This window comes from Salvelinus alpinus, chromosome 14, assembly GCF_045679555.1.
Source record: "Salvelinus alpinus chromosome 14, SLU_Salpinus.1, whole genome shotgun sequence".
NCBI lineage: Eukaryota > Metazoa > Chordata > Actinopteri > Salmoniformes > Salmonidae > Salvelinus > Salvelinus alpinus.
The window spans coordinates 25340989-25629346 of NC_092099.1; the positions used below are offsets into that span (position 1 = coordinate 25340989).

At 43.3% G+C, this 288358-nt stretch overlaps 7 protein-coding genes and 1 long non-coding RNA gene across 29 annotated transcripts in view; 6 read left to right on the forward strand and 2 right to left on the reverse strand.

Annotated features, from left to right (window-relative positions):
• Positions 1-44256, forward strand: part of arhgef7a (Rho guanine nucleotide exchange factor (GEF) 7a) — a 182335-nt gene extending 138079 nt beyond the window's left edge. Inside the window, exon 26 of the transcript XR_011667779.1 lies at positions 42544-44256. The gene's annotated coding sequence lies outside the window, so the exon portion shown is untranslated. The remainder of the gene's footprint in view (positions 1-42543) is intronic.
• On the forward strand, positions 24871-26837 carry sox1a (SRY-box transcription factor 1a). The gene has a single exon (XM_071340996.1). The coding sequence runs from the start codon at positions 25194-25196 to the stop codon at positions 26217-26219; it is 1026 nt and encodes a 341-aa protein (XP_071197097.1). The 5' UTR covers positions 24871-25193; the 3' UTR covers positions 26220-26837.
• A 38416-nt stretch (positions 44257-82672) lies between the features above and the next one.
• Positions 82673-154535, forward strand: LOC139538663 (phospholipid-transporting ATPase IH-like). Of its 5 annotated transcripts, none has more exons than XR_011667777.1 (31): positions 82673-83272; positions 112589-112711; positions 113195-113284; positions 113591-113671; positions 113991-114098; positions 118000-118128; positions 118280-118383; positions 118475-118525; positions 118644-118708; positions 118903-118984; positions 119371-119521; positions 119740-119937; positions 121219-121392; positions 121500-121666; positions 124723-124794; positions 125447-125520; positions 127162-127265; positions 129749-129930; positions 131716-131949; positions 132050-132227; positions 132450-132552; positions 132760-132905; positions 133145-133204; positions 133323-133450; positions 133617-133752; positions 134297-134320; positions 142458-142523; positions 142708-142811; positions 142911-143076; positions 145068-145207; positions 145796-145911. XR_011667777.1 is itself a non-coding variant. In XM_071340988.1 (31 exons), exons 1-31 carry the CDS (start codon positions 83234-83236, stop codon positions 146819-146821), a joined length of 3594 nt encoding a protein of 1197 aa, XP_071197089.1. In that variant the 5' UTR covers positions 82673-83233; the 3' UTR covers positions 146822-154535. The 5 variants fall into 5 exon arrangements, 4 of the variants coding, with proteins under 4 accessions (XP_071197089.1, XP_071197091.1, XP_071197090.1 ...); XM_071340988.1 differs by lacking the exon at positions 145068-145207 and adding an exon at positions 146814-154535 and having other exon boundaries at positions 145796-146042; XM_071340990.1 differs by having other exon boundaries at positions 145068-145174; positions 145796-145907.
• A 569-nt stretch (positions 154536-155104) lies between these two features.
• LOC139538647 (guanine nucleotide exchange factor DBS-like) lies at positions 155105-218233 on the forward strand. 3 transcript variants are annotated; one of them, XM_071340943.1, is made up of 27 exons: positions 155105-155591; positions 187829-187912; positions 188956-189070; positions 195144-195234; positions 200145-200264; positions 200375-200491; positions 204782-204931; positions 205152-205276; positions 205940-206054; positions 206411-206530; positions 206926-207117; positions 208733-208924; positions 209144-209300; positions 209515-209579; positions 209704-209777; positions 209960-210026; positions 210133-210248; positions 210371-210440; positions 210557-210649; positions 210758-210850; positions 210979-211104; positions 211284-211505; positions 211652-211744; positions 211870-211948; positions 212099-212172; positions 217671-217762; positions 218197-218233. In XM_071340943.1, exons 1-25 carry the CDS (start codon positions 155513-155515, stop codon positions 212164-212166), a joined length of 2823 nt encoding a protein of 940 aa, XP_071197044.1. In that variant the 5' UTR covers positions 155105-155512; the 3' UTR covers positions 212167-212172; positions 217671-217762; positions 218197-218233. The 3 variants fall into 3 exon arrangements, with proteins under 3 accessions (XP_071197044.1, XP_071197043.1, XP_071197045.1); XM_071340942.1 differs by lacking the exon at positions 155105-155591 and adding an exon at positions 174089-174596; XM_071340944.1 differs by lacking the exon at positions 155105-155591 and adding an exon at positions 182401-182529.
• Positions 218234-223173: 4940 nt separating this feature from the next.
• LOC139538649 (uncharacterized) lies at positions 223174-232617 on the forward strand. Of its 6 annotated transcripts, none has more exons than XM_071340949.1 (8): positions 223174-223510; positions 227354-227472; positions 230299-230336; positions 230464-230540; positions 230680-230746; positions 230887-231084; positions 231290-231361; positions 231683-232617. In XM_071340949.1, exons 1-8 carry the CDS (start codon positions 223262-223264, stop codon positions 231784-231786), a joined length of 924 nt encoding a protein of 307 aa, XP_071197050.1. In that variant the 5' UTR covers positions 223174-223261; the 3' UTR covers positions 231787-232617. The 6 variants fall into 6 exon arrangements, with proteins under 6 accessions (XP_071197050.1, XP_071197051.1, XP_071197052.1 ...); XM_071340950.1 differs by lacking the exon at positions 223174-223510 and adding an exon at positions 223587-224194; XM_071340951.1 differs by lacking the exon at positions 223174-223510 and adding an exon at positions 223590-224183.
• A 5646-nt stretch (positions 232618-238263) lies between these two features.
• Positions 238264-239624, reverse strand: LOC139538650 (uncharacterized). Its single transcript, XR_011667771.1, has 3 exons — positions 238851-239624; positions 238680-238753; positions 238264-238521 (listed from the first exon to the last, which is right to left on the reverse strand). It is a non-coding gene; the product is annotated as an uncharacterized lncRNA (long non-coding RNA).
• Positions 239625-269298: 29674 nt separating this feature from the next.
• Positions 269299-281729, forward strand: LOC139538653 (uncharacterized). 2 transcript variants are annotated; one of them, XR_011667772.1, is made up of 17 exons: positions 269299-269715; positions 270993-271097; positions 271287-271420; positions 271570-271604; positions 273056-273132; positions 274960-275030; positions 275150-275199; positions 275331-275410; positions 275531-275553; positions 275774-275838; positions 275965-276043; positions 277422-277456; positions 277550-277596; positions 278923-278995; positions 279388-279565; positions 279708-279779; positions 280007-281729. XR_011667772.1 is itself a non-coding variant. In XM_071340963.1 (17 exons), exons 1-17 carry the CDS (start codon positions 269596-269598, stop codon positions 280081-280083), a joined length of 1578 nt encoding a protein of 525 aa, XP_071197064.1. In that variant the 5' UTR covers positions 269301-269595; the 3' UTR covers positions 280084-281729. The 2 variants fall into 2 exon arrangements, 1 of the variants encoding a protein (XP_071197064.1); XM_071340963.1 differs by having other exon boundaries at positions 269301-269715; positions 279131-279565.
• LOC139538651 (RCC1 and BTB domain-containing protein 1-like) overlaps positions 280395-288358 on the reverse strand; it is a 9397-nt gene continuing 1433 nt past the window's right edge. For 6 of the 10 annotated variants that reach the window (XM_071340954.1, XM_071340952.1, XM_071340959.1 and 3 more), the window contains 10 exons: positions 288312-288358; positions 288018-288168; positions 287675-287841; positions 286969-287127; positions 286501-286814; positions 286208-286401; positions 286002-286128; positions 285306-285457; positions 284953-285083; positions 280395-284719 (listed from right to left, as the gene is read on the reverse strand). The exon at positions 288312-288358 is cut by the window's right edge. In XM_071340954.1, the coding sequence (XP_071197055.1) occupies positions 284579-284719; positions 284953-285083; positions 285306-285457; positions 286002-286128; positions 286208-286401; positions 286501-286814; positions 286969-287127; positions 287675-287841; positions 288018-288168; positions 288312-288358 (1583 nt within the window). In that variant the 3' untranslated portion in view covers positions 280395-284578. Of the gene's footprint in view, positions 284720-284923; positions 285084-285305; positions 285458-286001; positions 286129-286207; positions 286402-286500; positions 286815-286968; positions 287128-287674; positions 287842-288017; positions 288169-288311 lie in introns of all 10 variants that reach the window. The other 4 variants (XM_071340956.1, XM_071340955.1, XM_071340953.1 and 1 more) reach the window with 4 other exon arrangements.

Here is a 288358-nt window from a genome sequence, read left to right on the forward strand (position 1 = left end):
GAGACAGTATATATAGTATAGCATACTCCATATGGGAGAAACAGACAATCAGAAACAGTGAGAGAGAGAGACAATATGTTGTTATGTATTTCTACCTCTTTCTCTCTCCCTCCTTTCTTTCTCTCTCTCCCTACTTTCCCTCCTCTCTCCCTCTTTTTGATTTGGCTGTGTGTCGCATTTGGAGTGTTCTGCATGGGCTTTTGTATTCTCGTCCCTACGGGGCGTTGTGTGTGTGTGTGTGTGTGTGTGTGTGTGTGTGTGTGTGTGTGTGTGTGTGTGTGTGTGTGTGTGTGTGTGTGTGTGTGTGTGTGTGTGTGTGTGTGTGTGTGTGTGTGTGTGTGTGTGTGTGTGTGTGTGTGTGTGTGTGTGATGGAAGTGCTGATGTTGCTGTTCTATTCTGGAAAAAACACCCTGACTGGCATTGGTTGACACCTGACCTCAGTGTGTGTGTGGGGGGGGGGGGGCTTAACAGTTTGGGGTGCTATGACTCTCACAAGTCGAGAGAGAGAGAGAGAGAGAGAGAGAGAGAGAGAGAGAGAGAGAGAGAGAGAGAGAGAGAGAGAGAGAGAGAGAGAGAGAGAGAGAGAGAGAGAGAGAGAGAGAGAGAGAGAGAGAGAGAGAGAGAGAGAGAGAGAGAGAGAGAGAGAGAGAGAGAGAGAGAGAGAGAGAGAGAGAGAGAGAGAGAGAGAGAGAGAGAGAGAGAGAGAGAGAGAGAGAGAAAAGCAAGGCCTTGGGAAGGAGGGAGAGCGAGAGGGAGTGTGAAAGAAAAAGAGAGATATAGAGACAGATACTGACAGAATGAGATGGTAAGAAGTAGGGACAGGGAGGGAGGGGGCGACAATATATGGGTGTGGGACAATATTCCTTTTGTACTGCTATACTATGTGCATACTGTCAATCAAATCTTCAGCATCATGTCCGGTGTCCTTGTCCATATGAGAGTACCTACACGTCTTATTCTATATGGCCTCAAGTCTTACAGTAGACAATGAGAGTTGAGACATGTCTTTGCAAACATCTAGGTATTAGGAGGGAAGCGTCACTTGCTAATCTCTAATAAGCTGTTTATGTTTATGGACCCAAACCAGTCTCATTGGGAGTGACACTACAAAAATAACATTGATAATTGCATTTAGTGTATGACAGCATTCATTTTTTTACAAACATCCATATTTATTTAACACCACAGTCATTTACAATTCTCTTTCCGCATCACCTTTTTATGGTCCGAATATGTAATTTGCTTTTAAATTGCATTATCATACGAAATAAAACAGAAATGTGATGAAATTCAGATGGATTCACCTGAGTTAATGGAATATGGGTTTAAGAGCGAACTAATTATGTGGCTTTGGCAGGGAGTGAATGTATTTCTTTGGAAGGGTCTGATTTGAAATGTAAACATTAATGGCCTCCTTGATTAGCATTAGAATAGTGTGTCATTGTCCTGCGCACGCTACCTCGTATTGGATACCACGGCTACCCTCTCTCTGCTCTCGTAAAACACACACACACACATACACACATACACACACATGGATTGCACACACGCACACACGCATGTGCTCACACAAACACAGACAGTTCCAGCTTTAATACACTGATTACCTACCTTATCTACCACCGCCAACCCTTTGGCCACTCTGTCTAATGTTTTGTTAATACAAAAGATGCCTCTTTCCAATTGAATTACACAGAATTAGGGGGCCTGTGTTATTTTTCAGCATGCACATACATGAAAAGGTGAAGTAAAGAACAAATGTAGGTAACAGCAGTCTGAGAAGCAGTTCAGTGAGAGTGCTCTGTCTTTATATCTCTCTCTACATGGCAGTCTGAGAGGTTCTGGTGGGAAAACTAATGAAACAGGAAGAAGAGGGACAGAGAAAAGAAAGAAAGTCTGAAGAGGAGAAAGAAGAGGAGAGGGGGAACGAGGTAAAGGGCAGGTGAAGGAGGGAGGCTTTGAAGCACTCCGGCCCTCCTGGAAGCATGACCTCATTTAGAATTCTGGGAGGGTGAAGGACCTGGACCGCCATGCTGAAATGGCACACACACGCACACACACACACACACACACACACACACACACACACACACACACACACACACACACACACACACACACACACACACACACACACACACACACACACACACACACACACACACACACACACACACACACACACACACACACACACACACACACACACACACACACATACATCCGTCTCCTCTCCACTTAGAGTAGAGGCAGAAAAGAAAAACAACCATCACTGCAAGTTTGGTACGAGAGATGTTCCTTTAAAGCCTGGAGGCCCTAAAGAGCCAGGGGCTAGAGTTCTACCCAAGCCTAGGGCAGGATGGGTGTAGTGGGCACAGGGGTTAAGGACGATCAACAATGTTTAGACTTGTGAGCCTGGATGCTTTATGATTTGAGTACAGAATGTGTCAAATCTAATTTGCACCATGTTTTACAGGGCCACAGGCTGTCTGGGATGTGTGTGTGTGTGTGTTTTCGCCCTTGCACGCCTGTGTGTGTGTGTGTGTGTGTGTGTGTGTGTGTGTGTGTGTGTGTGTGTGTGTGTGTGTGTGTGTGTGTGTGTGTGTGTGTGTGTGTGTGTGTGTGTGTGTGTGTGTGTGTGTGTGTGTGTGTGTGTGTGTGTGTGTGTTCCTGCCTGCCTTCCTGCATGTGTGTCCATGAGGAATAGTTTCAGAACATTCAAGCGTTGCTAGTATGATTACTGATTGCTCTGCGTGTGTGTGTGTGTTGTGTGTGCGCTAGTGTGCGTGTGTGAGTAGGAGTGTAGGTCTGGATTAATGTTAGATGATCTATTATCTGGCTAATGAGATTAGTGATTTGAGCGAGGGAGGAGAGAGAGAGGGATTAGAGGAGGGGGGAGGTGAGGATTAGAGGAGTAGAGGGAGGGATTAACCCTACGCTAAAATAGTTCTTCATTTATCAGAAACACCCCTGAGTCCAATCCCTATCCTCCACACTTTCAGTTCCATCCTTCTCATCTCTTCCCCCTTCTCTCTCAACTACCTTTCTCTCCTCCTCTGTTTGTTTTGTTCTACAAATCAAATCAAATGTTATTGGTCGCATACAGATGTTTAGCAGATGTTATTGCGGGTGTAGCGAAATGCTTGTGTTCCTATGTCACTACTTCGGCCGAAGTCGGTCCCTCTCCTTGTTCGGGCGGCGTTCGGCGGGTGACGTCACTGGCCTTCTAGCCATTGCCGATCCACTTTTCATTTTCCGTTTGTTTTGTTCTTGTCTTACACACCTGGTTTCAATCCCCCAATTACTTGTTCATTATTTATCCCTGTGTTCCCCCATGGTTGTTTGTGAGTGATTGTTTGTTTGTTTGTTATACGGTCCGTTATTGTGGGATCGATTTATTGTGTTGTATTTGTGAATATTTGAGTAAATTACGTTTATTACTCATATCTGCTGTCCTGCGCCTGACTCCTCTACACCAGCTACACACAGGAACTATTACAGAATCACTCACCACTGAATGGAGTCAGCAGCACGCGACCATGTTGCAACGTCTGGGCACCACCATGGATTGCGTGCTGCAGATGATGGATCGTTGGGAGAGAGGAGGAGGCCTTCCAGCGCATCCACCAGTCCCACCCCTTCTTCACCCGGTCCCAGTGGGATTCGGCTCACGCTCCCAAGGGAGTATGATGGGACGGCTGCCGGATGCCAGGGGTTCCTACTCCAGCTGGAACTCTACCTGGCGACCGTCCACCCGGCACCTTCGGGACGTGAGAGTGTGTCCGCCCTCGTCTCCTGCCTCTCAGGCAAAGCCCAGGAGTGGGCCAACGCCGTATGGAGTGAAGGAGACGCCATTGGACCATTACGCAGAGTTCACCCGCCGCTTTAGGGCAGTTTTTGACCACCCGCCTGAGGGTCGAGCGGCGGGTGCTCATCTGTTCCACCTGAGGCAGGGGACGAGGAGCGCGCAGGATTTCGCTTTGGCCTTCCGGACCCTGGCCGCCAGCGTGGGATGGAAAGACAGGGCCCTGATCGATCACTACCGGTGTAGTCTGCGCGAGGACGTCCGTCGGGAGTTGGCCTGCCGAGAAACCACCCTCACGTTGGACCAGCTGGTGGACCTGTCCATTCGGATGGACAACCTGCTGGCTACCCGCAGACGTCCGGATCGGGGCCTGTCAGTTCCATCCCCCACCACCTCCGTTCTGATGCCCATGGAGCTGGGAGGTGCTGCGCTTAGGGCGACCGGAGGAGGGGCCATCTGTGGTCACCATCTATGGTCGCAGAGGGCACACTGCTGGTCGGTGCTGGGGGGATTCCTCAGGGAGTCGAGGCAGCAGGCAGGGCACTATCGTGTCACCTCAGGTGAGTCGGCACCAGGCTCACCCAGAGCCCTCTGTTGCTCACATGTATGTGTTTATTAAATTTCCTGAGTTTTCCCCGCATTCCCAGCATAAGGCGCTTGTAGATTCAGGCGCAGCTGGGAATTTTATTGACCGTTCATTTGCCCATAATTTAGGGATCCCCCTTGTTCCTGTGGATACGCCTTTCCCTGTGCACGCCCTAGATAGTCGACCATTAGGGCCAGGGCTGATTAGGGAGGCCACCGCTCCACTAGACATGGTTACGCAGGAGCGTCACGAGGAGAGAATCAGTCTCTTCCTTATTTATTCTCCTGCGTTTCCCGTGGTGCTGAGCCTACCCTGGTTGGCCTGTCATGACCCCACTATTTCGTGGCAACAGAGGGCTCTCAAGGGGTGGTCACGAAAGTGCTCAGGGAGGTGTGTAGGGGTTTCCATTGGTGCGACTACGGTGGAAAGTCCAGACCAGGTCTCCACCGTGCGCATCCCCTCAGAATATGCCGATTTGGCTCTCGCCTTCTGTAAGAAGAGGGCGACTAAATTACCACCCCATCAACGGGGGGATTGTGCGATAAATCTCCTGGTAGACGCAGCATTTCAAATCAAATCAAATCAAAGTTTATTTGTCACGTGCGCCGAATACAACAGGTGTAGACCTTACAGTGAAATGCTTACTTACAGGCTCTAACCAATGGTGCGAGAAAAAAAGGGTATGTGTGTGTGTGTAGGTAAGTAAAGAAATAAAACAACAGTAAAACGACATTTGAAAAAAGAGTAGCAAGGCTATATACAGACACCTGTTAGTCTGGCTTATTGAGGTAGTATGTACATGTAGGTATCGTTAAAGTGACTATGCATATATGATGAACAGAGAGTAGCAGAAGCGTAAAAAGAGGAGTTGGCGGGTGGTGGGACACAATGCAGATAGCCCGGTTAGCCAATGTGCGGGAGCACTGGTTGGCTGGGCCAATTTAGGTAGTATGTACATGAATGTATAGTTAAATGGACTATGCATATAAGATAAACAGAGAGTAGCAGCAGCATAAAAGAGGTGTTGGGGGGACACACAATGCAAATAGTCCGGGTAACCATTTGGTTACCTGTTCAGGAGTCTTATGGCTTGAGGGTAAAAACTGTTGAGAAGCCTTTTTGTCCTAGACTTGGCACTCCGGTACCGCTTGCCATGCGGTAGTAGAGAGAACAGTCTATGACTGGGGTGGCTGGGGTCTTTGACAATTTTTAGGGCCTTCCTCTGACACCGCCTGGTGTAGAGGTCCTGGAGGGCAGGCAGCTTTGCCCCAGTAATGTACTGGGCCGTACGCACTACCCTCTGAAGTGCCTTGCGGTCGGAGGCCGAGCAATTGCTGTACCAGGCAGTGATGCAACCGGTCAGGATGCTCTTGATGTTGCAGCTGTAGAACCTTTTGAGGATCTCAGGACCCATGCCAAATCCTTTTAGTTTCCTGAGGGGGAATAGGCTTTGTCGTGCCCTCTTCACGACTGTCTTGGTGTGTTTGGACCAATCTAGTTTGTTGTTGATGTGGACACCAAGGAATTTGAAGCTCTCAACCTGCTCCACTACAGCCCCGTCGATGAGAATGGGGACGTGCTCGGTGCTCCTTTTCCTGTAGTCCACAATCATCTCCTTAGTCTTAGTTACGTTGAGGGAGAGGTTGTTATTCTGGCACCACCCGGCCAGGTCTCTGACCTCCTCCCTATAGGCTGTCTCGTCGTTGTCGGTGATCAGGCCTACCACTGTTGTGTCGTCAGCAAACTTAATGATGGTGTTGGAGTCGTGCCTGGCCATGCAGTCGTGGGTGAACAGGGAGTACAGGAGGGGACTGAGCACGCACCCCTGTGGAGCTCCACTGTTGAGGATCAGCATGGCAGATGTGTTGCTACCTACCCTCACCACCTGGGGGCGGCCTGTCAGGAAGTCCAGGATCCAGTTGCAGAGGGAAGTGTTTAGTCCCAGGTTCCTTAGCTTGGTGATGAGCTTTGAGGGTACTATGACTTCCCAGGAGTCACGTGTATCCTCTGTCACAGGAGGAGACGGTGGCTATGGAAACATATGTCTCCGAATCCCTGGGGGCAGGGATACTTTCGGCCCTCCACTTTACCTGCCTCCTCGAGTTTCTTTTTTGTGAAGAAGAAGGATGGAGGTCTGCGCCCGTGTATTGACTATCGGGGTATCAATCAGATCACTGTGAGGTACAGCTACCCGCTGCCTCTCATCGCCAGTGCGATCGAGTCAATGCACGGGGCACGCTTCTTCACAAAATTGGATCTCAGGAGCGCTTACAACCTGGTGTGTATCCGGGAGGGGGACGAGTGGAAGACAGCATTTAGTACCACCTCAGGGCACTATGAGTACCTCGTCATGCCGTACGGGTTGATGAATGCTCCATCAGTCTTCCAGGCCTTTGTTGATGAGATTTTCCGGGACCTGCACGGGTAGGGTGTAGTGGTGTATATCGACGACATTCTGATATACTCCGCTACACGCGCCGAGCATGTGTCCCTGGTGCGCAGGGTGCTTGGTCGAATATTGGAGCATTACCTGTACATCAAGGCTGAGAAATGTCTGTTCTTCCAATAGTCCGTCTCCTTCCTAGGGTACCGCATTTCCACGTCAGGGGTGGAGAAGGAGAGTGACCGCATTTCAGCCGTGCGTAATTGGCCGACTCCCACCATGGTAAAGGAAGTGCAGCAGTTCCTAGGGTTTGCCAACTACTACCGGAGGTTTATCTGGGGCGTTGGTCAGGTAGCGGCTCCCATTACCTCACTGCTGAAGGGTGGACCGGTGCGACTGCAGTGGTCGGCTGAGGCGGACAGGGCTTTTGGTCACCTGAAGGCTCTGTTTACCTCGGCTCCCGTGCTGGCTCATCCGGATCCCTCTTTGGCGTTCATAGTGGAGGTGGACTCGTCCGAGGTTGGGATAGGAGCCGTGCTCTCTTAGCGCTCGGGTACGCCACCGAAGCTCTGCCCCTGTGCCTTCTTTTCGAAGAAGCTCAGCCCGGTGGAGCAAAACTATTATGTGGGGGACCGGGAGCTGTTGGCTGTCGTCAAGGCTCTGAAGGCGTGGAGACATTGGTTGGGTAATACGGTCCCTTATTGTGGGCTCGATTTATTGTGTTGTATTTATGAATATTTGAGTAAATTACGTTTATTACTCATATCTGCTGTCCTGCGCCTGACTCCTCTACACCAGCTACACACAGGAACTATTACATCCTAGCTCCAACAGTGCAGTAGTATCTAACAATACACATCAATACATACAAATACATACAGTGGCAAGAAAAAGTATGTGAACCCTTTGAAATACCTGGATTTCTGCAAAAGAATTGTCATAAAATTTGATCTGATCTTCATCTAGGTCACAACAATAGACAAACACAGTCTGCTTAAACTAATAACATACAAACAATTATACATTTTCATGTCTTTATTGAACACACTGTGTAAACATTCACATTGCACGGTGTAAAAAGTATGTGAACCCTTGGATTTAATAACTGGTTCACCCTCCTTTGGCAGCAATAACCTCAACCTAACATTTTCTGTAGTTGCGGATAAGACCTGCACAACGGTCAGGAGTTATTTTGGACCATTCCTCTTTACAAAACTGTTTCAGTTCAGCAATATTCTTGGGATGTCTGGTGTGAACTGCTTTTTTGAGGTCATGCCACAACATCTCAATTGGTTTGAGGTCAGGACTCTGACTGGGCCACTCTAGAAGGCGTATTTTCTTCTGTTGAAGCCATTCTGTTGTTGATTTACTTCTGTTTTGGGTTGTTGTCCTGTTGCATCACCCAACTTCGGTTGAGCTTCAATTGGAGGACAGATAGCCTAACATTATCTTGCAAAATGTCTTGATAAACTTGGGAATTCATGATAGCAAGCTTTCCAGGCCCTGAGGCAGCAAAGCAGCCCCAAACCATGATGCTCCCTCCACCATACTTTACAGTTGGGATGAGGTTTTGATGGAACATCCAGGTGCAATTTTTGCAAACTTGAGACGTGCAGCAATGTTTTTTTTGGACTGCAGTGGCTCCTTCCGTGGTGTCCTCCCATGGACACCATTCTTGTTTAGTGTTTTACATATCGTAAACTCATCAACAGAGATGTTAGCATGTTCCAGAGATTTCTGTAAGTCTTTAGCTGACACACTAGGATTCTTCTTAACCTCATTGAGCATTCTGCACTGTGCTCTTGCAGTCATCTTTGCAGGACGACCACTCCTAGGGAGAGTAGTAACAGTACTGAACTTTCTCCACTTATAGACAATTTGTCTTACCGTGGACTGGTGAACATCAAGGCTTTTAGAGATACTTTTGTAACCCTTTCCAGATTTATGCAAGTCAACAATTCTTAACCTTAGGTCTTCTGAGATCTCTTTTGTCCGAGGCATGGTTCACATCAGGCAATGCTTCTTGTGAATAGCAAACTCAAATTGTGTGAGTGTTTTTTATAGGGCAAGGCAGCTCTAACCAACATCTAATTAATTGGACTCCAGGTTAGCTGACTCCTGACTCCAATTAGCTTTTGGAGAAGTCATTAGCCTAGCGGTTCACATACTTTTTCCAACCTACACTGTGAATGTTTAAATGATGTATTCAATTTAGACAAGAAAAATACAATAATTTGTGTGTTATTAGTTTAAGCACACTATGTTTGTCTACTGTTGTGACTTAGATGAAGATCAGATCAAATTTGATGACCAATTTATGCAGAAATCCAGGTAATTCCAAAGGGTTAACATACTTTTTCTTGCCAATGTACATTTCTGTCTTCTCTCGCTTCTCCTTCTCTTTCCTCTCTGTCCTCATACTCTACTTTCTAAGTTCATGCTTGTACTCCTCTCTTTTCTCTCCTTCCCTATCTTCCTTTCCTCCCTTATCTCATTCTATCCCTTTTTTCCTCCTGCCTATCTTGTCACCCTTGGTGGTACAGTTGGCCTACAGTGTTGGGAGCTGTAGCAAGGCAAACAGCTCTAATGATAAGGGCTGCAAAGTGCATCATTGCTAACAAGGCCTAAGTGCCAAAGTGGTTAACTAGGAAACCATCTCCCTCCCCATATCCTCCTCCCTGTGTGTCACTCCACCTTCCTCTTTCTCTCTTTTCTTCCTTATCACTCCACCTCTATTCCATTATGTCCATCTCTCACCTCTCCATATATCTCTCCCTCCTTTTCTCTCTCTATTTGCTTCTCTCTATCCCCCTCTCCCTCTGCCTCTCCATCTCTCTCTCCCTCTGCCTCTCTCTCTGCCTCTCCATCTCTCTCTCCCTCTGCCTCTCTCTCTGCCTCTCTCTCTGTGTATGTGGAGCATGTCTGATAGCCATTAGCGCTACACCTTTATTACTGCAGTAATGACTGACTGTGAGCCTTAATTAGAGATGTGTTAGAGAGTTAGAGCTTACTATACCTCCTCCCGTCGCCATTAGCGCTACACCTTTATTACTGCAGTAATGACTGACTGTGAGCCTTAATTAGAGATGTGTTAGAGAGTTAGAGCTTACTATACCTCCTCCCGTCGCCCCCCCCCACCTACCCCTTCTCAAGTCACACCGTGGAGCCGTTTCTGTGAATCCCATCATCGTGGCGACACCATTAGCACAGGCGCTCTAAGTGTTCCGTCTGCCGACTGTTAAAACTATTCCACTCATTACAGGCCAATCAGAGGGGAAGGTGTTACGGCTAATTGATAAAGCCCAACAATGCTCAGGAAAATCTTGCTCTATAATTGCTCCTGGGGTGAAAAAGGAAATAGAAGCAGAAGAAGAAACCTGACTCCTGTACGGTAATAATCTGTCATGTATGATAAGAGGAAGAGATGATCTGGAAGGCCTGTGTGGGACACAGTGTGAAGACTCTCTCTGTTGGAAGAGGTAAAGGTAATCCAGGGTAATAGCATTATGGACACACTGTTTCCCCCAAAGACCAAAGCTTATCCTCTGCTGTTGGCTGTGAAATTGACATAGGCCTCCATGGGCCTCGCTCTCTCTCTCTCTCTCTCTCTCTCTCCCGCACTCTCTTTCGCTCTCTATCTCTATTTTTCTCGCTCTATGAATAAGGTAAGCTTGATATTGCTGTAAATGTTGTTCCCTAGCAAAAGTGACGACTCCACATATTGCTATATGCTCACATTTGTTCAATTATATAGTATATATATTTTTGGGGAAATCCTGTGCAGTCTCACTTTTTGCTGATATACGGGATTTGACAATCTTTCCTCCACACAAACCCTCAAGGAAAGTGAAGAAAACAGGACCAATCATACGATCACAACTCATCATAGCCACCACATGCATGGTGTTAGTTATCTATACACCCTGTGTTTCATCAACAATGTTGTCTGATGGGATGGGATGCGATGGGAGTTGAGTGTTGTGCTTGCTTGCGTGTGTGTTTTAGATGTTAAGCCCCCCTCTCTCTGTGAACTGTGTCTCTAGTGAAGGGGTTGGTTGCCTGTGGGTATTTCTGTCAGTCAGAGATCTGACCTGTATGAATGGAGACAGACCCCTCTCTGCTTTTACATAATTTCCTATCTCCTCTCCTCAGTCTTTTAGGCCTGACCCTACTACTTTCCACGTACTCCATCTCTTTCTCTCTTAACCCTTTTCTCTTTCTGGCCCTCTTTACTCATCCTACTACAATCCCATTTTTTTACTCCCCTTCCTCATGACCACTTTCTGTCCCTCTTTCTGTCGTTTTGTCCTGTCGGTGTTGTCAACTCTTTTTTTCTTGTGCCTTTTCTACTTCTCTGTTTGTTCTTCTCTCTCACTCTGTTCTTCTCTCTGTTTTTTGTCTTTTTTCTTAAACAGACAATCGACTTTGGATATATGTACGGTAAGTCATTTTAAATGTGATCAGGCTGTGTATAAGTGGCTATATTCTTCTTAAGGCACAAAGGACCTCTGACCTAGAACTTCTCAGTGGTTTGAGCTGAATATACAAAAACAGAAATACCTTATTTACATAAGTATTCAGACCCTTTGCTATGAGACGAAATTGAGCTCAGGTGCATCCTGATTCCATTGATCATCCTTGAGGTGTTTCTACAACTTGATTGGAGTCCACCTGTGGTAAATTCAATTGATTGGACATGATTTGGAAAGAAACACCGGTCTTTATAAGGTCCCACAGTTGACAGTGCATATCAGAGCAAAAACCAAGCCATGAGGTCAAAGGAATTGTCAGGATTGTGTCGAAGCACAGATCTGGGGAAGAGTACCAAAACATTTCTGCAGCAACGAAAGTCCCCGAGAACACAGTGGCCTCCATCATTCTTAAATGGAAGAAGTTTGGAACTGCTGGCGCCTGGCCAAACTGAAGAAAATCGGGGTAGAACGGCCTTGGTCAGGGAGGTGACCAAGAACCTGATGGTCACTCTGACTGAGCTCTAGAGTTCCTCTGTGGAGATGGGAGAACCTTCCAGAAGGACAACCATCTCTGCAGCACTCTACCAATCAGGCCTTTATGGTAGAGTGGCCAGACGGACGCCACTCCTCACAGGCCACTTGGAGTTTTCCAAAAGGCACCAAAAGGACTCACAGACCATGAGAAACAAGATTCTCTGGTCTGATGAAACCAAAATGGAACTATTTGGCCTGAATGTCAAGCGTCACGTCTGGAGGAAACCAGGCACCGGTCATCACCTGGCCAATACCATCCCTACGGTGAAGCATGGTGGTGGCAACATCATGCTGTGGGAATGTTTTTCAGCCCCTGCCGCTGGGAGACTAGTCAGGATCCAGGGAAAGATGAATGGAGAAATGTACAGAGAGAGATCCTTGATGAAAACCTGCTCCAGAGCGCTCAGGACCTCAGACTGGGGTGAAGGTTCACCTTCCAACAGGACAACAACCCCAAGCACACAGCAAAGACAACACAGGAGTGGCTTCGGGACAAGTCTCTTAATGTCCTTGACTGGTCCAGCCAGGGCACGGTCTTGAACCCGATCGAACATCTCTGGAGAGACCTGAAAACAGCTGTGTAGCGACTGAGTAAAGGGTCTGAATACTTATGTAAATGTGATATTTACGGGGATTTTTTTTTATACATACATACATTCTAAAAAAATGTTTTTGCTTTGTCATCATGAGGTAATGTGTGTAGATTAATGAGGGGGAAAAAACTATTTAATCAATTTTAGAATATGGTTGTAGTGTAACAAAATGTGAAAAAACTCAAGGGGTCTGAATACTTTCCAATGCACTGTATACACTGAGTGTATAAAACATTAAAAACACCTGCTCTTTCCATGTCATTGAAAGCATCCCCCTTTCTCTTCCTTCATTCTTCATCCCTCTCTCCCGCTACACACTTTTTAAATAAACATGCTAACTACATCAGCATCTGACAGTGTCACATCTCTCACGGCCTTAGGGTCTTACAGAGTATCCCCCTCTCCCTCTCTTCATCTTCCTCTCCCTCTCTTCACCTCTATCTTCATCGTTCTATATCTCTATCTACACTGAGTGTACAAAACATTAGGAACACCTGCTCTTTCCATGTCATAGACTGAAATAGATGAAGATGAAAGAAGGATTTTTAAGCCTTGAGACAATTGAAACATGGATTATGTACTTGTGCCATTCAGAGGGTGATTGGTCAAGACAAAACATTTAAGAGCCTTTGAACTGGGTATGGTAGTAGGTACCAGTCACACCAGTTTGAGTCAAGAACTGCAACGCTGCTGTTTTTTTTCTCACAGTCAACAGTTTCCTGTGTGTATCAAAAATGGTCCACCAGCCAAAGAACATCCAGCCAACTGGTCACAACAGTAAGAACATTGGAGTCGCTATGGGCCAGCATCCCTGTGGAACGCTTTCAACACCTTGTAGAGTCCATGCCCTGACGAATTAAGGGCAAAACTCAATATTATGAAGGTGTTCTTAATGTTTTGTACACTCAGTGTAAGTTTGGGTGTGAACAGGTTTCAATCTTCAGTATTGCTGTACTTACTGCTCTTCGTGGAAGGACGTCACTTTGTGGAGTTCGATAGTAAAAACTTCCCATAGCGATCACAACGAAAACGAAGAAGTTCAAGGTATTCTCATGAAGGCAATCACTTGACCCAACGAGGTGTTCTAGACACCACTCTAGACGCGCACAAATCAGAGAGTTACAAAGGACAAACTGCATCCCAACTGCCTCTGAAAAGGGTGCTGTGGAAAGGATGAGACAGTGGAATGTCTGGTGTATTCAACGTTTTACAAACAGAGTGAATAACAGAGCCGTTGGCCTGTTAGTGCCACCACACCTATTGGCCCTGGTACACTGAGACTAAATCCGATTGCAACTTTTTGGCTATGCAGCCATTTAAATGCATTGTTATTTTTTTTTTTTACCCCTTTTTTCTCCACAATTGGTAGTAGTTACAGTCTTGTCTCATCGCTGCAACTCCCGTACGGACTCGGGAGAGACGAAGGTCGAGAGCCTTGCGTCCTCCGAAACACAACCCAACCTAGCCGCACTGCTTCTTGACACAACGCACATCCAACGCACATCCAACATCCAACCCGGAAGCCAGCCGGACCAATGTGTCGGAGGAAACACCGTACACCTGGCGACCTGGTCAGCGTGCACTGCGCCCGGCCTGCCACAGGAGTCGCTAGTGCGCGATGAGACAAGGATATCCCTGCCGGCCAAACCGTCCCTAACACGGACGACGCTGTGCCAATTGTGCGTCGCCCCACGGACCTCCGGGTCGCGGCCGGCTGCGACAGAGCCTGGGCTCGAACACAGAATCTCTGGTGACACAGCTAGCACCGCGATGCAGTGCCTTAGACCACTGCGCCACCCGGGAGGCCATTTAAAGGCATTGTTACCGTGGGTGCAGATGTCGGCTCAATTGGAAATGACCTAGAAATGTCAATCGCGCTATTACGCAGAGTGGTCTGGATTGAATCTAGGCCTTAATGGTGAGGAGCCAGATGAGAGATACAGTGCATTAGGCCGATGGCCACAAACTCTAACAGAGACACTAGATCTCACAGAGAAGGAGATCTTATGACTTATATTTATCTCTTGGGTAAATTAACTAAGCATTTGCAGCAGTTTTGAAGTATTAATTTCCCCGGGATGATGTTATTGAGTCTCAACAGGTTAAAAAGTTGCTTACTGTTTAATTACAGTTTATAACCATTCATATCAACTATCTGCAGAGCACCGTTTTTACATTAACACACAACATAAACCAAGCCATTGATTGGTAGTGTTTAGCTAAGTGTTTAGCTAGCTTAATTACAGCACCAGACTGGAGACGATGGGAGCTGGGAGTCAGCTGGGAGTCAGCTGGGAGTCAGCTGGGAGTCAGCTGGGAGTCAGCTGGGAGTCCGCTGGGAGTCCGCTGGGAGTCCGCTGGGAGTCCGCTGGGAGTCCGCTGGGAGTCCGCGGGGAGTCCGCGGGGAGTCCGCTGGGAGTCCGCTGGGAGTCCGCTGGGAGTCAGCTGGGAGTCCGCTGGGAGTCAGCTGGGAGTCAGCTGGGAGTCCGCTGGGAGTCCGCTGGGAGTCCGCTGGGAGTCAGCTGGGAGTCCGCTGGGAGTCCGCTGGGAGTCCGCTGGGAGTCAGCTGAGAGTCAGCTGAGAGTCAGCTGAGAGTCAGCTGGGAGTCAGCTGGGAGTCAGCTGAGGGACAGCTGGGAGTCAGCTGGGAGTCAGCTGGGAGTCAGCTGGGAGTCAGCACCATATGAGCTTCATGTTGCCTTCACACAGACAGATTTGGCTGACAGATTGGCCTGTTAAACAGCAGAGACAGGGCCCACACCTGCCTGCAGGGCTGGAATTACATGCTAATAGAGAAGAGGAATCCCAGAGCCCAGAGCCTTAAATCTACTTGCCTCTCTGAATCCTCACTACTCAATTGAGATTTTGTGTGTGTGTGCGTGTGTGCCAGTCTCTATCATGATGCTAGGTGTTACAGCCTGCCTGTCAGAGCCATGTGAAAAGATTTGACATGGGCCCTCAAATCCTCAAAAAGTTCTACAGCTGCACCATTGAGAGCATCTTGACTGGCTGCATCACTGCTTGGTATGGCAACACCACTGCCCTCTATCGCATGGCGCTACAGAGGGTAGTGGGGACAGTCCAGTACATCATTGTGGCCAAGTTCCCTGCCATCCAGGACCTCTATATCAGGCGGAGTGAAAGAAAGGCCCGGAAAATCGTTAAAAACTCCAGCCACCCAAGCCATAGGCTGTTCTTTCTGCATCAGCATGACAAGCGGTCCCGGTGCATCAAGTCTGACACCAACAGGTTCCTGAACAGCTTCTATCCCCAAACCATAAGACTGCTAAATAGCTAACAGAATGGCCACACGGACTGTTTGAGTTGACCCTTGTATTTTCATTTTTCTTTTTTCACTGTCACTTTGCACACTTACAGGACTCTACACACTCACAATGACACTCCAACACACATAACATGGACACATATTTATACTGACTCTACACACTCACAATGACACTCCAACACACATAACATGCACACATATTTATACTGAATCCAACACACAAATACACACACTCACATACAATCATACTTTATGCTGCTGCTACTCTGTTTTTCATATATCCTGATGCCTAGTCACCTTACCCCTATACATACATATCTACCTCTATCATTGCAGTATCCCTGCACATTGTAAATATTGTACTGGAACTGACCCTGTATATAGTGCATTCGGAAAGTAGTCAGACCCCTTGACTTTTTCCACATTTAGTTACGTTACAGCCTTATTCTAAAATTGATTAAATGTTTTTTCCCCTAATCAATCTACACACAATACCCCATAATGACAAAGCAAAAACAGTTAAGACATTTTTGCCAATTTATTACAAATGAAAAACTGAAATATCACATTTACATGTATTCAGACCCTTTTCTTTCTGTTGTACATGACTCTTTGTTTGTACTTTATTGAAGCACCTTTGGCAGCGATTACAGCCTCAAGTCTTCTTGGATATGATACTACAAGCTTGGCACACCTGTATTTGGGGCGTTTCTCACATTCTTCTCTGAAATCCTCTCAAGCTCTGTCAGGTTGGATGGGGAGTGTTGCTGCACAGCTATTTTCAGGTCTCTCCAGAGATGTTCAATCGGGTTCAAGTCCGGGCTCTGGCTGGGCCACTAAAGGACATTCAGAGACTTGTCCTGAAGCCACTCTTGCGTTGTCTTGGCTGTGTGCTTAAGGTCGTTGTCCTGTTGGAAGGTGAACCTTTGCCCCTGTCTGAGGTCCTGAGCACTCTGGAGCAGGTTTTCATCAAGGATCTCTCTGTACTCTTTCACTGGATCATCTTTCACTCGATCCTGACTAGTTTCCCAGTCCCTGTGGCTGAAAAACATCCCCACAGCATGATACTGCCACTCCCATGCTTCACCGTAGGGATGGTATTGGCCAGGTGATGACCGGTGCCTGGTTTCCTCCAGACGTGATGCTTGGCATTCAATCTTGGTTTCATCAGACCAGAGAATCTTGTTTCTCATGGTATGAGAGTCCTTTTGGTGCTTTTTGGCAAACTCCAAGCGGGCTGCCATGTGCCTTTACCATACAAGCCTGATTGGTGGAGTACTGCAGAGATGGTTGTCCTTCTGGAAGGTTCTCCCATCTCCACAGAGGAACCCTGGAGGTCAGTCAGAGTGACCATCTGGTTATTGGTCACCTCCCTGACCAAGACCCTTCTTCCCCGTTTGCTCAGTTTAGCCGGGCAGCCAGCTCTAGGAAGAGTCTTGGTGGTTCCAAACTTCTTCCATTTAAGAATGATGAAGGCCACTGTGTTCTTGGGGACCTTCAATGCTGCAGACATTTTTTTGGTACCCTTCCCCAGATCTGTGCCTCAACATGATTCTGTCTCGGAACTCTTCGGACAATTCCTTCAACCTCATGGCTTGGTTTTTGCTCTGACATGCACTGTCAACTGTGGGACCTTATATAGACAGGTGTGTGCATTTCCAAGTCATGTCCAACTAATTTAATTTAGGTGGACTCCAATCAAATTGTTGAAACATCTCAAGGATGATCAATGGAAGCAGGATGCACCTGAGCTCAATTTCGAGTCTCATAGCAAAGGATCTGAATACTTACGTATATAAGGTATTTCTGTTATGTTTATTTTTATAAATTAGCAAAAATTCTAAAAACCTTTTTTCGCTTTGTCATTATTGTGAAGATTGACAAGGGGAAAAAATATTGAATCCATTTTAGAATAAGGCTGTAACATAACAAAATGTGGAAAAACTCAAGGGGTCTGAATACTTTCCGATTGCACAGTACAGCTTCTTACTTTCTAGTGTTCTTCTTATTTTAATTTTTATTTGTTGTGTGTTTTTGTTCTACCATATGATATTTTTAGTACTACATTGATATTGATTACTGCATTGTTGGGTTTGGAGCTTTCAAGAAAGGCATTTCACTGTACTTGTGCCCATGACATTAAAACTTGAAACTTGATGGGGAAGCAAGCTGTTTAGGTCTACTGAGAGATTTGTCTCTTTATTCTGTAAATAAAGAAACACATCTCACTCAATATAGGTCTGCTAATACACTTGTAGACACTAAACTCTATAAGTGCACTGTGCACACCTGATGTGAGAACTTTTAATTATATCATAAAATAAAGAGGTACCAAAATGTAAGCCTCTGCTCTCCACTCCTCAATTCTCTCTTTCTCTATTCTGTCCTCTCCTCCACTCTTCTCTCCCAACTCTTATGTCCTCTCCTCCTCTGCTCTCCTCTCTCTCCTTCTCCTCTCTCTCTACCTGTCCTTTCTGTTTGCGCGTGCTTCGGGACCAGCTTTTGTGATCAATGTGAGGCCATATCCATGAGGGAAGCCGCAGGCGGCGCACAGCCAAGTCCCCGCCCCACTCTCCACTGAATATGACACAGCTGCTTTTCAGAACCCAACCGCTCGAGCCCCTTCATCCTGAGAGCAAACAAAAAAGTGGCTATTTATTAGAATACTTGTTTTGTATTGTTCAGCGCCACACAACAGACGCTTCATTATGTAAGAAGCAAACCCCTTTCACTGAGAGAAACAATAACTTGAAATTGTCTTTTAGAGTGTATAATAAATGTAATTTCTTCTTGTCTCTCCCCTCAGTGTGTGTTGAGTGGTGGGTTTGGGCACCGGGCACGGATGGCACACACAGCGGTTAGAGTTTAGGGGCGATGGCGGTCTTACAGGAAGCTTTGGTGTGTTTAGGACGGCTTTAGGAGGAGGATGGGGAAAGAATCAATTCCTACTTCACTGACTACGATAGAGGATCAGGGAGACGTGCGTAAGTTTGCATAACCTCAGCTATTTTATGCACGAGGAGGTTGGTTAGTCTATCTTTCCCTTGTCACGTCTTTATTTTCTGGTGGCTGCTGTTGGAATACATTTTAGATATATATTATGCAGAACTGAAATCATTTATGTTTGAAAACTATTAGTGGGTGTGTAACAAGTGTTTTTAGAACAAGTTGAGATAGCTAAATAGAATAAATGGCAACTTTGGGTTCACCAGTCCATGTTCTCCGTCGTCCCTTAATTCAACGCAGATAAACTATAATACATTGTATTTGTGTGTATAATTCAATTGAATTGGACGCAAATGCTAGTCTCAATGCTTTGGTGAGTCTTGGAATCAGAGTGCGTAACGAACACCCACCACAATAACGCATATGCTACGCGCTATCACCTCTGCAATTTTGAACCAAATACTATTTGTTGAATTACTGCTAACGGTATTTTGCCTATATTCTTCAATAAAGAGATAGCTTATGTTGATTGAAATGTGTAATTGTCGTGTTACCTTATAAACAATTTAACAATTAGACTATCCCCTCAATTTATTTTAGACAAATATTCCCCCGCATTACTCCCTTTTCTCATAATGCCCCTCTTTATGTATTATATTTTTTTTAGCTGAATGGAAAAACGCATTAGGAATAGCCTATTTATGTACGTTGATGTGGTTGTTTTGCCGGGCACCGGATGCAGATTCGTTCCTTGAACGCACAGTGAGTGCACGCTGACCATCAACATGCAGTGGAGGGAGGGCGGATTAGTGCCATACGAATCCTTGGGACGTCCATACCCTAAACCCTTACCCAACCCCTTGTATTACCCCCTTTTAAATGTCAACGACTAAGAGGACAGATTTGGGACGTCCCAGGGATCCCGTTTAGACTTTTTTGACTTCCCTCCACGGAGGGAGGCAGGTCAACAGATAGAGCAGCTCGCCTGATCTCTGTTGTTGTCGTTTTCACATGATATCCGGGTCGGTTAATTGACTCGTCCAAGTCGTGACTTTAAAGATCTTATTTTTGTGCCAATGCAGCCATTGCCTTTAACTGGGCTATAAAGATAAAAACAGACTATAGATGACCATGTCATGCCCGATAAACAACCATAGGCTATATCAAATATTTTTTTGTATTGTCACTTGCGCCGAAACAACAGGTGTAGACTTTACCGTAAAACGCTTACTTATGAGACGTTTCCCAACAATGCAGAGTTAAAAAGTAAAACATCCTGATACTCTTCACACACAGCCGCTGCTACTCTGTTTATTATCTATCCTGATACTCTTCACACATGCTGCTGATACTACTCTGTTTATTATCTATCCTGATACTCTTCACACACAGCCGCTGCTACTCTGTTCATTATCTATCCTGATACTCTTCACACATGCTGCTGATACTACTCTGTTCATTATCTATCCTGATACTCTTCACACACAGCCGCTGCTACTCTGTTCATTATCTATCCTGATACTCTTCACACATGCTGCTGATACTACTCTGTTTATTATCTATCCTGATACTCTTCACACACAGCCGCTGCTACTCTGTTCATTATCTATCCTGATACTCTTCACACATGCTGCTGATACTACTCTGTTTATTATCTATCCTGATACTCTTCACACATGCTGCTGATACTACTCTGTTCATTATCTATCCTGATACCCTTCACACATGCTGCTGATACTACTCTGTTCATTATCTATCCTGATACTCTTCACACATGCTGCTGATACTACTCTGTTTATTATCTATCCTGATACTCTTCACACATGCTGCTGATACTACTCTGTTCATTATCTATCCTGATACTCTTCACACATGCTGCTGATACTACTCTGTTTATTATCTATCCTAATTGCCTTGTCACTTTTTCACCTAAAGGTAACAGTGACTAGGCAATCAGGATAGATAATACACAGAGTAGCAGCATGTGTGAAGGGTATCAGGATAGACAACAACCAGAGTAGCAGTATGTGTGAACCTCTGCAGAGTTAAGGTAAGGGTTAATGTTTCCGATAAGCTTAAAACATAAATATCAAAAGCAACTTTCTATCCTGTATTCGAACTTGCAACCTTTGAACTCAGAGGGAGATAAAGTACTTACTTACTTAAAGGTAACAGCACTCACTGTTGCTCCTAGTGGCCGGTTTCCACTTCATCTCCCGACGTCCTCAAACATGGATGGATGTCGAATATGGACTTGTATCACAGGTGACCTGGCCAGCGAGAGAGAGTGTGTGTGTGTGTGTGTGTGTGTGTGTGTGTGTGTGTGTGTGTGTGTGTGTGTGTGTGTGTGTGTGTGTGTGTGTGTGTGTGTGTGTGTGTGTGTGTGTGTGTGTGTGTGTGTGTTTAATTATTCTTGTGGGACCAACTGGGAACATTTTGTTGGTCCTCACAAGGTCAAATGCTATTTCTAGGGGGTTTAGGGTCAATGTTATAATAGGGTTAGAATTAGGTTTAGGGTTAGGAGCTAGGGTTAAGGTAAGGGTACGGGTACGGGTTAGGGAAAATAGGATTTTGAATGGGACTGAATTGTGTGTCCCCAGAAGGTTAGCTTTACACGATTGTTTTTGTGCGTGTGTGTGCATGGTGTGGCTATAAATAGCTCTTTCTGTATAGGCTTTTGACATTTAGCCTATAGGCCTACATATGTATCTCAAAGCAGCTTAGACAGACTAAGGTCGATAAATCGAATTTGTGTGCAGGCTGGTTCAAAATGCTGTGCAGGGTTATTATCACAATGTTACACTATGCCTTCTTGCCCTTCCTCCATCCCCCCCCCCCCCCCCCCCCCCCCCACACACACACACACACTTGGGAGAAACGGGTTTGAGTGGCGCCAAGTGAACGGTTTTAAACATACAAGTAGCCTGACCTGAAGCTGTATCCTTCCCAATTTTGTTTTGATTGATTACTATCAAATTATAGAAACGAATTAGGCCCCGAGGATATATGAAAAAAATAACGTTTTAATGTTCGCACGGTAAAAATGTCAAATCTTTCGGATCCCTATGATTACCATTTCCAACCTGCATCCTCCGGATTAAGGCATTTCCCCCGTTGAAATCTGCATATAAAGTAGTGCCAGAGCGGCAGCAAATAACTATAATAACGTGGAAGGGGATGAAAGTAATGACCCTGCTCTAGGGACCGCGGGAAACGGCTCTGTCCTTCTACCTCGATGGCTTCAATTGAAAATTCAGGGGCATTTATGTCAAACGCATGATAGGGCAGCCTAATAGGTAGGCCTAATTTTGGTTCATTTCCTTGGGTAAAGGTGGTAGTTTAGTCTAAATTCAATGGCTGATGGTCCGCTAAAACCACTCGTTAATCAAAATTAAATTTAAACCAAAAAAATTAAGAAAATAACGAATATTGTTCTAGGCTGGTTGAGGGGGCTGGATAAGTGGTGTGACCCTTGCCCCCGCGCGTGCACCTGCAGCAAAGCGTGTGCAGCGTTTCGCAGAGTGCGCACAAAGAAGCGGGGAGAATTCTAAGCTTGAGGCGAGTGATCGAGAATGACAGGGAAAGTAAATATGGCCCACGATGGTTGCAGTGCGTTTGCAAAAGCTAATTCCTCGCTGATGACGTTCAACACCGGTTCCACTTTGGTTTCAGGCTGTTTGAATTGTGTAAGATTTTTTGTTGTTGAAAATATAGGCATTTTGAGATTATGTTAAAGAGGATAAAATTATTAGCATATCATTTTGTAATATTTAATAAATATGAGAATAATAAGAAATACTAAGTCTAATTATTATAATACCAATAATTTCCTTCATAATCATCATCCTCATCATCATAATTTAGAAAAAAATCTCCCTAATGAAATACAAGTCTAGCTACATATGTCTAAATAAAGGAATCAGAAATCATCGAAATTAGCCTACATGAAATAAACGTTTTAGTAGGCCTACATGTTCCAGAAACATTTGTCGATATTAATAATATTTATATAGGCCTAGGTCATCAGCCATTATCCACTTTGAACACTCAAAAACATTTGATGCAATTTCATAACGATATGCCCTAGAAAAACTTTATCTTTAGTTATTATTAAAGGCACTAACATGTTCAAATATGCTGTTCAAAAACAGGGTATGTTCACCCACCTTAGACCAAATAAATGGTTTTTTTTCGACTCGAGCACATTTGTTCCTTATTGTTGGCTATTTTAACGGATCGCAAAAAACAACTGCCAGTCAAAATACACATTTAAAAATATATATTTTCATACTTTCAGAATATTTTAAATTGCAAGAATCATTATCATCATCATTAGCTTATAGGCCTTTGAAGTTACAGTATTTCAATGGCTTGTTTGTGTAATCACAATTTAAAGATGATGCTATAATGACAAGCCTCTCTCTGAATCATATTGTGGATTGTGTGATTTTCTTATTCATTGACATTATATATAGACCTACATTAGTATAATAACATGGGCCTGTGATATTGTGTTATTATAGACTATAATATAGGCCTATTATTATGATGTTACTTACTTTTTATTATTACAATTGTCCTACTATAGTCGGCCTAGTAATAGTCTAGTTGTAGTGGGCAACAGCTGTGATGTGAAGTCAAAAAAGGGGCTCATATTTATTGCGATTTGATCTGGAAAGAGTGGTATCAGTGCGCTCTCTCTCGGTGGTTTGCGCACGCAAGTGTGTCAGTAGCCCATTCTCGGTGTGTCACAACCCAAAAAATATATAATCCTCGAGCCATAAACCACGAGACGTGGGTTGCGAGGATGTTATTGACCATTTGCGAGATCCCTTAACTCTACCGGTCGCAGAGGGATAGATAGGCCTACACCTGAATGCTCCTCCAGCTCCCGTATTGAAGGCTATATCAGCCTAATTAAAAGCAACAAACCATGATACAATGATTAAATCGTTAGCCTCGCGGCGGGGAAGGAATATGTTTTTTTGCCTTTCAATTAGCCGCTGATTGGGTTTTTCAGGGGAGGTCAGCTGTGAAATTTGATGCACGTGCGCGCGATCTTGTGCCAGTTGAGACCTGACACCATAACACTCAGCCTTGCCAGTTTAAAATTAAATGAATTTGTTTTATTTTCTGTGTGGATAGGCATAGACCTAAATCTATTAACCCAACGTTATTATTGGCTAAAAAGACAGCATTGGAATAGCATGCGTGGTTTTTCCGCATCTTAAAAAATATATATCGAATTATGGTTTACTTTCTATCATCAAGCCTATTGTGTCACATAATCATTCACTTTGATGCCCATATCTGTTTACAAAATGTTTTTGACTTTGGGTAGCGTAATAACCAGCTGTGAAGTGTATGCTATAGGTTCTTATGGCAACACAAACGGCAATGGGAACACCATGGCGCACGCAAGGCACGCTCCCATGCTGTTCCCCTCCAGCAGACGGCGATGACAGTCTAGAATCTCAAGTCTGCCCCAGTGACTACTTTAACAGCCTCCTTCACAGCTGATTAGAATAAGTAACATGTCTTCCCGTGGTCCAAAACCCCATTAGCTTGTTTGTAGAAGTATGACATCTGATAATGCCACACTTTGACGCACGGCTAGGTTGTGGTTAGTGACGCAAAACAGTGTGTGTGCGTGCGTGCGAGCGTGTGTGTAGGCCTATGTGTGGCCAACATCTTCAACAAGCCAACAATCTATATTATCAGACTATACTCACTATTTTACTCTAAATGTATTAAACAGAAGTAGCTTATAAACTACTGACTGTTATAATGTATGTCATTTTGAAAAAATATAGCTGAGTCGTTCAAGACTGAACGACACATTTTTTTGTGTGTGTGTTTTTTTGACCCTATCCCAAACCATAATCCTTACCTTAATCATTCGGACCGAGTGCCTAAACTTAACCCTTAACTTAGAAATTTGACTTTTGAAGAAATGTAACGATACAGAGCAGCAGGAGCTACAAAACACTCGAAATTGAATGAATGTCTAAATCTGCAGTGAGACTGTGAGAGCTTGTTTCAAATGCTCAATGAATAACTATGTGGTTGAATAACCTTTAGGCTAGAAGTCTAGTCTTGAAAGTGGCAAACGGATTTATATGTAATTCCCCGCAATTTTACTCACCATGTTACTTAGCGAGGGTGACCCACCTCTCACCCCCCTGCCAGTATGTTCCTCTTTCACTGGTTCTGCGTCACCTGACTGAGCGCCATGCAAATCGCTTTGCTTCTAGAACGCTATTGGCCGCTCGTGGCTCATTTAGCCGCTGTCAAGGCGCTTCATATGGCTGCCGCTTTAACTAACTTCTCAACTCCGACAGGGAAAGTGGCTCAAATGCGCCTTCTGTCAGCGTGGATGTGAACCAACAACCGGAGAGGAGATAAAGCATCCACGGGGAGAACATTTCTCTGACACTCTATGTATTGGATTATTAATTAAGTTTGCATTTTATTATTTTTGTGGTGTAGGATTGTCGTTCCCTCGTGTGCACCTGCTCTGCCGGACTCGCGCGCCGACTGAACCAGACTTTGTTTCATCTGTTGGTTGAAAGTTTGAAAACCAGGTGAATGTATAGCATGATGATGGAGACGGACCTCCAGTCTCCTGGACCCCAAACGAACACACATTTGGGGCAAACGGGGCCGAACAGTGGGTCCAAAGCGAATCAGGACCGGGTGAAGCGTCCGATGAACGCGTTCATGGTGTGGTCCCGCGGGCAGCGGAGAAAGATGGCCCAGGAAAACCCCAAGATGCACAACTCTGAGATCAGCAAGCGGCTGGGAGCCGAATGGAAGGTCATGTCCGAGGCGGAGAAGAGACCCTTCATCGACGAGGCGAAGCGGTTACGAGCAATGCACATGAAGGAACACCCGGATTACAAGTACAGACCGAGACGGAAGACCAAGACGCTGCTGAAAAAGGACAAATACTCTCTGGCCGGTGGCCTGCTCTCTGGGGCCGGTGGCGGTGGAATGGGTCTGGGTGTCGGGATGGGTTCATCCGGCGTCGGCCAGAGGTTAGAGAGCACCGGGGGGCACGGGGGCTCCACCAGCTCAGGCTACGCTCACATGAATGGCTGGGCGAACGGTGCGTACTCGGGGCAGATGGCTGCAGCTGCTGCGGCGGCGGCGATGATGCAAGAGGCGCAGCTAGCTTACAGCCAGCACCCGGGCAGCGGGCATCACCACCACTCACACCACCACCACCACCCGCACAACCCCCAGCCCATGCACCGCTACGACATGTCGGCACTCCAGTACAGCCCCATCTCGAACTCTGAGGGCTACATGAGCGCATCTCCGTCCGGCTATGGCGGGATCACCTACACGCAGCACCAGAGCTCTGGCGTCTCCTCCTCGGCTGCCATGGGCACGTTAGGGTCGCTGGTGAAGTCAGAGCCGAGCGTAAGCCCTCCCGTTAGCACTCACTCCAGGGGCCCTTGCCCCGGAGACTTGAGAGAGATGATAAGCATGTATTTACCGACCGGAGAGCCCGGGGACCCGTCGGTGCAAAGTAGACTCCACGCATTGCCGCAGCATTACCAGAGTGCGACGGCTGGGGTGAACGGAACGGTTCCATTAACGCATATATAGATTATTTATATGACTATGGAAACTGCAGACAGAATACAAAAACCCATAACCAAATATTTACTTATTTTTTAAATGATCACTGAACTACCTGCATTTTGTTCAGAATGTTTATGGTGTTCTTGTAAATTAAAAGTAAATTAGCCTATCCTTTTCCCATTTTGGAGTATACACTCTCTTACGAACAGGATATGAGTTCAGATACTGGTTGTTGTGTTATCATTTTGTAATTTTTTATTAACCACACTTGTGGTTGAGGGCGATGCCAACCAAATTAATGAACACATTTGCTTAACTATAATCGAATTATTTTTGGTTCACTGTAAGTTATTGAAAAATAAGAACATGTTTTCCATAATCATGAAAGATGGTTTTAAAGATTGATATTTTCCCCATTTAAATATTCCCCAAGAGATTGTAAACATTTCCGTTTACACTGTCTATTCATGATCATAATTATCTCCTCTTATTGTAATAACTATTGTAAATTGTGAATAATTTGAATATTTTAAAAGACTGACGCGCAACTGCTATTGTATAATTTACGAAATGCATTTCTGCTAGAGAGAGGATCTGATATTGGGCTGAATTACATTTTAAATAAATTTCACACATATGTTGCTCTGATTCTACAAAAAAAAAGTGTTAGCTTGATTATTGTTCACTATCTTCAGTTGCAAATGGTAATGAGTTATATATTGAAGGCCACGAAACTCTGAGTCCGACGTAAAGCTACCTATACAGCTAATATTTTTTTTAAATGGGAGAGTGTCTCTGGCAAACCCGTAACATGAAACAAATAGTTACAATGCGTAATATTTAATATAAGTAAACTTATTTTTTGGCCATTGGATTAAGAGAGGCATGTCCCATGGTACACCCAAACTATTCTCAGGGTTTACCCTTATGGGTTTGTAATCATTTCTGTAAAGATAACGTTACTAGCAAGTTGTCACAATAGAACAGGGTCCACATATTTCAGAGAGAAGCACACTATTCACATTAGTCCTTCAGATTATAGCCTACATTTCGGATATATGCGTGCATCGTCTCACTTGCAATATATTTTTATAATTAATTATGCTCTTTTTGTTCTTGATTCGATTTAAAAAGTTTTATTTTTAGTCTTTTCATGGTTTTTCTTTCCCATGATAATTTGAACGCAATTAGGCTACATGCATTAGGCCTATGGTTTGTTTTATTTTGATTACTGACAAACTTAGACTAGACCTGTTCCGCAGGTATTGGTTATACAATAGGCCTATAGCACTTAATAACTTGATTTTATGTTGTTATAATGTACAATAGATTATTCAAATAGCATAATATGATATATATCTGTAGTAACTTGGCAAAAAATACATTAATATATCCTATAGCTTTGCTCTTGTTTTCTATGGGCTATCTCGAGTTGGGTGACTTTTGTGGCTTTTTGAAAGACATATTTTTCTTGCAAGCGCTGAAGGGATGAACCATGCAGGCCTATTTGGACAATAACGCTATGATTGCAAATGGCGATCACCAAATGCAACTAGTAAATGTTGAACGATTATTCAGGCTCACTCAAATATCCTAGGCTATATTTTATCACAAAAATGATGTTTTTAAACCTAATAAATGTGTAGGAGGTTTTGACGTTTTTGTTATTGGCGAATTTAGGCCTACCCGTTTTATTGTTGTCATGAACAGTATAATAGGCGTACTGCTTTTCAGTAAGTTAGCCTAATATTATTTTACTTCATAGCATATTGTCCTAAATTATTCCACTTAAATTATTATAGACTTATTATAATTCAAATAAGGAGTTGTATAAACCAGAATTAGGTTGTATACATATATAGCAAGCTTCATTTGATTACTTTAGAATAGTTTAGTATTGAATTGACCTCATCTCACATTTTACTTGTGACTGACTATCTCCCAGTATTGAATACATCGACTACACTGTGAGTAGATAATCCTGATAAGTATGAGCTGAAGGCTTTTTAATGGTCTATTTGGGAGAAAAGTGGAAACTTTTCTGTTTTCTTGTTATGTGAGTAGGGGTCAAAGTTCAGGCTGTTTCCTTGATCCCTTAACAAAGCCTGTACCCCTGAATAGGAAGCAGTATGGATACAAAGAAACCACATTAGTCAGTGATTGACACACTCTGCATCCCTGCCATAGGCCTACTACAGCAAGTATACTTATGAAGGCTGCAATGCCAGAACAATGTGCCTGATTCACAATATAGGGACAATTCAGTACAGCTCGACTTGGTTCGCTTGACTTGGCTCGGTTTGGCCCTATAGTGTGTAACAGGCACTTGGATTTTAATGATCAAGAACCACTTTTCTATTGAACTTAGATTTCCCCCCAATAATGGTTGAATACATTTTGCACTTTCAGGGAATAGATTCCGGATGGCAGTATCATCCAAGTAGATAAAGTTCTTTATTTAAGCCATGGTTGTATTACAGACGACATAGTACCTTCAACTCATTTGATCGTATTACCACTGTGTGTATTGGATTGATTTAAAGTTTGACCCTTTGGATATTCTGAGATGATGGTTAGTGTGTATGGGATGTTATATTCCTTTCCTCTGTGCCATGATGAATGGAGACTAGATGAAATCACCGTGCTGGAGACGGAGATCTAAAATGTGTTGAAGAGGGTGATAAGTGTGTATGACTCGTTTTGAATCAGAGCAGATCATCTGTAGACATTAGGAAACAAGGAAGGGTGAGCTGTTCACTAGGTGTTTCAAGTTGAAGTGTTTTAATACCCACATGGCAGTCATAGACACTGAAGAACAAAGGCATGGCTAACATGATGAAATAAACAATTACACACAATTTAGATGAGAAGACTCACAGTCTTATTAATACGTTGGCAGAAGTAGGATATAGGGATCTCTTGTGTCTTTCAGTTCAACTGGACAGTTAGCTATAAATTACTTTATAAAAACGGAAAGACTCATATGTCATTTGAGTAGGCCGTCATTGTAAATAAGATTTTGTTCTTAACTGACTTGCCTAGTTAAATAAAATAAAACATTTAATAAAAATATGGTGTTACGAACAATCCATAAGAGCACAACAAATAATGATGCGCACGCACGTGTATTGAATTGACAGTGATTTCCTCTTTGGGAGCAGCTTTATATGTGCATGATACATAATTGCTGTTCTTATCTCCTGTTCAAATACTCCAATGTAATATCATTGCTGGGGCAGGAGGTTTTGGTCAGGGCACATGGAGAGGAGAAACTCCCCGCCCTATAGTCATTGCTAAACCTGTACGCAGCAACAAGTGACATGACCTCTGACCTCAGGGAACTTCTCTCTCACGCTGTGCTATGATTCCACAACCTTCTCCCCAAAGTGGGCACTTGCTCTATCCCTCTTACGGGTGGAAAAGTATGGGAGTAAGCATGGGTTAGAGCAGAGGGAGTTCCCTTTGTATCTCACAGTAGTCCATTCCCTCTATGGGGGTTGCAGGAGCCTTTCTGTGCCTCATAGAGCCTGGAATAAACATCTTTGGTGCATTGAGAAAAAGTATGAGATGGTATTTTCTGTTGTGCCTTATGAGGACAGTTACATCCTGTTTCAGGCTATTGTGTCCACGGTTAGTCCAAATCAGGCCCCAAACAGCATTATAATACTTATTATTATTATTTGGAACGCTTCTGCTCTTACACGGTTTAAACTAGAAACGTCATTCAAACTTTAAAATGTGCAGACTGGTATGGATTGAGTTACATACATGCAACTTTTTGATATATTTTATACTTTTTAAACTATTAAGCTTTTTGTCCTTCTTTCTTACCTCCATCCACTTTAATGGAATGTCCTCAACGTTCTAAAGGCTCCATTGTGACATCATCACTTCCAACATTCCATTCACTGTAATTGCAACAATGCGACTTTTGACACAAATAAGCTACTTTGACCACTTTACCAACAACTTGGACAATAAGGCTGCCGAGTGGCGCAGCGGTCTAAGGCACTGCATCTCAGTGCTAGAGGCTTCACTACAGACCCTGGTTTGATCCCGACGATTGGGAGTCCCATAGGGTGGCGCACAATTGGCCCAGCGTCGTCCGGGTTAGGGGAGGGTTTGGCCGTGGTAGGCCGTCATTGTAAAATAAGAATTTGTTCTTTTAACTGACTTGCCTAGTAAAAAAAAAAAAGTTAGAGAGTGTATGAAATCTTTCTCTACTTCTCTTATTTTCAAATTTGAACTCAGAACAAAAATATCTTATTACACTCAAACGACAGCTGTTTTACTAACAACATTTCCTCGAACTTTTTTTGAGCAACTGAAGTTTGGACCACTTTCCCACAAAGTTAGACACAACGTGTGAGGGTATGCAATCTTCCTCTACTTCTCTGCTATTCAAATCTGAGCTCAGAACGAAAATATCTTATTCCAATCAAACGGTACAGCTATTTTAGTAACCACATCAACAATTTTTCCCCGTAACTTTTTGAAACAACTGCCGTTTTGACCACTCATACAAAACAGGATAGACAAACACTTAGAGGATCTAACACAATGGTCTAATTCTCTGCTATTCAAATCTGGACTCAGAACAGAATTATCTCATACCAATCAAACGCTACAGATGTTGTTCGGAGTTTAGAGTGACAAAAAGTAACTAGCTAACGTCAGCTAACAGCTCTCTCATGTCTCATCATTGAGAAGCCCAAACGGAGCCGTTGCTATCGATACTCACAGACGTAGAGGCGCACAGGCAAAAATTATGAGTAGTGTGAAGAGGGTGATTGAATTTAGAACAATTGTGAACACCAAGAAAGTAGCGACAAGGCAACAGCGCGTCGTCCTCCTTCTTAGGATCGTGCCTCGTGCTCTAAATAACTCAACTGGCTAGTTCGCCTGTCTGTAAAGAGAAGGACGGGCTGTACTTTGATCCTGCTGCTCTGATTGGTAATGCTGAGCATTAATGCTTTTTCAGACCGGTTCGGGTTTCGGTACGATTATTAAAAAATAATCATGGTTTTCGATTTTGGTTTTGATTATTTTGTTTAACATTAAGTGCACTATGCATTATGTGGGTGCTTTAACAACACACAATAAAATGCTTTAACAACACACAATAAAACAATGAATAAAAGTCCCATGATGGTAGTGACGGCCCATTACTGCTTATCACTTATTAACCATCATTTATTCACATACTTTACTTTAATAAAATATTTCAGTTGTGTATATTACATTGGTTTTATTTGAAGACTTGATTATTTAATTCTAAGTCATCATCTCATCTCTATAGAGCTGCTGCCTATGCTGTATGACAAAATCACTATTTTAGTAGTTCTTCAAAGTAAAAGAAACACAGACCAGACAAGTAGGAGTGCAATTGATTATGGTCATTGGAATGAATTACCATGTTTTCTGCACTAAACTATGTAGAAATATACACTACAACTTCCTACTACATCGCACAGTTCAGGTTTGATCTGATTTATCTCTAGAGAAACTTTGCAATGTGTGCGTTGAGCTAACAGGGAAAAAAAGAACAAAAATGGAATTCAAATAATTTAAATGACGTTGGTCAATTAGTTGTTTAATAAATGAAAAATAACTGACATTCCAGTTAATCGCTCAGCACTACTGATTGGATAAAGCGAAGCTGTCTCCATTCACTCCTTTCATATTTAACCCGATCACTTCTCATCGCACATCTTTCAGTTTTCACGCAACAGTTGTAGTTTAGACACCGACCAGAACTACTGACCACAACCTACTGACCATAACCACACAACTACTGGCCAACTTCTACTGAACCACAAATATTGTAAACAACCACACAACTACCGACAACAACTACTGACCACAACTACTAACCACCGCTTCTGACCAAAACCACACAACTACTGACCACAACTACTAAACCAAAACTACTAACACAACCACAAAACTACTAACCACAACTACGGACCACAACAACTGACCACAACAACTGACCACAACTACTGACCACCAAACTTCTGAACCACACAAGTAATGTCCACAACAACACAACTCCTGACCACAACTGCTGAACCACACAACTACTTACCAAAACTACTGACCAAAGCTACTGATCACAATTACTGACCACAACAACACAACTCCTGACCACAACAACACAACTAATGAACCACACAACTACTTACCAAAACTACTGACTGCTACTGAGCACAACTACTGAGCACAACTACTGACCACAAAAATACTGAACCACACAACTACTGACCACACCTACTGACCACAACTACTGACCACAACTACTGACCACAATAATACTGAACCATGCAACTACTGACCACAACTACTGTCCACAACTACTGACCACAACCACACAACCACTGACCACAACTACACAACTACTGTCCACAACTACTGACCACACCTACTGACAACAACTACTGACCACAAAAATACTGAACCACACAACTACTGACCACAACTACTGTCGACAACTACTGACCACAACCACACAACCACTGACCACAACTACACAACTACTGTCCACAACTACTGACCACACCTACTGACCACAACTACTGACCACAAAAATACTGAACCATGCAACTACTGACCACAACTACTGTCCACAACTACTGACCACAACCACACAACCACTGACCACAACTACACAACTACTGTCCACAACTACACAACTACTGACCACAACTACACAACTACACAACTACTGACCACAGCTACTGACCACACCTACTGACCACAACAATACTGAACTGCGCAACTACTGACCACAACTACTGACCACAGCTACTGACAACACCTACTGACCACAACAATACTGAACCACACAACTACTGACCACAACTACTGACCACAAAAATACCGAACCACACAACTACTGACCACAACTACTGCTCAGGTCTGCACTAGCTCTGGTCCAGCTTTGGTCCCGGGTGTAGCAAGCTAGCTAAGGTTTGCACTTGCTCTGGTCTAGCTCTAGTCTGCACTATAAATTATAACTACTTAAATGTGAATAAATTAGCATATAATACCCACCAACAATAATTGTAACTATTGAACCGTTCAAGCTAGAGACACCAAACCAGCTTTCACATGTTCAGGCTATCATACCCCATAATTTCCTAACAATTAACCAACCAATCAATCAATATTTTAATCTAACTACTTTTTCAACTACAACCAGTCACCACCATTACTACTGCAGACACTACCACTACTATAACTTATTTAATTTCATTTGCTGGAAAAAATGCTTCACCCGTGCTGCAGACGGTTATATCGGTCCGCTAATACAGGACTATTAAAGGCCTTTTTACTTTTGTGAAAAATATTATTTTCTATTTAAATTTTTATTTTTATTATTATTATTTTAATTCTTATTTTTCACCACCCTCAGCACCCCTACTTCCCGCAGATATGCTGTTAGCCTAAACAATGTATTTATTAGATAGAACTACAGGTAGCTATCAGTAGGTCTACATGTGAACCTATTCTACCTATTTCTTCAACTACCACAAAAATTATTTCAAAGAGCTGTCATCACTAGATCCATCATATTTCTCTCCCCAAATAATATCCTGAAACTTTCCAATCATTACATCATCATTCAACTAAAATCAAACTTAATTTACACTGAACATTTTACAAAAGTAAAATCTATTTTTCTGAAACTCACTGCATGAATAATTCATAGTGGCTTTGCTTTCCTAATAGTGTTGTCCACATGATCCTACCTTTTATTCCAGTCTTCTGAAAGAAGATCACTTTGTCCTATGTCTTTCTTCTTTCAGTTTTCACATGCAACAATGCAAGAAATATAGAAATATAGGAATATAGAAACTTTCCCCACCAGTTTTTCCCCAATCAGGAATATCAAACTGTTCCACCATTTAGAAAACTGATGATACATCTTGTACTGTAGGCCTATACACATCTATCTGCCTATAGGTAGGTGTGCTGCACTTATTTAAAATTGGTTAACTATGGTGTATACCAGTGGAGGCTGGTGGGATGAGCTATAGGAGGACGGGCTCATTGTAATGGCTGGAATGTGATTCATGGAATGGAGTCGAACATGTGGTTTCCATTTATCCCATCCCAGACGTAACAATTAGCCCGTCCTCCAATAGCTCCTCCCACCAGCCTCCACTGGTACTAACTTTAGAAGTTCAGAGGACCATACCGCACCTAGGGCCGCCTACAGCACCTGTCAGAGAGCCGCCTCCCCAAGATACAGGTGGAGACCATTGAATTCAATAAAACAAAACTGCTGAATTCAATAAAACAAACGGCTGAAAACGGAGTTTGGTGTGGATCCTAAACAGACAGTGATATGGCGTATGCAGAGCTCCCCTCCTACGCAGCGGAGGGGCACATAGCATGGCCCGCTTGGAGGTTATTTGTATCTTATCTGCAGATGTAAAGCGACACAGATTAACGCTGAAAAACCAGAGAGGCGGGGCGCGTCACGGCACATCGCTAGGTTAAAAGAGGAGTGTTCTGGTAAATTTAACCCGAATAATTTACTACTCGACCACAGAGGGGAAAGTGGAAGGGAGGGGAAGTGATGGGGAACGGGTTTTGGGGCAAAGGTGGCGATGTGGAGGTTGGGGAATGGAAGAGAGGAAGAGGGAGGGGAACAGCAGCAGTACATCTCTGACCAATAAATCTCTCCAGCATGCGATACTCTTATCTTGTAGCCACCGATATATTCCACGCTAGGAAGCCATCAGCGCTGGCGCACACTCGGCGCTGGTAAAGCCCCGATCCCTTGCACTCGCTGTCCTAAATGGGGATAATTAGCGTCACTTTATCACGCCTCTGCATATTTTCTCCGCTTTCCCTCCATCCCCAACGCCCCCCTCCCCAAAAAACCCAGCCGAGCTGCCTGCTCTCGGTGCCCGCTCTGTCACAGAAGATTACGGAGACAGATTGCACAGAACGAATGTGCCAGGCAAGATTAGCGGGGAATAGAGAAAGCAACTGGGCCAATGAATTCCTCGCGAGGGCCTTATCGTGCAATTACACGTTGACATGTTTAACAATCTTGCTGCCTCTTAATCCTGCGCTCTTCCAGGAGCGCTGCGATGCTGCTGTTGCTGCTGCTCTGTCCAGCACCATACACTGGAGCACAGGCCCCAATGCACCGAAACGTGGTGGCACACAGGCTGCTGACACACACACAGGGAAAGTTTTTTTTTCTTCACACATTTACAAACTTTTACTCTTGTTGTTTCTTGCTCTCTTGCAATGCTGTTTTCTCACAACACGAGCTATTTTGAGCACGATGTTCTGTAGCCTATCCTGAACTGTTTGTCAGAAGAATTTCAATTAGACAGTGTCTAAGCAATCAGCCGGGGAAATGATTGTATTGATGATTAAACTTTGAAGTATAATCATCCACATTTTGAATACTTCTCTGTAGTATGGTTTTATTTGAGGACTTTTAGCCTATGAACGGGGACCCTGTGAAAATGGTTGATAATGTTGGGAATATAGAGCTCCCGAGGGGAGCAGTGGTCTAATGGCGCTGCATCTCAGTGCTAGAGGCGTCACTACAGACACCCTGGTTCGAATCCAGGCTATATCACAACCGGCTTTGATTGGGAGTCCCATAGTGCGGCGCACAATTGACCCATCGTCGTTCGGGTTTGGCCGGTGGAGGCCGTCATTGTAAATAATAATTTGTTCTTAATAACTGACTTGCCGAGCTAAACAAAATGTAATTGATTCAGGCCTAACCCGGATTTCACCGTCCATCGCGTAGAGTGATGGTGAGAAACATTTAGCCTTGACCATTTGTTTAGAGTTCGTTTTGGACTCTTTTCCTCTCTCTCTCCTCTTTACTCTTTCACACCCTTACCCCCCCCCCCCCCCCCCCTTTAACTTCCCTCCTCTCCCTCCATCCCTCCTGCTTGGTGGTAGCGGGGCCTGTGTGGGAGTGATTGTGAGCGCCACTGTTGGAATTTGGCAGCGGCCGCGGTTTGGAGAGCCGCCCCACGCTGAGCCCCATTCAGCGACCGGCGCACTGTGAGGTTGGGAAGTTTCACTCAGCCGTACAACTCAATGCCCCAACAAAGGCGATTACAAGCCCCAGTGCATTCCTGAAGGGACCCGGTAGCGACGCAGGTGCGAGGGAACCGGGGGAACCCGTCAGAGAAGTGTCAAAAACGGGACAGTGCCGGGACCACACAAAACCTAACGCACCGCGGGAAGCAGAGATTTTTTTGGAAGGGGTCGGGGGTAGAATGAAAATAATAAGTTTGATGAGGATAACGTTTTGGGGTGCTTTAGAACAGGCTTGTCTGTCTGCCCAGTGAATGAAAGGAAGAGAAATCGTCCAATTTAGTGAGAGAAACACATTTCTAAGACATATTTTCAAGTCAGCAGTGCCTTGATTGTTGATTTGAAAAGAATATACTGCAAGGCTTAGCCGAAATATCTATATTTGTCCAAATAATTGAAAGGACACTTACAAAAAACATTTTTTCATATAAAAAACAAAAAGTAGTCTGCAAGAAAAAATCTCCTCTAATTCTTACTCGATTGGTAGCAGAATAACCGGTGCACAGGGGTTAACTGCGTTGCAATGCGCCCAAGCGTGTGTTTTTGGCTGGCTATAGGTCTGTCTGTATCGCGGAGACAGACGGTATATTTGATTAGAACAGCGCCTAACTATCAGTTACCGAGGAGAAACAGAGGATCCCTAAGGAGCGGTAATCAGCACGCCAGCAGCTCGCGGACCTCTCATTTCCCACCACTGCAACATAATGGAGGCGCGCAGGACCGCATGAGAATCAGCCCAGCGCAGAAAAATAACTGTCACTCACTGTTTGGCGACCGAATACAAGACACAGTATTCATTCCTCTGTAACACTCAACAGCGCGAGTCTGTGAATTAAATTTACCCAAACGAAACTTACTTTTTGTTTGTTATGAGCACCTCGTTTGTAGCATCTTTGGAAGAGTTTCCTTATTATAGGCCTATGGAAAGGGAATTTTGTAAGTAGGTGCACAACATTTTCACCTTTTTGTTGTGTGTGCGTGCGTGCCTCTAATTCCCATGCGTGGACACCATGGGGGTCTTGTGTAATCGGACTACTCCACTCTTCCCTGCCCTCACCTGAGTGCTACCCACAGGGGTGAGTGGGGGACAAAAGCGGTCCCCCGCACCGGCAGCGGTGGTCAGTCAAGCAGAGCGGACTATGCTAATGTTCCTGACCCAGAGAGGCAAAGGGGGGCGAACAGAGATTCCGATTGTTCATGATCTCACGAAACACACAGCTGCAAAGCAATGCTAGCAATGCTGCGAGACTTTCAGATCCAAGCCAATGCATGACCCGGGCAGAGTATGCTCTGTAATCGCCAATTTAAAGTATGTATACCTGCAGTTTGACCACGTTCAGAAAGGGGTTGTGCCTAACTTCAGGCAAAGCTGAAAGGGCTTCTGTCTATAACTTGAACTTTCTTCTATATCGTTAATATGATCCCATGCCTCTCTTTCTATCTACCCCTGCTGTGGCTTGTGTAAAGCACTGTCAAATGCTACAAGATTAGAAACGTAGGTCGTTATTCCTGCGTGCTTTACTTTATACCATTCTGGCCGGACGAGAGCTGTCCAGTGCTGAAATGACAGCGACTGAAATCACGTCATTTCAGCACCTCCTCGAGTCGTGCGTGAAAAAGCCAACTGTGTGTAGACCCTCTGCTGAAAAATGTATTGTAAAAAAATATATAGGCTATTGGATTAGGCCACACTGGATGAGTTATCAGGGTGGCAGGTAGCCTTGCCGTTATTAAGAGCGTTGGGCCAGTAACCGACATGAGCAAGGCACTTAACACGAAATACTTCTGTAAGACGCTCTGGATAAGAGCACCTGCTAAATTACAAAAATGTCAAACGTAGGCCACTGAAGAAGTGGAGTGCATGAACTCCTATACTAAAGTTGATTGAATTCAACCAAATTGAGGAACAATAGAATAAATTAATAACATGACAGTAGGCAAATTCTAGATGTGGTGAATCATTTCCACAAGTTGTACGCATGAAAACGCAATGGGAAACCTAAATTCCAGACTTACAGTACCAGTCAAAGTTTGGACACACCTACTCATTCAAGGGTTTTTCTTTATTTTTTACTATTTTCTACATTGTAGAATACTAGTGAGGACATCAAAACTATGAAATAACACATATGGAATCATGTTGTAAAAAAAAAAGTGTTGAACAAATTCTTCAAAGTATCCACCCTTTGTGTTGATGGCAGCTTTGCAAACTCATAGCATTCTTTCAACCAGCTTCATGAGGAATGCTTTTCCAACAGTCTTGAAGGAGTTCCCACATATGCTAAGCACTTGTTGGCTGCTTTCCTTCTGTAAGGACAAACGCTGGGAAACAAGAAGCAAGTACAGGGAGTGAACATTTAATAAATAACGTACATGAAACAGAATATGAATAGCGTCTGGACAGGGGAAACAAAACAACATTAATGCAGACACCGGGATGAAACTGAGGAATAGACAGATATAGGGGAGTTATTCAATATGTGATGGAGTCCAGGTGAGTAAAATGAAGCGCTGTTGCGTGTAACGATGGTGACGGGTGTGTGTAATGATGGGCAGCCTGGCGCCCTCAAGTGCCAGAGAGGCGTGACACCTTCAACATGCGGTCCAACTCATCCCAAACCATCTCAATTGGGTAGAGGTCAGGTGATTGTGGAGGCCAGGTCATCTGATGAAGCACTCCATCACTCTCCTTGGTCAAATAGCTCTTACACAGCCTGGAGGTGTGTTTTGGGTCATTGTCCTGTTGAAAAACAAATGATAGTCCCACTAAGCACAAACCATATGGGATGGCGTATCGCTGCAGAATGCTGTGGTAGCCATGCTGGTTAAGTGTGCCTTGAATTCTAAATAAACCACAGACAGTGTCACCAGCAAAACAGCCCCACTCCATCACACCTCCTCCATGCTTCACTGTGGGAATCACACATGTGGAGATCATCTTTTCACCTACTGTGCGACTCACAAAGACATGGAGGTAGGAACCAAAAATCTCCAATTTGGACTCATCAGACCAAAGGACAGATTTACACCGGTCTAATGTCTATTTCTTCTGTTTCTTGGCCCAAGCAAGTCTCTTCTTCTTATTGGTGTCCTTTAGTAGTGGTTTCTTTGCAGCAATTCGACCATGAAGGCCTGATTCACACAGTCTCCTCTGAACAGTTGATGTTGAGATGTCTGTTACTTGAACTCTGTGAAGCATTTATTTGGGCTGCAATCTGAGGTGCAGTTAATTCTAATGAACTTATCCTCTGCAGCAGAAGTAACTCTGGGTCTTCCTTTCCTGTGGCAGGCCTCATGAGAGCCAGTTTCATCATAGCGCTAGATGGTTTTTGCGACTGCACTTGAAGAAACTTTTAAAGTTCTTGAAATTTTCTGCATTGACTGACCTTCATGTCTTAAAGTAATGATGGACTGTCATTCCTCTATGCTTATTTGAGCTTTTCTTGCCATAATATGGACTTGGTCTTTTGCCAAATAGGGGTATATTCTGTATACCAACCCCTACCTTGTCACAACACAACTGATTGGCTCAAACTCATTAAGAAGGAAATAATTTCCACAATTAACTTTTAACAAGGCCACCTGTTAATTGAAATTCATTCCAGGTGACTACTTCGTGAAGCTGGTTGAGAGAATGCAAGAGTGTGCAAAGCTGTCATCAAGGCAAAGGGAGGCTACATTGAACAATCGAAAATCTAATCACTTTTTTGCTTACTACATGATGTTATTTCATATTTTTGATGTCTTCACTATTATTCTACAATGTAGAAAATAGTAAAAGTAAAGAAAAACCCTTGAATAAGTAGGTGTGTCCAAACTTTTGATTGGTACTGTACTTCACAGCCTATATTTGACCCCTCTCCCGAAGTCAACCAGACAACAACACCCTGTGAAAGGACAAAACACCGTCTGGAACCGCTTCAGTCCAAAGCTATCATCTACGAGCTGACAATAACAGGAGAGAGAAGAGAACGAAAATACTTGATGTTTATGGATCGCTCATTGATCTTGCGCGGGTCTTTGAAGCGGTTTATGTGTTTGTTTGTTTGTTATTTTGATGACTGGCTCATTGTAAACAGACAGCGGGGGTTGGGGGACTGCTAGGAGGGTTGGCGCGGCCGCGGGAGCGCGCACAATTCCCTTTCGCTCGGACGGTCGATGACAGCATGTGCTCCGGTGTTCATGCCTGGAGACGCGAGGAAAAGGTGGCAGAGGGAGCAGGGTAGTTTGGCGGTAATGACACCCCCTACAGCTCGTTATTACTTAAAGACCATGTCGCAGTGAAATTATAGTTTGGTGGTGGCATGGTGCTCTGAGCTTGTCAGTCTGTCTCCCCAGCCTGCTCACCCCTTCCTCCCCACCGTCTACTCCCTTCACAGAGCCACATCTGCAAGATCTTTTTTTCTCTATCTCTTTCTCTCTCTCACACACACACAGAGAGAGAGAGAGAGAGAGAGAGAGAGAGAGAGAGAGAGAGAGAGAGAGAGAGAGAGAGAGAGAGAGAGAGAGAGAGAGAGAGAGAGAGAGAGAGAGAGAGAGAGAGAGAGAGAGAGAGAGAGAGAGAGAGAGAGAGAGAGAGAGAGAGAGAGAGAGAGAGAGAGAGAGAGAGAGAGAGAGATCATTATTGTTTGTTGAAGTTTTCCTTTAATTTCTATGTATCTCTATGAATGCTTATGTAGGACTATAAGGTCATAAATGAGTTATGTCACCATGACGCTGTAATAATCAGTCTATGGATTGTGATAATTGTGATCAATCAATAAATCAATCAGATGTATTATAAAGCCCTTTTTACATCAGCAGATGTGGTTTAGAGCAAAGGTGTCTTGCTGGTACGAGTGTTTTGTCTCAGGTCCAGTTGACTCAGCTGTCCTCCATGTGTTCTCCTCCACATCTTTAACATTCACATTAACATCAGCCAGTGAAGAGAGAGACTGCTGTCGCTAACAGTATGAAGCACAGTGTTCACTGCTGCCAAGACAGCTAATCCTTTTAGTGCACTGCTGCTGGAAAATCTTTGGGTGTATAATCACACACACACACACACACACACACACACACACACACACACACACACACACACACACACACACACACACACACACACACACACACACACACACACACACACACACACACACACACACACACACACACACACTAAAGTGTACTCTCACAATTCTCTATCTTACAGTCACACACACACAAACACACACCAGGCTGTAAAGGATTTCTGATAGCTCAGTGCCAGGTGATTATTTCCAAAGTGGCTTGGAAGGGGTTAATGGGAGCTCAACGAGTCGGGCTAAGAAACATTGTTTTTATTTCCTGATGCTGCAGCCCTGCACCACGCTGATAGCTGTTTGAACTCCCTGACCTCTGACCTTTGTGAGGTCAAGTGATCAACAACCGTTGTCGTTTAGATGGGGTCAGATTATAGCCTGTAAGGGATGTGCACTTCACACCAATCACTCAGTGGAGGAGGTGTAAATTGCCTTTAATGATTATGATAACGCTACTCTAATTGTTTCCAATGCCATTAGATAGTTATAAGCTATCAGACAATTTAGCAGAGCTAGGTGAAATGGGATTCATTTTATTCATTTATAAGTGTGCTGATAACCTTACTGGTCTTAAGGAAATTCACCTTTTGGCCTACATTTACATCATGGGTGTCAGTCGTGTGTGTGTGTGTGTGTGTGTGTGTGTGTGTGTGTGTGTGTGTGTGTGTGTGTGTGTGTGTGTGTGTGTGTGTGTGTGTGTGTGTGTGTGTGTGTGTGTGTGTGTGTGTGTGTGTGTGTGTGTGTGTGTATCTGTGTATGTATGTGTGTGTGTGTGTGTGTGTGCATGTGAGCTTTAAGCATGGTAGGTACAATTCACAGGTGGCTAGAGTACAGGCTCATAGTAATTGCTGGAACAGAAACAATGGAATGGTATCAAACACATGGTTACCATGTCCTCCCCTCACCAGCCTCCTGTGGTACAATTACTGTAAATAATAACTCTACCTGGTCAATCATGGATAAGAAAAATAAAGATCATACTGTATGGTTGGAGACCAGACTCCATGTGGATGTGGTCTAGGACCTCTGTTCTTTCCCCCAGTCTGCCAGTTTCCAAGAAAGCTCCATATCTGTGTGATCAGAAGAGATAAATATTGTTGTGGTGTCTGAACTGACTGACTGCTGACCTTTAGATGTCTGTCTCACTAAGTCCATCGTCTCTCTCTCTCTCTCTCTCTCTCTTCCCCCCCCCCTCTCCCCAGGGTGTCCAGTATGATGACTGCCATGGGGGACAGTCCATGGATCACCGTGGAGACCTGTGATTGACAGACAGGCACTAGCCCCCGTCTGGCTGGCTGGCAGGCCGTCATTACGATGAGCAGGAGCAGATTTGCTATGCTGGCGACAGGACCGCACGGGAAATGTCAACGACCATCAGAGCCCCAGACAGACTTCCTCCCCTCCCCCAAGTACCTTACCTAATGTCAGCTAATGTCCATGCTCGTCATCCAGACCCTCAGTACCATCAACACAGCTTCACATGCTTCATCTACACTCATTATCAAACCACATGCACACAAAGCACTCTACCCTTGTATACTTTGTCCAACAACTTAACACGCCTCACCCAAACCCCCACATGTCTCACCCATCCCGCACATATTTCACCCCAACCCCTATGTATCACCCAACAGCCTCACACCTCATCCAACCACCACAGTACTTCACTCCTTATGTGCGTCACCCATCCTCCTTCCTTGCCCTTATTCCCACATACCTCATCCCAAGCCCCACACATCAGCACCCCCCCCCCCCCCCCCCCGTCACCCCCCATGCACCTCAGCCAGCCTCCTATATTAATACCCTGTCTCCCTCTATTGGCCTATGTCCCAGCAGCACTCTGCATGTTAACATTTCAAAATTCCTCCAATTGTGACTAAGAAATATTTTCTTGCCTTCAGTCTATGTGAACAGCCAGTCTGCCCTGCATGCCAGACAGCTAGCTAGAACATCACGTGTGGCCAGTTCTGAGACAGACTGGCACTCTGACAGGCACCCTGACCAGAGTAAGTGCCTCTCACACATATTACAGCAGTTTACTGCAGTTTGGCAGGACACTGACAACAAGATAAGCCAATGCCTGGCAAACTGACTGACCCCGGTCTAGTTAGCACCTAGTAAGATAAGGAGAGAATAGAAAGAATATGACATTGAGATCATGTGTAAGTGAAAAAGGTTTCAGTAATTCTTTTCTCTTTCTTTAAGTGTTTTTTCTGCAAACGTACACACAGTGCAAACGTTTAGGAAATCTGTTCCAAGGTATCTCTCTAGTAAAGTCTTAACAGTCATCCTTCTCCTCTCCGGGCCCAGACACAGTGTCATGTTAATGTTGGTGTTATTCAGAGCTCTGCTGCCTTGAATGATACCACAAAAGTAAATTAACACATTCAAATGGCTTGCTGTCGCCTCTCATTGGCGCCACAGGAGAAAATCTCAGTTTCATTAGATAGGAAATTAAAATGAAGGGTAATTGTAGAGTACAAGGAGGAAAGGTGAGGAAAACTTTCTGTGAGACCACAATCTAACTATAATACATATAATCACTCATTGAAATAGTTTTTTATTTATTTGAATTCTGTTCCTCCAGCCTGGGATTTTTTTAAATTCCTGCCATTGATCTAGAAGCTGCTTGAAGCAGTGGGAGAGAGGGTTAAGATCTGTGGTATGGAAATACTGGGCAGAAGTTATGAATGAGGCAATCAAAAAAATGAATAGGTAAATCAATGAAGCATTCAATGTGCATCAACATTGACTTAGTCAAGCGGTCATCTTTGTGGTCTTGTATTATTGATTTTATATCAACGTATCAAGTTGAAATCTAAATTATCTTTGCTTCTGTACATTTTGAGGATTGACTGAAAATCTGTCCCTTGCATTAGAAATAAAATGCAATGCAAAATAAAGAGTTATCTGTTTTTTGTGTGTCCCAACACCCTATTGTGTGACGTGTACCCAAACAGACACATAAACACAGCCTCATGCATTATGTGCATCAATGTGTTACCAACCTGCAATTACAAACGATTGGAAACACACACGCACACACACACACAGGAATTGAAGGCTCTTAGCAGCAGTTTGATGTTGGTAGTTAGGTCCATGGTGTGCTACTCTGTGGGATGTTAATATGCAGGTGTGTTATTCTGACCCAGACAGACTGTGTACAGGAACAGGATAATAGGCAACTCCAGTGACTATACAAAGTCATTACCAGCATGTTACTGTCCAACTAGGCACTGTTCCTCTCCCTGTGCACACACACACACACACACACTCCGGAGAGATCCTTGGTTATCACACCCCTGCAGATTGTTCTGAACTACTTATGGAAAACACACATCTCAAGATGTGGCCACTCTTGCCAACAGTGAACCCAGTGTTAAGAACAGTTGTTGTCGTTGTTGTCAATTGTGTGTTTTTACCATCACTAAATTCCCAGCATTGCTAAGGTGCTTTGGAAGAGGATTAACTGATGTTGGCTGGCACCGATGAGCAAGCCTTGCAGATTTCCAACCAGCAAGATAAAGACAAAGAAAGAGGGGAAGGAGGAAGAAAATGCGGAAAAGGACAACAGGGAAACGGTTATAACAGCTTGTGTAAACATGATGACTTGAGAGAGGTAAAGAGGTAGAAGAGATGACGGGGGGAAGAAAGGAGAGAGGGAAGGAAATAAGGAGAGGAACGCTTTTGGCATGTGAATCTAAACAATAATTGTCCGAAAGGAGGCGGTTTCCACTTTCACACCGATACTGGATAGAGGACTGTCTCTCTCCCCTTTTCTGCTCCTCTTCGCTCTACTCCTCCCTCTGTTTAGATCTCTCTCCCTCTCCCCCCATTCCCAGAAGGTGACAGTTCAGTTCCAAGCTCTTTTGTCTCTCTTCTGTCTGACTTCAAACAGCAGTACTGCTCTGGTCATACTGATGGGGCCTGAAGCGGACTGACGCTCTGCGTCTCAGGTTTACGTATCTCTGAGTGTCCTTGGTGACACTTTTCCTCTCCTCTCCTCTCTCTCTGTCTCGCTCTCTCGCTCTTATTTTCTTCTCTTTCTTACTTCTTCCCTCTCTCTCACTCTCTCTCCCTCACTCTCTCTTCCTTCCTTCTCTCTGTTTTTAATTAGTGTGTGGAGTAGCATCGGCAGAGAGAAGCCGTGAGGAATCTGAACGTTTACTAATTACCAAGTCGTTCAGAAATACCTCAGGGACCTACTCTGATCCTGTCAATCCATTTGGAGTTTTATGTGAATAAAAACCAATTACATGTCAAGTGACTCATATGAATACAGAATATCGTAGATTTTGATAACTTATTAGCCTGGACTGGAGAGAGGCATAAACTCAGTATATCTTGAAGTGCTGTATATTTCCACGACCCTTGATCATGTGACTGTGGTGTACTATTTCAATAGCAACTTTATTATCCCCAAAGGGCAATTCGTGAGACAAACCACAATAGCATGGCCTACTTCTCATGCCAGCCCCATTCCCATGCAGAGGCCCTCATGGTTGGGCCATGGCACTGGCAAAACCATAGTTGTGGGTTCTATACTTACCAACAAAACTATGATGATATTAATGTATCATGTTATCAAATAGTTATCAAATATTAGTTGTTCATGCTTTTGTTGTTTCCAATTGTTGTAGTTGTTGTCATAGTTGCTGTTGTTGTCGCTGTAGTAGTAGTTGTTGATGTTTTTGATGTTGCTGATGTCACTGTAGTAGTAGTTGATGTCACGGTATAAGTAGTTGTTGATGTTGTTGATGTCACTGTAGTAGTAGTTTATGTCACTGTAGTAGTAGATGTTGATGTTGTTGATGTCACTGTAGTAGTAGTTTATGTCACTGTTGTAGTAGTTGTTGATGTTGTTGATGTCACTGTAGCAGTAGTTGTTGATGTTGTTGATGTCACTGTAGCAGTAGTTGTTGATGTTGTTGATGTCACTGTAGCAGTAGTTGTTGATGTTGTTGATGTCACTGTAGTAGTAGTTGTTGATGTTGTTGATGTCACTGTAGAAGTAGTTGTTGATGTTGTTGATGTCACTGTAGCAGTAGTTGTTGATGTTGTTGATGTCACTGTAGTAGTAGTTGTTGATGTTGTTGATGTCACTGTAGAAGTAGTTGTTGATGTTGTTGATGTCACTGTAGTAGTAGTTGTTGATGTTGTTGATGTCACTGTAGAAGTAGTTGTTGATGTTGTTGATGTCACTGTAGTAGTAGTTGTTGATGTTGTTGATGTCACTGTAGAAGTAGTTGTTGATGTTGTTGATGTCACTGTAGCAGTAGTTGTTGATGTTGTTGATGTCACTGTAGTAGTAGTTGTTGATGTTGTTGATGTCACTGTAGAAGTAGTTGTTGATGTTGTTGATGTCACTGTAGTAGTAGTTGTTGATGTTGTTGATGTCACTGTAGAAGTAGTTGTTGATGTTGTTGATGTCACTGTAGTAGTAGTTGTTGATGTTGTTGATGTCACTGTAGAAGTAGTTGTTGATGTTGTTGATGTCACTGTAGCAGTAGTTGTTGATGTTGTTGATGTCACTGTAGTAGTAGTTGTTGATGTTGTTGATGTCACTGTAGTAGTAGTTGTTGATGTTGTTGATGTCACTGTAGTAGTAGTTGTTGATGTTGTTGATGTCACTGTAGAAGTAGTTGTTGATGTTGTTGATGTCACTGTAGTAGTAGTTGTTGATGTTGTTGATGTCACTGTAGCAGTAGTTGTTGATGTTGTTGATGTCACTGTAGCAGTAGTTGTTGATGTTGTTGATGTCACTGTAGTAGTAGTTGTTGATGTTGTTGATGTCACTGTAGAAGTAGTTGTTGATGTTGTTGATGTCACTGTAGTAGTAGTTGTTGATGTTGTTGATGTCACTGTAGTAGTAGTTGTTGATGTTGTTGATGTCACTGTAGAAGTAGTTGTTGATGTTGTTGATGTCACTGTAGAAGTAGTTGTTGATGTTGTTGATGTCACTGTAGAAGTAGTTGTTGATGTTGTTGATGTCACTGTAGCAGTAGTTTTTGATGTTGTTGATGTCACTGTAGAAGTAGTTGTTGATGTTGTTGATGTCACTGTAGAAGTAGTTGTTGATGTTGTTGATGTCACTGTAGAAGTAGTTGTTGATGTTGTTGATGTCACTGTAGTAGTAGTTGTTGATGTTGTTGATGTCACTGTAGAAGTAGTTGTTGATGTTGTTGATGTCACTGTAGTAGTAGTAGTTGTTGTTGTTGTGGTTGTCAGGACTTTGCTTTGAGCAGCCCAGGCAGGATGTCCAGCGAGAGAGACAGAGAGACTTACACGTGTCTGTTTGAATCTCCTTATCGGGCGTCTCATTTCAGGAGCACTGTAACTAGATGCCTCCTGGTCGTGGAACACAAAGTACTTGACCGAGGGCCAGAGCTGTGTCTCATCTCCTCCTCCCCCCATCCTCTCCTCCCTCCATCCCTCCATCCCCCCACCTGACTGTTTCAGGTTACGCCTCAACCCCTCTCTCACTGTTGCCCTGAGAAGTGGGAGGCAGGTAAGGTACTCTCAGGTGTGTGTGTGTGAGTGTATATGTTCGCTTGTATCTGTGTATGTGTGTGTGTGTGTGTGTGTGTGTGTGTGTGTGTGTGTGTGTGTGTGTGTGTGTGTGTGTGTGTGTGTGTGTGTGTGTGTGTGTGTGTGTGTGTGTGTGTGTGTGTGTGTGTGTGTGTGTGTGTGTGTGTGTGTGTGTGTGTGTGTGTGTGTGTGTGTGTGTGTGTGTGTGTGTGTATATATGAGTGAGTATGTGTGTCAGACAGGTGAGCTACTCTCAGGTGTATGTGGGCCGGGCTGGCAGTGTTTTCTGATTGGGTGAGCTGAGGCGTGGAGGAGGCTGCCTTTCAACCACTGATCGCCAGAAGTACTCATCTGATAAGGCCCTGCTGCCTGCCTGCCTGCCCACCTCTAGCTCCACGGCTGCCAGGGTCACTCCACCCCACCCTGGGGGTCAAACGGTTAGTTACAGACCCCCTTAGACACAATGCTTTGGGCAGGGCAGGAGGAGGATGAGAGAGAGTGAGTTCTGTGTGCAGGGGTAGAGGAGGTGGAGTGGTGCTGGCATCTCTAGTTTTCATCACTCACTCACTCGCAAGTCAGTCACACTCTAACTATAGCCCCCAGGCTCACCCAAGCTGTCTCTGCCTCCCTCCCTCCCAGTCTCTCTCTCTCAATTCAATTCATTGGGTTTTATTGGCATGGGAAACGTATGTTTACATTGCCAAAACAAGTTAAATAGATAATAAGCAAAAGTAAAATAAACAATAAAAAATAAACCATAAACATTACACTCCAAAAGGTTCCAAAGGAATAAAGGCATTTTAAATGTCACATTATGTCTATATACAGTGTTGTAACGATATGCAAATAGTTAAAGTACAAAAGGGAAAATAAATAAACATGAATATGGGTTGTATTTACAATGGTGTTTGTTCTCTACTGGTTGCCCTTCTTGTGGCAACAGGTCACAAATCTTGTGATGGCACACTGTGGTATTTCACCCAATAGATATGGGAGTTTATCAAAATTGGATTTGTTCTCAAATTATTTGTGGGTCTGTGTAATCTGAGGGAAATATGTGTCTCTAATGTAGCAGGAGGTTAGGAAGTGCAGCTCAGTTTCCACCTCATTTTGTGGGCAGTGTGCAGATAGCCTGTCTTCTCTTGAGAGCCAGGTCTGCCTACGGCGACACCTCTCAACAGCAAGGCTTTGCTCATTGAGTCTGTACATAGTCAAAGCTATCCTTCATCTTGGTTACTCACAGTGGTCAGCTATTCTGACACTGTGTACTCTCTGTTAAGGGCCAAATAGGATTCTAGTTTGCTTAGTTTTTTTGTTAATTCTTCCAATGTGTCAAGTAATTATATTTTTGTTTTCTCATGATTTGGTTGGGTCTAATTGTGTTGCTGCCTTGGGGCTCTGTGGGGTCTGTTTTGTGGGGTCTAATTTTGATAATTAGCGGGTATCGGGATAATTATGCTCTGTATACATTATTTGGTGTTTAAAGTTGTACACAGAGGATATTTTTACAGAATTCTGCATGAAGAGTCTCAATTTGGTGTTTGTCCTATTTTGTGAATTCTTGGTTGGTAACCAACCAACCATTCTTGGTTGGTACTATGGTTCAGTACTCAGAACCATAAAGGGCAATGGGTTCTATAACTGATTCAAGTATTTTTTGCCAGATCCTAATTCGGTATGTTGAATTTTATGTTTGTTTTGATTGCGTAGAAGGCCCTTCTTGTCTTGCCTTGTCTCTCAGATCGTTCACAGCTTTGTGAAAGTTACCTGTGGCGCTGATCTCTCTCTCTCTCTCTCTTTCGCTCTCTCTTTCTCTCTCTCTCGCGCTTTCTCTCTCTCTTTCTCACTCTCTTTCTCTCTCTCTCTCCTTCTCCCTCTCTCTCTATTTCTCTCTCTCCTCCCTCTTTTTCTCTTGCTCTTTCTCTCTTTATTTCTCCCTCTCTTACTCTCTCTCTTTCTCTCTCTCTTTCTCTCTCCCTCTTTTTCTATCTCTCTTTCTCTCTCTCTGCCTCTGTCTTTATTTCTTTCTTCTTTCAACCTCTCTCTGTGTTCTTTTCCCCCCAGATTGACTTCAATCCTCACTACCCTGTCCTTGCACCCCCAATGGGGGGTTCAACACATTATTCTGTCCCGCCTGGAATTGTTGGCCAGGCCAATCCCGGTTCCCCCCAGGGTGTGCTCTAAGTACAGGACCCTGGACCCAGTAACATTTCCACTGAGCTGACCTTTGCTGCGGCCATTGACTGAGGACTGACACGCTTGAAGAAAGTGCTGCTCACTGTGCCACACACTTAGAGAGGAGCAAACACACTGATGCACACTTTGAAGGAACAGACTCTCTCAAACACACACACATACGCATGCAGGCACTCAAGCACACCCACGCACACGCACACACACGCACGCACGCACGCACGCACGCACGCACGCACGCACGCACGCACGCACACACACACACACACACACACACACACACACACACACACACACACACACACACACACACACACACACACACACACACAAATCAGAGAGAGAAGCAAAGGCCACATCATCAAGGCTATAAAACAACATTAAACTCCATTGAATAGGTAAGCATTGGTCAGGTACAGTCCACTGTGATAATAACATGGTAAGAGCCCACCCTAAGCCAGGTCAATCAACCTCTCTACCTCCACACTCTGTGTGACACCTGTTCCAAATAAAGATAATTGGTCAATTTAGCATAATTGAGTTCTGCTACGCTCTTTGAAATCAAGACATTGTGGTCAGCCATTGGGTGTAAATTTGTTGATGGGCTTCTTACTTTGTTTTGTCCCAAGGTGAACACTGATTTTCTCTATAACCTGACCCCAGGTCATCTCATTTAGCAGCATGTTGAACTCCTTTTGAACTCATGTTGGTTCGTGGCATGATGAAATGTACTTGTTTCACCCCTGCTTTGTTTTCGTCTTTATTCTGTTAGCCCTGCTTCTGACTTGCATCATACTTGGTTAGTTTCTGTCTGCAGGCTATTTGTTTGGCTCCCAAAGAAAACAATGTTACTTATTCTGAGCACAGAGCAACTAGCTCCCAGGGCCAACTCTCAGTCATCAGATAGACTCACAATACTCATATAGACAAACAAACACACTACTTCCTGAGACTCATTTACAGAAATACTGACTCAGCTCTGATAACTCCTAAATACCAGTGTGCGTGCGAGAGAGAGAGAGAGAGTGAGAATCTACTGCACTGCATCGCCAATGAACTGTAGAATCAGAAATCATTTGAGAGAGACAGAGAGTTAAAAGTAGCACAGTTCATAGTTCCCAGTGTACAATGTAAACAAACACGGGTAGAGGACAGTAAGTAGGCAGCAGTAACCAACCCAAGGTCCAAATAAAACACCCGTGGTGTCACTGCAGCAACAGAATTACGCCATGGGTTAACGTTTTAATTACACCATGTGGTTCCGTATCTTAACTGTCAGTCAAACTCCACAAATGTGAAACTAAAATGTCATTCATTAGGGTTAAGGTTAGGGATCGGGTAAAAAAAAACAATAACAACAAAAAACGAGTGCATGGCACTGGGATTGAACACAGACCCTTGGAGCCAGTGTCTTCGGCTTAACTCCCATCCACAACCTCTAGCAAGCAGCAAGCCTCCTAGATGGTAATAGGTGTTGACATTGCCTCTAGTGGACGGTATGGCCTACACATTTGGCCAGGTCCAAAACTTAGTCTGGTACCTGCAGAATTGGCACCTCCTGGCGCATTCCATAATAAAATGTGCTGTAACAGAGGCTTGTTGTGGTTTTACCACTGGCTCTTATCACCTTCTCCCTGTCTATCTGCTATCCCTCCGACCATCACGCCAGTGTTCCAAAAGGGGCGTGGCCGTGCATGGCCGATGATGTGAGTGCTCCTGAGAGTGGCGGGAGGACCTAACACTGAACTAACCATCAACCCTGCCCTCCTGATTCCTCCATCCTCCTCTGCCACCCTCCCTCTTTTTTCTCAGAACTATTATCTCTGAACAGGAAGCCAAACCGCCAGCGGCTCAGGTGTTACCTGTTTTGGTTCTGATCCGTTACCCTGGTCACCTGTTACCTCTCTCTGACTGCACACACACACACACGATGCACACACACACACACACACACACAAACATACACAACACACACACACAAACACACACACAGCTCTGTTCACTGACCCTGGCAGTCTGATGGATAGGTCTGATGAAGTCATATCACACATGACTAGGAGAAGGGAGCTGAAACTGTAGACTGTGCTAATTAGCTGACTGGATAAAGAGAGATAGAGATAGAGGGAGAAAGAGAGAGGGAGAGATAAGAGATGGAAGGAGAAAGAGAGAGGGTTAAGTCACGGAAGGAGAAGGAGAGAGGGATAAAACATGGAAGGAGAAGGAGAGAGGGATAAGACATGGAAGGAGAAGGAGAGAGGGATAAGACATGGAAGGAGGCCTCCCGGGTGGCGCAGTGGTCTAGAGCACTGCATCGCAGTGCTATGCTGCGCCACCAGAGTCTGGGTTCGCGCCCAGGCTCTGTCGCAGCCGGCCGCGACCGGGAGGTCCGTGGGGCGACGCACAATTGGCTTAGCGTCGTCCGGGTTAGGGAGGGTTTGGCCGGTAGGGATATCCTTGTCTCATCGCGCTCCAGCGACTCCTGTGGCGGGCCGGGCGCAGTGCGCGCTAACCGAGGGGGCGGGTGCACGGTGTTTCCTCCGACACATTGGTGCGGCTGGCTTCCGGGTTGGAGGCGCGCTGTGTTAAGAAGCAGTGCGGCTAGGTTGGGTTGTGCTTCGGAGGACGCATGACTTTCGACCTTCGTCTCTCCCGAGCCCGTACGGGAGTTGTAGCGATGAGACAAGATAGTAATTACTAGCGATTGGACACCACGAAAAATTGGGGAGAAAAGGGGATAAAAATTTATTAAAAAAAAAAAAAGAAAAAAAGACATGGAAGGAGAAGGAGAAGGAGAGATGGATAAGACATGGAAGGAGAAGGAGAGAGGGATAAGAGATGGAAGGAGGAGAGAGGGATAAGACATGGAAGGAGAAGGAGAGAGGGATAAGACATGGAAGGAGAAGGAGAGAGGGATAAGACATGGAAGGAGAAGGAGAAGGAGAGATGGATAAGACATGGAAGGAGAAGGAGAGAGGGATAAGAGATGGAAGGAGAAGGAGAGAGGGATAAGACATGGAAGGAGAAGAAGAGAGGGATAAGAGATGGAAGGAGGAGAGAGGGATAAGACATGGAAGGAGAAGGAGAGAGGGATAAGACATGGAAGGAGAAGGAGAGAGGGATAAGACATGGAAGGAGAAGGAGAGATGGATAAGTCACGGAAGGAGAAGGAGAGAGGGATAAAACATGGAAGGAGAAGGAGAGAGGGATAAGACATGGAAGGAGAAGGAGAGAGGGATAAGACATGGAAGGAGAAGGAGAGAGGGATAAGACATGGAAGATTGCAAATCAAAAGTAGGGAGGCTTTATTGACAGTGTTGGTTATTTATTCACATGAAGGGTGATGGGAAGTTCAAGAATAACACACTCTTTTGCCAAGAGCTAAAACCACACACACACACACACACACACACACACACACACACACACACACACACACACACACACACACACACACACACACACACACACACACACACACACACACACACACACACACACACACACACACCTGTCCAGGTATTCTAGTGTTTAAGGCCAAACCCTGTCAGATGGAGGTAAGTCAATCCTGGGGGGGGGGGGGGGGCTGTAAGTCTAGCCTGTGGTGGGACAGGTGAGAGAGTGGGGATTGTTTTCAGGCTCCTGGGGACTTCATGATTGGCGTGGCACCACACTGCCCACCCAACTTCAACAGTCTCAGGTAACCACACTCTCATGGGCCCCATAATCACCCTGCTCTGTCTCTCTGTCTGCCTCCACAGGGACCATCTGGAGGAGAGAGAGAAATAGACACAACTCTCTTATGTCCACCCGATCATACATTTTCTTCCACACCCAAAAACAAACACAGGCAGACACATTATACACACCTATCCTGATGACATCAATCCTTTGAGAGGGCAAGGTATCACACTAACACACAAACACACACATATCTGAGGATCCCCGCTCTTTGTTGCCATAGTGACATTGTGATTGACACCCTAATCTCCGTGATTATCAGCTCACTGTGGTAACAGAGACACCTCTAATCCCATAATAATCTTTCAGTCAACACAGGAGTATCCAGACCTTTGACTCTATAGGACTATAGGTACTAATGAGCACTTTGAAAAATCTCCAACTCTTTGGGTCCATTGAAGACAACCAGAATTGTGATAATCAGTATGATTTCATCAAAATTACCAATGATACTTGTGACCTGTCCATGTATTTTCAGTTGGAGGTTTGAATTTTATAAGAGCTTTGTTATTGTGTTAATTGATTGGTACTGTAGAGAAGCATTGGTCAACAGTCTCCCCCATTGATTACGATCAATATCAGTCAATTCCCCTCCACTGTAATATGCTAATTATTTGAGTGATTGCTTTATTGATTGTTTGATTCATTGGATGGGCATGGGAGTGATGCTCATGTCTTGTTTTTACTCTTGTCCACTCTTGTCACCCCAGAGGAAATTAGACTGGTTTTATTGTTGTGTACTCATCCATCCATCCGTTCATCCGTTCATCCGTCCGTCTGTCCATTCATCCCCTTTCACCTCTCCTCAACCAGGGCAACTCCAGGCTTAGGTTTCTAGTTAAAACCTGTTATTTTTCTACGAGGAACTCGGGGTCTTTTGTTGGTGAAGTGACAACTGTCTCCCTCCGAATAACTGCAGTGAGATGTGCCCAGCAGGGGGCCCAGCCCAGGAAGACAATGGATGTCACGACTTCCCCGAATAAGACATTGGTTCTTGCACTCTGAATTTAACCCATTTTTGAGTGGCACAATTTGCCATGGTAAAGTGGAATAGGTTATGTGTGATTTCTTTGTTGAGGAGAAGGCTCCTAAAATATTTCACCACTGAGAGTTGGCATCCAATGCAAAAATGAAATAGTGGTCAACATGGGGTGGAATATACTGTATAGCACCCACACTCAAAAGGCGAACCGCAGTCCGGATCTGGACCCAGAACGGAGTCAATGCGGGCCGCAGGTTCCAACTAAACATTTATAAATTTTTATTTCGGAACTGTCAGCCTCGAACCCTGGTATCATATGAAAACACATAAGACATGGCAAAATGTCTAGAATTGCAGGAAATTAGCTTAGTCATTTAGCAGACACTCTTATACAGAGTGACTAGCAGGAGCAATTAGCGTTTAATGCCTTGTTCAAGTGCACATCGGAAGTTTTTTCACCCAAAACCTTTCAATTACTGGCACAACGCTCTTAACCACCAGGCTACCTGCATGTATCCCAGGAATGTCATTCTACAGAGCAGCTCTTTTTGTCTATGTGTGTGTTTGAGTGCGTGCCTGAATCAGAAATCTCTGTATCTTTGTCTCTGGTAGAGAAAGGGAAGCTACAATTCACTCTTATTAAGGGACTTATGCAGCCTTGGGCAGACAGAGAGGCCTGTCGCTCTCCTTTTGTTTTCAGGGGGAAATAATCAAGCCCAGAGTTTTAGCCTTCACCTTTGTGTAGAAACCAGAGAGCCAGAGAACTTGTCTTCTGTATATGAAGAGTTTCGTTCCAAAACGCTATATCCGCCAATTTTTCACATTTGTGTTTTTTCATCAGAAATGATTGCAAAATTGTTTCGCTGGAATGGAGTGTTCATATAGAGTATATTTGACTGTACTATGTGGTTGTCACACCTAGCTATCTTAAGAGGAATTTGTAACTGTAAATCACTGTGGATAAGACAATCTGCTAAATGACTAAAATGTACATTTTTCCATACAGATCTCATATTACTGTATTGATTCATAATGTTGTATATATATATATATATATATATATATATACAGTACCAGTCAAAAGTTGGGACGCACCTCAAAGCATGCGTGGACCAACAGTCAGGTGTCTTCACCGACATGTTCAACCTCTCCCTGTCCCAGTCTGTAATACCTACATGTTTCAAGCAGACCACTATAGTCCCTGTGCCCAAGGAAGTGAAAGTAACCTGCCTAAATGTTTACCGCCCTGTGGCACTCATGTCGGTAGCCATGAAATGCTTTGAAAGGCTGATCATGGCTCACATCAACAGCATCCTCCCAGACACCCTAGACCCACTCCAATTCGCATACCGCCCCAAAAGATCCACAGATGATGCAATCTCAATCGCACTCCACACTGCCCTTTCTCACCTGGACAAAAGGAACACCTATGTGAGAATGCTGTTCATCGACTACAGCTCAGCGTTCAACACCATAGTGCCCATGACGCTCATCACTAAGCTAAGGACTCTGGGACTTAACACCTCCCTCTGCAACTGGATCCTGGACTTCCTGACGGGCCGCCCCCAGGTGGTAAGAGTAGGCAACAACACGTCTGCCACGCTGATCCTTAACACTGGGGCCCCTCAGGGGTGTGTACTTAGTCCCCTCCTGCATTCCCTGTTCACCCACGACTGCGTGGCCAAACACGACTCCAACACCATCATTAAGTTTGCTGACGACACAACAGTGGTAGGCCTGATCACCGACAACGATGAGACAGCCTATAGGGAGGTCAGAGACCTGGACGTGTGGTGCCAGAGCAACAACCTCTCCCTCAACGTGATCAAGACAAAGGAGCTGATCGTGGACTACAGGAAAAGGCGTGCCGAACAGGCCCCCATTAACATCAACGGGGCTGTAGTGGAGCGGGTTGAGAGTTTCAAGTTCCTTGGTGTCCACATCACCAATGAACTATCATGGTCCAAACATACCAAGACAGTCATGAAGAGGCCACGACAAAACCTTTTCCCTCTCAGGAGACTGAAAAATTTGGCATGGGCCCCCAGATCCTCAAAAGGTTCTACAGCTGCACCACCGAGAGCATCCTGACCGGTTGCATCACCGCCTGGTATGGAAACTGCTCGGCATCTGACCGTAAGGTGCTACAGAGGGTAGTGCGAACGGCCCAGTACATCACTGGGGCCAAGCTTCCTGCATCCAGGACCTATATAACAGTACCGTAGCGTCAAGTCTAGGACCAAAAGGCTCCTCAACAGCTTCTACCCCCAAGCCATTAGACTGCTGAACAATTTATAAAAATCGACACCGTTCAATTTACATTGATCCCCCCTCCCCTTGTACACTGTTGCTACTCACTGTTTGTTTGTTACCTATGCATAGTCACTTCTCCCCCACCTACATGTACAGATTACTTCAACTAGCCTGTACCCCTGCACACTGACTCGGTACCGGTGCCCCCTGTATATAGCCTTGTTATTGTTATTCTTGTTGTGTTACTTTTTATCCTTACTTTTTATTTTAGCCTACTTGGTAAATATTGTCTTCTTCTTGAACTGCACTGTTGGTTAAGGGCTTGTAAGTAAGCATTTCTACACTTGTTGTATTCGGCACATCTGGCAAATAAAGTTTGATTTGATTTGACCTACTCATTCAAGGGTTTTCTTTATTTTTACTATTTTCTACATTGAAGAATAATAGTGAAGACATCAAAACAATGAAATAACACATATGGAATCATGTAGTAACCAAAAAAGTGTTCAACAAATCAAAATATATTTTACATTTTAATTTCTTCAAAGTAGCCACCTTTTGCCTTGATGACTGCTTTGCATACTCTTGTAATTCTCTCAACCAGCTTCACCTGGAATGCTTTTCCAACAGCCTTGAAGGAGTTCCCACATATGCTGAGCACTTCGCTGCTTTTTCTTCACTCTGCGGTCCAACTCATCCCAAACCATCTCAATTGGGTTGAGTTCAGGTGATTGTGGAGGTCAGGTCATCTGATGCAGCACTCCATCACTTTCCTTCTTGGTCAAATAGCCCTTTCACAGCCTGGAGGTGTGATGGGTCATTGTCCTAATGAAAACAAATGAAAGTACCACTAAGCGCAAACCAGATGGTATGACGTATCGCTGCAGAATGCCGTGGTAGCCATGCTGGTTAAGTGTGCCTTGAATTCACCAGCAAAGCACTCCCACACCATCACACATCCTCCTCCATGCTTCACGGTGGGAACCACACATGCAGAGATCATCCGTTCACCTTCTCTGCTTCTCACAAATACACGGCGGGTTGGAACCAAAAACGTCAAATTTGGACTCAAGGGACGTTCAAAATTCTTGACATTTCCTGATTGACTGACCTTCATGTCTTAAAGTAATGGTAGACTGCCGTTTCTCTTTGCTTATTTGAGCTGTTCTTACAATAATATAGACTTTTACCAAATAGAGCTATTTTCTGTATACCACCCCCACCTTTTCACAACACAACTGATTGGCTTAAACACATTAAGAAAGAAAGAAATTCCACAAATTAACTTTTAACAAGGCACACCTGTTAATTGAAATGCATTCCAGGTGACTACCTCATGGAGCTGGTTGAGAGAATGCCAAGAGTGTGCAAAGCTGTCATCAAAGCAAAGGGTGGCTACTTAAAAAATATAAAATATATAAATATTCAATATTTTACACAATATGCAAATATTTTGATATGTTTAACACTTTTATATATATATATACAGTACCAGTCAAAAGTTTGGACACACCTACTCATTCAAGCGTATTTCTTTAATTTGACTATTTTCTATATTGTAGAATAATAGTGAAGACATCAAAACTATGAAATAACACAAGTGTTACTTTTTGAAACAGGTGTGCCAAGCTTGTAGCGTCATAATCAAGACTCGAGGCTGTAATCGCTGCCAAAGGTGCTTCAACAAAGTACTGAATAAAGGGTATTTTTATTTAATACATTTGCAAACATTTCTAAAAACCTGTTTTTGCTTTGTCATTATGGGGTATTTTGTGTAGATTGATGAGGAAAAAAACACAGTTTAATTAATTTTAGAATAAGGCTGTAACGTAACAAAATGTGGAAAAAGTTAAGGGGTCTGAATACTTTCCGAATGCACTGTATGTGAGTGTGTGCAGTATTTTTCTGTTATGATGCCTGTTCAATTGACATGGCGTGATGTTAACACCGGTATAATTCTCCTTGGACAGGTTATATCAGGTTCCAGTCTTCTCCACTTACAATATGTTGCCCAGAGGACGGCACAGTGCATGGTTTCATATTCAACTCTATCAATCACAGGTAGTTATGTGATCACAAGCACGCACACAGACACACGCATGCACACACACATAGACACACACACACGCACGCGCACACACACTGGTCAGCCATGAAAACAGAAGGTGCATGTCAACCCTCTGAGGTAGCTTTCTATAATCCTCATCTCACCCCTCTTTTATCCACACTTCTGTTCAACTTGTTCACAATTCCTGTCACAAACTTTCTTACACGGAACTTGTTCTGAGCACTTGAAAAGCTAAAGTTCTGCCCTGTTATTCTGAAGTACCTGAGTGCAAGGATAAGGTGAGTGAACGTGAATTAAAGAAATATAATTACAATCCTCTGTACCCTCCTGCCATTGTGTCAAATCTTAAGAGGTTTTAATTGTTCTGTCTCCACCACAAAGACAGTGTGGCTACAACAAGTCTGAGAGGGAAAGGCGCTGTACTCCCTCTTGTTGTTGAATAAATTGAGCAGAAGATGAAATGAATAGACAGACAGAGCAATATCAAGAGCATGGATGTCTGGTTCTCATATATTAGTATATCTACTTAATGTTCAGATATTGAAGGTGGATATGAAGAGTTTTATTCAAAAATGCAATATATATATTTTCAGAAGTTTTGGAAAATTAGCTGTTTTTGTTTAAAGAATTTATAACAGAGATTGACGTGTTTTTCCACCATCTTATCATGTCATAGGGTTGTTCAATGACACATGTATTTGTTTAAAATCTCTTAATTGATGGATTCATTTCAGAAACACAAATAATTATGTTTTGTTGCATATATATATATATATATATATAAACAGTGCATTCAGAATGTATTCAGACCCCTTGACTTTTTCCACATTTTGTTACGTTACAGCCTTATCCTAAAATTGATTAAATTGTTTATTTCCCTTATCAATTTACACACAATTTATTAAATATAAAAACTGAAATATCACATTTACTTAACTTCTTATGGCTGAAGGGGCAGTATTGAGTAGCTTGGATGAAAGGTGCCCATTTCAAACGGCCTGCTCCTCAGTCATAGTTCCTAATATTTGCATATTATTATTAGTATTGGATAGAAAACACTCTAAAGTTTCTAAAACTGTTTGAATTATGTCTGTGAGATTAACAGAACTCATATTGGCAGGCAAGATTCTGAGTTGAAATCAAAACAGGAAGTCAGAAATCTGAGCTTGTCTGTATTCACCAGAGTCCCTTAAGAATTCAAATTGAGTTATGAATGATGTTGCACTGCCTAGGGGTTCCACTAGATGTCAACCATCAATAGAAATTCCAATGAGACTTCTATGATGTTGTGGGAGAGAATGAGAGCAGAATCAGTCAGGTGTCCATCAAGCAACCATTTCCTGAACATGCGTTTTCTTCATGCAAGACACTGACGTTCCATTGCTCACGCAGACAAGAAAGAATACTCCGGTTGGAACTTTATTGAAGCTATATGTTAAAAACATCCTAATGATTGATTCAGTACTTAGTTTGAAATGTTTCTTCGACCGGTAATATCACATTTTGAAGTTTTTGTCCGATATAACGCTGACCAGAATTAGCGTTTGGATATGTAAACCAGACGCGCTAACAAAAGAAGGTATTTGGACATAAATAACGGATTTTTTCGAACAAAACAAACATTTATTGTGGACCTGGGATTCCTGGTGTGCTTTCTGATCTACATCATCAAAGGTAATGGAATATTTATCATGTATTTTATTGTTTATAGTGACGCCATCTTTGCAGCTGTGGTATGCTACTATTGAGCGCCGTCTATTATAGCGTGCAATTATTTTTCCGTAAAGTTTTTTTGAAATCTGACATAGCGGTTGCATTAAGGAGAGGTATATCTATAATTCAATGTGTATAACTTGTATTATCATCTATATTTATGATGAGTATTCATGTTGAAACGATGGGCTATGCAAAGTCACTTGATGTTTTTGCATTTAGTGAATCTTGTAGCCTCAATGTAAACTCAGAGTTTTTGATATAAATATGAATTTAATCAAACAAAACATGCATGTATTGTGTAACATGAAGTCCTATGAGTGTCATCTGATGAAAATAATCGAAGGTTAGTGATTCATTTTATCTCTATTCTGGTTTTTGTGAAGCTATCTTTAGCTGGGAAAATAGGCTGTGATAATTTTTTGTTTTGTGGTGACCTAACATAATCATTTGTAGTGCTTTCGCTGAAAAGCCTATTTGAAATCGGACACTTTGGTGGGATTAACAACAAGATTACCTTTAAAATGATATAAGACACATGAATGTCTAAGGAATTTTAATTATGAGATTTCTGGTTTTTGAATTTGGCGCCCTGCACTTGGACTGGCTGTTGTCATATCGGTCCCGTTACCAGGACTGCAGCCATAAGAAGTTTTTTAAGTATCCAGAACCTTTACTCAGTACTTTGTTGAAGCACCTTTGTCAGCAATTACAGCGTCAAGTCTTCTTGGGTATGACACTACAAGCTTGGCACACCTGTATTTGGGGACTTTTTCACATTCTTCTCTGCAGATCCTCTCAAACTCTGTCAGGTTGGATGGGGAGCGTTGTTGCACAGCTATTTTCAGGTCTCTCCAGAGATGTTTGATCAGGGTCAAGACCGGGCTCTGGGAGGGCCACTCATGGACATTCAGAGACGTGTCCCGAAGCCACTCCTGCGTTGTCTTGGCTGTGTGCTGTCATGACGTTGCCTGTTTGGGTACATCAAGGCCCATCCCTCTTTCCCTGCCACTCCCTGCCTCCCCCTTTCCTCCTTCAACCCATGCTGTGGTCACAGAGAGACGTCGTAAATTCCTGAGAATCTCCTCATGGCCAAACAGCATTAGAGAGAGGGTAAACTTTCAGGACAAAGAGATTTCTTCCACCTCGCAGAACTTGAGGTACGAACAGATTTCATGTTCCGGAAAAAGTATAAAAGATCGGTGAAGATTCCAGCTATTAACTGGTCCATTTGTCACAACTTGGGAAACTCATGGGAGACTGTGTGGCTACATTACCATACCACTGTTTATATAATAGCCTCAGATATGAGGTTCACATCTAATTGTATAAAATGAATGAGTGAGTATGATACTGTTTGTATAATTGTGTAATATGATGTTGGACTGTTTAATTAAGAAAAATACAATTCCTTTTGATTTGAACTAAATCCGAGGACCCGCCCCTGAGCCCAGTTGGGTCAGACATCCTGGGACAGCCCCTTTCTGCAATCCTAATAAAAACCCAACTCTGAGAAATTATCACCAGACCATGTTTTTTCTCCATTAGGAGGGGACAAAGGTTGTGGACAATTGCTGAATCTTTAACCATACCACGTGGTTAAACTCTTAGACGAATAAGAACAAGTCTTTGATATGGACTACTAGTCTGCAGCTAGGAATTCGGTATCATTGAACGCGAAGAACGACAACCGCCGAAACATCCATTCCATAACGAATGTCACTCTGAACTATCTCCTCTAACCAAGACAGAGGAAGACGGACGAAACTCTCCAACAGAAACTAACTTTTCTCCAGCGATCAAGACGACACACTGAGCGTAAATAAATATATATTGATTGCAATTGTTCCCGAATGAGTGAGCGTTCATGTGTAAAGGATTAGCATGTCAATTGTTATAATTATGAACTCTGTAGTGACTTCTTAGTCGACCTCCCCATTTCCCCTTTGTCTAACAAGCCGCCATGCCGGTTCAGCCCACTAGGGCATATTTATCCTATCATTTCATGTAACCATTTTAAGTTTGTTTGTTTGTTTATGCATTTTTGTGATTTACTTAGTTAGTAATAAATAAATGATTTAAGACAATTGATGTATGGATGACTCATAGTGAAGACTGGGTTCGTGCAGATAACCAACAATTTACGATGTTTGGAATGAGACTAACGTGAGGTAAAATAAATAAATCATTAATCAGAAGACTATTGATCAGATATGAAAATATCTGAAAGGTTATATTGGGAAATTATAACTTTGTAATCTGAATACATTCCCTGGTGCCCCAAATTCATAGTTAATTAGTTACGTTATTAATCAGTTGATCGCGTAATCCCTAATTACAGGAATCTTTGATATAAACTATAAGTCTTCAATTTAATGATAGCAAAGACACGACAGTGCTTAGGGTCATTGTCCTGTTAGAAGGTGAACATTCGCCCCAGTATGAGGTCCTGAGCGCTCTGGAGCAGGTTTTCATCAAGGATCTCTCTGTACTTTGCTCCATTCATCTTTCCCTCGATCCTGACTAGTCTCCCAGTCCCTGTCACTAAAAAACATCCCGCAGCATGATGCTGCCACCCCCATGCTTCACCGTTCGGGATGATGCCAGGTTTCCTCCAGATGTGACGCTTGGCATTCAAGCCAAAGTGTTCAATCTTGGTTTCACCAGACCAGAGAATCTTGTTTCTCATGGTCTGAGAGTCTTTTAGGTGACTTTTGGCAAACTCCAAGCGGGCTGTCATGTGCCTTTTACTGAGGAGTGGCTTCCATCTGCCACTCTACCATAAAGGCCTGATTGGTGGAGTGCTGCAGAGATGGTTGTCCCTATAGAAGGTTCTCCCATCTCCATAGAGGAACTCTGGGGATCTGTCAGAGGGACCATTGGGATCTGGTCACCTCCCTGACCAAGGCCCTTGCCCCCTGATTGCTCAGTTTAGCCGGCCAGCTCTAGGAAGAGTCTTGGTGATTCCAAACTTCTTCCATTTATGAATGATGGAGGCCACTGTGTTCTTGGGGACCTTCAATGATGCAGACATGTTTTGCCACCCTTCCCCAGATCTGTGCCTTGTCTCTGAGCTCTACGGACAATTCCTTTTACCTCCTGGCTTGGTTTTTGCTCTGACATGCACTATCAACGGTGGGACCTTATACAGACAGGTGTGTGCCTTTCCAAATCATGTCCAATCAATTGAATTTACCACAGGTGCACTCCAGTCAAGTTGTAGAAACATCTCAAGGATGATCAATGGAAACAGGATGCATCTGAGCTCAATTTCAAGTCTCATAGCAAAGGGTCTGAATACGTATATAAATAAGGTATTTCTGTTTTCTATGTCTAATACATTAACAAACATTTCTAAAAATCTGTTTTCACTTTGTCATTATGGGATATGGTGTGTAGATTGATTAAGATTTTTATTTATTTAATCCATTTTAGAATAAGGCTGTAATGTAACAAAATGTGGAAAAATTCAAGGGGTCTGAATACTTTCTGAATGCACTGTAGATACATAAAGAAAAGCACATATGCACATATTTATGTATATGACCAGATCTGATGAACATCAAGACATTCTCTCGTGTGCAGAACTCAATAAGGATAATTTACTTTGGACTCAAATGTACAGGATCACTCACTAAGACTCTCTGCTCCTCTCCTAGGTGTTTTCTGAGAAAGAGGACTAGCTGATCTTAGATCAGCACTGCACACTCAGATAAAAAGACAGATGTGGGAAGAAATTGAAATGCTTCAAAGCCAAGCATCTGCTGAGGGGAAAGATTCCTTGCTTTTTATAAAACACTCAGATCATCACAACTCATCCCCCTCTCATTCATCCCCTGCATCATTTCCAAGACAGATTTATTCACCCTTCACCCCCCATTGTGTGTGTGTGTGTGTGTGTGTGTGTGTGTGTGTGTGTGTGTGTGTGTGTGTGTGTGTGTGTGTGTGTGTGTGTGTGTGTGTGTGTGTGTGTGTGTGTGTGTGTGTGTGTGTGTGTGTGTGTGTGTGTGTGTGTGTGTGTGTGTGTGTGTGTGTGTGTGTGTGTGTTATGGGGTAGTGGCTGTCACCCTTGATAAGAGGAGGCGGAAAATCAATCACCTCAATTGACAGCCATGTAAGTGATACTAGAAGACTGTCATTGGCAATCTCTCTCTCTCTCTCTCTCTCTCTCTCTCTCTCTCTCTCTCTCTCTTTCTCTCTGTCTTTCTCTCTGTCTTTCTCTCTCTCTCTCTGTCTCTCTCTCTCTCTCTGTCTTTCTCTCTGTCTTTCTCTCTCTCTGTCTGTCTTTCTCTCTGTCTGTCTCTCTGTCTGTCTTTCTCTCTGTCTCTCTCTGTCTCTCTCTGTCTCTCTCTGTCTCTCTCTCTGTCTTTCTCTGTCTCTGTCACTCTGTCTCTGTCTCTCTCTCTCTCTCTGTCTTTCTCTCTCTGTCTCTGTCTTTCTCTCTGTCTCTGTTTCTGTCTCTGTCTCTGTCTCTGTCTCTGTCTCTGTCTCTGTCTCTGTCTCTGTCTCTGTCTCTCTCTGTCTCTCTCTCTCTCTCTCTGTCTGTCTTTCTCTCTCCCTCTGTCTTTCTCTCTCCCTCTGTCTCTCTGTCTCTGTTTCTGTCTCTGTCTCTGTCTCTGTCTCTGTCTCTGTCTCTGTCTCTCTCTCTCTCTCTCTCTCTCTCTCTCTCTCTCTCTCTCTCTCTCTCTCTCTCTCTCTCTCTCTCTCTCTGTCTCTCTCTCTGTCTGCCATTGGCTCTTATCTATATCTGTCACCAGCTGTATGTGACGCTAACACACAAACACACGCACAGACGCACAGTCACTCACACACACACGCACACGCACACGGCACCTGCTATAGACCCGGCAGGATTAGCGTGTTGTATAAGTTGTTTATGTCACAGTGTCCTTCTCATTATGCTACCAAGCATGTGTGTGCGTGTGTGCGTGAATGCATGTGCGTGTTGGAGGGGTGAGGGGGGCACCAAAGCCGTAGAGAGTACTTGGCAGAGTCTCCCTCTCGCTTCATCGCTCCTTCCCAAATCCTATTTGGCAGTGCCAGGCATTCTCTCCCTGGGATCTCCACAGCTCCGGTCTCCAAACGCAGCTTTAAGCCCCTCTCCTGGCTCCCACACTGGGCTTGGAGAGGAGAGAGACGGGGCGCCCAGCACCACCGCCAACGACACAGACACACACCTATTATCATTACGCTGCTACATGCTCCTTCCATGTACACTTACACATGACCTCATTCACATAATCACTAAGTTTCTCAAAGTGTCTAAAACCCACATTCATAAAGTCACTCGCTCAATCACAAAGTCAACAAGGTTCGCGCACATACTGACCCACAAAACACACATACACTCACTCGCTCATTCACATCTCTTTTGTTATTTTAAATCCAGTCATTTGATTCGGCTCGACAGTTTGTGTGCCACGGCTGAGTATTTTGTTCTGATGGATGTTTACTGATTTTCAATACTGCTGGATCCACCACATGGAGCAGTGAATTAGAAAATCTGAAGGGTGCATGTTCAACAACACAACACTAGATGGAGGCACATACTCATATTTCATCCTGAACGATTCCTCTAATGCAGGGATTACATTTACATTTACATTTAAGTCATTTAGCAGACGCTCTTACAAATTGGTGCATTCACCTTATGATATCCAGTGGAACAACCACTTTACAATAGTGCATCTAACTCTTTTAAGGGGGGGGGGGGGGTTAGAAGGATTACTTTATCCTATCCTAGGTATTCCTTAAAGAGGTGGGGTTTCAGGTGTCTCCGGAAGGTGGTGATTGACTCCGCTGACCTGGCGTCGTGAGGGAGTTTGTTCCACCATTGGGGTGCCAGAGCAGCGAACAGTTTTGACTGGGCTGAGCGGGAACTGTACTTCCTCAGAGGTAGGGAGGCGAGCAGGCCAGAGGTGGATGATCAACAGGCCAGAGGGATCATCAACTAGATTCATGCGTGGGCCAATTTCTTCTTGAGGGGATGGTCAGGGGGCTGGTACAGGCCGGGTTGACAGGTAGCCTAGCAGTTATGAGCGTCAGGCCAGAAACCCGAAAGGTCACTGGTTCGAATCCCTGAGCTGAATAGGTGAAAAATCTGTATGCCCTTGAGCGAGGCACACTATCCTAATTGCTCTTTTAAGTCGCTCTGGATAAGAGTGTCCGCTAAATGAAAAAAATGTAAAAATAATTACAAATCATTTGTGGAGTGCAAACGTATATAATGTACGACTGAAACATGATCATTTCAAACCTTGCTTACATTTGTATATGATCACGTGTCTCTCTACTATACTTGGGAACATATTTCCTGGTGTTTTTACAGTCGATTATGCCCAACAATTGTTACTTTTTTAAAACTTGGTCAACCGCAGAACATCATTGGCTGAAGTGCTATCACTCTGTCCTCCTGTGACAATCTACCCTTCTGGCCCTAAACTGTCTGGTAACACAATTGAGTCCCTGCATGCTCTTTTACCAAGGCCACTGTCCACAGTGTTTATTCATCATCCTCAGCCAGACATGCTCCCTGGGGTGGTGGAAGTAGACCTGCACCAGTCACTACTCTAATGAACTGATATTACAGCACCCCAGGCTACATTTAGTACCAGTGGAAAACGCGTGCACAGAAGCAGCACAGGAAAAATCGTTTTAGATCCCACTACCAGCGCATCTTATTTCCACTGGGAATCAAAACAATGTATGGTTGGGCTAGTGACCTAGTGGCCTAGCCTACATGTCGGGAATAAGCTAAAACACTGATACAGGGCCAGATTTTTTTCAATTTCCCTAGATTTAAGGTTTGGATTGGGGTTAGGGGTAATCTGATGCTAGATCTGTGATTAAAGACAGCTTCTACCTCTGTTGCCTTCACATTTACTCTCTCTCAGATAGATTTAGTCATGGGAAGGTAAACAGCAACCTGAAATGAAGGAGTGAAGCAGACCAGAGTAACCTACCCTGAACTACCCACAGAAGCCACTGCTAACACTTCCTGTGATGTTGGTTACCCAGTGGCCTATTTACTGCTGGTCTCTCATGCGCTGTGACCTGCACCCCCACAATTAGACAACTAGCGGGCAGAGGAGCATTAGCGCTGACCCATTTCCTCCAGTCAACTGGAGCTATGGTGGGCAGTCATCTATGAGATAACCAAGGCAACAACCGAAAGTACAAACACTCCTCCTTGCTATTCATTGGGCCAAACATGAGACCAGATCATTCCATTCTATCTGGCCACCTTGCAGTCCAAACCTAGAACTCAGTTGGGGAACTGGTTTAGGGACAAATGAATGAATGGTAACCCGCCCTCAGTTATACATTCAACACAAAACAATGCCAGCAATACATTTCAAAACCACAACACACCATAGCCTATGTGACTTGTAATACTCTATTAATACTCGATTAATAATTAACAGCGACAGCCAGTGCTAGCACATTAGCGCTGGAAGTGCTGGATCCTATGCATTATTAATAGCATCGATGCTAATTGAAAGTCTTAACTCCACAAATGAAATGTCTGGAGCAGACAATCAGACACCCTGGTATTCTGCAGCCAATGAATCTTATTCTGATGGGAGAAGAGGCTATTTTTAACTTTTCTTTCCATATGCTCAGCTCAACAAATACATAGTCATGGGAGTAAGGTGAGAATTGAGTTCTTGTTTACCCTCTGAGCAATCCTCGTAACCAATATGTTATGTCAGGCTGTACGCTAGACTAGAGCAATTAAAATGTACTATCTCAATGACAGGCCTAATACATGCATTGTTATGGTTACTTATGGATGAAATAATTTGTGATAGCCTCTCTTCCTCTCTTACACTTAAGGCCATAATTGTTTGGTCTGCTGCAGTGAGCTCTCTCTCTCTTTTAATCTTGAAATTATTAACATTTATTTTGCCAAGTTGCCAACAATTACCACATTTGCAGTGTATTGCAATTTATTGTAAATATATCTATGGGGTGAAATCATAGGGGACTTTTTGCCAAACATTAGTGTCCACGAGGCTAGGGTTTAAAGAGCGTGGAGGTAGGGGAATCTTCATTTAGAAAGCAGCAGTGGAGGAAAAAGTACCTAATTTTCATACTGGAGTAAAAGTAAAGATACCTTAAAAGAAAATGACTCAAGTAAAAGTGAAAGTCACCCAGTAAAATACTACTTGAGTAAAAATCTAAAAGTATTTGGTTCTGAATATACTTAAGTATCAAAAGTAGAAGTATAAATCATTTAAAATGTCTTATATTAAGCAAACCAGACAACACCATTTTTAGTTTTTTACATTTATGGCCAGCCATGGACACAGTTCAACACTCAGACATAATTTACAAACTAAGCATTTGTGTTTAGTGAGTCTGCCAGATCAGAGGCAGTAGGGATGACCAGGAATGTTCTCTTGATAAGTGCATGAATTAGACAATTTTCCTGTCCTGCTAAGCATTCAAAATGTAACAAGTACTTTTTGCTTTCAGGGAAAAGGAGTAAAAAGTACATTATTTTCTTTAGGAATGTAGTAGAGTAAAAGTAAAAGTAGTCAAATATATAAATAGTCAAGTAAAGCACAGACACCCCAAAAAAACAACTTAAGTAGTACTTTACTTTAAGTAGTACTGTACTTTACACCACTGGAAAGCAGGTTACGGACGCATGTGGTAGTGCATAGGGGAATGTCTCCTAAAATTACACAATTTTTTACACAAACTTCAGCTGAAGGGAAACCAACCCAGCCAGCAAAATGCTAATTCATATCATAAAAAATGTATGTAGACTAAACCTGAAAGAGATGGATTTTAGGCCTATATCAATTATTGATAGAAATTCTTCAAATAGAATATGACTATGCGACCGCAGCCGGCAGATTGAATATCACTGCATGAATTCCCTTTCCCAGAAATGGAAAGGGGTTTAGACTTTATCAAAGACTGTACTGTATTTCTAACAATGTCCTCAATGGTTGAAGGCAGGCGCAATCAGGTGGGACCATTCTAGCCAATGAGAGGGCAGATACGTGTGTGACCAACAGGCACAACTAATATCCCTTTCATACACAGACCAAAATCCCACTAATTAATACATCTGAAAGGGGTAGGGCGTAAAAAACATGGAAAAATAAAAGACACCTAAAGACCTAGTCACTCAGAATACCAAAATACAGGTATCAGGTCTGTGTGAATGTTTTTTTTCATTAACATTTTCATTGTTTAACACCTCCCTAATTTGAACTGCAAACAGCCCCCATGGTTTAACAACATCCCCCACCTCCCCACCCCTCCAAATTTGCCAGTTACCACTGATACAGACCCCTTGACTTTTTATTCTAAAATTGATTAAATAACAAATTTTCCTCATCAATCTACACACAATACCCCATAATGACGAAGCGAAAACAGGTTTTTATAATTTTTTGCAAATGTATTAAAAATAAAAAACAGAAATAACTTCTACACATACAATAAGTATTCAGACCCTTTGCTATGAGACTGGAAGTTGAGCTCAGGTGCATCCGGTTTCCATTGATCATCCTTGAGGTATCATCCTTGAGGTACCCCCCTATCCACATTGACGAGACAGCAGTGGAGAAGGTGGAAAGTTTTAAGTACCTCGGCTTACACGTCACGGACAAACTGAAATGTTCCACCCACACAGCCAGTGTGGTGAAGAAGGCGCAACAGCGCCTCTTCAACCTCAGGAGGCTGAAGAAATTTGGCTTGTCACCTAAAACCCTCACAAACTTTTACAATTGAGAGCATCCTATCGGGCTGTATCACCGTCTGGTACGGCAACTACACCGCCCACAACCGAAATGCTCTCCTTTACAATACACTGCAAGAGTGGTGTGGTCTGCACAACGCATCACCGGGGGCAAACTACCTGCCCTCCAGGACACCTACAGCACCAGGAAGGCCAAAAAGATCATCAAGGACAACAACCACCCGAGCCACTGCCTGTTAACGCCGCTACCATCCAGAAGGCGAGGTCAGTACAGATGCATCAAAGCTGGGACTGAGAGACTGAAAAACAGCTTCTATCTCAAGGCCATTAGACTGTTAAACAGCCATCACTAACACATTAGAGGCTGCTGCCTATACATAGACTCGAAATCCTTGGCCACTTTAATAAATGGATCACTAGTCACTTTAATAATGTTTACATTTCTTGCATTACTCATCTCATATGTATATACTGTATTCTATACCATCTATTGCATCTTGCCTATGCCGCTCGGTCATCGCTTAGGCATATATTTATATGTACATATTCTTATTCCATCCCTTTACTTAGATTTGTGTGTATTAGGTAGTTGTTGTGGAATTGGTAGATTACTTGTTAGATATTACTGCACTGTCGGAACTAGAAGCACAAGCATTTCGCTACACTCGCATTAACGTCTGCTAACCATGTGTATGTGACCAGAAAATTTTGATTTGATTTGATCTCTCCCTCCTCCTCCCCTCACTCTCTTTTACATTCATCTCGTCTCCCTTTCACTTTCCCTTCTTCCTTGTCCTCCCTATCTCTTCCTCTCTCTCGTCCCTTCATCTACACAGTACAATACATTATTAAGCCTTCAGGGCCTTTACAATGGGTGTGGTTGGCAGCAGGTGTATCAGTTGATGATTCCCACCAGGAGCAAAGACACATACGTAGAAATATAATCTATCTGTGGATACAGAAACCATTAGAGATCTGGGACCTCTCCCTTTCTCTCTGCCTCTAGAAACGTCTGCCAGTATCAGTAATGATGTCAAAATGACATAGCAAGTGACACAAAAAGAGTGGATTTCTGCCAAATGCTGTTTTTGAGGCCGGTTTGGATATATAAGAAGTATTTTGAGATATAATACAGGAAACATCCATATAATCTAGCTGAGTAACCATTATACACTGCGCCCAAAATCAGTGAATCATAGCCCATATAGTACACTACCTATCACATGTGTGCAGCTGAATACATAACAGAACGTGAATCACTCTTTTGGTGGTCAGAATGGGCCTGACTCTGGGTCAGATATAAGACCACATCCTCACTCCACAGGTAATCAAACATCTGTCCACTAATGGCCTACTTCTATTAAGTGTTTATGTTTGTTGGTCACTCTTGTTTTACCAGATGCAAATACATTCTCCTGGTATTCTAACCTGGGAACTATGCAGGTTGATGTTTCCCCAGTATCCTGGTTACTTCAACAACAAAAACACTTATTCACGCACGCACGCACGCATGCACGCACGCACACACATCTTTTGTGTTTGAGTAATACAGACAGGGGTCAATAGAGAGAGAAATTGGGGAGGAGAGAAAGACGGCGCGAGGGAGGAGCCAGAGACAGAGGAGCGACAGGGGGAGGAGCCAGAGACAGAGGAGCAACAGGGGGAGGAGCCAGAGAAAGAGGAGCTACAGGGGGAGGAGACAGAGGAGCGACAGGGGGAGGAGTCAGAGACAGGGGCGCGACAGGGGCCAGGGAAAGAAGAAAATGAAACAAAGCAAGGGGGAAGTGAGTGTGTGTTTCAGGATGTTAACATTGAAAGACTTCCAAGTATACATACATCATGTATAGTCTTGTACCTGTAGATGATATGTTTGAGAGTGAGAGACAGTGGCTTGGGTATACAACAGCAGATGTGAAATACATTCACCAAACAGAGAACCATAAAACATGTGTAGACTCCATTTAAAGCTATGAAACATTTCTCTTAGCCAGTCTAACACCAAATATATAATCCTATTCATCATTGACTCTGAGAAGCCATGCTAACTCACTATGCTGTATATATGAAAGGGGTAAACCTGCAAGAAAGTGGTAAATAGGGGGCTGTTTGAAAGGGGTCATATACTGTAAACATTGCTGTTTGAAAGGGGTCATTATAAACATTGCTGTTTGAAAGGGGTCATTATAAACATTGCTGTTTGAAAGGGGTCATTATAAACATTGCTGTTTGAAAGGGGTCATTATAAACATTGCTGTTTGAAAGGGGTCATTATAAACATTTCTGTTTGAAAGGGGTCATTATAAACATTGCTGTTTGAAAGGGGTCATTATAAACATTGCTGTTTGAAAGGGGTCATTATAAACATTGCTGTTTGAAAGGGGTCATTATAAACATTGCTGTTTGAAAGGGGTCATATAAACATTGCCTTGTATTTTCTACAGGTAATATACCACATCTTCTTTCTGAAATGGGTATAGGTCGTTTTTCCCAAAGTTGCCAGAATGCCAGGGGCGTTTGTAGGATTTGAAGACATTCAGGGATTTGCCCAAAGCCAGTAGGGGCATTCTCAACCAAATGTCAACGGCTAAATGCATGAATTTGGTGCCCTTTGAGATGAACATTGAGCGATTAGAATATTGAGAGATTAGATTTTTTGGAGATAACTTACACCTTCCCACCTGCCACAGCAGACACTGACAGTACTCAGTTAAGTTGTAATTGTGGGTCTCTCTACTCTGTAACACTCTCTACTCTGGAACACTCTCAACTCTGGAACACTCTCAACTCTGGAACACTCTCAACTCTGGAACACTCTCTACTCTGGAACACTCTCTACTCTGGAACACTCTCTACTCTGGAACACTCTCTACTCTGGAACACTCTCAACTCTGGAACACTCTCAACTCTGGAACACTCTCAACTCTGGAACACTCTCTACTCTGGAACACTCTCTACTCTGGAACACTCTCAACTCTGGAACACTCTCTACTCTGGAACACTCTCTACTCTGGAACACTCTCAACTCTGGAACACTCTCTACTCTGGAACACTCTCTACTCTGGAACACTCTCTACTCTGGAACACTCTCTACTCTGGAATACTCAACTCTGGAACACTCTCTACTCTGGAACACTCTCTACTCTGGAACACTCTCTACTCTGGAATACTCAACTCTGGAATACTCTCTACTCTGGAATACATACATCTACAGTGTTTTGTCAAAAACCACTCAACAACTTCAAACATAGACTCTGACCTGTCCAATGCGCCAAACTGATTAAATAATCCCACAGTACCCAAACACTCTCTCTCTCTCACACACACGCGCACACACACACACACACACACACACACACACACACACACACACACACACACACACACACACACACACACACACACACACACACACACACACACACACACACACACACACACACACACACACACACACACACACACACACACACACACACACACACACACACACACACACACACACAAACACACACTGTGCAGTAATTAGAATCCATAGAGCAGCTTTAAGTGATACAGTCTACTGTGTGCTCACCCCTGCTCTGCCTCTCTCCATCTCTTTCTCTGTGTCGTCTGTTGCTGTCTCTCGTCTGCCCTCTCTGTTGCTGTCTCTTGTCTACCCTCTTCTACCGTGTGCTCAACCCACCTATTTTCTCTCTCCATCTGCCTTCTTCTGTCACTTTCTCTGTGACTTGTCTGTTGCTGTCTGTGTCTTGTCTATTGCGGTCTGTGTCTTGTCTGTTGCTGTCTGTGTTTTGTCTGTTGCTGTCTGTGTTTTGTCTGTTGCTGTCTGTGTCTTGTCTGTTGCTGTCTCAGGTTCTTGTTTTCTAGGTTCTTGTCTCTTTTGTCTATCCTCTTATGTTATGGCCTGTTCTGTTCTTCTGGTGTCTCTCTCCATTATATCCTATTATTCTGTTGATGTCTCTGTGTCTTGTCTGATGTGTCTCTCTCCATCATATCCTATTATTCTGTTGCGGTCTCAGTGTCTTTTCTGGTGTCTCTCTCCATCACCTATTCTTTTGTTACTGAGTCTTATCTGGTATGTCTCTCTCCATAATATCCTACTCTTCTGTTGCTGTATTTATGTCTTGTCTGGTGTGTCTCTTTACTTTTGAATTCCAAAACATTCAAGAGGATACTGGGGTAGCTTAACTTGTTTTGGGCCTGTGTCTGGGTCACCTAAATCATCCTCTCCCTTACCAGTTCCCCCTGGCTGATGCTGTTCTAAGTGCTCCACATTTTCACTGTAGTGTCCAAAACATCTTTCAAACTGTCAGGCATTCCCTTGGCAGCAAGAGCCTCTTGGTGGATGCTGCAGTGTACCCAAGTGACGTTGGGAGCAACTGCTTGCATGCGCGTTACCACTCCACTATGTCTCCCTGTCATGGCTTTTGAGCGCCATCAGTACAGATACCAACATGAGCAGCAGCTAAGCTTGGCTACATATGGACTGTTAGTGGAATTCCCGGGAGAGAGTAACGGTTAATGTGATTGGATGTTAATTATTTGACTAGGCTACCTAGTGTTGTTATTTGTGTAGTTCTTTTTTAGAACACTAGATGGTTTAATTTTATTTTTGGCAGTGAAACGAGGCTACTCAGGCGAGAAAAAAACCTCACCCAAATGTATAGCCCCATTGGAAAATATAAATGTTTGAAAATGTGAAGAATTATTAATATTATTTTTAATGTGAATCATATTTCTATTTGGTGTGCCTCCGATGGTACGCGCAATACCTGCACTAGATAACACAGCCACAAAGTCAGAACAGCTTTCCCATTTTGACATCAGATGCCACTCCGGCAGGAGAAATCAATAGGCAAATATCACAGCCAATCACAACACTGGTGGATAAGTAATTATTTCACTATTACTGCATATATATTATGGACCTTTTCTGAAATTACAATGCAAAAAATAAATCCAATGTGTAGCACCTTTAACATCTCGAAAACGCAACAACAATAGAAAGTAAGTAGCTGAGTGAATAACAAGAGTAATACAAATAAATAATTGAAAGAAAAGCACATTTTATGTCCATTAAAATAACATCAAATTGATAAAAAATACAGTGTAGACATTGTTAATGTTGTAAATGACTATCGTAGCTGGAAACGGAATAATATAATTCATGGAATATCTACATAGGCGTACAGAGGCCCATTATCAGCAACCATCCCTCTGTCACAGTAGTGTGTATAGATGGCATGGAAGTCAGACGCAGGAGAGTTAGACGGAGTGTAAATGTAGATTTTTACTAAATGTCCACTCGACATGCTCCAAACACGAAAATATACATACATCAAATAAACATGGGTACGAGGACCCGTCGCGCACCTATACAACAAGAAAACAATACTTGACATAAAATAATCTCTGACAAACACATGAGGGGAAACAGAGGGTTAAATACACAATAGGTAATGAATGGGATTGAAAACAGGTGTGTGGGAAGACAAGACAAAACCAATGGAAAATGAAAAATGGATCGATGATGGCTAGAAGGCCGGTGACGTCGACCGCCGAACACCGCCCGAACAAGGAGAGGCAACGACTTCGGCAGAAGTCGTGACATTACCCCCCCCCCCCCTGACGCGCGGCTCCAGCAGCGCGTCGACACCGGCCTCGGGAACGACCCGGAGGGCGAGGTGCAGGGCGATCCGGATGGAGGCGGTGGAATTCTTTTAACATGGAAGGATCTAAAACGTCCTCCACCGGAACCCAGCATCTCTCCTCCGGCCCGTACCCCTCCCAGTCCACGAGGTACTGAAGGCCCCTCACCCGACGTCTCGAATCCAAAATGGATCGAACAGAGTACGCCGGGACCCCCTGGATGTCTAGAGGAGGCGGAGGAACTTCATGCACTTCAGCCTCCTGGAGCGGGCCAGCCACCACCGGCCTGAGGAGAGACACATGGAACGAGGGGTTAATACGGTAATTAGTGGGCAGTTGTAACCTATAACATACCTCGTTCACTCTCCTCAGGACTTTAAACGGCCCCACAAACCGCGGACCCAGCTTCCGGCAGAGCAGGCGGCGGGGCAGGTTTCGGGTCGAGAGCCAGACCCTGTCCCCTGGTGCGAACACCGGGGCCTCACTGCGGCGACGGTCTGCGCCAATTTTCTGGCGCCTTATGGCACGCTGAAGGTGGACGTGGGCTGCCTCCCAGGTTTCCTCAGCGTGCCGAAACCAATTGTCCACCGCAGGAGCTTCGGTCTGACTCTGATGCCAAGGAGCCAGAACCGGCTGATACCCTAATACACATTGAAAAGGAGTAAGGTTAGTGGAGGAGTGACGTAGCGAGTTCTGGGCCATCTCTGCCCAGGGCACGATCAGACACTATATCCTCAGGCACCCCATAGTGCCGGAAAACATGTGTAAACAGGGCCTCTGCAGTTTGTAAGGCCGTAGGGAGACCGGGCAAAGGGAGGAGACAACAGGACTTCGAGAACCGATCCACAACGACCAGGATCGTGGTGTAACCCTGTGAAGGTGGAAGATCAGTCAAAAAATCCACCGACAGGTGCGACCACGGCCGTTGAGGAACGGGTAAAGGTTGAAGCTTACCTCTAGGCAGGTGTCTAGGAGCCTTGCACTGGGCGCACACCGAACAGGAGGAAACATAAATCCTCACGTCCTTAGCTAAAGTGGGCCACCAGTACCTCCCATCAAGACAGCGCATCGTCCGACCTATCCCAGGATGACCAGAGGAGGGTGACGTGTGAGCCCAATAGATCAATCGGTCGCGGACAGCAGACGGAACGTACAGACGACCAGCTGGACACTCAGGAGGAGAGGGCTCTGCACGTGACGCCCGCTCAATGTCCGCGTCCAGCTCCCACACTACTGGCGCCACCAAACACGAAGCTGGGAGTATGGGAGTGGGATCCATGGACCGCTCCTCTGTGTCATACAGCCGAGACAATGCGTCTGCCTTGACGTTCTGGGAGCCTGGTCTGTAAGTAAGCGTAAACACAAAACGAGTGAAAAACATGGCCCACCTTGCCTGGCGAGGATTCAGTCTCTTCGCCTGCCGGATGTACTCCAGATTGCGGTGGTCAGTCCAGATGAGAAAAGGGTGATTAGCCCCCTCAAGCCAATGCCTCCACACCTTCAAGGCTTTTACGACAGCTAACAGCTCTCGGTCCCCCACATCATAGTTTCGCTCCGCCGGGCTGAGCTTCTTCGAAAAGAAAGCACAGGGGCGAAGCTTCAGTGGCACACCCGAACGCTGAGAGAGCACTGCTCCTATCCCAGCTGCGGATGCGTCCACCTCTACTATGAATGGCAAAGAGGGATCCGGATGAGCCAACACAGGCGCCGAGGTAAACAGAGTCTTCAGTTGTCCAAAAGCCCTATTCGCCTCGGCCGACCACTGCAAGCGCACCGGTCCCCCCTTTAGCAGTGAGGTAATGGGAGCAGCAACCTGACCAAAACCCCGGATAAATCTCCAGTAGTAATTGGCAAACCCTAAAAAACGCTGCACCTCCTTTACCGTGGTTGGAGTCGGCCAATTACGCACGGCTGTAATGCGGTCGCTCTCCATTTCCACTCCTGAAGTGGAAATCTGATGCCCTAGGAAGGAGATGGATTGTTGGAAGAACAAGCATTTCTCAGCCTTGACATATAGATCATGCTCCAACAGGCAACCAAGCACCCTGCGCACCAGGGACACATGCTCGGCGCGTGTAGCGGAGTATATCAAAATATCATCGATATACACCACTACACCCTGCCCGTGCAGGTCCCTGAATATCTCATCTACAAATGATTGGAAGACTGATGGAGCATTCATCAACCCATATGGCATGACCAGGTACTCATAATGACCTGAGGTGGTGCTAAATGCCGTCTTCCACTCATCACCCTTCCGAATACGCACCAGATTGTACGCACTCCTGAGATCCAATTTTGTGAAGAAGCGTGCCCCGCGCATTGACTCCATAACTTTATTGATCAAAGGTAGCGGGTAACTATATTTCACCGTGATTTTATTGAGATCTCGATAATCAATGCACGGGCGTAAACCGCCATCCTTCTTCTTCACAAAAAAGAAACTCGAAGAGGCGGGTGAAATGGATGGCTGAATGAACCCCTGACGCAGGGATTCAGAGATATATGTATCCATAGCCACTGTCTCCGCTTGCGACAGGGGATACACGTGACTGCTGGGATATGCAGCGTCTACCAGGAGATCTATCGCACAATCCCCCCGTCGATGGGGTGGTAATTGAGTCGCCTTCCTTTTACAGAAGGCGAGAGCCAAATCGGCATATTCTGGGGGAATGCGCACGGTGGAGACCTGGTCTGGACTTTCCACCGTAGTAGCACCAACGGAAACCCCTAAACACCTACCTGAGCACTCTCGCAACCACCCCGTGAGAGCCCTCTGTGGCCAAGAAACAGTGGGGTTATGATAAGTTAACCAGGGTAGGCCTAGCACCACAGAATACGCAGGGGAATCAACAAGGAAAAGACTAATCTTCTCCTTGTGACCCTCCTGCGTTATCATATACAAAGGTGCGGTGACCTCCCTGATAAACCCTGACCCTATTGGTCGACTATCTAAGGCATGAATAGGGAAAGGCATATCCACAGAAACAATAGGAATCCCTAAACTATGAGCTAAATTTTTATTAATTAAATTCCCAGCCGCGCCTGAATCTACTAGCGCCTTATACTGGTAATGCAGGGAAAAATCCGGAAAAGTGACAGAGACAAACATAAGTGCAGCAGAGGGCTCTGGATGAGAATGGTGCCTACTCACCTGGGGTGATGCCAGAGTGCCCTGCCTGCCTTCTCTATTCCCAGAGGAACTAACCCGGCACCGACCAGCAGTGTGATCTCTGCGATCATAGATGGTGCTCGAGCGGGAACCCCCTCCGGTCTCCCTGCGCACCATCCCTCCCAATTCCATAGGTTCGGGAGAGAGGGTGCGGGAGGATGGAACAACCAGACCCCGATCTAGACGTCCACGAGTAGCCAGCATGTTGTCCAGCCTGATGGACATGTCCACCAGCTGGTCGAAGTTGAGGGTGGTGTCTCTACAGGCCAGCTCCCGACGGACGTCCTCGCGTAGACTACAACGGTAGTGGTCGATCAGGGCCCTGTCGCTCCATCCAGCGCCGGCAGCCAAAGTCCTAAACTCCAAAGCAAACTCCTGTGCACTCCTCGTCCCCTGCCTCAGATGATAGAGGAGCTCACCCGCTGCTCTGCCTTCGGATGGGTGGTCGAATACCTTCCGGAAATGGCGGATGAACTCCTCAAAATGGTCCAACGCCGCATCCTCTCTACACACAGCGTTGGCCCACTCCAGGGCTTTCCCGGTGAGGCATGAGACGAGGGCGAAACTCTTCTCACGGTCTGATGGTACTGGAGAGACCGTGGCCAGATACAAGTTCAGTTTTAGGAGAAAACCCTGGCAGCTGGCAGTATCTCCATTGTATCCCGTGGGTAGGGATAAATGGATCCTGTTATGTTCAGGAGGAGAAAAAGCGTTCAAAGGAAATCCAGGTTGTGGTGGTGGAGGTGCTGGAAAAGCTCCCTGTCTCTCCCAGCGGTCCATATTCTGGACAATGCGATCCATGGCAGCGCTCAGCCTGTCAATCTCCTCCGCTTGTTCCATAACGCGTTCCTCTACCTCCATGAGCGAAGTGCCTCCTCCTGCTGACTTCATAATTTGGGTCAGAGATTCTGTCACAGTAGTGTGTATAGGTGGCATGGAAGTCAGACGCAGGAGAGTTAGACGGAGTGTAAATGTAGATTTTTATTAAATGTCCACTCGACATGCTCCAAACACGAAAATATACATACATCAAATAAACATGGGTACGAGGACCCGTCGCGCACCTATACAACAAGAAAACAATACTTGACATAAAATAATCTCTGACAAACACATGAGGGGAAACAGAGGGTTAAATACACAATAGGTAATGAATGGGATTGAAAACAGGTGTGTGGGAAGACAAGACAAAACCAATGGAAAATAAAAAATGGATCGATGATGGCTAGAAGGCTGGTGACGTCGACCGCCGAACACCGCCCGAACAAGGAGAGGCAACGACTTCGGCAGAAGTCGTGACACCCTCCTTTGTTCCAATGGCACGTTGTGTTAGCTAATCCAAGATTATCATTTTAAAAGGCTAATTGATCATTAGAAAACCCTTTTGCAATCATGTTAGCACAGCTGAAAACTGTTGTTCTGAATAAAGAAGCAATAAAACTGGCCTTCTTGAGACTAGTTGAGTATCTGGAGTATCAGCATTTGTGGGTTCGATTACAGGCTCAAAATGGCCAGAAACAAATAACCTTCTTCTGAAACTCGTCAGTCTATTCTTGTTTTGAGAAATGAAGGCTATTCCATGCGAGAAATTGCCAAGAAACTGAAGATCTCGTACAACGCTGTGTACTACTCCCTTCACAAAACAGCGCAAACTGGCTCTAACCAGAATAGAAAGAGGAGTGGGAAGCCCCGGTGCACAACTGAGCAAGAGGACAAGTACATTAGAGTGTCTAGTTTGAGAAACAGATGCCTCACAAGTCCTCAACTAGCAGCTTCATTAAATAGTATCTGCAAAACACCAGTCTCAATGTCAACAGTGAAGAGGCGACTCCGGGATGCTGGCCGTCTAGGCAGAGTTGCAAAAAAAAGACATATCTCAGACTGGCCAATAAAAATAAAGATTAAATGGGCAAAAGAACACAGACACTGGACAGAGGAACTCTGCCTAGAAGGCCAGAATCCCGGAGTCGCCCCTTCACTGTTGATGTTGAGACTGGTGTTTTGCGGGTACTATTTAATGAAGCTCAACAGTTTCCCGAGTGTATCAAGAATGGTCCTCCACCCAAAGGACAGAGAGTCCATGCCCCAACGAATTGAGGCTGGGGGTGCAACTCAATATTAGGAAGGTGAGAGCGAGAGCCTCAAATATCACATTAATTTGTACATATCCACTGTATACATAAAATGCGGCAAAGTTTGTTCCTGTTTTAGCAATGTCTTTGGTCATGTTCGTGTGGGTCAAACAAACCTCCCTAATGGTTGGTTGACAGTAGAACATCCCACAATGCAGGTGATGGCAGTATGAAGTTGGTGAAGAGCAACTGCAGAAACTTGCAGTCGACTGAAGTCAAAACTTCTTGACCTTTGATCTCGCAAGTGGCGCAGCAGTCTAAGGCACTGCATCACAGTGTTAGAGGTGTCAATATAGACCCTGGTTCGATCCTGGGCTGTATCAAATCCGGCTGTGATCGGGAGTCTCATAGGGAGGCGCACAATTGGTCCAGCGTCATCCGGGTTAGGGGAGGGTTTGGCCGGGGTAGGCCGTCATTGTAAATACACATTTATTCTTAAATGACTTGCCTACTTAAATAAAGGTAAAAAAATCACATGATTTTTGTTAAGTTCATGCAGTCAACATGTAGGCACAAGCCAAATCATTTTATCCGCATAATGCAACACACTTTGGAAGGCGGTGGGTGACCAAACAAAAGTGATCCACTTGAACGTGCCCATTGACAAATAAAAGTACTGTAAGGGGTGGTCGAAGGGTCAAGGGACTTGAGTGGTCCACTGAGTTGTAAAATCTCTACCAATCACAGCAGGCACTACATCACTCCAGGTGCTTCTTGCAGTGCCTGCTATTGCCTAGCGCAGTATACTGTATTGTTTAAATTCTTGCATAGCGCAAGTGATGTGTGGTTATGGAAACTCATCAGACTGAAATGTAAAAAAAATCTATAAAATAAATGTTGACCATCAAATGGTATGGGGCTGGATCAAAAACACCTGGGTCTGATGCCCCGGAAGCCCAGACCTAACGACGCCACTGCATAATGCCACGTGCATCCACTTTTTTGTAATAGCCTAAACATTACGAAACTTCTATTTCGATCACATAAGACTCACATAATTCGACACGATAGACCTCCATACAAAAAAGGGCTTATCTCACGCGAACAGATTTTGGGCGGAGTAAATTGCCTCTTCCTCTCTCGAATAAACCGTTATGTCGCACACAGATGCATTTTCATTGAAATCAGCATGGGGTGAAGTAAATTGCACTACGCATGCGCGGCATTCTGACGTATGGAGGCAAACAGCTATTCGTATGTGCACCATAACAGAGCAAAAAGAGAGCGGGACTGAGGGAAAGACTGATATGAAAGGAGATTCATAGAAGGAAAAGAAGAAAAAAAACACCAAGGGGAACCAGTGAAAATAAGCTCTTCAAGCATTTTCAATGATCAGTTTAGCAAACTTTTATTCGTTGTGAAAAAAGGGACATTCCCGAAAACGATTGCCGCGTTCATGTGCTAGTCGGAACTTGTTAACTGGTTGTAGTTCTACATGTGCCACGTTCAACCAGTTTGCAAGTCGAAAATGTCAGAGTTTCCCAGTTCCGACTAACGCGTGAACGCGGCATAAGCAGCAAGAATAGCTGCATCACATTGCTCAATTGCATGGCTGTCCAAAATTACATGAAAATCAAAACAGCCAACTGAAAGACCGCTGCTTTCTCGCGCTCATATAGATGGAGAGACAGAGCGGTGGTGAGCGATGGATGCGTGGACAGAGATGAACATTGGGTAGTGTCGGTAAAGATCCAAGAGACTGGAAAGTGGACAGTAAATAATTGCAAACGGGGAGCTGTCAAAAGAATGGATTTTAGCGTGCTACGGAATCTCATCAGCAGATACGTAAGTAGTGGATCGATCAACGCCGCAATGTTACATTTGTATTCCAGTAACATCTGCAACTGGCATTCTGTTACATATTCGTTACATTTTAACTAACATCACAACATTGTTGACTTTTTGAAACGCAGACGTGGGTTGTTTAGGCCGGAAAACATGTGATCAAAGGTTTGTCACAGCTAAACGGCAGTGCAAATGGACTCCCGCCAGGCTTCGGTACTTTGTTTTCGAGCTGAATGTCGAATGTGCCAGAAAGGTCCAGATGCATTGGAAGAGTGTGAGGAATTGAAATCAACATGGCTGGTCGTTTTCTTTCCCAGAGGCCAGCAACAACACACCTGATATAATTGTCTAATCAACATGCTCTTTATTTAAATCAGGTGTGTTGGTGCAGGGCAAGAAATAAACCCTTCAAGAAATTTATCAGTTCAAGAGGCTGTATTGATATGGGAAACATATGTTAACATTGCCAAAGAAAATTAAAGAAATAATATACAAAAGTGAAATAAACTTTAAAAATTAACAGTAAACATTACTCACAGAAGTTCCAAAAGACTAAAGACATTACAAATGTCATATTATGTATTTATACACTGTGTTGTAACGATATGCACATGGTTAAAGTACAAAAGGGAAAATAAATATATAAATATGGGTTGTATTTACAATGGTGTTTGTTTACTGGTTGCCCTTTTCTTGTGGCAACAGGTCACAAATCTTGCTGCTGTGATTGCACACTTAGGTATTTCACCCAATAGATACGAGTTGATCAAAATCGGGTTTGTTTTAGACTTCTTTGTGGATCTGAGGGAAATATGTGTCTCCAATATGGTCATACATTTGGCAGGAGGTTAGGAAGTGCAGCTCAGTTTCCACCTCGTTTTGTTCTTGAGAGCCAGGTCTGCCTATGGCGGCCTTTGTCAATAGCAAGGCTATGCTCACTGAGTCTGTACATACAGTAGTCAAAGCTTTCCTGAAGTCAAATCAAATTTTATATGTCACATACACATGGTTAGCAGATGTTAATGCGAGTGTAGCGAAATGCTTGTGCCTCTAGTTCCGGCCATGCAGTAATATCTAACAAGTAATCTAACCTAACAATTTCACAACAACTACCTTATACACACAAGTGTAAAGGAATGAATAAGAATATGTACATAAAAATATATGAATGAGTGATGGCTGAACGGCATAGACAAGATGCAGTAGATGGTATAGAGTACAGTATATACATGTGAGATGAGTAATGTAGGGTATGTAAACATTATTTAAAGTGGCATTGTTTAAAGTGCCTAGTGATACATTTATTACATACATTTTTCCATTATTAAAGTGGCTAGAGTTGAGTCAGTATGTTGGCAGCAGCCACTCAATGTTAGTGATGGCTGTTTAACAATCTGATGGCCTTGAGATAGAAGCTGTTTTTCAGTCTCTCGGTCCCCGCTTTGATACACCTGTACTGACCTCGCCTTCTGGATGATAGCGGGGTGAACAGGCAGTGGCTCGGGTGGTTGTTGTCCTTGATGATCTTTTTGGCCTTCCTGTGACATCGGGTGGTGTAGGTGTCCTGGAGGGCAGGTAGTTTGCCACCGGTGATGCGTTGTGCAGACCTCACTACCCTCTGGAGAGCCTTACAGTTATGGGCGGAGCAGTTGCCGTACCAGGCGGTGATACAGCCCGACAGGATGCTATTGATTGTGCATCTGTAAAAGTTTGTGTGTGTTTTTGGGTCAAACTGTGAATCAGTTTGGGTCAGTCACAGTGGTCAGGTATTTCTACCGCTTTGTACTCTCTGTTTAGGGCCAAATAGCATTCTAGTTTGCTCTTTTTTTCTTTCCAATGTGTCAAGTAATTATCTTTTTGTTTTCTCATGATTTGGTTGGGTCTAATTGTGTTGTTGTCTTGTGGCTCAGTGGGGTCTGTTTGTGTTTGTGAACAGAGCCCCAGGACCAGCTTGCTTAGGGGGCTCTTCTCCAGATTAATTTTTCTGTAGGTGATTGCTTTTTTATGGACGGTTTGGGAATCGCTTCCTTTTAGGTGGTTGTAGAATTTAACAGCTCTTTTCTGGATTTGGATAGTTAGCGGGTATCAGCCTAATTCTGCTCTGCATGCATTATTTGGTGTTTTGCGTTATACACAGAGGATATTTTTGCAGAATTCTGCATGCAGTCTCAATTTGGTGTTTGTCCCGTTTTGTGAATTCTTGGTTGGTGAGCAGACATCACAACTACAAAGGGCAATGGGTTCTATATCTGATTCAAGTATTTTTAGCCAGATCCTAATTGGTATTTCAAATGTTATGTTCCTTTTGATGGCATAGAAGGCCCTTCTTGCCTTGTCTCTCAGATTGTTCACAGCTTTGTGGAAGGTATGTATAGTTTTTTTGTGTGCTCCAGGGCAACGATGTCTAGATGGAATTTGTATTCGTGGTCCTGATGACTGGATGTTTTTTGGAACACCATTATTTAGGTCTTATTGAGATTTACTGTCAGGGCCCAGGTCTGAGAATCTTTGCAGAAGATCTAGGTGCCTCTGTAGGCCCTCCTTGGTTGGTGACAGAAGCACCAGATCATCAGTAGACATTTGACTTCAGATTCTAGTAGGGCGAGGCCGGGTGCTGCAGACTGTTCTAGTGCCCTCACCAATTCAGTGATATATATATATATATGTTGAAGAGGGTGGGGCTTAAGCTGCATCCCTGTCTCACCCCATGTCCCTGTGGGAAGACATGTTTTTTTTGCAAATTGTAACCACACACTTGGTGTTTGTGTACATGGATTTTATAATGTCGTATGTTTTTTCCACATCACCATTTTCCATCAATTTGTATAGCAGACCCTCATGCCAAATTGAGTCAAAGCTTTTTTGAAATCAACAAAGCATGAGAAGACTTTGCCTTTGTTTTGGTTTGTTTGTTGGTCAATTAGGGTGTGCAGGGTGAATACGTGGTCTGTCATACAATAATTTGGTAAAAAGCCAAATTGACATTTGCTCAGTACATTGTTTTTACTGATAAAATGTACGAGTCTGCTGTTAATGATAATGCAGAGGATTTTCCCAAGGTTGTTGTTGACGCATATCCCACGGTAGTTATTGGGGTCAAATTTCTCTCCACTTTTGTGGCTTGGGGTGATCAGTCCTTGGCTCCAAATATTGGGGAAGATGCCAGAGCTAAGGATGATGTTAAAGTTTTTTTTAGTATAGCCAATTGTAATTTGTTGTCTGTATATTTGATCATTTCATTGAGGATACCATCAACGCAACAGGCCTTTTTGGGTTGGAGGGTTTTTATTTTGTCCTGTAGTTCATTCAAGGTAATTGGAGAATCCATTGGGTTCTGGTAATCTTTGTCTGTCTTGCTCTCCTTCACATACATACACACATGCACAATTTTGACATGGAAAAAGGGGGCAAAAACATTTATAATGGCTTATTAATGACAGTTACCAAAGAGACCAACTAAAAGAGTGAGCGAGATTAAATAAACATTTTAGTGTCAAAATTGACTACGAAGTGTTTTGTCCAAAACTGAGTTTTGTGAGTTCGTCACAATTTACTGGAGGGTTTGGTAGGACAGAGTTCTGCAACCTTTTCTTGTCCAGGGACCCCCTCACAGGAAAACCGGTGACGCAGCGAACCCATCATACGTTAGCAAAAATATTATTTTCTTGTCTTGTGTTATCATTAGGTGAATGATAATGGCAAGTAGCAGTAATCATAATTTTAGAATGAATAGATTTGGTTGATAGTTTTTCACTATTTGGACCTCCACATAATTGGAAGAGGAAGTGAAAACTCTAACATTAGCTAGAAAGGTAACTCCAAACACATTTTCACTATGAGCAGCTGTTTAGGTTAGGTTAGCCATGCTTTGGCAAAAATGAATGTCCAAGTCAAGAAAGCTTACCAGCGGCACTGGTCGCACTGGTAGCCTGTTCACACAAGCCTATGTCAGATACTTGAATGAGTGTAATTGGCTCAATTGAAATAAAACATATTTTTCCACTTTTTTAAAATATATTTTTTTGCTCCAAGAGTATCTTTTTTCTCCCACTCTGGTCGTTGTGGGGGGGGGGGGGGGGGGCTGGGGGCTGATAAACAACCTTGTTTTCTGGGTGGGATTGGAAGGGGTGGGAGGTGTGCTCCCCCCCCCCCCCCCAGGCAGGTGGGAAACATGGTTTCTGGGTGGAGAGGTAGGATGTGGGTGGGTGGGTGGATGGGGACTAAGGAGGGGGGGCTGTAATTATCTTTGTATACATTTCTTTGATCGTTTTTTTTTACCTGTAACCCCCTCGCCCCCTATGAGTTTCTTTCTTGAGGGAAAAAAAAAAAGTTGGTCACCAAGAAATAAAATTCAGTTCTATCCCAACTGCTACTTGTCAGTATTCCAAAACCCATTCGCGAGCATCTTATGTCCCAACGTGACCTGTTTTGTAGCATGATTCCCTATGAAACACTGACAGACAGATGCACACTAGATAGTGAGAAAGTTGTCAAAAACTTAACAGCACTGAAACACATGTCGCCACTCGCCGGTGACTTGATAAGGTGATTGTAGCCTGGCTGCTCAATGTGCCTGCTAGCTACTACTTGCTAGCTTCATTGACAAACACAGAGTTGGAAATTAGCTAGCTAACAAGTGAATTTGGGCACTGATAAACAGTGTGTAGCTTGTGCTTTATTTTTGATAGTTTGAGAGCTTGCAGATGATGAAGTTTCAGACATGTTATTGTTCTCAGAAATCTGTCCTGAGCGTGCAGCCAAACTTTCCGGACTCAGTAGACTATATGCAGTGCACTGAATAGTTTTTCATCCACATTTTTTTACTTGAGAAAATACTACACCAAACATCTTAGCTAGATTTAAAATTGCGACACTAAGACCTCAGCATAAAAGACTAAATCTATTACAGATTTCTTGATTTGTATTACATTAATTCAGATTATTTTACTATATTGTTGCTAAGGTGACTCGGGAGGGACAAACAGCTGTACTTGCCAGGGTACAATATACGAACATAACACACCCAAGACAACTCTCGTTTAGCTTCAGTCATGGCCGCTAGCATTTCTTAATGAGCAATCCTTAAAGCAAGGCCAAATCAGGAAGTGCAGTCACCCTTTTGTGTGTGTGAGAGAGAGGCAGATATCAAGAAGGAAAGTCACACAGAGAATTACATCAATTTGATGTATAATCAATGGGAGGAACAGGAGCAGAGCAGGAAATGGCTGTGCTGATGAGTGTTGATGACCGTGAGTTACAGTATTACCGGTAAGAGCACTAATGTCACTGTCATTAACACAGCCCGCTATCTGCACAGAAAGGAAGCAGCTGGACACTAATGAGAGAGGGTAACCGTGATAGGAAGCAGGCCGCTGACTTAGTCTCAAATTATACCCTACACAGTACACTACTTTTTTTTTTTTATGAAATTTTCTTACAGAGTTCAAAGATAAAATAGTAATCACATAGTGCATCTACTTCTGACCAGAGCCATGCAGTAGCCTATGCGGTGAACTATAGGGCATAGGGTTTAGACTAGATATGGTCCTAATGACAGAAGGGAACAGTGATAGGAGGCTGTCCTCGCTCTCAGGCTCTCTGAACATACAGTGCAACCTCCATTAAAACCTGCCTACACTGGGTGTCTATCTTTGTTTTGTAGAGTGTGTGTGTGGACGGCGGCTTGACTGATGCCCTGCTGGGTGTGATGTCAGGGGAAATCAGATTCACTAGTGAGAGGAGGTCACAGAGCTCACCTCTCATCCCTCACTTTGCCCCCTCTCCCTCCCTTCATTCTTCTATCACCATGGCAACATGAAGTTGAAGTGGTCATCCATCCATCCATTCTTCTCTCAGCTTGTTCTCCTAGGCTACAGGTATACACTCTAGGCAGGTGCTAAAGGTCAACTAGAGACTGTACGGCTAGTTGTTTACTATGTCTTGTTAACTTATTGATGTTTTACATTCTAGTCTTGTAGCAGATGCTCTTATCCAGAGCAACTTACAGGAGCAATTAGGGTTAAGTGCCTTGCTCAAGGCCACATCATAAGATTATTTTCACTAGGTTGGCTCGGGGATTCGAAACCAGCGAACTTTCGGTTACTGGCCCAATGCTCTTAACTGCTTGGCTACCTGCCGCTGTAGTTTTGGGCATTTCCATGTAAAAGGACCCATGAGCACTAGAAGTCGACCGATTAATCGGAATGGCCGATTAATTAGGGCCGATTTCAAGTTTTCATAACAATCGGAAATCGCTAATTTTGGACGCGATTAAGAAATAATAACACATTCTTTTTTTCAATGATGGCCTAGGAACGGTGGGTTAACTGCCTTGTTCAGGGGCAGAACAACAAATGTTTACCTTGTCAGCTCAGGGATTCAATCTTGCAACCTTACGGTTAACTAGTCCAACGCTCTAACCACCTGCCTCACAAGGAGCCTGCCTGTTACGCAAATGCAGTAAGAAGCCAAGGTAAGTTGCTAGCTAGCATTAAACTTATCTTATAAAAAACAATCAATCAATCATAATCAATAGTTATAACTACACATGGTTGATGGTATTACTAGTTTATCTAGCGTGTCCTGCGTTGCATATAATCGATGCAGTGTGCATTCACGGAAAAGGACTGTCGTTGCTCCAACGTGTACCTAACCATAAACATCAATGCCTTTCTTAAAATCAATACACAGAAGTATATATTTTTAAACCTGCATATTTAGCTAGAAGAAATCCAGGTTAGCAGGCAATATTAACCAGGTGAAATTGTGTCACTTCTCTTGCGCTCATTGCACGCAGAGTCAGGGTATAGGCAACAGTTGATGGATGGATGGACTGGATTGATGGATGCCACCAGTTAGATAAAATACGGAACGGTTCCGTATTTCACTGGAAGAATAAATGTTTTGTTTTCGAGATGATAGTTTCCGGATTCGACCATATTAATGACCTAAGGCTCGTATTTCTGTGTGTTATTATGTTAGAATTATGATTGACTGAGCGATTGTAGGCACCAGCAGGCTCGTAAGCATTCATTCAAACAGCACTTTCGTGCGTTATGCCAGAAGCTCTTCGCAATGCTTCAAGCATTGCGCTGTTTATGACTTCAAGCCTATCAACTCCCGAGATTAGGCTGGTGTAACCGATGTGAAATGGCTAGCTAGTTAGCGGGGTGCGCTCTAATAGCGTATCAAACGTCACTCGCTCTGAGACTTGGAGTAGTTGTTCCCCTTGCTCTGCATGGGTAACGCTGCTTCGAGGGTGGCTGTTGTCGATGTGTTCCTGGTTCAAGCCCAGGTAGCGGCGAGGAGAGGGATGGAAGCTATACTGTTACACTGGCAATACTAAAGTGCCTATAAGAACATCCAATAGTCAAAGGTATATGAAATACAAATCGTATAGAGAGAAATAGTCCTATAATTCCTATAATAACTACAACCTAAAACTTCTTACCTGGGAATATTGAAGACTCGTGTTAACTTCTTTGGGCTGCAGGGGCAGTATTGAGTAACTTGGATGAAAGGTGCCCATTTCAAACGGCCTCGTACTCAATTCTTGCTCGTACAATATGCATATTATTATTACTATTGGATAGAAAACACTCTCAAGTTTCTAAAACCGTTTGAATTATATCTGTGAGTAAAACAGAACTCATTTTGCAGCAAACTTCCTGTCAGAAAGTGAAAAATCTCAAATCGAGGCTCTGTTCCAGGGCCTACCTAATCTTTTGCTTGAAATCTATTAGTATACATGCACTTCATACACCTTCCACTAGATGTCAATAGGCTGTGAGAGAAGAAATGGAGTGTATAGCTTGATCTGAGGTCGAATAAGAGCTCTTGGCATGACGTGACACCAATTTCCTGTTTTCAGGAAGGCGCGAGAAGGAACCGGGGATTGCCTTCTGAAAAGCTGTAGTTATAGACGGCTACTATCTCCGGCTTTGATTTTATTTGATAAATGTGACAATATCATCGTAAAGTATGTTTTTTCAATATAGTTTAATCAGATTATTGAATTTTCTTCGGGAGTTTTGGCGTGTTCCGTTCTTTGCATTTGTTCACGATGGACAGCTTCGCGCCACTTGGCAAGTTTTGCTTGCTCATTCGAGAGGGAAAAATGACATTCTAAATCCAAACAACGATTGTTCTGGACAAAGGACCACTTGTACAACATTCTGATGGAAGATCAGCAAAAGTAGGACCCATTTATGATGTTATTTCCTATTTCTGTGGAAAATGTGTCGTTGTGTCTTCCGCTTTGATTTTGGGCGCTCTCTCGCAATAACGTAAGCTGGATGTCGTACTGAAGTTATTTTTAGAATTCTAACACGGCGATTGCATTAAGAACTAAGCTATCTTTAATTTGCTGTCCAACATGTATTTTTTAGTAACGTTTATGAATAGTTATTTGAGTAGATTAGGTGCCTCTCCAAGATTTCTCCGGACATTGTTATTGCATTTTGCCTAGTATTCACATTGTATAACCACGATTTGTGCCGCTAAATATGCACATTTTCGAACAAACAATATATGTATTGTGTAATATGATGTTAAAGGACTGTCATCTGATGAATTTTGAGAAGGTTAGTGAAAAAATTTATATCTTTTGCTGGTTTATTCGTTATCGCTACTGTTGGCTTGAATCAATGCTGTTGTGTTTTTGGCTATTGTGGTAAGCTAATATAATGCTATATTGTGTTTTCGCTGTAAAACACTTAAAGAATCGGAAATATTGGCTGGATTCACAAGATGTTTGTCTTTAATTTGCTGTACACCATGTATTTTTCATAAATGTTTTATGATGAGTATTTAGGTATTTCAATTTGGTCTCTGTAATTGTTCTAGCTGCTTCGGTGCTATTTCCGATTGTAGCTGCAATGTAAAACTATGATTTATACCTCAAATATGCACATTTTTCGAACAAAACATAGATTTATTGTATAACTTGTTATAAGACTGTCATCTGATGAAGTTGTTTCTTGGTTAGTTTGGTTGGTTCTTGGTTAGTTAGGTTGGTTTTGTGCAAGCTACCTGTGCTGTGAAAAATGTCTGCTTTTTTGTATTTGGTGGTGAGCTAACATAAATATACATGGTGTTTTCGCTGTAAAACATTTTAAAAATCGGATATGTTGGCTGGATTCACAAGATGTGTATCTTTCATTTGCTGTATTGGACTTGTTAATGTGTGAAAGTTAAATATTTATAAAAAAATATATTTTGAATATCGCGCCCTGCACTTGGACGGGCTGTTGTCATATTGAGCCCGACACCGGCCTGCAGCCATAACAGGTTAAAAGGAACCACCAGCTTTCATATGTTAAACGTTAGCTTTCTTACATGGCACATATTGCACTTTTACTTTGTTTTTGCATTATTTAAACCAAATTGAACATGTTTCATTATTTATTTGAGGCTAAATTGATTTTATTGATGTATTATATTAAGTTAAAATAAGTGTTCATTCAGTATTGTTGTAATTGTCATTATTACAAACAAATTTTAAAAATCGGCCGATTTAATCGGCATCGGGTTTTTTTGGTCCTCCAATAATCGGTATCGCCGTTGAAAAATCATAATCGGTCGACCTCTAGTGCAGATGCACTCACACCTGCCTGCTGCTGCCATTCCTGCCTGCCTGCTGCCATTCCTGAGCAAGCTCTGTACTGGTGGTGCCCCGATCCCACAGCTGAATCAACCTTAGGAGACGGTCCTGATGCTTGCTGGACTTTCTTGGGCACCCTGAAGCCTTCTTCACAACAATTGAACCGCTCTCCTTGAAGTTCTTGATGATCCGGTAAATGGTTGATTTAGGTGCAATCTTACTGGCAGCAATATCCTTGCCTGTGAAGCCCTTTTTGTGCAAAGCAATGATGACGGCACGTGTTTCCTTGCAGGTAACCATGGTTGACAGAGGAAGAGCAATGATTCCAAGCACCACCCTCATTTTGAAGCTTCCAGTCTGTTATTCGAACTCAATCAGCATGAAAGAGTGATCTCCATTCTTGTCCTCATCAACACTCACACCTGTGTTAGCGAGAGAATCACTGACATGATGTCAGCTGGTCCTTTTGTGGCAGGGCTGAAATGCAGTGGAAATGTTTTTTGGGGATTCAGTTCAATTAATTGCAATTCATCTGATCACTCTTCATAACATTCTGGAGCATATGCAAATTGCCATCATACAAACTGAGGCAGCAGACTTTGTGAAAGTTAATATTTGTGTCATTCTCAAAACTTTTGGCCATGACTGTAGTTAATGTCATCTCTCCCAGCTCTTACTGACACCTACCCATGAGCCCCCTCTCTTTCAATTTACTGTAACCAGCATCCTCATCCACTGAGCTCCGACCGACTCCGGACGTCCATGGACATTGAAAGTAGTTGAAATTTGGTCAGTCCACCCTGGCCTTGATGTTAACGTCCACAGATGGACTGGACCAAGTCTGAACCTATTATACACGTACACTACCGTTCAAAAGTTTGGTGTCACTTAGAAATGTCCTTGTTTTTGAAAGAGGCAATTTTTTGGGGTCCATTTTTAAAATGACATCATTGATCAGAAATACAGTGTAGACATTGTTGTGCCTTGGTGGTGGTAAATTTTGAGATTTGTACAGGGTAAAAGGGATCTTGAAGAATGAAGGCTATCACTCCATTTTGCAACGCCATGCCATACACTGTGGACGGCGCTTAATTGGAGCCAATTTCCTCCTACAACAGGACAGTGACCCAAAGCACAGCTCCAAACTACGTAAGACCTATTTAGGGAAGAAGCAGTCAGCTGGTTTTCTGTCTATAATGGAGTGGCCAGCACAGTCACTGGATCGCAACCCTATTGAGCTGTTGTGGGAGCAGCTTGACCGTATGATACGTAAGAAGTGCCCATCAAGCCAATGCAGGAAGCATGGGGTGAAGCATGGGGTGAAATCTCTTCAGATTACCTCAACAAATTGACAACTAGAATGCCAAAGGTCTGCAAGGCTGTAATTGCTGCAAATGGAGGATTCTTTTACATTATTTATAACCTTGTCAAAGTCTTGACTATATTTCCTAATCATTTTGAAACTAATTTCATGTATGTTTTCATGGAAAACAAGGACATTTCCAAGTGACTCCAAACTTTTGAACGGTAGTGTACGTTTCACAAGTTTGGATAGTACAGTCAATACAATACTGTGGTACAGTAAAGTATTGTACTGTACTATACTATACTGAACTCGCTTGTACTCTACTGTATTACACTGTACTGAACTCTGCTTTTCTGTGCTGGTCTGTATTGTACTGCACTGCACTCTACTGTGCTCTGCCCTGTGAGGTCCAAACGTGTGAAACATGAGGAGACTGACATTCATATCCATAATTATGCATTTTTGTGTAGTACAGATCAGGGAACCATTATGTAATTCCGTTACCGTAATTTTGTTACCGGGTGTAAATCCACTTCACTTACTTTAGTTCAGTAACCAGTGGAGGAGAGGAGAGCAGAAGCTATGTAGAGGCTTGGTAGGGTGTAGTGTGACATTTATTCACTTTAAAGCCCCAGGTGCCAGGCTGTGGTCAGGCGTTAGCGGCAGCTAGTGATGAAAGGGACATTTCAGCTCTGTGTTAGCGCCAATGCTAACCTGGCAGAGGGCTAAAGGCAATCTATTCCTGTCTCTGCTCCCTCTCCCTGGGGCTGAGCCCCTGTGAAGAGAGGGGGTGGTGTTAAACCTAGTTGCCAGTCTTTAGGGGCAGAGTGTATGTGAGGGGGCAGTGTTGGATTAAGTGTTTTATTCATCTACACTTTACAGTTAAAACAAAGGACTTGATGTTTGCCTCTTTGCAGTTCTGTCCATCTAGGAATAAGTCATGCCTGGTGTTTATAGCAGGTCTACATTGATATTGATGTTATGTGCTGTTTCCTTTTAATGTCTGTTTTCCATCAGTGAGTCTTGTCTCTCATTCCTTCACCTCCTGTCATAGAAATGGACCTCTTTTGATGTAGAAAGAATATCTGGTCCTGTACTACCTTCTACTACACTCACTCTTTGTAAAGCTCGACTCTTTCTCTCTCCTCTGTTCCTCTCTGGTGGACCCGTGCTGTGTTGCCATGACGATTAATCATCTATCAGTGGTGGCAGCGTGAGTGTGACTGCAGAGAGATCGTGACTGCGTGGTGGTATAGCTGCTCAGACAGACAGACAGACAGACAGACAGACAGACAGACAGACATGTCTGAGCGGTGCTGCTTGTCTCCCATTTGTATGTCTCTCTGTCCAGTATGAAGGAGGTAGTTAGAGGTAGTTTCGTGAGCCAATGCTTCTAGCAGATACCCATAGACTTCCAGTCATTGTGCTAATGCTAGTTATCAATTGCGCTAGCGTTAGTTAGCTACTTCCTTCAAACTTCATTCAGAGACATGAAGATGGCTTCCACGAGTTCATCTGACTCTGGGGAAGAAGATTTAGGGCCTTTTATTACACACTATAACATCTTTAGTGTCTGGAAGCCCTGCTAGGGGCAATGTAGCATGACATAGAGGAGATTCCTGTTGACGCTGATCTAAGGTCAGTTTAGTGTTGAAATGATTAAGGTTAGGAGGATTTGAGGAAGGGTAAGCTGATCCTACAGTAGATCTGATCCTAGGAGGGGAGCTGTGGGTCGAGGTCTTATTTGATCTCTTATGGATGATCCCATCCATGTCACGTCAGATTATGACAACATGACTTGTGGTGGGATATAGCGATGATGTAACACCATCTTTATATAGAGACGGGCCTCTTTAGTTTGATTAATAATACACGTCAAAACAATATGGCCGCCCGGCCAACACACTCTCTGTCCGTAGGTCTCTTCTCATCAGCATAGAAAGTTGTCGAACGTGGCTGTTTGACACGGATCAGAACGTATTACTGATCAGACTGTAAAGCTATTATTCTCTCCCTCTCTTCCTCTCCCACCGTCACATTTGCAGAATGTGACAGGAAGGAGATGGAGAGAATGGAAGAGGAGAGGAAGGGAGGAGAGGAAATGGAGGATAATATTATTGTATGGACGTTGGATCTGAAGTTAAATACGGCACACACTGCACTGCACTAGTCCTTCATACACAGAGGTGGTGTTACAGCCAACCTCTATATTATTCAACTCACACACACTGGGAGGTATAGCCAGCATGTGGTTTTGAAGTCATTTTCTAATATCCTAATATGTTGCCTTACTCGGGATGCGCACCACACACTCTGACTCCTGAAGTCCTCACAAGAATAGTAAACAAACAAATATTTGATCAACTGGGGTCATTTTGTTGGTCCCCACAAGGTCAAATGCTATTTCTAGGGGGTTTAGGGTCAAGGTTAGAGTTAGGGTTAGGAGCTAAGGTTAGGTTTAGGGGTTAGGGAAAATAGGATTTTGAATGGGACTGAATTGTGTGTCCCCACAAGGTTAGTTGTACAAGTGTGTGTGTGTCTGTCTCATGTGACAACCTGTTGTGGGTCACAGATCATCCAGTCATCATTAGGCAGCTATTACTGTAACTGTTTTTACTGCCCCCCTACCCCCTCTTTTTCACTGGCTCCTTCACTCTTTCCATTACTTATCACACATATCACATATCCCCTTCTCTTTCCCGATCTCCCTAGTAAGTCTATATACTACACACAGATCTCTACTCCTCTCTTCTTCTCTCCTTTTACTCCTCTCCTCAACTGTAACCTGTCTTGCATTTGTTTCCCCCCATCTTCTTTCTCTCGCTCTCTCTTTTTCTCTCTTTTGCGCTCTCTTTTGCGTTCTCTCTCTTGTGCGCTCTCTCTCTTTTTCGCTCTTTTGCGGCTCGCTCTCTCTTTTGCGCTCTCTCTCTTTTGCGCTCTCTCTCTCTTTTGCAGCTCTCTCTCTCTCTTTTGCGGCTCGCTCTCTCTTTTGCGCTCTCTCTCTTTTGCGCTCTCTCTCTCTTTTGCGCGCTCTCTCTCTTTTGTGCGCTCTCTCTCTTTTGCACACTCACTCTCTCTCTCTCTCCCTTTTGCACACTCTCTCTTGCTCTCTTGCCTCTCTTTCTCTGGGTCATGCCTCTCTTCTTGGGTTTTGGAGCAGCCCGTTTGCTGACACTCTGTTGGCTAAGTGTCTATTTATAACCAGCTGCCAAATGCTTGTTGATCAGCCTGGTCTGGGCAGTGGTCTGGGCAGTGGTCTGGGCAGTGGTCTGGGCAGTGGTCTGGGCAGTGGTCTGGGCTGGTCTGCCGCATCATGGAATGGACTCTACCACTGGGTGACACGCAGCTCAGAGGCAGCAATGGTATCAAAAGTTTAAAAACATATCAACATATTATGGTCTCATTCATAGATCAGACCATAGAATTAGAATTTTATTGTTGAATGTAATCTATGGCAGAGAAATGTGAGTTCTCACTGTGCTTTCTTTTGGTCGATCAGATCAGCTGGTTTATATTAGTCATTACAGTCAAGATGTTGTGAGAATCAGTGAGCATGGATGATGTCATTGGTTTCAGATAACTAAAGTCACTGAGGTGCTTGTTCTAGTATTTGTTATTGGATAGTTGAAGCGTTATTGGGCTCCCGAGTGGTGTAGCGAGTGTTTCAGAGCCACCCAGTGTGCAGGGCTCTGCCTAACCAGGGAGGAAGCTCCCTGTGTGGGGAGAGATCAGAGTATGGGCTGCTGCACAATGGGCACTACACCAAGACACAATCTGTCTCTCTCAATTCAATTTAAGGGCTTTATTGGCATGGAAAACATATGTTCACATTGCCAAAGCAAGTGAAATATATAATAAACTAAAGTGAAATAAACAATACAAATGTAACAGTAAACATTACACTCACAAAAGTTCCAAAAATAGTAAAGACATTTCAAATGTCATTATGTCTATATACAGTGTTGTAACGATGTGCAAATAGTTAAAGTACAAAGGAAAAATAAATAAACATGGGTTGTATTTACAATGGTGTTTGTTCTTTACTCGTTGCCCTTTTCTTGGGGCAACAGGTCACACATCTTGCTGCTGTGATGGCACACTGTGGTATTTCACCCAGTAGATATGGGAGTTTATCAAAATCGGGTTTGTTTTCAAATTCTTTGTGGATCAGTGTAATCTGAGGGAAATATGTGTCTCTAATAAGGTCATACATTGGGCAGGAGGTTAGGAAGTGCAGCTCAGTTTCCACCTAATTTTGTGGGCAGCCTGTCTTATATTGAGAGGTCGCCGTAGGCAGACATGGCTTTCTCAACAGCAAGGCTATGCTCACTGAGTCTGTACATAGTCAAAGATTTCCTTCATTTTGGGTCAGTCACAGTGGTCAGGTATTCTGCCACTGTGTACTCTCTGTTTAGGGCCAAAGCATTCTATTTTGCTCTGTATTTTTGTTAGTTCTTTCCAATGTGTCAAGTAATTATCTTTTTGTTTTCTCATGATTTGGTTGGGTCTAATTGTGTTGCTGTCCTGGGGCTCTGTGGGGTCTGTTTGTGTTTGTGAACAGAGTCCCAGGACCAGCTTGCTTAGGGGGCTCTTCTCCAGGTTAATTTCTCTGTAGGTGATTGCTTTGTTATGGAAGGTTTGGGAATCACTTCCTTTTTAGGTGGTTGTATATTTTAACGTCTCTTTTCTGGATTTTGATAATTAGCGGGTATCGGCCTAATTCTGCTGTACATGCATTATTTGGTGTTTTACGTTGTACACAGAGGATATTTTAGTCGAATTCTGCATGCAAAGTCTCAATTTGGTGTTTGTCCCATTTAGTGAATTCCTGGTTGGTGAGCGGACCCCAGACCTCACAGCCATAAATGGCAATGGGTTCTATAACTGATTCAAGTATTTTTAGCCAGATCCTAATTGGTATTTCGAATTTTATGTTCCTTTTGATGGCATAGAAGGCCCTTCTTGCCTTGTCTCTCAGATTGTTCACAGCTTTGTGGAAGTTACTTGTGGCGCTGATGTTTAGGCTGAGGTATGTATAGTTTTTGTGTGCTCTAGGGAATTTGTATTCGTGGTCCTGGCAACTGGATCTTTTTTGGAACACTATTATTTTTGTCTTACTGAGATTTACTCTCAGGGCCCAGGTCTGAGAATATGTGCAGTAGATCTTGGTGCTGCTGTAGGCCCTCGCAAACTGTAGACATTTGACTGCTGCAGACTGTTCTACTGCCCTCAATGATTTGTTGATATATGTTGAAGAGGGTGGGGCTTAAGCTGCATCCCTGTCTCACCCCCGGCCCTGTGGAAATACATTTTTTTCCAATTTTAATTACACACTTATTGTTTGTGTACGTGGATTTTATAATGTAATATTTTTTTCCCCCATCACCACTTTCCGTCCATTTGTATAGCAGACGCTCATGCCAAGGTAAGTCAAAGCTTTTTTGAAATCAACAAAGCATGAGAAAACTTTGGTTTTGTTTTGTTTGTCAATTAGGGTGTGCATGGTGAATACGTGGTCTATCATACGGTAATTTGGTAAAAAGCCAATTTTGAGATTTGCTCAGTACATTGTTTTCGCTGAGAGAATGTACGAGTCTGCTGTTAATGATAATGCAGAGGATTTTCCCATGGTTGCTGTTGACGCATATCCCCAGGTAGTTGTTGGGATCAATGTTGTCTCCACTTTTGTGGATTGGGGTGGGGATCAGTCTTGGTTCCAAATATTGGGGAAAATGCCAGAGCTGAGGATGATGTTTAAGTATAGCCAATTGGAATTTGTGGTCTGTAGATTTTTGTCATTTCATTTTGGATACCATCATCCCCACAGGACTTTTTGGGTTGGAAGGTTGCTATTTTGTCCTGTAGTTCATTCGTTTTAATTGGAGAATCCAGTGGGTTCTGGTAGTCTTTAATAGTTGATGCTAAGATTTGTATTTGATCATGTATACTGTATGTTTTTGCTGTTCTTTGTTATAGAGCCAAAAAGATTGGAGAAGTGGTTTATCCATCTCCATTTTGGATAGATAACTCTTTGTGTTGTTTGTTTCGTGTTTTCCAATTTTCCCAGAAGTGGTTCGATTCTATGGATTCTTCAATTACATTGAGCTGATTTCTGACATGCTGTTCCTTCTTTTTCCGTAGTGTATTTCTGTATTGTTTTAGTGATTCACCGTAGTGAAGGCGTAGCTTCAGGTTTTTTGAGTCTCTGTTTTTGGTTGGATAGGTTTCTCAATTTCTTTCTTTAGGTTTTTGTGTTCTTCATCAAACCATTTGTAATTTCTGTTAATTTTCTTAGGTTGTCTGCTTGCAATTTTTAGATTTGATAGGGAAGCTGAGAGGTAAAATATACTGTTTAGGTTTTCTACTGCCAAGTTTACACCTTCACTATTACAGTGAAACCTTTTTTCCAGGAAATTGTCTAGATGATATTTCATTTGTTGTGTAATTGTTTCTTGGTAGATTTCCACAATATTTTCCTTCCATCTATAGCATTTCTTAATATTATTCCGTTTCTTTGGCTTTGATGCCTCATGCTTGAGCATAACTCGGTGCAAGTAGAGTGTGATTTTGCTGTGATCTGAAAGGGGTGTCAGTGGATTGACTGTGAACGCTCTGAGAGACTCTGGGTTGAGGTCAGTGATAAAGTAGTCTACAGTACTACTGCCAAGAGATGAGCTATAGGTGTACCTACCAAAGGAGTCCCCTCAAAGCCTACCATTGACTATGTACATACCCGGCATCCGACAGAGCTGCAGGATTTGTGACACGTTTTTGTTGGTTATGTTGTCGTAGTTGTGTCTAGGGGGGCATATGTGGGAGGGAATGCTGTCACCTCCAGTTAGGCGGTTGTCCCTCTGTGTGCTGAGGGTGTCAGGTTCTGGCATTTAGGTATATGTCCCTGAGTCTGGAAATTGTTGATCTCCCCCTCAAGGATGGAGAAGCTGGGATTCTATTGGGGGGATATAAACTCAGCAAAAAAAAGAAACGTCCCTTTTACAGGACCCTGTCATAGATAATTTGTAAAAATCCAAATAACTTCACAGATCTTCATTGTAAAGGATTTAACTTCTTGCCGCACGGATCCCTTTAGTGGGATCATTTTCGTAAACAACCGCTGAATTGCAGAGCGCCAAATAAAAAGAAAAAAAATTAAAAAAATTATTTATAATCATGAAATCACAAGTGAAATTTACCAAAACACAGCTTAGCTTGTTGTTAATCCACCTATCGTGTCAGATTGTGAAAATATGCTTTACAGCGAAAGCAATCCAAGCGTTTGTGAGTTTATCAATCACTAGACAAAACAGTAAGAACAGCTAGCCTCAAATTAGCTTGGTCACGAAAGTCAGAAAAGCAATAAAATTAATCGCTTACCTTTGATAAACTTCGGATGTTTGCACTCACGAGACTCCCAGTTACACAATAAATGTTATTTTTGTTCGATAAAGATTAGTTTTATAACCAAAAACCGCCATTTGGTTTGCGCGTTATGTTCAGAAAACCACAGGCTCGTTCCGGTCCTGAAAGGCAGACGAAAATTCCAAAAAGTATCCGTAATGTACGTAGAAACATGTCAAACGTTTTTTATAATCAATCCTCAGGTTGTTTTTAACATACATAATCGATAATATTTCAACCGGACGGTAACCTATTCAATACTACAGAGAAAGAAAATGTCGAGCTACATCTCTCGCGCGCAGGAACTAATCAAAGGACACCTGACGCGTTTTGAAAAATCTCGCTCATTTTTCAAAATAAAAGCTTGAAACTATGTCTAAAGCCTGGTCACAGCCTGAGGAAGCCATTGGAAAAGGAATCTGGTTGATACCCCTTTTAAATGGAGGAGGGGCAGGCAACGGAACAGGGATTTTTCCAAATAAAAGGCACTTCCGGGTTGGATTTCCTCAGATTTTCGCCTGCAAAATCAGTTCTGTTATACTCACAGACAATATTTTGACAGTTTTGGAAACTTTAGAGTGTTTTCTATCCTAATCTGTCAATTATATGCATATTCTAGCATCTGGACCTGAGAAATAGTCCGTTTACCTTGGGAATGTTATTTTTCCAAACATAAAAATTCTGCCCCCTAGCTGAAAGAAGTTAAACACTGTTTCCCATGCTTGTTCAATGAACAATTAATGAACATGAACCTGTGGAAAGGTCATTAAGACACTAACAGCTTACAGACGGTAGGCAATTAAGGTCACAGTTAGGAAAACTTAGGACGCTAAAAGAGGCCTTTCTACTGACTCTGAAAAACACCAAAAGAAAGATGCCCAGGGTCCCTGCTCATCTGTGTGAATGTGCCTTAGGCATGCTGCAAGGAGGCATGAGGACTGCAGATGTGGCTAGAGCGATAAATTGCAATGTCCGTACTGTGAGACGCCTAAGACAGCGCTACAGGGAGACAGAACGGACAGCTGATCATCCTCGCAGTGGCAGACCACGTGTAACACCTGCACAGGATCGGTACATCCGAACATCACACCTGCGGGACAGTTACAGGATGGCAACAACAACTGCCCGAGTTACACCAGGAACGCACAATCCCTCCATCAGTGCTCAGACTGTCCGCAATAGGCTGAGAGAGGCTGGACTGAGGGCTTGTAGGCCTGTTGTAAGGCAGGTCCTCACCAGACATCACCGGCAACAATGTCGCCTATGGGCACAAACCCACCGTCGCTGGACCAGACAGGACTGGCAAAAGTGCTCTTCACTGACGAGTCGCGGTTTTGTCTCACCAGGGGTGATGGTCGGATTCTAGTTTATCGTCGAAGGAATGAGCATTACACCGAAGCCTGTACTCTGGAGCGGGATCGATTTTGGAGGTGGAGTGTCTGTCATGGTCTGGGGTGGTGTGTCACAGCATCATCAGACTGAGCTTGTTGTCATTGCAGGCAATCTCTACGGTGTGCGTTACAGGGAAGACATCCTACTCCCTCATGTGGTACCCTTCCTGCAGGCGTATCCTGACATGAACCTCCAGCATGACAATGCCACCAGCCATACTGCTCGTTCTGTGCGTGATTTCCTGCAAGACGGGAATGTCAGTGTTCTGCCATGGCCAGCAAAGAGCCCAGATCTCAACCCCATTGAGCACGTCTGGGACCTGTTGGATTGGAGGGTGAGGGCTAGGGCCATTCCCCCATGTAATGTCTGGGAACTTGCAGGTGCCTTGGTGGAAGAGTGGGGTAACATCTCACAGCAAGAACTGGCAAATCTGGTGCAGTCAATGAGGAAGAGATGCACTGCAGTACTTAATGCAGCTGGTGGCCATATTGACTGTTACTTTTGATTTTGACACCCCCCCCTTGTTCAATTTCTGTTAGTCACATGTCTGTGGAACTTGTTCAGTTTGTCTCAGTTGTTGAATCTTGTTATGTTCATACAAATATTTACACATGTTAAGTTTGCTGAAAATAAACGCAGTTGACAGTGAGAGGACGTTTCTTTTTTTGCTGAGTTTAGGTAGCACACATGAGGACATTTTTCTCTGTTAAGATCATTTCCTTATTAATTTCTAGCCAGACATAAAATGTTCCCGTTTTGACTAATTTGATAGAATTGGTTAGGTCTGATCTATACCAAATTAGCATACCCCCTTAGTCTCTTCCCTGTTTCACACCTGGTAGTTTGGTGGATGGGACTACCAGCTCTCTGTAACCTAGTGGGCCACCAGTGGGTCCATCTCCTTTATTCCATGTTTCTTGTAGGATGACAATGTCTGCATTTCCAATTTCTTTGATGAGGTCTCAGTTCCTTCTCTTTAGGCCAAAGGCAGATGACCTTGTATATTCCAGGATGAGATATAGTAAAAGCTTTGTGTTCCATAGTTTCTAGTGTTGTTTTTTTAGGCCCGGACCATCACAGTAGGAGTGAGCAGAGCATGTTGAGCATCTGATCTCTTAGGTCGCAGGATGGGGCTTGGGCGGGTTATTAGTGGGGGTTGGGCCTGTTGCTCTGCTCACGGCCTGGGCATATGTCCTGCTGTCATGTTGAGGTCCTTGCCTCGGGGGGTGGACAGAAGGGGCATAGGTCTGATATGAGGGGGCCTATATAGGGTGTGGCCAGGGTTTGCTTGGGGTGGCTGGTGATACTGTGGTCTGGGTGTAGGTCCTCTTGGCGTGGGTTCTCTCTGTTTAGGTCCTTCACGAGGGGGTCTTGCAGGTCTAGGAGGGTGTCTCGCTGGTCTGGGCAGGGTCTCCGTTGCTCCTGTGACGTGCTGGGGCTACGGTTGAGGGTGACGTCCTACAGGGTCCTGGCAAAAGTTGGGATTGCTGCCTTGCAGAGGTGGACCTGGTCGTAAAGGCTGTTCAAGTCCAGGGTGGAGTGGTGGGCCAAGTAGACATTAGGTTTTGAGCTACAGTCTCATGAAATGCTTGCATTCACCCATTGTATGGTAGCAGGGTGAAAGTCTTTTCGTGGTAGCAGGATGGCAATAACCACTTGTGTGTTGGAGAAAGAGGAAGAAGCTTTTTCAATCACACCTTTAGTGCTGTGGCCACTCTTTCCTTATGGGCACTCAGGTAATTTGTGCCCGTGTGAATTAAAATGTGGCTGGGGGACCCTAGTTTGTCCTCTGACAACAGCTCCAGGGCATGCCTAGTGTTTGTCCTCTGACAACAGCTCCAGGGCATGCCTAGTGTTTGTCCTCTGACAACAGCTCCAGGGCATGCCTAGTGTTTGGGCACCAGAGTTTGGCCACTTTGTGTTTGGGAAAAAGTTTATCCTTTTGAATGCATTTGCCATTTGAGTCAATGAGGAGCACAATCTCTGGCTCGCTGGATGGGGGGGGGGGGGGGGGGGATTTTTCTTCTGGAGGGCTATTGGGGGAGCTGACAGGGGGGCTGTTAGGGGGTCTGTTGGGTTGGTGGGTCCTGTGTTGTCTGTCCCGTTGAGGTTGCGGTCCGGGCCCGAGGTGGGCTGTTCTGCTGGCTTGTCTGGGGGAGTGTCCTGCTCTCTGTCACACATCAGCTGTGTCACCTCCTCCTTCAGTGCCATGTGTGCCTCTTTAAGCTCTCTCAGACAGTGTCCTTCTCCACCTTCTGCACTCCGGGTCTTGTTGGGGGTGGAGGGGTGTTGTACTGGTCTATTTCGTGGTTTTGTTCTGTCTGGATTGTGTGGACTAGCTCTCTGAGCTCCACCATGTTTCTCTCCACCTCTGTGAATTTGTCCCTCTCAATGATGGAGGTGCAGTGCAGTTGTGGGACCTTGTTGTGTTCAGTGTTGTGGGGGTGACTATCCTCGTCTGTAGGACAGTTTGAAGAGGTGTGATCAGACTCACTCAGGATGGGGGAGTCATCACAGAGATCTTTTCCTGCTGTGCTCTCTCTTTGATCCCGTAAAAGTCCTGCTGGAACTGCACAAGGATGCCCTGCACCATTACGGTCCCAGACTTGTACACGTTGACAGAGGTTGTTTCAATTTCCTCAATGTCTAGTATTCTGAGTTTCCACCCTGGGCCAATACCCTCTCTCTTGACATAGGGGTAGTGTGCTCTTATAGCACTGTGCCATGCCAGGGGATGGTCTGTGTGGAAAATTACGTTGCTTACGTTCCCCTCTTCGTTGCAGTCAGCAAATAGTGTCTCTGGATTGTCCTTGAGGAGCTTTTTTTTGTACACTGTTATTTTTAATATCCATTGTGTCCTGTATTGTGAAACTCTTGAGCCCAACAATGGCAGGAGAGTTTTCACACATCTGACTCCACACTTCAGTGCTAGTTGAAGATGCCGCCAGGTCTGTTCTGACCGAACAACTTGGTAGTGTAGTATACTTATTTACGTAGCTTTATATAACAAAATGACCTAGAGATTATTGTTTTTGGCTTCAGACTTATCTTCAGACTAAATATTACTCACTCAGTGTTGTGTTGGATGGTATTTCCAGGTTCAGCTGTGTTTCTTCTGCAGGTGTTTTTTCTTGACAGTCCTTGGTAGTAATAGTCCATTCAGGTAATATTGTCCAAAATCAAGGTTTTAGGTGTTAGGTTTTAATTTTCAGAGTAAAAACTCAACAGACAGTATGAAAACTCAAACCAAGTTTATTCTTCCCAGAGGATCAATACAGCTGCATCAGACAACGACATTTCACACAAGCACTGATATGTAACCCTTCCTCCTAGGCTGAGTCTCCTCCTACTCATCTGAACAAACATTGTATCTTTGTTGCTAGGCAGGAAACAAAGTGATACGTGCCATAAACTTTTCTCCCTTAACGTGACCTGACCTGACCTCGACCCCCTTCATCACCAATCCATGGCTCTCTCCCCTTACCAATGCCTGTCACGTGATCACTTTCCCTACACTCAGCACAATTCAAGCTTTATTGCACACAATATATACCTTCTTCCTACAGATAACCATTAACTTCTGGTGTAAACCCTCTAAACCTAAACACTCAATATTTCAATAGGATACCTGATAATTAACCCTATCCCAAGTTTAGGAGTTAGAACCCAGAATCCATCAGTCCCCCTATTTTGAACATTTCACTCCATACTGTTCAACATTACATTACACTTATAAATGGACAAACAATGATAATAAACATGAACAAAAAATAAAACATAATTAACATTCACAGTGAGGTTTACAAACTCGGAGACTTATGGCCTCTGTTCTATGATCACACCAAGCACACTCGTCTTTACATTTCTCATAGAACACTGATAATAACGTGTCCGCTGGAGCTGTTCACTTCTTCCATTTCATCTTTCTCCTTCTAAGAGAATGATAGCACAAGATTTTAAAAGCAACGAGAAACACAAAACATTACAGTATTAACAATGTGGTAAGCTATGCATAATAATATATGCATGAAAGCCTAAAGTTTGATAACATGACAATTCCCACTCTCTATTTACCTGACTATGCCTTCAGGATACTTTTCTGCTGAGTTTGCCAAAAATGAAAGCACTAAAAAGCCTCCTCAAGCTTTCGCCCAGTCTTCCCTGTCTGACCACAGGATCCAGGAGGTGTTCCCAAGCCATGTCATCCTCACTTTTCTCCCCATCTCCTTCTTTGCCACCTGATAGGCACATCATCTGATAGGCAAATGCGTATCCATAATCAACGCTACATCCTCTTGAGGTAACTCAGCACTGTATGTGCTTTCACATCGATGCCTTCAGAATGTTGTCCAGAGTACAATTACCCCAACATCTATCCTTTCATGTGATGCATTAACCAATAAAGCAACTAACCCAACCTAACTATGATGTTTAAAGTGTCTCCTAGACCCAGCCCATCTGCATGTCTACAGTGGAATCTAGTGTCTCTCTCTCTAGCTCCGCTTCCTCTGTCATGGTGTCTTCACGCTCACCCATTATGCACCTGGATCTCACTTCACGTGAGAACTACGCACCCACCGAAGAGAGACATGACAATCTTTACCGCTGCAGGTGCTGTAAGCAGTACTGTGTGTGGAACAGACCAACATTGTCCCAACACCCCCGCCTGGTGTATCTTGATGTACACTCAATCTCCAGAATTCAGGCCACGCCCTCGGTTATCTCCTGCTCCTCATGTGCCGCGTCCATCTGGGAATATACACATTGCAACGCATGGGTCATTTCCTGACAACAGACTCTCCCCTTATCCCAGATCACTAATCAGTGAGGTGAATAACAGCCCCCGGTACTCCCATCGGTCCCCCAGTTACCAGCTACCCAGCCATGTGGCATGAGTCCTCATAAAATGATATGCCAACAATGCTACTAAAGTAACCCCTGCTACTACTAACATGGCCCATGCCTATAGCCTCCTTCAATTACTATCCCTACAGCGACTGCCGTGAGAATAACTACTGCATGTAATCTGTCAAGTGTTCGCTGGCTGTTAGAAATTGGGAAAGAGATGAATGAGTTTGAAGAATATCTGAGTCCCAGGTTTCTTGAAAGGTCACCATAGTGTCTGAGATGCCAACACTATCTCTGCTACTCTCACCGCGATCTGGGTATGTGTAACGTTCAATTTAACTTCATATTAGTCCCTATATTGTGCAGTTAGCTGTCCTCCCTCTCCTACAAGCTATCTCCTGTAACAATATACCTAGTCTCTGAAAATGATACCGCTCTATCAACACAACCTTAATTGATGAGCACCCACAGATCTCCACCGCAGTCACATTCCATCCCACTTAACAGTCTGATGTAAACATTCTCAACCACAGGCCTCATGTGTACCTCGTCTCCTGCTACAGATACATTTACACTTATATCATTCCATCTAACCCATAACACACTAGTCACTACTCCTAATGCACTTCTAAATTAATCAAATAAATAAAGGTTAAATAAAGGTTAAATAAAAAATAAAATAAATAAATAATGCACTTCTACAGTTATAAACATACTAAAACATTCTCAAATCACTTAGTCAATATACATCAGTCCCTCCTCTGGAACAACGATCACTCTTATGTTCCAAGAAACCTAAAAACATGTTGACTTGAAAAGGAAAGAGAAAAAAAGTACATGTTTAATAATTTCACACCACCCTTGATGCGACTAAAACTGGGGAAAGCAGCATCCATCCGCTCCGTTCTATACCCATGTGATGCTGGTCTCCCTGCTGTCTCTTTCATTTTCATCCTTGGGTGTTAACGCAAAACACAGACTGAGCCTTGTATGCAATTAATTGTACCGTATCATATAAAAATTCTGATGACATGGTAAAATAAAAAACCTTCATGGTTGACCCAAGCTATCATCCAGTGAGTTCTCTAATAACCTCCTTGTCGGAGGACACTTAAAGATAAGGTTTCGAAAGCCTCCCTAGGCCTAATACATTTGAGCAGTGCCCCCACCCCTCACCGTTCGAGAGCAACTCTCTCTCGCTGTATCCGATTCATAACTAAAACATTTTATAAATTATCCAACCCAAATTTAGAATGACAGTCCTTAGTGCTTTACTTTCAGTCTATGACTCGAAGTCAAGCCTCTCATCCTAGCACACCTCATCCCGGTTAGAATGTACATTTATAAACGGGACCTTTTTATTGCCGGTAATAACTCTTCTCATTACAGCCCCCCTTTGACCCTGTTTTCCTGTTGTGAGTGGCCTGGTAATGAAAGATCGGTATCTCAATGCATACTTAGTCTAAATTGTTTGCAGTGTGTAGACCTTATTACATTCCCAATTTTTTTTTGCATCTCTAAGACAAACGTCAAAGAGCATAACAACATACTGTTACTGTTGAAACCATTTTCAAACTTAGTTCATACTCCCTTATTTTACTGGCGACCTCTCGGAAGAGTTACCAGATCAGGGAGTTAGCACCCTAACCCATGGGGAATCCCAACACTCCAGCAGACCCAATCTGGTGAAATTTGTATCGAAACAAAGACAAAAATGAAATCAGCAAAACACATATCACAATCCATTTGGAGTAACTGTCATCACTTATTAACATATATTTTTCCTTTTTATTAGCAGACTGAACAAAATACATTTGTATATTTACCCAAAGACCAGGGCCCCAGGGAACTGGTCATTTCCCCTTTGAACACATGATTCACATCGTGATTCAAAAACAAACAACACTGCATGTTAACTCAAAAATAAACAAATTCGAATAACCAATCAACTTAGAATTACAAAAATAGTATCTCATAAAGTAATGGTAAAATAGAATAGAAACTAGTGTTTCTCGTTCATTTTATAATTAAGTCCCACCTGTTTCGGTCATGAGATTGATCAGGCTTCACCAGAAAGTCAGGATACAGGGCATTCAACAACCTTCAATATTTCCTCTCCCTTTTCTTCCCCTGTCCTTCGGAAACCATTTCAAAACATTTCCATCCTTCTGCATACTCCATTTAAAACCAAATTGGAAAGACCCCACTAAATAAATCCCACGGTATCAACACCACTAACGCATATTCATAACCGGTAAGTTGTGGTGTGGTAAACTGTAGGTCAAAAACACACATGAACAGGCCTCACTTATCTGGGAACTCCATTTATGGCCTAATCCAGATACTTTTATACCTAAAACTGCGGAATATCACTAACTGCTCTCCCCTAGACCACAGTCTCCGGGAACATTCCAACGAGAGATGATGAAACCTCCTCTTCTGGAAAAGAAAGTGTACATTTCGTTAGCATTCTTCATGCTACATAATAATCAGCAATCCAAAGGTATTAATTATAAACCAAACTTGATAATGGTAAATCCACTGTCCTTACTCCAACCATTAAATGTTTGTTTTAATCCACCCCATAATTTCTGTATTTTGTATTTAGCATGTACTACCCTAAGACACAGCGACTTTATCTCACCATCGAGTCCAACGATTCACTGGTCTCTTTTCCCCATGATTCTCCATAACCATCGCACCACAATGTTCATGAACTAAAAAAAAAGTGAAGTTCATTTTAGGTTTAGTAACCCCTTTGCTAATTCCTCGTTACCCCTCCACCCTTTCGTCCATTCTAGAAATCTATTTCAGAATAAGATGACATAAAATGTAAATCTATTTCATAATTAAACCACATAAAATGTCTCATGAGATTAAAAAAACAAGGGTTTCTGAGTTACCAGGAGTGTTTGGCCAGAATTTTAATTTGTTACCTCTGTAGAATCCACCCGCCTGGCATTTTGCCATTTTCCCTTCTTCAACCCAAAATACTTTTTCCTGTGGCATATTTAGCCAATTTCTCATCATAAGGAATCTGCTATATCTGTTTCCTGGCCTCTATTAAAAAGTTGTGTAAGACGATATCATACGTCTTCCTTCACGTAGAAACTGTCATCTCTATGAACCACTATCGATCGTACCGAGGCCATACACCGCTATGTGAAAGTTCCTGTCCTGCTACTTTCCGGAGGATTTGCTGCCCTTTTGGAAAGGATGCAAACGCTTGCATGGCAGCATTACCTCCGAATGCAGCAGGCTCCATCCCTACTCTACACTCATTCTTCCGATGCCCAACGGCCCCACACCTAAAACAGGACTCTGTCTCCCTACGCTTTGATGTTTTTTCGCTGCATTGCTTTGTCTTACCTTGGCCATTGAAACCACTGTTAGAGACTTTCACTGTGGCTGTATTAACCCCTCGCACGTTTGCGAAGTGAGCAGAGTTATATTACACTCTCAAAGCATCCTGCTCTATTTCATCCACAACCCCCGCAACTGCCGTTTTGATCACAGGTTTCAAACCTGCCATCAAAGCCGAAGTACAAATTCTACCAATGTACTCATGTACCCAGTCTTTTTGCAGCTGAGGACATCTACTAATTTCCCATATTCAAATTGGTACAATGCTCGTGCACTTCTTTCAGCGGCTCCATGGCTTTATTAAAATCCTCTAGCTCCGCTTTACAGGGAGAATCGGGGCCGTCTGTTGCCATATCAATAGTTATTATTCCCAAACCTCTCCCATCGGTGTCCAGGGTATTTAGATTTCTTCACTCCTGTCTCTAATACAACCTTCTATTAACTATTGTCCAAGGTAGCGCTACCATCTTCCCCGGAGAATAGTTCTGGTATTTGTGTCTATTAATTGGACAGGGCACTTAATACCTTGTATTAGAACCTATGCTATAGCGGCTGCCAATTTATTACTGGGGAATACGTATTACCTAATGTCTTATTCCAGTCTTGCGCCTCAAATAGCACTGTTGTTGATAACACACGTTACCAATTTATTCACACTTGTCTTCCTATTTCCACATAATCTTTCATGGTTCCCCCTCCCCAAAGATCATAAACCAACCTTTCTCTTATTGCTACGTTACTACAGACGTATCTTGTTCAAACATTCATACACATACAAACGCACGCACACACACACCCCGTGGCCTCACTGTGACTGGGCTTCCAACCTCCTTACGGGTCTGGCCAATACACCACTACACTAGGGTTTTACCCTCTACAGGAACTATCCTGCTCTGGACTTACTCTGGTTCTAAGAGATTTAGGTATGGAATTTTGATTTGATTTTAATGTTGAGGTTAGTGTCCTGTATAAACTTGCATTTTTTCGCAAGGACTTATCTACATTTATTCAACTGTAATTCTATATTTTTTGCAGAAGAACTCAAGAGCTCACTCTCACTCTCACTCACCCGTGTATTCTATAGAATCACAGTGGTAAAGGCACAGCCGCTCTCTGAAGCAGCCTTTTCACTTCTGTTTCTTGAGAATCTTGTGGGAGGTAGTTTAATTCAGGGTAACTCAACTTCCTTATCCACCCTGGGTCATGTGTTCTGTAGGAAATGTTTTACTGACACTACTGCTGAACATTAACTTATTCAATAAGAATGCACATTTTCATATCAAAACGTTTGCTACAATTTTACTACAACGTATTATTCCCTCGTCTCTCCTCACTCTCTGTCTCTCTCGCTCTTGCTCTCTGTGTCTCGCTCTTTGTGTCTCCCCCCCCCACCCTTTCTCTCTAACAGTGTGCGGGGGAGGAGTATTGGGTGGACAGTCGTACGGTTTACATCGGTCACAAAGAACCCCCGCCGGCGGCCGAGGCCTATATCCCTCAACGTTACCCTGACAACCGCATCGTCTCCTCCAAGGTGAGCAGGTGTCATGGCAACCAAGCCGTCAGCACAACAACCACGTCATTTAGCCCTGATAACCAAGCATGTTGTGCTCTTGTGACAGTATGTCATCTATGATTAGCAACGTCTTAATGTGGGTGACAACCATAGATATCTGCTACTGCTCAAGGTTCGTTAGCCGTTTCTATGAGGAACAACAATGACTGTTGATATCAATTTTGGATTAAATTAAGAAAGAAAAGACACTGGTATAAAGTGTTATTCCCTCTCTCTAGAAAACATGTTGATAATGTGGGTGTGTGTCAGTGGAGGCTGGTGAGGGGAGGACGGCTCATAATAATATCTGGAACGGCGCAAATGGAATGGCGTCAAACACCTGGAAACCATCTATTTGGTCCATTTGATTTCATTCCTCTGATTCCACTCCAGCCATTACTACAAGCCCGTACTCCCCAATTAAGGTGTCACCAACCTCCTGTGGTGTGTTCTCTTTACCAGTACACCTTATGGAACTTCATCCCCAAGAACCTGTTTGAACAGTTCAGAAGAATCGCCAACTTCTACTTTCTGCTAATCTTCCTGGTCCAGGTGAGAATATGCCATCTCTCTGTTTGATCTGAACCCCAGGGCCGTTTTATCATACATATTGTAAAGACTGGTGTTTCATATTATCAGTTAAACACGTAGGCTATGTGAAGTGAATGGGAGTTAATTGTTTGGCTTGGAATGGCTTATGGTCATGGTCCACGATGGATATAATATGAGCCGTCCCGTCCAGTAGCTGGAGGAGATGATGAACGGTAAGAGGAGGAGACTGGTTGGCGGTGGTCCATCTCTGTACCATGGAGAACGTGAATGAATGATAATCAGCTGGTTCTCTTCCTCTCTCCTCAGCTCATCATAGACACGCCCACCAGCCCTGTCACCAGTGGACTGCCTCTCTTCTTTGTCATCACTGTCACCGCCATTAAACAGGTAGACGAGACACACACACATCCTCTGGTCATTGGTGTTGGTAAATCTAGGGAAGCCTTCCCTAGATAGCAGTGATGCATGAACCACACCTGGCTTATAAAGCCCAGGCCTTATACAATCATTAATCTAAAACATTACATGTTGTGTAGAGGCCATGGAAACGGGTCACCATGTTGACGGAATATACCACTAATTAGATACCAGCGATGACCATATCTCTCTGACTCTCTGTGTGTGTGCTCCATTTCTCCCCACAATCCCTCATTCCCTTTCCTCCTTGTATCTCTCAACCCCTCCTTCCTCCCCTTCTCTCCTCCAGGGTTATGAAGACTGGCTGAGACACAAGGCAGACTGCAGTATAAATGAGTGTCCCGTGGACATGGTTCAGCAGGGGATGGTGGTGAGGACACAGAGCTCCAAGCTACGGGTACTACTACGCTATTAATGGGCCTTCTAGTCTCTAGTCTACTACACATTATTATGACGCCTTTGGGCCTCATTGGCTGGTGTTTCTCTATTCTGACCAAGCATGCGTGCTCATTCATGTTCAGATAGAGCCTTTAGCTGTAATAGCTATAGTATGTGAGTATAATGGCTAGTATGAGAGCTCATCCTTCTTCATTATATTATTATTCATGTAACATTATGAACTGATTATTTTATACACTGAATAATACCCGTAGTTATATAACCTTTGAACATTTATATCTTAGCCACGGCTATCATCTGATCATATTGAAATGAAATCCATTCCTGAGACCTTTTTAAGGCCGGTCTCCATGGGAACGTGCGTGCGCTTGTCTGCAATGCCATAGCTAGCGTCCCAGAGAAGATCAACATCCCCCCTACAGTACCATCCCAAACATTCCTGTTGTGATTACTCTGGTCCCATACAGGGAAAAGGATTTGCCTTTCCAGACAGAGATTAAATATCAATATGACTGATATGTCGGGTCGTTATTATCCTGTTATCTTCTGTGATGTCAGGCTGGACTAGGGTCAGAACCACTATATTACCATAGAATTAGGAATTAGAATTTAAAGGATTTGTATGGTTGTTACTGTAATATCTATAGTTGTATTTGAGTGTGCGTCGGGAAGTGTTGCCATAGCCATGCTGTCCACTGAAACGTGTCCTGACTATGAAAGACATTCATCATCCACACACACATACAGTTGAAGATGGAAGTTTACATACACTTAGGTTGGAGTCAGTAAAACTCGTTTTTCAACCACTCCACAAATTTCTTGTTCACAAACTATAGTGTTGGCAAGTCGGTTAGGACATCTACTTTGTGCATGACACAAGTAATCTTTCCAACAATTGTTTACAGACATATTATTTCACTTATAATTCACTGTATCACAATTCCAGTGGGTCAGAAGTTTACATACACTAAGTTGACTGTGCCTTTTAAACAGCTTGGAAATTTCCAGAAAATTATGTCATGGCTTTAGAAGCTTCTGATAGCCTAATTGACATCATTTGAGTCAATTGGAGGTGTACCTGTGGATGTATTTCAAGGCCTACCTTCAAACCCAGTGCCTCTTTGCTTGACATCATGGGAAAATCAAAATAAATCAGCTAAGACCTCAGGAAAAAAATTGTAGACCTCCACAAATCTGGTTCATCCTTGGGAGCAATTTCCAAATGCCTGAAGGTACCATGTTCATCTGTACAAACAATAGTATGCAAGTATAAACACCATGGGACCATGCAGCCGGCATAACACTCAGACTACGGTTTTCAACTGCACATGGGGACAAAGATTGTACTTTTTGGAGAAATGTCCTCTGGTCTGATGAAACAGAAATAGAACTGTTTTGCCATAATGACCATTGTTATGTTTGGAGGAAAAAGGGGGAGGCTTGCAAGCCGAATATTTTATTTTACCTTTATTTAACTAGGCAAGTCAGTTAAGAACAAATTCTTATTTTCAATGACTGCCTAGGAACAGTGGGTTAACTGCCTTGTTCAGGGGCAGAACGACAGATTTTTACCTTGTCGGCTCGGGGATTCGATCTTGCAACCTTTCGGGTTACTAGTCCAACCCCCCCCACCCCCCCCCCAAGAACTCCATCCCAACCGTGGCAGCCTCATGTTGTGGGGGTGCTTTGCTGCGGGAGGGACTGGTGTACTTCACAAGATAGATGGCATCATGAGGCAGGAAAATTATGTGGATATATTGAAGCAACATCTCAAGACATCAGTCAGGAAATTAAAGCTTGGTCGCAAATGGGTCTTCCAAATGGACAATGACCCCAAGCATACTTCCAAAGATGTGGCAAAATGGCTTAAGGACAACAAAGTCAAGGTATTGGAGTGGCCATCACAAAGCCCTGACCTCAATCCCATAGATAATTTGTGGGCAGAACTGAAAAAGCGTGTGCGATTTAAGGAGGCCTACAAACCTGACTCAGTTACACCAGCTCTGTCAGGGGGAATGGGCTAAAATTCACCCAACTTATTGTGGGAAGCTTGTGGAAGGCTACCTGAAACGTTTGACCCAAGTTAAACAATGTAAAGGCAATGGTACTCAATACTAATTGAGTGTATGTAAACTTCTGACCCACTGTTAGGAGAATTAAGTTCTCATATTCTTTAACCAATCCAATTAAATTACTCAGTCTGCTATATCAGGATTTGTAGGATACTGATAGAAATAAAAACAGACAGAGGCCCAGTCTACAAAAGTCAAATGTTTATTTACGGGAACGTTCCGCCTATCACTTCCTGTACATTGGTCTATATACCTCACATTTCGTCATAAATGTCCCTCCTTTCAGAAACAATGACAATATAGTTCACAAGTCTTCCTGTCATACATTGTCTGCCACCTGTTATACAATCTACTACAAGCCCAAGGTCTCTCCCCTCCCTGGGTGAGGACAGAATGCCCTGTAAGGAACACAGTAGTAGAGTTTGTCTGTCGATAGCTCCTCTTATCTCATACATTGTCTCACACTTGCACCCTGCTTACATACTAAAAAGGAACAAAAAGTCCTTGTCCTAATTCTGACTAAAACTACACACATCAGATTTATAGAGGTATGATTCTAATAAATTTCATACAATCATACAATGACAGGGTAGTTTTAGTTATAGTTCTACGTTAAATGTATACATCATTTAGTCATTATTCATAAAATCCATAACACCCACTGGGAATGTGATGATGGAAATTAAAGCTGAAGTAAATCATTCTCTCTACTATTATTCTGACATTTCACATTCTTAATATAGTGGTGATCCTAACTGATCTAAGACAGGGAATCTTTACCAGGATTAAATGTCAGGAATTGTGAAACACCTTAGCCAACTACATTTAAACTCAGTTTATGTAAACTTCCGACTTCAACTGTACATGCACATTCTACCGATGTTCCTCACCGATGGTCCCCTGACTCCCCCCACAGATTAAACAGAGTGGATTTTGGGGAAAAGAGGAATAGTAAAGAAGATATTAATCATAGCTATTGAGTGTGTATGTGCAGTACAGTGGTGTGTACGGTCACCGTGGAGATGGGATTTATAGGCAGTTAAGCTGCTCCACTTGCATAATCCCACTCTTACGCAACAACTCAATCCCCAGGAAAAAAGGAGTGTGAAAAATCTGAAAGTGTGATTGTGCACGAGGCATGTGTGTTTCCTGTAGGAGAACTGCTAATTATTTCTGGATCTGCAGCAGCACCTCTGTGTTTATTTACAATGACATGGGGTTTATAATGGGCACATTTAAATGATATCCCATCCCCCAAATAGTGCAAACATTTTGACCACCAGAGCCACTAGTACGCTGTAGTACGCTGTATGGGGAATATGGTAGTCCCAGGAGCGTAGGCACGAGTGAGCCTGGGTGGAACCAGGCCCACCCACTGGGGAGCCAGGCCCACCTACTCAGATTGAGCAAAAAACATTAATTAAAAGTGTTCCAAACGGGACATTATTTGTCTTTTTACCAAAACATGCAATCACCATCAGATAGAATTCCTAGCAAGCAGTTAGTCAGATTTTATTATATAGAACATAACAGATTAACTGGAATGACATTCACTCTCACGGGATGGGTTGACAAAAAGAACTAACTAAACCACAAAAAAAAAATTCTCTGCACATTTTTGGGAAATGTGTAAAATTGCAGGAAGTTAGCCGCTCTAGCCCCACCCACACCAAAGAAAAGCACACCCACCAACAAATTTGTCTATATCACTGGGTAGTCTACTCCATTTAGATCAGGTCAACCGTAGTGAACAAGGGAATAGGGTGTGATTTTAGGACCCAGCCTGTATTTCTTGAGTCTAAACTGATGATGTGGTTGACCTGTCAGGTGGGGGACGTTGTCATGGTGAGGGAGGACGAGACGTTCCCCTGTGACCTCATCCTCCTTTCATCCAGCCGCGGTGACGGAACCTGCTACGTCACCACTACCAGCCTGGATGGAGAGTCTAGCCACAAGGTATGTGCACACACACACACACACTCACATACTGTTACGCACACACACGTACACTGCTGGGATTCACCCCTGAATTATTCCAGCATGCTCTCTGATCAAACATGACTTATCAGTGATTCATCTCTCTCTCCCCCCTACTATGCTGTGTCAGACCTACTATGCTGTACCAGACACCATGGCCTTTAAGACAGAGCAGGAGGTGGACTCTCTACATGCGACTATTGAATGTGAACAACCACAGCCTGACCTCTACAAGTGAGTGACACTCAATGTGTGACACACACAGAATCATTCAGTGACCTGTTTGTTTGTTGAAAATTGCATACATTTTATTTTTCCCATTTAGATTTGTGGGGCGCATCAATATTTATAAGGAAAGAGAGGATCCCATAGCCAGGTAAGACCAGCATTCCCCTCTTTCAATCCTTAACAGTCTTTGAAAAGGGCATGTCTTTGCCATAGATAGTAAAGCTTTTTCTTTTTTACTTTTTATCTTGTTCCTTTTCTCATTTTAGACCGCTGGGAGCTGAGAACCTTCTCCTCAGAGGAGCTACCCTGAAGAACACAGAACACATTTATGGTAACACACACACTGTTCTGTGTTTGAAGTTATATCTATGGTTATATTTGCGAATGAGTCGGCACCTGTTGCAATAGTCATACCGTCCACCGAAATGTGTTCTCCTGACAAGTAAAATACATTCTTCATACACACACACACACACACTGTTCTGCATCTGTAGTGATGGTAACCCCTGGTTGTTGTTCCCTCAGCTGTAGCCATCTACACAGGCATGGACACCAAGATGGCGCTTAACTACCAGTCCAAATCCCAGAAACGCTCAGCTGTGGAAAAGTAAGATCTATTCCCATAACTTCCCCTCTCTGTGTCTGGTTGCTATGGTGTGGCTAGAACTACCTGTCTGATGAAGGATAGCAGGAGTTGGAAGAGTAGCGGGAGTTGGAAGAGTAGCGGGAGTTGGAAGAGTAGCGGGAGTTGGAAGAGTAGCGGGAGTTGGAAGAGTAGCGGGAGTTGGAAGAGTAGCAGGAGTTGGAAGAGTAGCAGGAGTTGGAAGAGTAGACTCTGTTATTACATAAAGTCTGCATAATTCTATTTGATCTCATTCAAGCTGTGTGTGTGTGTGTGTCGCTCTATTGACAATTCTTTTACATCCAGTTCTGGAGAATCAATCTGCATTTAGCTCCTCTAAACTTCTCCTCCCTCCCTCTATCTCCCTCCAGGTCTATGAATGCGTTCCTAATCGTGTATCTGTGTATCCTGATCAGTAAAGCGGTCATTAACACGGTTCTGAAGTATGCGTGGCAGTGGTCTGCTGACCGCGATGAACCCTGGTACAACCACAGGACCGAGATTGACAGAGAACGCCATGTGGTTAGTTCCCCCAAACCACTACACTACCCACAAAGCACGCTGTCATAGCAAAAATGATTAATCAGGTCACTCCTTATTTAACGTTCACTGATTCTGATAAAGCCTCTTGGTCTCTGTCTCTAACCATCCTTTCGTTCTCGTTCTGCCCTTCTCTCTCTTCCTACATCCTCCTCCTCCCTGCCTCTACCCCTCCCTCCATCTTCTCCTCTCTCTCTCAGGTGATCAGGGCGTTCACAGACTTCCTGGCCTTCATGGTGTTGTTTAACTACATCATCCCAGTCTCCATGTATGTTACCGTGGAGATGCAGAAGTTCCTGGGTTCTTACTTCATAGCCTGGGACAAGGATATGTATGATGAGGAGCTGGGGGTGGGGGCTCAGGTCAACACATCTGACCTCAACGAAGAGCTAGGACAGGTACACACACTCACACATCTTCTGAACATCTAGATATACTAGACTCACTTGTGTCCACACACACGCGCACACACATTTATACTGCACGTATAGTACACAAACGCACACATACGTATACTACACACACTCCAAAAACTGAGTTTAGGGCTTGTATCCATAAAGCATCTCAGAAAATATCTTTAAAATCCTGTTAACCTGTAATACTCCCAGATCCGAGCTCCCAGCTTTTAGGATGATGATAAAACACTGTTCAGACGAACTCTGAGCCAGGAGTAAAATCAACTCAGAAAAGTTTATCTCAGCTGGTAGTCACGACAGTTTGAGGTACCGCAAAGGAAAGATACTGATGATCCTCATTGACATTGTTGCAAATGACGGGGAATAACCAATCATGAGGAGGCATCGCCAGGTGTAAACTCTATAGCACGCTTCAGACAACCACAGTGAATGTGACTGTACATCCTAATGTTGAAATGGTAAAATGTTTAATATCATTTCTCCTGACATGATCAGTTCTCTTAATTGTCGCCTAATAAGCTTTTGTTTTTACCAATTCTGATGGTTGTTAAAATTAGAATTTTGACAATATTACAGTTATCAACACACTTGTCACTCCCATTCAACAACTCTAAATCGCTTTGTCACAGTCAGCCCCAAGCCACTCACCTGTAATGTTGCATACAATGTTTGAAAGGTCTGTCGTTTTCATCAAAGACAATCAAAGTTAACATAAGCTCTAGATGTCTTTAATTACCCAATTTATAGGTATGCCTAATTTAGGCTTCTTTTTTAAAGTGATATTGCACTCCAAAGGGATAACTTGAAATAACAGCATAATGTAGTTATTTCATATATTTTCCTTTCAATTATTTAACTAGGTGTTATGTGAAATCATTGTCAGAGGCACAAGTGATGCTGTTTCATGTAGGTCTAGATTATTTGTGGATTGATTCTTTAGAATTAAATAAAAATTCTTTCAACAACTCCAAAGCAATTGCGTGTGGTGCAGGAACCACTGACTCGCTGCATTTTTCCATTATTAAGACACCTGCTGGTAACTCTTAACTGGTTAGTACAGCTCACAAAGTCTCCTAAATATCTGTCGACTCTGTGTGACTATTATGAATAAAGGGGCTTCATGTATAGCTTTTGTTTTTTCCCGTAGGAGTAAAATGTCTCTTTTCTCACAACGTATGACCAATTTTCTACTCTGAGACGCTTTGTGGATACGGGCCTAGGTCAGCATCTAAATATAACGTCTGCTTCTGTCTGTGTGTGCAGGTAGAGTATGTGTTTACTGATAAGACAGGGACGTTGACAGAGAACAACATGGAGTTTATAGAGTGCTGTGTGGACGGACACGTCTATATCCCCCACGCCATCTGTAATGGACAGATCCTCAGTGCTGCTTCCAGCATAGACATGATCGACTCTTCGCCTGGAGGATACCGCAGGGTAAGACACAGTGTGTACCAGTGTGTACCAGTGTGTACCAGTGTGTACCAGTGTGTACCAGTGTGTACCAGTGTGTAATAGTGTGTCTGTGTTCCTGTGTGTCTCAGGAGCATGAGGACCTGTTCTTCCGGGCTCTGTGTCTGTGCCACACGGTGCAGGTGAAGGAGGAGGAGACAGTGGATAGCATCAAGAGAGGGATCCACCTGGGAAAACCCACCTCCTTCTACATATCATCCTCTCCTGATGAGGTGGCTCTGGTGGAGGGCATGAAGAGGTAACACACACACCAGTGGCGGTCGGTGCCGTTTAAGATGAGGGAGGATATTGGGTGACTGTCATTCATATGCCATTCACCCAGTTCAATGTAATATCGCTAGGTTTAGGCTACTAGATAATACTCAAATTTTCACTGTACCCATCATGAGGTTGCTATAACCTAGACTATGAATGATTGTTTACAACGTTGGGCCACAGGTCGAGATGATAATTTTGAGTGCATCTAGCTGATCTAGGGTGGAATCATTAGTCCAACAGTTGCAAATTAGAGTTTTTATTGGGCAAATGCAGGTATGTATATCCTCGTTTCTTTTCATTTAAGATTTTTTTTTCAAGAGAATCGGAATGAATACACCCTTGATCACACGCAAACAGTTCAGTTTCAGCCACATACAAACAGCATCATCACTTTGCTTGTTGTACAGTGTATATATAATTCCTTCTTGCAACTATCTATGCGCTCTCCTCTCACCTTTTCCTTCACTTGTGGATTTCAGTGCACAACACATCAGCTGTCTGGAACCAGGCGAAAAAACCTTTCCAAGCCAAACTTTCATATCATGACCGCTAACCACTACACACAGCCTACATCGTTGTCACGTCATAGTCTATGAGAACTAACACGTTCGTAAACCCACTACGTTCATGCAGTATAGTGTACAGTCAGAAAGCAGTTTAGCAGTTAAACCGGCGGGCCGCAGTGGTGTTGGGTGGTCCTTTGCATGGGGTGATGTAAGTCTCCTTTAACAATCAGTCTTCCAGATAGATGACACAGGAACCTTGGTATAAAACTTTTTAGTAATAAAATGCAATTGCAGACAGAGTTTCACATACAGAATACCTCAGTAGTCTATAGTAAAGATCTGTGTGGTGAAACAGGAGACAAAGCTCATTAAACTAGTGGGTGTGACGACTTACCGTCAATCATACCTTAACATTGTTGCATTGGATTAGATACAAAGTAACTAAGATGAGAAAAGCATGTCTAAACTGTGGTTTCTCACTCTGCTATCTCGGCCTTGAGCCTGTGTGGCTATCAGCAGGTGCAGACAATTCTCAGCCTGAGAACTAAAGCAGAACATCTCCATTTACCCAGTACTTTTCCATCATTGAGCATTGCAAGCATACAAAGGTTATCACATATATATATATACAGTAATCATGGCATTGGTGTATCCCCACACCCGACCCCCAGGGTAACCCCCAACAGTGGCAATACATTTATAAAAGCTTAACTTGGAAAAGTTCCAGTGTTGGATAGCTATAGCCAGCTAGCTAACATAGCATCCCTCTCTGTTTGAGCCAGGTGTTTGTGTAGGCTAAACTAGCTAGCTGCATTTGCTAGCTAAATGAAAAAAAAAGAGAGAAAAAATGTCTCTCTTGCTTCTCCTTAATGTTTTCAAAACTGTTCAGCTATTGTCTTTCTCTCTTTGAGTCAACTACTCACCACATTTTATGCACTGTAATGCTAGCTAGCTGTAGCATATGCTTTCAGTACTAGATACATTCTCTGATCCTTTGTTTGGGTGGACAACATGTCAGTGCATGTTGGAAGAGCTCTGATAGGTTGGAGGACGTCCTCCGGACATTGTCATAATTACTGTGTAAGTCTATGGAAGGGGGAAAGGGAACCATGAGCCTCCTAGGTTTTGTATTGAAGCCAATGTACTCAGAGGAGGACAGAAGCTAGCTGTCCTCCAGCTACACCATGGTGCTAACCTACAGTGTAAACTTTCATTGCAAAACGGTGCTTTTGAATCAATTATTTGGTGACGTAAATATATTTAGCATAGTTTTATCTAAAAAAGATATATATTTTTTTTAATGTTTCACTTTTAATTTTTATGAAATTTACTGAGGAGGATGGTCCTCCCCTTCTTCCTCTGAGGAGCCTCAATTGACACACACACACTGAAGGACACATACACACACACTGAAGGACACACACACGCACACAATACATGCACACATTTAACAATACACACACACTTAGTGATACACACACTAGGCCAGGGGTGTCAAACTATTTTTGCACTGCGGGGCGCATTCGGACCTCACAATGTTCTTTGCACTTAAAATTGATTAAATTCCAAAATCGCTTTTGGAATTTTCAATTCTCCATGACTGTCTAGCTTTCGTTTCGATGACTTTTAGCAAGCTGGACAGAGTGAATAGACTATAAAGGTAGGTCCATTATCATTTCTATACAGTTTCGATTTGGTTTTAGTCATTTCGATGTCGATTGAGATCGATTTACTTCATACCACTCGCAGGCCAGATTGACACCCTGCACTAGCCAATACACACATAGTGATAAACAAGAACACAAATAGTTATGCTTTTTCTGACACCCATTCACGCATGTACGCACACACTGTACACACGCACTTAGTCATGCTCTTTCTATCTCACACCTGTAAGAACACATGCTCACATTTACAACTCCATGGTCTCTGGTCATGGTGGTGGGTCTGTTTAGGGTGCAGCTGATCACGTTATTGTACTGGACTCTGTCATAGTGGCCCTGTTGTAACGACCTCAGTGCTGTACTGGATGGGTGTTTACTGTCAAACTGATGTACACTACCAGTCAAAAGTTTGGACACACCTACTCATTCCAGGGTTTTTCTTTATTTTTACTATTGTCTACGTTGTAGAATAATAGTGAATACATCAAAACTATGAAATAACACATGGAATCATGTAGTAACCAAAAAAGTGTTAAACACATCTAAATATGATTTATATTCCAAGAGTGTGCAAAGCTGTCATCAAGGCAAAGGGTGGCTACTTTGAAGAATCTAAAATCTAAAATATACTTAGATTTGTTTAAGACTTTTTTTTGGTTACTACATGTTTCCATATGTGTTATTTCATAGTTTGATGTCTTCACTATTATTCTACAATGTAGAAAATAGTAAAAATAGACCAAAACCCTTGAATGAGTAGGTGTGTTCAAACTTTTGACTGGTACAAAGAGTGTATCTCCTTCTAACCTACAGAACATTCTCTTCCCTCTCTACATTTTCACGCACACACACATTCTCTCTCTCAGGTTGGGGTACACCTATCTGAGACTCAAAGACAGTCATATGGAAATACTCAATAAGGACGATGAGATTGAAAGGTAGGGCTTTGCTCAGAACATAATTCGTGATTGTCCCATCTTTTATTTTGGAGTTTAGTATTTCACAGCTTCCTGTGAAACCAAAGAGTATTAATGTTTAAGTTATGCATGCATAACTCAAGTTATTAATTGATTCCACATAATTGAAGTTCATTCTGACCATATTGCTGCCAATTGGCAAACCCTACGTGCTTTGGTTTGTGTGCAGGATGTCTGTAAACATTTTAGCAAAAATTCAACTTCCTTATACTAAGACACCACTGCCAAGAAAAATGCATGTGAAACCACAGTGAAAAGTCACATAGAAGTGTGTGGGAACAGAAGACTCCAGAATTGGTGGATTTATCAAGGGTTTAAATAGCCGGTTTGGATCCCACAGGGACCACTTGTATAATATCAGTATCTACATCCCTCTCTGCAGTGGGCTGTCTATGAAATGTCCATTTTAAGAGAGAACGAAGGAAGAAGAAAGAGAGGGAGATACAAAGTAATGGGAGGGAAAGAGGAGGATGATTCATCTATTACAATGACTTTTAATTTGACTATTCTGTTTTTGTCACTAGCCCCTCTTATTGCTGTGTACATTATTAGAGAATGTCCTGTGTATTATGTCTGGTACTAAGGGAGTTGTCGTCTCCTGTGTGTGCTCCAGGTTTGAGCTGCTTCACGTGCTCAACTTTGACTCTGTCAGGAGGAGAATGAGCGTCATTGTCAAGTCTTGCTCAGGTAACACACACTAATACAAACACTATCTCATTCACATAATAATGAATAGAAACTCAGAGATTCAGATGTATACAATTAAACCTACAGTTGAAGTCGAAGTTTTTACATACACCTTAGCCAAATACATTTACACTCAGTTTTTCACAATTCTTGACATTTAATCCTAGTAAAAATTCCCTGTCTTAGGTCAGTTAGGATCACCACTTTATTTTAAGAATGTGAAATGTTAGAATAATAGTAGAGAGAATTATTTATTTCAGCTTTTATTTCCTTCATCACATTCCCAGTGGGTCAGAAGTTTACATACACTCAATTAGTATTTGGTAGCATTGCCTTTAAATTGTTTAACTTGGGTCAAACGTTTCAGGTAGCCTTCCACAAGCTTCCCACAATAAGTTGGGTGAATTTTTGCTCATTCCTCCTGACAGAGCTGGTGTAACCGAGTCAGGTTTGTAGGCCTCCTTGATCGCACACACTTTCAGTTCTGCCCACACATTTTCTATGGGGTTGAGGTCAGGGCTTTGTGATGGCCACTCCAATACCTTGACTTTGTTGTCCTTAAGCCATTTTGCCACAACTTTGGAAGTATACTGGGGTCAATGTCCATTTGGAAGACCCATTGCGACCAAGGTTAAACTTCCTGACTGATGTCCTGAGATGTTGCTTCAATATATCCGCATAATTGTCCTTCCTCATGAAGCCATCTATTTTGTGAAGTGCACCAGTCCCTCCTGCAGCAAAGCACACCCACAACATGAGGCTGCCACCCCCGTGCTTCACCGTTGGGATGGTGTTCTTCGGCTTGCAAGCCTCCCCCTTTTTCCTCCAAACATAACGATGGTCATCAGACCAGAGGACATTTCTCCAAAAGTACAATCTTTGTCCCCATGTGCAGTTGCAAACCGTAGTCTGGCTTTTTTATGGTGGTTTTGGAGCAGTGGCTTCTTCCTTGCCGAGCGGCCTTTCAGGTTATGTCGATATAGGACTCGTTTTACTGTGGATATAGATACTTTTGTACCTGTTTCCTCCATTTTCACAAGGTCCTTTGCTGTTGTTCTGGGACTGATTTGCACTTTTCGCACCAAAGTACGTTCATCTCTAGGAGACAGAACGCGTCTCCTTCCTGAGCTGTATGACGGCTGTGTGGTCCCATGGTGTTTATACTTGTGTACTATTGTTGGTACAAATGAACATGGTACCTTCAGGCGTTTGGAAATTCCTCCCAAGGATGAACCAGACATGTGGAGGTCTACAAATTATTTTCTGAGGTCTTGGCTGATTACTTTTGATTTTCCCATGATGTCAAGCAAAGAGTAGGCTATGAAATACATCCACAGGTACACCCCCAATTGACTCAGGCTAATTGACATCATTTATCAGAAGCTTCTAAAGCCATGACATCATTTTCTGGAATTTTCCAAGCTGTTTAAAGGGACAGATACAGTGAAATAATCTGTCTGTAAACAATTGTTGGGAAAATTGCTTGTGTCATGCACAAAGTAGATGTCCTAACCGACTTGCCAACACTATAGTTTGTGAACAAGAAATTTGTGGAGTGGTTGAAAAACGAGTTTTAATGACTCCAACCTAAGTGTATGTAAACTTCCGACTTCAACTGTATGTGTGTTTGTGTGTCCTCAGGGGAGTACCTGTTGTTCTGTAAAGGGGCAGACACCTCCATCTTTCCCAGGGTGGTGTCAGGGAAGGTGGAGCAGGTGAGGGCACGGGTGGAGCAGAATGCTGTGGTAAGTCTATACACAAGTGTACACACACACACACAGTCTCTATATAGCATATTTTCTTTATACTGAGCAGAAATATAAACAGAACTTGAAACATGGGACCAACACTTTACATGAGCTGAAATAAAAGATCCCAGAAATGTTCCATATGCACAGAAACGTATTTCTCTCAAATTTTGTGCAAAAATGTGTTGATATTCCTGTTAGTGAGCATTTCTCCAAGATAATCCATCCACCTGACAGATGTGGCATATTAAGAAGCTGAGTAAACAGCATGATCATTAAACAGGTGCCCCTCTAAAATGTGCTGTTTTGTCACACAACACAATGCCACAGATGTCTCAAGTTTTGAGGGAGCATGCAATTGGCATGCTGACTGCAGGAACGCCACCAGATAATTTAATGTTCATTTCTCTACCATAAACTGCCTCCAATGTCGTTTTAGAGAACTTGGCAGTACGTCCAACCGACCTTGCAACCCGCAAACCATGTGTAACCACGCCAGCCCAGGACCTCCACATCCGGCTTCTTCACCTGTGGAATTGTCTGAGACAGCTGATGAAACTGTGTGTTTGCACAACTGAAGAATTTCTGCACAAACTGTCAGAAACCGTCTCTGGGAAGCTCATCTGCATGCTCGTCGTCCTCACCAGGGTCTTGACCAGACTGCAGTTTGGCGTCGTAACCAACTTCAGTGGGTAAATTCTCACCTTCGATGGCCACTGGCAAGCTGGAGAAGTGTGCCCTTCATGGATAAATCCTGGTTTCAAACGTACTGGGCAGTGTGGGGTCGTGTGGGCGAGCGGTTTGCTTTTGTCAATGTTGTGAACAGGGTGCCCCATGGTGGCGGGGGGGTCATGGTATGGGCAAGCATAAGCTACCGACAACGAACACAATTGCATTTTATCAATAGTCATTTCAATGCACAGAAATACCGTGATGAAATTTTGAGGCCCATTGTCGCGCCATTCATCCACCGCCATCACATGTTTCAGCGTGATAATGCCCAGCCGCATGTCACTAGGATCTGTACACAATTCCTGGAAGCTGAAAATGTCCCACTTCTTCCATAGCCTGCATACTCACCAGACATGTCACCCCTTGAACACGTTTGGGATGCTCCGGATCGACGTGTACGACAGCGTCTTCCAGTTCCTGCCAATATCCAGCAACTTCGCAGAGCCATTGTAGAGGAGTGGGACAACATTCCACTGGCCACAATCAACAGCCTGATCAACTCTATGCGAAGGAGATGTGTGGCGCTGCATGAGGCAAATGGTGGTCACACCTATCTGTGACCAACATCTGTATTCCAAATCATGTAAAATCCATAGATTTGAACCTAATGAATGTATTTAAATTAACTGATTTCCTTATATGAACTGTAACTCAGTAAAATCTTTGAAATTGTTGCATGTTGCGTGTATATTTTTGTTCAGTGTTGATACAGACACCAAAACCCTTAATCGCACACCGCAGCCCTAATACTTCTACTTCTAATATGCCTATAGCATAACCAAAACTCCAGATATATATCTTGAGTCTCACAACCCTAAATCATATATCTGCTATGGTCATAGTACTGTGGCTGCTATTACCTTCAAGGGGCAATTCACTGTTGAAGCAATAGAATTGCCCTCCCCGCCAATAGTTTTCATAAAAAGCTGAGGGATGGGGCTGGAGAAATGTAACCACTCTCAAATTCATAAACCGCTGTGGATGCAAGGACTGACCATCCATGATATGAAAGTATAGCTTTAATTATTGTTTTGTGGCTATACAGTGTGTTTACATTTACTTTGTTTACAAACATTGAAGTAAAACAAGCTTATGTTGGGTTCTGATGGGGTACGACAGTTGAACTTAGTTCATGAGGCATTTATAAGCAGTGGTGGAAAAAGTACCAAATTTGTCATACTTGGGTAAAAGTGAAGATACCTTAATAGATGACTCAAGTGAACGTGAAAGTCACCCAGTAAAATACTACTTGAGGCTAAGTTTTAAAGTATTTGGTTTTAAACATACTTGAGTATCATAAGTAAAATTCCTTATGTTCAGCAAACCAGTCGGCACCAATTAAAAAAAAGAAATTATGCACAGCCAGAGTCACACTCCAACACTCAGACATCTTTTACAAACGAAGCATGTGTGTTTAGTGAGTCGGCCAGATCAGAGGCAGTAGGGATGACCAGGGATGTGAAGTGTGTGAATTGGACCATAAGCATTCACAATGTAACAAGTACTTTTGGGTGTCAGGGAACATGTATGGTGTAAAAAGTCCATTCTTTTCTTTCGGAATACAGTGAAGTAAAAGTTGTCAAAAACATAAATAGTAAAGGTAAGTACAGATACCCAAAAAACAACTTTGATATAAACAGTGGGGTAAAGTACCTAAGTTATGGATGTAGCAACTGCAGATTGCCCTTTTTAACAGACATAACCGTAATCTCTTTCACTCAACTGAGTCTCTCGTTTACCTCTGTCAGGAGGGCTTACGGACCCTGTGTGTGGCCTACAGAAGTCTGTCCCCAGCGGAGTATGAGGAAGCATGTCATCAGCTGAGCGACGCCAAGCTGGCCCTGAAGGACAGGGATCAACGGCTGGCCCAAGCCTATGACCTCATTGAGAGGGACTTCACCTTGCTGGGGGCTACGGCCGTGGAGGACAGGTAGGAGAGAAAGGGGAGGCAGGGGGGGGGATTGGAGATACGAGGTGGTGAGCGACGGAGGAGGGGGAAGGAGCGAGAGGAAGATGGAAAGCAGGAGTTGTGAAGAAAAAGGGAGCAGGAGAGAGGGAAAGGAGATTCAGGGGAAAACAGCAGGAGGGGAGAGGGGGAAAGAGTGGGTAAAATAAGTGAGCGAGAGGAGAGGGGGAAAGAGTGGGTAAAAGAAGTGAGCGAGGGGAGAGGGGGAAAGAGTGGGTAAAAGAAGTGAGCGAGGGGAGAGGGGGAAAGAGTGGGTAAAAGAAGTGAGCGAGAGGAGAGGGGGAAAGAGTGGGTAAAAGAAGTGAGCGAGAGGAGAGGGGGAAAGAGTGGGTAAAAGAAGTGAGCGAGAGGAGAGGGGGAAAGAGTGGGTAAAAGAAGGGAGAGAGAGGAGAGGGGGGAAGAGTGGGTAAAAGAAGTGAGCGAGAGGAGAGGGGAAAAGAGTGGGTAAAAGAAGTGAGCGAGAGGAGAGGGGGAAAGAGTGGGTAAAAGAAGTGAGCGAGAGGAGAGGGGGAAAGAGAGTGGGTAAAAGAAGTGAGCGAGAGGAGAGGGGGAAAGAGTGGGTAAAAGAAGTGAGCGAGAGGAGAGGGGGAAAGAGTGGGTAAAAGAAGTGAGAGAGAGGAGAGGGGAAAAGAGTGGGTAAAAGAAGTGAGCGAGAGGAGAGGGGGGAAGAGTGGGTAAAAGAAGTGAGCGAGAGGAGAGGGGAAAAGAGTGGGTAAAAGAAGTGAGCGAGAGGAGAGGGGGAAAGAGTGGGTAAAAGAAGTGAGAGAGAGGGAAAGAGGGGGGGAAAGAAGTGAGAGAGAGGAGAGGGGGAAAGAGTGGGTAAAAGAAGTGAGAGAGAGGAGAGGGGGAAAGAGTGGGTAAAAGAAGTGAGAGAGAGGAGAGGGGGAAAGAGTGGGTAAAAGAAGTGAGAGAGAGGAGAGGGGGAAAGAGTGGGTAAAAGAAGTGAGAGAGAGGAGAGGGGGAAAGAGGGGGGGAAAGAAGTGAGAGAGAGGAGAGGGGGAAAGAGTGGGTAAAAGAAGTGAGAGAGAGGAGAGGGGGAAAGAGTGGGTAAAAGAAGTGAGAGAGAGGAGAGGGGGAAAGAGGAGGGAAAAGAAGTGAGAGAGAGGAGAGGGGGAAAGAGTGGGTAAAATAAGTGAGAGAGAGGAGAGGGGGAAAGATTGGGTAAAAGAAGCGAGAGAGAGGAGAGGAGAGGGGGAAAGAGAGGGTAAAAGAAGCGAGAGAGAGGAGAGGGGGAAAGAGAGGGTAAAAGAAGCGAGAGAGAGGAGAGAGGGAAAGAGGGGGTAAAAGAAGCGAGAGATGTAAAAGGGAGATTTACCATCATGGAATTTCTGATTTGATGACCACTTGTTTTCCTAATCGACTAGCCCTCTGATGTATGATACACATTGACCTGGCCTTGTATAGATTAGTCATCAATAACCGGACTGAGTTGATCAGTGTGTTAACCCATCGGCTGGCCGAGGAGACTTATTGACTACAGGAGTTATCAATGACCACAAAGGAAATACTCTAACTCTTTCTCGGCCTTGATTGTTTTTACAATGGTGTGGAATCAATGTAGTCTTTTTAATCAGGATTTAATCAGAGGTTATCTCTTGAATTGAATTATATTTTTTAATAATAAATATAAAACGAATAGGGTGAAAACTAATATTATTGATCAATAATGTCACAATTTCTATCTTGCGTACTTTGAAACGTCCATACAGCCTATTGTGTAATTCTAACAACCTATTGACTGCTGTGCAGGCTCCAGGAGAAGGCAGCAGACACCATCGAGTCTCTCCAAAAGGCTGGGATGAAGGTATGGGTGCTGACGGGGGACAAGATGGAGACAGCGGCGGCTACGTGCTACGCTAGCAAACTGTTCCGCCGCTCCACACAGATACTGGAGCTGACCAAGAAACGCACAGAGGAACAGAGTTTGCATGACGTTCTGTTTGACCTGAGCAGGACTGTACTCAGACAACGCTCCCTGTCAGGGTAGGCTGCACATTTTGTGTTCCTATGTTTTGTTTGTGTGTATTCACGGTATGTGTGTATCTCTGTGTGTTAACATCTGTATCTGTGTGTATTTCCCCAGGCTGTCTGTGGAATGTCAGGACTATGGTCTGATCATCGACGGGGCCACCCTGTCTGCTGTGCTGAAGCCCAGTCCAGAGAGCTCTGGCTCAGGGAACTACAGAGAGATCTTCCTGGAAATCTCTAGGAACTGCAGTGCCGTGCTCTGCTGCCGCATGGCGCCCCTACAGAAAGCACAGGTTGGTCTGATGTCACTTCCTGTCTCACATGGGAAACCAGTGAGATAGAGAGTGGTTAGTTAGCCTGTTAAGTCATTGTGAAAAACTGGTCTTCTACTATAATGACCTAGTTAGGCAAGAGGTGAACTGTCAAGTGATTTTTAAAATGCATCTTAGTCTGTACCTTATTAGCAGTATTATTTTGGTATTTAATGAGCTGTGGTATGACTGTTGTCTATCCAGATTGTGAAGCTGATCAAGGCATCTAAGGAGCACCCCATCACTCTGGCCATCGGTGACGGAGCCAACGACGTCAGCATGATCCTCGAGGCACACGTGGGCATCGGTGAGCTCATCTCTCTGATTGGCAAGCTCTTGGGTCTACTCTGATTGGTGGGAACCCTCAGCTAGCACTCATTTCTATTCTATGATTGGTGGGAGTCATTAGGTCCCAGACATCTCATTGGTGTCAAAACAGACACTAGATATTTCACGAAGACCTATTGGTATGAATGTTTTCCATCAATCAACCAATCCCTTTCTGTCTTCTAAGGCATCATGGGTAAGGAGGGGCGCCAGGCGGCGAGGAACAGTGACTACGCCATCCCAAAGTTCAAACACCTGAAGAAGATGCTGTTGGTGCACGGACACTTCTACTACATCCGCATCGCTGAGCTGGTGCAGTACTTCTTCTACAAGGTGAGCTTTACTACTGACACTAATACTGGGCATTTACTGGGCACACATTTCAATTGTTTAGTATTGAATGACACAACCTGGGACTTTGACACCACCTCAGCCTGGTACCTGTCCCAGAAGAGAGAGCCATTGGTGAGCCAAATGTCGAGGTACGACGCTGCAAGCAGCTGAATGAGGAACAATGTTTAGTCCTCCCTGTCTCACTTTGTTTCTCCCACTTTCACTCTCTCGCTCTCCAGAATGTGTGCTTCATCTTCCCTCAGTTCCTCTATCAGTTCTTCTGTGGATTCTCTCAGCAGGTAGGTGCTCAGAATCATCCTAAATGACGGTTGCCTATAACGGTTGCCCGTCATGGCTGCCTGTTTTGTCATGTGTGGTCTGTATCTTTCTGACTGTGCTGTTTGTGTCTCTGTGCAGCCACTGTACGACACAGCCTACCTGACGCTGTACAACATCAGCTTCACCTCGCTGCCCATCCTCCTCTACAGCCTCATAGAGAAACATATCAGCATAGAGATGCTCAAGAGAGATCCCACTCTGTACAGGTCAGAGGAACATCCCACTAAACTGTTTTGAAAGACAGTATAATTCCCACACAGAAAAAAAGGTTTGAACCAATTATATTGTTTCTGTTTGTTGAAACATTCTCTCTTTATCTCCCCTCCTCGCTCTCTCCCCCTCCTCCCATCTCTCTCTCTCTTTCCGTCACAGGGACGTAGCTAAGAACGCTCTCCTGCGCTGGCCCGTGTTCCTCTACTGGACGTGCCTGGGCTTGTTCAACGCCTGTATCTTCTTCTTTGGTGCCTACTTCTTGTTCGACAACACCACCTTCACCAGTAACGGACAGGTGAGCCCTGGCAACCGTCTCCACTGCAACCGGGGCAGAGCGCCGTTGTCAAGGACCAGTTGACATGTTGCCCCTAACCACAGATCGAGGATCAGATGACTAAACCCCAAATCATAAGCATTGACCATTAGCTGGGTGCCATTTTGAGATTCACTCACAGTGATGATTGATAGAACACCCATCCATCTACATGTGATTGTCCCATAACACCAGACGTTGAGACGGGAGTAATACAATGTGGTCAGGTTCAGGTTATCTATGGGTAAGTTATGGTCAGGTTGTGGTTCATTTGTGTTCGGAGTCCAGACGCAATCTCAGTGGTCTTCTTTAGCTTGACAATCATCAGGACTCCATTCATATGGACACTGCAATAGCATCTTTCTCTGTACTGTTGATTTATGTCATTACTGTTTTGTATTGCCTTTGGTCCTGTTTTTTTAAGTTGAAACATCCTGGAATCCATTTACTCTTTGTCCTGATTATTTTCTCTTCTTCTTCCTCCTCTCTGCTTCTACTTTATTTGACTTTTCTTCCTGTTCCTCAGCTTATGACCACCAACACACAGATGGTAAGCCTGTCTCTCTCCCTCTCTCTCTGTCTCTCTATCTATCATGTTCTTTTAGCTTCTGTTGTTTTTTAGTTATGAGTTTAGCTTTGAGCTTTACCGTTTCATTCCGAAACATCCATCCATCCCCACCTCCGGCATCCACCTCATTCTGCCTGTAGTTGTTTAGTTCCACATCTCTAGAGTGCCTCTACCCAGTCCAACACCTGACCTCACTAGCTCCACTCTACTAATATAGATACACTAGTCTCTCCCCCACATTATCCTTTATCTGTTGGTAGTATATTTAATTGTGTGTGTGTGTGAGTGCATATGTGCTCAGTAGTAGTACGCCATAGACGATGCATTTTGTCAAAAAAGCGGACACTCTGCTGTTCATTCTAGCTGCACTGTCTTGGAAGGTGCCCTCTTTCACCCAAACGATGTATGTTCACATTGTCTAGTGTTTGTAGGAGATATATTTATTGTAGAGAGATACATTTCTAGTTGTCATGCTCCTTGGGTAGGGACATGATGATGTTGATTAGGCTAGTGAGAGGAGGAGGAGGAGGAGGAGGGGTAGTCAGGGATGACAACATGGGGGTTCCAACTCCTCCACTATGCTAATGAAACACATCCTTTCTCACTCTACCTCTTCCTGCATCGCTCTTGATCTCTCTGATTACGTCTCGTTCTATACGGCTTTCTCCATCTCTCCAAACTCTCCCTCTCTTCATCTGACTCTCCCTCGAATCTATCTTGCTCTCCTGTCTCCCGCACTCTTCCTCCTGATCCTTCCCGATGGCTGCTTTGACAGTCATCTGTGAGGAGAGACCACACACACAGAGAGGGGGATGACTAAGGAACAAATGCGTTGATTTGCTCTATTTTTAGCACTATATTTTGCATCCTGCTTTTGCTTTCAAGTTTCAAGGTTATTTACCATAATTGGTCTCATTATGCATACAGTGCCTTGGGAAAGTATTCAGACCCCTTGACTTTTTCCACATTTTGTTATGTTACAGCCTTATTCTAAAATGGATTAAATAAAAAAAATCCTCAGCAATCTACACACAATTACCCCGTAACAACAAAGCGAAAACAGCTTTTTATACATTTTTGCAAATGTATAAAAAGAAAAAACGGATAGTATTCAGACCTTTTGCTATGAGACTCGAAATTGATCTCGGGAAGGGTACCAAAACATTTCTCCAGCATTGAAGATCCCCAAGAACACAGTGGCCTCCATCATTCTTAAATGGAAGAAGTTTGGAACCACCAAGACTCTTCCGAGAGCTGACTGCCCGGCCAAACTGAGCAATCACTCTGACAGAGCTCTAGACAATCATCTCTGCAGCACTCCACCAATCAGGCCTTCATGGTAGAGTGGCCAGACGTAAGCCACTCCTCAGTAAAAGGCACATGACAGCCCACTTGGAGTTTGCTAAAAGGCACCTAAAGACTCTCAGACCATGAGAAACAAGATTCTCTGGTCTGATGAAACCAAGATTGAACACTTTGGCCTGAATGCCAAGCGTCACGTCTGGAGGAAACCTGGCACCATCCTTACGGTGAAGCATGGTGGTGGCAGCATCATGCTGTGGGTGTTTTTTTCAGTGGCAGGGACTGGGGGACTGGGAGACTAGTCAGGATCAAGGGAAAAATGAACGGAGCAAAGTACAGAGATCCTTGATGATAACCTGCTCCAGAGCACTCAGGACCTCAGACGGGGGTGAAGGTTAACCTTCTAACAGGACAACAACCTTAAGCACACAGCGCAGGAGTGGCTTCGGGATAAGTCTCAATGTCCTTGAGTGGCCCAGCCAGAGCCCGGACTTGAACCCGATCAAACATCTCTGGAGAGACCTGAAAATAGCTGTGCAGCAACACTCTCCATTCAACCTGACAGAGCTTTAGAGGATCTGCAGAGAAGAATGGGAGAAACTCCCCAAATACAGGTGTGCCAAGCTTGTAGAGTCATACCCAAGAAGACTTGACTCTGTAATCGGTGTAGTCAAAGGTGCTTCAACAAAGTACTGAGTAAAGGGTCTGAAATAGTTATGTAAATGTGATATTTCAGTTTTTTTTCTTCTCATAATTGGGTATTGTGTGTAGTTTGAGGGAAAACAACAATTTAATCAATTTTAGAAAAGGCTGTAATGTAACAAGATGTGGACGAAGTCACAGAAGACCACACATTTTCCTTAGTATTTAGGTCAGGGCTTTGTGATTGCCACTCCAATACCTTGACTTTGTTGTCCTTAAGCCATTTTGCCACATCTTTGGAAGTATGCTTGGGGTCATTGTCCATTTGGAAGACCCATTTGGGACCAAGCTTCAACTTCCTGACTGATGTCTTGATGTTGCTTCAATATATCCACATAATTTTCCGTCCTCATGATGTCTTCTATTTTGTGAAGTGCACCAGTCCCTCCTGCAGAAAAGCACCCCCACAACATGAAGCTGCCACCCCCGTGCTTCATGGTTGGGATGGTATATATATATATCTCTCTCGTTCAAAATAATAATTCTATGCATGCGTGCATACAGCACCAGTCAAAAGTTTGGACACACCTACTCATTCAAGGGTTTTTGTCTATTTTTACTATTTTCTACATTGTAGAATAATAGTGAAGACATCAAAACTATGAAATAACACATATGGAATCATGTAGTAACCAAAAAAGTGTTAAACAAATAAAATATATTTTAGATTCTTCAAAGTAGCCACCCTTTGCCTTGATGACAGCTTTGCACACTCTTGGCATTCTCTCCACCAACTTCACAAGGAATTATTTTCCAACAGTCTTGAAGGAGTTCCCACATATGCTGAGCATATGCTGCTTTTCCTTCACTCTGCGGTCCAACTCATCCCAAACCATTTCAATTGGGTTGAGGTCAGATGATTGTGGAGGCCAGGTCATCTGATGCAGCACTCCATCACTCTCCTTCTTGGTCAAATAGCCCTTACACAGCCTGGAGGTGTGTTTTGGGTCATTGTCCTGTTGAAAAACAAATGCTAGTCCACTAAACGCAAACCAGATGGGATGGCGTATCGCTGCAGAATGCTGTGGTAGCCATGCTGGTTAAGTGTGCCTTAAATTCTAAATAAATCACCGACAGTGTCACCAGCAAAGCACCATCACAACATCTCCATGTGTCACGGTGGGAACTACACATGCGGAGATCATCCGTTCAACTTCCCTGCGTCTCACAAAGACACGGCGGTTGAAACCAAAGGACAGATTTCCACCGGTCTAATGTCTGTTGCTCGTGTTTCTTGGCCCAGGCAAGTCTCTTCTTATTGGTGTCCTTTTAGTAGTGGTTTCTTTGCAGCAATTTGATCATGTTGAGATGTGTCTGTTACTTGAACTCAGTGAAGCATATATTTGGGCTGAAATTTCTGAGGCTGGTAACTCTAATGAACTTATCCTCTACAGCAGAGGTAACTCTTGGTCTTCCTTTCCTGTGGCGATCCTCATGAGAGCCAGTTTCATCATAGCGCTTGATGGTTTTTGCGACTGCACTTGAAGAAACTTTAAAAGTTCTTAATTTTCCGGATTGACTGACCTTCAGGCTATCTTCTGTATACCAACCCTACCTTGTCACAACACAACTGATTGGCTCAAACGCATTCATTTGTGGAATATTTATTTATTAACTTTTAACAATGCACACCTGTTAATTGAAATGAATGAGTAGGTGTGTCCAAACTTTTGAGTGTATGTGTGTACGTGGGTGTACATACAATGGGGAGAAGAAGTATTTGATACACTGCCGATTTTGCAGGTTTTCCTACTTACAAAGCATGTAGAGGTCTGTCATTTTTATCATAGGTACACTTCAACTGTGAGAGACGGAATCTAAAACAAAAATCCAGAAAATCACATTGTATTATTTTTAAGTAATTAATTTGCATTTTATTGCATGACATAAGTATTTGATACATCAGAAAAGCAGAATTTAATATTTTGTACAGAAACCTTTGTTTGCAATTACAGAGATCATACGTTTCCTGTAGTTCTTGACCAGGTTTGCACACACTGCAGCAGGGATTTTGGCCCACTCCTCCATACAGACCTTCTCCAGATCCTTCAGGTTTCGGGGCTGTCGCTGGGCAATATGGACTTTCAGCTCCCTCCAAAGATTTTCTATTGGGTTCAGGTCTGGAGACTGGCTAGGCCACTCCAGGACCTTGAGATGCTTCTTACGGAGCCACTCCTTAGTTGCCCTGGCTGTGTGTTTTGGGTCGTTGTCATGCTGGAAGACCCAGCCACGACCCATCTTCAATGCTTTTACTGAGGGAAGGAGGTTGTTGGCCAAGATCTCGCGATACATGGCCCCATCCATCCTCCCCTCAATACGGTGCAGTCGTCTTGTCCCCTTTGCAGAAAAGCATCCCCAAAGAATGATGTTTCCACCTCCAAGCTTCACGGTTGGGATGGTGTTCTTGGGGTTGTACTCATCCTTCTTCTTCCTCCAAACACGGCGAGTGGAGTTTAGACCAAAAAGCTCTATTTTTGTCTCATCAGACCATATGACCTTCTCCCATTCCATCCAGATGGTCATTGGCAAACTTTAGACGGGCCTGGACATGCGCTGGCTTGAGCAGGGGGACCTTGCGTGTGCTGCAGGATTTTAATCCATGACGGCGTAGTGTGTTACTAATGGTTTTCTTTGAGACTGTGGTCCCAGCTCTCTTCAGGTCATTGACCAGGTCCTGCCGTGTAGTTCTGGGCTGATCCCTCACCTTCCTCATGATCATTGATGCCCCACGAGGTGAGATCTTGCATGGTGCCCCAGACCGAGGGTGATTGACCGTCATCTTGAACTTCTTCCATTTTCTAATAATTGCGCCAACAGTTGTTGCCTTCTCACCAAGCTGCTTGCCTATTGTCCTGTAGCCCATCCCAGCCTTGTGCAGGTCTACAATTTTATCCCTGATGTCCTTACACAGCTCTCTGGTCTTGGCCATTGTGGAGAGGTTGGAATCTGTTTGATTGAGTGTGTGGACAGGTGTCTTTTATACAGGTAACGAGTTCAAACAGGTGCAGTTAATACAGGTAATGAGTGGAGAACAGGAGGGCTTCTTAAAGAAAAACTAACAGGTCTGTGAGAGCCGGAATTCTTACTGGTTGGTAGGTTATCAAATACTTATGTCATGCAATAAAATGCAAATGAATTACTTAAAAATCATACAATGTGATTTTCTGGATTTTTGTTTTAGATTCCGTCTCTCACAGTTGAAGTGTACCTATGATAAAAATGACAGACCTCTACATGCTTTGTAAGTAGGAAAACCTGCAAAATCGGCAGTGTATCAAATACTTCTTCTCCCCACTGTATATGTGTGTGTGTGTGTTTATATGCATGTTTTTTTTTTGTTGCCTTGTAGCATAAGATAGCAATGGTCTGCTGTACCAGAGTCAAAACTTCAGTATTTTTCATCCTATAGCTTGTTCTCCATCTTCTTTTAAATAATGAGCCAACATGTTTTCAGCACTTTTATTCCCATAACTAATCCCAACAACTGTTCTCATGCTTTCTCTTGTCTCTCTGCAGCAGACACATACAGAGCAATATGTTTGGAACATCAAATCGCAAGAAAATTGCATTATCGAATCACAATATATACAGTGCCTATCATAAGTATTCACTTCCCTTGGATTTTTTCACATTTGTTGCGTTACAAAGTGCGATTGAAATGGATTTAATTGTGATGTTTTGTCACTGATCTACACAAAATACTCCATAATGTCAAATTAATAAAATATTACAAATGTTTTAGTTGCATAAGTATTCACCACCTTAGATGGCAAGCCTAAATAGGTGCAGGAATAAAAACGTGCTTAATAAATTACATTAATCACACTATGTGCAATAATAGGGGTTAAAATATTTTTTTAATGACTACACCATCTCTGTACCCCACACAATCTATTAATTACACTTTGGATGGTGTATCAATACACCCAGTCACTACAAAGATATAGGAGTCCTTCCTAACTGAGTTGCCGGAGAGAACGGAAACCGGTCAGGGTTTTCATTAGGAGGCCAATGTGGCAAAGAAATTAACTTTTTATCCTAAATACCAAGCGTTATGTTTGGGGCAATTCCTACATATCGCTTAGTGTCACTCTCCACATTTTCAAGCATGGGGGAAGGGAAAGGAGATACCTAGTCAGTTGCACAACTGAATGCATTCAACCGCAACGTGTTTTCTGCATTTAACTCAACTCCTCTCAATCGGAGATGCAGGGGGCTGCCTTAATTAACTTCCACATCATCGGTGACTGGGGAGCAGTTGTTGGGGGTTAATTGCCTAGCTCAAGGGCAGAACAGCATATTTTTCTAACTTGCCGCCTCTATTAATGGCCCAACGCTCTTAACCACTAGGCTACCTGCCCCCCTGGTGGTGGCTGCATCATGTTATGGGTATGCTTGTCATCGGCAAGGACTGGAGTTTTTCAGGATAAAATGAAACAGAATGGAGCTAAGCACAGGAAAACCTGGTTGTCTGCTTTCCACCAAACAATGGGAGAATAATTCACCTTTCAGCAGGACAATAACGTACAACACAAGGCCAAATATCAATCAATCAACCAATCAAATTGATTTACAAATCCCTTTTTACATCAGCAGATGTCACAAAGTGCTATACAGAAACCCAGCCTAAAACCCCAAACAGCAAGCAATGCAGATGTAGAAGCACGGTGGCTAGGGAAAAACTCCCTAGAAAGGTGGGAACCTAAGAAGAAACCTAGAGGAACCAGGCTCTGAGCGGTGGCCAGTCCTCTTCTGGCTGTGCCGGGTGGAGATTTATAAGACTACATGGCCATTTAAGGAAGTCCAGGTTGTTCTTCAAGATGTTCAAACGTTCATAGATGACCAGCAAGGTCAAATAATAATCAGTGGATGTAGAGGATGTAACAGGTCAGCACCTCGGGAGTGAATGTCAGTTGGCTTTTAATAGCCGAGCATTGAGGTTGAGACAGCCGGTGCGGTAGAGAGAGAGAGTCAAACAGCAGGCCCTGGACAAGGTAGGATGTCCGGTGAACAGGTCAGGGTTCCCGAGCCGCAGGCAGAACTGTTGAAACTGGAGCAGCAGCACGACCAGGTGGACTGGGGACAGCCAGGAGTCGTCACATTATCCTAGGGCTCAGGTCGTCCGGGAGGGGGACAGAATTAGAGGGAGCATACTTAAATTCACAAAGGACACCAGATAAAACAGGAGAATTACACCAGATATAACAGACTGATCCTAGCCCCCCGGCACAGACTATTGCAGCATAGATGCTGGAGATTGAGACCGGTGGGTCGGGGGACACTGTGGCCCGTCCGACGATACCCCTGGACAGGGCCAACCAGGCATGATATAACCCCAGCCACTTTGCCAAAGCACAGCCCCCACACCACAAGAGGGATATCAACAGACCACCAACTTACTACCCTGAGACAAGGCTGAGTATAGCCCACGAAGATCTCCACCGTACGAGACCGAGGGGGCACAAAACTGGACAGGAAGATCGTCTGTGACTCAATCCACTCAAGTGACGCACCCCTCCTAGGAACGGCATGGAAGAGCACTAGTAAGCTAGTGACTCAGCCTCCATAATAGGGTCAGAGGCAGAGAATCCCAGTGGAGAGAGAGGAGCCGGCCAGGCAGATGCAGCAAGGAAAATATATACTGGAGTTGCTTACCAAGAAGATTGTGAATGTTCCTGAGTGACCGAGTTACAGTTTGATCTTCAATCTGCTTCAAAATATATGGCTAGAAAATGGCAGTCTAGCAATGATTAACGACCAATTTGACAGAGCTGGAAGAATTTTGAGAATAATAATGGGCAAATATTGTACAATCCAGGTGTGGAAAGCTCTTAGAAACTTACACAGAAAGTGCCTTGCTAGTCCCAGCACTAAAATGCAGGTGAAATTGACATTGCTTGTTTTTAAGCATCAAACGTTACAGGGTTTAGGGTTGTAATACAGTAATTATAGATGGTGCTCTGTGTTGAATAATGGTTTTAAAGAAGTCAATGGTTTCAACCGATGTCTCCCTGGAAAACGGATCTTTTATCTCAATGGGATTCTGTATATAAAGGATGAAATGCAGCGTGATGATGTACTGTAGCAAACTGTTCCTCCTCTCTCTGTTCTCTAGATGTTTGGAAACTGGACCTTCGGGACTCTCGTCTTCACTGTGCTGGTGTTTACTGTCACGCTCAAGGTGGGTTAGTGTATGTGAGTGTTTTGTGAATCCGATAATAGTGGATTCCATAATCCCTTTGCACGTGTGAATAGCCTGTGTGTGTGAGAGAAAATTGATCCAGTAGACTTGCTCATCAGTCGTTAGAGCTGTGTGCCCTGCAGGCGTAGCGATTGATAATGTGTGTGTATCCTGTGTGTTGCAGCTTGCCTTGGACACACACCACTGGACCTGGATCAACCACTTTGTCATCTGGGGCTCCCTGCTTTTCTATATCATCTTCTCACTGCTCTGGGGAGGCATCATCTGGTACGCCTCCCATTCTTACAACTAACTGATTCTTACGCTGTACATTATTAGTATCACTTAAACAGAAATAAAATAACTAGATGTCATCTCTCCCTCTAGGCCCTTCCTGAACTACCAGAGAATGTACTATGTGTTCATGCAGATGTTGTCCAGCGGTCCGGCCTGGCTCGGCATCATCCTTCTCATCACGATCAGCCTGCTGCCTGATGTGGTCAAGAAGGTCCTCTGCAGAACCCTGTGGCCCACCGCCACTGAACGCGCACAGGTAGGAAGGACCACAACTTGACCACATAAATAAGAGTGTACCAGTGAATGAAAAGGTTATTTGTCTTCAGAAACAATATGTTCAGTAGATAAGTACTGTAGGCCTACCTGTATAATCACCAAAAGTATCCAGGTAGAGCTCCCTCTGATATGCCAGACAACTCATGGTACTAAAACTCTAATTTCAAAGATTTTACTGAGTTACAGTTCATATAAGGAAATCATTCAAATGAAATGAATTTATTAGGCCCTAATCTATGGATTTCACATGACTGGGAATACCGATATGCATCTGTTGGTCACAGATACCTTAAAATAAAGTTGGACTGATTTTCTGTTCCACTTCCCTATCTGGTGTGACCACTATTTGGCTCCTGCAGCGCAACACATCTCCTTAGCATTGAGTTGATCAGGCTCTTTATTATGGCCAGTGAAATGTTGTTCCACTTCTCTTCAATGGCTTTGCGAGGTTGCTGGATATTGGCGGGAATTAGAACACGCTGTTGTACACGTCGATCCAGCGCGTTCCAAACATGTTTCAGGGTGACATGTCTGGTGAGTATACAGGCCATGGAAGAACTGGGACATTTTCACCTTCTAGGAATTGTGTACAGATCCTTACGACATGTGGCTGTGCATCATCATGCTGAAACATGAGGTGATGGCGGCAGATGAATGGCATGACAATAGGCCTCAGGATCTCGTCACGGTATCTCTGTGCCTTCAAATTGCCATTGATAAAATCCAATTGTGTTCATTGTCCGTAGCTTATGCTTGCCTATACCAAAACCCCACCGCCACCATGGGGCACTCTTTTCACATCATTGACATCAGCAAACCGCTCACTCACATGACGCCGTACACACTGTCTGCCATCTGCCCACTACAGTTGAAACCTTGGATTAATCCGTGAAGAGCACACTTCTCCAACATGCCAGTGGCCATCGAAGATGAGCATTTGCCCACTGAAGTCGGTTAGGATGCAGAACTGCAGTCAGATCAAGACCCTGGTGAGGACGACCAGCACACAGATGAGCTTCCCTTTCTGACAGTTTGTGCAGAAATTCTTCAGTTGTCCAAACCCACAGTTTCATCAGCTGTCCGGGTGGCTGGTCTCAGACAATCCCACAGTTGAAGAAGCCAGATGGGAAACTCCTGGGCTGGCATGGTTACACCTGGTCTGCGGTTGTGAGGCCTGTTGGACGTACTGCCAAATTCTCTAAAACCATGTTGGAGGCAGCTTATGGTAGAGAAATTAACATGTAATTCTCTGGCAACAGCTCTGGTGGACATTCCTGCAGTCAGCATGCCAATTTAATGCTCCCTTAAAACTTGAGACGTCTGTGGTGTTTGACAAAATTGCACATTTTAAAGGACCTTTTATTGTCCCCAGCACAAGGTGCACCTGTGTAATGATTATGCTGTTTAATCAGTTTCTTGATATGCCACAGGTGGATGCCACAGGTGGATGGATTATCTTGACAAAGGAGAAATGCTCACTAATAGGGATGTAAACACATTTGTGCATAAAATCTGAGAGAAATAAGGTTTCTGTGCGTATGAAAAATTTGTATTTCAGGTCATGAAACATGGGACCAACACTTTACATGTTGCGTTTATATTTTTGTTCAGTGTAGATTGACCCTCTGTTAACCCACACTGTATTGCTAAAACTCCTCCACCTTTCACCACCTATTATTACTACTTCCTGTCACAATTGCATAGGTGTTTGAAATGTGGCAAAGATTCCACCAAGCCTATCAGAAGGCAAGGTGAAGCAAATATCACATTGCTTATACCTATCCAATGCTTTCAGATCTGTAGCTAAATCTGACTGATTCCTTTCTACTTTTCTCTTCCCTCTCTGCCTCTGCTTTGCTTCCTAATCGCCCCCCTTCAATCTCTCCTGTCTCTATCTTTTTCCTCACCCCACCCCTCCCTCTGTCTCCCTCCGCCCTCTGACCCCATCACCCTGGGCAATGGCAATGGCAGTCCAATCGCCCGTGCCTTACCGTGGAGCTATCCACCATCTTCGTGCTCACTCAGTCCGACAGCAGATTGAGTTTCTGATTGGCCGAGAGACTGCAGAAGAGGAGGAGGTGACTCCGCTTAAACACTTTCGTCAATATCACGTCAGTGTTCCACCGTCATTGAGTTACATCAGTTTCAACATTTCACTCCCAACTTTCCAAAGTCAATCACAATAGTGTTCCCATCCGGGGCTTCCATTTCTATGTCAAACAATTGAACTCAAGTGCCAGACAATACTGACATTCATACTGCTAAAATATGCTACTGCTGATCATGCTACAGCTGATAACAAGCTCTAATCACTGATTTCATAACCTTATTAACCTATCACTAGCCTTCTGTTAGCATCTCGCTAGCTTTACAACCTCACCCAGTACAATACTCAGCCTGTCATTCTCATCATGTTCCCCTATGGATGCTATTCAAATGTAGCACTGTATGTATTGTATATTCATGTTTAAAATGTACGTTGATGTGTTATTCCGTCCAAATGCTAACTTGCTAGCATGTGTGGCACACCGACGCTAGACTAATCTTCCGTGACAACAGACAGATTATTGCTAGCAGTACGCTGGGAAGTTGAAGGGCTATCATCATGTTAGTTACAGTGCAGTGGTTCACCGCATGTCTTCTATTCGGAACCGCCTCCTGGTTCCTGACCCCTTCTCACCCTTACTGTTTGCCCACAGAGGGTGAGGGCTGATGGCGTGTGTGAGGGGAGTGTGTCCCCGGCCACGGGCCCGGACCCCAGTCCTGTTGCTGGTGGTGGAGGCAGTGAGAGCGACATGCTTTGCCCTGCTAGGACCTGTGAGGAGGAAAGAGGAGGTGAAGGGGTGCGAGCTGCCAGGACTTATGACTCCATGATGTCACACAACCCTAACTACCTTCTCAGCCAGCCCCTAGACCACGCCCCCTCAGATGGCGAGGGTTGTTACGGTAACTGTGGGGTACATCTTGGTGGGTGATGGTTTACGCTTTGTGATTGGGCATGTACCTTCCTGAACGCTGGGACCTTTTGAAGGGTATTGGGGACATTTCATTTCCTGCTAGAGGCTCTTCACTGCTAGCTGGTTTGGGACAAATCACAACCATGGAATGCAACGCATGGGGCCTTCTGGGTGGTTTACGTGTGATGATTCTCTTCCAGTGCTTTAGGGTGGTTAGCCTGCAGGATCAGGGTGACTGGCTTGGGCTGGTACTGTATTGTAAACAAACTTGGGATACAGAGGCCTTTTCTGGCTTTCCTTCTGTCCTGCTGAGAGATGCTCTTAGGTAGCCTAATTTGTTCTTACCTGACTTGCCTAGTTAAATAAAGATTAAATAAATAATAAATAATAATTTAAAGGTAAATATATTGTTATTGGATCACTCACATGCTGTCCGTGTCAACACGGGTTTCAGAGGCAATGCCACACATACATTTTGTGCAGATAAATACATTTGGTATCTTAAACATGGAGATAAAGTTAAATACATAGGAAAACATTGCCATTGATTATTATTGAATACATTTGATTGAATAAAATCCCCAGGCCACATCAGTGTACTTTTGACCTCTGGGGTTGGAAAATGGTACAGCATGTATGTTAATCTTTCATTTTTATTGCATGCTGATCACCTGAATGTGAATTGAACATGAAACAGACCAGGGTATTTTCAGTAGGTCTTACCACTTCCTCTCTCTATCCCCTCCTTCCCTCTCTCCAGGACATTGATGAGCTGTTGCAGAGCAGTGTAGCAGAGTTGACCCCCGTGTCCTCTCGCCCTTCTGGCCCCTCCTCCAAACGGGAGAGCACTGACTCCTCCCACCTTCACCTTGGGGTTCCGGGGCCCCTAACACTCCACAGGTCTGAGTTCTTCCCCCACAAACTGGTATTGGCCCACTGGGCTGATGGGGGTGGGGCAGACCTCCGCACCCTCAGCCCCTACGTGCTCCGTAAACTCGGGCTGGCTTTGCCTACTACCCAGCAGGGCCAGAGACCTCGGTGTGACACACCGAGACCAATATGTGACCTAAACCTACAAATACTATGGATTTGTGTTCCACTCATAAACAATGCATACACACAAACGCTCACTAATTCTCACATACTCCTCAAACATGAAACATTTACCATGTGCATTGTCAGCCATTCGGAAGCGGATACGATTTGAGGCTTCCACATGCTTCAGTTCGGCTGGCGCCTTGCCGAGAATGTAACGAGTGCGCTTGCATACTCCTTTAAGACTTTCGCTTGAAAAATCAATACAAAATGTATGTCCGTTTTGAGATGACGTAGCCAGCATACAATTCCTCAAAATAGACAGAAATAATCTAAGAACTCGTGAAATTTTGACGTTTTTGCCGATGAGATCTTAGTTGAGCAATTTACATCTAACTAAGATGATTGGTGCAGTATTTATCAATGAAAAAATGTGCATGAAAATTATTTGTCACGTTGAATGACAACAAAGACTTTATTGAAGAATCCTACTGTTGACCAATCACCGACTTCGGCTTGCCTCGAGAAAACATGTTGTGTCCCTGAACAGCCGAAAAAACTCTTCCCAAAGTCCAAAAGGATAAACATTTCAGAAAATGTCGTCATAATATATGCACAAACTCTTCCGAACTGTTTCGGCTGGGAAGCATGCGGACGCCTTTGTGACCTCCAAGCTGCTTCCCATTGGTCCTGTCATAGTTCTATTTCAGTCTGGTCCTGATCCCAGTCCACACCACTACTCTACGGTACTCTACTATTCTATTCTACTACTTTACTACTCTATTCTACTCTACTACACTACTCTATTACTCTACTCTTCTGCTACTTTATTCTACTCTATTACACTACTCTATTCTACTACTCTATACTCTATTCTACTCTACTACTATACTCTATTCTACTACTCTATACTCTATTCTACTACTCTACTCTACTACTATACTCTATTCTACTACTCTACCACTATACTCTATTCTACTACTCTACTCTACTACTATACTCGATTCCACTCTACTACTCTATTCTTCTAGTCTACAACTTTAGTATAGTAGTAGAGTAGAATAATATAGTAAAGTTGTAGACTAGAAGAATAGAGTAGTAGAGTGGAATAGAGTATAGTAGTAGAGTAGTAGAATAGAGTATAGTAGTAGAGTAGAGTAGTAGAATAGAGTATAGTAGTAGAGTAGAGTAGTAGAATAGAGTATAGTAGTAGAGTAGAATAGAGTATAGAGTAGTAGAGTCTATTCTTATTCTCTACTACTATAGTAATCTACTCTATTCTTATTCTCTACTACTATACTAATCTACTCTATTCTTATTCTCTACTACTATACTAATCTACTCTATTCTTCTACTCTACTACTATACTCTACTATAGACAAATTCTACTCTACTACTCTACTCTACTACACTACTCTATTACTCTACTCTTCTGCTACTTTATTCTACTCTACTACACTACTCTACTACTATACTCTATTCTACTCTACTACTATACGCTATTCTTCTACTCTACTAATCTACTCTATTCTACTACTATACTGTATTCTACTCTACTAATCTACTCTATTCTACTCTACTAATCTACTCTACTCTATTCTACTACTATACTCTATTCAACTCTACTACTATACTCTATTCTACTCAACTACTCTATTATTCTACTCTACTAATCTATTCTACTCTACTCTACTATGATAATCTATTCTACCCCACTACCCTACTTTATACTACTCTACTCTTCATGTGAAAATACTTGAATCCAAAAGGAAAACTCTCACTGAACAAAACGAGAAATTCTGTATTTGAATGTCTGTCTCTTCTACACAATGGAATCGTACTGTGTCACAATATCAAATGGACCGGCCTTTTCTGTTTCCATTTTATTTACTGTGTTTCTCTTGTTTTTAACTTTCTTTACTGTCTCTCCATTTTGCTCTTTTTGTTGAAATAACTGGTGTTGCTTTGCAAAATGTTCTGGGGAGGAAGACCTCTGTTATTCTGTGCGTGCGTGCGTGTGTGTCACGGTTTCCAATTGCCAAGCTTTTGACCGATTTTTAAAGAAAAGCCCATAAGTTAATAAAGCTGTTCCAGGCCAAAATGAACAGGATAAAAAAAATCCCATTGCAAAATAATGCTTTTTATTCATTGATGTTAATACCAGTCGATGGAAATACATTTGACCATCATGAGTATTGGCCTATAGGTTAATTTGTATAATTTAGTGGAATTAAATTGGCCTGTGTATTCTCGTTAGTCATCATGTATCTTATTTATCCAACACAACTATCACATGTGCACAGCATACAGAGCCTATTTTGAGGGGGATTTCTCCTGCAGCTCCTCAGCTGGTTGCTGCTGGATTAAAACGTGCTTTTATAAACCCATTCATTGTGCAACAATTCTAAATGCAATCATATGTTGTTTTTTTTAAAGAAAGAGCTACTATTTTTATTTCTCAGCTGGTAATTGAAGCCTGTGTCCCATTCACCATTCAAGTGCAGGCAACAGGCTATCAGTGCGTCACCCACCATTTTACAATGTGAGCTGGAGGCAGTATGCATTTTGAAAACATACTTCATTGTTTGAAATCTGAATATTTTATTTCATATTCAGAGGCATGTCTTATGTGGCTTCAAAGTAGCCTGTAGGCAAAATCCAAACATGGTAACATGGAGGAAATTAAGTTTGGGGAAGCTTACAATTTATCCTACAATTTCTACAGTTCTGTGTACCAGTTATGATTTTTATGTAAGTATTTTCGTGGGACAGTTTAATTTAAAACCTTGTTGTTTTTCAAAATAATTTTCACGTGGTTAATCATAAAAATGTTAATTAAAATGATCTAAGTCAGCTAATGGGAGACCACCAGCTTCTGCCAAATGGACACATTGATACGCCGTGATCCATTGGCGGCTAAATTATTGAGCACATGGAACTCGTAGCCTATAGGCCAATGCAGCAGTAGGCCTATAACTTCCATTGCTCTTTCACACGAGGATTCGTGACTATTGAGGAGGAGATTGTTGGGGGGGGGAAATTAAAAGCTTACTGTGAGGAATTATAGTTTTAATATTTAAATCGCAATGGATGTTAAACACTTTCCTACCTTTCCGTGCAGCAGGCCAGGGACTTCTATGCGTGCTCAGGAGCGCGCTCCCTCAACATTATCAGGACAGAGAAACCAGACACATGCTCAGGAGCGCGCTCCCTCAACATTATCAGGACAGAGAAACCAGACACATGCTCAGGAGCGCGCTCCCTCAACATTATCAGGACAGAGAAACCAGACACATGATCAGGAGCGCGCTCCCTCAACATTATCAGGACAGAGAAACCAGACACATGCTCAGGAGCGCGCTCCTTCAACATTAACAGGACAGAGAAACCAGACACATGCTTATTGCGCACATGGAGCACTCCAAATAAACAACAATGCAAATATTGACAAATCTCATAAACGATGGTAATGAAATAAACCAAAACTTGTTTCTCACAAGTATAGCTGGTTTATGTTTCCACTCTGAGAATGAGAACGGCAAATGACTAATTAATACAATCATTAACAGAAATTAATGTAAACAAATTATGAGGATTATCAGTACATTTACTACTGGTGACATATGTAATGGGGAATTGAACAATTCACACAATGAAACAATGAATGCTGAAGAATTGGCGGGAGACAGCTGAGACATTCTGGAGAGAGACTCACCTATATCTTCGCCCCTTGTCTCAACATTTTAAATTATACTCAAGACACTATCTTCTCACATATTTTATATGCTTTTGACTGACAGCTGCAACTCAATAATCAGCTAGGCCTATTTTCAAGCGTGCTGCCCAAATTGCGGGCTTCCCAAATAGGCTTAGTCTAGGCCTATGAGCTTGTGATCTGAAATAATCCACAGCAATGTTTTAAAAGAAGCTAATGTTTCCGGCGCCACATTTTCCTAGCGGAAACCTTGGGGGGATACCTCTGCCTTAATATAACAATAACAGCAGGCTAGGAGCCAAATGAGAATAATGGAATTGTATAACTCTCACTCTAGTGGTGTATCTATCTATTCTAAATCAAATAACATTTATTTATAAAGCCCTTTTTACATCAGCAGATGTCACAAAGTGCTGTACAGAAACCCAGCCTAAAACCCCAAACGGCAAGCAATGCAGATGTAGAAGCACAGAGGCTAGGAAAAACTCTCTAGGAAGAAGCCTAGAGAGGAACCAGGCTCTAAGGGTTGGCCAGTCCTCTTCTGGCTGTGCCAAGTGGAGATTATAAAAGAGAGAGGGTCCAAAACAGCAGGTCCGGGACAATGTCGCACGTGTGGTGAACCGGTCATGGTTCTATAAAGCCTTACACATCTATCAGTATATTTATAACCCATTCCTAATCTTCCCTTTGCCCCTATCCCCTAGTCCGCAGTGCACCTGTGTAAATCTGAAAGCATTGAATAGGTGTATGTAGTATGGTGAAAATTCCACCAAGCCTTTCAAGGGACAAGATGGAGCAACTAGCATAGATGTACACAAGGGCCTAGGGGATGGGAGGTTAGTGGTCCATTTGTGATTGGGCAAGAGGGGATAGAAGAGGATCAGAAGAGGGATGTAGAATACAAGCCACCCTGCCTTAATCCACAATCTCTCATCTCCACTGGTATAGATGTACTGTGTATCGCCAACTGGAGCTGTGCAGCTTGTTTAGTGGCTGGTGAGTGTGGGAACTGGTCTGACGTGTGTGTGTGGTGGAGCATCTTCCATTTCTCCATTTCTCCCTCACTCTTATTGTCAGTGTTCTTTTCTTTCTCTTCATCATTTATCTCTCTAACCCCCCCCCCCCCCCACACACACACACACACACACACAGACACAACCTCTCGCATACCCATCATCTATCATAATCCTGCATAGCACCACTATCTCCCATAGAGCCCCACAGTTGAGGTGTCATAATACCCATAAAACCTAGCGGTCAAATAGGGAAATGGTTCCAATCATTTTTCCACCATTCATTTCTCCCATAGGGGAAAATGTAGGCTTACCCTGGTGTGATGTTTTGATATCCATGTAGATCTCTCTGACAGACAAGGTGACTTGTATCAATATATTTGGCTCCATTTACTTTGATTCGAAAATGCTAATTAGCATCAAAGTAGGCATGTAAGACTATAAATCTCTGCAAGCTCTTGCATGTCATCTCTAGCTGACACCTTTGCTAACAGGTATTGTCAATTTAAAACTTGCACAAGACCGTTCACAGAATTGTCAATTTAAAGAAATGTTGCCAATTTATTCATTACCAATTTAGTTAACATTAGATAGTCAATCCAGAAATTCTTACTTTTATTCAGTAGTCTTGTCCAGATTATCATGGCATTGATAGTTCTTTATGATAGCTGCTAATGTGGCTAACTAGTGTTTCATTTTTGGAGGTTAAATTACAGGCAAATATATTGATAAGTCACCTTGTCCTAGAGAGATTTACACGGTTATCAAAACATCACGCCAGGGTAAGCCTACACGAAACACAGCCCTTATTTTAAGTGTTTCTAAAATCCACTATGGGAAAAATAATTGGAACCATTTCCTTGTTTGACCGCTAGTTTTTATGGGTATTATGAATCATACTGTAGTACTCTATAAACTTTTTCTACTCACTCAGGCCACCATGTGGCCATACACTGTAACAGCACTCTGTTTGGGTCAGACAGAAAGCTATGGTAGCTATGCCCTGTACACAGGCTGATAGGGTTATTTCATGGATGTTTCAATGACTGATTAGTCAGTGTTGCTTGCGTTATGTTTGTTGTCTAAAGATTGTGTATTCTCTGTTATGCAAAGGTTCTTGTCTGTATTCCTAGTATGATGTGTCTTTATCGCATTGTGTTATGACTATTTATACATGTTCGATTATCAAATTAGGTATTTTATATGGTATATTATGAATGTAGGTTGTTTATCATGTATGGATGTAAATTCAACTAATAGAGGTATCTATGTATAAATGGGGTATGGTTTGGAGACTTGAATCGAACAGCGGTGTCACAATCAAATCCATCTTTCTAGAATGTCATATAAATGATTGGTTTGCCACATCCTCTATATAGTAGATTGTGATTTAATGAATCTATTTTCCACATTTCTAACATGTAAACGTATGAGGTGAAACGTCTGCCTTTGTCCAAAGCTCGTCTGTGGTGTTAGTGAGCGACTGAAATTCATTGGATCATAAGCATCTTTGTATGTTTATATGTCTGCTGAGTGCTGATACACACACACACACACACACACACACACACAACAAATATCTATAGGCCTGTATATCTTCTGTCACAACTCTCTCCTTTTGGGGATTTTGTTAAAGGTCCGAGTTGAGGTTTTTTGTTTGTTTGTATTATGACTAGAAGCCTTCGGTTGGGCTTACTGACATGGATTGCAAAGGTGTTATCGTGCATGTCATATAGCCACTGTAAAGAATATTTGGTCATGTTTTTATGGAAGTCATGCATTGTCTGATGTTCTTATCATTACTAGAGGCTAGCCAAAATACAATGTAGCTGGAACACTCAGGCAGGTGGTTATGGGGAGAGTATTCACTGTTTGTTACTCATTGGATGAGAGGTCAAATCATCACGTTGTCACTTATTATTATTATTAGTAGTAGTAGTAGTAGGTAGTTATTATTACAATTATCCATGTTATTGAAAATATATATCAATCAAAATATATTCTATTGATACTTTTGTATCCAGGGGAGAAGATTCTATTTTAACTCTATTTATTTGGATATTGCTTTCGGTTTTGGAACAGACAAAATTCAAAAGTAGACCCACAGAATAAACACACTGAAGACTTTAGAAGTGAATGAAACACACAGCACTTTGTACACCTCAGATCCCTCAAAATAAGGTTTACTACTGTAAGTACACTGAGTTTTATAAATAGACTAGTCACCCACAAAGATTATATTTCTACAAGTCACTCATCTCATAAACTCTTTGTATTGAACTTTTTTGTTTTAAATATCATAGTGAGAGAAAAAGTGTGACCAAATAACTTGATTAGTCAATGAAGATTTGGGACTTCTATCGCTCTCTCTCTCTCTCTCTCTCTCGCATTGGTTAACCACACCAGCCTTGTGACTGTTGCTGACCAGAATGTCCACTGCTTTATCAGCACAACTTTAGGTGCTCTCACCATACTGCTCCTGAACTTGTGATACTCTCACAAATGAAGTGTCAACTACTGTACTGTGCCCTCAAAGTCAAACGGTATTCTGCGTAACATACAAACCTACATTGTTTGTATCCGTGAGCAGTTTTCGAGCTTGTTTTTCTACAAAGATTGAAAAATAAGTTTTGTTGACATTTTGCCAGCCTATCTGTAGCGAATGAGGACAAAGCTCTGTACTGTCATTCTGCTTGTAATAAATACATTATTTAACACACCAGTTTGTCAGACTCCATCCTGTATGTCACAGTAACTGCATTCTTATTGGAGGATATATATATGACCTGACTAAGTTGAGCGGGCCCAGTGTTCTGGCCCAGTGCACCACAGTAATGTGTTGTAATGGCACAGGATGGCCACATGGTTGTGATGGAGGACAGCTAATCTCAGAGCCCACATAGAAAACAACCACAGATAATGAATGATAACAGCAAGTGATAACCATCATGCTCTTAATGGGGATGAGGTAAACCTTTTTATGTTCTTCTCTTACATTTTCTCTACCCCTCCCCCCTCACTGTCTCCATCTATTGCAGTCATGTCCTTTCTCAGAGCTGCAGGGAGACTTTAAATCAAACTGACCTCTCTCCTCGTTGTGACTGCAGCCAAGCCTCAGTCCTATCAGTTGTGTGTGTGATGTGTATGAGTGCAAAAATCTGACTTGGCTGCAATCGCGCTCCTCTCCCCTCCTCTAGATCTGCATTGTGTGTGCATGTTGAGGGTGCATGCAGTGCATCTGTGACCCAGCCCCCTCTTTTCCTCCTCTCCAGTGCCGGCATCCTCCACTCTGCATCTCTCTGTCACTCCAGCTGGGGACGTCTGCATCCATCGCAGCTTCAGCATCCTCCCCATCCTCTCTGCAGCCAGCATCCTATCTCTTCTCTAAAACATTACTCTCTCTTCTCTCCTTTCTCCAGCACCCCTCTCTCCACTCACGTCCTCCACACCATCTGTAGTGCGAGCCAGCCAGGCAAGCCCCCCCCCCCAGTAGCATCCTTACCCTGGGCTAGTGACTGTGCAGTCTCCCCCTCTTGCCTCTTCTCCCCTGGGAGAAGCAGCTACGCCAGTCCCTCTCTCCCTCCTCCACAGCATCGGCTGTCTGAAGCACCAGGGAGACAGGCAAGCAAGCTCAATCTCTCTCCAGCCACGGCGTCCCTTTTCTGGTTAGCAGGGCTCCCGTTCCCCCTCCTGAGGATGATCCTGTGGATGAAGACGGAGGAGATGGCTCTAGGAACGATGCTGGAGAGACTCCGACTGGTCACCCAAAACATAGGTGTGTATCAACAGCATCGCTAACAATAGGAATCTGAATAACATACAGGAGGTACTGTTGTTAAGAAAGGGTTTCCTGAAACATGTACAGCAAGAGCATGACCAGCCAAAACGTAGGTAACAAGAGTATGACCAGCCAAAACGTAGGTAACAAGAGCATGACCAGCCAAAACGTAGGTAACAAGAGCATGACCAGCCAAAACGTAGGTAACAAGAGCATGACCAGCCAAAACGTAGGTAACAAGAGCATGACCAGCCAAAACGTAGGTAACAAGAGCATGACCAGCCAAAACGTAGGTAACAAGAGCATGACCAGCCAAAACGTAGGTAACAAGAACATGCTTATTTTAAACACAACATTTTAAACATGTCTGAGAAGATGGTGTAGCCTTACCTAACAACAGTATGACTATTAAAACATTGCTATATGTGGCGTAGTTGTACACTAATTGGTTTGTATGTTATCCTTGCCAATGACAGACCCATCACTGGTATGGGAGCACACTTAGCTATGTTCTGTGAAGCTGTGTTTTAGAGCTGAAATGTAACGTGTTTTTGTGTATGCAGTGTAATATTGACCTAAGTCATCGGGACCTCTGCAGGGGGATGTAACGGCTCTAGAATTGGCTTGGTTTTTCCAGCCTGTTGTCATGGGGAGACGTCATGTCTTTACATTTATTTGTTTTAGAGTGTCAGTACCCGTGCAGCTCTTGAATAGTTTGGTTGATCAGTTTAGATCGATAGATACATAGAGGTTTTTCTCTAACATAACTACCATACCTGTTGTATTACATGGTTATTACTGTATTACAATAACCATGTCATATAGGACTCAAACATGGGTGTAAACAGATGATTGTGTTCTGTTACCGCATTGCCCTATTTCTTTCACCACTGTCCTGAAGTTACCAGTGTTTATTTAACAACAGTAAATGTATAGGTCTGTAATAGAAGACCAGGTGACCCAGAACATGTTACTTCACGTCTATATCTCTCAGCATCTTTCCTAACTTAGAGGTACATAACATCTCCTCTGTCACTGACATTCCTTCCTACCGTAGCCATGTTTTTACCATATGTCATGTATGTGTAAAATGGTTTTGGTCATAATGTACATCCATCATACATTTCTACGGTATTTTGGTGCAGGTTTACACACAGATTGCAAACATGAACTGTTGCTGTGAGTGTTCTAAGCCTGGTTGTCATGGAGTTTTGTGAGTTTTTAAAAGATGATGGGCTATATCAGTTGTGCATTTTATGTGTATTATGGACACCATGTACTTACATAGATATAATATCAGATATTATCTAATACCCTTATTAGATATGTTCCTTCCTAGCCACAGGATGTACTTATTAGATATGATCCTCCCTAGCCACAGGATGTACTTATTAGATATGATCCTCCCTAGCCACAGGATGTACTTATTAGATATGATCCTACCTAGCCACAGGATGTACTTATTAGATATGATCCTCCCTAGCCACAGGATGTACTTATTAGATATGATCCTTCCTAGCCACAGGATGTACTTATTAGATATGATCCTCCCTAGCCACAGGATGTACTTATTAGATATGATCCTTCCTAGCCACAGGATGTACTTATTAGATAGTATCCTCCCTAGCCACAGGATGTACTTATTAGATAGTATCCTCCCTAGCCACAGGATGTACTTATAAGATATGATCCTCCCTAGCCACAGGATGTACTTATTGGATATGATCCTCCCTAGCCACAGGATGTACTTATTAGATATGATCCTTCCTAGCCACAGGATGTACTTATTAGATATGATCCTCCCTAGCCACAGGATGTACTTATTAGATATGATCCTCCCTAGCCACAGGATGTACTTATTAGATATGATCCTTCCTAGCCACAGGATGTACTTATTAGATATGATCCTCCCTAGCCACAGGATGTACTTATTAGATATGATCCTTCCTAGCCACAGGATGTACTTATAAGATATGATCCTCCCTAGCCACAGGATGTACTTATTGGATATGATCCTCCCTAGCCACAGGATGTACTTATTAGATATGATCCTTCCTAGCCACAGGATGTACTTATTAGATATGATCCTCCCTAGCCACAGGATGTACTTATTAGATATGATCCTCCCTAGCCACAGGATGTACTTATTAGATGTGATCCTTCCTAGCCACAGGATGTACTTATAAGATATGATCCTCCCTAGCCACAGGATGTACTTATTAGATATGATCCTTCCTAGCCACAGGATGTACTTATTACATATGATCCTCCCTAGCCACAGGATGTACTTATTAGATATGATCCTTCCTAGCCACAGGATGTACTTATTAGATATGATCCTCCCTAGCCACAGGATGTACTTATTAGATATTATCCTCCCTAGCCACAGGATGTACTTATTAGATATGATCCTCCCTAGCCACAGGATGTACTTATTAGATATGATCCTCCCTAGCCACAGGATATACTTATTAGATATGATCCTTCCTAGCCACAGGATGTACTTATTAGATATGATCCTGCCTAGACACAGGATGTACTTATTAGATATGATCCTCCCTAGCCACAGGATGTACTTATTAGATATGATCCTTCCTAGCCACAGGATGTACTTATTAGATATGATCCTCCCTAGCCACAGGATGTACTTATTAGATATGATCCTTCCTAGCCACAGGATGTACTTATTAGATATGATCCTGCCTAGACACAGGATGTACTTATTAGATATGATCCTCCCTAGCCACAGGATGTACTTATTAGATATGATCCTTCCTAGCCACAGGATGTACTTATTAGATATGATCCTCCCTAGCCACAGGATGTACTTATTAGATATGATCCTCCCTAGCCACAGGATGTACTTATTAGATATGATCCTCCCTAGCCACAGGATGTACTTATTAGATATGATCCTTCCTAGCCACAGGATGTACTTATTAGATATGATCCTCCCTAGCCACAGGATGTACTTATTAGATATGATCCTCCCTAGCCACAGGATGTACTTATTAGATATGATCCTCCCTAGCCACAGGATGTACTTATTAGATATGATCCTCCCTAGCCACAGGATGTACTTATTAGATATGTTCCTTCCTAGCCACAGGATGTACTTATTAGATATTATCCTCCCTAGCCACAGGATGTACTTATTAGATATGATCCTCCCTAGCCACAGGATGTACTTATTAGATATGATCCTCCCTAGCCACATGATGTACTTATTAGATATGTTCCTTCCTAGCCACAGGATGTACTTATTAGATATGATCCTTCCTAGCCACAGGATGTACTTATAAGATATGATCCTCCCTAGCCACAGGATGTACTTATTAGATATGATCCTCCCTAGCCACAGGATGTACTTATTAGATATGATCCTTCCTAGCCACAGGATGTACTTATTAGATATGATCCTCCCTAGCCACAGGATGTACTTATTAGATATGATCCTTCCTAGCCACAGGATGTACTTATAAGATATGATCCTCCCTAGCCACAGGATGTACTTATTGGATATGATCCTCCCTAGCCACAGGATGTACTTATTAGATATGATCCTTCCTAGCCACAGGATGTACTTATTAGATATGATCCTCCCTAGCCACAGGATGTACTTATTAGATATGATCCTCCCTAGCCACAGGATGTACTTATTAGATATGATCCTTCCTAGCCACAGGATGTACTTATTAGATATGTTCCTCCCTAGCCACAGGATGTACTTATTAGATATGATCCTCCCTAGCCACAGGATGTACTTATTAGATATGATCCTCCCTAGCCACAGGATGTACTTATTAGATATGATCCTCCCTAGCCACAGGATGTACTTATTAGATATGATCCTTCCTAGCCACAGGATGTACTTATTAGATATGATCCTCCCTAGCCACAGGATGTACTTATTAGATATGATCCTCCCTAGCCACAGGATGTACTTATTAGATATGATCCTCCCTAGCCACAGGATGTACTTATTAGATATTATCCTCCCTAGCCACAGGATGTACTTATTAGATATGATCCTCCCTAGCCACAGGATGTACTTATTAGATATGATCCTCCCTAGCCACAGGATGTACTTATTAGATATGATCCTTCCTAGCCACAGGATGTACTTATTAGATATGATCCTTCCTAGCCACAGGATGTACTTATTAGATATTATCCTCCCTAGCCACAGGATGTACTTATTAGATATGATCCTTCCTAGCCACAGGATGTACTTATTAGATATGATCCTCCCTAGCCACAGGATGTACTTATTAGATATGATCCTCCCTAGCCACAGGATGTACTTATTAGATATGATCCTCCCTAGCCACAGGATGTACTTATTAGATATGATCCTTCCTAGCCACAGGATGTACTTATTAGATATGATCCTCCCTAGCCACAGGATGTACTTATTAGATATGATCCTTCCTAGCCACAGGATGTACTTATAAGATATGATCCTCCCTAGCCACAGGATGTACTTATTAGATATGATCCTTCCTATTCACAGGATGTACTTATTAGATATGATCCTCCCTATTCACAGGATGTACTTATTAGATATGATCCTCCCTAGCCACAGGATGTACTTATTAGATATGATCCTCCCTAGCCACAGGATGTACTTATTAGATATGATCCTCCCTAGCCACAGGATGTACTTATTAGATATGTTCCTCCCTAGCCACAGGATGTACTTATTAGATATGATCCTCCCTAGCCACAGGATGTACTTATTAGATATGTTCCTCCCTAGCCACAGGATGTACTTATTAGATATGATCCTCCCTAGCCACAGGATGTACTTATTAGATATGATCCTCCCTAGCCACAGGATGTACTTATTAGATATGATCCTCCCTAGCCACATGATGTACTTATTAGATATGATCCATCCTAGCCACAGGATGTACTTATTAGATATGATCCTCCCTAGCCACAGGATGTACTTATTAGATATGATCCTCCCTAGCCACAGGATGTACTTATTAGATATGATCCTCCCTAGCCACAGGATGTACTTATTAGATATGTTCCTTCCTAGCCACAGGATGTACTTATTAGATATTATCCTCCCTAGCCACAGGATGTACTTATTAGATATGATCCTCCCTAGCCACAGGATGTACTTATTAGATATGATCCTCCCTAGCCACAGGATGTACTTATTAGATATGATCCTTCCTAGCCACAGGATGTACTTATTAGATATGATCCTTCCTAGCCACAGGATGTACTTATTAGATATGATCCTTCCTAGCCACAGGATGTACTTATTAGATATGATCCTCCCTAGCCACAGGATGTACTTATTAGATATTATCCTCCCTAGCCACAGGATGTACTTATTAGATATGATCCTTCCTAGCCACAGGATGTACTTATTAGATATGATCCTGCCTAGCCACAGGATGTACTTATTAGATATGATCCTCCCTAGCCACAGGATGTACTTCATAGATATGGTCCTCCCTAGCCACAGGATGTACTTATTAGATATGATCCTCCCTAGCCACAGGATGTACTTATTAGATATGATCCTCCCTAGCCACAGGATGTACTTATTAGATATGATCCTCCCTAGCCACAGGATGTACTTATTAGATATGATCCTCCCTAGCCACAGGATGTACTTATTAGATATGATCCTCCCTAGCCACAGGATGTACTTATTAGATATGATCCTCCCTAGCCACAGGATGTACTTATTAGATATGATCCTCCCTAGCCACAGGATGTACTTATTAGATATGATCCTCCCTAGCCACAGGATGTACTTATTAGATATGATCCTCCCTAGCCACAGGATGTACTTATTAGATATGATCCTTCCTAGCCACAGGATGTACTTATTAGATATGATCCTTCCTAGCCACAGGATGTACTTATTAGATATGATCCTTCCTAGCCACAGGATGTACTTATTAGATATGATCCTCCCTAGCCACAGGATGTACTTATTAGATATTATCCTCCCTAGCCACAGGATGTACTTATTAGATATGATCCTTCCTAGCCACAGGATGTACTTATTAGATATGATCCTGCCTAGCCACAGGATGTACTTATTAGATATGATCCTCCCTAGCCACAGGATGTACTTCATAGATATGGTCCTCCCTAGCCACAGGATGTACTTATTAGATATGATCCTCCCTAGCCACAGGATGTACTTATTAGATATGATCCTCCCTAGCCACAGGATGTACTTATTAGATATGATCCTCCCTAGCCACAGGATGTACTTATTAGATATGATCCTCCCTAGCCACAGGATGTACTTATTAGATATGATCCTCCCTAGCCACAGGATGTACTTATTAGATATGATCCTCTCAATCCATCTCATCCTATTAATGTGACTCCTGCTGGACTGGCCTTCTACTGAGTTACACATCTATGGCTTGATCCCGCACACGCACGCAAACAAAGGCGTCTTCTAACACACACACACACACACACACACACACACACACACAGGCTCAATATCAGCTTTAGGCCCAGGGGGACTGCTCTCCAGTGTTGATATTGGCCATATGGATTTTGGTCAGACAGACTTAGAGAGGTGGTATATCAGTCTGTAACTGTCAATACAGAAATAACAGTTACCAAGGCAACACCAGTGTCAATGTTTTGGCTGTCTGCTCGTTAGAACCATACAAGCTTTTGAGATATTATTCAGAGGGGCTGTAGTTTGTGTGTAGTAGGACGGGCATGAGTAATCTAGTACTACTCTAGTACTCGAACGGATGTCAAAGCTCCATCTTTAAACAAAATCAAATAGGCCTGTAGGCTACAACTATTTGGTGGAATGTTGCTTGTGGCTGCCCGAACGGGCAAGTGAAATTTGGTCTTGAAGACTACGTTAATTTGTTTTGACTCTAGTGTTCCATTTTTAGGCCTAGCCTACATGTGCATTTGCGGGGCACAAACCCCCCCCCAAAAAAAATAATGTGTGGCGGTATTTCAACACCATGCAGTGTTCAATGTGGAATTGTTCATGCATTTGGAAAATTCCAAAGAACAGGCAGAATAAACTAAATCAAACGTCTGTATATCGAAAACAACACATTTTGGTCTTTCAACTCGCCAAATTGAGCCCCATTTCAAATGATCACTCTGTAAATAACTGTTCTAGGCATGAGATGTTTATCACTTTTCACTGGCAACTTTTTTCATTTGGAAAAATATTCTGTCGTGTTATATTACATTTTATTTTTTACTATAAAATAGGTGTGATGACTGTGGGCTCGGGAAATAAGAGTGTCTTTTCTGCTAAATTAACAAAACAAAGCTATGACATTGCACAGCCATAGCTTTTACTAGAATGCTCCACTGCTGAGGTTACTGCCTTTTTGAAGATTGTGTTCCACGACATAATATGGCCAGTTGATATTACGGTTTCAATAAATGTAAACTTAAATGGTACTTGCTTTTTTTTATGGACTGAATATACAGTACCAGTCAAAAGTTTGAATACACCTACTCATTCAAGGGTTTTTCTTTATTTTTATTATTTTCTACATTGTAGAATAATAGTGAAGACATCAAAACTATGAAATAACACATATGGAATCATGTAGTAACCAAAAAAGTGTTAAACAAATCAAAAATATATTTTATATTTAAGATTCTTCAAAGTAGCCACCCTTTGCCTTGATGAAGTGCTCAGTACTTGTTCGCTGCTTTTCCTTCACTCTGCGGTCCAACTCATCCCAAACCATCTCAACTGGGTTGAGGTCGGGTGATTGTGGAGGCCGGGTGATTGTGGAAGCCAGGTCATCTGATGCAGCACTCCATCACTCTCCTTCTTGGTCAAATAGCCCTTACACAGCCTGGAGGTGTGTTGGGTCATTGTCCTGCTGAAAAAGAAATTATAGTCCCACTAAGCGCAAACCAGATGAGATGGCGTATTGCTGCAGAATACTGTGGTAGCCATGCTGGTTAAGTGTGCCTTGAATTCTAAATAACTCACTGACACTGTCACCAGCAAAGCACCATCACACCTCTCCCTCCATGCTTCACAGTGGGAACCACACATGCAGAGGTCATCGATTCACCTACTCTGCGTCTCGCAATGACACGGTGATTGGAAAATTTGGTCTGATGAGTCCACATTTGATACAGCCTGGATTCGAACCAGGTTGTCTGTAGTGGTGCCTCTAGCACTGAGATGCTGTGCCTTAGAAGCTTCATGAGGTAGTGACCTGGGTGTGTGTGGTGTGTGGGGGGGGGGGGTGTATTGTATGGTGTGTGTGTGTGTGTGTGTGTGTGTGTGTGTGTGTGTGTGTGTGTGTGTGTGTGTGTGTGGGGGTGTGTGTGTGGGGGTGTGTGTGTGGGGGTGTGTGTGTGGGGGTGTGTGTGTGGGGGTGGGGGGGGTGGGGGGGTGGGGGTGGGGGTGTGTGGGTGGGGGTGTGTGGGGGTGTGTGGGTGTGTGTGTGGGGGTGTGTGTGTGTGTGGGTGTGTGTGTGGGGGTGTGTGTTGTATGGTGTGGGGGTGTGTGTTGTACGGTGTGGGGGTGTGTGTTGTACGGTGTGGGGGTGTGTGTTGTACGGTGTGGGGGTGTGTGTTGTACGGTGTGGGGGTGTGTGTTGTACGGTGTTGGTGTGTGTGTGTGTGTGAGTGTGTGTGTTGTAGGGTGAGGGTGTGTGTGTTTAGGTATGGTGTGGGTGTGTTTAGGTATTGTATGTGTGTGTGTGTGTGTGTGTGTGTGTGTGTGTGTGTGTGTGTGTGTGTGTGTGTGTGTGTGTTTAGGTATGGTGTGTTTGTGTTGTTGTGTGGTGTTTGTGTGTGTGTGACCTACAGCAGCACCTAGATCTTCTGCACAGATTCTGTCAAACCTGGGCCCTGACACTAAATCTCAGTAAGACAAAAATAATGGTCTTCCAAAAAAGGTCCAGTTGCCAGGACTACAAATTATATCTAGACACCATTGCCCTAGAGCACTCAAAAACTATACATACCCCGGCCTTAACATCAGAGCCACAGACTGACCTGGCTCTCAAGAGAATACAGGCTATGTGCACACTGCTCACAAAATGAGGTTCCTAACCTGCACTTCCTAACCTCCTAACAAATGTATGACCATATCAGAGACATAATGTATTTCCCTCAGATTACACTGATCCACAAAGAATTTGAAAACAAACTACATTTTTATAAACTCTCATATCTACTGGGTGAAACACCACAGTCTGCCATCACAGCAGCAATATTTGTGACCTGTTGCAACAAGAAAAGGGCAACCAGTGAAGAACAAACACCATTGTAAATACAACCCATATTTATGTTTATTTATTTTCCCTTTTGTACTTTAACTATTTGCACATAATGTGACATTTGAAATGTCTTTTATTCTTTTGGAACTTTAAACTTTTTTATTGTTTATTTCACTTTTGTTTATCATCTACTTCACTTGCTTTGGCAAGGTTAGCATATGTTTCCCATGTCAATAAAGCCCTTGAGTTATAATGTTGTAACATGATCTGAAACCAGTCAAGCATGTAAACCCCATGAGCAGAACTATTAACTAGAATTACTAAGCTTTTCACTGTCATGCACAAAATCAACCATTATTCAGATGGACACCGTAATAAACCAGATTAGTGACACTAATATAAAAAACAGATGAAACAGTGCCAGCATGTCTATGGCCCACTATGTGTAGACTAAACTGCACAGATCTCCTAACCCTCTATGCCCATTGCTGCTAAAGGCTGGCAAACTGCTTATCCATCTGGCTGTACAAGCGGGCACCCTCTACCCAGAGCTTTGAGGGCAGCTGTGCTTCCTGTTGGATGGCACCAGGTAACTCCTCCTAAACCTGGGTAGAAATCCTGGCTCAGTTATAGCAGGCTTTACTACCGGTCTGTCTCTATAGGGCTGTCCAAAGCTTCACACACACGCACCTACGTGCATGCCCACTGGCCCACCTACACACACGTATGCGTGCACGTGCGCTCGAACAATCACGCACAACGATGCCACCGCTCTGTCTCATGATCTACACAGTAACATATTCCAATAGATAATGCCCAGTCAGTGTTTCTGTGATCTAGATGTGTCAGTGTGGATGTGGATTGACTAGAAGTAGGTCAAATCAGCCAGTTAGGAAATCGAGGTGAGGACAGAAGTGATTGCTGCCTAACATCTCTGCCCCCTCTCTGCTGATTACAACACTTTATATTCCTGATGAGCTGAGAGTCTGTCTGCAGCGAGATGCAGTTTAGATCAGAAATCACATGAAGAGCAATCTGAGCTCAATCAGCAAGGTCAGTGCTGTCTGCAGCTTGAGTTGAATTGTACAGTGCAGAACACACAGTATCCCTCTCTCTCGCTCTCTCTCCCCCCTCCAACAGGGAGTGTCTCTGACAATCTTCCTGGTTTGCTGGTTGCATGATTTGAGCCAGCTTGAAAACCCAGCAAGGTCAGCTTTACATTGACTCCTGTATCTGTGGTTTATGACCAGCAGGGTTGCCAGGAGCCTATGCTTGTTTCAGATCAGTGTTTCTCAACTTATTCCTAGTTGAGATGACAGTGGTGGTGTCTTGCCTCTCCTTCTCTGCAGTGTTCTCATCAGTATGGGAGAGAGAGGCACTCCTCTCACCTTTTCACAGCCTACAGTAGCAGCCACAGTCTGTTAACCTGCCTGCCTGTTGACTATCACCGCATCTCTGCACACTAACCTATTCCAAGCTTATATGCCTAAACCCAGTAGACACTAACCGGCTGCCATTTTTCCTCTATTTACAGCAAGAGATGGAGAGTCTGCCAATACGACCAGCTCCCTCACTCAATGACTAGCCACTACACTCATCTAGATTTAAATCCTCTAGCAGTCCAGAGCTTTCATTGAACTATTGAGCCATGTGTGATCACTGGCATATCTGATTGTGTTTGCATTTAAACATGTTTCAAACGGTACACCATGGAACAAGGGATAGACTTGAGAGAGAGATTAGTGGTAGAAGCGATGGCTGATTATAATTAGCCTCAGCAGAAGGGGATTTGTGCTTAAACGGCTGCCCTCTCTTTCTACCCCTCCTCTTCTCTCCTCCTCTCCCTCTGTTCTTCCTCCCCCTCTCTCTCTTTCTCTCTCCTCTTAAGTGTTTATGCTTCACTCTAGCTCGGTCGTGATGAGGAGTGTGTGTGTGTGTGTGTTCAGTGCCGGGCACACTGCACTTTCTGAAATCAGTCTTGGCTGAGGCATGGTGACAGACAGGGACTTAGCTCTGCGGCTCGGCTTGGATTGAACTGGACTCCTGTTTCTAACTTATCTGTACACTTGTGTGTGCACTCTACACTATGCATCCACACCTCTACACACAGCCTGCATGTGAGTGTGTGCTGAATCACTCCTCTGAGTGATAGTACATTGCAACTGATCCGGACCAGAACCAGTCACTTACCTCTTGGAGTGTGTACCGGAGCGGTCTGCCTGGGTCCGGGTCGGGTACCTCTGGATGTGTGGGAGCAGCGCGGTCCCTCATGTCTGTCCATGAGTTTCTGCGGGAGGGGGCAGGTGAGGTGCCCTCCCGGATCATGAACAGACTGAGTCAGATGATCCAGAGCCTGGACATCTCTGGACTGGCCTCCCCATTCACCCCCGAAGCCAGCCGAAGGAACTCCTGGAGGGACTGGAACGGTAGGAGAGAATGTGTTGTGTGGGATGGAGGGGAAGGAATGTGGGGTGAGGTTAAGGGGGGGTCCTTTCCTCTAGGGATGAGGTTCTGGAAGGATTTCTTTAGGGCAGTGAGCCCAGATCATCACACACAAGGTTTCCTGTGGGCTTTTCTGCTCCATACTGGGGGGTGTACACTCGCTCGTGCAGGCATAGAGTGCAAACCCAAAAGTCATTCTGGGACCCATTTTAAAGGTATAAAAAAAGGCAGCCAAGCAGTAGTCTCATCAGATGGACAGTACACAGTAGTCTCATCAGATGGACAATACACAGTAGTCTCATCAGATGGACAATACACAGTAGTCTCATCAGATGGACAATACACAGTAGTCTCATCAGATGGACAATACACAGTAGTCTCATCAGATGGACAATACACAGTAGTCTCATCAGATGGACAATACACAGTAGTCTCATCAGATGGACAATACACAGTAGTCTCATCAGATGGACAATACACAGTAGTCTCATTAGTTTGACAATACACAGTAGTCTCATCAGATGGACAATACACAGTAGTCTCATTAGTTTGACAATACACAGTAGTCTCATCAGATGGACAATACACAGTAGTCTCATCAGATGGACAATACACAGTAGTCTCATCAGATGGACAATACACAGTAGTCTCATCAGATGGACAATACACAGTAGTCTCATCAGATGGACAATACACAGTAGTCTCATCAGATGGACAATACACAGTAGTCTCATCAGATGGACAATACACAGTAGTCTCATTAGTTGGACAATACACAGTAGTCTCATTAGTTGGACAATACACAGTAGTCTCATCAGATGGACAATACACAGTAGTCTCATCAGATGGACAGTACACAGTAGTTTAATAAAGTGCATGCTGTAGCGTTAGCAATAGCATCAGTAGAGTACCTCCAGAGTCTGGTCTTCAGACAGGGGGAGACATGCTGAGGAAGCCCAGGAGGAGCTCTCTGAGGTGGTGTAGCAGCAGTGTGGAAAAGCTACCCCTGGTGCCACTGAGATCGCATGAGTCAATCATTGGTTCAGCTCTGGGCTTAGGTGTGTGTGTGTGTGTGTGTGTGTGTGTGTGTGTGTGTGTGTGTGTGTGTGTGTGTGTGTGTGTGAGAGAGAGAGAGTCTACAGTGCGAAGCTACACTGCATGTATAACCTTGCCTTGCTGTAATGTATTCAGCCTTGCTCCATGACTCTTGTTTATGTGTGCCAGTCTATTTCTCCATGAAGGTCTTGCAGACATTTAGCCCTGAGTGACTGAGTCTGGATCTCACTAAATGTCACTGTTCATTGCAACCTCTTGCTCTGCCAAGTACTCAACGTTATGGGCTGTATGAAATGGAAGGGGCTGATGTATGGCTAGTGTGTACTGTACTTTATTGTATGTCTCCTATCTCTTCTAAAGAATCTTCACCTCCCAGCAGCTCTGTTAAACCCATTATCTGGGAGTGAAAACCAGACCTTATGTTTACCCCCTGAAATGGCCCCCTGGGTTTCTGAGCACTATGTTACAGAGTAAAGGGACAAATACAGTTGTCACCTCGCTTTCCTTCCAAGGTTCATCAACAGAGTAAGACTTTGCCCATAATGAGTCTCTCTCTCTCTTTATAGCTGACTGAAGGTTGTCAAATGTCAGGCTTTTCTACATAAGTATTGACAGGTATCTGTTGCAACCTCACTCCACACACAAACTGTACTGATTTGTCTATTTGTATCCATCATTAAATACTTTCTGTATCACTCTTTATTGAATAGTGCTGCATAAGTGTGGTATTCTCTCTCTCATTTTCTCCCTCCCTCTTCACCCTTCATTATTCACTCTTCATTATTCATTACTTCATTCCAAAGCTTAAATACCTCCGTAGTCCACTGTACTCCTCTTTCCTCTTCTCTCCTCTCTCTCTCTCTCCTCAGAAAGTGGGAGCATTTGAGCAGTATAACTCTTGTGGCATACATGTCTCTGGCTTTATGCCCGACACACTAATAACCTTAACCCCCCTCAGGTCAGCGAAAGCAAACACACGTGTCTCACATACAAACATTCATATGGTTGTATAGGTTCAGCTCTGGGCTTAGCTGTGACCTAACTGTTTTACTGCTACAGCACCTGTATATAGGGCCAGATAATAGTCTGATAATTAAAATAAAATGGGTAAGAATGGCCTAATTTGTGGTAGAATGGCATCATTCCACATGCCATCTATCAATAGGGTCAGAATGACTATACTTAGTCAGAACTGTCTCTGTCATTGAGAGGTCCATTAAGAATCAGGCCTTTCAGTGGTTTTGTAAGAATAAAGTCTTTGAGTGAGATAGTGGAGATAGTTAGTTAGTTAGAATAGACTCTTTCTTTGAATGGTACTGTTAGAATGCAGTGTGTGAATGGTTAAATGGTGAATGGTGCTGTTAGAATGCAGTGTGAATGGTTAAATGGTGAATGGTGCTGTTAGATTGCAGTGTGTGAATGGTTGAATGGTGCTGTTAGAATGCAGTGTGTGAATGGTTGAATGGTGCTGTTAGATTGCGGTGTGTGAATGGTTAAATGGTTAATGGTGCTGTTAGAATGCAGTGTGTGAATGGTGAATGGTGCTGTTAGAATGCAGTGTGTGAATGGTTGAATGGTTAATGGTGCTGTTAGAATGCAGTGTGTGAATGGTTGAATGGTTAATGGTGCTGTTAGAATGCAGTGTGTGAATGGTTGAATGGTGAATGGTGCTGTTAGAATGCAGTGTGTGAATGGTTGAATGGTGCTGTTAGATTGCGGTGTGTGTGAATGGTTAAATGGTGAAGGGTACTGTTAGAATGCAGTGTGTGAATGGTTAAATGGTGAATGGTGCTGTTAGAATGCAGTGTGTGAATGGTTGAATGGTGCTGTTACATTTACATTTACATTTAAGTCATTTAGCAGACGCTCTTATCCAGAGGGACTTACATTGCGGTGTGTGCGAATGGTTAAATGGTGAAGGGTACTGTTAGAATGCAGTGTGTGAATGGTTAAATGGTGAATGGTGCTGTTAGAATGCAGTGTGATAAATGGCGAATGGTGCTGTTAGATTGCAGTGTGTGAATGGTTAAATGGTGAAGGGTACTGTTAGAATGCAGTGTGTGAATGGTTAAATGGTGAATGGTGCTGTTAGAATGCAGTGTGAGAAATGGTGAATGGTGCTGTTAGATTGCAGTGTGTGAATGGTTAAATGGTGAATGGTGCTGTTAGATTGCAGTGTGTGAATGGTGAATGGTGCTGTTAGAATGCCGTGTGTGAATGGTTAAATGGTGAATGGTGCTATTAGATTGCAGTGTGTGAATGGTTAAATGGTGAATGGTGCTGTTAGAATGCAGTGTGTGAATGGTTAAATGGTGAATGGTGCTGTTAGATTGCAGTGTGTGAATGGTGAATGGTGCTGTTAGAATGCCGTGTGTGAATGGTTAAATGGTGAATGGTGCTATTAGATTGCAGTGTGTGAATGGTTAAATGGTGAAGGGTGCTGTTAGAATGCAGTGTGTGTGAATGGTTAAATGGTGAATGGTGCTGTTAGATTGCAGTGTGTGAATGGTTAATTGGTGAATTGTGCTGTTAGATTGCAGTGTGTGAATGGTTAAATGGTGAATGGTGCTGTTAGATTGCAGTGTGTGTGAATGGTTAAATGGTGAAGGGTACTGTTAGAATGCAGTGTGTGAATAGTTAAATGGTGAATGGTACTGTTAGAATGCAGTGTGAGAAATGGTGAATGGTGCTGTTAGATTGCAGTGTGTGAATGGTTAAATGGTGAATGGTGCTGTTAGAATGCAGTGTGTGAATTGTTAAATGGCGAATGGTGCTGTTAGATTGCAGTGTGTGAATGGTGAATGGTGCTGTTAGAATGCCGTGTGTGAATGGTTAAATGGTGAATGGTGCTGTTAGATTGCAGTGTGTGAATGGTTAAATGGTGAATGGTATTGTTAGAATGCAGTGTTTGAGTGGTTAAATGGTGAATGGTGCTGTTAGAATGCAGTGTGTGAATGGTTAAATGGTGAATGCTGCTGTTAGATTGCAGTGTGTGAATGGTTAAATGGTGAATGGTGCTGTTAGAATGCAGTATGGTGAATGGTGCTGTTAGATTGCAGTGTGTGAATGGTTAATTGGTGAATGGCGATGTTAGATTGCAGTGTGTGAATGGTTAAATGGTGAATGGTGCTGTTAGATTGCAGTGTGTGAATGGTTAAATGGTGAATGGTGCTGTTAGAATGCAGTGTGTGAATGGTTAAATGGTTAATGGTGCTGTTAGAATGCAGTGTGTGAATGGTTGAATGGTGCTGTTAGATTGCGGTGTGTGTGAATGGTTAAATGGTGAAGGGTACTGTTAGAATGCAGTGTGTGAATGGTTAAATGGTCAATGGTGCTGTTAGAATGCAGTGTGAGAAATGGTGAATGGTGCTGTTAGATTGCAGTGTGTGAATGGTTAAATGGTGAATGGTGCTGTTAGAATGCAGTGTGTGAATGGTTAAATGGTGAATGGTGCTATTAGATTGCAGTGTGTGAATGGTTAAATGGTGAATGGTACTGTTAGAATGCAGTGTGTGAATGGTTAAATGGTGACTGGTGCTGTTAGAATGCAGTGTGTGAATGGTTAAATGGTTAATGGTGCTGTTAAAATGCAGTGTGTGAATGTTTAAATGGCGAATGGTGCTGTTAGATTGCAGTGTGAGAAATGTTAAATGGTGAATGGTGCTGTTAGATTGCAGTGTGTGAATGGTTAAATGGTGAATGGTGCTATTAGATTGCAGTGTGTGAATGGTTAAATGGTGAATGGTACTGTTAGAATGCAGTGTGTGAATGGTTAAATGGTGACTGGTGCTGTTAGAATGCAGTGTGTGAATGGTTAAATGGTTAATGGTGCTGTTAAAATGCAGTGTGTGAATGTTTAAATGGCGAATGGTGCTGTTAGATTGCAGTGTGAGAAATGTTAAATGGTGAATGGTGCTGTTAGATTGCAGTGTGTGAATGGTTAAATGGTGAATGGTCCTGTTAAAATGCAGTGTGTGTGAATAGTCAAATGGTGAATGGTGCTGTTAAATTGCAGTGTGTGAATGGTTAAATGGTGAATGGTGCTGTTAGAATGCAGTGTGTGAATGGTTAAATGGTTAATGGTGCTGTTAAAATGCAGTGTGTGAATGTTTAAATGGTGAATGGTGCTGTTAGATTGCAGTGTGAGAAATGTTAAATGGTGAATGGTGCTGTTAGATTGCAGTGTGTGAATGGTTAAATGGTGAATGGTCCTGTTAAAATGCAGTGTGTGTGAATGGTCAAATGGTGAATGGTGCTGTTAAATTGCAGTGTGTGAATGGTTAAATGGTGAATGGTGCTGTTAGAATGCAGTGTGTGAATGGTTAAATGGTGAATGGTGCTGTTAGAATGTAGTGTGTGAATGGTTAAATGGTGAATGGTGCTGTTAGATTGCAGTGTGAGAAATGTTAAATGGTGAATGGTGCTGTTAGATTGCAGTGTGTGAATGGTTAAATGGTGAATGGTCCTGTTAAAATGCAGTGTGTGTGAATGGTCAAATGGTGAATGGTGCTGTTAAATTGCAGTGTGTGAATGGTTAAATGGTGAATGGTGCTGTTAGAATGCAGTGTGTGAATGGTTAAATGGTGAATGGTGCTGTTAGAATGTAGTGTGTGAATGGTAAAATGGTGAATGGTGCTGTTAGATTGCAGTGTGAGAAATGTTAAATGGTGAATGGTGCTGTTAGATTGCAGTGTGTGAATGGTTAAATGGTGAATGGTCCTGTTAAAATGCAGTGTGTGTGAATGGTCAAATGGTGAATGGTGCTGTTAAATTGCAGTGTGTGAATGGTTAAATGGTGAATGGTGCTGTTAGAATGCAGTGTGTGAATGGTTAAATGGTGAATGGTGCTGTTAGAATGTAGTGTGTGAATGGTTAAATGGTGAATGGTGCTGTTAGAATGCAATGTGTGAATAGTTAAATGGGACTAGGGTATTTGAATAAAGCTGGTCAGAATAGAGTCTTTGTCCTGCTGGTCCTGATTAGCTGAGATAAGGTAGGACAGGACGGTAGGTAGGACAGGAGGAGAGGCCATGCTCTGTTAGTGCAGGTAAATGAGGACATAGAAATGAGCCCTGGGCCTTTATTCACAAAGTCTCAGAGTAGGAGTTCTGTTCTAGGATCAATTTGGCATTTCAGACCATAATGAATAAGATAATGGGACCTGTTATTAGATCCTAGCACTCCTACTCGGAGATACTTTGTAAATACAAGCCCAGAGCTGTGATCCCTGTGTACCTGCGCTGACTTGGGTAGGGGGACTAGTATACACATGTCCAGGTATGAGTGTTTCAGGCATATAACTACAATTACAAATACTATGTCTGGTTTCAGATGCAGAGGCAGACCCAGTTTAGCTCATGTAACAGATGACATGAAATGTCATATCCTGAGGTAAACACACATGAGTTACATGGGCAGGAATAGGAGAAAATGGTAATGAGCAGGGAGGGTCAGCTTTTGTCCTGTAGTGTAGTAGTTAGAGGAGGTAACCTGAGGTGGGAAGAGGAAGTCAGGGCAGGGTAATGCCTGAGTGACATGCTGCAGGCTATAAATCACCGACAGCCTGAGAGCGAAGAGGGAGGGAGTGTGGGAATGAGAGCAGGAGGGCAGAGGTAAAGAGGTAGGGCGGAGGTAGAGAGAGTGAGGGAGCGACACAGAGGGAATGCAGCAGTCGTACCTGAACTGAGCTGCATGGAACTGGACCTAAAGGAGCGGAGACAGGGATTCTTGGAAGAGGGGAAGGGGAGGGGGGGGACTACAGGAGAGGAGGGGAGAGAGGTGTCAGAACTAGGAGGAGGAAGAGGAGGAAGGGTGTGAGGTAGAGTTGGACTCAGGACTGTGTGTAGAGGGGGAGTTGAGCGGAGTATAGGACAGATGGGGCTAGACTCAGGGGAACGAATAGAGGGACAGCAGGAGGATCATTGGCTTAACATGGAGGGACAGCTAGAGTGTTTACCTGGACGTCAGGGAGAGTTAGAGTTAGGTTTGGACTCAAGGTTGACAGGGGAGAGAGTGGAGGAATCACACATGAAGGAATTATCAGATGTATATTCATGGGAAAAGATGAAGAGAGGGACGGAGATAGATAAAAGGATAGAGGTAGAGGGGGAGAGGGTGGAATCTCACATATGGATGGAGGGAGAGACTGAGAACAGAAGTATGGAGGAAGAGTTGAAGTTGTGTTTAAGGCCAGTGGAGGAGAAAAGAGGGATGTCTGTTCGTATTTCTCTGGAGGAGGTGGAGAGATACTACCGTTTCTCCCGTTGCTGCTACTGGTTACAAAGTGAGTGTTAGAGCATTGCTCTCTCTCTCTTGCTCTCTCGCTCTCTTTCTCTCTCCCCATCTGTCTTACTTACCATTTCTCTTTCCCTATCTATCTTTCTCATCAACTAAATCTCTCCCTATCTGTCTCGATCCCTCTCTATTTCTGTATTTTATGCGAGGGTTCTATTTTCTCTCCCCCATTTAATGTGAATCCCTCTCTACAGACTGTATTGTTGGTCTGTATTGTAGATGATAATGAAATGGTCGGTTGTATTTTCTGTCCACTGTGGCTATGGAAATCCACTGTTGACATTCAACATTTCCTTTACTATTATCTCAAATTTTTCAATGGGCTGCATTTAAAAGCAAGTTAAAGTTTTAAAGAAATATATATAATTATTTTGGTGCAAACGAATACTCTGAGTCATATATATATATATATATATATATATATATATATATATATATATATATATATATATATATATATATATATAGTTGAAGTCGGAAGTTTACATACACTTTGGTTGGAGTCATTAAAACTAGTTTTTTAACCACTCCACAAATTTCTTGTTAACAAACTATAGTTTTGGCAAGTCGGTTAGGACATCTACTTTGTGCATGACACAAGTAATTCTTCCAACCATTGTTTACAGACAGATTATTTAACTTATAATTCACTGTATCACAATTCCAGTGGGTCAGAAGTTTACATACACTAAGTTGACTGTGCCTTTAAACAGCTTGGAAATTTCCAGAAAGTGATGTCATGGCTTTAGAAGCTTCTGATAGGCTAATTGACATCATTTGAGTCAATTGGAGGTGTACCTGTGGATGTATTTCAAGGCCTACCTTCAAACTCATTGCCTCTTTGCTTGACATCATGGGAAAATCAAAAGAAATCAGCCAAGACCTCCACAAGTCTGGTTCATCCTTGGGAGCAATTTCCAAATGCCCTATGGTACCATGTACTCTGTACAAACAATAGTACGCAAGTATAAACACCATGGGACCACGCAGCCGTCATACCGCTCAGGAAGGAGACACTTCTGTCTCCTAGAGATGAACGTACTTTGGTGCGAAAAGTGCAAATCAATCCCAGAACAACAGCAAAGGACCTTGTGAAGATGCTGGAGGAAACAGGTACAAAAGTATCTATATCCACAGTAAAACAAGTCCTGTATCGACATAACCTGAGAGGCCGCTCAAAAAGGAAGTAGCCACTGCTCCAAAACCACCATAAAAAAGCCAGACTACGGTTTGCAACTGCACATGGGGACAAAGATCGTACTTTTTGGAGAAATGTCCTCTGGTCTGATGAAACAAAAATAGAACTGTTTGGCCATAATGACCATCATTACGTTTGGAGGAAAAAGGGGGATGCTTGCAAGTCGAAGAACACCATCCCAACGGTGAAGCACGGGGGTGGCAGCATCATGTTGTGGGGGTGCTTTGCTGCAGGAGGAACTGGTGCACTTCACAAAATAGATGGCATCATGAGAAGGAAAATTATGTGGATATATTGAAGCAACATCTCAAGACATTATTCAGGAAGTTACAGCTTGGGTCTTCCAAATGGACAATGACCCAAGCATACTTCCAAAGGTGTGGCAAAATAGCTTATTAAGGACAACAAAATCAAGGTATTGGAGTGGCCATCACAAAGCCCTGACCTCAATCCCATAGAAATTTTGTGGGCAGAACTGAAAAAGCTACAAACCTGACTCAGTTACACCAGCTCTGTTAGGAAGAATGGGCCAAAATTCACCCAACGTATTGTGGGTAGCTTGTGGAAGGCTACCTGCAACGTTTGACCCAAGTTAAACAATTTAAAAGCAATGCTACCAAATACTAATTGAGTGTATGTTAACTTCTGACCCACTGGGAATGTGATGAAAGAAATAAAAGCTGAAATAAATCATTCTCTCTACTATTACTCTGACATTTCACATTCTTAAAATAAAGTGGTTATCCTAACTGACCTAAGACAGGGAATTTTTACTAGGATTGAATTGTGAAAAACTGTATTTGGCTAAGGTGTATGTAAATTTCCGACTTCAACTGTACCCCATTCCGAATAGGATGCATAGCTTTTGACCAGAGCCCTATAAGGGGTCAAAAGTGGTGCACTATATGGGTGATAGTGTGTGAGAATACGATTTTGAGACGTAGCCATGGTGCTGTAAAATATCTACACGAGGAAGTCAAAGAAAAAGGAACAGGATCAAGAGAACTGAATATGAATCAGTTTGACTATACAGAAGAGGAACCAGATGCTGTGAAGCAATGGGTTAATTTAAAACTGTGTTGGATGAGCTTCTCTATAGAATCTTTGTCATCATATAGTGAGTTAGCATGGCTGCTCAGGGATTAATAGGATTATATCTTTGGTGTTGGACTGGCAAAGATAAATGTTTTAGAGCTTTAAATTGAGTTCACATGTTTTATGGCTCTCTGCTTGGTGGATGACCCCATAAGGACTGTATTTCACATCTGGTGTTTACCCAAGGTACTGGTATTTACTCTAGGTAATGAGTTTTTGGTGATGGTGTACAGTAAAATAAGGTTAAAGACTAACAGAAACATGTATTTCACTCTCAAACACATCTACAGGTACAAGACTATGCAGTGCATTCGGAAAGTATTCAGACCTCTTGACTTTTTCCTTTAAAAAAAAAAGTTACAGCCTTATTCTAAAATCTTTTATTTTTTATCGTCATTCTATACACAATACCTCATAATGACATAGCGGGGGGGGGAAAACATTTTGGGAAATTATTACAAATAAAAAACGGATGCCTTATTTACGTAAGTATTCAGACCCTTTGCTATGAGACTAGACAATTAGCTCCGGTGCATCCTGTTTCCATTGATTATCCTTGATGTTTTTACAACTTGATTGGAGTCCACCGTTGGTAAATTAAATTGATTGGACATGATTTGGAAAGGCACACACCTGTCTATATGAGGTCCCACAGTTGACAGTGGATGTCAGAACAAAAACCATGCCATGAGGTCAAAGGAATTGTCCGTAGAGCTCCGAGACAGGATTGTGTCAAGGCACAGATCTGGGGAAGGGTAATTTCTGCAGCATTGAAGGTCCCCAAGAACGCGTGGGCTTCCATCATTCTTAAATGGAAGAAGTTTGGAACCACCAAGACCCTTCCTAGTGCTGGACGCCCGGCCAAACTGAGCAATCAGGGTAGAAGGGCCTTGGTCAGGGAGGTGACCAAAAACCTGATGGTCACTCTGACAGAGCTCCAGAGTTCCTTCGTGGAGATGGGAGAACTTTGCAGAATGACAACCATCTCTGCAGCACTCCACCAATCAGGCCTTTATGGTAGAGTGGCCAGACGGAAGCCACTCCTCAGTAAAAGGCACATGACAGCCCGCTTGGATTTTGTCAAAAGTCACCTAAAGACTCTCAGACCATGAGAAACAAGATTCTCTGGTCTGATGAAACCAGTATTGAACTTATTGGCCTGAATGCCAAGCGTCACGTCTGGAGGAAACCTGGTACCATCCCTATGGTGAAGCATGGTGGTGGCAACATCATGCTGTGGGGATGTTTTTCAGCGGCAGAGACTGAGAGTCTAGTCAGGATCGAGGAAAAGATGAACGAAGAAAAGTACAGCGATATCCTTGATGAAAACCTGCACCCATGACTGTGTGGCCACACAGGCCTCCAACTCAATCATTAAGTTTGCAGACGACACAACATTAGTAGGCCTGATTACCAACAATGACAAGACAGCCTACAGGGAGGAGGTGAGGGCCCTGGGAGAGTGGTGCTAGGAAAGAAACCTCTCATTCGACGTCAACAAAACAAAGGAGCTGATCGTGGCCTTCAGGAAACAGCAGAGGGAGCACGGCCCTATCCACATCGACAGGACCGCAGTGGAGAAGGTGGAAAGCTTCAAGTTCCTCGGCGTACACATCACTGACGATCTGAAATCGTCCACCCACACAGACAGTGTGGTGAAAAAGGCGCAGCGGCGCCTCTTCAACCTCAGGAGGCTGAAGAAATTTGGCTTGGCCACTAAACCCTCACAAACTACCTGTACAGGTGCATCAAAGCTGGGACCGAGAGACTGAAGAACTGCTTCTACCCGGTTAGGCAACCCTGCACTATAGAGGCTGCTGCCCTATATACATAGACTTGTGTTCCCTTATTAAAGTGGCCAGGGATTCCAAGTCACTTTAATAATGTTTAAATAATGCTTACATACTGCTTTACTTATCTCATATACTGTATTTTAGTCAATGCCACTCCGACATTGCTTGATCTAATATTTATATATTTCCATTCTTTTACTTTAGATTTGTGTGTATTGTTGCGAATTGTTTTTTGATACTACTGCACTGTCGGGGCTAGGAACAGAAGCATTTCACTACACCCGCAATAACATCTGCCAAATGTTGTGTATGTGACCAATAACATTTGATTTGATTTTGAGTGCTCAGGACCTCAGACTGGGTCTAAGGTTCACATTCTTACAGGACAACAACCCCAAGCACACAGCCAAGACAACACAGTAGTGGCTTCGGGACAAGTCTCTGAATGTCCTTGAGTGGCCCAGCCAGAGCCCGGACTTGAACCCCATCGAACATCTCTGGAGAGACCTGAAAATAGCAGTGCAGCGATGCTCCCCATCCAACCTGACAGAGCTTTAGAGGATCTGCAGAGAAGAATGGGAGAAACTCCCCAAATACAGGTGTGCCAAGCTTGTAACGTCATACCCAAGAAGACTCAAGGCTGTAATCACTGCTGAAGGTGCTTCAACAAAGTACTGAGTAAAGGGTCTGAATACTTATGTAAATGTGATTTTTCTGTTTTTTATTTGTAATACATTTGTAAAATAAAATCTAAAAACCTGTTTTGGCTTTGTCATTATGGGGTATTGTGTGTAGATTGATGAGGGGGGAAAACTATTTAATCCATTTTAGAATAAGGCTGTAATGTAACAAACGTAACAAAAATGTAAGGTGTCTGAATGCTTTCCGAATGCACTGTACATAATGTATGTATTGTAGCTCAAAATACTTCTTATATATCCAAACCGGCCTCAAAAACAGCATTTGGCAGAAATCCACTCTTTTTGCGTCACTTGCTATGTCATTTTGACATCATTACCGATACTGGCAGACGTTTCAAGAGGCAGAGAGAAAGGGAGAGGTCCCAGATCTCTAATGGTTTCTGTATCCACAGATATATTATATTTCTACGTATGTGTCTTTGCTCCTGGTGGGAATCATCAACTGATACACCTGCTGCCAACCACACCCATTGTAAAGGCCCTGAAGGCTTAATAATGTATTGTACTGTGTAGATGAAGGGAAGAGAGAGAGAGGACAAGGAAGAAAGGAGACGAGGTAAATGGAAAAAATAGAGTGAGGGGAGGAGGAGGGAGAGATGATACCTCTGTGGGATCTGCCAGGAGTGTGATGGGTGTGTGTTGGTTGTGTGAGAGGGTGCCATGTTCACTGTGTGAGTGCCCCTGAGCAGTCGGTGGATGGATGAAAGCTGTTACGTGTGTCTGTGTGTTATTGTCAGCAGCTGCTTGACTAACGCTAAGACTGTCCAATCACCTCAGGGCATAAGTAACCAATATTGCCAGGGAAGAAACCCTATATCACAGAAAGTGACAATCACATGGGTGTATACAGTACTTAGTTAACAATTTTCAGTCTTGTGAGTTTCCTGCGTAGCTTTTGGTGTTCCTGTTCCCCTAGTTTCTACTCTCCTCAGCTCAGGTTGCAGCTTTGAAGTTTCATGATGAAAGGAAGAAGCTTACGTCTCTCTCCAGTGATCAATCGCTTAATACCATCAACATCTGTTAGCAGCCACTGAGCCACACAGTGGACCGAGTCACCTGTCTGGGTGGGGTGATCGGCTCATATAGCAGTAACAGGAACCCTGCTTTAGATCAATAGTCATTACATGTACCCAGTAGAATTGACCCAGAGAAAAAGTAGCTCTGACCTCTCAGCTCTGCTTCCTGTTGGGATAGTGAGATGGAGTGTCTAGACCGAACAGTAGTAGGTGATGGTTCTAGTGGGATCTGTACGGTGTGAGGGAGGTTATAGGTCTCTGAGCTCTACTTATCGTTCCTATGTGTTAGTGTGTTTGGGGTGCTGTGTAGATTCATGTGCTATAGATTAGTATAATCCATCGCCACGACCACCGTGGGTCGCCTGGCCTGCTGTCACCTGCCACCCTAAACACGGGCATATGTGCTGCTCTCTCTGTGATGTCACAAAGCATTATGTGCACATGCACATACAGTACCTTTGTGATGTCACTGAACATGCTTTTTTAACGAGAGCTGATCTCCACTCAGCGTATAACTGAATACAATTGCACTAGAAATTTTTTATTTTATTATTCTATTGATATTTTTTGTAGGTTTTAGCATTTGCTTGTTAATACCTGTGTTTTGTTAAGACATGTTTGATGTAGCAATGTAAGTTGTGTATTTTTGTATTATGAAGAAAAATTTATTAAAAAAAGAATACTTTTCATTGTCACAGACCTGTTTACCGGTAATCATGTGCTGTTCTCTTTGTGATGAGACTCTGCTCTTCTGTGACGTCACAAACCTTTCACATTCTTAACCAAAGCATTCAAGACTGTCTTTATGGTGTCACTTTGTTTACATTTGCATCTAAACGTTTACATTATAATGATGCCTATTTGCTGTGATGTCACCAGCCTAGCATGTTTCTCTGTGATGACAAGGTATGTTGTGTGAGATGTGTCTGTCTGTGATGCTGTCTATAGAGAGGGATGTAATTAGTTCATTGAGCTCATTCATGCGTAGGGAGGAAGGATGTACAATAAACCCCTCCTGTCCTTCACACACAGAGAATTGAGTAGGCTGACCCAGGGAATTATTTCCCCTCTCTCCAGGCAGAGAGGTGTATTAGGCGGTGTTCCATTACACTAGGGGAATATGATAGGACAGTTGAGGGAAAGGACCTACACACCACTCTTCCTTATCCTCTGTCCTGACTTAAAGGATCAGTTCAGCTGTTGTTCCTGATCATTTTTCACTGTGTCGTGTTCACACTCATGTGACTCCGACACGGGACAATACCACATCAAAGGGAGCATGGATGTGGGCAACGGGGGAGTTCACACAACACATTGGCAGTCTCTCATGCAAACATGGCCATACAGTATCATTCAAATGTTTGGATGCACCTACTTGATGACAGATATGCACACTCGTGTGCAAAGCTGTCAAGGCAATGGGTGGCTACTTTGAAGAATCTCAAATGTAAAATATATTTTGATTTGTTTAACACTTGTTTGATTTACTACATGATTCCATATGTGTTATTCCATAGTTTTGATGTCTTCCCTATTATTCCACAATGTAGAAAATAGTAAAAAATAAAGAAACACTTGAATGAGTAGGTGTGTCCAAACGTTTGACTGGTAGTGTATGTGCATGTGGACCTATGCATGACAAATAGACACTCAGCCCAGCTAATCGATGGCTTGCGCCACACAAAAGACACAAGGCGTACACTATAACGCAACCAGCATGCTAGAGCATCTATGTGTTTCAATATTTTGCTTCATATTTCAATACATACTGTGTCTAAGTGTGCTTATGTGTATGAAAGAGAGCTCTGTGCAGTGTTACCCTGAGGCCAAGGCTGTCACTTGAAAGGTCCCCTCATGGCCAAACAAAGAACCCTGTTGGGAAAGGGGGGGATGAGAATATTTGTGGTGTTTGTGTGTAAGGGGAGTGTCTGTAGAGACAGAGTGTGAAACAGACAGTGACAGACATGATAGTGTGTGTTTTAGGATAAGGCTGAAACGACCGTCTACACCATGAGTAGTACCTAGAGGAGGTGAGCCTGGCTCAGCATGGCCCTGAACCAAGTGTCCCTGCTCTGCCACGACGTCAGCAACCTGTGGCTGAAGCTCCAGCACAGGACAGGTACTGGTTGGTCTTAATGTCTGTCTTTCGGTTGGTTGGTTGTCTGTCTCTGTCTACCAGTGTACATGTTACTTACAGTAGACGATGGACATTGTTGAAGTGACATGCTGTTTTGGTGCTGTAATAATATTGATGTGGACTGTCTGTGCTGTACTAATGCTGACATGACACTACTGGTTTTGTTTTTGTGAATAATGTAACATGTCAGTTTGGGGCATGTCCGCTCTAACCACTAGGCTACCTGCCGCCCCTAGCATGTGTAGGATGGTCATCTGAATCAAGGTTTGTTTGGCAGCTGGGGTGAAAGAGGAGCGATTACGATAGAGGAAACCAAGTCTAGATGTAACTTTAGCACATACAGTTGAAGTCAGAAGTTTACATACACCTTAGCCAAATACATTTAAACTCAGTTTATCACAATTCCTGACATTTAATCAGAGTAAAAAGTCCCTGTCTTAGGTCAGTTAGGATCACCACTTTATTTTAAGAATGTGAAATGTCAGAATAATAGTTGAGAGAATGATTTATTTCAGCTTTAATTTCTTTCATCACATTCCCATTGGGTCAGAAGTTTACATACACTCAATTAGTATTTGGTAGCATTGCTTTTAAATTGTTTAACTTGGGTCAAACGTTTTGGGTAGCCTTCCACAAGCTTCCCACAATAAGTTGGGTGAATTTTGGCCCATTCCTCCATACAGAGCTGGAGTAACTCAGTCAGGTTTGTAGGCCTCCTTGCTCGCACACGCTTTTTCAGTTCTGCCTACAAATTTTCTATAGGATTGAGGTCAGGGCTTTGTGATGGCCAATACCTTGACTTTGTTGTCCTTAAGCTATTTTGCCACAACTTTGGAAGTATGCTTGGGGTCATTGTCCATTTGAAAGACCCATTTGCGACCAAGCTGTAACTTCCTGACTGATGTCTTGAGATGTTGCTTCAATATATCTACATCATTTTCCTCCTCATGATGACATCTATTTTGTGAAGTGCACCAGTCCCTCCTGCAACAAAGCACCCTCACAACATGATGCTGCCACCCCCGTGCTTCACGGTCGGGATGGTGTTCTTTGGCTTGCAAGCTTCCCCTTTTTCCTCCAAACGTAATGATGGTCATTATGGCCAAACAGTTCTATTTTTGTTTCATCAGACCAGAGGACATTTCTCCAAAAGTACGATCTTTGTCCCCATGTGCAGTTGCAAACCGTAGTCTGGCTTTTTTATGGCGGTTTTGGAGCAGTGGCTTCTTCCCTGCAGAGCGGCCTTTCATGTTACGTCGATATAGGACTCGTTTTACTGTGGATATAGATACTTTTGTACCTGTTTCCTCCAGCATCTTCACGAGGTCCTTTGCTGTTGTTCTGGGATTGATTTGCACTTTTCGCACCAAAGTACGTTAATCTCCAGGAGACAGAACGCGTCTCCCTCCTGAGCGGTATTACGGCTGCGTTGTCCCATAGTGTTTATACTTGTGTACTATTGTTTGTACAGATGAACGTGGTACCTTCAGGCGTTTGGAAATTGCTCCCAAGGATGAACCAGACTACAATGTTTTTTCTGAGGTCTTGGCTGATTTCTTTTGATTACACCTCCAATTGACTCACATTATGTCAATTAGCCTATCAGAAGCTTCTAAAGCCATGACATAATTTTCAGGAATTTTCCAAGCTGTTTAAAGGCACAGTCAACTTAGTGTATGTAAACTTCTGACCCACTGGAATTGCGATTAAGTGAAAGAATCCGTCTGTAAATAATTGTTTGAAAAATTACTTGTCATGCACAAAGTAGATGTCATAACCGACTTGCTAAAACTATAGTTTGTTAACAAGAAATTTGTGGAGTGGTTGAAAAATTAGTTTTAATGACTCCAACCTAAGTGTATGTAAACTTCCGACTTCAACTGTACCAAAACCGCAGGCTGAGAGAAGGACAGTGTACCATCTAGCTATACTCCCAAGTACTTGTATGAGGTGACTACCTCAAGCTCTCAACCCTCAGAGGTAGTAATCACACCTGTGGGGAGAGGGGCATTCTTCTTACAAAACCACATTACCTTTGTTTTGGAGGTGTTCAGAACAAGGTTAAGGGTAGAGAAAGCTTGTTGGACACTAAGAAAGCTTTGTTGTAGAGCATTTAACACAAAATACGGGGAGGGGCCAGCTGAGTATAAGACTGTATCATCTGCATATAAATGGATGAGAGAGCTTCCTACTGCCTGAGCTATGTTGTTGATGTAAATTGAGAAGAGCGTGGTGCCTAGGATCGAGCCTTGGGGTACTCCCTTGGTGACAGACAGTGAATGAGACAGCAGATTTTCTGACTTTATACACTGCACTCTTTGAGAGAGGTAGTTAGCAAACCCGGCCAAAGACCCCTCAGAGACACCAATACTCCTTAGCCGCCCCACAAGACGTATCAAAAGCTTTGGCCAAGTCAATAAAAATAGCAGCACAACATTGCCTAGAATCAAGAGCAATGGTGACATCATTGAGGACCTTTAAAGGTTGCAGTGACACATCCATAACCTGAGCGGAAACCAGATTGCATACCCGAGAGAATAGACATCAAGAAAGCCAGTCAGTTGACTATTGACAAGTTTTTCCAACACTTTTGATAAACAGGGCAAAATAGAAATAGGCCTATAACAGTTAGAGTCAGCATGATCTCCCACTTTAAATAAAGGATGAACCGTGGCTGCCTTCCAAGCAATGGGAACCTCCCCAGAAAGGAGAGACAGGTTAAAAAGGTTGCCGATAGGCTTGGTGATGATAGGAGCAGCAACCTTAAAGAAGAAAGGGTCTAAACCATCTGACCCAGATGTTTTTTTGGGGTCAAGTTTAAGGAGCTCCTTTAGCAACTCGGGCTCAGTGACCACCTGCAGGCAGAAACTTTGTAGTGGGGCGTTGGAAAAGAAGGAGAAGCACCACGGATAGTCACATTAGAAGGGGTGGGAGATGAGGAAATGTTGGACAGGCAAGGAGGCATGTCTGAGTCAAATAGGAATCCTGACTTAATTAAGTGGTGATTTAAGAGCTCAGCCATTTGCTTCTTGTCAATAACAACCACATCGTCAACATTAAGGGACATGGGCAGCTGTGAGGAGGAGGGTTTGTGTTCACATAGTGTTGAAGTGACAGGAACACACCCAGGAAGCTCAGAGAAAAGTGAATATTACTCTCTGTAGATCATCCCTTTAGCTCACTGGAGAAGAAGGGATGTGATGAAGGGAGATGGAGAGACAGACGTGCTCCTAGACATTCTCTACTTCAGAACATTTTACTGTGAGAGTGTTGTGTAACAGCGCTGCCCCTTTACCTTTAAACTGATGTCCTGTCCCGAAAGGAAGGCTTGGTCACTGAATAATTCAAGAGACGAGAGAGTGGTTATCCCTGGTTAGTGGTCTGACATGACATCATTGAGATAAACAGTGTTGTGGCCCTAGAAAGTCTGCCAGGCTGGTTTCTAATGTTACATTTACATTTTAGTAATTTAAGAGTTAGCGTCTGCTGAATACCTCTATCTGTGTCTGTGGTCTGTATCTGTGTCTGTGTCTGTGTCTCTATCTGTGTCTGTGGTCTGTGTGTGTGTAATATAATCCTATAGTGTAGAGCATCACTGTGGCTTTCTGTTCCATCGATCTGTTGTGCTCTGTACTGTTAGGCCCTCAGTCTCAACAGTAGGACTTTTGCCAGACTCCCACAGTATTGGCACTACCTGCATAAAGAGAACTGCTTGATCCCACTGTATAACTACCTATATGTAGCTGTTTAGAAATGGATGCAGATGAACCTATTTTTGTGACTGGCTGGGAGCATGGGAGTATTGTATGTTCTGTATGTAACCATCTTGTTTGAGTTTCTAGGATCCATGCTATTAATGTATGTCATCCAGGGACAGGATGTGAACACACATACGCACAGGCACACTTTATTGTAATAATAAAGAGATCTGGTAGCATAATACTCTATCAATTATTTATTTATATATTATACAGTTGCACCAAGCCTTCACAGCAAAGTCAGCACAAATACAGTATAATCCACCTCACTCTAAGGATTATACTGTATTTGTGCTGACTTTGCTGTGAGGGTTTGGGGTTGAATCGGTATCAATGATTTACCAGAAGACAGTTGAGCTGAACTATTGACCAGGAGTCTCTAGTCTCTGTAACTGTGTACAAATAGCTCTAGTTTGGGAGACTGGCCCATGTCAAGTAAGTATGCTAGTAGGTTGCAACTGTATAATATATAAATAAATAATTGATAGAGTATTATGCTACCAGATCTCTTTATTATTACAAATGGACAATAGAAATATTAGCCAACAGCTATGCATATCCTGTGAACTGGACATATACAGTATATTAGTTATAGAGGCAGTACACACCTTCAGGTACTACAGAACAATAACGATACCAGTGGAGGCTGCTGATGGGAGGACGGCTCATAATAATGGCTGGAACGGAGTAAATGGAATGCCATCAAACCATGTGTTTTGTATTTGATACCATTCCACTGATGCCGCTCCAGCCGTTACCACAAGCCTGTCCTCCTCAAATAAGCTGCCACCAACCTCCTGTGATTGACAGAAGTCTGTTCCGCTTTTAGGAAATTGCATTTCTAGGTAGAAATATGCTGACTGAAGAATGGGCGATTTGGGGCTGTGTCAGTGTCTCTGAACTACTTTTGTTCCTGTGTACCAGCAATGTTTACGAACCTACTGTAGCTATTCCCTCCCTGCTGACCTGGGCCTCTGAGTCAAAGCAGCCTGTTTTGTCACCCCATCTCCACCTTCACTGCCTGGCTGGGGCTTGCCTGGCTGGGGCTTGCCTGGCTGGGGCTGCCTGGCTGGGGCTTGCCTGGCTGGGGCTTGCCTGGCTGGGGCTTGCCTGGCTGGGGCTTGCCTGGCTGGGGCTACCTGGCTGGGGCTTGCCTGGCTGGGGCTTGCCTGGCTGGGGCTTGCCTGGCTGAGGCTTGCCTGGCTGGGGCTGCCTGGCTGGGGCTACCTGGCTGGGGCTGCCTGGCTGGGGCTACCTGGCTGGGGCTTGCCTGGCTGGGGCTGGTGGGTCAGGATCCAAAGCATTTGTAGCATTCTGCTCTCTGGTCTGCATTTCAGATTATTATTTGTTCACTATTCTGCACGTCTATACTGCTCAGACGACATGCTGTAATAACTTAATGTTCTGTTTTTGTGTGAGTATGTCTAGCTCTTTTATACTTTTGCGATGGTTCTTTCATTCAATGCAATATGTTTTGTCCTGACTGTGACTCTGACTGTGTTGTTGCTCTGCTGTTCCTCCAGATGAGATCATGCAGCAGGAGAGCAGTCCCCTCTGTGCCATCGACATCACCCCTGACCTCAGGAAGCAGTTTGCCTACCTCTCAGGTAACACTTCCTGTCTATGTCTCTGCCTGTCTGCGTGCCATAATACAGATGTCTGCTATAACAGGACTGTACTGTTCCTCTACCTGATATAGTTCAGATGAACTGTCTGCTTCACCCCTCAGATTTGCCATTCAAATTTCTCCTCTCCTGTTTTCCTGCTCATAATTTTCTTATCAATGTTAGTCCGGTTACTGTACACTGGGGCCCATTTTCTTCACGACTCTGTGTTTGTTTAGTGTGTATTTACATATGTGTTTATCAGTTTCTGTTGCGTATAAGCCAAATATAGAGTTTCTGTTTTTGCAGTTGTCTTGTCAATTCAGTGTGTCTGTACTGCATGCATAGTAGAAGCTTACAGAAATCAACTAGGCTTGTGAGCAGACTTCCACAAATGTTACTTAATTGAAATACAAAAAGGATAATATAACGGATATTATTGTGGCATTGATTCCTTCACCACTGTATTCACCTCATTGAATAGATACCCCCAACACACACACACACACTTTGCCCCCTCTCTGTCCCCCTCTATGTTCTGCATGGAAGGTCACCTTGGAGACTGTTCTCTGCCTGTCGGCGTCCATTTTGCGGAGAGCTTGCTGCTTCTCAGATGCAGGAGAGTCAAAACAGACAGTGAAACGATGACCGAGCATTTGCTGTTTCTAGGGTGATAATAGAAGAAGGAAAAGCAGACAGATTGATATTCTCATCACATGGGCTAATAGTACAGCTGCTCACAGGCATGTGTGTTTGTGTGACTATTTCCCCCATTTTCTAAGTGTATGTCGGTGTGTGTTTAAATACTGTAGAAGATACCCTTCTTTCTCGCCCTCCTCCCTCTCTTTCTCGCCGTGTCTGTTGCTTTCTTTCTCTCTCACTTTACCCTATCGCCTTATCAAACAGTCTGGTTTGCCAGTTCCACTGGCGCCCTCTTGTGGTAATCCTTGTTGAAGTCGTGTCAAGCAAATTACAAAGGAATGTGACTGAGTCGTCTCAGTTCCAGTGAACTCTCTGTTCTTAACTCTTCTATGTCTCTTTCCCAGGGGGCAGAGGGCAGAACAGCAGCCCCATCATTGTGTTCCCAGAGTTCCCTGCATTCGGAGAAATCCAGGAGAGGGAGTTCCACAACGTGCTCACATACCTGACCAGCATCCCCAGGTGAGATTCTACATACCACACACACACCATTGCTTCTTCAGACACTCCCTGTGTCCGAGCTCCCTACATGTATTATTCCCATGGTAACCAGTCAGATCAGTCTATTTTACAGGAAGGAAACTAAGGAGAGGCAGATGAATATTGAACATGCTAGGAGGAATTTAGGAGAAATCAGATGAATGTAGAATTTGGTAACATCGTAGCGTAGAAAGAGGGTTTGGGGGGGGGGGGGGGGGGCACACAATGCAAATAGTCTGGGTAGCCATTTGATTACCTGTTCAGGAGTCTTATGGCTTGGGGGTAAAAACTGTTGAGAAGCCTTTTTGTCCTAGACTTGGCACTCCGGTACCGCTTGCCATGCGGTAGTAGAAACTTTTGAGGATCTCAGGACCCATGCCAAATCTTTTTAGTTTCCTGGGGGGGAATATGCTTTGTCGTGCCCTCTTCACGACTGCCTTGGTGTGTTTGGACCATTCTAGTTTGTTGTTGATGTGGACACCGAGGAACTTGAAGCTCTCAACCTGCTCCAATACAGCCCCGTTGATGAGAATGGGGGTGTGCTCGGTCCTCCTTTTCATGTAGTCCACAATCATCTCCTTAGTCTTGGCTACGTTGAGGGATAGGTTGTTATTCTGGCACCACACGGCCAGGTCTCTGACCTCCTCCCTATAGGCTGTTTCGTTGTTTTCTGTGATTAGGCCTACCACTGTTGTGTCGTCTGCAAACTTAATGATGGTGTTGGAGTCGTGCCTGGCCATGCAGTCGTGGGGGAACAGGGAGTACAGGAGGGGACTGAGCACGCACCCCTGTGGAGCTCCAGTGTTGAGGATCAGCGTGGCAGATGTGTTGCTACCTACCCTCACCACCTGGGGGCGTCCCGTCAAGAAGTCCAGGATCCAGTTGCAGAGGGAGGTGTTTAGTCCCAGGATCCTTAGCTTAGTGATGAGCTTTGAGGGTACTATGGTGTTGAATGCTGAAAACAGACACGTTAAAAGATTCTGGTACCATAAACTTCCTTGTTCACCATACAACAGGGAGTAGGAAACCCTGTTCCTGGAGTGCTGCAGGCACTTCATGTTTTAACTGACCTGGAAGACCAATTGTGTTGAATTTAGGCAATCCCTAAACTGATCACTTGGCTCAGTTGGTCAGGTTTGGCGCCTAGTTGGAACAAAATCCTGCATTACCTGCAGCACTCCAGGAACAGGGTTTCCTACCCTTGCCATACAACATTGTTTATATTGTAGGTTCAGCTCATGGTATACCACATATTTTCAGTGCAAACCAAGTGTGTTATCCTCAGCTCTTATTGACTGCTGTATAGAAATAGCCAGCAGGTGTCACTAGAGGCTCATATGCACTGCATGCTGCTTGAGGTAGAACCCTTTAACCACTGATCTCCCCCCTCCCCCAATCCTAACCTCAACCATTGGGAGGTATTGTAAACATCTGACCCTGTCTCAGTGGTTAGGGGCATTCTCTACCTACACTGGTTAAAAAAGGTCATGGTTTCTGTCTTCTTAGTCTTGTGTTTAGTGTGTCAGTGAGAGTGTTGGGTAAATGGATGTGTCTGTGCTGTCCCCTGTAGAGATCTCTTAGTAGAGAGGGAGGAGTGGAGATCTCAATGCACTCTCCTAATTAGCTGGCCAATGCAATAACCCCAGCCTGTAATCATATTACTGCAGAATGTCTTTGTGTACTGAGAGACTGGTGATGGGGGAGGGGGGAGAATAAATGACCCCCCCCCCATCTTCTCAATATCCACCTCACAGGGATTTCTGTCATCCTTTCCCTCTTTTTTTCCCCGTCTTCCTTTTCTCTTCTCATCCTTTGCCCCATTCTCTCTCTTTCTCCAGCTCCCCTTCCTTCCTTGTATAGCTATTTTCTCACTCATTCTTCTCTTCCTCACTCCATCCTTGTCCGTTGAGGCATGTAGTGGGTCTAAAATAGAAACTACAGTGGTCCTGACTGTTTAAGTTTGAATAACGCATGCAGACAGCTGAGCTGCAGTACATGCGTGTGAATACACCAGCCAACAGAGAAGCTCTTACACCTACTCCTGCACCTAATGGTGGCATACAGGGTTGAAACCACTTACACACCTGGTCCACATATTCACATCACATTCTAAACTGGTGTAGAAGAGCTGTGTTGCAACCCCTGCATGGCTTCCGTCCTGTGACTCTTTGAGGTCACTGCTGACATCACAACCTTACAAAAAGTCAAAGTTGAGCTGACAGAGAGGGCCTGAGGCTAAAGCTGCTCAGAGCAGACGGACAGATGTCCAGGAATTCCTCAGGGCGATTTTGTGTGTGTGTGTGTGTCTTGACCTTGAATACAGAACTATTCCATATGTTCCACTTCAATTTCAACCAGAATACATTTTGATAAATATATATATTCATGAAAATAATTTCAAAATTAAGGTTTTTGGAGGGGGACTGCGGGTGCATAAAATTCCACAGTTTCAAATTCCTTTTGAAGGCATTCCCAATTTTGAGGTAATTTTCCTGTTCCTTGTCTGCCGATGAGGCATGGAATTTATCCGTATCCTAATCCCTTTTTCACCTCCGGTGGGAAAAGCCTGTTTACGCTGCGGATCGCCAAACACTCACTAAATTAATTAGCAGCCTGTGTCCTTGGGCAGGCCAGGTTTCTCTCTCGCTCTTGCTCTCTCCAATCCTCTCTGGGTCTAGTTCAGAGTGGCTGCAGGTTGAGGTAGAACCTTGACAGGAGGATTTGAGAGTGACTGAAACTTGAAGAGCTCTTTTAAGAGCTTTTTTTAATCTGTTTTTAATTTGATTTACAGCCTGCCTGGCTTCAGGCAGTTAGAAGGGGTGGAGTATGGCATAGAGGGGGAGCGTAGGGTGTGTGTGTGTGTGCTTGTGCGCACCTGTGCAGAATTGTGTGTTAAGCAATCCCATTCCACAACACCGCTAGCAGGGGTTCCACCAGCATCAGACAACCGCCGCAAGAAATCAAATTATTTAGACTCCTTCACAAATCAATTATAAACTCCACCATGAATATTTAAATTAATCTAATTTTACATTCATTATTGCTCAATATGTTTCTATGTCCATTCAGCTGTGCGAGTGTGTGTTGCAGAAACTGCTTGTATGGCAGAAACAATCAAATCCTAGAAGTGGTGAATCAATTCCTCTGTGTATAGATCACACTTTCTGGCAATTTCTTATCTGAACCCTGAAACTGTACATACTTTTGTATAGTGAATGTGAACACCCCTTCAAATTAGTGGATCGGCTATTTCCGCCACACCCGTTGCTGACAGGTGTATAAAATCGAGGACACCGCCATGCAATCTCCATCGACAAACATTGTCAGTAGAATGGCCTTACTGAAGAGCTCAGTGACTTACAACGTGGCAGCGTCATAGGATGCCACCTTTACAACAAGTTAGTTTGTCAAATGTCTGCCCTGCTAGAGCTTCCCCGGTCAACTGTAAGTGCTGTTATTGTGAAGTGGAAAGGTCTAGAAGCAACAACGGCTCAGCCGAGAAGTGGTTGTCAGGTAAAAATTGTCTGTCCTCGGTTCCAACAGTCACTACCAAGTTCCAAACTGCCTCTGGAAGCAACGTCAGCACAAGAACTGTCATCAGGAGCTTCATGAAATGGGTTTCCATGGCCGAGCAGTCACACACAAGCCTAAGATCACCATGCACAATGCCAAGCATTGGCTGGAGTGGTGTAAAGCTCGCCGCCATTGGACTCTGGAATAGCCGAAACACGTTCTCTGGGAATTATTAATATTTATTTTTTATTTAACTAGGCAAGTTAGTTAATAACAAATTCTTCTTTGCAATGAAGGCCTACCCTGGCCAAACCCGGACGATTCTGGGCCAATTGTGCACCGCCCTATGGGATTCCCAATCACGGCCGGATGTGATACAGCCTGGATTCAAGGCAGGGACTGTAGTGACGCCTCTTGCATTGAGATGCAGTGCCTTAGACCGCTGTGCCACTCGGGATGGTGAATCGCAATGCACCATCTGACAGTCCGATGGACGAATCTAAGTTTGGCGGATGCCAGGAGAACGCTACCTGCCCCAATGCATAGTGCCAACTGTAAAGTTTGGTGGAGGAGGAATAATGGTTTGGGGCTGTTTTTCATGGTTCAGGCTAGGCCCTTTAGTTCCAGTCAAGGGAAATCGTAATGCTATAGCATACAATGGCATTCTAGATGATTCTGTGCTTCCAACTTTGTGGCAACAGTTTGGGGAAGGCCCTTTCCTATTTCAGCATGGCATTGCCCCCGTGCACAAAGCAAGGTCCATACATAAATGGTTTGTCGGGAACGGTGTGGAAGAACTTGACTGGCCTGCACAGAGCCCTGACCTCAACCCCATCGAAAACCTTTGGGAGGAATTGGAACACCGACTGCGAGCCAGGCCTAATTGCCCAACATCAGTGCCCGACCTCACTAATGCTCTTGTGGCTGAATGGAAGCAAGTCCCCTCAGCAATGTTCCAACATCTAGTGGAAAGCCTTCACAGAAGAGTGGAGACTGTTAGAGCAGCAAAGGGGAGGCCAATTCCATATTAATGGCCATCATTTTTGGAATGAGATGTTCGACGAGCAGGTGTCCACATACTTTTGGCCACACTTGTGTATGTGATTCTTTGTGTTCTGAGACTAAGTAGCAAGCCTAGTTTATCACATAATCTATACTCTCTCTCTATGCCTGACTTTCCCTCCTCTCTCTCTCTCTCCCCCTCCTCTCTTCCTCTCATACTGTCTTTCAGTATAAATCACTAAACCAGTTCAGTCCTCATAAAGGTCCCAGTACTAGACCATCTCTCTTCCTTTTCTCTCTCCTTCTTTTTCATCCTTCCCTCCTCCTCCATCCCTCTCTCTCCCCTCCTCCTTCTCTGCTGCTAAAAAAAGAACCGGTCTGCTCTTTTGAACGCTTGAGCAGGTGGGAAGGAGGGAGAGAATGCAGCTCCCCTCCTCTCCATCAGCCCATCCCCTCCCTCACATCCCCAGGTCTGCTGACTGGCCCCCGGGGCTGTCTGTCACCCCTTAGCCAGGCTGAGATTGGCTAGTGGCACGGCAGTTCCTGGCACGTCATTGGTTGATCAGTGCAGTGGCGGTGGCTGGTTTCTGTGACTGTCTTGCTCTCCCTCCAACACAACACAGCACCACACACACAGAAACACAGGCAGATCTGACTCTCAGGCATCTATTTTCCTATCTTCTCTCCTGTTTTCAGTTTCAATATGGAATTATTTATCCCTTTTTCTCTATTGGAGGATTTGGAATAGCAGAGTTGTTGTCGTGTGAGGAGGAGTGGAGACATTCTGTTCATCAGTTTGCTGTGACCAGGCAGTGTTTGTGTGTTTTGCTGCTGAGGTGTGAGTATTTGTGTCACCTCTAAAAGGTGTGTATAGTTGATTCTTCTGACTGGCTACATGTGGGATTGACTTTGATTCCTCTACCTGAACCCCTCTCATAAGACTACAGCGGGTAACAGTGAGAGAGGCGGTTGGCTGGTCTTACAACTCTTTATCTTTCTCTGTGCGGATTGGACCAGTATCTTGAAGGTGTGTATAGTTGAACAACCTCGCATCCCCCTCTCACTGTGGACTAGGACAGGGTTTTTGAAGCATCTTTACCTTGCCTGTACATAAGTGCACCAAGCTGAGGGTAGGTCTTTACTCAGGCCTGACAGATACATTTTTACATTTAACATTTTAATATTTAGCAGACGCTCTTTTCCAGAGATACTTACAGTAGAGTGTATACATTTCAGACTTTTTGTACTTGTACCCCAGTGGGAATTGAACCCACAACCCTGGCATTGCAAGCGCTATGCTCTACCAACTGAGCCACATGGGACATCCAGTATAAACATACTAGTGACACTGTCATCTCTATCCTCTCTCACCATTGTGGTTCCCTGTTCATTTATTCTCTGGTCATATCCAGTCACTGTGGTCCTACTGAACCTTGTTCCCCTCTCTCCAGTCTCCATCTGCGGTCTTGTTATGGTCATGTGTGCAGTGGTGTCAGGTGTTAGTGGTTGTGTTGACCGGGATCCCATCTCTTTTTTCCAGTCTGTCTGCGGCAGGAGTGGGTTTTATCCTGGTCATTGACCGGCGGCAGGACCGATGGGCAGCCGTCAAGGGGACCCTGCTCCGCATTGCAGTAAGTAACCGAGCGCGTGTGTGTGTCTGGCTCTATACGGGGGAGTCTGTCTTTTGTGTCTATGCATCTGTGTGTGTGAAATACATTTCTTTAATCACGTGTTGAGTGGAGCACCAGTTTTGTGAGGCCTCATCCTTACACTGTCAGCCCGAAGGCAGAGGGGGTTTGGCAGACAAGAGGTGTCAGAACAACCCCTCCTCTTCTCAGAGCTCCACATCTGTGCCACAAAGTAGGGATTGATATCACAACTGCCCTAGGGGGCAGATATGAATTACCCCCCCACCTACACATACACACACACAGGCAGCAGCCGATTCAGCCCTGTTACTCCCCTGCCGTGGGGGCAGAATAAACAGCCAAAACAAAGAGGACAAGAGAGATGAGAGATGTGTTCTCCCCACATTACAACAAAGCATGCTGGAAGGATATGACAATGAGTGTCTTCACTGTAAACCATGTTTTGATAAATACTGTATAGAAAATGTGTAGATTAACTCACTCTATAGGAAAAACACTGACACTGACTTTAATGGATAAAGATGGAAAGAAATATTAGGTCTGTGTGTGTTTCCCATGCTGTGGTAGTGATGAGGTAGCTGTTGTATCTCTCTCCGGCCCCACTAAACTCTCTCTCCTCATTTCACTCTCTTTGTTTCAGCTACTATCTCTTTGTTCACATCTTCCTTCATCCCTTCTCTCTCTCCACAAATTTTATTTATGCCACTTTACAGAGATAGTTTATCTTCATTTGACCAGTTTCTCAGAGCAGGAAAAAATTCCTGCAGCAACAAAAATGTGAATTATTATTATGTGTATTGTAAATAAAGAGCGACAGCCTTTCGTTATTTAGTCTCATGCTAGTGACCATGACTGAATTCAAATGTGAGTTGGTATCGGGGTGTGGTTTGATGTGGGTGTCTGTGTGTGTTCACAGGTGGTAAGAGTTAGCCAAATTATTTAGGCAATTCGCTTCAGCCGGTGTGGCAAAGTTGGTTTGACTTTGGATAGCCTATCTCTGGGTATAGTTAGGGACCGTCAATAAATAACACAATGTAAACGGTACAATATTTTCATGTTGCACATATTTTAGTTGTCTCATTAAATGCTTTCAATATTTGTATATGATTTTCTACAATTTATAGTTGGTTTGAGGTTTTTAAGTCATTGAAATTTGGAGCTATTGACCTTTTAAAATATTGTTCCATATACATTGTTTAATTTACTGATGGTCCCTAACTAGCCCCATAGGGAAATCAAATGTCACACCAAATTGACCATGGGCATTACAATCGTGGCGTGTGCAGCTGCGCTCCGAATTGATCATTACTTGGGTGCTGCCAGGTGTGGGCATGTGGGCAGGATTAAAATAAACCCAACCTAGGAAAACTGTTACGGTATCCTTCATTCTGTTATGGGAACCCTTCATTCTGTTACGGTACCCTTTATTCTGTTACGGTACCCTTCATTCTGTTATGGGAACCCTTCATTCTGTTACGGTACCCTTTATTCTGTTACGGTACCCTTTATTCTGTTACGGTACCCTTCATTCTGTTACGGGAACCCTTCATTCTGTTACGGTACCCTTCATTCTGTTACGGTACCCTTCATTCTGTTACGGGAACCCTTCGTACCCTTCATTCTGTAACATACCTTTTTTTCCTGTCATCTCGTAAATCGCAGTTTTGGGTGAGACTGACTCTGACCAAAAGTATCCTATTTGAACTTTGTAGTCAATTTTGACATTAGAATAAATGTTTCTGACTTATATTGATGCAACAGCCTGTTTTCAAAAAGAGAAGTTGCTTTTTAGGGGCGGTCACTCTTTAATGGACATTTGTGTAGGGATTGTTAGGGAACATTTGTGTAGGGAAGTCTGACATTTTAAAGAGGAAATGACCAACTTTAGAAGCCTCTTTAAACCTCGAATACACTACATTTTGCATTTTGCAAAATTCTTTGTGACAACAGAGTGATCAAACTAAGATCGACGTGTTGGTAGTTTAGCAACAAAACCAACATGTGCGGCAATACAGACAGGGTTGGCTTAGATTGTTCAGAACAGGTAAACTATATTTAGTCTCCAAATGTTCGTTGAAAACAAACACGTTTGCACAATGATCACTTGTCACTCAAATACATCGTTACAGTTGTTGGTTAGCTAACTAGCAAATTTTTGCCGTATTAGCATAGACTTGACATCAGTCAAACACCTCAAAACAAAACAAGACATCAATAACAAAAAACAATGAGCTGAAACTAGCCACCTACGATTCCCCACATGGCATCTTCTTGTCATTGTTGCCAGATATGAGTGTTCAGAATCATACCAACGCACGCCTTGCAGCCACATCAACGCGTGCGCATATAGCAGATCTGGATATCACCCCTTTCCATTGCTCTCTCCCTTAGGGCTTTGTGCTTCAGAATGAGGAGAATGTGTAAAAGGAGGATAAAAAAATGAAAAGATGATCGAGGGAGTCTCTTCTCTCTTTCTCTTCCTCTTAGAAAACACAGCCTGTTGTTTCCTCTCCAGTCACAACTCACTGTTTCCTGCTTGATGACAGTTTGCTGGCAGCTGAATACAGTGTGTGAGCTGTGAGGGATATTATCTCTGCTTTGGTGATTAGCTTTCAAAGTGTGTTTGTTTATTTGTGCTGAGTTGATACATGGTTTGAGCACCTTATGGTTCGTCCATTAATAGCACAGGATTTCCAATGGCTTTTTCTTTGTTCAACACCATTTATGAGATCCTTCAGAACTTTATTAAGTAAGTTACAATACGGACCTGCATGATTCGTATTGATTTTAATCAATACCTATATCCTAAGTGCTGTTTAACCCCATATGACTGCATTCTTGGTTTCAGCACCACAGTTATGTGGACAGCTGTCCACACAGCTGTCTCACACACACAGAGGGGAAATAAGTAGAGGTCTATGGGTTCTCTGTTATTGACACGAAAGCCGCATTATAGAGTTTCACTGAACTGAAGAGAATGTGTGAGAGAGAGATGATTTCCTAGACAGAGGAAGATATATAGAGAGATGAATATGAACACCCAGACTCCACTGGGACCTGGAATGCTCCCTCCCTCATTTCAAATTGAATCAAGCTTTATTAATCCCACAAAGGGGGGGGGGGGGGGGGCATTACAGCCTGACAGCCTGGTAATGGGAGGCACTCAGTCACCGCCGGAACAGCCGCCTGTTCTGGATAGTTTCACCGCGCTGCTAAATGCCGCACACACACACAGGCCGTGTAATGAATAGTAGTGAATGCTGGCATGAGTTGAGCCGGTACTATCACAACTATTGAAGACGCCTCCCAGACCTAATGATAAATCATATCAAGATAAACAACACAAATGCGTGTTAACAGGTACTGAGTTGGAGCCTGGACTGTGAAGGGGGGGTGTTGTCTCACATTAGTCATTGTATAGCCTCAACTATCATATCATTCACCTCTTTGTTGTGGGTATATGTATCCAATGTTTTTGTTTGCGTGTGTGTGGGTGTGTACATCTTTGTGTATACTGTGATTCTTTGTCTGTCTGTGTGTGTCTGTGTTTTAATGAGTGTAGTGCATTGCCATGCATGGGTGGTTTTCAGACTGGAGGAGAAAGCAGCAGTTGTTTATGGTGTGGTCCCTAATTAAAAACCTATAGGGTTACTGTGGTTTCACTCACTCCCAAGAGACATACTGTCTACACTCTCACTCACCAGCCGTGTGTCTGTGTGTGTGTGTGTGTGTGTGTGTGTGTGTGTGTGTGTGTGTGTGTGTGTGTGTGTGTGTGTGTGTGTGTGTGTGTGTGTGTGTGTGTGTGTGTGTGTGTGTGTGTGTGTGTGTGTGTGTGTGTGTGTGTGTGTGTGTACTGTTTTCGACCAGAACCAGTGGGCTATGACCACAAGTCCAGTCAGAAGGTTACGGTCGAACGGTTACAACCCTCATCTGGGAGTCACACTAGTTCCTTATATATACTGTCTCCAAAATCCACCCAACCACCTTTTTCAAACCAACTTCTACTGAATTCCATTACATTCATTTCTTCCTCTTCCTTGCTTGTCTCCATCGGATGTTTGTGTTTTGAAGAGTACGTTGCTAGTGAATGGCCAGTCCCTTTCATAGTGACTGTCCTGCAGTGTCAGAGGTCATTAAGAGCTCTCTCTAGTTGGGCTGCAGAGAGGAACAGTTTATTGATTCATTAATTCCATTAAGTTTGTGTATTCCCTACTGGTTGTTTGTTAATGAGGCAGAGTCTTATATCTGTCATTTCTGCTTAGGCCAGCGTTCTGTCTCTCTCCAATCAATCAAACCTGTGTGTGCAATAAATTAGCTTACGCATCAATTCAGTAATGGGAATTTGTCTCCACCGCCGGCTAAAGCCATAATATTGATCTTGCTGTGTCTTTATATGTACAGTTTGAGTCTTACCTCACCAGAACTAGCAAGCTTCAGGGATGTACACTGTATGCTAATTTAGCTCCTGATTATAATGTCTGGGGGTCTGCTTTTTAATAGTCCCTGTCTCTCAGCTTTATCCTACCCTTAAAGTGTGTGCGTGTGCTACATTACGCAGGTATCCTGAGGTATTTAATGTCCTTATTATGCCTTCCACTGATGCGTGTGTGTGTGTGTGTGTGTGTGTGTGTGTGTGTGTGTGTGTGTGTGTGTGTGTGTGTGTGTGTGTGTGTGTGTGTGTGTGTGTGTGTGTGTGTGTGTGTGTGTGTGTGTGTGTGTGTGTGTGTGTGTGTGTGTGTGTAAAGGATGTCTCTTGCTAGTGGGTTGTCTAGACTGAGAGCTATGGTGGTTGCTGTCTACTCCTGTATTATAGAAGTCCTCCCAGTTCTCTGTTCATCCACCCTTCTCTCCTCCCCTCTCCCCTACCTTTCCTCCCCTCTCTCTGTGTGTAGGGTTCGTTCCCAGGAAACCTGCAGTTAGTTCTGGTATTGAGGCCCACCACCTTATTCCAGAGGACTCTCTCAGACATCTTGTTCAAGTTCAACAAGGATGAGTTCAAGATGAAGGTGCCGGTACGTACAGACAGCAGGTTACAGACACGCACACATTCATAGACTGACTATTGTATTATTGTCATTACTTCACCATTACGTTTTTCTATCCTAAATTGTTGCTTGTGTAGATGATTATGCTGAGTTCTGTGACTGAGCTCCACTCCTACATAGACCGGACACAACTGACTACTGAGCTGGGAGGAACCCAGGAGTACTGCCACGAGAAGTGGATCTCACACCGCACCGTGAGTATACACAAACACACACACACACACACACACAGTGCACACTGCAACAAGTGCTGCAACAATGGCGCTGACAGAGAGGGTCGCCTCGATTCAGGTTCTTAGGAAACTATGCAGTAATTCGTTTTTTAATGTATTATTTTTTTACATTGTTAGCCCAGAAAATCTCAAGTGTTATTACATATAGCCGGGAAGAACTATCGCGTATAAAAGCGACGTCAAGTTACCAACATTACGACCAGGAATACGACTTTCCCGAAGCGGATCCTGTGTTCGGACCTCCACCCTGGACATGGGATCTTATCCCAGAGGCCGACCCAAAACAATGCGGTCGCCGCAGGAGAGGCAGACGGAGCGTCCTACTGGTCAGACTTAGAAGGCGAGCACACCATCCGCCGCTTCCAAGCATACTACTCGCCAATGTCCAATCTCTAGACAACAAGGAGGATGAGATTAGGGCAGGAGTTGCCTTCCAGAGAGACATCAGAGATTGTAACATTCTCTGCTTCACGGAAACATGGCTCACTCGGGATATGTTGTCAGTCGGTACAGCCACCCGGTTTCTTCACGCATCGCACCGACAGCTAAAAGCATCTTTCTGGTAAGAAGAAGGGCGGGGGGTATTCCTTATGATTAACGACTCATGGTGTAATCATAACAACATACAGGAACTCAAGTCCTTTTATTTGATTTTTTTTTTTTTTACTTTATTTAACCAGGTAGGCCAGTTGAGAACAAATTCTCATTTACAACTGCGACCTGGCCAAGATAAAGCAAAGCAGTGCGACAAAAACAACAACACAGAGTTACACATAAACAAATAAACTTTTGTTCACCTGACCTAGAATTCCTTACAATCAAATGCCGACCGCATCATCTACCAAGAGAATACTCTTTGATTATAGTCACACCCGTGTATATCCCCCCCAAGCTGATACCTTGACGGCCCTGAAAGAACTTCACTGGACTCTGTGTAGACTGGAAACCATATATCCTGAGGCTACATTTATTGTAGCTGGAGATTTTTAAAAAGCTAATCTGAGAACAAGGCTTCATTGACTACAGCTGAGATGTGCAACTGGGTCCTGGACTTTCTGACAGGCCGGCCCCTGTTGGTGAGGGTAGGAAACAACATCTCCACCCCGCTGATCCTCAACACATGTGGCCCCACAAAGGTGCGTTCTCAGCCCTCTCCTGTAGTCCCTGTTCACCCATGACTGACTGCATGGCCATGCACGCTTCCAACTCAATCATCAAGTTTGCAGACGACACTACAGTGGTAGGCTTGATTACCAACAACGATGAGACAGCCTACAGGGAGGAGGTGAGGGCCCTCTGAGTGTGGAGTCAGGAAAATAACCTCTCACTCAACATCAACAAAACAAAAGAGATGATCGTGGACTTCAGGAAACAGCAGAGGGAGCATCCCCCCATCCACACTGACGGGACAGTAGTGGAGAAGTTGGAAAGTTTTAAGTTCATCGGGATACACATCACGGACAAACTGAAATGGTCCACCCACACAGACAGTGTGGTGACGAAGGCGCAACAGCGCCTCTTCAACCTCAGGAGGCTGAAGAAATTTGGCTTGTCACCTAAAACACTCACAAACTTTTACAGATGCACAATCGAGAGCATCCTGTCGGGCTGTATCACCACCTGGTACGGCAACTGGACCGCACACAACCGCAAGGCTCTACAGAGGGTGGTGAGGTCGGCACAACGCATCACCAGAGGCAAACTACCTGCCCTCCAGGACACCTACAGCACCCGATGTCACAGGAAGGCCAAAAAGATCATCAAGGACAACAACCACCCGAGCCACTGCCTGTTCACCCCGCTACCATCCAGAAGGCGAGGTCAGTACAGGTGCATCAAAGCTGGGACCGAGAGACTGAAAAACAGATATCTCAAGGCCATCAGACTGTTAAACAGCCATCACTAAGATAGTGGCTGCTGCCAACATACAGACTCAAATCTCTGGCCACTTTAATAAATGTATCACTAGTCACTTTAAATAACGGCACTTTAATAATGTCTACATATCCAAAAAAAAATAATTAAGAACATTTTATTTAACCTTTATTTAACCAGGTAGGCTAGTTGAGAACAAGTTCTCATTTACAACTGCGACCTGGCCACGATAAAGCACAGCAGTTCGACACATACAACAACATTACTCATCTCATATGTATATACTGTATTCTATACCATCTACTGCATCACTCATCTATATATTTATATGTACATATTCTTATTCAGCCCTTTACATTTGTGTGTTTTAAGGGAGTTATTGTGAAATTGTTAGATATTACAGCACTGTCGGAACTAGAAGCACAAGCATTTTGCTACACTCGCATTAACATCTGCTAACCATGTGTATGTGACCAATAAAATGTGATTTGATTTGCAAAGAAGACCTAGTTAAGCTGCAGCTGGCCCAGAACAGAGTCGCACGTCTTGCTTTCATTGTAATCAGAGGGCTAGTATTAATTCTATATATGCCAGTCTCTCTTGGCTAAGAGTTGAGGAAGACTGACTGCACACACACACACACACACACACACACACACACACACACACACACACACACACACACACACACACACACACACACACACACACACACACACACACACACTACATGTTTTTAAATGTAAATTGTAAAGTATCTTGTCTGTAATGTATTTTTCGTTATGTGTCGGACCCCAGTAAGACTAGATGTTGCCATTGGCGTCGGCCAGCGCATGTGAGCGGAGTTGAGTGGTTGGAAATCCCGCTCATCGTTAATGGAGAGGTGCAGCACACCGCTCTGCCCTCCATGTCCTTTCCTACCACTCCGCTAAAAACCGCTCCGTGCTCACATGAAGAAAAAAATTCCCTCTCCAAATTCGCTCCATTCATTAAAATCACAATTGAACCAACACCCATCTATTTTTGTGACTACCTGGACGTACCAATTGGTGTTTAAGTATTGAAACCAAATCATATGGATTCGCATTTTTATTTGAATTAACATGACAAGGTGAATGTAAGAAGTGAGCATCATTTCAAATAGGCTACATGTCATATTAAACCACATATAAACACTCTAAATAGGTCAGGAGCCAGACAGGGAGCCTAAAATAATTATTTAGGCTAAATTGTTTCAATTATTTCAAGGCTATAGCTTACAAAGGAATACATTTTGAAGCATTTGCAAGTGCGACACAATAGGCTGGTAGGGACATAATGCGCTCAGCATTTAAACATTTAGTTGTATTAAATCCTTCTCTAAATGTGCATATATGCTGTGACTTACTTAGAATTAAATACAAATTAAAACAAAAAATGACTTATTGGTGACTTTGAATTCTTTTTTAGAAACAAGTTTGGCCAGTCTGTGGTGTCAGGCTCATGTGATGGTGCCTGGAGAGCAGGCCAGCAGCGGAGAATATCCTCTCCACACTTGTAGAGCCACTGGGGATGCTAAACACCCTTTTGGCCACTCTTGCCAGGCTGGGCAGAGATGCAGAGTTGTTTTATTTTTCTTTAGGTATTCTTATATAACCTAATCAAAACGGAAAGCTCCTTGAACGTGGGAAAATGCCAGGCCTATTGGGACAAAATCAATTATGGCTTATTGTATAGATAATAGAACAAAAATGAGCAAGACGTTTAAGAGGACAGATTTTTTGTTTATAAATACTTTGCTAATATGACACAATTAGTTATCTACCCACCTCGTTCCTTTCTTTTAGCATGTGCACATAGTATGTAGACCATCATGGTTTTGGGATAAGTGTCTTTTCAGATTCCACAATGATTCTTTAGTTGTGGACACTACATCACCACACTCCCTCTCTTGCTCTTGGTCCTCATCTTTGTAAGTCACCTTGATTTAGCAACTGGGTGTTTTATCAGTTTCTTTATGAAAATATTTAGTGAACTCCATGACAGTAGCTAAAGCAAGGGGCTGTAGCAGCACACAAATAGACTATGAATGCATGCTGGGGCGGACACGCCCTGAGCTCATGAAGTGTGAGCGCTACTGGAGGGAAATTGGAGCTCGACGAGAAGGCCGAAGCTCCTCGCTCTGTTCCAGCTCCGCTCACATACTCTGGCGTCGACTAATGGGGATCCTAATAAATTAAACACACACAGAGATACACATCCAGCAAACACACAGTGAATACACAGCATAAACACCAGAACCATGGCCCAGTTCCCTAGTGTTGGACTAATAACCTTTTTCCCAGTCAAGCTATGCATGTTATTTTCTAACAATGTATTATATCCATCTGTGTGAAGGCCATTGAGGGCTTTGCTCTGATGGTAAAGAGAACAGCTCAGATCCTGCAGTCGTTTGGGACAGAGCTAGCAGAGACCGAACTACCCAATGACATCCAGGCTACCAGCAACCTACTGGGGACACACATCAACAAGAAGAGCAAGATGAAGGTACAGAGCAGGCGCACACACAGACAGACAGACAGACAGACCTCCCTCCCTCCCTCCCTCCCTCCCTCCCTCCCTCCCTCCCTCCCTCCAGAAGGATGAATACAAAAATTAACATGATGGGTTAAATCTAAGTAAATCATTGTCTTGTCCCACACCACTGAAATCAGAGTGATGGTGTTGGCGTGTGTATCTGATTCCCCTGATGTGTTTGTGTCTCCAGGAGGATCTGCTGGTGGCTTTAGGACAGGGCAGCAGACTGTTGGAGAGTATTAATGAGCCAGTGGTCAGAGACCCAGACCACAACATGAACCAGGACGAACTGGAGAACCTGGCCACTGTACAGAGGTTAGAACACACACTGGGAACCTAGAACACACACTGGGAACCTAGAACACTGGGCTTAGAATACACACTGGGAACCTAGAACACTGGGGTTAGAATACACACTGGGAACCTAGAACACTGAGGTTAGAATACACACTGGGAACCTAGAACACTGGGGTTAGAACACACACTGAGAACCTAGAACACTGAGGTAGAACACCCACTAGGAACCGAGAACATTGGGGTTAGAACACACTCAGGGCACCTAGAACACTTGGTTCATAGATACACAGGAAATATAGAACCCTGGAGGACTTGATGAATGCAAGAGGTGAGAACACATAACAGCTTTTGCTCCTCACCGTGATAAGGACTGGCAGTGCTGGGTCCTCTGAGGTCAGAAGGAGTATTTTGGAGAACACTGGTGACAGAGAAGACAAAACAGGCTGGCATCTTTCACATTCAACTCAGTAGAGTGAGCAAAACACACAGAGGAATAGCAGAAAATGTCTCATGACTCCTCTTTTCTAATCTTCTCTTTATCTCAATCTTTCCCTTTCCCATCTCTCTCCTCCCCTCTCCTCTATCCATCTTCTCTCCTCTCCCTCCACCCCCTCTCCTCTCCCTTCACCCCCTCTCCTCTCCCTCCACCCCCTCTATCCCTATCTCCCTCTCCTCAATCAGACTGCTTTCCCAGTTGAATGAGACAGAACGGGCATTTGATGAGTTCTGGGAGAGACATAAGACCAAGCTGGAGCAATGTCTGCTACTCCGCCACTTTGAACACAACTACAGAGAGGTGAGTGGGACAACACATGACTACACACACCTGACTTCTGTACACCTTGGGTAACATACACTAGTTACAGTACCTGAGAGCAATACACCAGAGAGCAACATACACCTTACAAACTAAGTAGATCTCTGAAGCAATTACACCCCTGATCCTGGTACACCTATGGGACATTGACACGGCCACCTGTGTGTGTGTGTGTGTGTGTGTGCATGTCACACCTGATCTTTGTATACCATGTCTGTGTGTGCATGTACAACCAGATCTGAGTATACGTTGTGTGTATGTCATACCAAATGTCATTACATTTGTCTGTATGTGTCCAACCTGTGTCTGTTCTAACTGCTGTACTACTGTTCCAGGTGAGGTGTCTGCTGGACCAGGTGGCAGAGAGATTGACAGCTTTCTCGGAGGTGGGAATAAGCCCCGCCCACGCTGATCACATCTTCCGCGAGCTGAGCAGCCACGAGGAGAGAGTCTGTGTAAGTAAACAAACACACTGATAGACATGTATTATCCAGAGTACATATAGAAATCAATAATGTCGCATCTCTCTTATCTTTCCATCTCTCTCTCTCCCTCCTACCCCACTCCTTCCTTCCTTCCTTCCTTCCTTCCTTCCTTCCTTCCTTCCTTCCTTCCTTCCTTCCTTCCTTCCTTCCTTCCTTCCTTCCTTCCTTCCTTCCTGCCTGCCTGCCTGCCTGCCTGCCTGCCTGCCTGCCTGCCTGCCTGCCTGCCTGCCTGCCTGCCTGCCTGCCTGCCTGCCTGCCTGCCTGCCTGCCTGCCCCTCTCTCTCTCTCTCTCTCTCTCTCTTTCTCTCTCTCTGTCTCTCTTTCTCTCTCTTTCTCTCTCTTTCTCTCTCTTTCTCTCTCTGTAGGAGGTACTGGACCGAGCCCAGGCTCTGGCCCGCGAGGGTGACGAGTTGATCCAGAACTCCCACTATGCTGAGGACTCCATCCAGCCCAAATGCATCGAGCTCCGAGCCTTGAACGAGGAAATGAGCATTTACCTGAGAGCAAAGAAAGACCACTTACTCAGAGCTATAGAGCTGCACCACAGCCTGGAGAGGGTGAGAGGGACATAAACACACACACATACACTACCGTTCAAATGTCTTTGTTTTTGAAAGAAAATCTATTTTTTTGGTCCATTAAAATAACATCAAATTGATCAGAAATACAGTGTAGACATTGTTAATGTTGTAAATGACTATTGTAGCTGGAAACGGCTGATTTTTAATGGAATATCTACATAGGCGTACAGAGGCCCATTATCAGCAACCATCCCTCCTGTGTTCCAATGGCACGTTGTGTTAAAGAAGCAATAAAACTGGCCTTCTTGAGACTAGTTGAGTATCTGGAGCATCAGCATTTGTGGGTTCAATTGCAGGCTCAAAATGGCCAGAAACAAAGAACTTTCTTCTGAAACTCGTCAGTCTATTCTTGTTCTGAGAAATGAAGGCTATTCCATGCGAGAAATTGCCAAGAAACTGAAGATCTCGTACAACACTCTGTATTACTCCCTTCACAGAACAGCACAAACTGGCTCTAACCAGAATAGAAAGAGGAGTGGGAGGCCCCGGTGCACAACTGAGCAAGAGGACAAGTACATTAGAGTGTCTAGTTTGAGAAACAGACTCCTCACAAGTCCTCAACTGGCAGTTTCATTAAATAGTACCCGCAATACACAAGTCTCAACAGTGAAGAGGCGACTCCGGGATGCTGGCCTTCTAGGCAGAGTTGCAAAGAAAAAGCAATATCTCAGACTGGCCAATAAAAATAAAAGATTAAGATGGGCAAAAGAACACACACTGGACAGAGGAACTCTGCCTAGAAGGCCAGCATCCCGGAGTCACCTCTTCACTGTTGACGTTGAGACTGGTGTTTTGCGGGTACTATTTAATGAAGCTGCCAGTTGAGGACTTGTGAGGCGTCTGTTTCTCAAACTAGACACTCTAATGTACTTGTCCTCTTGCCTAGTTGTGCACCAGGGCCTCCCACTCCTCTTTCTATTCTGGTTAGAGCCAGTTTGCGCTGTTCTGTGAAGGGAGTAGTACACAGTGTTGTACGAGATCTTCAGTTTCTTGGCAATTTCTCGCATGGAATAGCCTTCATTTCTCAGAACAAGAATAGACTGACGAGTTTCAGAAGAAAATTCTTTGTTTCTGGCCATTTTGAGCCTGGAATCGAACCCACAAATGCTGATGCTCCAGATACTCAACTAGTCTCAAGAAGGACAGTTTTATTGCTTCTTTAATCAGAACAACAGTTTTCATCTGTGTTAACATGATTGCAAAAGGGTTTTCTAATGATCAATTAGCCTTTTAAAATGATGAACTTCGATTAGCTAAAACAACATGTCATTGGAACACAGGAGTGATGGTTTCTGATAACGGGCCTCTACGCCTATATAGATATTCCATTAAAAATCAGCCGTTTCCAGCTGCTACTCACATTAACAATGTCTACACTGTGTTTCTGATCAATTTTATGTTATTTTAATGGACAGAAAATATGTTATTCTTTCAAAAACAAGGAAATTTCTAAGTGACCCCAAACTTTTGAACAGTAGTGTGTATATATATACACACAAAGTCAAAAAAAGTCAATCAAATGCATGTAGAAACACACACACACCACCCCATATACCCCTAAAAACACACACTCAACCCCCCTCTCTACCAGGCTTCTAAGTGGTGTGATGATGGCATCTACCTGCTGGCCTCTCAGCCCGTGGACAGGTGTCAGTCACATGACGGGGCAGAGTCAGCGCTGCAGGAGATTGAGCGTTACCTGGATACGGCGGGACAGAACAAACTGACTGATCCTAGTGCCATCTGCAGGGACTACGAGACAGTGCTCAACCAGGAGTTCAGGGTAAGAGAATCCAATTCTATGACTCAGACATGCACTCAGACCTGGATTGATGTCATTAAAATGTCATCATAATGTGATCAATTAAATGTAAAGAAAAGATGACACAGCAAACAAACAGCTATCAAAAACTGAGTGTCCCAGGGTGTAATTCTGCTCCCTGCTCCTCTTCCTCTTCTCCTTCTCTCCTCCTCTCTCATCCTTTTGCCTCTCCTCCCTCAGGACCAAGTGGAGAAGGTGTTCCAGAAGCAGGTTTCCATGCAGGAGATGTTTGACAAGAGGAGGGTCAGTCTGAAGAAGCTGGCAGCCAAACACACCAGGCCAGTCCAGCCTGTGGCCCCAAGGCCTGAAGCCATCAAGTCCCCACTGTCCTCGCCAGGTGAGTCCTTATATACCACCTGTCCTGAAGTACTACCAGTCCTTATGTACCATTATGTCCTTGTATACACATCATCAGCACCCTGTCATCACACATACAGTCCTGACATAGGGTTAATGTTCTTTTAACTAGATCGGCCAATGTATATTTAAATATGTGTATAGTGTTAATATCCCACCTCACCTCCTCCACTCTCTCATTCTCTCCCCCATAGCAAAGAGAGTGCTGGAGAAGAGCTGCTCAGAGGGAGACTCTGTGAACAGGGTCAGCTGTAGAAAAGTAAGTGGAGTTCCCTCTTGTGTTTTACTGTGGGGTAGAAATAATCATACCTGCAGTATGCATGTCAAATGAGACACTAGCTCCAGTAGTTTCAGCAGACACTCATCCTGTGGTGTGTTCTCAGGTGGAGGGCCAGCTACAGAGCAACAGAAGTGCCTCTATGTCAGAGGAGGACGAGAACCTGGCCATCCTCAGAAAGTAAGTTTGGTCAGTGTTTTGTCCGATGTTATGTCTGACTACATATCTGTGAGTCTGTGGTGTTTCTCTGACTTTTGTGTGTAGTGTTTCACCCATAGAAATAATAACGATTATCATCTGGTGTCTGTATCATGTAAGCCTGAACTGTCTACATTATGTCTGACTGTGCTCTCTCTATGGAGACATGTAATGAATGAGCTGCTGGAGACAGAGAGGGCATACGTGGAGGAACTGCTCTGTGTTCTACAGGTGTGTATCTCTCTATCCCTCTCCCCTGGACCATCTGAAACCTCTTCGTCCTCCTCTCACACGTGCGTATCGGTCTTAACTGTGTTCGTCCTATTGGGTGTTTCAGGGCTATGCCTCAGAGATGGACAACCCAGCCATGGCCAGTCTCATGCCCATTCCTCTGCAAAACAAGAAAGATGTGCTGTTTGGCAACATGCCAGAGATCTACCACTTCCACAAGAGGTAAAGTAGCACCCCCTAGCGGTTATTAATGGTGCTTACACAGTGATAGGACTACCCAGGCATTGTACTGAATAATTGATCATATCTTTATCTCTGCATCACTCTTCCTTGTGATCTTCCAGGACCTTTCTGAGGGAGTTGGAAGAGTACGAAGACTGCCCGGAACTTGTGGGTCGGTGTTTTCTGGAGAGGGTGAGTGTTTGGAGATTGAACTGGAATATGTTGTGTTTAAATCACTACTATGATTGTAGTGAAGTGTTTGTGATGCAGGGTATTTCTCTCTTTTCTTTATTCTCTCTCTCTCATAGATGACAGACCTGCAGATCTATGAGAAGTATTGTCAGAATAAACCTCGCTCTGAGAGCTTGTGGAGACAGTGCTCCGACTGCTCCTTCTTCCAGGTACACACCATATACACACCTCCTCTAAGGTAAACACACCCAACAGCTTCAGGCTTAAGTGGTTGTTATCCCCTACTAATGTATTCTCCCTGTTCTGGTCTGTAACAGGAGTGTCAGAAGAAGCTGGAACATAAACTGGGCTTGGACTCCTATCTCCTGAAACCTGTCCAGAGGATCACCAAATACCAGCTCCTGTTGAAGGTAGGACCAGTACTTGTCCTTCTATACGTTGTTTCATGATTCACAGGAGCATTCTGGTCCACTCCTTTATATTCATAATGTCTCATTGCTGATCAACATAACTCAATATGTGCATGTGTGTGTTGTAGGAGCTGCTGAAGTACAGTAAGGGCTGTGAGGGGTCAGAAGACCTGCAGGAGGCGCTCACCTCCATCCTGGGCATCCTGAAGGCTGTCAACGACTCCATGCACCTCATCGCTATTACTGGATACGATGTGAGTTCATCATCGATCAACTTTACATTCTCTGAAATATACAGCATATTCCTTTCATGGCGTCAACATCACATTATTTTAGCGATTGTGTCAACATGTCAAAATTACATAAGACTGCAGCACCATAGCTTCTGATGAGACATGAACTTTCTCCTGACCTGTGACCCTTCTTCTGATAGGGTAACATGGGCGACCTGGGACGGCTGCTGATGCAGGGGTCATTCAGTGTGTGGACAGAACACAAGAAAGGTCACGCCAAGGTCAAGGACCTGGCCCGCTTCAAGCCCATGCAGAGACACCTGTTCCTGCATGAGAAGGCCCTGCTCTTCTGTAAGAGACGGGAGGAGAACGGGGAGGGCTACGAGAAAGCCCCCTCCTACAGCTTCAAACAGTCCCTCAACGTGAGTCTGTCTGTCCATAAGTCTGCCTACCTGCCCGCCCGTGTGTCTGTTTGTCGGTAGTAGGTCTAACAGTGTTTGATATTACAAGTGAGTTAAAATTGAGCTTTTAGAAAGTAACATTTTCCAAAATGTATGCCCTCTATCAGATGAGTGCTGTGGGCATCACTGAGAACGCCAAAGGTGACAACAAGAAGTTTGAGGTCTGGTGCAACTCACGGGAGGAGGTGTACATCGTTCAGGTGAGTGGTTTTGCCCAAACAACAGTTACAGACATGTCTCCAAGTTTATTTTACAATGATACAGAAATCATATCAGACTCTGTTTAGATAAAACAAAACTGAGGGGTTTCATCATTGTATTTCAGGCCCCAACGTCTGAGGTAAAAACAACGTGGGTGAAGGAGATCCGGAAGGTTCTGACAATGCAGCTGGAGGCCTACAGAGGTAGGCAGGGTGTCTGTCTGTGGCAGACCTGGTGTCAAATAGTATTAGTTTTATTTCTAATACTTTGAGTGTATTGTAATTACATTGATTATTACATTCACTGGTCATGATGTAGTGGGACTGTAGTTGATCTCCCTGCGTGTCTTCCAGAAGCCAGTCAACAGAGGCCGTCAGACGGACTGTTCCAAGTTCCCCCCTGGTGCTGGAGCACCTGTTAGCCTCAGGTCAGTCATCTGACCCATACTGACCTATTAGAGAGTCAGAGCCTCTCATTCACAAATGAGAAGTAATCAAAGACCCCCCTCGAATGTTATGCACTGTATATTACATGGAATAATGGGGTCTGTTTAGGGGGATGTAAGAGAAGGTTCCGACAGAAATGTATCATGTAGAACAGATATGATTGTCTGTCTGATAGAATATGGAATCGTGTCCGCTCAATTCATTCTGTTTCTATCGGCAATGTTCAGAAACCTGAATACAACATGTTGTCTTACCGAAGTCAAATCAAATTTTGATTTGTCACATGCACCAAATAAAACAGGTGTAGACCTTACCGTGAAATGCTTACTAACAATCACATAACCAACAAGAAATATCACATGCAGTTCAAGAAATAGACTTAAGAAAAGATTTACTAAATAACTAAAGTGAAATTTAAAAAAAAAAAAAGTATATTTGTGTGTGTATATATATATATATATACAGTGGGGAGAACAAGTATTTGATACACTGCCGATTTTGCAGGTTTTCCTACTTACAAAGCATGTAGAGGTCTGTCATTTTTATCATAGGTACACTTCAACTGTGAGAGACGGAATCTAAAACAAAAATCCAGAAAATCACATTGTATGATTTTTAAATAATTAATTTGCATTTTATTGCATGACATAAGTATTTGATCACCTACCAACCAGTAAGAATTCCGGCTCTCACAGACCTGTTAGTTTTTCTTTAAGAAGCCCTCCTGTTCTCCACTCATTACCTGTATTAACTGCACCTGTTTGAACTCGTTACCTGTATAAAAGACACCTGTCCACACACTCAATCAAACAGATTCCAACCTCTCCACAATGGCCAAGACCAGAGAGCTGTGTAAGGACATCAGGGATAAAATTGTAGACCTGCACAAGGCTGGGATGGGCTACAGGACAATAGGCAAGCAGCTTGGTGAGAAGGAAACAACTGTTGGCGCAATTATTAGAAAATGGAAGAAGTTCAAGATGACGGTCAATCACCCTCGGTCTGGGGCTCCATGCAAGATTTCACCTCGTGGGGCATCAATGATCATGAGGAAGGTGAGGGATCAGCCCAGAACTACACGGCAGGACCTGGTCAATGACCTGAAGAGAGCTGGGACCACAGTCTCAAAGAAAACCATTAGTAACACACTACGCCGTCATGGATTAAAATCCTGCAGCGCACGCAAGGTCCCCCTGCTTAAGCCAGTGCATGTCCAGGCCCGTCTGAAGTTTGCCAATGACCATCTGGATGATCCAGAGGAGGAATGGGAGAAGGTCATGTGGTCTGATGAGACAAAAATAGAGCTTTTTGGTCTAACTCCACTCGCCGTGTTTGGAGGAAGAAGAAGTATGAGTACAACCCCAAGAACACCATCCCAACCGTGAAGCATGGAGGTGGAAACATCATTCTTTGGGGATGCTTTTCTGCAAAGGGGACAGGACGACTGCACCGTATTGAGGGGAGGATGGATGGGGCCATGTATCGCGAGATCTTGGCCAACAACCTCCTTCCCTCAGTAAGAGCATTGAAGATGGGTCGTGGCTGGGTCTTCCAGCATGACAACGACACGAAGCACACAGCCATGGCAACTAAGGAGTGGCTCCGTAAGAAGCATCTCAAGGTCCTGGAGTGGCCTAGCCAGTCTCCAGACCTGAACCCAATAGAAAATCTTTGGAGGGAGCTGAAAGTCCGTATTGCCCAGCGACAGCCCCGAAACCTGAAGGATCTGGAGAAGATCTGTAGGGAGGAGTGGGCCAAAATCCCTGCTGCAGTGTGTGCAAACCTAGTCAAGAACTACAGGAAACGTATGATCTCTGTAATTGCAAACAAAGGTTTCTGTACCAAATATTAAGTTCTGCTTTTCTGATGTATCAAATACTTATGTCATGCAATAAAATGCAAATTAATTACTTAAAAATCATACAATGTGATTTTCTGGATTTTTGTTTTAGATTCCGTCTCTCACAGTTGAAGTGTACCTATGATAAAAATTACAGACCTCTACATGCTTTGTAAGTAGGAAAACCTGCAAAATCGGCAGTGTATCAAATACTTGTTCTCCCCACTGTATATACACACACACACAAATATACTTTTAATTTTTTTTTTTTTTCACTTTAGTTATTTGGTAAATATTTTCTTAAGTCTATTTCTTGAACTGCATTGTTGGTTATGTGATTGTTAGTAAGCATTTCACGGTAAGGTCTACACCTGTTTTATTTGGTGCATGTGACAAATCAAAATTTGATTTGACTTCGGTAAGACAACATGTTGTATTCAGGTTTCTGAACATTGCCGATAGAAACAGAATGAATTGAGCGGACACGGGAAGCTTGTGGAAAATATATATATATATATATATATATATATATATATAGTTGAAGTTGGAAGTTTACATACACCTTAGCCAAATACATTTAAACTCCGTTTTTCACAATTCCTGACATTTAATCCTTGTAAAAATTCCCTGTCTTAGGTCAGTTAGGATCACCACTTTATTTGAAGAATGTGAAATGTCAGAATAATAGAGACAGTGATTTATTTCAGCTTTTATTTCTTTCATCACATTCCCAGTGGGTCAGAAGTTTACATACACTCAATTAGTATTTGGTAGCATTGCCTTTAAATTGTTTAACTTGAGTCAAACGTTTCGGGTAGCCTTCCACAAGCTTCCCACAATAAGTTTGGTGAATTTTGGCTCATTCATCCTGACTGTTGCGTAATCGTACTGAAGGTAGTTAAGGAGTTAAGCGCAGGAGAGCAGAGATGTCAATGTAGCGTCTTTAATAGGCAAGTCCCAAAACGGTACATGTACAATGTCCATAAACGCCCAAGACATGGGAACACACAGTTACTCACGGAAGGAGAAAAACAATGCTCCTTACTATACCTAACACACGGTACACGTGAAATAACTGAGGAAAAAAACCTCAACGAGCAACATGAAAATAATCCCGCACAAACCTAAGCGGGCGAAACGGGTAAATATACACACAGAAATTAAAGCAAATAAAAACCAGGTGTGAATGAACCAAACGGAAAAGGAAAAATGGATCGGTGATGGCTAGTAGGCCGGCAACGCCGACCGCCGAGCACCGCCCGAACAAGGAGAGGAACCACCTTCGGTGGAAGTCGTGACACTGACAGAGCTGGTGTAACTGAGTCAGGTTTGTAGGCCTCCTTGCTCGCAGGAGGAATGGGCCAAAATTCACCCAACTTATTGTGAGAAGCTTGTGGAAGGCTACCCAAAACGTTTGACCCAAGTTAAACAATTTAAAGGCAATGCTACCAAATACTAAGTGAGTGTTTGTAAACTTCTGACCCACTGGGAATGTGATGAAAGAAATAAAAGATTAAATAAAATATTCTCTCTACTATTATTCTGACATTTCACATTCTTAAAATAAAGTGGTAATCCTAACTGACCTAAGACAGGGAATTTTTACTAGGATTAAATGTCAGGAATTGTGAAAAACTGAGTTTAAATGTATTTGGCTAAGGTGTATGTAAACTTCCAACTTCAACTGCGTGTGTGTATGTGTATATATATTTATTTTTGTGTGTGTATATATATATATGTATGTATGTATGTATGTATGTATGTATGTACAGTGGGGAGAACAAGTATTTGATACACTGCCGATTTTTCAGGTTTTCCTACTTACAAAGCATGTAGAGGTCTGTCATTTTTATCATAGGTACACTTCAACTGTGAGAGAAGGAATCTAAAACAAAAATCCAGAAAATCACATTGTATGATTTTTAAGTAATTAATTGGCATTTTATTGCATGACATAAGTATTTGATACATCAGAAAAGCAGAACTTAATATTTGGTACAGAAACCTTAGTTTGCAATTACAGAGATCATACGTTTCCTGTAGTTCTTGACCAGGTTTGCACACACTGCAGCAGGGATTTTGGCCCACTCCTCCATACAGACCTTCTCCAGATCCTTCAGGTTTCCGGGCTGTCGCTGGGCAATACGGACTTTCGGCTCCCTCCAAAGATTTTCTATTGGGTTCAGGTCTGGAGACTGGCTAGGCCACTCCAGGACCTTGAGATGCTTCTTACGGAGCCACTCCTTAGTTGCCATGGCTGTGTGCTTCGTGTCGTTGTCATGCTGGAAGACCCAGCCACGACCCATCTTCAATGCTCTTACTGAGGGAAGGAGGTTGTTGGTCAAGATCTCGCGATACATGGCCCCATCCATCCTCTCCTCAATACGGTGCAGTCGTCCTGTCCCCTTTGCAGAAAAGCATCCCCAAAGAATGATGTTTCCACCTCCATGCTTCACGGTTGGGATGGTGTTCTTGGGGTTGTACTCATCCTTCTTCTTCCTCCAAACACGGCGAGTGGAGTTAGACCAAAAAGCTCTATTTTTGTCTCATCAGACCACATGACCTTCTCCCATTCCTCCTCTGGATCATCCAGATGGTCATTGGCAAACTTCAGACGGGCCTGGACATGCGCTGGCTTGAGCAGGGGGACCTTGCGTGCGCTGCAGGATTTTAATCCATGACGGCGTAGTGTGTTACTAATGGTTTTCTTTGAGACTGTGGTCCCAGCTCTCTTCAGGTCATTGACCAGGTCCTGCCGTGTAGTTCTGGGCTGATCCCTCACATTCCTCATGATCATTGATGCCCCACGAGGTGAGATCTTGCATGGAGCCCCAGACCGAGGGTGATTGACCGTCATCTTGAACTTCTTCCATTTTCTAATAATTGTGCCAACAGTTGTTGCCTTCTCACCAAGCTGATTGCCTATTGTCCTGTAGCCCATCCCAGCCTTGTGCAGGTCTACAATTTATCCCTGATGTCCTTACACAGCTCTCTGGTCTTGGCCATTGTGGAGAGGTTGGAGTCTGTTTGATTGAGTGTGTGGACAGGTGTCTTTTATACAGGTCACGAGTTCAAACAGGTGCAGTTAATACAGGTAATGAGTGGAGAACAGGAGGGCTTCTTAAAGAAAAACTAACAGGTCTGTGAGAGCCGGAATTCTTACTGGTTGGTAGGTGATCAAATACTTATGTCATGCAATAAAATGCAAATTCATTACTTAAAAATCATACAATGTGATTTTCTGGATTTTTGTTTTAGATTCCGTCTCTCACAGTTGAAGTGTACCTATGATAAAAATGACAGACCTCTACATGCTTTGTAAGTAGGAAAACCTGCAAAATCGGCAGTGTATCAAATACTTGTTCTCCCCACTGTATGTATGTATGTATGTATGTATGTATGTATGTATGTATGTATGTATGTATGTATGTATATAATGAAAAAGTAACACAAGAAAATTACAATAACAAGGCTGTATACAGGGGCTACCGGTACCGAGTCAATGTGCGGGGGTACACGTTAGTCGAGGTAATTTGTAAAGTGATTATGCATAGATAATAAACAGAAAGTAGCAGCAGTGTAAAAATGTGTTGCAGTGTGAGTTTCTGACAGACCTGTTTCATCCTCCTGTCTCCTCAGTCCATTTAGAAGAGGGGAGAGGAGCATGAAGGAGAAGAAGGGAGAACCCAGCAGCCCTGACGCTAACTCCTGCTCCTTCCCAAAGACCAAAGGTGAGCAGAGAGTGAGAGAGGGGAGGAGGATACTGCCTTATAACATAAAGACCGCTCAGACACCACCACCTTTCAACTGGGTCCAATGCTAAATTCAAAGCTATTCTTTACTCTCAACTGTATTTAATAGTTATCACTTTCCTAAAGCTTTTCTAAACAACACTGAACTATACTATGTTCTGACTTTTACTCTTAACTGTTGCTTTTCTCTCTGTGATGAGATGACTAATCTTTCTCCTCTCTTCCCTCCGTTTGCCTATGTCGTCACTTCTCTTTCTGTCTCTCTATTTCTCATGTCTTTCTCTCATCACTGCACTTTCCTTCTCTCCATCCCTTCCTTCTTTTATGCCTCACACACCTCTCCCTGTCGCTCTCCTTTTTCTCATCCCACTCGCCTCTCCCTCCTTCCTTCTCCTCTCCTTCTCCTGGCCCAGTAGAAGCAGCGACCAGTCCTACCTCAGACAGAGCAGCTGTGGCTAAAAAGCGTTTTACCTTGCAGGGCTTCAGCAACTTCAACAAAGGTAACAGCCCTAGCTGGTCACCAGGGGTTGCCATAGTAATCATATACATTGTTACTATATGTCAGTACTGTAGCCTTCTACTACTACGACAGTATAAAACATGGCATGCTTCCTTCCACAGACCTCTCGCCTCCTGACAATAAAAGCTTAACTTTACCCAGGATTCCCTTCTCTCCATCAGGTACCTGAAAATTTAGCTAAAGTGACCATAGTTTAGAATCTAGAGAGGTAATTTTGTCCCATAGCTTAAGTCAGTGTTTCCCAACTCCAGTCCTTGGGTACCCCTACAGTACAGATTTTTATCGGAGCCCCAGAGCAAAGCTGATTCAACTTGTCAACTAATCATCAAGCCATTGACGAGTTGAATGAGGTGTGTTTGTCCAGGGCTACAACAAAAATGTGTACCGTTGGGGGTACTTGAGGACCAGAGTTGGGAAACGCTTGCTAAAGTGACGACCAATTAGAGTTGTACTGTAGCTGATAGTGAATAGACCGCTTCAGGGACCCTGTATGTGTTTTTAACCCCTGTAGTCTGTCTGAGTAGTGTGTGCTGTACGATGACAATGTTCGTACAGAGAACAACATACAGTTAGAACATACAGTTTGTGGTGCTCCGTTCAATGTTCTCTACTCTCTTCATTCTTTGTCTGTGCTTACATTAACTTCCACTTCCAAGATATGTTACTACTAATATTTGTCTTATTTGAGGGTTTTGCTGCTCCTCTTCACTCTCTTCCTCCTCCTCTCTTTTGCTCTTTTATTCCTGTCTTCCTGTGATGCCTAGGATCTCCCACAAGCCCTGACCATAAAACCAAACGTCATGAGATAAAGAGTGATCCTACTCCGTTCGGCTTTAAAGGTACGTCTTCCCATAATGACCCTAGTCACTGTATCTGTGGTCGACCACGGTCGCTGCATTCGATCATTTCATCCGTGGTTGGTCAGGGTGTATTGATTTACAGACAGCGGTTTCTCGTCTGAGGGGAGAAATGTGGTTCATCACGGAATGTATAATACGCTGTGTTGACTGACAGGCAACCGGAGTCACAGTTACCATGGTCGGTCATTCATTGTGGTTGAGCACGTTTGCCTGCGGTCAATCTCTTTGACCATGTTTCAATAGGGTCGTAATGTATCTTTCTCTCAGACCCAGGCCCTCACGCTCACCTCCACCTGGGCAGAGTCAGGTGGTTCAGCACCTCGAGTCTCTTACAGGCCAAGAGGAGAGGTACCGTACAGCACTCAACTGGACTGGTTTAGACTGGATTAAGATGTGTGGTGATCACAAAATGGCTGCCGAATTTCACTGAGAGATTTTCCCCTCTCACTCCCTGCACACTGTGTTCCCTTGCCTGAGTGTGTGGATACACATGACCACCTAAATGCTTATGTTGATATATTTATCAAAAAAACGTCACGCTCCTTATTGCTGAGTAGTGTTGTGGTTCTGAATGGTCCACACGATTACTGTAGTTTCACTCCATTCGACTTGGTCCTGTTCCTTCTGATTGCGGTCCACCCTGTCACTGACCGTGTCTGGTCTAACAGAGGTTGCTGAAATGCCTACTCTCAATGTCTCCCGGTCCCCCGTGTGTGTGTGTGTGTGTGTGTGTGTGTGTGTGTGTGTGTGTGTGTGTGTGTGCACGACTGAGCGAGTGTGTGTTTCAGGCTACACAAGACACCAAATTCGCATGTGCCCTTTCTCCCTCCTCTAGGATGGACCAAGGGCTCTCTCTCATTGGACGCCAATGAGGAGAATGATGGCTACTCTAGCCCTGAAGAGCCCCTGAACTCAGACCCCGAGGACGAGGAGGGAAAGAAACTAGTGAGTGTGCGTGCGTGAGGATACTCATCCACTCCAAGCTGGGATGTGGCTCCACGTAGAAACAGTTTTTTTTTATTATTGTTTACAATCATACATACAATCTAACACCATATCTTGACTGTGCACAGTGTGCAGGGAAGTACACAGTGGTGTCTGACTATGAGAAGGGAGAAGGCCAGGACCTGTCAGTCAAGAGTGGTGAAACGGTGCAGCTGATCAAGGAGGGAGATGACGGACAGTGGTGAGAATATTACCTTGACACCCTTACACTTGATTGGTTTCACACATTAACAGTCAGAACCTATTCCAACACAGTCATATTCTATAGGGAAAACCATAGTGCAGGTCTCTCCAACCCTGTTCTTGGAGAGCTACCATCCCCTAGGTTTTTGCTCCCAACCCCAGTTGTAACTAACATGATTCATGTTATCAACCAGCTAATTATTAGAATCAGGTGTGCTAGGTTAGTCGGAGTGAAAACCTACAGGACTGTAGCTCTCCAGGAACAAGGTTGGCGAGACCTGCCATAGTGAAACGTAACACAACATTTTGAAACAGGAAACGAAAATAAGCTATTCTTATCAGACAATTTTGGGTAGCCCGTCCCTGTTGCAGTCCCTTTTTTTCTGTGCCTTATGAATATGACCCAGTATTCAAATCTGAGCAGTGTTGACTTGGCGAGGTGGTGATCAAGGGGTTGTGTGTGTTTCTGTGTTGGTGCAGGTTTGTAAAGAACTTGAAGACCAAGCAGGAGGGCTGGGTGGCTGCAGCCAACATTCTCACCCTGATTGGAGAGTCCAAGTCCTGCCAGTCTCTCACCAGCTCAGGTAAAACCCCCTCTCCATGTAGAGACACACACTCCATGTAGAGATGTGTGTATGTGTGTGTGTCTCTCTCCTTAACCATCTCCTCCAACCTCTGGTCTCCCTGTGTATATTCCAGAGGGCAGTGGCTCAGGGAACCTCAGCACTTCATCCAGCTGCTGTGAGACTTACACCAGCTTCTCTGACATCAAGCCCTGAACCCTCCACCCTTCCCTGGCCCCATCAGGCCACCCCAGACCCTTTGTCTCCAGACCCAAACCCAACAGCACCAGCTGGTGGCTCCCCCAGCAAGACAGCACTTTCTCTCACCCACCCTAAACACAACTTCACCCATCTTACCCAGAGGCAAGCCCCTCTATTAGGATACTGGTCAGCAACTTCAAGAAGATGCCAACAATAGACTTCATTAAATATCATTGACTAGAGAATGGGCTCCAGCGCCCTTGTGTAGTTGAAGAGACACAGTGTAGTGTAGGTGGGCAGCAGCTACCCATAGACACTAATCTTAGGTCAGTTTGGCACTTTTGCATTTATCCTTCATAAAATTGTCAAGGTTAGGATTGGGGGTTGGGTGAGCTGATCCTAGACCTAACCCTCAGCTATGCAAGCAGCCTCGGGCGGCCAGTATTAGTAGCACTACAACAGACAAAATGCTATGGACAAGATGGAACCTGACATAACCCATAGAAATATAATACCATTTTGTTATGAATTCTAATTCTAAGATTAACCTGATCAGGTGTCACTGATATAGCGACCCCATCTGCCATAGAGTGGTGGACATGGATCGGGTTGTGCCCTTTTTGTTGTACTGTAAGTCTATAAGTAAGTTACTGTAAGTTACAATGCTGTTGGTCTGCATCATGGTCCCCTTGATTGTCTACAAATAGACAAGACTGTATTTTCTTTTAAATATAAAGTTATTGTAAATAAGAAAGATTATGATTAAAAAGTATACCATGTGTAGCTTTTCAGATTGTTGCTCTGTAAGTTCTACCAGTCACCTCAACTGGTGACCATATAAGTAACCAATATGACCTTTGGTAGGCCTGTGACTATCTTATTGCCTCTTGGAGAGTGAGGAGTTACTGTTTATTTGAAAACAGAGGGAAGGGCATGACTCTTGTTATGTACTGTGATAAAGATGTTATTCTATGTCTGTCTATCTCTATAATGTAATCTCTCTCTCTAGTCTTTCTCTCTCCCTCCTTCTTGTTCTCATAGCCTACCCTGTCCTGCAACATTAGTTTTGTATATGGTTCAGACAGAGCAGTCACAGTATCAGTTTCCTCTGTCCTCATCAAATGACTTTATTATGAGATCCCCTTTCCATCCATTTCACCAGCTCTCTGTTCAGACATCTATTAAACATGACTTTAGTCATTGCAGGTGTCTTCTCCATGTGTACTGTGAACTTTCCTAGTTTTGTGAATAACTCAGTGTATAGTCATAACTTATTTATTGTAAAGCAATCATATTTTTTTATGTAGATAATGTTTATTAACTCACTTTTCTTTATGAAATCAGAAATTCTCTATCAGTCAGCAGTTGTGAATCTTTTTTTATATTAAAGGACTTGTGGTACAGGTAATTCTCTCTCTGTGTGTATTTCCTGTATCGGGTTAGGTAGCCTAATAAAATAATATCTTGTATTGTTTGTAAATGTCATTTCAGACTGCCTATGGGAGAAGCCTGTCTACAGTGGGGTGGCAGGTAGCCTAGTGGTTAGAGCGTTGGGCCAGTAACCGAAAGGTTGCTAGATCAAATCCCCGAGCTGACAAGGTAAACATCTGTCGTTCTGCCCCTGAACAAGGCAGCTAACCCAGTGTTCCTAGGCCGTCATTGTAAATAAGAATTTGTTCTTAACTAAAAATTAAAAGCTCTCAGTTCTTTGCTATAGTGCAGCTAGCCAGCAGATCTAACCTGCTTGCTTACAATTGCACTAGGGTCAGACAGGCTTCCTGTAAAATATGCAGAGCCATCTCTGAAAACATTCCTCAATCAAAGGATAAGAAATGCATTGTACTCTAAATTGTCCCATTATCCCAACTGTTACACCAAGAAGATCTCTGTGTAACAGTCAGTTTATTGGGGCATCTCATGCCTGGACTAGTTTGGGTAACCCTGTCTTTACCTACACAAAGTCTGTCTGACCCTAGTCAAGATCCGCAGCTGTAGCCGAAGGAAGCGGTTGGATCTGCTGGCTAAATTTCAGTCTGCCTATACCCAACTAGCTAGCACTGGTTGTGCACAGACAGTGACATCGACTAGGCCTACCCAAAGCAACAACCTCTATACCCGCACAATCTATAAGATAGATTAAAAAAATATGGAAAGCAAAAAGCATACCACGGAAAATCAGAATTTGACCCAAAAAATTCAAAGTAGGGAGCTCAGAATCGTGAAAAACCGGGCAAATGTCAAATCAAATGTATGGAATCATTTTGGAGTAATCGTTAACGCTGACAAACAACTTGTGGATGGATTCGCAGCTTGCAAAAAGTGCAAGCGGGTGTTAGCCTATGATAGTCAAAGAACGGGCACTTCCAGCTTGAAAAAACACATTGGGAGATGCACGGTAAGACGGATATTGATTGACTGCCCAGTCGCCGACTGTAGTGTAGAACAAGGAGCCCAGTACCCTATGAAGGACAAGGATAGTTCACTCGGGTCAGGATGCGATTTGGGTTGGTGTAGCACTCTGTCCTAATGGCGGTTTGCAGTCGGGTCCTGATAGATCCGTTTGTGGAGAATTATGCAAAAATGTACTCTGGCGTGTGGCAGACATAGTGTTTATGTGCATGTGAGAATTAAAATATGTGGGCTATTGTGGAGTGAAATGGTTTATTTTATAGTCACATTGTGCATTTGTAAACTCTGCTATGTGGAGTGGTAAAGACTTTCGTCTTTAATCATCGCGCATGCGCAGGTAAATAGTCTAGATCCCAGACTGCTAGCTAGATACAGTACGTTCAGGCGAAGTAGCGCAAAATATCATTCCATTAGCTAATTACAGAGTGAGAGGCTGTAGTTGTGAGATATGGAAAGTAGAAGCAGAGACCGTAAAAAAAGTCACACCTGGAAATATTTCAATGAAATTTCGTCCGAAAGTGTGACATGTAAGCTGTGTGCGGCTGTTCTGAAGCGGACGAGTGGGAGCACAACATCCATGTTAAACCATTTAGAAAGGATCCATCATCTGTCGTTAAGACATATCAAAACACAGCGAGAGTTGATGGCTGCCGTTAGAGGTAAGACTCCTGTAAGTGTTTTATTTAACTCTTAGCCGACTACCAAAGCAAATTCGTGTAAAAGTGTGATATCTGGACGGGTCCCCCCTCGGCAAGTTTCTCGGCTAGCTCAGCTTGTACCATATGCATTTTTCACGAGGTTGCCATTTCAACGTGTGCCTCACATTTGTTTTAACCCCAAATGCAGTTAATACAGTAAATTGTCTATATTTTGTCAGAGCAGAGGATCGCTGACAGCTCTTTGGCGAGGAACCAGGCTACTCTGCTGGTCTGGTCAGTTGTAAGATTCTCTGGTTTGGTTGTCCATTGGTTCCATTCATTCACAAAATGTCAACACCAACTTCACGCAGCGTTGGTTCAGCTGTGTAGCACAGCTTCGACAGAATAGAAGCTTCTCAGGCTAAATGTAAACACTGCGACCGGAATATCATATGTAAAGGACGTTGCACCAGTGGTATGAAAAGGCATTTAGTCTCGGCATCAGGTAAACTTGACCTCCGAAACGGCTCTATTTAAACAAATAATTCGATCCTCCACAGACAAAAGCAATGGAGCTATAGATGTTGAAGCGTCAGAGACAGGTATTAAAACGAGTGAGAACAAAATACAAACTTCATGACGTTGCTACATTTGAGTGACAATCAATAAAGAACCGAGTTAGGCTACATATATTCATGACGAATCAACCGATTGAATGCGCACATTTAGCTAAACGGATTCGTGGATTTCCGTTTATTATGCTAACCGGAAAATGCTGTTTTGGTTAGCAGTTATGTACATTTTGATTTAAATGCCGAGTCTCAAATAGCCCCCTGTCCCTTTTTAATAGCCAGGCATCGGCACACATTTCAGCAAATAAACGCCTGTTTCAAATAAACGCCCCATCTAAATGAATTGTTTACGAGGTTACCATGTCATGTGATGTGATATACTTTTAAAAAATATATGTCATGTTGCTTGCCATGGCGCCACCAAGAAGAAAATACGACATCAAATTCAAGCTAGCAGTGATTAAATTCACAGAGCAAAATTCGGGCGAGGAAACTGCCAGGCATTTTGGAATTGATCCAAAACGAGTGAGAGAATGGCGAAGTCAAAAAGTCGAACTTCAACGTTTGTCTGAGGTGGATCAGAAGAGGGCGAGACTGCAAGGTGGGGGTAGGAAAAAGGTTAGCGAGTAGCTGGAGGCTAGTCTGTGCAAGTCTGGGGCGTATTCATTACGCCAATTCTGTTGCAAATCGTTGCTTAAACAGAAGCAAACGGAACGAAACTGGGCGGGACCTGCCGGAATTTGTCCAATAGAAACTCTCGTTTTAGTTCCAACAAAGGTTCCGTTTAGCAACTGCTGGACTAATGATTACACCCCTGATCTGAGACGGATTCATGTTTATACTGGTCACAACAGTGTGGTAGTCTTTAAAAAAATATATTAATCAAAATGTGTACATTAAGGAAATAGACACTTGGCTTCAATAGAAGCCAGTCTAATAAGCGCCGGTTGTGTTGCTTTATCGTTTGATGTTCTGGGGTGCATTCATTAGTCGCAGACCATTGCAAAACGTTTCGCAACGAAACCCGTTCAGCGTTAACTCCAGGAAGCAAACGTAAGGAAACGTGAAGTGACCTACCTTAAATAGTTTTTCCTTTCAAAGTGTTTTCCTTTTGAAGTAAATGGTTTTCGTTGGGAAACGTAACAGGCCAACACGCCTTTGATGAAACCGTGCGATGAAATAAAACGTTTTTATTAGCAGTATTATCAAACTTGTATGTTGCTCATTTGGCTAGTCCAGCATAGATCTGAAGGAAAAGGCTTTGACTGTAGACTCTGTCTCAGTGACTCTCAATCACTGAGACAGACTGAAAACAGCAGACGGTATCAATGCGCCATCTGCTGCTTGTTACGACGTTGTTAATACCTTGGTCTCTACCTCTCCGCTACACCCTCATTAGCCAAAATGTCGTTATCCAAACGGAGAAAAGTAGATAAGGAGTGTAGAATTTTCAAAGAAAAATGGACCACGTCCTATTTATTTACAGAGATGCACGGAAAACCTTCGTGCTTGGTGTGTTTGCAACAAGTTTCGGTATTGAAGGAATATAATATTCGACGCCACTACGAGACTCGTCACAGCGAAAAATATGACGGCTTGCAAGGACAACTGAGAAGAGATAAGATTAACGAATTGCTGGCGGGTCTGAGGAAACAGCAGTCAACTTTCATCCAGAGCCGAGAAGTCAGTGAAGCAGCGGTAAAAGCCAGCTACCTAATTGCTAGCGAAATAGCATTAGCATCGAAGCCGTATTCCGACGGTGACTTTGTTAAACGATGCATGATGAAGGCGGCTGAACTTGTGCAAACGAGAGTGTCCAATCAGGCCCGCGTGTGGTTTGAGTAAAAAATAAAATGAACTCAGTATACTTTAAAATGACTCAAATCAAATTGAAACAAACAATTTGTAGATTGTGCCCAGCTCGCTAATAATCACCAGAATGAAAGCTAGACATAGAAAATTCCCAGAACGATGGATAGAGAACAATTCAGTTTCCAATTTTGATGTAGAGGAAATGCAACAAATTTTCAATGCGGCCCTCCGGACCTCACTGAAGACCGAATGCGGCCCCCAGGGCAAGATGAGTTTGAGTTTGACACCCCTAGAGAGAGCATAAATAGGAACAGACGCGCTAAAAGTAGCACGGTTTGGAAGTATTTCACCAGAAAGGGCGTTGATACATGTACATGTCGGCTATGCAAAGCTGTACTCAAATACAACAACGGCAGCACTGACAGCATGTTAAACCACATCAAATACAAGCACCCAGCCATCATAGTGCCAGCTCTAGATGGTAAATCAGAAACGACCACCAGGGTAAAGTAGAGAGCTGTTATTATTATCCACTACATGTTATTTTGTCCATCGAATATTAATACTGTTAATGACAGTCTATAAAACTACCCAACAAATGGACTACTACAGGGACAACATATCAAATGTAAAGATTACATTTAAAAAACAAAATGTCAGCTCCACCACTTGTTTTGGTATACATCTGGTGGAGGAAATATTATGTCCTGCATAAATTCAAGGTTAATGGAAATTGAAAATCTTATTGAAATGTGACATATCATGTATTTTTTAAATGGTTTTGTGGTATGAATTGTTTTTCTTCAGACATTAAAGTTAAAAAGAGAAGCTGCAATAAAGGCAGAGAAGACCATGTCTAAGAGCACATACGAAGAAGAGGAAGATGAGGAGGAGGATGAGCATCTCCCCAAGACTGGGATGTCAAAGTGGGTATCATGTATATTGGAAGATAACATTGGTAACACTTTTATATAGGCCCACTGTAGGGCTGGGCAATATGACGATATATATTGTGTGACGATAGAAAAACATCTATCGTTTTATATTATGCTCTATCGTTTATTTCGTTGTCGCAAATCACACTCTTTACGGCAATATTTTTTTTCCAATTGGGTGATGCTTTGTGGGCTGTGTGGAAGGAAATTTGCAACACAAACAAACATGCAGGAGAAAAGTCTGACACGGACCAGAAAACCGTCCTCTGCAAAATATGCCGCAGGCCGGTCCCGACAACAGGCTCAAACACCACTAACCTCTTACCACCTAGGCAAGAATCATGTGAAACAGTACGGAGAGAGTCTACGGATGAGACCCAAAAAAGTACAGTCGAGTGCTCAAAACAAACCTCCAACTCAAACGTTGCAAGAGGCTTTTGCCTGCGGCACGCCATATGGCAAAGAATCACAAAGCTGGAAGGAGATAACAGCTGCCGTTACAACTTACGTCTGCAAAGACATGGCCCCAATTTACACGGTCGAGAAACGGGGGTTTCGTGAGTTGGTGCTAACACTCGACCCAAGGTACCAAATGCAAATTGATATGTGACACGTATTAATGCCAAAATAACATGCAAAACAGGCAAGCCCCCCCCCCCAAATTGTATTTATTTATTTATATTACTGTTGAAGTCGGAAGTTTACATACACTTAGGTTGGTGTCATTAATACTCGTTTTTCAACCACTCCACAAATTTCTTGTTAACAAGCTATAGTTTTGGCAAGTCGGTTAGGACATCTACTTTGTGCATGACACACGTAATTTTTCCAACAATTATTTACAGACAGATTCTTTCACTTATAATTCACTGTATCACAATTCCTCTGGGTCAGAAGTTTACATACTCTAAGTTGACTGTGCCTTCAAACAGCTTGGAAAATTCCTGAAAATTATGTCATGGCTTTAGAAGCTTCTGATAGGCTAATTAACATAATTTGAGTGAATTGGAGCTGTACCTGTGGATGTATTTCAAAGCCTACCTTCAAACTCAGTGCCTCTTTGCTTGACATCATGGGAAAATCTAAAGAAATCAGTCAAGACCTCAGAAAAACAATTGTAGACCTCCACAAGTCTGGTTCATCCTTGGGAGCAATTTCCAAATGCCTGACGGTACCACGTTCATCTGTACAAACAATAGCACGCATTTATAAACACCATGAGATCATGCAGCCGTCATACCGCTCAGGAAGGAGACGCATTCTGTCTCCTAGAGATGAACGTACTTTGGTGCGAAAAGTGCAAATCAATCCCAGAACAACAAAGGTCCTTGTGAAGATGCTGGAGGAAACAGGTACAAAAGTATCTATATCCACAGTAAAACGAGTCCTATTTCGGCATAACCTGAAAGGCCGCTCAGCAAGGAAGAAGCCACTGCTCCAAAACCGCCATAAAAAAGCCAGACTCCGTTTTGCAACTGCACATGGGGACAAATATTGTATTCTTTGGAGAAATTCCTCTAGTCTGATGAAACAAAAATATAACTTTTGTCCATAATGACCATCGTTATGTTTGGAGGAAAAAGGGGGATGCTTGCAAGCCGAAGAACACCATCCCAACTGTGAAGAACGGGGGTGGCAGCATCATGTTGTGGGGGTGCTTTGCTGCAGGAGGGACTGGTGCACTTTACAAAATAGATGGCATCATGAGGAGGAAAATTATGTGGATATATTGAAGCAACATCTCAAGACATCAGTCAGAAAGTTGAAGCTTGGTCTAAAATGGGTCTTCCAAATGGACAATGACCCCAAGCATACTTCCAAAGTTGTGGCAAAATGGCTTAAGGACAACAAAGTCAAGGTATTGGAGTGGCAATCGCAAAGCCCTGACCTCAATCCTATAGAAAATTTGGGTGCGTGCAAGGAGGCCTACAAACCTGACTCAGTTACACCAGCTCTGTCAGCATGGGCCAAAATTTACCCAACTTATTGTGGGAAGCTTGTGGAAGGCTACCTGAAACGTTTGACCCAAGTTAAACAATTTAAAGGCAATGCTACCAAATACTAATTGAGTGTATGTAAACTTCTGACCCACTGGGAATGTGATGAAAGAAATAAAAGCTGAAATAAATCACTCTCTACTATTATTCTGACATTTCACATTCTTAAAATAAAGTGGTGATCGAAACTGACCTAAGACATGGGATTCTTACTAGGATTAAATGTCAGGAATTGTGAAAAACTGAGTTTTAAATGAATTTGGCTAAGGTGTATGTAAACTTCTGACTTCAGCTGTACATTAGGCCTATAACTGCACATTTTAGGCCTATTATTTTGTTTGCAACTATAGTTTAACCATTTTTAGATTTTATTCATTAATAATTTATTACATACTTGATTGAAAATTTGCACAAAGGTTCTAAATAAACAGAGAAATAATAAATATGAGTAACTACCATTTTTATTTGTTGAGTATAATTCAAAATGTAATAAGAAATAGGCCTTTACATGTGGTCATTTTATATCAACTATTAATTGCATTTACAGAATGTGCTATATCGTGATATGTATTGTTATCGGGATATGAAATGACCTATATCGGGATATGAGATTTTGGCCATATCGCCCAGCCCTAGCCCACTGTATTAGACAATCTCAGAGCCCAGAACCAAACTGTGTCTTATGACAGACTATAGGTCATATTTCTTTCATATAAAAGTTAGCTTTTTAAAGTAAAAAATGGCCAAGCCGTTGCAAGACTGTTCTTCAGTGTTCTAATGGTTTGTTAACATTGTATTTCTGTGTTTTAACTTCCCCCAGGCAAGATCCCAATACTGCAGAGGTAGCCATGACAGAAGGTTGTTTTTGTTGTATCAGTTTCAATCCAAGATGTCCTGTATAGTCACTAATGTCAACTTTCAGATGGTCTCATAGGACGAACCCTGTTCTTATGTCACTCACAATATTCCTGCTTTTATGCTGTAGACGGGACTGCAGAGCAGTTTGAGTTTCAGTATGGACTGGAGGGACCAACATTTAAGAATGAGAATGAGAATGGGGAGGTGAGTTGGCACTTAACGCAAATTAGTGATCGAATGAGCAGGTTGTTATTTGCTGTCTCCTACCTCTTTCACTCGTGTAGTTAGCTACAGTACCTTTGCTCTTTTCTTCTACTCAAAACCCCTTCTTTTCTCTGTGCAGTGCTCCAAGAGCCATCTGTCCATCATCAAAGTGGAACAACTGGACCCCCTTCTCCCTGACCAAAACAGTACGTTTGTGTGCATGTCTATTATAACAGAAGGAGAATAAAGGACCATCATATTAGGAGGTGTGTTTGGACTGGGATAGGTAAACCTGTCTACATATCCAATGTGCACTTATCAGGAGTCAACTCAATTCTTTCCCCAGACTCCAGCTGTGGTTCTGGGTCACCTGGGGATCCTGGGCCTCCTGGCTCGTCTGGTTTTGGGTCCAGTATGAGTCCAGCTGCACAGTTCTTCAGGAAGTGCCACCAGGCAGGCTGCATACAGTTAATCTTCTCTGAGTTTTCCTCCCGCCTCAACACTATCACTGAGAGGATTTCATCCCAGCAGGCCAGCGAAGAAGGTAAGACAGAATAATACAATAGACTACTATTAAATACATTGGATGGGAACTGTAGTGTTGGCTAACTAAACCGGAGCATGCAATTATGAAGAACTGTACTGTTGTCCATTGTGAAACTGAGCTTGTAATATAATATTAAAAATAAAAAATAAAAATAAAACATTTTTGCCAGTATAAATATTAACAAAATATCCTGTGTCCACAGATTTCAACCTCACCCTGAAAGTGCTGGAGGCCTCTGGGATGCTGCCAGAGATCTTTGCAAAGAGAGACCAAGGTAAAGTATTAAAACATCCACATAAAGTGCAGAATACTCTCTTTGTGGTGCGTGGAATAAAGTCCCCATAAGTTAGTTCCTCATATAGGAATTCTGGTTCGGAAGCACGAGTAACCTTGCCTGACACGAGAAGACCTACGTTAGCTCCCCGAGCTAATGCTTAAGCTCAGTGGGCTAACACAGTTATGTGGAATGCAGGAGACCCGTCGTGCTCTGATCGGTAACACCCGCATGCATTATGACCTCAGCACTGACCAGTAGGCAGACACAGTGCCCAGATAATTAATTTCACCCTAATGCCGTTTCTACTCCTTTGTTCAGAAATGGAGAAGAGACTGAAGGATCTGCAGAGAGAGACTGAAGCGGTGAGGACTGCCAGGTCTGCCATGAGAGATGCCTGTGTCATGAGCTTCACCCCATCATGACGGATCACTGCTGAAGATAAAAGCGGTTTTATAAAACGTTATAATTAGGGCCTGGAGTTTTCCCTGACCGGACTAGGAATGTATAGGACCTGAAGTTTTCCTGGTCCGATCATGTGGACAGAGTTTTTCCCATCATGTGGACAGGAAAAACCTCACCCCAGTTTTAGTAGAATGTAAATATTTGAAACATTTTATATTTGCCATATTTTTCTACCTTTGTGTTCAAACATTTTAACTCTGATATTTGAAAACAGTTTGTTGTACCCTGGCTACTGAGATGGGTGATATATTATACTTGAAGTGAGTAATAGGCGATATAATCTTGTGACATACATTGGTTCTGGGTTCCAAGGTTATTGGCGTTGTAGTGATGTTAGTAGGTGATCTTTTGTGTCCATCTGTGCAGTATGTACTTTGTGCTTACTAACCCTTCACAGGTTAAATATGTCCTTATACAGTATGTGTAACAGTATAACTTTAGTGCGTCCCCTCGCCCAGACCCGGGCGCGAACCAGGGACCCTCTGCACACATCAACAACGGTCGCCCACGAAGCATCGTTACCCATCGCTCCACAAAGGCCACGGCCCTTGCAGAGCAAGGTGCAACACTACTTCTAGGTTTCAGAGCAAGTGACGTAACTGATTGAAACGCTACTAGCGCGTACCCGCTAACTAGCTAGCCATTTCACATCCGTTACATATGTGTGAACCAGTATCTACATTTATCGATGGATGGGTACTACATTTACTGTAAGACAAATTAATTTGGAATACACTGTAATATAGCATACTTGAGGAAAGTTGAACGCATTAAACTTATTTTGTAAATGAGTCATGTGATGACATTATTTCAGATCTGAAATGTCCTGTAAACAAACTTTTTCTATTACAGTAATATAAAGTAACTGCTCTGCTTATGGGTGACAGTGGAATGGGAGATGTAGGCAGTAAACCTGGGAAGGTATGAGATGGGGACATTTAAACTGAAATCCTAAATGCCATAATTCTTTGTTTATGGATTTTTAAATAGGAATATCAGTTCACTTCCAGAATTGACTGAATTGAAATGGTACATTAGTTTGACAGCAATTAGCCTAGTAGCAAATATTGTGGTTGTAGTAGCAGCGTTTTCGAGATATTACTTTGGTTGGCACAACGCCCGCTTGCACCTAAGTGTACTGAAACTAGCACCACACCCAGACTTGTCAGAGCACCCCATACAATAGCAATCAGTCGATATAATCGAGAACTACCATCAAATCAACATTTCATATCGTGGTGTAGATTTACTCTATTGACAATGACACTAACGTGAGATCACATTTCCAGCATGGCCGACAACCGGACCTCCGTTGACCACCAGAGGACGCAAAATGGCAATTAAGAAATAAATGAGCATTGCATTTGCAGCTCATAAATGAATAAAAACGATTAAAACGTAGTTTTAAAAGTTAAGTTACCTCTGAACGAGCTCCGGCAACTCGTGTTCAGCTGGCTAGCTTGATTGACATTGCTGGCCCGCGGGCGCATTCCAGCTGGATTTAATTGTCTGCCTCTTAATTTATGGGTGTACTACAACGCTTGGATAGTTAACATAACAGATTAGCATAATCGGTTCAGATGATTTATTGGCCTCTACTTTTATTTTTTACAAATCCAAAATCACTATTGCAGGCTGACCAACGGTTCCTGACCAGGGTAAAGACAGTTTCGGGTTGGATATTCGCCTGTAGTTTTCCTTACGTCCACCAACAGCAGTTAGGGACCGTCCACATAGTCACAAATCAAATTTCAATAGCTCTTTAACCATTACTCCTAACACTTTCAAAACTGGTTGTAGCTAACCCGATGGCATAGACACACATTGCACACCCTTTAGTTTGTCCATTTTCATCTCACATGGTTTTACATGCATTTTTCAAAATGTAAAATTTCAATAGCTCCTTGGTCATGTGACCTAGTGACTTCAAACAAGGTTCAGAATCCACTCAGTGGCCCAAAACATTGCACACGCTTTAGTTTGTCCATTTTCATCTCACATGATTTTAAAATCATGATTTTAATGTTCAGAATGTCCACTGACTACCCTTCTATATTGCACACCCTTTAGTTTGTCAATTTTCAGCTCACATGGTTTTACATGAATTTTTCCAAATGTAGAATTTCAATAGCTTCTTGGTCATGTGACCTGGTGACTTCAAACAAGGTTCAGAATGTCCACCCAGTGGCCCTAAACATTGCACACCCATTAGTTTGTCAATTTTCATCTCACATGATTTAAAAATAATTTTTCACAATGTAGAGTTTCAATAGCTCCTTGGTCATGTGACCTGGTGACTTCAAACAAGGTTCAGAATGTCCACCCAGTGGCCCTAAACATTGCACACCCATTAGTTTGTCATTTTCATCTCACATGATTTTAAAACAATTTTTCACAATGTAGAGTTTCAATAGCTCCTTGGTCATGTCAATTACACACCTATGAAGCGTGCAGCGGATATACACCCATATTGCATAACCTCTAGTCATGTATCTTCTATATTGTTGTACATTAATATTAGTTTGACAATTAGGGGGTTCAGTCCAGTGTTGTGTTTACCCTTTTCTTTAATATTTATCTTCAATAATTGGTAGTTCTAAGTACTTATTTTCCCTGTTTTTTTATTTTTCCACAGTATTTAACAGTGGTACACAATAGGAGAGAGACAGATAAAATCTCCTTTCGTCGTAAAATATCAACCATAAAGGAAAAGGGCAAAGTACGAGAGTCATGTTATTAATTTTCCAAAGCAGGGATGGAGAGTGAGCTAGTGAGGTAGGCTGCAGTGGGTTTGCTGGTCAATACATATACTGAACACTACTTCTTCCGGCGCCGAAAAGAGATGGCCGCCTCGCTTCGCGTTCCTTGGAAAATATGCAGTATTTTGTTTTTTTATGTGTTATTTCTTACATCGGTACCCCAGGTAATCTTAGGTTTCATTACATACAGTCGGGAGGAACTACTGAATATACGATTAACGTCAACTCATCATCGTTCCTACCAGGAATATGACTTTCCCGAAACGGATCCAGTGTTTTGCCTTCCACCCAATACAATGGATCTGATCCCAGCCGGCGACCCTGTGCGACGCCGAAAAAGGGGCAAACGAGGCGGTCTCGTGGTCAGGCTTCGGAGACGGGCACATCGCGCTCCACTCCCTAGCATACTACTCGCCAATGTCCAGTCTCTTGACAATAAGGTTGACGAAATCCGAGCACGGGTAACATTCCAGAGAGACATCAGGGATTGCAACGTGCTCTGCTTCACGGAAACATGGCTAACTCAAGAGACGCTAACGGAGTCGGTGCAGCCAGCTGGTTTCTTCATGCATCGCGCCGACAGAAACAAACATCTTTCCGGTAAGAAGAGGGGCGGGGGGGTATGCCTTATGATTAACGAGACGTGGTGTGATCATCATAACAACACACAGGAACTCAAGTCATTCTGTTCACCTGATCTAGAACTCCTCACAATCAAATGTCGACCGCATTATCTACCAAGGGAATTCTCTTCAATCATAATCACAGCCGTATATATTCCCCCCCAAGCAGACACATCGATGGCCCTGAACGAACTTTATCTGACTCTTTGTAAACTGGAAACCACACACCCTGAGGCTGCATTCATCGTAGCTGGGGATTTTAACAAGGCTAATCTAAAAACAAAACTCCCTAAATTCTATCAGCATATCGATTGTGCTACCAGGGCTGGAAAAACCCTAGATCATTGTTATACTAATTTCCGCGACGCATATAAGGCCCTCCCCCGCCCCCCTTTCGGAAAAGCTGACCACGACTCCATTTTGTTGATTCCAGCCTACAAACAGAAACTCAAACAACAAGCTCCCGCGCTCAGGTCTGTTCAACGCTGGTCCGACCAATCTGAATCCACGCTTCAAGACTGCTTCGATCACGCGGATTGGAATATGTTCCGCATTGCGTCCAACAACAATATTGACGAATATGCTGATTCGGTGAGCGAGTTCATTAGGAAGTGCATTGACGATGTCGTACCCACAGCAACGATTAAAACATTCCCAAACCAGAAACCGTGGATTGACGGCAGCATTCGCGTGAAACTGAAAGCGCGAACCACTGCTTTTAACCAGGGCAAGGTGACCGGAAGCATGACCGAATACAAACAGTGTAGCTATTCTCTCCGCAAGGCAATCAAACAGGCTAAGTCCCAGTACAGAGACAAAATCGAGTCGCAATTCAACAGCTCAGACACAAGAGGTATGTGGCAGGGTCTACAGTCAATCACGGATTACAAAAAGAAAACCAGCCCCGTCGCGGACCAGGATGTCTTGCTCCCAGACAGGCTAAACAACTTTTTTGCCCGCTTTGAGGACAATACAGTGCCACTGACACGGCCCCCTACCAAAACCTGCGGGCTCTCCTTCACTGCAGCCGAGGTGAGTAAAACATTTAAACGTGTTAACCCTCGCAAGGCTGCAGGCCCAGACGGCATTCCCAGCCGCGTCCTCAGAGCATGCGCAGACCAGCTGGCTGGTGTGTTTACGGACATATTCAATCAATCCTTATCCCAGTCTGCTGTTCCCACATGCTTCAAGAGGGCCACCATTGTTCCTGTTCCCAAGAAAGCTAAGGTAACTGAGCTAAACGACTACCGCCCCGTAGCACTCACTTCCGTCATCATGAAGTGCTTTGAGAGACTAGTCAAGGACCATATCACCTCCACCCTACCGGACACCCTAGACCCACTCCAATTTGCTTACCGACCCAATAGGTCCACAGACGACGCAATCGCAACCACACTGCACACTGCCCTAACCCATCTGGACAAGAGGAATACCCATGTGAGAATGCTGTTCATCGATTACAGCTCAGCATTTAACACCATAGTACCCTCCAAACTCGTCATCAAGCTCGAGACCCTGGGTCTCGACCCCGCCCTGTGCAACTGGGTCCTGGACTTCCTGACGGGCCGCCCCCAGGTGGTGAGGGTAGGTAACAACATCTCCACCCCGCTGATCCTCAACACTGGGGCCCCACAAGGGTGCGTTCTGAGCCCTCTCCTGTACTCCCTGTTCACCCACGACTGCGTGGCCATGCACGCCTCCAACTCAATCATCAAGTTTGCGGATGACACTACAGTGGTAGGCTTGATTACCAACAACGACGAGACGGCCTACAGGGAGGAGGTGAGGGCCCTCGGAGTGTGGTGTCAGGAAAATAACCTCACACTCAACGTCAACAAAACAAAGGAGATGATTGTGGACTTCAGGAAACAGCAGAGGGAGCACCCCCCTATCCACATCGACGGGTCAGTAGTGGAGAAGGTGGAAAGTTTTAAGTTCCTCGGTGTACACATCACGGACAAACTGAATTGGTCCACCCACACAGACAGCGTTGTGAAGAAGGCGCAGCAGCGCCTCTTCAACCTCAGGAGGCTGAAGAAATTCGGCTTGTCACCAAAAGCAGTCACAAACTTCTACAGATGCACAATCGAGAGCATCCTGTCGGGCTGTATCACCGCCTGGTACGGCAACTGCTCCGCCCACAACCGTAAGGCTCTCCAGAGGGTAGTGAGGTCTGCAGAACGCATCACCGGGGGCAAACTACCTGCCCTCCAGGACACCTACACCACCCGATGTCACAGGAAGGCCATAAAGATCATCAAGGACAACAACCACCCAAGCCACTGCCTGTTCACCCCGCTATCATCCAGAAGGCGAGGTCAGTACAGGTGCATCAAAGCAGGGACCGAGAGACTGAAAAACAGCTTCTATCTCAAGGCCATCAGACTGTTAAACAGCCACCACTAACATTTAGCGGCCGCTGCCAACATACTGACTCAACTCCAGCCACTTTAAAAATGGGAATTGATGGAAATTATGTAAAAATGTACCACTAGCCACTTTAAACAATGCCACTTAATATAATGTTTACATACCCTACATTACCCATCTCATATGTATATACTGTACTCTATATCATCTACTGCATCTTGCCATCTTTATGTAATACATGTACCACTAGCCACTTTAAACTATGCCACTTTATGTTTACATACCCTACAGTACTCATCTCATATGTATATACCGTACTCTATACCATCTACTGCATCTTGCCATGCCGTTCTGTACCACCACTCATTCATATATCTTTATGTACATATTCTTTATCCCTTTACACTTGTGTGTGTGTATAAGGTAGTAGTTGTGGAATTGTTAGGTTAGATTACTTGTTGGTTATTACTGCATTGTCGGAACTAGAAGCACAAGCATTTCGCTACACTCGCATTAACATCTGCTAAGTCACACACACACCATAGTATGATGACGAGTTTGGAGGGTACTACCATGTGTATGTGACTAATAAAATTTGATTTGATTTGATTTGATTTGATAACCACAGTAACAGTGGCCAGTAAATCAATTAATAAAAATGTAATATTGACAAATTAAACAGAAATTGTAGACATTTAATATTTTCCAACATGTCAACAGACACTTAACTTCAAATAAGTACAAAACATTTCACAGTGTTAACTTTCTCTTTATCCCTGGTTGATGTACATTTCAGAGCCTCTTCAGTGTGGATGGGGTAGAGCATACATTTTCAACAACAAAGACAGCACTTCCCGTTTGTGTTCTTTACTCTGTTGAACTCTTTTGTCTTCATTCCTAGGCACAGCACATGGAACCACTGTTGGCATGCAAAACATTCAATCTAAAACAAAACAAAGCGTAATACGTTATAAATAATATCAAATATCAATGCAGTATGACGAATGATGAATTCGCCATCCATTGTGTTATATCATAAATTGTCTTACATGCCGTCACTGTTGTCAAAAGATTATAAACATGTTAAATAAAGTTACTAACCCAGTCAGTTTTTGGGCCACATCCAGGTTCTTTATCAGTGGCACCCATGAAGCAGTTGTTGGCTTTGTTGAACGCTGAAATCATAGGCATGAACTGAACATATGGCCGTCCGACACAACTACATAAAAATAAAGAATTTACATTTACTTTGAATTAAATGTCATTACATACCAGACATTTTTAGTATATCCTCAGCCATTTCTTTTCGCAGTTGCTCCATGTGTTTTTGAAGGTTCCATATCAATTTGGGAGGGGATGTTGGGGAAGTTCTGTGCAACTTCCTTGGCCATCTACACCAAAAAATAAAATAGAGTTTTTGACCTAATTGTCACATAACAGCTAACCATTCATTATTGAAAATATAACTATCAAACCTGCATTATAAAGACCCCACAGCTGAAGGTGTCCTGCTGCATGGTGTGAGTTATTTACCCTCCTTTACACTTTATGTCTGCCCAGTCTTTTCCATGGCAGGATCTTCTCATTTTGAAGTATTCTCTTTTTTTATGTAAAAATAATGGTATTATGATTAGTTTCCTTATCACTATAATCTAGTAGTAATTTATTAGTAGAGGTAATTTCCTTTATGCCCCATTCTACACACAGCCTAAATTATAGGCACTGAACCATTTACAGGACAATAATAAAAGTAGCATATAGGATCCAACCCTATCACAGAGTGAATAAATGTAGAGCGTTTGTAGACTTTAAGAAAAAAATATTAAGTGACAGTTTCATCAGTACGTGCTTAAAGAAAGTCATATCATAAAGATCACAGATGACAGTGCCCACCAAATCTATGACAATAGAGACTGAATTGTAAGCAGCAAAGTGTGTGTGTCAAAATAATATCTGAAAATGTCAGTTGTTGAACATAATACTTCTATTTGCAATAGCAATTTATGATATATGCAGTTGAGGAATATTCCAATGTCCAACACTACATGTAGGACGGACATAAGACATTCCCACGTACAGTATTTAATAATATATATATTTCACCTTTATTCAACCAGGTAAGCCAGTTGAGAACAAGTTCTCATTTACAACTGCAACCTGGCCAAGATAAAGCAAAGCAGTGTGACACAAACAACAACATAGAGTTAAACATGGAATAGACAAACGTACAGTCAATAACACATTACAAAAGTCTATATACAGTGTGTGCAAATGAAGTAAGATTAAGGAGGTAAGGCAATAAATAGGCCGTAGTGGCGAAATAATTACAATTTCACAAATAAACACTGGAGTGAGATGTGCAGAAGATGAATGTGCAAGTAGAGATACTGTGGTGCAAAGGAGCAAAAAAATAAATAACAATATGGGGATGAGGTAGATGGATGGGCTATTTACAGATGGGCTACGTACAGGTGCAATGATCTGTAACCTGCTCTGATAGCCGATGCTTAAAGATAGTGAGGGTGATAGGAGTCTCCAGCTTCAGTGATTTTTGCAATTCATTCCAGTCATTGGCAGCAGAGAACTGGAAGGAAAGGCAGCCAAAGGAAGAATTGGCTTTGGGGGTGACCAGTGAAATATACCTGCTGGAGCGCGTGCTATGGGTGGGTGCTGCTATGGTGACCAGTGAGCTGAGATAAGGCGGGGCTTTACCTAGCAAGGACTTATAGATGACCTGGAGCCAGTGGGTTTGGCGATGAATATGAAGCGAGGGCCAGCCAACGAGAGTATACAGGTCGCAGTGGTGGGTAGTATATGGGGCTTTGGTGACAAAACGAATGGCACTGTGATAGACTGCATCCAATTTGCTGAGTAGAGTGTTGGATGTCGCCGATGTCAAGGATCGGTAGGATAGTCAGTTTTACGAGGGTATGTTTGGCAGCATGAGTGAAGGATGCTTTGTTGTGAAATAGAAAGCCGATTCTAGATTTAATTTTGGATTGGAGATGCTTAATATGAGTCTGGAAGGAGAGTTTACAGTCTAACCAGACACCTAGGTATTTGTAGTTGTCCACATATTCTAAGTCAGAACCTTCCAGAGTAGTGATGCTAGGCGGGTGGGCAGATGCGGCCAGCGATCGGTTGAAGAGCATGCATTTAGTTTTACTTGCATTTAAGAGCAGTTGGAGGTCACGGAAGGAGAGTTGTATGGCATTGAAGCTTGTCTGGAGTTAACACAGTGTCCAAAGAAGGGCCAGAAGTATACAGAATGGTGTCGTCTGCGAAGAGGTGGATCAGAGAATCACCAGCCGCAAGAGCGACATTATTGACATATACAGAGAAAAGAGTCGGCCCGAGAATTGAACCCTGTGTCACCCCCCATAGAGACTGGCAGAGGTCCGGACAACAGGCACTCCCATTGACATACTGAACTCTGTCTGAGAATTAGATGGTGAACCAGGCGAGGGAGTCATTTGAGAATCCAAGGCTGTTGAGTCTGCCGATAAGAATGCAGTGATTGACAGAGTCGAAAGCCTTGGCCAGGTCGATGGATATGGCTGCACAGTATTGTCTTTTGTCGATGGCGATTATGATATCGTTTAGGACCTTGAGCGTGGCTGAGGTGCACCCATGACCAGCTCTGAAACCAGATTGCATAGCGGAGAAGGTATGGTGGGATTCGAAATGGTCGGTGATCTGTTTGTTAACTTGGCTTTCGAAGACCTTAGAAAGGCAGGGTAGGATAGATATAGGTCTGTAACAGTTTGGGTCTAGAGTGTCTCCCCCTTTGAAGAGGGGGATGACCGCGGCAGCTTTCCAATCTTCGGGGATTTCAGACGATACGAAAGAGAGGTTGAACAGGCTAGTAATAGGGGGTGTAACAATTGCGGCGTATCATTTTAGAAAGAGGGTCCAGATTGTCTAGCCCAGCTGATTTGTAGGGGTCCAGATTTTGCAGCTCTTTCAGAACATCAGCTATCTAGAATTGGGTGAAGGAGAAATGGGGGAGGCTTAGGCAAGTTGCTGTGGGGGGTGCAGAGCTGTTGACCGGGGTAGGGGTAGCCAGGTGGAAAGCAAGGCCAGCCGTAGAAAAATTCTTATTGAAATTACCCGGGCCAGGTCGATTAGAAAGGCCTGCTCGCTTGACCGCGGACCCATTACTGACGCAGGCAATGAGGCAATGATCGCTGAGCTCCTGGTTGAAGACGGCAGAGGTGTATTTAGAGGACAGGTTGGTCAGGATGTGCCCGTGTTTACGGATTTGGGGTGGTACCTGGTAGGTTCCATGATAATTTGGGTGAGATTGAGGGCATCTATCTTAGATTGTAGGATGGCCTGGGTGTTAAGCATATCCCAGTTTAGGTCACCTAACAGTACAAACTCTGAAGATAAATGGGGGCAATTAATTCACATATGGTGTCCAGGGCGCAGCTGGGGGCTGAGGGTGGTCTATAACAAGCGGCAACAGTGAGAGACTTTCTTCTGGAAAGGTGGATTTTTAAAAGTAGAAGCTCGAACTGTTTGTGCACAGACCTGGATAGCATGACAGAACTCTGCAGGCTGTCTCTGCAGTAGATTGCATCTCCCCCCCTTTGGCAGTTCTGTCTTGGCGGAAAATGTATACACATACATAGTGGCATTTTTCAGCTATGATTTTACCACTCAGAATCCAGAATGGATATGACAATGGGGCAGCACAGGACGTAATACACCCTTACAACAATCTACTTTTTGATCTTCTTGACTTCTTATCTGGTAAACTGCTACTATGTGTCAAGAAAAGAGCCCCAATTAGGGGTTAGTGTACTCCAGTAAAAAAGGTCTGGTTTAGATTAAAAACTATTGCCCTGTGTCCCCGTTCATAGGGGCATGAGAGACTAGTCAGTGGTAGAATTGAGTTGGCACTTTATTGGCCCAAACACCCATAGACACACAAGGTTGAGGTTACTCATGGACAGTAATCAGTAATAATTTTTTTTTGCATTGATGCATTGTGTCTTCTAACTGTCCAAGAATAGGATCCAAAGTGTTAGGAAATATTTGTTCCCATAAATACAAAGGAGGATGTCTCTCCTTATACCTCTGGCACTTTAGTCAGACTGCCAGACTGTGCACCACAGAGCCAATCAGGAGAGAATACATACAGGTCAACGGTGCCAATTGAAAGTCAAGGGGTGTGTCTGTGCCTTTTGGATTACTCTCTCTTTACAGAGAACCCCTGTGGTTCAAGTCTGCTCTGCACATGTCTGAAAGTGACAGAGCCAGCAGCCAAAAGTTTTTCACAGTATGTCATGAAAAAGTATTACACTTATGAATGTATGTAAAATGCTAATATGTATTAGATCCAGCACAATGGAATAACTAAGACCTGAATTTGAATGCAGCGTGTTCCGATTCCTCCTTCTCTTTCTGTCCAGCAGGGTCAACCAAAAACACTTGGCCTGATGGTTCATGCAGATACTATGGAAGCAATATAGAAATGTATTGATCCCTTAAATGATTTTACTATTAAATTACCCATTTCACAACCCTCATACCCCTTCACAAAAATTTACCTAAATCAATTTTACTCACAAAAGACGTAGGAATTTATTTTACCAGTTAGAAATAGTAGGCCATGCATCAAATAACTATTTTCATCAGAAAAACGAACCCTCAAATGCAATATTGCATTTTGTAAGTTGTCTGCAGGTGGCTTGTTGTGAATGTACTCAAATATCAAGTCATTATCAGGTTATATAAACTGCGTTCTAATACTCAACGTAGAAGGATTTCTCTTAATGTACAGTATATGAAAGTGATGCTATGAAAAGGATTCTTTCATGTTATCAAGCTCACTGTGACTGACAAATCACTGCCTATTACTGTGATTAAAAAGAGCATATAAAACATAGTTTTTCATGAGGCCTACATGTGCGCCTTCCTTTAAGCACCTCTGTTTGAACACCTCTCCTGTCCTTGATCCATTCCACATACAGTCATTTGCAGATCTTTTCAGTGTCCATGTGAAAGATAGTTTTTGCGAGGATGGAACATTTGTTGACGTAAACAAAAAAATGTAACACCCATGTAAAATGAAGGCCTGCAAAGCTTACAGATTTAAGTCTAATAGCATGAGATGAAAGTAGAGAGTGTGCGATATGAAGGTATAGTCAGTGGACGTTCTGAACCTTGTTTGAGGTCAGTAGGTCACATGACCAAGGAGCTATTGAAATTCTACATTTGGAAAAATTTATGTAAAACTATGTGAGATAAAAATGGACAAACTAAAGGGTGTGCAATGTGTAGGGCCACTGAGTGGACATTCTGAAACTTGTTTGAAGTCACCAAGTCACATGACCAAGGAGCTATTGAAACTTTAGTTAGAAAAATGCATGTAAAATCTTGTGAGATGAAAATTGACAAACTAAAGGGTGTGCAATATAGAAGGGTAGTCAATGGACATTCTGAACTTTGAAGTCAGTAGGTCACATGACCAAGGAGCTATTGACATTTGAATGTAAAAACAGTTTGTACTTTGCTCCCTAACTAATTCAACTTGGAATACAAAATACTGATCACATTTCCACAAGTTTATTAGCTTTGGAAAGCGAATTAATGTCAAAATCGTGAAAATAAGACCTGTGTAATGTTGTGCGCAATTTTTCCAACATCATGACACTTATTTGGAGTCTGTGGCTCAAGTGGTTTGAAAGCTATTGAGGTTTGAAAGCGCGAATATCCGTCGAATATCCAACTTTATACTGTCTTTACCTCGGTCTGTTACCGGAGAGCTACCACCTCGTCTGGGTTTTCGATCCAACCACCATAGTAACTAACATAAGTAAGTTTATCGACCAGTTAGTTAGGTGCCCTAGATAAGGGTTTGAACAAAAACCTACACCCATTGAAACTCAGAATCCTATATTGCATTTCTCCAGACTTCCGGCAAGATTTTGGAATAATGGCCATGCAAGGCTAAGGTTGAATATATCATCTAGCTAGATTCTAGCCACACACTGATGGTGTCCCTGCCTGATGACGTTAAAGACGTTGCATTGCATCAACTAATGGTTGTGCGACACGTCATCAACGATCGGGCATTACATTGCTATATTCAATTCAATTTAAGGGGCTTTATTGGCATGGGAAACATATGTTTACATTGCCAAAGCAAGTGAAATTGATAATAAACAAAAGTGAAATTAACAATCTTTTTTTACAGTAAAAATGACATTCACAAAAGTTCAAAAAGAATAAAGACATTTCAAATGTCTTGCTAATAGTTCAAGTACAAAATGGAAAATAAATTAACATAACTATGGGTTATATTTACAATGGTGTTTGTTCTTCACTGGTTGCCCTTTTCTTGTGGCAACAGGTCGCAAATCTTGCTGCTGTGGCACACTGGTATTTCACTCAATAGATATAGGAGTTTATTAAAAATTGGGTTTGTTTTTCGAATTCTTTGTGGATATGTGTCATCTGAGGGAAATATCTGTCTCTAATATGGTCTCTCTCTCTCCCAATTTCAATTCAATTTAAGGACTTTATTGGCATGGAAACCATATGTTTACATTGCCAAAGCAAGTGAAATAAACAATAAAAAATGTACAGTAAACATTACACTCACAAAAGTTCAAAAAGAATAAACACATTTAAAATGTCATATTATGTCTATATACAGTGTTGTAACAATGTGCAAATAGTTAAAGAACAAAAGGGAAAATAAATAAACATAAATATAGGTTGCATTTACAATGGTGTTTGTTCTTCATTTGTTGCCCTTTTCTTGTGGCAACAGGTCACAAATCTGGCTGCTGTGATGGCACACTTCGGTATTTCACCCAGTAGATATGGAAGTTTATCAAAATTTGATTTGTTTTCAATTCTTTGTGGGTCTGTGTAATGTGAGGGAAATATGTGTCTCTAATATGGTCATACATTTGGCAGGAGGTTAGGAAGTCCAGTTCAGTTTCCACCACTTTGTGGGCAGTGTGGATATAGCCTGTCTTCTCTTGAGGTCCAGGTCTGCCTACAGCGGCCTTTCTCAACAGCAAGGCTATGCTCACTGAGTCTGTACATAGTCAAAGCTTTCCCTCATTTTGGGTCAGTCACAGTGGTCAGGTATTCCGCCACTGTGTACTCTCTGTTTAGGGCAAAATAGCATTCTAGTTTGCTCTGTTTTCTTGTAAATTCTTTCCAATGTGTCAAGTAATTATCTTTTTGTTTTTTCATGATTTGGTTGGGTTTAATTGTGTTGCTGTCCTGGAGCTCTGTGGGGTCTGTTTGTGTTTGTGAACAGAGTCCCAGGACCAGCTTGCTTAGGGGGCTCTTCTCCAGGTTAATTTCTCTGTAGGTGATGGTGTTGTTATGGAAGGTTTGGGAATCGCTTATTTTTAGGTGGTTGTAGAATTTAACACCTGTTTTCTGGATTTTGATCATTAGCGGGCATTGGCCTAATTCTGCTCTGCATGCATTATTTGGTGTTTTACATTGTACACTGAGGATATTTTAGCAGAATTCTGCATGCAGTCTCAATTTGGTGTTTGTCCCGTTTTGTGAATTCTTGGTTGGTGAGCAGACCTCACAGCCATAAAGGGCAATAGGTTCTATAACTGATTCAAGTATTTTTAGTCAGATCCTAATTTGGTATTTTGTATTTTATGTTCCCTTTGATGGCATAGAAGGCCCTTCTTGCCTTGTCTCTCAGATCGTTCACAGCTTTGTGGAAGTTAACTGTGGCGCTGATGTTTAGGCCGAAGTATGTATAGTTTTTGTGTGCTGTAGGACAACAGTGTCTAGATGGAATTTGTATTTGTGGTCCTGGCTTTTTGGAACATCATTATTTTTGTCTTACTGAGATTTACTGTCAAGGCCCAGGTCTGACAGAATCTGTGCAGAAGATGTAGGTGCTGTTGTAGGCCCTCCTTAGTTGGGGACAGAAGCACCAGATTATCAGCAAACAGTAGACATTTGACTTCAGATTCTAGTAGGGTGAGGCCGGGTGCTGCAGACTGTTCTAGTGCCCTTGCCAATTAGTTGATATATATGTTGAAGAGGGTGGGGCTTAAGCTGCATCCCTGTCTCACCCCACGGCCCTGTGGAAAGAAATGTGTGTGTTTTTGCCAATTTTAACCGTACACTTGTTGTTTGTGTACATTGATTTTATAATGTTGTATGTTTTTCCCCAACACCACCCATTTGTATAGCAGACCCTCAAGCCAAATTGAGTCAAAGCTTTTTTTAAATCAACAAAGCATGAGAAGACTTTGCCTTTGTTTTGGTTTGTTTGTTTGTCAATTATGGTGTGCAGGGTGGATACGTGGTCTGTCGTATGGTAATTTGGTAAAAAGTCTATTTGACATTTTCTCCGTACATTGTTTTTGCTGAAGAAATATGAGTCTGCTGTTAATTATAATGCTGAGGATTTTCCCAAGGTTGCTGTTGACGCATATCCCCAGGTAGTTATTAGGGTCAAATTTGTCTCCATTTTTGTGGATTCGGGTAATCAGTCCTTGGTTCCAAATATTGGGGAAAATGCCAGAGCTGAAGATTTAAGAGTTTTAGTATAGCCAATTGGAATTTGTGGTCTGTATGTTTTATCATTTCATTTAGGATACCATCATCCTTACAGGCCTTTGGGGGAGGGTTGGTATTTTGTTCTGTAGTTCATTCAATGCAATTGGAGAATCCAGTGGGTTCCGGTAGTCTTTAATAGTTGATATCTATAGCATTTCTTAATATTATTCAGTTACTTTGGTTTTGATGCCTCATGATTGAGCAGAGCTTTGTTCAAGTAGATTGTGATTTTGCTGTGATCTGATAGGGGTGTCAGTGGACTGACTGACTGTGAACGCTCTGAGAGACTCTGGGTTGAGGTCAGTGATAAAGTAGTTTACAGTACTACTGCTAAGAGATGAGCTATAGGTGTACCTACCAAAGGAGTCCCCTCCAAGCCTACCATTGACTATGTACATACCCAGCGTCCGACAGAGCTGCAGGAGGTGTGACCCATTTTTGTTGGTTATATTTTTGTAGTTGTGTCTAGGGGGGCATATGGATGAGGGAATGCTGTCACCTCCAGGTAGGTGTTTCTCCCCCTGTGTGCTGAGGGTGTCAGGTTCTTGTCCAATTCTGGCATATTCTTCCAAACACCTTTATTATTTATTAAGATTTGCAAAAATGAAGCAATCAATAACAACCATTCAACAGTGCATCATTAGGGAAGCCCAAAGAACAGAGTTGTCTCTCGTGGCAGTTTAGCAGATAGGCGGAAACAGGGACGGGACATGGAGTGTAAAAGATGAATACGCTTGTCTGTGCAGATTAAGATAGCTGACGTTGCCACCATTGTCCGTCCCTCCTGCATGCTTCCACACATTGAAGTTCCTGTAGATTGTTTAAACAGGATGTCACATACTGCAGTCGCACACAAACGGCTCTTATCTGTACTCCCAGACCCATGACTACGTCACACAAGACAAGCCTGTATCAGAAAAATACTAACATATAACAATGGACAATTCTCCAAGTAAACACAGCATAGTATGTCCAATTAATAAGTCATTAAATCATTTCCTCCACAGCTCTGGTAGCGTGTGCATGAAAAATACTATGTTTATCAATAAAACAATTAAACCACTTCTACAAAAGTACTCGTGCAACCAATGCAATAACACTTATGTAGTATTATTCCCTAATGCCATATAATAATCAATACGCAAATCAGTATTGGCAATTGTAACATTAAAGAATACTAATAGGCATACAGTAGGACATATGGCTGAAACTTATCATCAAAGTAACATGAAGTAATTAGTGGTAATTACCTATTATTACACAGCATGTAAAATCCACAATAAAACCCTGCCGCAACTTAAAATTCTATGCACACACAACATTCAGACATTCGTGTTAAAGTCGACAATAACAGGTCCTCAGAAACATGCATCTTCTCCCTTCGGACGACGACAACGCTCTGACCTGAGTGGGCGGGTGCAGTGTCCAGATATCCATTTCCAAGCACTCTGATTGGTTGGGAATTGCAGGGCTATGATGGGTGAGGGATAACTAAGATAGGCTTAGCAGCCAAACTAACGGGACTTAAGGGACTGTGAAGGAAAGTTACATGGAGAGGAGAGGAGCAGGATGGTCTTTTTTACAACCAGCCCAATATATCTTATGGAAATATTAACATCTACGATAAGGCCTCTAACATAAATGCCACAGTCTTTGAGGGCCACAGTATTTTAAGGGCCAAAGTCACTGAAAAGCCACAGGCCTCGAGGGGAAGCTTATTCCTAGCGGGCCTAATCCTACCCTGCAGGACAGGCAGGGCTTAGGTGCCGCCCCGCGAAGGGTTGCACGGATATGCGGAGACAGTCCTGGGCAGCGCCGTGGAACGCTATGTGGGTGGGGGAGGGCTCTCTAACTCAGCTGGTACAGGGAACCTGGGCCCCATCCTTAGATGCTGAGTGCAATGCTGGAGGCTGGCAACGGCTGAAGCAGGTGGCTCGCCTACTGCGGGTTAGGAATGTGGCATAGCGGCCACAACTCTCGTTGGCTGCTCACTGGCTGACTCTTTCAACACTGCTGAAAGTGATGACTCTCATGGTGGAGCATGTGTGGACCCCCGGGCGAGGATCATCAGGGATCTGGAGGCAGGGGCCAGCTGGGCCCCAGAGACGAGGTCAGGTGGTCTCCATGTGGGAAGGGTTGTTCAAAGCAGGAGGCGGGCGGCCCCCCAGAACTAGCGATAGCAGGCTGCCACGGGTCAGGGAATGGTGGTTCCCCCAGGTCAGGGAGCTGAGGGCCAAGCAGGGCAGGTGACTTGGAACACACTACTAAATTTGAGGACTGCAAGCCAGGCATGGTGGGAGGCTGCAAACCTAGCCAAGCAGGGAACATATTGTCTACTGCGATTATAGGCTACTGGGTGCAGACTGAGAGCTGCGAACTGTCTAACTGCACATCTACAGGAGCAGATACCTCCGGGTCTAGCGGGACGGGAGACCCATGGCCCAGAACTAGGGCATGTGGTTTGGCATGTAGCACTGAGAGAGCTGACTGCTTGCTGACTGAGGCTGGGAGCTGCCGACCAACTGAGGGCAGATGATGCAGACCTAGTGGGGCAGAGAACCTATAGCCTGGCAGAGCAGTGGACTGAGGGCTGACTAGAGCTGGACACAGCGAAACTAGAACGGCTGAAGGCTCGGAGCCTAGTGCTGATAACTTTGGACCTGACAGGGAGATCTGACTCTGAACCTGACAGGGAGATCTGACTCTGAACCTGACAGGGAGATCTGACTCTGAACCTGACAGGGAGAACTGACTCTGAACCTGACAGTTAAACTGGTCTTGGAAAATAGTAGAGCTCTGGTCCTACTAGAGAAACTGGTACACCCGAGTCTAGAGGGGCAGGAGCCCGATGACGCACCTGGGCTAGGGACTGAGGGGTGACAATGCTGGAGACAACAGACCTAGTCCAGCTGGGGACCAATGACCTAGTGCAGCTGGGGACCAATGACCTAGTGCAGCTGGGGACCAATGACCTAGTGCAGCTGGGGACCAATGACCTAGTGCAGCTGGAGACCAATGACCTAGTGCAACTGGAGACCAATGACCTAGTGCAACTGGAGACCAATGACCTAGTGCTTGGGACTGAGGGCAGACAAGGGCTGATGACTGAGAACCTAGCACAGGTAACTTGTGGATTAACAGTGCAGGAGGCTCTAAGCCTTGTGAGCTAAGGAGATGTGGGCTGACTATGTCTAGAGACTGCAAGCCTAGTACAATGAACTTGGAGCCTAGTAAGGCAGGAGGCTCTAAATCTGGTGGTATAGGCAACTGCCTAACAACTAACACAGGGGGCTGGGATCTGAGTAGGGCAGGAGATTGCAGACGGGGCAGCTAACTTATGGCCTAGCATGGCAGGCAGCTCTAAGCCTGGCGGGCTAGGATGCTGCATACCCAATAGGAAGGGATCTGCGGTTCATGCAGGGCAGGACATACTAGACCTACTTGAAGGTCAGGACATACTTTGCCTACTGGGAAGGCAGGGAACTCTGACCCTACTGGGAAGGAAGGGAACTCTGATCCTACAGGGAAGGAAGGGAACTCTGACCCTACAGGGAAGGAAGGGAACTCTGACCCTACAGGGAAGGAGGGGAACTGTAACCCTACTGGGAAGGATAGAGACTTTAAACCTACCAAGGACGCTAGATACACTGGACCTACTTGAGGGGCAGGAAACTCAAAGCTTGGACACTTTGCGAAAAGTGAAAGTCAATCCCAGAACAACAGCAAAGGACCTTGTGAAGATGCTGGAGGAAACAGGTAAAAAAGTATCTATATCCACAAAAATGGAACTGTTTGGCCATAATGACCATCGTTATATTTTGGAGGAAAAAGGGGGATGCTTGCAAGCTGAAGAACACCATCCCAACCGTGAAGCACGGGGGTGGCAGCATCATGTTGTGGGGGTGCTTTGCTGCAGGAGGGACTGGTGCACTTCACAAAATAGATGGCATCATGAGAGAGGAAAATTATGTGGATATAATGAAGCAACATCTCAAGACATCAGTCAGGAAGTTGAAGTTTGGTTGCAAATGGGTCTTCCAAATGGACAATGACCCCAAGCATACTTCCAAAGTTGTCGCAAAATGGCTTAAGGACAACAAAGTCAAGGTATTTGAGTAACCATCACAAAACCCTGACCTCAATCCTATAGAAAATTTGTGGGCAGAACTGAAAAAGCGTGTGCGAGCAAGGAGGCCTACAAACCTGATTCAGTTACACTAGCTCTGTCAGGAGGAATGGGCCAATATTCACCCAATTTATTGTGGGAAGCTTGTGGAAGGCTACCCAAAATGTTTGACCCAAGTTAAACAATTTAAAGGAAATGCTACCAAATACTAATTGAGTGTATGTAAACTTCTGACCCACTGGGTGTGTGATGAATGAAATAAAAGCTGAAATAAATCATTCTCTCTACTATTATTCTGACATTTCACATTCTTCAAATAAAGTGGTGACCCTAACTGACCTAAGACATGGGATTCTTACTAGGATTAAATGTCAGGAATTGTGAAAAACTGAGTTTAAATGTATTTGTCTAAGGTGTATGTAAACTCCTGACTTCAACTATACATACACTGGCTTGCAAAAGATTTTACCCCCCTTGGCATTTTTCCTATTTGGGGCCTTACAACCGGAATTAAAAATGGATTTTTTTGGCGGGTTTGTATCATTTGATTTACACAACATGCCTACCACTTTGAAGATGCAAAATATGTTTTTATTGTGAAACAAACAAGAAATAAGACAACAAAACAAAACTTGAGCGTGCATAACTATTCACCCCCCCAAAGTCAATACTTTGTAGAGCCACCTTTTGCAGCAATTACAGCTGCAAGTCTCTTGGGGTATGTCTTTATAAGCTTGGCACATCTAGCCACTGGGATTTTTACCCATTCTTCAAGGCAAAACTGCTCCAGCCATTTCAAGTAGGATGGGTTCCGCTGGCGTAAAGCAATCTTTAAGTCATACCACAGTTTCTCAATTGGATTGAGGTCTGGGCTTTGACTAAGCCATTCCAAGACATTTAAATGTTTCCCCCAAAGCCACTTAAGTGTTGCTTTAGCAGTATGCTTAGGGTCATTGTCCTGCTGGAAGGTGAACCTCCGTCCCAGTCTCAAATCTCTGGAAGACTGAAACAGGTTTCCCTCAAGAATTTCCCTGTATTTAGCACCATCCATCATTCCTTCAATTCTGACCAGTTTCCCAGTCCCTGCCGATGAAAAACATCCCCACAGCATGATGCTGCCACCACCATGCTTCACTGTGGGGATGCTCTTCCTCGGGGTGATGAGGTGTTGGAATTGCACCAGACATAGCGTTTTTCTTGATGGCCAAAAAGTTCAATTTTAGTCTCATCTGACCAGAATACCTTCTTCCATATGTTTGGGGAGTCTCTCACATGCCTTTTGGCGAACACCAAACGTGTTTTCTTATTTTTTTCTTTAAGCAATGGCTTTTTTTCCTGGCCACTCTTCCGTAAAGCCCAGCTCTGTGGAGTGTACGGCTTAATGTGGTCCTATGGACAGATACTCCAATCTCCGCTGTGGAGCTTTGCAGCTCTTTCCGGGTTGTCTTTGGTCTCTTTGATGCCTCTCTAATTAACGCCCTCCTTGCATGGTCTGTGAGTTTTGATGGGCGGCGCTCTCTTGGCAGGTTTGTTGTGGTGCCATTTTCTTTCCATTTTTTAATAATGGATTTAATGGTGCTCCGTGGGATGTTCAAAGTTTCTGATATTTTTTTATAACCCAAACCTGATCTGTACTTCTCCACAACTTTGTCCCTGACCTGTTTGGAGAGCTCCTTGGACTTCATGGTACCACTTGCTTGGTGGTACCACTTGCTTGGTGGTGTCCCTTGCTTAGTGGTGTTGCAGACTCTGGGACCTTTCAGAACAGGTGTATATATACTGAGATCATGTGACAGATCATGTGACACAGGTGGACTTCATTTAACTAATTAATGTGACTTCTGAAGGTAATTGGTTGCACCAGATCTTATTTAGGGGCTTCATAGCAAAGTGTTGAATACATATGCATGCACCAAATTTCCGTTTTTAATTCTTTTTAATTTTTGATTTTTTTTAATCGTTTCAACTTCACCAATTTGGACTATTTTGTGTATGTCCATTACATGAAATCTAAATAAAAAAATCTATTTAAATGACAGGTTGTAATGCAACAAAAAAGGAAAAACGCCAAGGGGGATGAATACTTTTGCAAGGCACTGTATCTCCCTGGCATATTACATAATTTATGCAGTAGCATACAAGATTTTTGGACCTTGTTGTGCTCACTTGAACAGGAAGATGGAGCGACGATCCTTCGTGGGCAAATTGTGTCATCAAAGTCTGGCATTCTCTGGGTTTATTGTGCTTTCAAGACAACTGGGAACTCTGGAGCTCTAGAAAGAGGCCCAAGTTCCCAACTCAAAATTCAGAGTTGGATGACCGTTCAAAACTAATTTTCCCAGTCGGAGCTCATTTCCCCCTCCAGAGTTCCCAATTGTCTTGAACTCACTGAAGTTTCACCGAAGAGAACTTGTTCTCAACTGGCCTACCTAGTTAAATAAACAAAATAAAAGGTCTGAGATTTCCCAGTTCCAAAAGCAGCAGAAGTCATGCTGGATTGACAGCATGGCCAATGTTGAATGTTTATCCTCTTAAGGTTGGAAAAGAGACCCTTACACCCAGAGTTGGACCACACATCCACTCCACTGAATAGCAGGCTGGTGATTGCTTTGCAATGCTTGCAGTTAGCCACTGATTCCATCCAAACCACTCAGTGTTGAATATTCAATTTACAACTTGTGTAATGTTTATGTCCAAATGTCGATGAACACCGATACGTTTTATATATAATTTCTCTTCATATGACAAGGATTTGCCAGTAGATTGTCATCTTGATTCATGATGATGATTGCTAGCTTGCTAGCTAAGATTTTGAAAGTATGATGTATATGGTCAGTCCAATCAAAGCTACTGTAGATATAACGTGATTTGACGTCATTTTATCTGTGGCCAATGACCTTGAACCTTCTTGGATGGGCACTTCTAATGTATCTCTATGGCAGCACCCAAGGGGCTTGAATTTTCGAGCTCTCCCCATATATTTTGTGGTGAAGTAGTGTCCCCATGAGTGACAGAACACTGAGCCAATCACGGCGCAACTAGAGAACATTACCAACCCCTACGCTCCGTATTTTCCGCTTGCTGCCCCACCACTACAGAAAGCACTGAGCTGGGCTGAAGCACCTGCATTTTGGCGCTGCCTTACTCAAGAAAGTAAAAAAAGAGACCATGTTTGTATGCGGCTTTATTAACTCAGTAATACATTTTTTCAGTAATACATTTTTTTTGCAAACTGATGTGACACGTATTCATGTCAAAATAACATATATACACACACACACAGTGCATTCGGAAAGTATTCAGACCCCTTTACTATTCCCACATTATGTTAGGTTACAGCCTTATTCTAAAATGGATTCAATCGTTTTTTCCCCTCCTCATCATTCTACACACAATACCCCATAATGACAAAGCAAAAACAGGTTTGTAGAATTGTTTGCAAATTTATTAAAAATAAAAAACAGATATCACAGCTTGTATCCATTAAAAACGGGGGCTGAGGGGTTTTACATTGCAAACTTCCCTTGCTTGGCTAATCATTTGGACAGACCACAAATATGGCCGCGGGGATTCCCCCAAGGGCATAAGGTGAGGGTAAGTGGACGAGGGTGTGTATTTTATGAGTTTGAAACACAGCCTTTGAGGAGTAAAATTGTGGCTTACTATCTACATTCCGTTAAAGTCACCATCCCTGGCCAAAAACGTGAGGATAGAGTTGGGGAGCAGGTTGGCAAAATATAGCCATCTGCATTGTACTCGCTCAAGCTCCTTCTCTAACTCTTTGGTGCAACTGACAAGCTGAACATCACCATACTCCAGCACAGCATACTTGAATACATGAGCCCTTGTAATATTGTTATAATATTCTTATACTCCATATACTGTATATCGTCACCAGGTCAAATTCCTGGTACATGTAAATGTTCTTGGTGAATAAAGTTTGTTCTGATTTTACAGCCCATTGTTACAAAGTTAGTTACAAACTGAAGCAAAATCCCCATATTAATAGCAACACAACACAGTAACATAACAATAGTGTACCGCATCAGCCAACATATCATGGAAACAACCTCACTCGTAAGTCCTAGCAATAATCAGTGGAGTAGGTTCTCAGTGTGTTAATGGCTAAAGGCACAAAGCTTATACTGAAACATGGCTTATTGCATCCTGGATGTGAATAATGTGACATCAGTATCATCTACCATAGGGTTTACCTTGCGTGTCATCTTGTATTATGCCTTAGTGATTATGGTTCACTTATATGAAATCTGTTATGTATACTGAGCCATATATAACACTGGATTATGATATGTCTTAACAAGTGTCATTCTGTTCTTAGGACAAAGAAGATCATCAATTTCTTCTGATCAAAGAGAGGTTTTGAAAGCCTTATTTAACCAGGGGATAATCAGGAGAGGGTTGCCTCTGCTGGCTAAGGCACCCACCAAAACTGGACTGTCGGAGGTGGTGGAGGTGAGGGTCATATCAGGTTTCAGGTATGACCCAGATACAGACAGTGTCGAAGAAACAAAAGTGTATTTCTAGTACAGGGGCAGGCAAACGACAGGTCAAAGGCAGAGGTCAGTAATCCAGAGAGGGTGCAAAAGGTCCAGAACGGCAGGCAGTCTCAGTGTTAGGGCAGGCAGGGGTCAATAATCCAGTGAGGTGGGGCAAGGTATAGAACAGCAGGCAGGGTCAGGGCAGGCAGGGGTCAATAATCCAGTGAGGTGGGGCAAGGTATAGAATGGCAGGCAGGCTCGGGGCAGGCAGGGGTCAATAATCCAGTGAGGTGTGGCAAGGTATAGAATGGCAGGCAGGCTCGGGGCAGGCAGGGGTCAATAATCCAGTAAGGTGGGGTAAGGTACAGAACGGCAGGCAGGCTCAGGGTCAGGGCAGGCAAAACGGTCAAAACCGGGAAAGACTAGAAAACAGGAGCAAGAACATACAGGAGCAGGGGAACAAACGCTGGTAGGTATCACAAAACAAACTGGCAACAGACAAACAGAGAACATGGGTATAAATACACAGGGGATAACGGGGAAGATGGGTGACACCTGGAGGGGGGTGAAGACAGGTGAAACAGATCAGGGTGTGAAGGTCATTCATGTTCTGTTTTGTATTCTGTGAACTTAAGAAATGTTTTTGTCTTTTTGTAATATCTCCTGTGTTTTGGCAAAACATTTGGTTTAGGATTACTTAAGAAACTTCCTATGGCTTTACTGATATTTCACCTTTTAAATAAGACATTAATTGAAAACATCCTAACCTTCTGCTTCCTTGGGCGGTATGGCTTGGCAGCGTCAAGTCTGAAAGCATCCCATCAATCTACAAATCAAGAACCATCCAGACAATTTTACTAAGACACCCACACTATATGACCAATACCAACTGCTGCTGTCAGGTCGAAGGTTCCTAACCTCACACTGTAGAACAAACCGGGGACATGAGTCATTCCTATCAATCCATCCTCTGCTGTTGTGATAATAATGGTGATTCTTCTGTTTAAACTTTTTCCAGTACCTATTTGTGTTTTGCCTCTAGTTTCATATTGCCCGGTAAAAGCTAGATTCAAAACACCCCTCACTGCCCCTCTGGTTGTGACACAATGCAGATAATTCATAGGATATAAGAGCACCTTTTTCAATATTCTACAAGATAAAAAGCTGCGTTGGTGGAGCAATATTTTTGTGTCCACTCTTTCCATGACATACAATAGACTGACCAGGTGAATCCACACACACCTCAACCACTTTCATCTTCTGAATTACTGTCCTCCGATTTACTGTCCTTCTCTACATCTGTGCTGACTGAGCCATCACCAGCCAACATTGAAAATGCTTGCTGGAGCTTTAATATGTTCTGCATTTTATTATAACAGCACAGAGGCACCCAGGTGAAAGCATGTTGGCTCGGCCTCACACTGCCCAAGAGAAACAAGGACCTCTTCCAAAAGCCCCAGCTCTCTCTGGCAATACAAAAGGCTATTGTGTAGGTCTGCCTGTATAAAGGTGCCTCTCCTCTGCTGTCCTACGGCACATGTTATGCAGAATTACTGCACCCTGCTTTGCCCAGAGCAGACTGCCACCCCAGCTGTTGTACACCTGGGACCAGACTGGATGGTCTTGCTAGAGAACATCCACATACTCCAGTCTTGGAGGGAATTGAGGTGACTTGTTTCTTCCATTGTAGGCGGTGATCTGCTGTTTTTTCTCTCTCCGATGTCTGCTTGATTTTTCTGGAGAGCCACACAGCAATGGTTTGTCCATCCTTCTTTTTTAAATTTTAAAATGAAAATCTTGAAGTTCAAAACACCTGGGTGAATGAGACTTAGATAGCAACAGCAGTGATATCTCAGGGTGTGACGACACTGAATTGGCTGCAGTACCTGCATACTTTCTGACCAGGCCACAATAGAAAGAGCGCTCCAGGACAGTGAGTCTTCTTAGTCTGCAGACTTTACAAAATTGCTGCACAGTGTTGAAGAGACCAGCGTACAATCCAGTTTCTCTTCTCCATGCCCTTCAACCTTTTCTCCAGGCTGAAATGTGAAAATATATGTTAAAAGGTTTAAAACCTATATTAACTAGCCCCAATACAGTGTGACAAATATGATGGAGACAACATCCTAAAAAAGTGATTTACTTTTCAAGCCGAGTAGTCAACTGAGTGTTCCTATCATCAGTGACTGACGGGGACATCACCTCAGATCTAGAAAATATTATACAAATATATGAGCAAATATATAACAGTATGAAAGCATCTCCACATAAAACTAACCAGTTATGAAGGCAAAATCCATTTGAGTGTAGATTTGAGTGTAGAGTGGATTATGCAGCATGAAGTGTTGGCACACAGGTTAGAAGACTTCATGTAAAATAGATTAAGCAGGGGAGAGGGGCACTCAGTCTCTGGGATATGTAGTGGAAAAGAACAAGTGAGGGCAGGAGGTGGTGATAAGAGTATAAAGTAACAGGGAGTAGCTAAGCAGATCCAGGAGATGGTGGGACCAGGATACAGGACACAGTAGGTTATAGGAACGTGTCAGTCATGACTGGTAGGGCTAAGCCAGACAGAAAGGGCTGTTTAGAGATGGGGTAAAACCTAAGGTCAGAGATGTAGCAACTAATAACGCGACTCGCTGTTACTCTGCCAGAGTTTCCACATCTCTCTCCTGTCGGGTAAGGGACAACGTCTTCTTGTTTATGAGGGTCTTCTTTATCTGACGGGTCCAAACTTCCATGTCCGATTATGTGCTGCCTACGACAGGAGCCCAATTAAATCTATTGCAAAACAAATAAAACCACACTGCCAGTTTTGTGCTGAGTTCTACATGTGCAACTCACAAGCTACAGAAAAATCTCTTATTGAAAATGTTAGGAATTTGACTAAAATATTGAATTGTCAGTGAAACCACAGCAAGGATTTCATCATCGAATCAATCAAATGTATTTTTATAAAGCCCTTTATACATCAGCAGTTGTAAAACAGCATCACAAAGTGCTTTACAGATACCCTAACTAAAACCCCAAAGAGCAAGCAATGTAGAGGCAGAAGCACAATAAAAGCGGTTCATGGTGTGCATGCTTATCAGACTGATGGATAACCAGAACAGGATAGAGCACACAAAAACACGTTCAAACGCAGATACAGTGGGGAGAACAAGTATTTGATACACTGCCGATTTTGCAGGTTTTCCTACTTACAAAGCATGTAGAGGTCTGTAATTTTTTTATCATAGGTACACTTCAACTGTGAGAGACGGAATCTAAAACAAAAATCCAGAAAATCACATTGTATGATTTTTAAGTAATTAATTAGCATTTTATTGCATGACATAAGTATTTGATACATCAGAAAAGCAGAACTTAATATTTGGTACAGAAACCTTTGTTTGCAATTACAGAGATCATACGTTTCCTGTAGTTCTTGACCAGGTTTGCACACACTGCAGCAGGGATTTTGGCCCACTCCTCCATACAGACCTTCTCCAGATCCTTTAGGTTTCGGGGCTGTCGCTGGGCAATACGGACTTTCAGCTCCCTCCAAAGATTTTCTATTGGGTTCAGGTCTGGAGACTGGCTAGGCCACTCCAGGACCTTGAGATGCTTCTTACGGAGCCACTCCTTAGTTGCCCTGGCTGTGTGTTTCGGGTCGTTGTCATGCTGGAAGACCCAGCCACGACCCATCTTCAATGCTCTTACTGAGGGAAGGAGGTTGTTGGCCAAGATCTCGCGATACATGGCCCCATCCATCCTCCCCTCAATACGGTGCAGTCGTCCTGTCCCCTTTGCAGAAAAGCATCCCCAAAGAATGCTGTTTCCACCTCCATGCTTCACGGTTGGGATGGTGTTCTTGGGGTCGTACTCATCCTTCTTCTTCCTCCAAACACGGCGAGTGGAGTTTAGACCAAAAAGCTCTATTTTTGTCTCATCAGACCACATGACCTTCTCCCATTCCTCCTCTGGATCATCCAGATCGTCATTGGCAAACTTCAGACGGGCCTGGACATGCGCTGGCTTGAGCAGGAGGAACTTGCGTGCGCTGCAGGATTTTAATCCATGACGGCGTAGTGTGTTACTAATGGTTTTCTTTGAGACTGTGGTCCCAGCTCTCTTCAGGTCATTGACCAGGTCCTGCCGTGTAGTTCTGGGCTGATACCTCACCTTCCTCATGATCATTGATGCCCCACGAGGTGAGATATTGCATGGATCCCCAGACCGAGGGTGATTGACCGTCATCTTGAACTTCTTCCATTTTCTAATAATTGCGCCAACAGTTGTTGCCTTCTCACCAAGCTGCTTGCCTATTGTCCTGTAGCCCATCCCAGCTTTGTGCACGTCTACAATTTTATCCCTGATGTCCTTACACAGCTCTCTGGTCTTGGCCATTGTGGAGAGGTTGGAGTCTGTTTGATTGAATGTGTTTTGACAGGTGTCTTTTATACAGGTAACGAGTGGAGAACAGGAGGGCTTCTTAAAGAAAAACTAACAGGTCTGTGAGAGCCGGAATTCTTACTGGTTGGTAGGTGATCAAATACTTATGTCATGCAATAAAATGCTAATTAATTACTTAAAAATCATACAATGTGATTTTCTGGATTTTTGTTTTAGATTCCGTCTCTCACAGTTGAAGTGTACCTATTATAAAAATTACAGACCTCTACATGCTTTGTAAGTAGGAAAACCTGCAAAATCGGCAGTGTATCAAATACTTGTTCTCCCCACTGTAGATGACCAGCAGGGTCAAGGGAAAAGATCATAATGGCTATAGAGGGTGCAAACACTTCAAGACTCTAGGGTCAGATAGCTTTCATGTTTTAGGAAGTCAAGGTTTATGGGTGGGGTGGGTTGTGGGCCAGACTACACGCAATCATAGGACTAACAGAAAAGTTATGTCTTCCATCTAGACTTGTAGGTTGGGACCGAGTCTGATTCTCTCACAATGGCAAACCATTCCAGAAAGAGGCGCTCTGTAGTACAAAGCCTCCAGCTACTGTAGCCCTGCTTCTAATTCATCTGATTGAATTAGTAGAAAATAATCATTACGTATAAACAAAAATTATGAGCAAAACACATGGAATCTAACCTGGAATGCTGTTTAGCAGCACCATCAACTCCTCTTTTGCCTTGGTTTCCTCCTTCAGGACCTTCCACCGACAGAGTTCTTTTGCCGGTGCTATAACATATGAAGGTGAAGATACATTTCATATATTGTTTTAGGAGGGCATCAGTGAGGATGTCAATACGATGAGACGGTGTCATCTCTTTTGTGATCTTCCCACATTTTCAAAGGTAGGACCATAACCCCTCCATCTGTTCTCCGTCAGCAAGCCCACTACCAGTCACATACCTGGTATCATCAGTGGCCTGAAATGGAAAGTACAATCAGAAACCATAATGAGCATTACAATGGGTGATGATGATTAATTAAGGTACTAGAACAAATTACAACTAGCTGTTTCTTAATACTGTCAGGGTAACTGTCTACAACTACAAAGAAGTGGTGTTTAACAGAATAAATGATAAAGAAAAAAATATTTGTTACCTGATAGTCAGCATCATGAGCATAGGCATGAAAGGCTCGCACTGCAAATATGGTGTTTCAGATCGGGACTGTTTATCAAAATGCCAAATTAATTTAGTGTACGAGCAGTTCTTTTGGTGCATTTTTGTGTAAAACATTACTTATGATTACAAAGCAGGTATGGAGCGATCTGTTTCAAGCCATTCATAAAACCGTATCAAAAGATTCATGAATCTCTTACTACAGGGTGGTGGTTAAATATTCAATCAAATCGTATTTGTCACATGCGCCAAAAACAACAGTGAAATGCTTACTTACAAGCCCTTAACCAACAATGCAGTTTTAAGAAAATACCACAAAAAAAGTAAGCGATAAGAATAACAAATAATTAACTTTTTAGGGATAGGTGGCAGCATTTTCACTTTGGATGAATAGCGTGCCCAAAGTGAACTGCCTCCTACTCTGTCCCAGATGCTAATATATGCATATTATTATTACTATTGGATAGAAAACACTCTGAAGTTTTTAAAACTGTTTGAATGATGTCTGTGAGTATATCAGAACTCATATGGCAGACAAAAACCCAAACAGGAAGTGGGAATTCTGAGGCTGGTCGATTTTCAACTCAACGCCTATTGAAATCCCAGTGGGATATGGATCTGTTTGCACTTCCTACGCCTTCCACTAGATGTTAACAGTCTGTAGAACGTTGAATGAAGCTTCTACCATGATGTGGAGCCGGATGGGAGCTGTTTCAGTCAGTGGTCTGGCAGAGTGCCAGGTCCTGCTCACGCGCATTCCAAATTATATCGACTTGCGTTCCATTACTTCTACAGACACAAAGGAATTCTCCGGTTGGAACGTTATTGAATATTTAGGATAACAACATCCTAAAGATTGATTCTATAGTTAGTTTGACAAGTTTATTCGACCTGTAATATAACTTTTTTAAGTTTTCGTCCGACGTTCGCCTGGACTTGCACGAGCGTTTTGGATATGTGTACTAAACGCGCTAACAAAAGTAGCTACTTGGACATAAATAATGGACATTATCGAACAAAACAACAATTTGTGGAACTAGGATTCCTGGGAGTGCATTCTGATGAAGATCATCAAAGGTAAGGGAATATTTATAATGTAATTTCGTATTTCTGTGACTCCAACATGGCAGAGAATTTTGTTTTCTATCTGAGCGCCGTCTCAGATTATTGCATGGTTTGCTTTTTCCGTAAAGTTTTTTTGAAATCTGACACAGCGGTTGCATTAAGAACAAGTGTATCGTTATTTCTATGTAAAACATGTATCTTTCATCAAAGTTTATGATGAGTATTTCTGTTATTTGATGTGGCTCTGCAATTTCTCGGATATTTTGGAGGCATTTCTGAACATGGCACCAATGTAAACTGAGATTTTTGGATATAAATATGCACATTATCGAACAAAACATACATGTATGGTGTAACATTATGTCCTATGAGTGTCATCTGATGAAGATCATCAAAGGTTAGTGATTAATTTTATCTCTATTTCTGCTTTTTGTGACTCCTATCTTTGGCTGGGAAAATGGCTGTGTTTTTTGGACTTGGCGTTGATCTAACATAAACATATGTTGTGTTTTCGCTGTAAAGCATTTTTTAAATCGGACACGATGGGTAGATTAACAAGATATTTATCTTTCATTTGCTGTATTGGACTTGTTAATGTGTGAAAGTTACATATTTCTAAAAAATATTTTTGAATTTCCCGCGCTGCCTTTTCAGCGGAATGTTGTCGAGGGGTTCGACTAGCGGAACGTGGGTCCTAGAAAGGAGCAGCAGTAAATAACAATAGTGGGGCTATATACAGGGGGTACCGGTACAGAGTCAATGTGTGGGGGCACCGGTGTCGAGGTAATATTTACATGTAGGTAGAGTTATTAAAGTGACTATGCATAGATAATAATAGAGAGTAGCAGCAGTGTAGAAGAGGGGGAGGGGGTGAGGGAGAATGCAAATAGTCTGGGTAGCATTTTTGAGTAGCTGTTCAGGAGTCTTATGGCTTGGGGGTAGAAGCTGTTTAGAAGCCTCTTGGACCTAGACTTGGCACTCCGGTACAGCTTGCCGTGTGGCAGCAGAGAGAACAGTCTATGACTAGGGTGGCTGGAGTCTTTGACAATTTTTAGGACATTCCTCTGACACTGCCTGGTATAGAGGTCCTGGATGGCAGGAAGCTTGGGTGGCAGGAAGCTTGGCTTGGGGGTAGAAGCTGTTGAGGAGCCTTTTGGTCCTAGACTTGGCGCTACGGTACCGTTATATAGGTCCTGGATGCAGGAAGCTTGGCCCCGGTGATGTACTGGGCCGTACGCACTACCCTCTGTAGTGCCTTGCGGTCGGAGGCCGAGCAGTTGCCATACCAGGCAGTGATGCAAGCCGTCAGGATGCTCTCGATGGTGCAGCTGTAAAACCTTTTGAGAATCTGAGGACCCATGCCAAATCTTTTCAGTCTCCTGAGGGGAAATAGTTTTTGTCGTGCCATCTTCACGACTGTCTTGGTGTGCTTGGACCATGTTAGTTTGTTGGTGATGTGGACGCCAAGGAACTTGAAGCTCTCAACCTGCTCCACTACAGCCCCGTCGATGAGAATGGGTGCGTGCTCGGTCCTCCTTTTCCTGTAGTCCACAATCATCTCCTTTGTCTTGATCACGTTGAGGGAGAGGTTGTTGTCCTTGCACCACATGGTCAGGTCTCTGACCTTCTCCCTATAGGCTGTCTCATCGTTGTCGGTGATCGGTGTCGGTGATTAAATACATTATCTAATCGCATCACCAAGGATAAATGGCTTCTCCTGATATTAATCAAACCTTTTAATGTCTCCAACATTAGCCCAGCTGTTGGTTATACACACAAAAACACGTCACACAGAAGAGGGCTAGTGAAACTAACTGATTGTGAGATACATCACATTCTTCAAAATCCAGTATACCTCAGTTGGTGTCTCGGATGCTCTTCCTACAAAGCAGTTGACTTTGTCTTGGTCAGAAAAGAACTGCCCAGCATGTTTGGGACCCTCAATGCTGGTCCCAGATGATATTTTCCTGGCAAGCCCAAATAGGGCATCAGTTGCAATAATTTGATAAATAATTAATTATACAATTATTAGGGATACAGGGAAGGGACATTTGCAAGGGCGTTACTTAAACGCTTTTGCTCTTTGGGAAGCATAGGTAATTTACACTGTAGGTCAATGAATACGGCTGCACAGTATTGTTTCTTATCGATGGCGGTTAGGATATCGTTTAGGACCTTGAGCGTGGCTGAGGTGCACCCATGACCAGCTCTGAAACCAGATTGCATAGCGGAGAAGGTATGGTGGGATTCGAAATGGTCGGTAATCTGTTTGTTGACTTGGCTTTCGAAGACCTTAGAAAGGCAGGGTAGGATAGATATAGGTCTGTAGAAGTTTGGGTCAAGAGTGTCCCCCCCTTTGAAGAGGGGGATGACTGCAGCTGCTTTCCAATCTTTGGGAATCTCAGACGACACGAAAGAGAGGTTGAACAGGCTAGTAATAGGGGTTGCAATTATCTGCAGATAATTTTAGAAAGAAAGGGTCCATTTTGCAGCTCTTTTAGAACATCAGCTGACTGGATTTGGGAGAAGGAGAAATGGGGAAGGTTTGGGCGAGTTGCTGTGGGGGGTGCAGTGCTGTTGACCGGGGTAGGGGTAGCCAGGTGGAAAGCATGGCCAGCCGTAGAAAAATGCTTATTGAAATTCTCAATTATAGTGGATTTATCGGTGGTGACAGTGTTTCCTGTCCTCAGTGCAGTGGGCAGCTGGGAGGTGTTCTTATTCTCCATGGACTTTACAGTGTCCCAGAACTTTTTTGAGTTTGTGTTGCAGGAAGCAAATTTCTGCTTGAAAAAGCTAGCCTTGGCTTTTCTAACTGCCTGTGTATATTGGTTTCTAGCTTCCCTGAAAAATTGCATATCACGGGGGCTGTTCGATGCTAATGCAGAACGCCATAGGATGTTTTTGTGTTGGTTAAGGGCAGTCAGGTCTGGAGTGAACCAAGGGCTATATCTGTTCCTGGTTCTAAATTTCTTGAATGGGGCATGCTTATTTAAGATGGTGAGGAAGGCATTTAAAAAAAATAACCAGGCATCCTCTACTGACGGGATGAGATCAATATCCTTCCAGGATACCCCGGCCAGGTCGATTAGAAAGGCCTGCTCGCTGAAGTGTTTCAGGGAGCGTTTGACAGTGATGAGTGAAGGTCGTTTGACCGCTGACCCATTACGGATGCAGGCAATGAGGCAGTGATCGCTAAGATCTTGGTTGAAAACAGCAGAGCTGTATTTAGAGGGCAAGTTGGTTAGGATAATATTTATGAGGGTGCCCGTGTTTACGGCTTTGGGGTGGTACCTGGTAGGTTCATTGATAATTTGTGTGAGATTGAGGGCATCAAGCTTAGATTGTAGGATGGCTGGGGTGTTAAGCATGTTCCAGTTTAGGTCGCCTAGCAGCACGAGCTCTGAAGATAGATGGGGGGCAATCAGTTCACATATGGTGTTCAGAGCACAGCTGGGGGCAGAGGGTGGTCTATAGCAGACGGCAACGGTGAGAGACTTGTTTTTAGAGAGGTGGATTTTTAAAAGTAGAAGTTAAAATTGCTTGGGTACAGACCTGGATAGTAGGACAGAACTCTGCAGGCTATCTCTGCAGTAGATTGCAACACCGCCCCCTTTGGCCGTTCTATCTTGTCTGAAAATGTTGTAGTTAGGAATGGAGATTTCAGAAGTTTTGGTGGTCTTCCTAAGCCAGGATTCAGACACTGCTAGAACATCCGGGTTGGCAGTGTGTGCTAAAGCAGTGAATAAAACAAACGTAGGGAGGAGGCTTCTAATGTTAACATGTATGAAACCAAAGCTATTACGGTTACAGAAGTCATCAAAAGAGAGCGCCTGGGGAATAGGAGTGGAGCTAGGCACTGCAGGGCCTGGATTCACCTCTACATCACCAGAGGAACAGAGGAGGAGTAGGATAAGGGTATGGCTAAAAGCTATGAGAATTGGTCGTCTAGAACGTCCGGAACAGAGAGTTAAAGGAGGTTTCTGGGGGCGATAAAATAGCTCCAAGGTATAATGTACAGACAAAGGTATGGTAGGATGTGAATACAGTGGAGTTAAACCTAGGTATTGAGTGATGATGAGAGAGATATTGTCTCTAGAAACATAATTGAAACCAGGTGATGTCATCGCATGTGTGGGTGGTGGAACTGAAAGGTTGGATAAGGTATAATGAGCAGGGCTAGAGGCTCTACAGTGAAATAAGCCAATAAACACCAACCACAACAGCAATGGACAAAGCATATTGACATTAAGGAGAGGCATGCTTAGTCGAGTGATCATAAGGGTCCAGTGAGTAGTGAGGTTGGTCTGGGTAACGGCGATTCAGACAGCTAGCTGAGCCATCGGTAGCAAGCTAGCATAGGATGGAAGTCTGATTTTAGCCACCTCGTGCGTTTCCGACGATAGATTAGTGGGGTTCCGTGTGGTAGAGGGGATCAATCCAATTGGCAAAATAGATATAGTTATAGTGACCCAAGAAAAATTGTCCGATAGATAGACCTATTCAGATAGCAGCCAATAAGACAGCTAACGATTAGCGGGCCGCAGATGGGCGTTCAGGTAAAGTCGCGACGGAGGGGCCAGTTGGATAACTCCCTCGGGCAGATAACGTCGGTAGTCCAGTCGTGAAGGCCCGGTGGGGCTCCGCATCGGCAGTAAAACGGCTCCGGATAGGTGATTGTAGCCCAGGAGTGGCTGATGGAACTCTTCAGCTGGCTAGCTCTGGAATAATTTATGTTTGCTCCGGGATCGACGTAAGCCAATAGTCACACTGATAGCAACTAGCTAGCTGCGAGATCCAGGTGTAAATGTCCAGAGCTTGCGGTTGAAATCCGGGGATATGGAAAGAAAAATAGGTCCGGTATGTTCTGGTCTGAGTCGCGTTGTACAAAACTGGCGATAGCTTTTCGAGCTAAAGGATAGCTGATGACCACAAACCGTGGTTAGCTGAATACTAACGTTAGCCAGTAAACTGGCTAGCTTCTGATTAGCTTCTGGCTAGCTTCTGGCTAGCTTCTGATTAGCTTCTGGCTAGCTTCTGTTAAGCTTCTGGTTAGCTTCTGGCTAGCTTCTGGCTAGCTTCTGGCTAGCTTCTATTGTGGATTTCAGATTTGAGGTAAATAATACTTTTTAAAAATAATTGGTGAGGCGGGTTGTAGGATAGTGTTTTGAAGTTTAGTTTTTGAAAATAAAATATATAAAAGATATGCGAAGAAAGATGTAAATATATACACGGGACACGACAAGACGAGGACAAAGGACGTCTGACTGCTATGCCATCTTGGGGCATTTAGAAGGCCAGCATCCCAGAGTCGCCTCTTTACTGTTGACTTTGAGACTGGTGTTTGCGGGTACTATTTAATTAAGCTGTCAGTTGAGGACTTGTGAGGAGTCTGTTTCTCAAACTAGACACTCTAATGTACTTGTCCTCTTGTTCAGATGTGCACCAGGGCCTCCCACTCCTCTTTCTGTTCTGGTTAGAGCCAGTTAGCACTGTTCTGTGAAGGGAGTAGTACACAGCGTTGTACGAAATCTTCAGTTTCTTGGCAATTTCTCACATGGAATAGCCTTCATTTCTCAGAACAAGAATAGACTGACAAGTTTCAGAAGAAAGTTATTAGTTACTGGCCATTTTGAGCCTGTATTCAAACCCACAAATGCTGATGCTCCAGATACTCAACTAATCTAAAGGACAGTTTTATTGCTTCTTTAATCAGAACAACAGTTTTCAGCTGTCCTAACATGATTGCAAAAGGGTTTTCTAATGATCAATTAGCCTTTTAAAATGATAAACTTGGATTAGCTAACACAACGTGCCATTCGAACACAGGAGTGATGGTTGCTGATAATGGGCCTCTGTACGCCTATGTAGATATTCCATTAAAAATCTGCCGTTTCCAACTACAATAGTCATTTACAACATTAACAATGTCTACACTGTATTTCTGATCAATTTGATGTTATTTTAAAATGGCAAAAAAGTGTTTTTCTTTCAAAAACAAGGACATTTCTAAGTGACCCCAAACTTTTGAACGGTAATGTAGATGATGAGTACCTTAGACAGAAAATCCTAGGAGTGGTCAGTGCATGTCGCCTGACCCGTATGGTAAATGGATGGAAGGAGAAAATCCTGTGGATATTATTGTTGTTTGAGTAACTCTACCTGAATATGTGAAGCTTGGATATGTGAAGTATGCTGTGAGACTGTCTGTGTCCAAACCATTACAGTGTGGAAATTGTAAAGGATATGGTCATGCGTCAAATGTTTGCAGACAGGAGAAGTATGATATTGAATAATATGTGAATGGAAAATGTTGCAACTGTGGTGGGGATCATACTCCGGACTTCAATGAGTGCCCTGTTAGGGTGAAGGAGGTAGAGGTGTCTATGATCAGGGCTGTGCAGCAGATCTCCTATTTGGAGGCGGTGAAGAGGTTCGAAGGGGCAAGAGACAACAGCGTTGAAGATATGGCAGTGGATACATTGCAACCAGTTGCTAGTGTTTTAAGTCAATCAGGTGATCTCGAAACAATCATTGTGAAGAGGGTGGATTTTGTGTAATTTATAGCCACCGTGATTAATTGTACAGCACAAGTGTCTAAGAGTCTAAGAAGCTAGATATCCTGATATCTGCAGCCGATACGTTTTTGGGGCCCCAAGACTTTACAGAAGCACTACGGACTTTTGTCGCTAGGAAATGTCCCGCTCTCAGAAGAGGCTTCTGAGCCTGTGTTGGGACCTGATTAGAATGAGTTTTTTTTGTTTGTTTTTTACAGAAAAGCAGATTGATTTTGTTTAGTAATTAATAATTTTTTGGTAGTTGGTATGATATTTTATTTATTTTACCCAAATATTTTAATTTTGTTGGATCTTTATTATTCACCTACAGGTGGCGGAATGCACATTTAATGTATGCTAAATCTATTATACCATAGAAGCAGAAGCAGGATTATTCTTTTTGCCTACTCGTAAATTACGATACAAAACGTTGACCCTTCTGAACAAATACTAAACCAGGCGGCGCCCTACTATCTGATTCATATCGCGTGATTTCTGTATTAGTGTGGACGAAGCGAACTGGATGTCCAACAGCACAAAAATTCGAAGGTGCGAACGGACGGAGGTTAGCGCGATCCGCTCATACTTACATTTCTAGCAGGCTGTGGTTTTCTGTCAAATTCCTAAAGATAACAACGCATGGAGAAATGGGTCCCGAGCGACATGGTAGGAAAATTCGATGCGTACTTTGTAAAAGTTCCAAGGAAAATCTGACAACTGGACCGCTATCGACGAAAGATTCCGTCACCGCTCATCAGAACTGCTTGGTAAGATTCGAAAAGCTCTGCCGTGACCTGTAATTTTGCTTTGGGGGAATAGTTTGGCACTGCTAGGCTAGCCACGATAATTTTTGGAAAGGAACTAAAACGAGTCAATCAAATTTGCAGATTTAGTAGACAACAGCATGTGGTAAACAGCTGTCGATTGACACAGTTAACAGTGGGGCTCTGACCCTACCTAGTGTTATGATTTGTCTATTGCAGCCAGGGGTTCTCAAAGTGGGGTTCTCAGACCCGAGGTACTGCATTTTTAAAAATTTATATTACTAACAGATTAAACGAATTTTGGCAAAGGGATTTTAGGAATAAGTTTAGAGTTATACAATGTAATATTATTAATATACAATTGATGTTATTAACCCTGGGCAACATGGGCCCGGAGGCTCACAGGGATATTGGTATCCACAGTACTTATTCATTTGACATCTCAATTATTCTTGTATTCCCCAAAATGTTATTGTATTTATTTTTTTTTAACATAAATGCACTGTAATGTAAGCTTTAAAACTGAAAAGTTTTCTCTGCCTCATGGCAAAATGTGTAGAATTGCAGGATATTAGGTTTAAAGCTGCAACAACAAAATATCTCTCTGCCCCATGACAAAATGTGTAGAATTGCAGGAAATTAGCTTAAACTGCAATAATTTCTCTACAATGCCAAGAGATGGGCCTTTAAAATGTTACTTCCCAGGGCCCGAGACTTGGTTCGTCCGGCCATGCACTGACAGTCATAGTAGAACTTCTTGTATGCTATTTATCTCACTTGAGTTGTGTTCTGATTTATGAGGGGGTCCCTGAAGAATTTGATATCACGAAAGGGTTCCCTGGACTCAAAAAGTTTGAGAACCCCTGGTTTATTGACTCAAAGGGAGTGAACACTACAGAATGACACCTTACCTTATATGATAGTCTTTGTCGTTTCCTTTCCCATTTAAATCCTGAATGCAGTTCGTTTGGGGACACTGATATTCCTATTATGATAATATAATTGACATGCCTTATGAGCCATCTTACCCCATCAGAACCCCAAATAACATTGTATTTCTTTGTTTATAAACAATGCGATTTGTAAACAAACACTGTATATCTTCAAAACATGGTTAAAACTATCATTTTGATCCCATGAATGGCCAGTCCATGCATCCATAGCTCCATCTATGAATTTGATTGGTTGCATAATATTTATCAAATAAAACTTTTGGGGCTGCCATTTGGTGTTTGAATCCCAGATTGCCCCTTTAACTCTTCCATGTGTTTGAATTGCAGCTTTATTCATCTGGGGTTATTTGCCAGAACTCGCCAGAGCTTGACGACTTGTTTGGTTTCACTGTAAAAGATGTCCAGAATGAGATGAGGAGGGGAAACAGACTGGTGAGGTTATTTTAATGTTTTCCTTAGTTGTTTGAACAAATTAAGTCAAACACTATCATGGTTTGAACAAAGTTTGAAGTAATTAAGTCGTGTGTGTGTGTTATGTTTCAGTAATGTCTGATGGTTTTGTTGGCCTAATGTCACTATACAAGCAAACTGTATCCCCCCCCCCCCCCCCCCCCCCCACAGATTTGCTACAGGTGTAAGAGGAAGGGTGCCACGGTGGGGTGTGAGGTGAAATGCTGTCAGAAGTCCTACCATTACCCCTGTGCTGTGGAAGACGGGGCCCACAACGTCGAAGACCGTATTGAAGGGAAGTATACGTAAGTGCAAGGCATAACGCGTTTTCTTCCTAAACAACTGTGAAATATATTTAAAGGACAATGGGTCTCAACTGACCAATTTAATAGATAAAGTTAATGAACATGTTATTGACTGGGTCTCTATGACCGTGTCTCTGTGTTTGTTACAGGGTGTACTGTCAGAAGCATAATCCAGAGATAGCAGGTGAGGTGGCTGCTGGTTAGTTTTATGTGTCCATCTGATTCATGCCTGTAGGCTAGTTTGAGTGGTATCCAGATTTCCAAACCTTCAATACCATTCTCCTGTACCATACTGGGGAATACGGTATTTCCAGCAGTGCCCACATTTCTTAAACTAAATAAAAAGCTAAAAGCTAACAAGCGCTAGCGAAAATAAACTAAATGCAAGGACAGACAACCCAGTGCATAAAGTTGTACAATTATCTCAAAAGGCTATTCAGACTTGATCCAGGAGGGGATTGATTTTCTCTGCTGTAGCCAAGAAGCTTGATCTTGCAAGCTAGCCACCTATAGCTAGCAAACCAAATAGACAGCTGTAACCCTGAGCTGGAGAAAATGTACGGTGCCTATAGAAAGACTGCACCCCCCTTGGATGTCTTCATTTTATTGTTTTACACAGTGGGATTAAAATGGATTTGTCATTTTTTTGTCAACGATCTAAACAAAATAGTGGAATAAAGTCTCACATTTTTTCAAGATGAATGAAAAATAAAACACTAATATACCTTGATTAGATACTGTAAGTTTTCACCCCCTTAGTCAATACATGTTAAGGTGTTAAGAAGCTCAGCTTGGCGGGTCATGTTTCGGAGGATGCATGACTCGACATTCGCCTCTGCCGAGCCCGTTTTGGAGTTGCAGCGATGAGACAAGATCATAACTACCAATTCCATATCATGAAAAAGGGGATACAATTATTATAATTTTTTATAGAAAATATATTAAACAAAGTAATAATACTTGACTGAGGGACCTTACAGATGTTGTATGTATGGAGGACAGAGGAATTAAAAATGTATTTCACACAGAGGGAGTCCAGATAACGTATTATGTGAATTGTTAAGCCAAATTTTACTTCTGAACTAATTTAAGCTTCTGAACTATACTTATGCAATGACTATATTTTTGTTTATTCATTTGTAAAAATGTGTCGAATTCTTTTCATTTTGACATGAAGTATTTTGTGTAGATCAATGACAAAAAATACAATTCAATCTATTCGATTACACTTTTTAATGCAACAAAATGTGAAAAAAGTTCAAGGGGGTGTTCCGTTTGCTCCATGAGTTCTTTGTAAACAAACATACCATGTGACTGGCTCAGTATCATTTTTTTTGGGGGGGGGACATGACAAAATACATTGGGACGTTATTGAAAAATCATACCGTCCGTATTTCAAAATACCACAGTATACCACCCAAGCCTATAGCAGGAATCAATTAATTGTCCATCCCAATACTCATCTGGATGTATTTAGTTTATTAAGTAGCTGTTAGTCCATCAGGGCAAATCTTCCTGGCTTGGTACACAAACACGCAGCCTCTGCCAGTCCAGCTGGCAGTTTCAACGAAAAACTATAAGTTAATGAGGTGTTACTTTGACTTGTTCTTGAGAATTGTTTCTGTCTCAACACAGCATCCAATGGTAGAGCTTTGTCCTGCAGCGGTGATTCAGACACAGAGAAGAACAACAATGGAGAAACATCATCCAAGGTCTGTATGCCACTGACTACAGTGTAATGTAAGAATTTAATAACACGCACACAGGTCATTTATGAAAATGGATAGTTAATAGCTAGGACTATGTATGTTTGATTAGCTGGTCACTATTCCAGTCTTCTGGTCATCATTGAACAACATCATCTAGCTGAAGGCTCAGAAATTAATACAAATCACATTTCTCCCTCCAAATAATGGTCCTGTAAACTCAGCAAAAAAGAGAAACGTCCCTTTTTCAGGACCCTGTCTTTCAAAGATAATTCGTAAAAATCCAAATAACTTCACAGATCTTCATTGTAAAGGGTTTAAACACTGTTTCCCATGCTTGTTCAATGAACCATAAACAATTAATTAACATGCACCTGTGGAACGGTCGTTAAGACACTAACAGCTTACAGACGGTAGGCAATTAAGATCACAGTTATGAAAACTTAGGATGCTAAAAGAGGCCTTTCTACTGACTCTGAAAAATACCAAAAGAAAGATGCCCAGGGTCCCTGCTCATCTGCGTGAACGTGCCTGAGGCATTCTGCAAAGAGGCATGAGGACAAATTGCAATTTGTCTGTACTGTAAGACGCCTAAGACAGCGCTACAGGGAGACAGGACGGACAGCTGATCATCCTCGCAGTGGCAGACCACGTGTAACAACACCTGCACAGGATCGGTACATCCGAATATCACACCTGCGGGACAGGTACAGGATGGCAACAACAACTGCCCGAGTTACACCAGGAACGCACAATCCCTCCTTCAGTGCTCAGGCTGTCCGCAATATGCTGAGAGAGGCTGGACTGAGGGCTTGTAGGCCTGTTGTAAGGCAAGTCCTCACCAGACATCACCGGCAACAACGTCGCCTATGGGCACAAACCCACCGTCGCTGGACCAGACAGGACTGGCAAGGTGCTCTTCACTGACGAGTCGCGGTTTTGTCTCACCAGGGGTGATGGTCGGATTCGCGTTTATCGTCGAAAGAATGAGCATTACACAGAAGCCTGTACTCTGGAGCGGGATTGATTTGGAGGTGGAGTGTCTGTCATGGTCTGGGGGCGGTGTGTTACAGCATCATCGGACTGAGCTTGTTGTCATTGCAGGCAATCTCAACGCTGTGCGTTACTGACATGACCCTCCAGCATGACAATGCCACCAGCCATACTGCTCGTTCTGTGCGTGATTTCCTGCAAAACAGGAATGTCAGTGTTCTGCCATGGCCAGCAAAGAGCCCAGATCTCAATCCCATTGAGCACGTCTGGGACCTGTTGGATCGTAGGGTGAGGGCTAGGGCTAGGGCCATTCCCCCCAGAAATGTCTGGGAACTTGCAGGTGCCTTGGTGGAAGAGGGGGGTAACATCTCACAGCAAGAATTGGCAAATCTGATGCAGTCCATGAGAAGGAGATGCACTGCAGTATTTAATGCAGCTGGTGGCCACACCAGATACTGACTGTTACTTTTGATTTTGACCGGCCCTTTGTTCGGTGACACATTATACCATTTCTGTTAGTCACGTCTGTTTACATTTACATTTAAGTCATTTAGCAGACGCTCTTATCCAGAGCGACTTACAAATTGGAATGTTCATACATATTCATCCTGGTCCCCCCGTGGGGAATGAACCCACAACCCTGGCGTTGCAAGCGCCATGCTCTACCAACTGAGCCACACGGGACCTGTTGAATCTTGTTATGTTCATACAAATATTTACACATGTTAAGTTTGCTGAAAATAAACGCAGTTGACAGTGAGAGGACGTATCTTTTTTTGCTGAGTTTATAACCTAAAATAATATAACCTAAAGTTAATCAATATTCATTCCCAATTGCAGCAGTTTTGTCTCATCTGTGAAATGAAAGAAGAGAGCGTCAGTCTAGAACACATCGACAGTGGCATTTTCAAGTGAGTATGAGGAGTCTTTTATTCCAAAACCAATGGCTTTGCTCATTCATTTCTATCATTGATGTCAGTAAGGGTGATTTATTATGTTGTTGTAAGAGCCTGGAATGCCTCTGTCACAGGTTGTATTGTGAAAAGCATAAACCACTGTCGTTGCAGAAAGAGCTGAATGGTAAGTAATTCTGTCTCCACTGACTCACACCAACAGACTCTTCCTTTGGTTGTGTGTTACACAAAGGTCTTCTCTGTAGATCAGATACATAATTTACAAAAGTATGTTTTGGATATGTTTTAATTTTAAAGGACATGCACTGTCAGGACCTTCATCTTGCAAGAGTGACTCCAACACGCCTGAAAACCAACGGCAGACACAAACACCCAAGGTGTGTGTATGTAGCTTTTAAACATGGATGCATATCTTCTGCAGTAAAGAAAGCCACTTAATATGTTCATGTAATGATATGAAAATATAGTGAATCGTAATCTCTTTGCTTTTGAAACAGAGACGGTTGAGCTTCTCTAGCAAGTAAGTATGGAATTGAGGTATGCATGTCGTACGGTGGTCTGGTTCTTTGATTCTGTCCAGCTGACCTGCTCTGTTCTGAGTGTGGAGTTCATGCTGCTTTATGTATATTCTTTGCTGACAAACAGTTCAGTAAATGTGTCTCTCTCATTCATAAAATATGGACTGGATTCTTTGGGGGACTATTTTCTGAACACTGCGCCCGTTCTCACTTTTTTGTCAGACAGGAAGTGACATCATCAAGAAAGTCCAAACACAGGAGGATACTGGATAACTCCTCAGACTCAGGTTGCTTTATTGTTCCTGTAGCCTCCTTTTTCATTTCCTTGATTGTTGTCATTTTTTAAATCAAGTTTATACAAAGACACGAGTGACACATTGCATTGATTAGTATGTTGGTGTGTTCTGTGACAGATGGAGATGTGAATAGGATTGATATGGAGTTTTCCCCTCTGGAGTCCAATCTAGAAGACCGTCTCAACTCCGAACACAGGTAATGGTGATAGTGCTCTCATCTAGTTTCAATTAAACTACTTTCAATGAAGGCAGCGCATGTTTTTTAATTGTTTAAATTTTTTAACCAGGTAGGCCAGTTGAGAACAAGTTCTCATTTACAACTGCGACCTGGCCAAGATAAAGCAAAGCAGTGCGACAAAAACAACAGAGTTACATATGGGATAAACAAACGTACAATCAATAATATAATAGAAAAATCTATGTAGTGTGCAAATGTAGAGACATTAGGGAGGTAAGGCAATAAATAGGCCATAGAGGCGAAATAATTAAAATGTAGCATTTACACTGGAGCAGTAAATGTGCAGATAATGATGTGCAAGTAGAGATACTGGGGTGCAAAAGAGCAAAAAAATTCAATAATAACAATATGGGGATGAGGTAGATGCGTGTGCTATTTACAGATGGACTGTGTACACTGATCGGTAAACTGCTCTGACAGCTGATGCTTAAAGTTAGAGAAGGAGATATAAGTCTCCAGCTTCAGTGATTTAATTTTTTACAATAATTCGTTCCAGTCATTGGCAGCAGAGAACTGGAAGGAAAGGGAAAGGTGTTGGCTTTGGTGATGACAAGTGAGATATACCTGCTGGAGCGCGTGCTACGGGTGGGTGCTGCTATGGTGACTAGTGAGCTGAGATAAGACGGGGCTTTACCTAGCAAAGACTTATAAATGACCTGGAGCCAGTGGGTTTGGCAACGAATATGTAGCGAGGGCCAGCCAACGAGAGCATACAGGTCGCAGTGGTGGGTAGTATATGGGGCTTTGGTGACAAAAAGGATGGCACTGTGATAGACTACAACCAATTTGCTGAGTAGGTCGTTAGAGGCTATTTTGTAAATGACATTGCCAAAGTCAAGGATCGGTAGGATAGTCAGTTTTACGAGGGTATGTTTGGCAGCATGAGTGAAGGAGGCTTTCTTGCGAAATAGGAAGCCGATTCTAGATTTAATTTTGGGTTGGAGATGTTTAATGTGAGTCTGGAAGGAGAGTTTGCAGTCTAACCAGACATCTAGGTATTTGTAGTTGTCCACAAATTCTAAGTCAGAACTGTCCAGAGTAGTGATGCTAGTCGGGCGGGCGGGTGCGGGCAACAATCGGTTGAGAGCATGCATTTAGTTTTTAAAAGCAGTTGGAGGCCACGGAAGGAGTGTTGTATGGCATTGAAGGTCGTTTGGAGGTTTATTGGTTTATTCTGACAAATTTCTTTACCTACCAAGGCTCTCTGTTGTCAAGGTTGTTCAAATAGCATGTTATCATTTCAGTGTTGAGGCGTGTACGCCAAATGTTCAGTGAAAAGGGAAGGAGGTAGCGTACAGTGACACAAGATTATTAATTTTGCTCTCTTACTTCACAGTAATCATGCTGAGACCCCCATAGCTTCCACCACAGGTAAAACATGTCAGGACGGACATTAACACACCACATTACCAGGATGTTTAATATCAAACCTAATAATATCAAACCAACTGTCATTTTCCTTAGGAAATCAGCCAGCACCTGAAGATGGGGACTATACATTCATCGACTCAGTGAGTTACATAGCTTTATTTTTCTGACTACTTGTCCAATACTTCTCCTGTGGCATTACTGTATTTCTATACTGGTCCTAAACCATTGATTCAACCATAAGGTGCTACAGAGGTTGGTGAGTACGGCCCAGTACATCACTGGGGCCGAGCTCCTTGCCATCCAGGACCTCTATACCAGACGGTGTCAAAGGACCAAACATTTTTCTGACTCCATCCACCAAAGCCATAGACTGTTCTGTCTGCTACTGCATGCATGGTAACGGTACCAGTGCACCAAGTCTGGAACCAACAGGACCCTGAACACCTTCTACCCTCAAGCCATGAGGCTACTTTACAAGACGAAATAGCTAATCATATGTCTACTCAGACTACCTTTATTGTCCCTTTTTTTGCACTCTCTATGCACACACACACACAGTCTACATAAACATAATATATGCATATTGACGCCACACACACACACACTCACCACATACGCTGCTTGCTACTGTCCATCTATCACTTTAACCCTACCTATACAGTGGGGAGAACAAGTTTTTGATACACTGCCGGTTTTGCAGGTTTTCCTACTTACAAAGCATGTAGAGGTCTGTAATTTTTATGCTCCGTAAGAAGCATCTCAAGGTCCTGGAGTGGCCTAGCCAGTCTCCAGACCTGAACCCAATAGAAAATCTTTGGAGGGAGCTGAAAGTCCGTATTGCCCAGCGACAGCCCCGAAACCTGAAGGATCTGGAGAAGGTCTGTATGGAGGAGCGGGCTAAAATCCCTGCTGCAGTGTGTGCAAACCTGGTCAAGAACTACAGGAAACGTATGATCTCTGTAATTGCAAACAAAGGTTTCTGTACCAAATATTAACTTCTGCTTTTCTGATGTATCAAATACTTATGCCATGCAATAAAATGCAAATGAATTACTTAAAAATCATACAATGTGATTTTCTGGATTTTTGTTTTAGATTCCGTCTCTCACAGTTGAAGTGTACCTATGATAAAAATTACAGACCTCTACATGCTTTGTAAGTAGGAAAACCTGCAAAATCAGCAGTGTATCCAATACTTGTTCTCCCCACTCTATGTACATATCTACCTCAATTACCTCGTACCCCTGCACATTGACTCGGTACTGGTACTCCCTGTACATAGTCATGTTATTTCTACTCGTTATTCACTGTATTTATTCCTTGTGTCACTGTTTCTATTTAAAAAAATCTTTATCTTTAACCCTGCATTGCTGGAAAAGGACCCATAAGTAGCCATTTCACTGTTAGTTAACATCTGTTGTTTATGAAGAATGTGACGAATAGAATTTGATTTGATCTCTCTCCAGGATGCTGGGTCCCAGAGTCTTTTGCTGCCAGTGATGCTGTGTGTTGCATCTGAAGAACCCTCTCAGGCCACAGGTAGTTACAGCTCCTCACCTCTCACCTGTACGCTCACTTTTCATTTTACTAAATTCTTACATACAATCCCTCCCTACTAGCCAGGAAGGAAAAACTCAAATGGTTGAGTTCTCTATCATCTCTCTATCCTCTCAGTGTGCAGTTCTGCGTCTTGTCATGGTTCTGTTCCGCACTCACCTGGTTCACCACACGGCAGCTCTCACTCACCTGGTTCACCACACGGCAGCTCTCACTCACCTGGACCTGCTCAGGATCCCATCTTGCCTGTCCACTCACCTGACTGCTCATCCGTACACTCTGGTCCACTCAATTTCACCAGCACAGCTATTGTGTGTTATGGCCCAGTGTCCTCTCCATCTCCCGCTACTCCCTCTCCACACTCTGTCTCCCAGTGTCCCCTGGCAAGGCCTGGAGGCCCGGGTTCACCTGGTGGTTCTGGCAATGCAGCCAGCACTGTGTTCTGGAGGAGGTGTAACGAAGCAGGCTGTACAGAGTCCATATTCACCACCTTCATCTCTGACATGGTCGGCATCTCCAAGAGGATCCTGTCAGATCAGGCCAGTCAGGAGGGTGAGTGGAACGGCTGGGGGGGTTGGCTGGTATATTAAATAAAACCGTCACCAATTGAACACTGTTAGGAGCATATAATCAGAATTGCAGGCTTCATTTATTTTCTTTCGTATGTTTTTGCTTTCTCTGTCTTCCTTCACAGATTATGATCTCTCTCTGAGAGTGATTGAGGCCTCTGGAAAATTATCACAGATGCTTTCACAGCAGGAGAGAGGTGAGAATTAGTGGATTAATAACAGGGTTATAGGAGTTTTTATAGCGTTATGCAAATGGTAAGTCTTCTTATTTTCAAAGCTTGTGAAGCCTGTATTCATATTTTTCTAGCCCACATCCCATTGTTTGTTGTATGCTCTGTAAGTTGCTCTACATGCACTTCGTGTGCCTTTAAACAACTAAAATGATGCAAATATAAATCAAATGTATTCTCCCTCCTTTGTTCAGAGTTTAAGAAGAAGCAAAGGGAGCTCCAGAGAGCTACGGCAGCCATAAGAGAAGCCAGGTCAGCCCTGAAAAGATGAGCAGCACTGCCAGATAAATTAAAGCACTCAAAGTTCAATTCACCTTTCCTCATTTTTAAAGGTGTATTATTCAGCCATAAATGTATCATTTGATTTCTCAATGTTTTTTGAAAAAAGTTGTTCCGCTTTCTTACCTTATCATAATACCAAACGCATAACCTAATATTATATTACCACCGTGTTCATATTTATATATAGTAGAAGCAATTGTCAAACAAGAAGAGGCTGGCTTTTTCACTTGCCAGAAAAGGGACTTTATAGCTTCACCAATGTAAAAAATGTACACTACCAGTCAAGTTTGGACACGCCTACTCATTCAACGGTTTTTCTTTATTTGTACTATTTTTGGGGGGTATTTTTTTATTGTAGAATAATAGTGAAGACATCAACTAGGAAATAACACATATGGAATCATGTAGTAACCAAAAAAGTGTTAAACAAATCAAAATATATATATTTTAAATTCTTCAACGTAGCCACCCTTTGCCTTGATGACAGCTTTGCACACTCTTGGCATTCTCTCAACCACCTTCACCTGGAATGCTTTTCCAACAGTCTTGAAGGAGTTCACACATATGCTGAGCACTTGTTGGCTGCTTTTCCTTCACTCCGTTTCAACTCATGCCAAATAAATACAAATATATATTTTCCCCTAACCCTACCACCTCTCTCCTAATTGGAGTAAAGTAATGAACAACAACACTTTGGCTTCTACTTCCAATTTATACATACTATATACATTTTACGGAAACAGTTTTCTTTAATCCCATCCTTCAGCTACCATCAACCCCTCCCATCTAGCTCTGATACACATCCAGTTTGATTTCTATTTTGCCATATATTTTTAACTGCTGTTTTACAAAAGTTCTGAAACTATATACATTTTAATCACACCCTTCAACCCCTCCCATCTATCTCTTATCATCCATGTTTTATTTATATTTTTCAATTGTGCTGTGACGCTTCACAAAAGTTCTGAACCCTTCTATTTCCATAGTTTCTACAGATTGTAAATTAAAGAAACATTTTTGCCAAAAGTATTGACTAGGACTTTTCAAATCACCCAGTAGTGCAGAGTTAGCTCCAGGTAAATGTTGCACTTCAACCATTCATGGACATGTGACCAAAAACAAGCTACATATAGACAGTACCAAAACAAATGATCTAATGATTCTGTCTCTTTGGACCAAAATCTGCAGAGCTGGGGAGGTTGTATTCCCCCATATATATAACATTCTATTGGTCGCAAGAATTTTGTGTAATTTAAATTGAAAAATTCAGCGTTGTTTTGCGTATCGGTTCATAAACCATGTGTCTTGGAATCGGTACATCAAAATGTCTTCCCAACTATTTTGCAATCGATATGGCACAGCTGTCAATTTTTTGGTCCTTAAATTAAACCGGTGTGTATATATATTTTTAATCACAATTTTCTTTAACCAATTTTGGTCTAATGCATGGCCAGCAGACAAGCTCCTTAATTTTCCCCTCTTCCCCTACTGTTCTGTGGTCTGGGGAAATGCATCAGCAAGTGACATTAGGAGGCTGCAGATTGCACAGAACAAAGCAGCAAGGATTGTTTTAAGGTGGAGATATGATTCTTCTGTTGTAGTCATGCTGCCATGCAATAAAGAAATTGAATAATTTATCCGAGCAAACCAGAAACCTTTCAATATATACATTGACACAATACAGGAAAATTGTGCTGGACTATGGTAGATGAAGGGTCGATATGTTAGTGTATTATGTCTGTAACAGTGTGTTATATATGAAATAATTTTCAAATAACTGAAAGTGAGAAGTAATCTGAATAAAGCGAAAAAGGCCATTCTTGAACACGGGGTGAGACATTCTTACTAATCTGCTAGAGAACCAGTTCGGAATGTAATAACTTTTGTATGACTGACGCCTTTAGTGAGAGGTCTAACGCTTTAATATTTAATCATTTCTGCCCTCCGAATTCAAATTCATTATGTAGGCCCGTTTCATTTTGTCTGGCTTGTCGTTCCAAGTAAAATTGAATATTTTTGCTCATGTAATTTATAAAACTAGGTTTTATAAAGGTGTAGGCAAGACCATAAACAAATATGTAAACTGTGATATGACTAAAGAGTTAATCAGGCTGACTTCCTTTTCATGGTAGCAATATATTTTTGCTAACTTTCTATTAAAATTGATTGGAGTGAGTTCATTTCTTTCTTTTGGGAAATGTATACTGAGTATGTCCACATCACCATCTGACCATTTTATTGGTAAACTACACAGTAATGTAAAAGTTGTATTTTGTGATCCAATACGTAATTTAGTACACGTATCATAATTTGGTTTTAATCCAGAGAGGTTAGAAAAATGATCTAGATCGCCTATGAGGTTGTGCAAGGATCCATACTGTTGATTTAAAAGAACATGAGTCGTCTGCGTACAATGACACCGCTATTTTTAAGCCCTGGCTTTCTAACCCTGTGATATTGTTGGATCTGATTTTTAATAGTTAATATTTTGATGGCAATAATATATAGATATGCCGATAGTGTACAACCTTGTTTTACTTCGACAGTTTAAAACTTTCTGAGAAGTAGCCATTATTTACATCTGTTACTATACTTAACTTTAACCCATTTTATAAGAGATTCTCCAAAATTGAAATATTTCAGGAATTTATTTATAAACTCCAGTCAACTTTATCAAAAGCTTATTCAAAGTTATGAATACCAGGCCATATTTTTCAGGTTTCTGTTTCCAGTACTTGTCTTATATTATGTCAACCATGTAAAAAATGCACAATGCATCACAATGTTTCCGTGGTAGCGGAGACTGCATAGACGTTAAACGCTGCATATGTCGGCTCAGTCAAACTACCGCTATAGTGCTGAACTTCGGCGGTGGGATTGAATCGAGCCCTTGTTTTGCAACCAGTCTTACACCCACCTCCAGCCTACCACCCTTTTCTTTGACTCCACCCACTGATCTGTCACTTTAGGCTCTGCCCACAGAGCTTCTATCCAACAGATCAACTGTGTGCTGCCCTCAGAACAGGATCCAATAAGGACAACTCCATTGGTCATATTGAGGAAAGTTAACTGGCACTCCGCTCCACAGAATTGTCATAGAAATTAATTACTCAGTTGGAATCATTATAAAAACTCAACTGGAATCTCAGCAGCTCCTCACAACAAAGCAGCCTTCACCCAGCTTTCTCACACTCAGTGTGTGTCACTAAATATCTACAAGTTGTCTTTAATGATCATAAAAATAGGTGATTATCATTTCTGTATAATAGTTCTGTACAGCTGAGATATAGTGCAAACATTACTGAAAAGTAACAATACCGTAAATGTCTGAAGTCATCTGTAACATCTTTCAACATAGGCTGAAAATATTGCATTCAAAAACCCAGCCAACCCAATGTGCTTCACAGACAATGTTCTCCAAGAACTCTGTCATGGAGTTTACATTGACCCTATGCACAGGTTTTTTTGTTACTCTTTTTAGGAATGATGTGATTTCACAAGTGGAACATTTGTATTGCTCAAACAGATTAAGGCCTAGATTGAATCAGATCAAGCGTTACCAGGCAATAACAGACACCAGCATAGCGGATGTTTTGGCAGTGTTGGAGGTAGAACTGTGTTGGAGCCATTAGATCGGTGAGCAGCTGCTCTTGATCATTGTCACCAAGCCACACCTGTCCCAGTCGTGTTAGAAGTTCAGAAAAAGAAGGTGGGCAGTCAAATTGAAAAATCATGAAACTAAATAATGAGGATTTCTATAGTCCTAATCGACGTGTAGATTACATCTCACATTCCAGTGTTCAAACTTGTAAACAAGGCTACATGGGACTCCGTGCAGCCAATGGCAATGTCCGCTTTAGGTATAAGGCCGGGAACCACTTGTGGATTTGACAGCTCTAACGCAGTTCCACCTCCGACACCCCAAAAACAACCACTATGCAGATGTTGGCTAAAGCAGATCTGATTGAATCAATCCCTAAGACTGGATCTAATAACATGAGACCCACTGTTCAATTGGAACACTGAAGATCGCTATCTGTCAGTAGTGACAAGTTATATAATCAATCTCACACAGGCTTTCCCAGAACCCACTGCACCATATCAGAAAGTGCAAACGTGCTCCTCACTCGTCAAGAAGAACTCAATCCACACGTATGATTGGAAGGAAAAAATGGAAACAAAATACTTGCAAAAAAACTCTGGCCTCCAAAGCTGCAAGATGTAACTACCAACCCACAGAGGGAGATGGAAGATTATATAAATATCTAATAACCCCACTGAACAGTTCTGTAACACCCCTTATACAGGGTTTAGGGTAACTACTTAACATCCTTTGCCACCCATCTCATGTGCAGTAAACAGACAACCACTGGCAGGAGGTACAGCTAACGGAGCAGCCTGGTGGCTCGTATCAGACGGCAGACCAGAGCGTGGTTAGCCTAGCGTAGCCCCCTGTGATGGAGACAGATGAGCCAGTTCAGCGGTCAGTTCTTGAAGGCTCCACAGCGGCTCGCTCGGCAGATGAACTCTTTGAGAAGGTTGCCTTCGATCTGCCAGAAGGCTGCAGTCTGGGTCACCTCCGTCAGGTGGTTCACACAGAACTTAAAGCAGAACTCCTCCAGGTCCTAGATACGCCACATGGTTAAACAGGAAATATGAAGTTAGCACTTGTCCAATAACAAACGCTCGTTTTAGTTTTCCTTTGCTATGGTGTGCCCCAATGAACACAACCCTGGTAGAGTAGGCTTGGTAGAAGTTGCTCCTAGCCACTGGTACAGGGTCAGATATGTGTTAATCCGCCTAAAGGTTAAGATTGGGTGAAGGGTTACCTGTTGCTAGGTGAGGAAGCGGGACTGACCTCTGCGTCGTAGCGCACGGCAGCAGCGAGCAGAGAGAAGGCGTTCTCTATGGTGATGCCTCTCTTGATGATGTGCTGACAGAGACGCTTCAGGCGGTTCTCACAGTAGGATGTGGCCAGGTCCAGCAGACCTAACACAACCATAGACAGTCTGGATCACTGTTGGCCTGGGATGTTTGCATACATTGTATCTGCATCCGTGTTGTTTCTGGACTTTTATAAATCAATGACCCTTGGTCTACAGATGAGGTACACCCCAATATGAGCTTCACTGGTAGCACTGTCACAGCCTTTAACCCTCCCCTATTGATTAATTGCCTTGTCAGTAAGGCATGGCTAGGTGTGGGACTGACCAATAGCATCCTCTGGGGGCAGGTCTATGTTGTCTGTGTAGAGGAACTCTAGGAAGGAGCGGTAGACGGGGTAGGTGAACTGGTCGATCTCTATCACCTCCTTCATGTCTTCATTCCAATGGGACTGGAACATGGACCTGAAGTGCTCACACCTAGCAGTGGAGAGGGGTAGAGAGGACAGCTGTTAGCGTCACTAAATGTCCTCAATTTAAAGGGATTGTTCAGGGTTTTGGCAATGAGGCCCATTATCTACTTAGAGTCACGAACTTGTGGATACCATTTAAGCATGCTAGCGGTACCCAAACACTGAGTCTTTGTGCCAAGCTAGTTAGCATTGGCACATGAATCTACCTCTAACTTCCTTCATACTGGACGCAGATACATAGAAATATTATCCACAAGTTCACCTGACTGAGGAAGTAGATAAGGGGCTTCATACCAAAATCCTGAACTATCTCTTTAAGTGTCTTTGGGTCTTTGAAAAGCACTAATGTAAAACAACAACACATTTCCTCATTCGCTAGGAGAGATAAACTTGTAATGGGTCTGGTAAAACAACTTGACTCAATAATAGACCATTCAACTTCAAACTTTCCCAATAATCCAAAAAGGTACTTAGATTTAGAAAGAATTTATTGATGTTAGCTGGGTAATTTGATAGTGCTGTGTTAGAGCCCAGTGAGCAACCTGCCTGACCTGATCTTGAGCACAGCCTTGTGCACATGGATGTATTTGCCGTCCACGCTGAACTTGAGGTCGGCCGTCTCTGGGCTGTCAAACTCCTTCTTTAAAGACTGGGACACTGTCAGGAAGTCATCATGCTCTGGAGAGAACACAGAAACACAATGAAAGTCATCACGCTCTGCCAAAAGTAGAGGACGTACTCAGTCACACACTCTTACCCATAGAGAGCAGCCTCCACATGACGGAGGGCGTGGCGAAGCAAGCAAAAACGTCATCAGTGCAGGAGAAGTGTGTGAGGAAGGGCAAGACGATGGACTGACCCCTACACTGGCCCCACATGTACACCTGGCCACTCTGAGTCTTAGCTGCTGAGGTGTGTGTGGAGTGGCATGCTGCAATCTCTACAATCCTGCTGGAGAGGGAGGAGATCAGTCTGTATTCTGAGACTGCCTCATCTCTTTCTCAGCCATGATGTGTACTGTGTCTGCCTGTGTATATACACATTTCTCACCTCTCCTTCTCAGCCATGATCTGGACTGGGCTGAGTTGGTTGCTCTTGTTGCCTGTGCCCAGCTGGCCATAGGTGTTGGTCCCCCAGGCATACAGCAGCCCCTCGTCCGTTAGGGCCAAGGAGTGGGCATAGCCAGACACTATCTGGACGGGAAGAGAGGGGTTAATGTTAGTGGAGGTAGTGTGTGTGTGTGTGCGTGCACTCACCTGTAGCACACAGAGACTCTGCAAGCCCACCAGGCGACAAGGTGTCAGCTGATTCCCATTGTTGCCTAGCCCCAGTTGGCCGTTTCCGTTATAGCCCCAGCCGTACACCTGAGAGAAACAAACGCACAAACACTCTCTTAGGTGTCCTGCAAGGTTGCTGCATACTTGTGAACCTACTAAGTTAAAGTACACCGGCTGATTGAATACAACATATACTTAACATATTTAATAACAAACCCACATTCAAACTGTGGTCACTCACCTCTCCATTCTCGACCACAGCCAGAGAGGAGGTTTGACCACATGTGATGCTGACGACCACCTTGTTCTGCAGACAGTTGGACACTCTCCTGGGGGTGGGCTGGTTGGCCGTGGACCCTGACCCCACCTGGCCACAGTTATTGTAGCCCCAAGCATACACCTGGACAGGGAGGTCAGAGAATCACATTTCACTGAATATCTTGATTTTCTTCAGGTATAATAATATAGTTCAAAACACTATAGAACATCACACATCTAACAGCAATACAAGTCCAGCCCACTTCCCTGATAATACAACAGGTTCACTCTAGAGTGGTGTCGGTCACTGGACCAGTGACATAAAGCTGACTCAGTGAAAGAACAGAGGGTAACAATAGGGCCTTTATATCAGAGCTTAGATTTACCGGGTCACAGTAAGTTGGTTTAGACTAGGGCACGGTGGTAAGGGGGCTTAGAGCAGTGTTTCTCAATCCATGGTCTGTGGAATGTTGTTGGCCAGCCCCTCAGAAGTTTCTGACAGACACAAGTGTTAGTTTCAATATAAGCAGAACCCCACACACACACCTCTCTCCTCTTTCTATCCTTTCATCTTTTAACCTCTCCAGCATTAATAGGGATCATGGGGTGAGGAGTCGCGGGGTGAGGAGTCACGAGCCACCTATCTCCCACTACCCCTCATTTTGCCTCTCCATCCTTCCTTCTCTCACCTCTCCAGTGTTGGTCAGGGCCAGGGAGTGATGTGAACCACAGGCCACTTCCGTCACCCTCTTGTTAAGCAGGCTGGCAGACACCAGCACAGGAGCGACCCCCTGGTTGGTGGTCCCATTCCCCAGCTGACTGTAACCATTGTGGCCCCAGGCAAACAGCTCGCCCTCTGACACACAATGGAGAAAACGGTGAGTTAGAAACCCCAAATAGTGGTAGAAATACTTTGAACAGACATCTGGGATAGGGATTAGGGAATCATGTCAGCTCTATTGAAGACATTTCTATGTCCAACATTCTGTGCCATCCTCTTGAACGGTGTATCCCTGTTATGTGCTGTAGTACCCTCAGTGGCCAGGAGGATGTGGGGTCCGCTGCCATAGCTGAGGCTGACCACTTTCCTCCCACTCAGAAAGTCCAGCTTCTTAGGTAGGATGGTGCTTTGGCTATCCCCTGTTCCCAGGCAGTTACTGCAGTTCAGCCCAAACACATACACCTAAGGAAGAGAAAGAGAGATGGGTCACTGTTTGAACAAGCAGACACCAGTCAGCATGTGCTGTGCATGTGTATTCCAGAAGAGAGACCTAGGGGTCACTCCAGATAAAACACACTGACTACACCAATCATCTGACCACTTACGTCATCATTGTGGGTGATGTAGATGACCTCGTTGGCGGAGGTTCCAA

Excerpts from the sequence above, each read along its gene's own strand:
- sox1a (XM_071340996.1), top strand. The coding sequence starts at position 25,194 with ATGTATAGCATGATGATGGAGACGGACCTCCAGTCTCCTGGACCCCAA.
- LOC139538663 (XM_071340988.1), top strand. The coding sequence starts at position 83,234 with ATGGATTTTAGCGTGCTACGGAATCTCATCAGCAGATAC. Across the intron at positions 112,712-113,194 it reads ACCGCATCGTCTCCTCCAAG|TACACCTTATGGAACTTCAT; the intron begins GTGAGCAGGTGT and ends TCTCTTTACCAG. Across the intron at positions 118,709-118,902 it reads GAACACAGAACACATTTATG|CTGTAGCCATCTACACAGGC; the intron begins GTAACACACACA and ends TTGTTCCCTCAG.
- LOC139538647 (XM_071340942.1), top strand. The coding sequence starts at position 174,188 with ATGGGGCTAGACTCAGGGGAACGAATAGAGGGACAGCAGGAGGATCAT. Across the intron at positions 206,055-206,410 it reads TTGAACACAACTACAGAGAG|GTGAGGTGTCTGCTGGACCA; the intron begins GTGAGTGGGACA and ends CTACTGTTCCAG. Across the intron at positions 210,851-210,978 it reads AATACCAGCTCCTGTTGAAG|GAGCTGCTGAAGTACAGTAA; the intron begins GTAGGACCAGTA and ends TGTGTGTTGTAG.
- LOC139538649 (XM_071340945.1), top strand. The coding sequence starts at position 226,139 with ATGTCGTTATCCAAACGGAGAAAAGTAGATAAGGAGTGTAGAATTTTC. Across the intron at positions 227,473-230,298 it reads CCCAAGACTGGGATGTCAAA|GCAAGATCCCAATACTGCAG; the intron begins GTGGGTATCATG and ends AACTTCCCCCAG. Across the intron at positions 230,337-230,463 it reads AGAGGTAGCCATGACAGAAG|ACGGGACTGCAGAGCAGTTT; the intron begins GTTGTTTTTGTT and ends TTTATGCTGTAG.
- LOC139538653 (XM_071340963.1), top strand. The coding sequence starts at position 269,596 with ATGGGTCCCGAGCGACATGGTAGGAAAATTCGATGCGTACTTTGTAAA. Across the intron at positions 275,411-275,530 it reads GGCAGACACAAACACCCAAG|AGACGGTTGAGCTTCTCTAG; the intron begins GTGTGTGTATGT and ends CTTTTGAAACAG. Across the intron at positions 276,044-277,421 it reads CGTCTCAACTCCGAACACAG|TAATCATGCTGAGACCCCCA; the intron begins GTAATGGTGATA and ends CTTACTTCACAG.